The following is a 239,871-nucleotide window of genomic DNA, read 5'->3' on the forward strand; positions in this document are numbered from 1 at the left end:
AAGCAAACGCACAATATGAAGTTGGTTTCATTACTTAGAGAATAAAAATTTCAGTTATAAAGACATATGGTCAGATACAGTTAAATTTCATGAAACTATAAAAATAAACTGGGGCTTTAATAACCTTTTCTCCTTATTTATATGTATGAATCTTTGGTACTAGCGATTATTTCAGTGTGAATATAGTTAATCTGCACGTCTTCCTAATATGATAGTTTATGTAAACTTCTGTCATCTCAAGGCACTTTATAGAAAAAAATAAACAAGTTCAATTCAAGTCAAATGATATACAGTCCTATTCAAACCCATTCAGTCCAATTCCAGGTCATTCCAAATCAGTGTAGTTTATGGATCTCATCAGAGAAGGTAACTTTCAGCAAAATTATCACAACCTTTCCTCTCCCCACTCCATGTGCAATAACTTTGAAATTCCTTTGAAGCAGATTCATACATTATCCAATTCCTCCTACCATACCATAGTATCCAGGATTTCAGGCTTGACCAAAGATTGTTCCCGTCAAAATGATGCCACTTTATGGGCTTAACAAAACACAAGCTGTTGTTTTATTTATCTTAATCTGGGGAGAACTGACATTTGTTTGAGCAGTAGCCATCCCCATGATAAAGATCAGTCCGTTAATGTCCAGTGTTAATCAGTCTGAATCTAGATATTTCACAGGATCTTAGCTTATCTTCCACTAATTCCGCCACTTGGTTATAGCGTATGCCATACCTGCCTGTAACCTACACCCTGCTACGATGTGCCGAACTGTCTGAGAGGCGTCTTTGCACAACCTGCACCTGGGGTCGTGTCTGAAGTGGTATACCGACAGACGGAAGAAGTGGCTGATATCGAGAAATCCTATCAGTGGCTGGAAAAAGCTGATATGGGAGGCTACACAGTAGACACAAGAGCAGTAGAGGCTAGGGTCTATCACACCAGACAAGACCCCAGGTGCAGGTTGATGAACTACTAAGTGGCAACTGAAACCCACTGAAGGGGAGAAGGAAGAGGATACATTATGGAAGGATAAGCCTTGTGGGAGCCAGCTTCCTGATATATTTCTGTTGTTTTGTCCTGCATAGAGGTTCTGATGCACAGTGACTCTCAGCCTTGTACCAGAGTGCTGGATCTCGTGCTGCACTGTGATTAGGTTTCATATCTTGATACACACACAAACATATAAATATATATATCTTAAGTTGGACTTGATAAATGCTTACCATAGGGTCTGCATCTGTGAAGAGAATGAATGGAAAACTGCTCTCAACTTGGCCACTTTAAGTATTTAGTGATGCTTTTCAATCTAACAAATGCACCTACTGTGTTCCACGCACTCATTCTTGCTCATTAATGATGTCCCAAGAGAGTTTTGGAGGGCGATGTGTCATAATCGCACAATGTGATTATGACACATGATGATTGTTCAGGCAGAATAAGAAGTTAAGATGACTGACTGTTTTGTTCACACTCCACAAACACTAGCTCATCCTGCAGATATTTATTTCAGTAGACAGGTTGCATCCAATCATATTTTTCGTGTGTTCATGACTTGGCTATAATAATCAGACACTCACAAGCAGTAATGGGTGAAATCTATTTTGATTTGTTCACAAACTTATTCAGTGTTTTTTCTACACTATACGGTGTATTCAAGTCATAACCAAAGTTGGTTGTCGTGTTCTTTCATGTTTGATAGGTAGCCTGTCTCATTCACCTACTCGCCAACTCGTTCACCAGCCCAGATGTCATGATCAAATGTAGAAATTTTATGTTCCTGAAGACCATATATCTGTCATCTTAATGTTTCAAAAGCAAAAAAGCGGTGTCATTCTCACATTATTACTTTTTTAAAATGTTTTTTCAATAACACAATAATTTCCTAACCTTAACCACATAGTTTTAGTGCTTAATCCTAACCAGTTTAGTTTCCTAAAATAAACCAAAAGTGAGTGAGAATTAAACAAACAACAAAAAATTTAAAAAGGGGGGAAAAAGGCCTCGGTTTTAACAAAATACTGAGGCTGCTTTATCAAAATATAACACTTAGTGAAATAACAATACAATGATTCAATCAGGTTTCTTGTGACATACAGAAATGGAGACATAGAGAAATGAACAGAAATTATCTTTCTTTAGGCCATATACTTAAAGTGAAACACAGACAACTCTAACTGACCATAATCGATGAACAAGACAGCTTGCAGGCCACATCGGAGATCTAAAATAATTAATCTCTGTAAGGGAGTGAACTTTAGTACATGAATGTGTAAGGGACATTCTCCATTTCCCACCATTATTCACTGAAGCTGTGAGAGGTACAGTACTACCTTTTTCTTGTCAGTCTGTACAACAAGACATCTGGAGCAGAATTGGGCTCCTGGCACTGGAATTGATTGTTTTAGTAAACTTTACTGCAGTCGATATGTCACCTGGTACACCTCACAAGACTAGCTTGATAAAAATCTTTAAGCCCCTTTGAGGAGGCTTTGTGACAGCTAAGTCTAAAACTAGGCTAGAACATACAGATATTGCATATTTAGGTTGAGCTTACTCTGAACTCTCCAGTTTTGCACGTGCTATTAAATTTATTGTCATCATTTTTAAACATTATGTCACGTCATTATTATTGCTTTAAATGTAGCTGTTGTTTATTCATGTCTGTACTTTCCTAAAGTATTTGCACAGTCCTTTGGCCTGTTTGGCCTTCAATTGTTTATTTGCCTTAAACTGAAAGATGTGCAGAGAGCCAGCTTTTACAAATTGCCACATTAGATGGTGCTGTAAGCGAAATGCAGATTAAAAAGCCCATCGACTCATTCATCTTTTACAATGAAGCAATAAAGAAAGACAAACACACAAGCATTGGCTCCAGGGGAGGGAATGTTGCAGTGTCTAATTTATAATGGAATGTAATGGAGTTTTTGGAAAATATGCCCTTAACTTTTAGCAATAGCAGTACCTCTGGCACAAGACAGAAGCTTTACTTACTGTATATATGCTGTATGCTGGTCTCATTTGTGTGAAGTAATGATGCTATTAAACGCTGTAACATTAGGCTATGATGCAGAATGTTACTGTTAAAAATACTGCATGCATTTGTGTCTATGCATGTGATGAAAGGCTCCAGCAAAACCCGGGGGGGGGTTATAGAGCCCTGGCCAGCGGCTAATACAAAGCAATGAGTTGCATTGATTTCAGGTATTTTATTGCTTGTCTGAGGTGAAATCCATGATGAGGATTACTATTGATACTCTTGAAATTGACAACGTGAATTAGTTCTCGATTTATTATGATTCACTTGAGGATTTAACGAAAGATTAGACATTTGTAATGGAGGTTTGAAAGTGCCCATAGCCTGCATTTCAATTCTGCTCATGGAAGCCTGAAACCAGTGCAATCGCTGTATTTTTACAGAAATGTCCAAAAGTTCAGGTGAATCTAAACACTTGTTGGGTTGCAGACTCTCTTCTACTGTGGTAGAGGACATCTTCAAGATAAAAACATTTGTGTTTATGGTCCCAGACCTTTATATCTATGCACTCTATCACCTTGCTTGTTGAAAAATATCTGAGGAAATTTCACAGAAGAGTTTGTGTGATGCTCATGTAGCGTCTTGCTCTCTGGACTCTGTTTGTAATGCTATTTCTTCAAACGTTGAAAGGGATTTAAGCCAACAACAAATTGAGCCTTAGGCATCTCTGCTCAGGAAAATCATCCGGGTGGATCAGCACATGTTGACTCGAGTGCTTCAAAACACCGATAGTAATATGATTCCTGAAAATATTCTTATACTGTGAGTGCCCACAGAATTTATAGTAAGGAGAACCTCTCCTTATCTTAACATCTGAAAAACTCATCTTCTCAGGAATATTCTTTTTCAATTTAATCATATCGCTGACCTCTTGTCTATTAACCTAATTACATCTTGACAAGAAGGTGTCTAGTTTGGAGGATCTCAGCTGGATGCCTTCATGTGTGGATTTTCTTTGAGGTGTTCTGGTTTCTCCCTGCTGTCCAAAGACATGCATGTTGGGGAAATTAGTGATCATAAATTGGCTGTATATGTGAGTGCTCATGGGTTTCTGTCTCTGTGTTCATCTTTGATGAACTGTGGCCTGTCTAGAGTGAATCACGTCTCTCGCCCTCTCATGAACCTGAATAGGAACATGTCCCACATCTCTTGAAATATGTCATTGGGATTGAGTTGGGAAAAAAAAATGGTTTGTCAGGTTGGGCCCAGATGTTCTTATTTCCCTTTAATTACACTTTTACAGTTTGTTTTTTTACATCGAGTTTTTACAAAGCACAGAATAGGTTTCTTTTGTCACAGGAACACTATGTTTTTAAATGCAACATGTTCAAACCAAACAAAAATAGAAAAAAAAGAAGAAAATAAACTTCTGTCATATGTCCCTCAAAATATTTAGTTAAGATGTCTGATTATCAAAGAAATATGTGGAGAATAATTCAACAATACTACTGGTAGCAGTTTTTCTATTTTCCTTTTTCTACTCCGCACCAAAACAACATGTCACTGTGATCGTGGACAGAACATTTCTCTATAGAATCGCTCTGTAGGCTTCAATATAGAGTTAATAAAATTGAGTAGTTTTCATATATAGTTTGGAGATTATAGGTGATACTGGCAGCGGGGGATGAACAGAGATAAAAAGGCACAATTACAGATCCGCCTGCTACCTCAGCTCCATGGACAGCTCCATAGATTTATCAATAATCTTCACAGTCAGGCTGCTAACTGTGTGGGGAATGCACAATGGTCATTTTGCTTGCAAAGGAGATAACAACCCCTCATATCCACTTAAACACCCTGATGGCCCCCCGCAATCCTGAGTTGGATTAAGCAGGTATAGAAAATGGATAGATGGATGGTCTAAGGTCTCCAAACTCTTTTGTTTAATGCTGTGTGTCCCAGTTGTAATATTATGTTGTAGTCTGATCTCACAGGAAAGCATACAGCGTAAGGATTTAGGTATTTAAAAAAAAAAAAGGCTAAAGATAGGCCAACAAAAAAAAAAAGGCAAAGGATGTGACAGGATTCTCACCAAGGTAACCCAGAAATGGAGGGGGAGAAGCCTCTTTCTAATGGGAGAAGATTGATTTAGTTAGTGTTGTAAAAAGAGTCTATTCCAATCCCAAAAAAGAGAAGGGGGAAAAAAAAAGAGTGTTTTTTATATTTTGAGCCTCTGGGTAAAGATCTTGTGTTTGACTCAAACCTCCCTGCTGACTTTGTTTGAACTTTTGTGTACTTCTGTCAGGGTTTGTGGATTTTTGGGACTTTGGCTTTATTCTGTTTGTATTTATCTAGACTGGAGTTGTCTCTTTGTTTGTAGTTCCTCTCATGGTTTCTTGTTTTTTGATTTTCTTTTCTTTTGAGTTCCTCATCTTTTCTTGGTAATAATGTCTTAGTTTTTTGTTCTGTGCTCTTGGTTAAGCTTACTTCGCCCATGCATTCAGTCCTGTGCTTAGATTTTGTCATTATTCCTAATATGCTCTGTTTGGTCATTAGTTCAACTTCCACACCTGTCTCCAACTCAATCACCCACAACTGCAGCCACTTCCTCATTAGTTCCCCTCAGTATGCATACTCCTTTGTTCAGTTCAGTGCTTGTTAGATCATCGCTGTTACAAATCTCTGGAAATGCTCTGTAGTCTGTTCTTTGGTATCTGTTTTTTGCCACATGGTTTGCTTTTGTATTATGCTTTTGTTTCCTGAATATTAGTCCTTGGTTATCCAGCTCTGCTGTGTTTTTGGTTTATGTTCTCTAATAAGTCAGCAGTCAAGTTTTTCAATCTGCCACCACCACAAACTGTATCAACTTCATATGCTCATATGTACAAACCCTCAAATATAGTGCGCCATTTCTACACATTCGTATATAACAAATTGTGGGAGTCACTGCTTATTGACTTATTTTCTTATTCAAGAAAAGAGGTATAACTTTAATCTGGGGGTGGAAACATGTAATCATTCCACAGCTGAAGCTACAAATCTTGTAGACACAGCTTGAAATGCAAGTGGTTAAAAAAAATCTTCATCTTTGTAAAGTAAGTGTAATCTCTCTTAATTCAGTGATGAGTGCTCATTAGACAGTATACTGTATTGGTGAGTGAGGGAAAATATACAGCAGTAAGTAAGGAAGGCCTCGAGGAAACTGCGAAATAATGCTGGAGCAGAAAGTCACTGTCATGGTAATGAAGCAATTAGCAAAAAGGTTATTACTACTATTGCAATGAGAGCTAATGGGACTACTCACTCTCATGGGAATATGATCATTCTAAAGGGGTCGCAGCGATTCACTGCCTGGAACGAGAACTATTTTTAAACCCTGAGCCTATGGGAACATTGAACTTCATATACTTTATTATTTAGGGAATCAAGTAAAGTAATTAATAGAATAAGACCTTGGAGGCTCAGAGATTGTGTTCTTGCCCCCATCTGTTTGTTTTTCAGCCTGCAACAAACACTCAATCCGTGAATGCTACACTAGACATGATGCAAAAAGAAATATATATGGATATATTTATCCATATATATTTATATATAAGGCTGTATTTCCTGTAGGTAGTAGTATAATAAGGAATACATGAATTGTATGATATGAGCAATCTATATGTCTATATTCATATATACAATTCACATCAAACTGGCTTCAAAAGAAGATTGCAAATAATATTATTAATACTTACCTCTCTGCTGTGATGTGGCATGAGTTAGTAAGAACTTTCAAAACTTATGCACAAAGAAGATTCTAAAGGCAATGATGATCAGACTCTGATTCACTTTAATTTCCAAAGCTCTCTCGCAGGTTGTTACCATTCAGTAGGTGGCACTGTGGCCCACATTTTAAACAGAAATCCTCTGCATTCTCACGTGTATGCATTCAACCTCACACTGTGCAACTTATGCAATTGCAATGCTTTGACAGTTTTCTCATTTATCTATTTTTTGTATCCACAGGAGTTTGCTGAATGGGCAACTTTCTGAGCAATCTTGCTAGACAAACACACCAGAGAGAAGCCAACTGCAACTGCTTATGATTCCTGTAAAGTAAATGTGTAAGATAAGAACATCGCTTTCCCTGTCCAGATTTCTTCCTGCTCACCTGGGGAGCTCCACCAGCAATCTTGCAGCCACAAAACAGTTTTTCTACCCTCTCAAGACACACATTCTTTGGCAATCCTGGCATTTTGACTTTACATTAGAAGTATGTAGTTGCAGACTTACAGGTTCATTAGGTTCTGATACACAATTTTCATTCATTATTTTTGAACTCCGCTCTTACTATCGTCATAATGTTATGGGCTATCTGTGTTATCTGGTATTTAAAAGTACATATTTTGAGAAAAGACAACACAAAGTAAATGAGAATAATCAATCTAATTTCAAGTAGTTGAATTAAATTTTTTTGGAACAATTTCCAGATAAAAACATTCTTGAAGATATTTAGAAACCAATAAAAAAATTCAAGTAACCTGCCATGTTGTCAGACTGAAAATTCACAGTTTTGCTTGACAGCTCTGTGTAACCTTTGCTAGTGAGTATTTTATTTCACATTGTCACTCCCTGCTTTAATACTGGAGTACTAACACCCCTGGAGATGTCTCAAAGCCCTGCGTGGCTGATTACATCCTGCTTTGATTTAAATGCACTCATCTGTCACAAACACCCACGGAGTCCAACCGTTCTGCCCGGAAATTAGGGGGCCGGACAGGGTGATTAATAAATGTCTGGTGAATAAATCTAATTTTGTCACTGTATAGGTGACTAACTACATTCAGGATTCTATAGGGATACATTACAAAGGGTGGGTATGATAATCTCCTAGCATTCAAAAGTCCACATGAGTGCAACTGGCCAGCTGTGGATGATCATTTTTCTATTTTTTTTTCCTTTGGACAAAATTTACGAATAAACACCTTCAGTTCTCTAAAGAAGTTTGACCTTTGAGTCTGACATGAGTCATAGACATAACAATCCATAACTCCCCTTGAAAACAGATAAATATACTTCTATGCAAAGTAGACCTCCGGTGTGTTTTTTATTGCTTGTTGACATTTAGTGCAAAAAAAACAGTCACTGTAAATACATATTGTTAAAAGCCAGAACACTTGCTGCTGTTCTTATTGAAAAAAAACTAAACAAACAAGAACAACGAAACAATTGCCGTATCACTTAACATTGTCTAGGGAAATAATAGACCAAGGGCCCCCTTGGGCTTATGACCTGGAATAGCTGCTGCCTCTCCATTGGTGGCCCTGAATATTTTCAATGATCATCTGTGTTCCTCTTAGCTACTTACATGGACATGCAGCAATCTATGACCCAGAGGAAAACAGAATTGATTAATAAGATTACAGGAGTAGAACAAGATTGACCTGGATAATGGAACATTAACAGAAATCATTCACACACGCAGATGAGTTACAAAAGGTGTTGGCTTTAAAACTCGTTTAATACCCTCCTGCGCTTTAAAATATGAATCTGCTTCTGGGAAATGTAAGATTATATTGTATCACGTGTAGTTTTGAGGAGAAAAACCTTTGATCTATGGCACTAAAGAGCTATTGATTTTAAATAGAAGACTTTTCTGTTGCCTCCATTTCCTGCCCAAAGTGTTTTACTGTGGATCCCTGTTGATAACGAAGATATTTTCACACTTGCAGCGGATTTCAGTGGATGACATCTCCAGATCAGTGCGATACATTTAATGCTTTTCCGTGTCATTCTATATGTCCTGAAAAGTAAAGCTCAATGACCCATTCTTTAAGATACATCAACTGTTGATGTTTCAGAGTTCATGTGCAGGAAACTCTTAAGTGCAAATAAGGCTCAGAAGGCAGACACAAGATTGCTGATAATCTCTGTCTGAGAAGTTGAGTTTTGATGTATTACTGCCTAACTTGACTGCAAGGAACACAGATGGTGCAATGTGAACAATGGTTGGCGTAATTGGGTTTTGCATTTCGCTTCAAAAGCTGTGGAATCCTGTCGAAAAGAGTCATATTTCTATATCATCATCAAAAGCTTAACCCTTTTATTCCTCTTCTGTTTTGACATCTCTCAGAGATCCTTAAAGCTTTTCTGTAGAACTTTGTTCTTCAGTTCATTTTAAAATGTTATGAATAAATACTAAACACCTCCTGTATATAAATATTTGGACTAAGACCACTTATGGGAACATGACTTAAGTAAAACAAAAGCATTCAAATTGGTACCGTTCGATGGGTAAAGAAAATGGATCAAGAGTTAATAGTAAATAGTCCACACTTTTTAATTTAGCTTTGCTTTTTTCAATCTCGTCTAGCACTTTTCATGTGTTTCTTACTCATCCATTCACATGGACACTTAAGTGCTTCTTATGCACTTTACACTTCATGCACTCTACAAGAAAACAGATATGATCTCAATATATGCTCAAGTACACTTTAACACAAGGATGCACAGGGGATTGAGCTGCTGACCTTTCAGTCGGAAGGCAACCGTTGAACCGTTGGATCAACTGAGCCACAACCCAAAGCACTATGTTGAATACGTAGTTATAAATATTCAATATCTGGGCAAATAGATTGGTGGAAATAGCTGATAGATATTTGAGCAAAGCGGTCATAAATTTAAACTATTAACAGTTAATTAGCATTCATTATCTTACCACAATTGCATCTCTCAAGATGTGGAACATATTGGGCAATAAGGGAATAGATGAGGTTGATGCATTGGAAGCAGGTAAAAAGGGAACACAGCTGTGCAATTGCAATATAGAAAACTATGCAATAATGTATAAAATAAATGGAAATATGGAATTAAATCTATTGGATATATTTGGAAAGCAATCTTCACTTTAGAATGATTAGGGGGATATTGTAGCAGGGTGCAGCTGCACAGGAAAAAACTTTCTTGAACTTTCTTCAATGAAACCGTTACTGTGAGAACAAAAAGTGTTTTGTTTAAAACACAAAGCAGGTTCGTGACTAATATATTGCCTCAGATGCAGGTTCTGCATCTGCAGCAAACATGTCTCTCAGATCTATACAAGACAGGCTTAGTCACCGATAATTATTCAGTTTTCCTTTTGCATCAAGCAGTGCAGAAGCATGATGCGCTTGAGTTTGCCCACTGTACCTGACATTCTTTGATGAGCAGCACTAAATGGGCAGAGAGGGGATTTTAGCCACAAAATGGTTAATTTTCAAAGCATCTCCAAAACAACAGGTCTTTTGGAGTGTTCAAGAAGGACAAAGAGTACACTGGGGACAGTTTCATTAGAATCCCTGTGCTTTTACAACCTCTGGACAGCTGGTTAAGTGTTTGTTATCTGAGGAGGTGGGGGTGACAGTATGCACAGTGGACAGAAGTCAGTCTTGTTCTGGGCTCTTGGTAATGTTTTGCTGTGAAACCCTGGGTGCTAGTATTCATGTGGAACATAGTTGCAATCAATGCATGCATCCATGACAATATTATCCCCATATGGCAGTTCCCTCTTTCAGCAGGATGACGACGAAGAACAAAACATTTCAGGAATGTTTTGATGATAATGGCTTAAAACCGTCAAACTCTTTAGATCTTAAGCAACTCAAGCATATCTAAAACAAAAAGCAGGGCAATCCACTGATGCTCCAGGTTGTAATATCCAGGATCTCTTGCTTATGTCTTAATGGCTGATGTTGGAGAACATCTTGAAAGGTCTTGTGAAGTCTATGGCTCAATAGGTCTGAGCTGACTTGCACAAAATTAGACAAGTGGTTTTGATGTTCAAGCCAACTGGTGACAGTATTAGATAAATGGTCACAATGATAAGCTTATATATAAATCCATTGCAAAAGTCCTACTTCTACAACTTTTGTAAATATGCCAATTTGCCAAACACAGACACTTCACCTGAATCGATATACATTTATTAAAAACATTTCTTTTTTAACTGATCTAAATTAAGACATTTCAAGATTTACGGATAGTATTGTTAAAAAGAGAACTTGAATCCATCTTAAACTGTCAAGGGTTAAATTAACTGAAAAGGTTTGATATCTGACCCAATATGTCAGCCTCCACAACAATCTGCCTATTACCACAGAGAATGAACATGGATCAACGAAGCCCTTCAAATCCCAGTAAGTAAATAGTTGTTGCAATGGCAAGGAATGCACTTGATGTCATCTGACGTGTGGCTATTTTCTGTTATGCACTGAGCAACAAAAAGACAGCTGGCTCAAAGGCTGCAGACTGTTTGATGGGCTGGAAAACACAGAAAACCTGTGAAAAATATTATGACAAACTACAGACGTGATAAGCTATTTAGCATCTCACACCTATTGACCGTGAAACTGCATAAAAGTTTTTGCATTCAGTGACAAAACATGAGTTTGGAAAAGGTTTAGATGTCGGCTTGTCGAGACAAGCTCCGGTCAATTTATTCAGAAAGTAACTTAATGTTTGTGGCTGCCAGCTAAGGATGTTGTTGATCAAGACTCTTGCATTTTTTTGGCTACAAGAATATAGATTTTAGTATGACGAGATGGACTCTCTCTCTCTGTCTCTGTTTGTGATCTTGTGAATCTCATAAGCATGCAGCTGCCTCTCCAGCAATTACAGTCAATCAATTAACTAAACTCTTTTCCTCTCTTTTCTACAAAGGCTACACTAACGCAATCATATGTGCAATTTGAATTTGTCTGCAGCTTTCTGGAGGGCAGCATATATAGTCATGACCTGGCAATCAGCAATAGTTGTGTTTGTAATTTTAGTTTACATGTCAAAACATTGACAGTCTTTGCATCTCAATGAGAAGCTGATCACATGACCTAGATATGATTTGCATATTTTAATGCAGCAAAGCTGGAGTGGTTAGGGAATGAAAAAAATAAATTTGTGATTATGACATTTGTTCTTTTTGTTGTCTTGTGGAATGCTGAGCATAGTTACATGATATTTGACATTAAGGCGTCCTACCAAACTCTGCACTTTGAATTTAATCAGTTAAAGCACATGTTGTCCTAATGATTACAGAGCTGTTCTGGAAATGAACAAAGAATATAGGTCCCAGTGACCTTTGTCAATTTTAGGCGCTTGACTCTTTGAAATTGAAAAAATACACACACTCCTTGTGAGCTATATATTTCAACAGGGATTTTTAAAAACTGTGCTGGTGTCTTACTGTAATTTGGAATCAAGGGGACTTGATACAGGTACTTGAGTAGTAATGTAGGGCGTATTCTCCAGCCTACAGCACCAAGATAAAATGACATCTCTTCCTATCTAACAGTTATCCAATTTGAGCCTAAGCCTGCAGGGAGGATTGGCAGATGGCTGAAGCGGGGCTTTTTTTTTGTATACTTGTTTTACTGCCATTCAACTGGGCCTATTGATTGGGATTGTTAACATGCCATGTGTATCGCTGGGCAGCTTAGACCCTATCAAAAGAAGTTCTTATTTTCCTCTCCATCTGTCAGATCCTATAAACAGGATGAGCTTATGATCAAAGAAACATTGTTTAATAATGCTTTTTCTCTGCATTTCGGTGGCTCTTTCCATCCACCCCTGGCTCACTCTGTATTGAGAAGAGGGCAAAATAAAGACAACTGCTGCAATTTTATCCCCATTTGCCCTGTGGCAAATTGGCCCTTCATCAAACAGGGACCTCATCTATCAAACCAAAAGCACGTATTGAAATTGCCCCACTAGCTACAAATCGGACCCATGGACCAGCCTCTATCTCACACAAGGCCGTCATCACTCTGTAGTGGCCGGAAGGGGAGGAACCAGCCCATCTGAGAGTCTATCCTTGCTGATGGATGTTGCTCACTTGACCTCTCAGTGACCAGGAGCAACTGGATGAAGGCCAAACCTGTTTAACCTGCATTTGGTCTGGATGCATGTTCATGTTACCTTGAAAATTTGTCTTTGCTTGGCCAAATCTTGACACGCTGCAGCTGTCTGTTTTTCACCTTTCTGCTTATCTGTTAATTCTAGATGCACATGCCTACTTCTCTTTTTGTATCGTTCTATTAATCTCAGTCTTTCTTTTTTTTCATTTCCTTTTCTAACTTTTTCCACTTGCAACCCACATTTGTTTTCTGAAGCCAATCAATGCAAATAGAGAAAGACCATAATGAAGGACAAGACAAATGGATGTTGTATTGTTAGCTTTGCCTCCCTCATTTGAAATATATTTCTGCCTGCTATGATTGATGGAAAGCTGTATTCAGGTAATACCTCATTTTTGTTATTTGCTTCGCAAGCAGCCATCCATAATGTTGAGACATCTCGACTGCCATAACCCAACTGCAAGTGTCTGTCACTATGTATTACATATTATCTTACTGTGACCTATGCTGTCTTTATATCAAAACTGATCAAATGGTTCCTTCTTGTTTAACGATTGATACTGTCATCAAAATCAATTTACCAATAGCTACAAAACTTTAACTAAGTTTTAAGTCACCAAGTTTTGAGAGCTTATATGCATTAAATAGTGTCACAGAGTGATCAGCCTGACTTGTTATCTATCATTCACTGGCAACGTTTTTTGGCAGTCCCGTCTTTGTACAGCTTCCAAGATTGATTTCTTGGCTTATGGGTTTAAGTAGAAGGTCATGCAAAATCTAATCCTCCTCTTAATTGTTTTTTAAATGCTCAACTTTCGTTTGATTAGATTAAATGAAAGTGAATTAAACCCACTCTCATTTTGTTCATACTCAACCAGAGACAGGGATATTATCTTCACATGCAGGCTCTTAAACGTAGACCTACTTTATGTTATGGGGCTGACTAGAGACACAAACATGGATATAGGACACATGCACACATCACATTCATAGGAAAATTTTGCCTCTTTTATGAGCATGCCGTATTCGGAAGAAAGGCAGCATCTTGACGCAACTTGAGAAAAGTGCTGAGCATAAAATGCATTACAATGCCCTTGACAGTTTGCTACTGGTTAACCTCAAAATCATCACTGCTGTGCGTGGGTAGCTTTTCCACTATTCTTTCTTGTATTTTCCTAGAAACAGTGTATTCATCAGAATGATTGCTCAGATCTCATCACATATACAGTGGCATGCAAGGGTCTGGGCACCCCAGGTCAAAATTTCTGTTTATGTGAACAATTAAGCAAGTGGACGATGAAACGATCTCCAAAACAGCATGAAGCTACAGATGATACATTCCAATTACATTTTAAGCAAAATCATATTTTATTTTTGCTATTTTTTTTTTTCAAAAAACATTTTGCTCTATACACTCCACAAAACCAGGCTGAATGGAAGAGTGGCCAGACATAAAAAATCAGCTGTACAGATCCTGTTAGCAGGGCCTGTTTTGAGTCCTAGCCTGGGACCTTGTGCTGCATATCTCCTCCTCTTCTCTGGCCAATTTCCTGTCTTGTCTCCACTGTCAACAAAAGCCACAATTGCCTACGAAACATTTATATAAGACACTGGATCTAAAAAAAAAAAAACAATGAAAGCATGTTTGGAGTTCACTGATCTGGGAGACTTCACAAACTTGCTGAAGAAAGTATTTTGGTCAGATGTGGCTACAAGTGATCTTTTTTGCAAAAAAAAAACAAAAAACAGCATCTCTCATCACCTCAAGAGCACCATCCCCACAGTGAAGCACGGTATCGACAGCATCACGCTGTGGAGATGTTTGTCATTAGCGTGGCCTGGGGAATTGATCAGAATGGAAGGAATGATGGATGGTGCTAAAACACAGGGAAAATATGTTTTCAGCCTTCTACAGAAATGACACTGGGAAAGAGTTTCACTTTCAGTGACTCTATGGATACTGCAAAAATAATATTTAAGTGATTTAAGGGTAAACAATCAATGGCCAAGTCAAAACCGAGAACTCAACTGGACTTGGAATCTGCAATATGACTTAAAGATCCCTCTACACCATCAGAACCATCAGAAGAGTGGGAAAAACCAAACTCCTATTTGATTTAAGCTAAGGGTGACATACCGATAAACTGTTGCATGTGTAACCACTTCAAAGGAGGTTTCGACAGTGTATTGAATGTGGTGGTTGAATACTTGTGCCCACTCAACTTTTCTGTTAATTTTTTTATTTTTGAAATTTGATCTTATTTCTTGTTTCCTTTGCAATTACAAATTATTTGCTTATCCAAAGTGGTGTACATCTTAAACTGATCAAATGGTACAAACATACCAAATCTTATTTTAATTCCCGACTGAAAAACAACAATATAAAAAAGATGCAAAAGAAGTTAAATGCTTTTGTAAGCACAGTATATTTTATCCATTTTTTCCACCTCCACTAATGCAGAATCAGTGACAGTCGAAGCCAGCCATGTCCAGAAGTAATATATAATCCCTCCAGAGTGGCCTTGATCTGCCACATGATCTCCTCCCAAAATGTTTGAAGTTAACTGCCAGAGTAAGTGACAGAACACAAACACACAGTCATTAAATGAGAGTTATTTCAAATCCATTGTGTGGCTGTCCCCTGACTATATATAATGGCGAGTGACTAGATTATTATTGCCAGTATGAGAAATGGTCAAAATTTCTTCAATTTGGAGTTTTCTTTTGCAACGAACAGTCTGACGGTCCCACTATGCTCTATTGTGGATGACACCAACGTCACAGTGTCCATAACAGTTTAAAATACACACTACAAACACTAGAAAAAGTATTTTTGCTAGCATCGTTTTTCATGTGTGTCTCACATCTATGAGGAAGACTATCTAAAGTCCAACTGCCTGCCCTTGGTGGCAGGTGAGAAAATGGAGCACCATAAAATGCTAATCAAATTTAGGGAAAACCAATTCTGAACTCTGAGAGCTTTATCCCATTCTATCCCCTTGACTCACTACGCAAGAGGTATTATCAGTCCCTTGGGCTAAGCAAGGGAGCCTTGGCCTGCGCAGTGAGGAAGGGAAGAAACTAAAGTCTTCTAAAGGAAGAACACCCACACACAAAATGGACACCTGCAGAAAGTAAAACAGGTCAGGACTCCAGTGGTTTGATAAGGCAGAGGACTCATGAATTAAAGAGCTGTGTGGGGAATATGACATTCTTTCTTTTCCATTCTGTCTATCAGGACTGTATTCGCTTGCCGGTGAAATTACCTGGAGAGAAGCTGGTCCGATAATGGACTGCCAGAGACGAGATTCACTCCAGTAATTTCACTCTCCTTGTTAGAGCATATTGGCATTGAAAATTCAAAACACTTTTATAGCCTTTTGGGAAATTTCAGAGACGGGGGGGGGGGTTACATTATCGTAATAGATCATTTGTATCTGCTTAAATACCTATTTTTCTATTGTGAAACAGAAGCCATTCTTCCACAAATTCGGTATTGGATGAATATTGGATTTACAAGGCTCACTGCGCTTAATTAAAAGAGCCAGTGGGAACATGTGTTCATCATTCCCCAAAGTTACATGTGCTCACTTAAATTAAGCTTTCAGATATTACATCATTTTATATAATCTGATGGTTCCCTACTCCACAGCAGCTCAAATCAACTCACTCATGAAGACAAAAAGCTTGTACTGTTATTTGGGGGTAAATGAGAACCTTTTTACTCCTTTACTCCTGCTGCAGAGAAGCAGATGATTAATACAGAAGTGGTAATGGCAGAGAGGGGCAGAGATGCAATGGGTCTTCTTTCACTAATGATTGGTTTAAGTGACTGCTGTAATGGGCTGGAGTGCCTGGGCCAGTGATTTACACAACTTCTGTCTGTATGACAGGGAGGGAACTCGAAAGGGCTAACCAGAAATTCTAGCTTCTTCTTTGCAAAAGCACCAGTGATGTATAGATTTACACACAATGAATATGCTTGCACATTACTCTTGTTCTTTCCTGCAAAGCTAAGTGTGGTTCTACATTCTTAATGCAGCATGGATTGGCTGTGCTCTGAGTTAACCTTTAACTGAGAGTGTGGGTGATGCTACGGAGGTGTATACTGGCAAAATGATAAATGGTGTTCACAGAGACAAAAGCTGGATGCAATTTCTTACCATAAATTCCACTGTTAAAACTTTAGGATGATCTTCACCATATTGGTGCCTTGAAACAGGAACTCCAGTCCAGTTTTATCTGATGCCTATGGAGCAATATGCATGAAAAAGGTTAGTTTGTCCTCCATGGGGTTTTTTGGTGGGCAAACAAAGTGAAGGGGAGCCTGAGGGGAGGAAAGGTGGGTAAATAGCTTTTTCTAATGGAGTCCTAATCTGCAGAGGCAATCTGCAGAGAGCTGCCCCTGGCTGTGCCAGTTGGGATGATGAGAGGTGAGGTGACAGCGTGGCAGTTATTATTAGTGGTATCATTGATCAGACAGCCGCACCATCAGAGCTGGAGAAGGATGATTGATTTGGTGGCTCCAGCCCAGTAGAGGCAGAATGACTGTCTGGGGCAGTCAGGGAGGGGCTCAGCGCTTCCGTGAGGAAAGAAAGAAAGCGCAAAGAGTATGAATGTTTTTCAGTACTTTCATGTAAATGAGGAGGGGTCTTGGCCATAGTTCAGATGGGGGTTGGCTCTTTTGACAAATTCATCCATCTCAGGCAATGACATGCTCCGGATGAAAGAGTTTTTGTTGTTGGAAGGAGCACAGATAACTTTAACTATGAAGACTGGGGGAAAAAAATCTGATCAATATCTTTCTCTCTAAGGCTTTGCCTACTTTAATCCAAATAGCTTTCTCCCCGACCTATCTTTGCCCTCGGTTATTTTTGGGCATGAAGTGAACTGAATGAACTTGCTTTTTTCTCATTCTACCATCATCCTAAGCTCATACTTCCAGAGTCCTGAGGTCTTCAAGTGCACATCAAGTCCGTCAGTAACATTTAAAAAGAACAAGACGATGAGAAAACAAGCCTCAGGTTAGAATGATTGTCTATAATTGAGGTCTCTACAATGTCAATAATCATCAACCATGCATTGCTGATGGCTTCCAAAATGGTAAGAAAGAGAACAAACAGAAAAATTAGACCGAAAGACGAAAGTCTTGTAGCTCTGTGAGGCTATATTTATAAAGTTTTGCTTTAAGATAAAGGTTATGATAATGATAATGATACGTTAAAGCATTGATTGTGCAAGAGGAACACTTAGGAGACAACCACAGTCAGTCAGTGTTAGCCTTTCAGGCACAGAAACACCTCTATTAAATTGTATGGCACCCCAGTAAGTCCCTGAGATTTTTCAGCCTGGCACGAAAAAGTGAACAAATCCACCAACAGAAAAGAAAACTGCTAACAAAAATGCTGCCAGCAGGGCTAGGAGCAAAACTATTAGATCTGACAGTGAGACAATGAAGACTTCTGGAGCAAAGGACAGCAAACTGTGCCATCTTGGTCACAGTCATACAATATACTGTTGCCTATATAAAACTTTAGAAAAATGAGGTACAAATCAGTCAAGACAGACAAACATTTACTCATATTCAGATACTGTTTTGTCTGATATCTTACAGCATAATTCATGAGGTGTTATTCAAAGTCTTGTAATGCCCTCGGGTTTGACAGCAGGTGTCTCTCTTTGAAAGTCTCAAACACAAATCTCCCCGACTGAGACCAAAGACACCATGAGGAAAAGTCAAGATGACAAAATGTCACTGTATAATATATATATTTATATCAAATTGCCTTCATTACCCAACAGTGCATAATTTCATGTCTTGCTTGACTAGGTAAGCATGTCAAAGAGAGATGTTGTTGGTCGCATGTGAAAGGATTGTACTTTTGTGTACTCATTTCAGTTAATTTTCTTTATTTTTGTTTGTACTAGACAGGACATTTTCCCAACAGCGGTGGTACAATCATTTTTTAGAATTCAGTCGGAGCAATTTTCTGCAGACACTTGTGAATATAACTTGTCTGCCATCACATCCACTCACAGAATTGTTGTCTCATAATATGTATCAAATCATACCAGAATACAAAGCTAAATAGGTAAGGAAGCATTTTTCAAAGCAACTGAATACATGCCAGGCTACGATTTGGGGAAAATCATGAAAGTATCACTCATTTAAAGATGGAGAGAAGAAAAGGAAAAATAGAACGCAAGAGCTATTTTGTTTGCATATGTCACTAGATGTAAGTGTTCTACAGATGTAAAGCTGGATGCTAAAGGGGTTAAATCAAAATGATGCAAAGATTCCTTTTCATTACTCAACTTTCTTTATAAATGGCCATGCTTGATAATACATAACACTGTTCAAAATAGAAACAAATCTTTTTAACTGATATTAATGAACACACAAATAGAACTTACAGCAATGCAATCTGATGTACTATTTAAAGTTTGCATATTATTATGAAATCCTATTCTGTTGGCCTCATTTTCAATATGTGTTTGCTTCCATTTGTATTCTAAGACCAATTTTCTCAAACATACGTCACTTCCAAAGGGAAATGCTCATGCCTGTCTGGCTCAGATAGAGGGCAGAGTTGCTCTGAAGCTGACACTGAATCCATGCCAACTCTCCACTGAGCTGTGGAACATCAAAGTTAGTCCCATCCATTCTGCTGGCTGACGACCAAACACGTCTGGGTCACTTTGATGCCATCCCAGTGAATTGTAGTCTGTCGACATGCGGTGTAGAAGTGAAGAGAAATCAGCCCCATGAATGCGGTAAAACACTGTTTTCTCTTTCTCTGCTGACCCCACCAATAATTCTAACAGCAGAGATCAATAAAAGCAGGGTGAATCCAGTCATGTTTACACACTGGATAACACTCATGAATGTTAGGTCTCTAAATTGTCTCTGTTTTATGCTCAGTTTTACTATTTCCCTTTTTAAGGATGCTGTGTTTGCCCAAATAGAGACACTAAAGAAAAGGGACTCCAAATGACATCCTACACAAACTTCTAATCTCAATCCCACTGCATTTTTAATTGTAAAAGCCAATACTTCAAGTAAACAATTGGCCTCTCTGACCACATTTGCTTCATTACCAGTACTGACCCAGTGACCACCACCAGAATGCCACACAGCTCAAACTGTAAGAAACTAATGATAATAGTAAAAAAAAAAAAAAGATTGTCTTTGACACCTTCATGCTTTCTCTCTATTTGTACCCCATCTTCCTTTGTGATCTACTGAAGCTGCTCCTTGTCATTTTAAGCTTTATTCAGTTTCTTTGACAATCATTTATTCTTTTGTTGCAAATATTTTCTGTTAATAGGAGCTGATGAAATAGGGATTGTTTTTACATGGCTTAGCATTGCAGAAATGCTCTGACTGTGATTCATTCTAGTTCCAATTTACACCCTGTGCTCATCATGTTTGTTCACCAACCTTTTACGCAAACTTTTTCATATGACATGATTTAATCATATACGCTCCTCTAAGTGGAAGGTGCAGCCCCCTCTGTATATCTTTTTCTGCCTTAAACCCATTACAATACCCATTATAATGCCTTAATGGTTGCTGGAGGGAAATTGTTCACTCTGTCTCGTTGCCTTCCTGCAGATGCTGCCCTTCTGTGCTGAACTCTGCAATTGTGAGCCGAGTGTTTTCAAAATGTGTTCTGTTTTTACTCGTTTCACTGACAAGACCAAAAGTCTGAAAAGAAGCTTTGTGATAGCCAGCCAAAGGCATTGACAAATTGAACCAGAGGAGATCTCTTCCCTCAACTTTGGGTGATTGAATTTGATGCCAAACAATATGAAGCATATATTTGTGGGCTTCATGTTTCAATATAGAATGTGAGAAACCCTCTAATCCTATCTATTTTTTTTCCATACTGGAGTGCTTTTGCACTACAACATGTCATTTCATATTTTCGTCAAGATGGGAAAAAGCCTCTGGCCAGTCACCCTAAACTAAAGTGAATAAACCGCCTTTTCTATAACATCATTGTAGGTTTTTATATGAAATTCTTTTCATTTCTTCTGCTTCATAGAAGTGACACATTAAACACGGGCCTGGAGATGCTCACATTTTAATTTGTCAACTCTGTCATTTTCCTTTGCAGCTTTATTGATGCAAGGGAAAATCTGAATTCTGCCGTTAAACATTTGTAATGTGCAGCATGTCATTTTATACAATATCATTGAGCCAAACCTTGAATTTGAATATTCATGGTGCTGCATAATTTTAAAAACACGAGTTTTCAGTTACAACTATAAACAATGGAACAGATTTACAGAATGTGAAGGAACGATCTCTTGCAGTTTAATAACTTGCTGACAGAACACTGTGCCCTTATGAAGAGGTGGTGTCACCGAGAGAAAGCCAGAAAACAAACAGAGCCAAACCAGACACATCTGAAACTTGAAACAATGAATATAGTACTTAAACTCAGTTAACTCAAGTTGTTATGGTATATGCAGTCAGAAAATTACTTGCAAGTCAAAGCCAACTCGGGACAGATGACATTGCAACAGAGCAATTCAGCCAGCATTCTTAAAGTTGGCAGACCAGTCGGTGTAGAGGCTTAGAGTGACCTGGGCACATATTTAAATGCAAATTCTAAAAGTGCAAACAGTGCTAGGTCGCCTGAGAACAAGGCAATTTCTTTAGAGCTACTTCTTCAGTTCATTTACTGTATGCTGAGTTCTACTGGAAGACTGACATATCAAAGTTAAAAGAAAATTCAGTGAACTATTTCAGTTAAAATGAAAATGCACAGGTGCTGATATACAAGAAATAATGACTCCATTCTCATAGCTTTGTACAACTGTAATTAAACATTTTTATCAAGAATGTGTTATTGCATGTGAGAATATTCAATTATGCATGAAATTAGATAAATCCATATTAGCAGACAAGTAAATAATTGAATGCAGGCAGTAAAAGGTAAAGTATTACCCGTGTAGATAATAGGATGCTGAATGAACTGATTAAATCTCATTGTTGTGTTTGTGTCAGTCGTATGCAGGAAACCTGTTTCATCTTCCTCCATCAAGAGCCTATATTTACTATTCAGCAGGATGCTCCTTGTAATGAATGAGGCTCTTAATTGCCCTGAGCCCTCCAGAGTCAAATGAATCATAAACTACTCCCTTATGGGATTGTGGCACCACTGTGCTGACTAAACAATAGGCTGGCTTGCATTTATGTTGATGATGTGGTGAGCAGTTTCATGGTAACCTGTTACCTAATGAACAGGCAGTGCTTCCTGACTGTGGGTTTTCTTTTGTTTTTCTGGATCCAGTTGTTCATGGTTTATCCTGGCTGAAATTAACACAGGTTAGGAACAAAGAGCAAGAGTGTTTTCTTCTGATCTTAAATTATACTCAACCCCTTATGTGTAAGATCAAAAGCATTACTGAGGTGCCTCTTGTGTCTTGTTGTTCCAAACTGTGACAAAACTGGTCTCAGAAGGCAATGGCCAGTATTCTTTGTAGGTCAAGCATGACTGTCTCCAAGTAATTTATATTTATATCTGGTGACGTGAGTGAAACACTTAAAATCTGTTCCTGCAATTCCAAATCCATGTTTGTCCTCTATTTCTTCAGGCCAGAAAAAAAATCCGTTAGATATACACCATGCTGTTTATGAAGGTAAACCTCAATGATTGTACATGGTCATTGGCTGGCAGATAGTGCACTCTTGGCGGGTGTTATTAGCCAGGGGCTTTATTACCCCTGTAAAACATTCCAGACTTTAATGTGCAATAGAGCTCTTCTTTTCTTTATGCTGCTCCCTGTTGTCCTCTCATTACAAATATGCTGGCCCTGCATTTGAACACCTTTTCAACTCTCCCTTGAATAGCAGTCACTGCCTCCTTGGATTCAAAAGGATTTAGGTACTTTCATATGTCACTTTGACACACGGTGAGACTGGAGGGTAAACACTCGGGCCATTGCTTCCACTGTTAGACATTTCATCTGATACGGTTTGATGTCCTGATTAGGGTGGTGGACAGCAGGCATTGTATCAGCCTGTCAAGACATACTGGCACAAACATGGCAACACTAGTTTCTCCAATAGCATCTCCTTTTGAGAGTTTTGCTCAGGACACATTTTGTATTTTAAAGGTTGATACTGCTGCCCTTTTGACTATAAATGATTTTAGAGACCATTATCATGCATCAAGAATGACTGCTGCAATTAACATCTAAGTGCATAATCAAAAGAAATGTTAGGGCACCCTTGACACTGATTGTGATCTAATTACATTAACTACAAACAACACTCTTTGGTAACATTTGAACAGTATTTATGTGACAGAAATGTCCAGTTACTTAACATGCAGCAGCAACAGACTGTAAACTTCTCTACTGTTGGCTTCGAGGGACACTTCCTCTGCTTTAGTACGATAAAGTCGAATGCTCAGTAGGTGATACAGCTAACAAGGCAGGCATGTCTCCAAATAGACATTTCTTTAAATGTTGTAATACCATGGAGAAAACATCTACTACATAGCTTCACAGACTGGGTTATTACCTTTATCTTTCACTGAACTTGCACACACGTTTGAAGAGAACATGAAGGCTCTGGTGTGGCTCTGAGACTGGTTGAATTTGGCCATGATTGAACCAGTGCAAAGAAGACGCATATTGATGCTTACCTTGCAAGGCAGCTGGATCATGAGAACAAAATAAAAATGCACGACGAAATAAATGTGACTGTCCTTCCCATTGTCGTGTTGACAATGAAAAGTGACTGTTCACAAACAGAAAAAGAAAAAAACATTCGTCATTAATCTGCTTATTTTCCTTGCAAATAAGGGAGACATTGTCTATCAATATGCTAACTGCATAACTAGCTCTGATTGCCTTACAGCTTTGAGAGACCCTAGGATTGCACATTGATGATTTTTATCTTCTGAGCTTTTCCTGCTGTGTCATACGCTTTGTTGATCAAATTGGTTGAAGATAGCTGGTGATGCAACCAATCAAATGGTTCATCTCATCAACAGCTGTAGAGTTATTTTAAGTCCTAGTGCTTTTGCATTTTCCAAAAATGACTTCTTTAGATGGTTCTGTGTAACAGTTTGCCTCAGGTTAGCGTAAACATGTCTTCTCAGTCAGGGCATCACTAAGAATATTCGAGTTTTGCATAAAACACAATTCTACATGTTGTAAAGTTGCTCTGACGCTGCAAATCCAGTAAAACAAAAGGCTGGACTTAATAACATCTGAATCTGACATTATACAAAACTGTTGTTTGTTGGATTAATGCCAGATATGATATAATATACTATGATATAAAAGTCCTTAAGCATGCATGCATATTAATCATGGCTGCCTTATGAATCAACGTAACCCTTGTAATTACAGCAATAATGCCTACAAATGACCACTGGAGCAGATAAGTAATTGATTAAACTTTTGGAAGAGCATTTGTAATTTGCACTGTATGTTACCAACAAAGTGCATTACAGTTAGCCTTCTAAATGACTCTGAGTCGATCACTTAGACCTTTATTACTGGAGGTAAATAGGCTGCAGGGCAATCTGATGCTGTCTGTCCCACTTAGCCAAGGACTGCAATTGGGAGCTGATGGCTGGCAGTGCTGCAGACAGCGAGATTACAGAGAAGCTGAAGAGGCAAATACAATGCTATTCTCTGTGTCACAAGGCTGAAAGGGGATACCTACCGGCTCATGAAAAAGTCTCTCCAATACCAGAACAATGTTTTCCTATTTGTGCTTGGTGTGTGATCAGAAAATAAGCAGCATTATTCCCTTCTGTGCATGTATTCCAAACAGTTTCCAACGCTTGTGGCTGCAGTCATATTATCAGTGTGTCTAAACTGCCGTGCATGCTAATGAAAAACTGATAATTATCTCTTTCTCTCTGATAAAAGGTAGAATATTTTTAGATTTTTATGACTGAATGACTTTGTGGCAATGACTCATCAAGTACTTTTATGTGAGTGTTAGGTCTCCATCTCAAAGTGTATGAAATCAGTCTGAAGATGTCATAAACTGGCTGGCATACGAAATTATTCAGAGGTGATTAGTACTTTGTGCCCCAAAGTAGTACCCTTGCTAGCCTGGTTAAGTCATACAGCTTTTTTCTAAATCTTCAGGCAAAGTTGCGCATTTTATTTCAATGCGGTAGTTGGGTTTATTATGTTATTTATTATTATTTAGAAGTGAATTTCTCACAAATTTGTGGTGCCTGAGGGGAAACAGTGTAAGCAGTGTTACTAATTATCACATTTCTCTTTGATCTCTCTCAATTCCAGGCCTAAAAATAATACAGCAACATTGAAAGGTTCCCTTCAATGCTGTTTGATTTCAGACATAAAATATATCCTTCTGCATCAACATATTAGACTTAATGATCTCTTCATGTTCCACTTTCAGTTCCACTGCTGAGCATGTGCAGATCGATGTTACAAAGAGTCTGATGCTCATTTGCCAACATCAGAACTATGCACATTAACTTCAGTCTTACAAGCATGAAAACTGCTAATTACAGCAGTGGTAGTCTTCTTCTGGATGTTTCTTACCAGAGTCCAAAGACAAGATTATGATTAATTTGGAATTTGTCGTCACTCTGTGTTTAGTTGAATGCATTTATATTGTGTTTTTTTTATTGTCTTCTCACGATTAGAATATGTCAAAGGCTTGTTTAACAAAGCTGTGCAGAAGGGTGCTGAAGTATCAAAATTCTGATTGCCAATCCTTAGGATTTACTGACATATCACACTCACAGTGACCCAAGACAAAGGTCTGGAGGGTCACTGAAGTCATGAAAGTGGCAGATCCACTGACAGCCGATCTACAGAAATACATTGCCATACTACAACTGAGTTGAAGCTACTGAAGGGTAAAGAAGTGAGAAAAACTGTATGTAAACCAGAAATAGCAAACAACTGGTATTGATCAAGCTTTCAGGCCATGCACAAGTGCTCAAGCTGATCGACTGAAAGTATGTTGAAGAAAAGAGACAACAGGAACAAAAAGTAATACTAACTATTGCTGAAAAAAGACGATTTCAAGTGCACCAACTTCAAATCACGCAATCTTTACAGTTAACATGTTGATATGCAGTATGGTGTATAGTAACAAAATCAAGGCATTTTTAACTTAAGTCATAAAATGTGGCTCTTTTGATAACTACAACAATGGCAGGGAGACTATGTCATAAGGTATTTACTTTTTCATGCAAGAATGATGATGATCAGCCAATTCATATAATTGTCATAATTATCTCTTAAAGGTGTCCTTACTGTCAGTGCACATTAGATCTAATGGCTGTATCGAAGGCCATGAACTCTGGAAATAGATCTCACCATATCAAACTGGCCAGTCACTCAGACTTAACTGCCTTATAGCATGTAATGGCAGCTGATGACAGTCGGGCCTTGAGCTCAGCCCTCTTTCTGACTGCCTGTTGTTGATAATGGCTTGGGGAGAGGTGCAGTGGGCAAGTAAAGACCATGGCAGGTTAGACATCAATCTCCCCTCATGGCAGAAAGGTCTCTCTTGTAGACTGATAAATGTTAATTACCCAATCCTGACATCAGCCAGAGAACACAGCTCAGTTGGCAAACATAAAGCCTGGTGAGGTGAAATTATGAGAAACATGAGCTTTTCTACATTGGATAATGTACATTACTTCGTAAAATAAATGCTTATTCTTTAAAATTTTGTGATTACACTGTCTCTTAATAATTTAGATCATATTGTGAGTCTAACATCACTGAATCAGAGTGCTGCACCACTGGAGTAAAGTTTTTGCTTGCATACAGCTGAATCTAACTACTCAGTTGGGGCTGAACAGCTCTTTCTGTATAAACTACAAACTGCAAAAGCATGGAAATAAAGTCACAAACTATAGACATAAACTATAGCCTTCAGACAGCAAACATAGTATAACACGTTCATGGTAAACTCTCACAGTCATTCTCATTCTCATCCCTTCTGTCAACCAGAATGAAGCTCAGACCAGGAGGATCCGCTACATTTACCACAAGCTGCCAGATCAACTAAGTACTTCCCTACATATTGTCATGTTGGTCTAATGGTTACCTTGATGTTTTTATAAAGACTTTGAACAACCATAGAGTGATATTAGACAGATGAATATGCTAAATCAGAAAAACATGGCAGATAATCAAAGCTATCCTTAAATGCACCTCAGAGATTGAGAGTAAATAAATGCAGCTGCAGTGTGTGTGGTTTCTGTGTCGTTCATGAGAAACCCATTTTACTGACAAGCTTTACTAATTGATGAGGAAAATGTGAAGAGGGTAACCAAAGAGCCATTCATTTGGTGCAGCGACATATCCTCCATACATTTGTCCTCGTTAATCAATATAGATCAGCTAACAGCCTTGCTCGAAGTCTGCCCAGAAGAAGTGGCAAGGATGTAATGCTGCTAATCAATACTTAAGCGATTTTTGCCTCAAAGCGAACACATGCTGTGCGAGCGAACCAGCTGATGTATCCTCAAGATATTCTCATCAGAGTGGAGGAGAGGAAAATAAATATTTACTTCAAATGATCTCAGAGTCTAATGCAGCCAGAATATTTTTTGTTTTTGTGAGAGCAACAATCAGATGGTAATACAATTACATGTCTCTGTATGTGTAAGACAAAAAACACTATGAGGATTCAGTTACTATCAATGCTTTTGAGACCAATTTGGGGAAAATATGTTTATGATTTGAGTCAGATTGTCACCGATAATCTCATTTTGACAATAGTAAATCATGTAAATTGATCAATTTATGATATCTAATCTAGTAGAACTGGCAGTGCTTTAGTTTTGAACTCAGAAAGTTTGATGTTGCCGCCTAAATATTTATCCATTTCAGTGAAATCTCCGTCAATTCTGGAACCCACTGAGTGTGTCAGTGGGTTCATTAAATCATTCACCTGCACTCATGATTACATCACCCATTTTGGTTCTAGGCTGTATTGACAGTTGACACATATTTTAGCCATCAATAGCTACTCCACCGCTATGTTCTCCTCCAATCACAACCTTTACCTCCATTTAAAGAAACTCTCTTAGATGCTTCTCTTGGGTAAATTTAGCTCTTTCTTCGAGCTGTCGTTTTTTTTATCTCAGATAGTGGGGGTAAAACAAAAAAAGATTACCCCATTCAAATAATGTCTTTTATCAAGAGCAGTCAAGTCTTTTAAAATTTCAGCCTTGTTTTAGCTCCCCTCAGAGCACTCTGGTTGTCTTAGTCAAGGTCATCAAAGATCTTTTGTATTCCATGTAAATTAGCAATTATCTCATCTTTTGACACAGTCAACCATTATGTCTTAATTAGCTGTCCTTGTGTCAGTGATGTGGCTTTGAATTAAAAAAAAGGTGTGTGATGTTTCCTCATCTTTTTCTCCTTGATTCCATGGGGCCCTCAAGGGTCTATTTTAGGCCCCCTTTTATATACTGTTTACAATGGTTCAAATCATGCACAGCCGATTCCCTCTTTTCCATACCTGGATGATACACACTGTGTTAGTACTATGATAAATCTCATATTCAGCCTGTTTTGCAGAAATAAAAACTGGATGTCCAAAAATGATCCTCTTGCCAAATTATTCTAAATGGAAAAATAAAAAGTCAGCGTTACCCCAGAAACTGCAGCATGAGCATTGTCTTCTCTTGTTAGCTATGCTTGATCTAATTATGAGTGAAAACAAGACCACGGCATTGCAGTTTTTTTAGAATTTATTTGTTTTTCGTTGCTCGGGTTACTGAAGTTGCCCAGTCGAGCTTTCACCAGCTGAAACAGCAAACCAAAAAAAAAAGAGGTTTATTCTTCTCCAAACTCATATAGAAGGTCATCTAAATTTTGGTTTCCATCGTTCTCCATCATTGTTACTACTACTGTACTCCAGTACATGCAGTTTGAAGCATCTAAAGACAGAAAGAATAGATGGAATATAGATGATATAGAAATATATTCCAATGGATGGAAATGTGAGTAAATTGACACAAAGTCAAAGATACCAAATGTTGATTTAAATCTTTAAGAATCAGATCAACTCGGAACTCAACTCTCTCTTTTTTTTTTAACCATGTTGTGGGATTTCAGCGATACTTTATGGTGCATCTAATGTAATTCTTTTTAACAGTTTGTTAATGTATATTTTTACATGACAGTAATGCAGCTATCTTTCACAGTATATTACTATTTACTTGCAAAGAGAAATAATGTCCCTTTCATTTTAGTGTCAGTAGTCTTTGTTCAACAACAAATTCATGCAGCTGCTGAAATGTGCATATTCTTGTCATTATGTTGCTCTATGGTTCTTATACCAACATTTTAAAAGGGATTCTAATCCATTCATATTTGCTCTGCTGGTCTAACATTGGGGTTTGTAATCAGTCCAGCAATCTGCTGTCATTGATTAACTTGTTCTCTGTGTAAGAGATTAATATTTCAATGTAATTCACAGTTATTGTGAAATAAAGCAGGATACTGTTTTACAAAATCCACTGTAAAAGTACAGCAGTCCATTTCAGTGCTGGTAAACAGATTTCCTAACTGTTGTACAGAGTTTCACTTGCTGATCTTCTGTGTCCATCCAAACATGTGTCAGTGGTAGTTTCATATTTCTCAGGTGAAACTGATCTTATTTAACTCTCAGGACAGTGACAGTGAGCAAAGTGTTTATGAAAAAAAAAACAATTCCTCAAGGATATTGTTATAAAATGTTGTAATATAAAATGTTTTGAAGTGTAAGATAACCAAAGTGCTGGTTAATTGTTTGCCATCGCCCCCTTTTCCAAGGATGGGTTCGGCAGGAATATGATTGCGCCCAGCAGCATCAACATCCCCGCTATGCAGAGTTGCAAGTATTTTCCTGACTGAGCATAAACTTTTAGATAAACTGCATGTACTGTACTTGGAGTGGAAGGCCTGATGAGATGAATCAGCATGCTTAACAACATGTTTGCTTGAGTAATGCTTTTCTCCAACTGTTTTTGTTTCTCAATGAATTGCATTGACACTATCTTGGCCCTGTTTGGGCCTTTTATTTGTGTTGAAGAATATCTAAAAGGTGAAAAATGGGGTGAGTGTAGATTTATTTCACAGCATCATCTGATGTTTTATTCATGACACACGTTGATCACCAGGCATCTTTCTTCCAGTTCTCATTCATCAGCACATTATGATATTATTTTGTTTCTGCAGCCCCTTCTGAGAGAAGGGTGTAAAACAATTTATTCTTTTAAATCCCTAATCAGTTCAACCTGTAGTAATTACCATAAATGAACATGTGTGCCTGTTTTTATGTAAGAGGGAGACATAGAATGAATCTGGCAAGGCCTCAGGACACGGGACACAGATGCAGGGTCGATTCAAAGTCAAGAGTGTTTATTTGTAATAAACAGGTTGAGGATCTCCAAACAGACGCTAGAGTGAGGAACGAGACAGTTTACAACACAATGGCACAAGACAAGGGAGACGAAGACCATTTGAGCACACGAGGAGCCATGGGGAACAGGTGGAAACACTTTGGGAATCAGGGACAATCAGACGCTTGACACAGGAGGAAGAGCAAGTACCTGAAACGAGAGGGAGGTTAATATTTCAAAATAAAACAGGAAATGACGAGACAAGCCATGAATCAAAGCATAAATCGTGACAGAAACCAACTAACTCCTTTTCTCTTTCCTCTACTCCTCATGTTCAGTGTGAACTGCAATACGATGAAGACTTGTAAGTTTCTTCATCTTGTGTTGTAAAAACCTAACAGTGCAGCTAGGCCTCCAACTAATCTCATTCACTCTGGTAAGGACGTCCACGTCGTTAAAATCTGATAAATATCCTTCCATGCTGCACAAAACTATCAGTAGAAAACTCGCCCAAGACAAACTGGCTGAATGGATGTCAAATGGAAAACCTTGGAATCAACATATCAGAAATGTCCAATATTGAAAGACAAATGAAGATAAGAAATAGTCACAGGTAAAATTAGCCTATTGTTTAGTATATGGGTCACTTTTTATAATTCACATTTGATATACATTAAAAAATGTATTTCAGACAATGCTTTCAGCATTTTTGTTTTTCTTGAAAACCTATGGCAAGAACTTGGAGAGTTCAAATCTAAACTTCCGTTTCAGTATGATGATGCCACTTGTGGTGTTTTGCGTGTAGAATAATTTCTAGAGTTTCTCTTTGACATGCCTGTGGCTCTTCACAGATCATCCCGATCTGCTGTACTTGAGGAATTATGGGAAGTGAAGAATTCAAGATTTCTTTTTATAGCACTGAATTCTACAAATTCTCTCTTATCATTTCACAAACTGAGCAGATGCCAAGGAGAACGCGGCTGTGAGAACCAGTTACTGAATATTCAAAATGCTCCAAATGACACCCCATGGGACTCACTAGGGGAAAGGCACCAGTTAAGATTTTTCCTTCAAGATGTGTGCAATGCACATATACAAAGTGTTTCCCTTGCTTGAACATGACAAGCTGGGAAGGCTGTGGTGTGGCTTGGCATGGAGGTAGGACCCGGATGCAGATATAATTAAAGTAAAACTTGATTTATTCAACACACAAAGCGACAAAACAAAAGGCGGATTACAAAAACCTCAACTTTGAACATGAAAGCTAACAAAACAAAACTTAGCTTGAACTAGGAGAATGACCATTGACCATTAACCACCCTGACAAACATGAAAGAAGGTGAGGATCTGGAAAAGTGCAAAGGGAAACCTGGAGGTGATTAGTGATGGAGTGCAGCTGAGGGGGAAAGCACAGGTGAAGTGAGTGATGCTGATGACCAAGAGTTATTGAGGGGAAACATGGCAAAAACTAACACACATGACAGGAGAAAACTATGGTTAAACTAATAACTAAACAGAAACCTAAAACATGAAAACAAAACTATAATCATGACAGAAAAATCAAAAACACAAAACATGACAGAACATGAGCAGCAGATGATCAGTTTGAAGTCTGCTTTACTACTATGAAATTCACTGAAATCCCATGCTATGTGTTGTTGGGTGGAAACATAACTTGGCTTTCATGAAAAAAACAAACAAAAAAAAAACAATTTCATTAGGATCATTGATATTTCTTGTTTCTGGATTGAAAATTAAAGTAAATCATTGACAAAAAACAAAAACAAAACAGAAGTTATGTACTCCTCCACTGCTGCTCAAGACAGACGGTTTTACCTTTTGTATTTGAGCAATGTAGCAAATGCTCTCCTTGGAGGAACTTATATGGGAGAAATGGCAGGAATAAACTTTTAATCTCTCTTTGTGATCAACAGCTTTCTAAGCAAAATGAAAGGATTATAAAGGTCAGATCACAGTGACATTAACAAAAAGGAGCGAAAGTTTGTGAAAAGAACTAAAAGTAAAGCAGGGATGGAGGGAGCAACTAAATATGAGCAGGATAAGAGGAGATGAGAGGCCTAATGAAAGGCTGATGTAAGAAACAAATTAAAAGTGCTGTTTTTGACTGGGGACACTGCTATAATTGCTGCTGATTTACACATTAGCCAAATACCTTCTGTAGCTCTGTGAAGCAATATTTTTGCATAATTCGAAAATTGTACTTGTGTAATATGTTGCATGACTAACAGTCTCTTAGAAAAGATTATAAGTAACATGCAGAAAATATCCATCATACGGTCCGATACTGAGCTTTAACAAAAAAACGTGAACTGTCAAGATCCAGAAAGAAGCTGAAGCCACACATCATCATGGAAGTCAGTAAACAGCTGCGATAGAATACAACATTCAGATGTTATGTCAACGCCATGAAAGGGCTATGTTGAAGCATTGCTTACATGCTGTCGCTTGAAAGGACCATTTAGAGTGTGATTATTTTTTCACATGTTACTTTCTTGGATCGTTGTTGGAGAAGCAGGAAGCAGAGCAGAGGATGGAATAGGGAGCGTGTCTCGTCCGAGCCCACAGGGTCCTTCCATTGCTCCGCTGATGGCCTATAATCGCTGTTCAGCACTATCGTAGAGAGGCTGCAGCTGCAGGGTGGCTCCTCTGGCTGCTCTTCAACGTGTCACTGATTTGTGTGTCTCTTAATGGCTTGTTCACTCTGCTCTTGAAGAATAGTCAACTTGTGCACTTGCAGCTTGGGCAGTGAGATTTTACGCAGCAGGGGTGCAGAGGACAGAAAACAACCAACTCACAATTTGATAGTTGAATGGTAATCGAATAAAAAAAAACAAAATTCATAATAACATAAAAGCGATTATGTTGCAGGATTGCAAAAATTCCTATGTTTTCTCATCCCATCTTGGTGTAAGTGCTTCCTCCACTCCACTACGCACATCTCTTCAAGTGTGGTCGTCATGGTCAGCTTGCTGCTGTTCTGAAAAGGGATTCACATTTCTGCAGTATTTTGACTCCTGAGGCTCAGTGAGGGCAGCTGCTTGCAGTCAGAGATGCCCCACAGGGGGCACTGTTGGTTCTCTTGAAGGATTTGTGGCACAACAGGTTGCACGGCTCCACTGCTTTCTTCATTGACTTCGCTTGAGGTCCGCCCAGATAACAAGAGTGATTAAATCACACACTTAAGTTTGCTCTTTTGTCTCAGAGTTCAACGGCATTTAATGAAAGTCTCTGAATCTTATATACTCCTTTGTTATTTATTTTCTACCCTGGTAATCATGCACCTGCCCATAACAGGACACTTCACGTGCGTAAAAAACCGTTGCATTTTAATTCACTATAGTGTGGAAATACAGCGCGTGTACATTGTCTTCTGTTGAAACTGCATTCATTGTCCACGTGCAGGGTCTCATCAGTCATACCCTTTGCTCATTTTCTTCTCTCTAGCTCTAAAATGTAATTGAAACACATCCCATCGTGAGGTGTCTGGAGATTATCTCATTCCAAATTTGCCGACTTTTTCCTCTCTTTCTTTCTGTTTCTTTTACGGGTTGGGACAAAAGCACAATCTTAACATGATAAGAGCATGGATTTGATGGTACAGCCGTTGCCAATGTGACACCCGCAAACCTTCACTAATTTGTCAAATCAGCCTGGGGCGCGCGCCCCTGCCCCTCCTCTCCCCAGCCCCACCACTCCCCCTCAGTGTTTGCGCCAGGATCCACTGCCACAGGGTGAAGAGGCGCAGGAGCTACTTCGCCGCCTCTCTTCTGAGCCACGCTTCTTTCTCGCGGAAAGTTGTAGGACTGCAGCTTTGATGTTGCATTTCTAAAGTGACAACCAAAGACGGACGATTTGAGTTGTTGTTAAGTCCCAGAATTTATGAAAAAGAAAAGGGGGAAGAGGAAAACGCGAACTCTTGAGAGAACACAAACTGACTGGGGTATTTATTGCTGTCGTCTTGGATGAGAATATTGCTGCCTGGTTTGTTTTGAAATCGTACATGCCAATATCGGCAGGACACCGCGGAGCCGTACAACTGTGCAGCAGGGGAAATGGTAAGAGGCACAGAAACAACCCAACACTGCATCACTTTCTCAGACTTGTTCGTATTTTTCTTCAAATTACATTTTATGTCGCTTTTTCTGGACTCGTGTCGACAAAAGCTTGCTTATAGAGGCTGAGAAATCCCCTTGTAACATTAAACATCTTACGGTGTGACAGGTAAAATACGGTTTAATTTCGCGCACCCAGAGGCATTATAAATTAACACTTAACTCAGAACGAACAGTGAAGAATCAGATCAGAAAAAAGAGAAGTTGATCCTATGTATTCGGTTTATGGGCTAAACCACATATTTAGAAAAAAAAAAGAGAAATGTTGACATCACTTTTCGCGATTTGCGTTTTTTGGAATAAGAATAAATAAAACTATCGAGTGTTACTGTCTTTCCGGATGATACTGATTGTGCACTATTCGTGTCTGTGATGGCAGGTTGTGTCGGACGGAGTACACCAGGTTTATCTTAAATGGAGATTTGCTCTGAGGGGATAATTCGTGTGCAAAGTTGCGCTGCTTTCTGCTGAGGGAGTTACCCACACGGTTTCCCCCTAATAAACACGAGTTCGCCGAGAGAGAGATGGGGCCGCGCCAGTGCGTGGGACTCACCGCGCTCCTCCTGTGTACAGGTAAGCCCCCCAGAGGAACCTCATGTCTGAGAGCGCTTGATCATAGAGCTGAACAAACTCTATGGAAATAAAAGCTCGTAGTCGTGAAATCAGAGACGCTGTAAATAAATCAACCTTTACTGAGTGATCTCATTCAGCATGGAACATTTAATGAAATGCAAATTGTATCCTTTCAGCCAACAGCACATATATAATTTATGAGACAAATAATTAGCTGTAAGCTGTTGTGGCAGAATACAAAATGACTCGTATTATCAACATGAATGAAGTGTGACAGTCGCCTAAAGAGTGTGTGTTTGGGTGCTGTAGCAGCGCAGACAGGGTTTTTAGAACATGGCACTGCATAGCACCAGGAATAACAACATGCTGCAGACACAACCCAGAAAAACAAGAGGTACACCCTCACAGTAAGTTGGTGATGGTTGTCACTTGGGGAAAAAATAGTTTGTGGGTATGTGCATGTGGATTTGTACTTGATTGGGTTTGGAGATTGCCCAATATTTGATACTGTCCTTTAAGAGTTTGCTAGATATTGTAGCAACATGTTTAACCTGGTGCAATCCTGCAATTAAAAACTAATTAAGTCTAAAAAAAAAACAAATAAAAAAAAAACAGGTGATTCCATCTTCACAGTTAAATGCCAAATAAAGACTTTCTCACATAGGTACAGATACTAGAGGGCAGACATCACTTCTGCCCTCAAATCCCCCCCCCATGAAATGCCATGAAATCAGATGGAGGCAAAGTAGCATTCACCTGAATGAAAGGATGCAGGCAATTCTTGCAGAACATTGCACTGTAATGTTCTGTGCAATGTAAATGTTCAGTGGTTTTACTGTTATGGCTAATCGGCGTAAGTCACAGCCTCCTCAAAAGCCAACAAGTCCTCCAGCTGAAACAGCCAAATAAGTCTTTGTTCGTGACTGCTAATACGATTCATAAAGGCATTCTTTAAAGTTCCGCCCCAACAAATGGCAGAAGGGAAATGAGTCCCATATGAGTGTTTCCACATCAGCAGGACATTATTCTTAAGTCTTTTGTATAAGAATTCAGAGAGTCCTTGTTAACATGAATGAGGGGGTTTGGATTGAGCTACCAATTGCCTTGGGTCTTTTTTTATGACTTGAGATTGAGAACATGTATTCCATCAATAACAAAGTGACACTACTAAAATAATTTTGTCACTTCATGGTCAGGTTTAGGCCTTGCTTTGAACAGAATTGTTGATCTGTAGCTGCCTGCAGTCCAACAAACACCACATCAGCACATTTTTGGAGAAGGACAGTCTTTGACCAAAAGGCATTCTTTAAACAAATTTTTTTGTACATAATAAAAAAGGGAGAACAAGTTCTTCATGCGTGGATTTTGTCAGTTTTGAACAGAGTCAGACAAACTATTGAGCATTTTTCTGTTGAGCTGATGTTCTAAAAGACAACTGTAGCCACAAAAGTCGTTGAAAATATTTTATTCGTTTATTTTTGTCCTTGTGTCTTTTACAGTATATTTGAAGTTTCTTGTTGACCATTCACAGTTCAACCCTATTTAGGATTTGCAGAGAGAAAAACAATGGTCCAGAGGGAATTATTACCATACTTACTGCCTTGCTAACCTGCACCTTTGCAAGTAGAGCAATCACACACCAAGTGAAAGCTGTAACCCGCAAGAACTTTCATAAGTAGAAGTTCATCAGTAAGCACAATTCATTTTACATAAACGTGCGCAAGTGATCCCATTACGATATCATCAAAGCTTCTCGTTGGCAGCTTGCAGCATAGTTCAATATTTATCACATTTCATATGAAATATTAAAAGTATTTTCACGTTAGCCACGTTTCACCTACCAGGGAAATGTGACTGGATAAATCCCCTCAAACAGATCAGTACTGTCTCTATTTCAACCTTTCACTGAATACGCAATTTAAATTATTTAACAAATGTGTGTTTTGTGACAAGATGATGTTGTAACAGCATTTCTGATGGTTAAAGAATAGACACAAATCTTGGAGGTTTAAACCAAACGGCAAAAAACTTTCAGGAAGAACTAATAGTTTGAATTCTAGATGGTGCTCATTGGGATTATATTAAAACTAATATATACTATATTTACCAGATATATAACTAGTATACATGATTCACTTTATTTGTGCTTGTCACAGCTTGTCCATATCAGTAATGAAACATGAAAAAGCAAGTGAGCATGCTGAGCCAAGACCTTGGTGAAGTGGAAAGAGACTGTAAAGGAGGAAAAAGGAAAAGAAACATTCTCTCCTGTCAGTCAACTTCCTGCTCTTCAGGGTCTCAGAGGATATTATGTGTCTAAAGCTAAAGCCACCTGATTGCTTTCACCTACAGGTGTCTAGGTTGACCATGAGAAATGCATACTGACAGACACATACTATGGAAGATACCTACATACACTTATATGCTGCCAATTAGCACATTGTAAAATCCACCAGTCAGCCTAATGATGTAGTACACTTTTTTTTGCAGAATGGAGGATTACAGTCTTTGCCAAACAGAAAAAGTATCAGTAATTATTAATATCATTATTACTTTTATTTAAAAACTTAACTAAGTAGAACATTTCAAGTACAAAATATATGCAATTGCTATAGGTAGAAGTTATAGGGGTGTACACTAAAACATTCATTCTGTTGCTTTACATCTTTTCATTAAGGCTGTTCTGATTACCATTTTGCTGTCCAAGATATCCAGTCTTAGTTTGCAGTGCATTTTTAAAGCTTTCGAGGCAGGGGGAGGAATCACTGCACCATTGGCCAGACTTATTTTCAAATTCAAGGTTGCTGGCAAAATCACCATGCACATAAGTTTATAGACATGTACAGTATTAGAAAGTTTGAAGTGAGAGTATGACTGTCTTGCATTTTTTTTAATCTCACACAGCATAGCATCCTACCTAGAGCTGTGAAAAAGTAACACATTGGCACTGACGAGCGCCAACAAATTTTGGATGAGATTCGAATGCAATATTCACATTCTCAGTACCTGGATGATTACAATGAATTTTGCACCCAAAATCTAGCCAATCCAAAGACATTTTTCAAGCTAAACCTAATAAGTGGCAAAGATACTACACAGACATTTCTGTTACAGCTAAAAAAACTTAACTTAAAATGGGCAAACCATGGTCATTTTTTAGACTAGGCCAATCATTTTCTTTGCTCAAAGTATTCCCACGTAATCCCTGATGGATTATTTAAACTATTATAATCAGTAGTGCCGTCACAGCCTTGTACTAACAGCTGTAGGGGGAAGATTCTTGTCATGTCACTGTGGTTGACCAATTTCAACTTGCATTCAACCATTTGTCCACATTTTTATGACTGCAGGTATGATTATAATGAAACAATCGGCTGAAAAAAATGTTAATGTCCAAATGCCTACCTTACAAATGGATGTTCAAGTGGTTGAATATTTGGGATCATATCTACCTTTCACCATACACAAATGTCTCCTTTTTGCATATTTCCAGACAAAAAACATCAGGAAACCAACAAACTATAGTTCAACATCTAAAAGTGTAGGATAGTCGTCTATACACAAAGACAGGGTTCATTCAATTTGGACTATGCAGTCCAATTTTCAGCTTGTATTTGAAAGGTGCTTGTGTTTGAATTGATGTTATTTGAATGGGCAAGAATGCCTCTCTGTTCCAGAAGTTCAGCATGTTTCTTCTAAAATCAGATAAGGCCTTTAATGTCAATGCTCATTCTAAAGCTAGTTAATCAGCACTGCTCTATGTCAAAAGCAAAATGTCAAATAACAGTGAAATGGCAACAACTGTGGCCGTAGTTAAACATCTATAGCCTCTTGCCCAGTTTAAAACACCTATTATACAAATCGTAAACATTAATTTGATGAAACGATTAACAATTGTCCATTAATTACTTGTATTTTTAACAGTGTAAATAGTAGTCTGTACCCCATATCCCATCTTAAAAACGTATCCCTCCCAAAAAAGTATTTTGTATGAGGAGGCATAACAGTCTAATAGTGTTTTGTAAAGCACTAATAAATCAGTTGTGTAGGATTAATAAAGCTATATTGAGTGGTTGGTGAATAGCAAAAAATGCACATATCTGTTATATATGTAATAGTTCCCTCATCCTTGTAAGACTAGGGGATCAAAGCTGTCTTTCCTTATGATCAGCCCTTTTAGTTAAAGGTTTTTTACAGTGTCTCGTTGTTGACTCTTTGGGACTGCACTCCTTTGAAATAGATCTCAGATGTTTTTTTCTGGAATCTGCTGTAACTACACCCCCTTTTTTAGGGTCGCAGGTAATGCTTAATGCTCCTTTTACAATCAGGACCACTTTTGTCTTCACCCTTCAACTTTGTTCCAGTTGTTTTGTCACATCCTGGCACTTTTTGTTCTTGTCATACTGCTCAGTCTTGATGTTACTGTCATTTGGGATTATCATGTGTATCACAAATGACCTCTTATTCTCCTTGTCAACCACAACTCGGTCTGGTTTGTTGACAGGCAGCAGCCGCTTGTCATCCTGGTACTTAACATCCCATGGGATCTGAGCACTTTTTGTTGTCAACCACTTTCTGTGGTGTTGTCCCACTGGGAGTTGGGGATTTCTAACCTTTATGCAACTCAGATGTTCCTTTTCACCATTCCAGCCTCTTGATTTTGCCTGTTAATGTTCACTGTCCCAGTATCTCACATATTGCTACTATATGTGCTGGACAGTCTTAGAGAATGTCTTTGCACAGTCTGCACCTTGGACCCTCTCTGTTACCCTTCAGGTTTGCCTTTCTTTGCCTTGAGTAGAATTTCTTAATATCCATCACTATTTCAGTCTGCATAGGATGCATCACATGAACGAGGTAGGTCTTCCACAATGCTACATCTTCCTCCTCATCACCCTCCATTTTCATTTTCCATACTTACTCACTTAGTTTATCTCATGGGGCCATCTCCCTGATTAACTGAAGGATGGTTCATTGGCTCTCATCCCTACTAATCCTTCCTCCCAATCTTATGCTTCTTTGCAGAGCCTCATGGTGCTGGACTTTGGGCATGTTGAGGAAATTAAAAGATCATTTCCAGAGAGGATGAATACAGTGAGACTAGAAACCCAACATTTGTCTTTTTGTCATTTTCAACACCACCAACGCTTGACAATGAAGAAAAGCTAGAGAAATGATAAAGGCAATCTGATTCATACTGCGTAAAAACAAGGTCTTGGTTGTCATGTTTTGTAAAGAGCGAAATAAGACCAGCTGGGGCCAGATGTAAGAAAAGAGAGATGTAGAGTTACAATATAAGGAGTATAAAAAGTAAAGAATGATCCTGATCTTTCCTGTTTCACACAGTATAACACATAAATTCAAGGGACAACTGTCACAAAGTGCTTTTTTTTCCTTTATAGGATGGAACCTTCCATGTATTGTGGGGAGTTTTGGTCTCTCAGTCATGTATCTGATGACTGGTACAGCAAACATGTTGATGGCTTGGATCGTATTTCTGTCACCATTCAGGCTTCTGGGTACCTGTTGGACCGTCTGAACGTGTTTGTCAGTGACTCCTTTGAAATGTGGTTGAGCTTAATGCTTACAGACATCCTGTACATCTGATATTCCACCATAACTCCAACCTTTATCTCTGATCTGTTCCTCTTTGCCTAAATTAGTCATTTCAAATCGTAACTTGTTCACGGTCACTCCACTTCTGTATGAATCTGGATCCATGGCTGCTCTTTGTGAAGATCTGGCTGACAAAGTTCCGGCCTTTGTAGGACAGGAGGTCAGTGGATGCACCTTGACACATCCTTTACTCATTGATAACTTGTATGATGGCTTTAGGATTGGCCTTCAGCATCGTTTTCCTCTGTTGCACTGGAGGTAATCAGAGCTTATTCTCAGTTTCCATGTACATTGCATGTATCCTTTCTCATTGGGCTCTCAGCTATTATTTCATTACTTCATTACTTGGTACCTGTCTATGTATTTCTTGAGACAACTATATATCTGAATGTCCTGGGACAAGGCCAAGCATGTCCATTTAATTTAAAATATAGCTCTGTGGTCAATCAGTGAAGTGTGTGTACAATGTTATTGGTACACAATTAGCAGATCTAATTCTTTACTACGAGTCTCGCCTCTCGGGGTTGACTGTCATGTTCCAATTAGATCTGCTTGTTGGCGTAGTGAGGAAGGCACCATCCTTAAACTAACAGTTGTGTGCACGAAAATATGAGACAAATCCCGTCTCCTCCAGATTCAGTAATGGCCAATACTAGTCACTTTAAAATATCAGTGCACTTTTTTTTCTCATTACTTTTCTTCACTCAAAGTTTTTCCTTTATCCAGGTGAAGGACAGCTTTAAACTGTTGCTTCCATCTCTACACCCTGGCTGCCAAATTACTTTATTAATATTATATCTAAAATGTGAAATATCCAAATGTATCTCTGCCAAAAAATACAACCAGGTTTTTATCTTGGTCTATTAAAACTTATCTTATTCATCTTGATGATGTATGGACATCTGTCTAATGGCTTTAGTCATGTGACTCTTGCACATTATCAGAGCATACCTTTCATCACATAGTTTCATCACTTGTTTTAGAAAAGTACTGAGTACCTGGTTTCACAGGCAATAAGCTAAACGTGGGAGGATTCCCACTTGGAGTTTGCCTGCTCTTTTGTATGTGTGTGGGCCTGACCAGAGTAGATTGGGATTAAAAGTGAAAAAGTTACCAAACCAAAGCACCCTTTTCCCCTCATTTTAATAATAGCGCTTTTGTTTTTTTGGTTCTTTTCTCTCTCGCTCTCACACACATTCACACATAAAGCTTTTTCAGGCTTTTAAGATATGTGCATGTCACTCTTTCTCTCAACAACATCTGCTCACATTAACTACTGTATGGTTGAATTGAGGATACAATTCACTGGAAAACAAAATTCTTTGTGTCCAGTAAGAGATAGAAGACTTAAGTACATAGTATGACTTATGGAAAAGTAAGACAATTGAACTCTTATCTTTTGTATGATAGCTCAACATGCTGCATGCCCATCCATTACCCAGGAGTGCACACCCCTATTCTCTGTCTTACATGTCTTAGATGGGTTGAATGAAAATTCCACACTGAAACTAAATGGTGACAAATATTGAGGTGTAATGTGAACTTATTTCTGTGGGTACTGAGCTGGGCTATTTAAATATTTAGTGTTAGTTAATATGTAAGAAATCAGGAAAATAAACTGAAGCACCATCATAGTCAATTATTAAAGGCAGACCTCACTCACCGAGTTCAGTGTCTTGACAACACAAACTGGAAATAATGTCATACACATTATAATATGTATGAATAGTATAAATTAAAGCCCTACAAGATAAAAAGTCCAAAAAGGTTTTTCAGGTGAAACACAAATGCAGTACTCCTGTGTTGATAAGCGCCTGAGTTTCACGTTTGTTTTGTGATTTGTGAATTAAAACGTCCAAGAGCCTTGTGAATAGAGATCACATACACCCACAAAGAGCCAAGATAAGCCACACATGTTGTAGTTCAGTAAGCTTTGATGCCACTGCAATAATTACAGTACTTTAAATCAGTTCAGCGTCATTGACAGTTGTTGTGGCAACATCAGTAGGGTTTGTTGAGCGTTCATGCATGAGTTGTGGTGAGCTGTTGAGTCAAATTTCATTGATGCTGTCCAGGTCTGTCCCTGGCACAGTAAATTAATTACACTCATTAACCTTCACAGGTGCAGTGTCTGTTGCCTCGATCATTAGATTTCTTTCACTTCAGGGGTAAGACCTTTACAATGATTACATCAAACCTAACGGTAAAAGCATCAAGCCCCTTGCTTCCATTTAAATGTTTCCCATGTAGCTTTATTATTTTTTTCAAAAGACAAAACAAAACCCATTATGAGGGAAAATGACTCTGGCTGGGAGCAGGTCAATTACCAGAGCTACTACAATCTCTTTCAGAGGTATTGATATGTGGCAGAACTCAATCTGTGGAGTGTTTAATTCCAGTTACCAGTTTTAGAAAAAGCCTTGGAAAAAAAAGGACATTTAAAACTGATTATCTTTCACTGATGTCAGAAGAAAAAAGGAACCCTGAGTGACCCTGCAAACTCGTTAAGTCTGTGAAATTACTACTATTGCTACAACTACCTCGGTGAGAGCATAGTCTCATGGGATATTAGTTTTTGGCTCTAAGCATCTCCTGGTTTAATTTTGGGATGGGGTTGATAGGGCTGTGCGGCTCTGGGCAGTGTTTTTGCTTAAAGAAATAGCAGAATATATCCCATATAACTAGCTGACTTTAAGAGGAAAATTTAAAGAAAACACCTAATTTTTCATGTTTCTCTTGTTTTCTCCTTAAATAGGCATTTCTATTTGCTTTAATGTTCATTATAAAAGAAAACACTTGTTACTGGAGGGCTTGGCTATAAAAGGATTGTCCTCCTGATAATAGTGCAAAATAATGACTATTCATGGGTGTCAAAGCTTATCATTCTTAATAAAACAAGATATATGTTGTAAAGTAATAGTATTTCAGACTAAATTAGCTGTAACCAGAAATGTGTCATTAAATGTTGGGTGAAGCCCAGCTTACTCTTTGTAATGGTGTGCTTTCACAAGGCGTCCGAGAGCAGCAAAAAGAAACCATCAGAGAGCCATTTGTCATATTATATGGGTCATGGGCAGACAGATGTCATGAAATTTAAGTAAATGTAAAGTTTATGTGAAATTAAAATTTGTCCTACAAACCCATGAATGATGTGTATTTTTCACAAAAGCTTTTTTGTGCACGGCACAAGGCTCCAGAGAGCAGCTGAAGGAAATGCTGAAAATGAGACCAAGAAAGCGGGACGAAAACTATGTTGCATACAATTTGTGGCATGAATTACAATTCCTATGTGTGCTTAAACTGCTAAAGATTGTGTTTTTCAAATCAAATCAATTCATACATTTAATCACTGTACAGAAAAGAGATAATTTTATGCCGCTGGATTTTTTTCCCCCTTTTGTTCCATGTGCTTTAAAACTTTGTTTGTGCATGTAAATGGTTTGCAGCTATGAAACCCAAAGATTTTTCTCTCCTACACAAAGACACTGCCCCCAAAAGTGTCTAAAATGCCTCAACTGTACCCCTGGTATTTCTTACTGGACTCAGTGACACTATCTTAAAACACTTAAGCAGATTGTCTGACGAGTGGCTAATTTTTGTCTTTCAGGAGGGGTCTTTAAAGCGACAGGACTAAAAACAAGTGTTTCAGTTAGAGGGTAAAACGAGGCATTTCACCAATGTAAAAGTCTAAGAAATGTAACGTGGTTGAAAGCATGTAAACATTGTTTTGTAGATTCTCCAAATAAAACAGTGAAACCTACTAAACCTACTAAATTTGCAATTTTTTTTGTTTTAGTTGAATTGAAACTTGAACTTGAAACAAGTGTGATCTTGCCTCATCAAATGTAGTAATCTGAATGGTGTTGCAGCTGACCGAGTTGAAAACAATTTATGTAATATTTCAGTAATGTTGGTCAATAATTTGACTTGCTTATTATAATATCCGTGATTGTGTATGTTATAAAATGACCTTCAGTGAAACAATATGGGTTAAGTCTGGATGATCAAAATAAGCTGCTTGGCTCAGGGTTGTTGACTCTGTTGACTTGGCAATGAATGTCTTTAAATCAATTAATCTGATTTTAGGATCTCTATGTCCTAAGCAGTCAAATTTGAAACTCGAGAAGGGACACACCGTTAGTGTGATGCAAACAAAATTGAGTGAACTTTTTGGAAAAGGTGGCTTTTACTCAAGAGAAGGTTGTCATGAACTGCAGCAGGCACTGTGTGCTGCAACTGACATGGAGGCTTTTCTTTCTGAGTTAAAGACAGTAGATAATGTCAAAAACTGTGCAAGCCAAGTGAAACAAAACAGTTGACTCTGTTGACTGTGGATCAGGGACTTTATGGATCAAGTGCTTACCAGCACATTTCTCTAATTGAAACTACTGACATTGGAGTTAAGTTTTTTTTTTCTAAGTAGGCAGAGTGTGGTTGTTGTGATTGCTCACGTAGAGTGATTTCCTTATTACTGATTTACAGACATAGCAGAAAACGGTGACTAAAAAAAGTGAGGAGGGTGCTGCCATGACACAAATAGAGTAGCATGAAGGGACTGTATCTGTAATGTCGTTCATGCAATCTTCATTGCAATGTGAAATCTTGAATATATTCTATTTAAGTCAGAAATACTGGAGGTCTTTAGGCAACAGACATGAAGGGATTGTACGCCACCATTTCAGTCAAAGGCTGTTGTCACCTACATTCATGATTTCACAAGACGTAACTCACTGAGGAAAAGTGGTTGTGAAAAATGTCTCTTTTTTTCCCGCAGGTTTAGCCTTACTAATAGGATCAAACTTAAAAAGGATGAAAAGGAGAACATTCAATCTATGACGCCATTAAGATGAAACCTTTCCCTCATTCCATTCTTCACTTTGAGCATTTGGAGAATTGGGAATCCAGACACACAGAATCACACACAAACGCATGTGTGCAGCATCATTAAAGATTTTGCAACACATTGAAGCTGTGCACAGTAAACACACGCAGGCACGCACACAGACTCATCTCCTTGGGCAAACAACTTCACAGCCATCCAACAGGCAAAGGATCACACTCTGCGGGAGGTCTAGAGGCAATTAGCATAACTAACAGAAGACTCTGCGCTCACAGAAAAAAATCAGAAGGAAATGAGAATGAACCTAAGCAATCAGAGCAGAGAGAGAATGTTAACAATGCTGTTGGCTCTTCCTGTGTGAAAGATTGACAGAGAAAGATCACATATTTATCTTGCTCCACCAGCTTTGGTCCCACAAGACCGTGGAGGTACAGTACGTGCCTCCCTGTATGACGAGTCTGTCGCTTGGGCTTTAAGCCCCACGCTGAGATGATCTCACACTGCATCACCTCACAGAAGAGTAGTGCAATAAGTTTCACAGTAAGTTGTCAGAGACAGCCAATAACCTTTTTCTTTTGCTCTAAAGTCATTTTGTGCCAGCATCTGTGTGCGAGTACTGCAAGTGCTAAGGCAGAGATGATAATACTGGAGATGGGAGAGTTTTCTGGTACTGCTGATATCTGTCCAGGTCAGAAAACTGAGCTATTGCCTTTGTGTTTATTTCTGTTTTATCCTGAAAGAAAACATGATTTATTACTGTGGCAATGATCCAAATGGACAGTACGGAATTTTTTCTTTCTTTTTTTAATTTTCAATTTTTTTTGTGGACCTCCACAGTCCCAATATTTGGCTTTTGTGACTTTCTTCCCCGTCGTGTTTTTGTCTCATTATTACTCGCCTGATCTGTGTGTCTGATTTTGGTGAGGAGCTGCTTCTCGTCATCTGATTTACCGCCTAGTGTGTCATGTGTTTAAGAGACAGGAAAATAGCAACTTGAAAAGTTCACCAAAAAAAAAGGGAAAGAAAACCTTCAAAAACTGAGAGGTGAATTTTAATTTCAAACTTGATAGACACCACAGAATTGAAACCTGAGGGGAAACTATTCCACACCTTTAGGAATGTGTTCCTAAAATAGGACTCAATTCCCTCACCAATTTTCAGCAACACTGCCTCGAGAGAGGTAAACATAAGTGAGAGCTCCAGCCAATAAAAAAATGTATTAGCAATAGGACTTCCATCTTCCAAAACCTATATCTGTATACTGTTGGTATTCTACTTTCATACAGTGAGCCAAGCGTGGCCCAGAACAGTTCAACCATAGTGATAAATAGATCGGAATAGTCTCTACACTTTACAGACTTATTCATTTAGTTTTATTTGTTTCATATTATCAGAAGTGTGCGTGTAACATCTTAGTGCCAATGTCAACTCAAGCACTGACAGTTTGTATTCTGTATGTTAATATGGCAACCATGCAGTTCAGAGCAACTTAATGATATTTATCAGTGTATAACTTTGTGTAGAAATGAGCAGGCAATGCTACTTTATATAGAGATTTAATTTCGGTGTCGTCATATCTTTTCCTCATATATATTGTGATACATTGGCCTGACGCATGAGACACAGATATTGATCGATCCGTGGGCTTTAGGGCAGACTTGAGCTTAAAATTGCAGACAGTCTTTAAAAAAAAAAAAAAACAGTTATTCGTCAATTTCTTGTTAACGTTAAATGTGCTGATGGCCTGTTAGTAGACCCTATCAGGACAGAAAATTGCAATCTGTGCTGCGATGGAGCAGATGTCATCCTGGAATGAAAAAAAAAATCAGTTTTTAAGTTAAACACTATATGTGTGTGTGCATGTGTGCTGGTGTGTGAATGTGTGATGCCGACATTGAATGTGGAGACCTGCTTCTACTTCTTATTGTTGTATTCTGGTGAAAAAATGAATGCGTAATCAGGGTGGCATTAATCAGAGATGTGAAAACACTCGCGGTTGTGATTACTTTACTGTCACCATGTTGTTCCCCCTACTCCAACATACACAGACATTACCATACTCTTTGTTTTTCCTCTATTATTTCTGATGCCCTTTCCCCTGTTGCTTTTCACTTGCTCTAACAATTTTTTTCTCAGGGTTAAGCTTCTTTGATCAAAGCTGAAAATACAACTAATAATATTGTGAGATAATGTAAGCAAAAAAAGTAGAAAAAACAGACTTTGTGTTTTTGTCTCCCAAAGCTTTTATGATATTTCGGAATACACGGAAAAAGAGTCGAAGCAAACCAAAATAAAACAAAAAGTATTTTTTTTGTTTTAGTAGTATACAGTGAAATGTTATTGTTGTTCTTTTAAAACAATTATTTTCAACGTTAATCAAGTGCTTCAGGTAATTATGCTTAAATATACCGAGCTGAAAAAAAGTCAAGCTGAATGCGTTCATGTGAGGCATGAGGGGGTCCCGTCAAAATCGTGGTGTGAGATGGCATCCAAATGAGAATGTAAACAAAACTGAATGGATGAATTAAAGGAAAAGTGGAGCGTTTTGAAAATAATCCTTATTTACTTTGCTGTCATAGTTAAATTAGAAGAGCAGTCACTCTCATGTGCACTGCAACTATACTAGAAACATGGGAAAACATTTAGGATATGCATCTCTGACACACACCAGTTTTTACCTGTTTGTTTTATTGAAACCTGCAAATGATATGCAGCCACTTCAGAATATATTCACGACTATTTCTTGTCTGGGTGCTCTGACATCTTTGAGTCTTCGTTGTGAGGTTCAGAAGCAGCCAGCACACAACAGGCATCTAAATTCATTGTACTGAGCTTTACAGGAGATGTTTGTCAGATTAAGTTGCTCTCAGAGAAATCCGGGCTAGCAGTTCCACCCTGCCCTCTGAACCTTTGCCAAGCTAATGCTAAGACTGATACAAATGGCTTCATATTCAGCCCACAGATATTATAGTGGTATCAGTCATTCGACTGAAGTCTGGAAATAAAGCAAAGCAACATATTTACTTGTTAGGTGTGAAAGTATTGCTTCAATTAGAGAGAGTTTAGTTGAGAGTTGTATTTACCACTGTTCTTGCTATTTTAGTTAACCCTTTAATGTCCTCATTAAAAAAGAGAAGGCAATAGAACAATGTCTTTTTTAATTTTTTCCATTTCGTTGGGGCAATATTAATAAGATCTTTCTAACAAATGGTTGAGATTTCACTAAAGGATAAAATCAATATTTGAAAAACTAATGATACATTTTCTCACTTTTAGCCTAAACATACCTAAACTGAATGGTAGAGGTGTATCACTCAGGTTTTGCTCAACAAATTTGAATTAAGATACAGAATAGTCACTGAAATAATTTGCTCTACCAAATGTTTGACAGTGTTTATACAGCGTCTGTGAACCATGTGTTTGTATACTTTTTGACTGGTGCTACGGAGGCCTCTTTTAGCAGGATCTGCTGACCTGCACACCATGTTTTTGATATCCACATTTTCACTCTGTCTATTGCATCCCTCAGTCTTTCTCTATGAGCTCATTGTATTTATCCTTTCACAATGTGTGGCCTTTTCTTCTCTTTTGAATTAAATGACCTTGGGTAAGTATAATCAATGTGGATTCTCACCTAAATCAATTCATGTGGTCTTCTAGGTCTGGTTGCAGTGGCAACATAGGCTGATATATTATGTTAAGAATATAAGGCTTGTTGCACAGAACTTATTTTAGCCTTTTCTTTTCACCATGCCTCCAGTGAAAGTGTGCTTTATTATCTGTTTTTGATGCTTTTGACTTATCTAGTTGTTCTGCCAACATTTGCCGACTAACAGATTTGAAGGCTTTGGCAAATTGATCAGATTAACATGAATATCTGATCACAGGCCATAATGTGTATTTTAAGTGCTCTAATCTATGCTTAGCACGTGTATGCACCCTATCCAAGACAATAAATGTGATTTTTTTTTTGATGCGTCTTATTTAGACATTCTGTCCCAGTTTCCCACTAGAACGAAATACTGTGCTGCTCTGAGCATGCCCAGGGCCCTGGAATCTGAGCGCAGTACTTCAGTAATAGAGGATAAACCAGTTCTTAAAAGGTCCATATAGGGGGGAGCAGGGATGTATCCAAAGCCAAATGATTTTAACAGAGCCGTGAAATCCCCTTTGTTTCGCTGGGGGCATGAAGCTAAGTGTGTGAGCCTTGTGTGGGCTCTTGGTACCAGTCTTGGGCCTCTTTGGTGCCAGCATTTTCCAGCAGGTAATTGGGGCTCTCTGATCCAGTCTGTGTGTGTGTGTGTAATCTCCATGAATACAGAGGGGGAACACGCCTCACTTTCCAAAGATGTGGAAGAGCACAATTCTATTTAAGGTAAGTGATGAAGTAGAGAGCAAAGTGATGTGGTCCACTTTTGTCTTAACATTCAGTGCCTGAGGTGGGATTTCAATCGCCACTTTCATTTTCTTTAGCTTCTATTTCTGGTTTGGTCCCCATGTGGTTTCCCAGGAGACTTGAGGATTAATACTGATTCTTAAATAAAGATAGGCTGGGAAGGTAACATCATCGGTATATAATTACAGTGTAGTTCTGTAGCTTCTCTGGAGCCGCCACTATACTTTACAAGGGAAGAATACAATATTACACCTCGAACAATTTTAAGTGTCAATGTGCCAATGCTGTAATTGTAAAGGACATGGAATCTTTTGGACTAAGAGAAAGCTTAAGGAGCCAGGAAATGAAAAGACTTACTTCAGTATATTGACTTTTGGCAAACAAGTGCCAACAGTATAGTGTGCTTCATGTTCATGTCTATAGATTTCAGTACAGTTCTTGTTTTACAATATGTAATCACTGTGCAGAATCAGAGAGTCTCTTGGTTTGCTTCAACAGTACATTGTACAGATTGTCAAAAGTACCAGTGGTGTTAAACACATAACAATTTGTGCAGCAAATAATTATTTGTCACAGTTGATAAGGTATTTTTCTCATTGGTTAAATTAGCCTTTTGGTATTTAGTTTAAAAATGCAAATCACAAGCTCCCAGAACACAAGGCAATGCTTCATATTGATCATTTTGTCTGAGGAGAAGCCAAATAAAACAAAGAAAATCATCAAAAGATATAAGTTCATATCAGCTGGTATGTTGTATTTCATCTCGATAAACTTGTAGTGAGATGCTAATGTCAATTTGTCAGCCTTTCTTTTGTCCAGATTGAAATAATGTATCAGCTATTAGGTGTATCTCCAAGTATTGGTATTCTTGCCCTCAGCAAGTGATCATGTCATCACAAGGCAATGTTCAGATAGGAAACCTTGGTTCTTGATACTTGTGTGGATGTTACCTTGAAATACACCAACTACCTAAAAATTGCATGAGGAACTGCTCAGGAGTGGCTCAAAGTACAAAATGTATTGACCCAGTTCTAATCTTGGGGGTTTTTGATGCTGTAGCTGAGCAGTGTATCAGTTTATCTCAGACACCAGTCAGCTTGATGCTGTGTTTGTTAGTAAAAGGTATGCACAGGTGTTGTTAGAAGTGAAACAAATTGTGGTGCAAACATTCAAGACACCCACATGATAAATCCTGCTGACTTTGGTGATATGAATTTTTTATACAAACAAAGGAAATATTTTGCAGACGTTTTTCCGCAAGTTACAATCGATTTGATGGGACTTCTCAGATCATGGATTTTGGTTTAGCTTCAGAGATGTCTTAAAGAAAACTTAAAGAAAAGTTGATCCCAAAGATCCAGCAGTCTTGGATCAGTGGATGCCGTTTGTATTTCCTGGCCAGCAACACAGTTGATTAAAGGTTCGGATTTGTTTGCCACATGCCCAAGACGACAGTTTTACGAACAAGAACCAGTATCAGGCAGGCTTTATGGGAAGACTGAAGCTGAAAGTTGAGACTGTTCCTTCACTAAAAGGGCTCAAATCTTAACTGCAAGAGTCGAGTGAAACTGTTTCAATTGTTGGTATTGTGTAGGCATTACACGTATGAACATTGTTACATTAAGTGAAAAGTTAAGTGAAAGTGAAAAATGATACTATGTGACAATTAATTTATACAAGGTTAAGACAACTGCTTCTACAACCACTCAGAAACAATATTGAGCATCTTTACCAAACGGAGAGACATCCTGCTGAAATCTTTGTTGTGGGGGTTTGCCATGCTGCTCACTTTGATGTTTGGGATGCTATTCTGCATCAAACACATACTGCTGGATCTCATGCATTGTCATGCTTGAAAATATAGCATGTTTCTCAAAGTTTTTTCTTGTTCATGTGTTGTAGTGGCTTCCTAGGTGGCAACTGGAGTTGTGTACATGCAGTCACTGTCATCCTGCAGTCAGTGTCACCCCCTTAGCAAATCTCCAAGAATTTAACCGAGCAGGAAACACTTTAGCCAGGCCCTTTCGTTCTCAAGAGGAGGCTTCCGCCAAGAGAAAGCTCTCCCTCCTTTTGAACTAATTACAAACAACTTGAAGTTATGACATGCACAAAATTATTGTAGAGATACCCAAGATTAGGAATTAATTGACTTGAAATGAACATGTCAGGTTCACTTTAAAAAAATCATACCATGCAGACATCCTGTTGGTATCACATATGTTTGCCAGCATCTCCCAGTTTGTAGACATACATTACACCTATTACAGTGGTTTGTCAGTTCAGCTGGTAGTAGCATTTAAATTAATGGAGTAAAAAATCCTGAACAGATGGCCCCACTTTAACAGCACCAACTTGAAGTAATCATTTTTCTCCCTTCCAATCATATATTTCTTCTCTCATCCTCTAAAATCTGGAAAATAACTGCAGTTTTGTGACTTGCATCCAGTGGACTTTTAATGAGGTTGCGAGGGCCATATGTCAGTGGAAAAATTGACCTTGTGTCCATGGCTCAATTTTTATTTTATTTTCAGTGATTGACTGGCCTTTGACTTTTTGCAAAACATCTAAACAATAACTATGTTTCAGTTCGACCTGTATCATTGCCAGTTGTTCCTGTTGGACCTGTGTAATTGTGGTTTGGAACAAGATTAAATATGTTTGATATGATAAGTTCCTTCATCAACCAATAGTTTCAGCATATATCATATGAAAAAGATAGCTTTTGTCATAAGAAATTGCACAAATTACTCATTGTCTTAATCTTGCATTATATTTAATGACTGCAGTGGTTTAAAAAAAATATATCTGTTTGTGTAGAATTCCAAGAGAAATCTCTCTTTTTATCTTTGATATTGGTCAACATTTTTCTATTGTGCTTAGGTTTGTAGTGTTAGTTTTCATTTTTGAAGCCAGTGGTGCTGAAACCTTTTATGAAAGAACTTGACCCTCTTTGAGTGGGAGATGTTTTTACCATCAGTGATATTGCATCTTAAAGCACTTCTGGAAAGTTTGATTTCTGGCATCAGATGATTACCTTCATCTTTTGTATATGATGTGACTCTAAAATATAGTATGCTTCAAGGTGGGGCTACTTTGTGATTAACACGCCACTACCCAGTGAGACTGCAGAGCTTCTGTGGTTCTCACTTGCATCCAGAAATCACTCAAATCAGTCTTCTGGATTCAAGCTGCTGCACTTGAGTAAAAAAAAAATAAAGAAAAGAAAAGCAAAAAGACAGAAACCTGAGTCTGCCACCATCTTTATTATCAGGTATAGTATCAAGTATGCTCTATTGTCATCAAAGGGATTTTAAAAAACCTGTTTACAAATCCATTAACAGGTTAAGTTAACACGAAAAGAGCTGAAGGGTAAAGGGAAAAAGTGATAAAATACGAATGGCTTTAATCTGACAGAAACAAAACACACATCAGCTTTCATCTTACTGAGGAAACTTGCCATTTAAAAATAGTAGCCTTACTTGAAGCTTGTACATCAAACATTTTCCTTCTTTGTAGCCTACTCTTCTTCAAAACATGTTTGCTCTACTTTGTTTGTCTGGCATGTGCAGTCATACGTGCTGCACATTTTTATCTTGCTATTCATGGATTGGATTTCATCTCAAGCTGGGATATACCTCTAGTCTGTAAAGTTAATTACTATCAGTTTCATCGTGATGCTCTACTGGGCAGAGTTTCTTTCATATGTAGATATGATTAAATTACACCATGGTGAACTCATTAGATTGGCTTTTCATTTAGGGATGTTTTGTGCTCAGTCCCCCCTTAACCCTCTCAAAGCAGGTACAGCAATCCCTGGATTCTGATGACCTCACACTTCCAGGACAGCTTTCCACCAGCACAGCACTGCGTGCTCGCAAAGTGGTGTCGGCTCATCAAAGCTGGGGAATGGCACCATACTGGTTTTAAATTTATGGCTCACTTTGCTATATTAAAACCCTCTCATGCTTTTGTAATGGGTCTCATTGGTTAATTAAGTGGGTCAGAAAGCAGATCAAAGACCTTTGATAGAGGCAGTCAGTGTTTTTGGACCACATCAGCTGTATGGTGTCAAGACACTAAGTGTGTGTGGGACCCACTCATGCAGTCTGCTTCAGTGCTTTGATTTTTAAGCAAACCAAATTCGGTTTTAGTTAATAGCTTATGAGCCAATTATTCAACCGATTATAAATTAAACAGAAATGTCTGAATGACATGTTATTTTGAAATTCAAATATCTTTACTTTCTGATTTAGAATTGCAGTCCTTGCGTCAGAGTTGAATCCTTTCAAGAAAGTAATTTTTCACAAGGGTTCAACTAGGCATGGAAGCTAGACTGGATGTGGATTACTGTATTAGGTTAGCTTGTTAAAAGATGGCAGTGGATCTAATCGAGAAAAAAAACTAGAGGCACATCCATCAGTCATAAACCTTGTTTTTCCTGCTGTCAGTGTACCTGTGCACCATCACGCCATCCCTGACAGCAGTTTATTGAAAAAGAACACTTCATCTTTTCCAGTTGTCAGATGACTAATCAGCTAGTTGATTATGGTGCTGTTGCAGTATGCAGATTAAGCCTCACTGTTAAACATTTAGGAATGAAAAAGCTGCCGCAAACCCTGCAATGCATACAGCATGCAAAACATGCTGGGATGGGTACGTGCATAAATATAACCATCAAAAAATTTGTAAATATATTTCTATTTGTATTCAGGTTTTCTTTCATAATTATTCTCTCTCAGTTTTTGGCAATGCGATATTACACTGGAACATAATAGCGGTAGAAATAAAAGGGAGGATTGAGGGCTTATCTTGCTCTGCAGGTATGGCATTACAGCCTTCTCAATAGGAATCGGACTTGTGTTGTGAAGTATAAGCTCCTGCAGCGACTAAAGCATTTTGTACATAATCCCTGTGCACTTTCCTATAACTGGGAGCTGGGACAAAGTGAAGGGCACTCAGTCTGTTGGCAGCATGACACTGACAAGCCGCCTCTGAGCGGGAAACATGAGTGCCTGTCTTGCAGTGTGGCTGTGTGACTGCAGCGGTGCAGCACTGCCAACGTAAAGGCTGCTTCTTTTGTCAAATAATCCGGACTCAAAGAAAAAAAAAAAATAATGAGCTGATAATGTCAGGAATGGACAAAGACTTATGAGAAACTCATTTTAGTGTGCTGAGATTTGACTTCAGTTTGGCTAAAACTAATATCCCACAAAATTTAGCATTATCATGAAACAGGGTCCTTATTTATCATTAGTGATGTATTACACTTGGATGGGCCATCCCTCAAAGCAAGCAAACATGAAAATAAATAGGGTGTATTATCATCTTTTTTTCCTTATACATACTAATCTATTTTTGTGCACCTCAATGTTTGGCTTGGCTAATCAAAATTCAGCCCCAAAACATGTGTTATGTGCTTCTTTATTATCATGCATATTGTGATAAAATGAGACAGTGGATCTGGACCACTGAATATTCAGTGAGCCTTTGTAGACTAATTATAATGTGTGTCTTCATAAACTTGGGGACTGCATGTGGTGACTGAATAAAGCAGAGCAGAAAATAAATTAATTTCCTGCTTTGATGCAGTTGTGTTGTGTGCACAAGTGTCTGATGAGGGGCTGCGTGGAATAAAGAAATTCACTTTCTTTATTTCTTTTGTATGATAATTTAGCCCATCTAGAGTACACATTGCATTGTGTCGAATCCTTGCCTCCGCACAAGGATTGCAGGGAATCTATTCTGGGCTGTGATGAAATTAATGGAACATTTTATTGGTTCAGGTCATGTTTGTGGTGTTGTGGCATTGTAATGAAGAAGAATGCTGAGGGATGTGAGGAGCAGGAACAATATAATGCCTCCGGCAGGTTCTGCTTACTATTGTATGGGAAATGAGTCCATCACGGGGAAAGCTCACTCAAAACAAGTGATGATTAATGTAGGTTTAGGTGTGTTTGCACATATGTTTACTGATTGAGGAGCTGCAACATTTGCATACAAATATACAAACGTCAGAATATGTGCATAAAATTTCCCTCATACGAACAAATGTGCTTCGTATTACATGGGCATTCAAGCATCCAGGCACTTTGCCCACATTGCACAAGCACTCACACCCATACATAAAAGTCATCTATTACAATAGATTCCAAGAGGTTGAACTTAATGAGTAAAAAGGTCTTAAATTTGTATGTTGAATACTTTGTTTCTGTGTTTCCTGCCTATCATGGGATAAATGTGCAAATCCAAGCTTCAAAGTTTTTTTCTCTGCTTGTGAGAACATCTTACTAATGGATAAAGTGATACTATAGAAGAAACTGCTCATGAGGGTCCATGGATGTCCTTTTAAAGCTTTAAACAGAACTGGGAACTTCTACTTTAAGCATTTTCACTAAAGTAAATATCCCTGACAGATTCATTTTGAGCCATTGGTGCTCTTAATTCAGACAAATGAGGCCATTAGATCTCAGTCAGCATTTCTGATGCGCATTTTTTAATGTGCATGAATTACACTAAAGAGTCAGTCAGTGAGGTCAGAAGTGTGGGGCTGAGGTTGTTATGTAGGGACGCATAGCAAGATATTGAATGTGAACATCACTGCATCGGCTGCATGTGTATATGGAATTAAGTGGTGAAAACATTAAACTTATGAAATAATAAAAAAAAGGATATTGGCAGAACTGAAGAACTATTTTGGAGCAAGGTCTATAAATGTAATATGGCTGCTCTCAGGGCAAAATGGCAGTTAATTATTGTAAGGTGCTTGTGGAGAGCACATTTCAAAATTGTTTTTTAAAGACATAAAAGCTGACGTAAAACACTATTTTCTTTATAATTCTGACATTTAACATTCTTAGAATACAACATTGATTTAAACTGACCTAAGCCAAGGAATGTCTACTTAGATTAAATGTCAGCAAATATGAGTTCAACTTGCAGAGTAGGCAAGAGCCCCTCCTCGGTGTGCAATGACCCAGGTTTTAATTTATCTTCTCTTTGAAGGGGAAATGCACAGACACACACATGCAATATACACACCTATCCATCGGACTGTCTTGGTCTCAATTACAGATAAAGCAGATAAAATGATTCAAATAATTGCAGTGTCGGGAAATATCTGATTTTCTGATCAGTGCTTAAATGTCTGTTGTGTACCTCTTAATCAAGAGAAAAATCTACAAAAGAAATTTGACTATTTAACGGGGAATAAAGGCATAACTTGAATACTACTTGAGGCCTGACATACTTGGAGACTAAAAGCCCTCAACACAATTGAATAATTTTGATTCATTTGTACCTAATAAGAAATCAAATTAGCATGGTACAAATCAAATTCTGAACAGTACTTTTTTTCTCTTTTTGGCAGTTTGAGTTTCCTCAGCAAAAAAAACAAAAAACAAACAAAACTTAGTCCTCTCCTGAGACAAAGGCTTTGACCTGCCCAGAAGTAAAGTTAAGTCCAAATCAATTAAAATTATGTACAGGAGCATTTACTTTCATCCTATGAATATCTGCCCTATACCCACAGATAGTTTATCACCAAGGAAAAAAGTATCTTAAAGTATTACATGTAACGCATTTAAGTATGACATAAAAATAGAAATGCAAAGATCAGTTATTCCATTATCTGCAAAAACAATGGATTTCTTACGTTACTATTACAAGGTTATGCCTTGGACATAGGAAAAACATTATTTTTCCGTACAGTAGACCAGCTGAAGCTTGGGTTATGGGGCATCCCAGCTTTGTGCTGTTACCAAGACAGGTCAGTCTTAATGGACAGAGGGCATATTATCAGAATAGTCAGAATATGGAGGACTTATGTAAATGAAAGGTCTTTCCATCACCCCAGATTATACTGCTGCAGTATTAAATATCATTGATGATATGCTATTGTTTTTGATAGACAACAAAGTACAATATAACTCACCTGACAAAGATGTAGAAAGTTGAAGTGTAGCAGAGAGGAAGGTGTGGTAGATCTTCAGATGTAGCCATCAGTGGGTAGGGATGTTATTTTTGTAGCCTGGTAACAACTTGTCTGCTGAGTACACACACAGCTTTGGCAGGTAACACATTTGAAATTGACAGCAATGTCAGAAACTCACAACCAACGGAGTCCAGAGATGCTCCTTCTCAGTGACATGCCTAGAGTTACTGTCTGTCCATATTATCTTAAAGTTGAGTAAAGAGGTGTTAAAGTTGTTCCTGCAGCCATGCCTCAGTAAAAATAATATTGCACAATACTGAATATTGCATTCCCAGTATTCCTGCTGTATCAGGACGTTATATAATCAGGACAGAAATATAATGGACAAGCAGACGTTCATGCTTGTCCATTATATTTGCCTGTGATCTCACTTTTCCCATGATGATTCGGGAGGGAAGAAATGTTTTAAACTTGTCCTCCTTTTTCTCTATTTTCTTTTTGTTCTGCATCTACAACTAGATTTGGTGTCTCCAGGCAGTATTTGGGCTTTAGAAAGCTCAATTAGCTGCTCCCACAAACAAACAACTTTCCCGTCGCCATGGTTATGCTTCATAATAGATGTAAAAAAGTGCCAGAGTTACCAGCAGAATTATTTCCAGCAGCACAGCAGCCAAACCAGTGCAGAGAAAATATCCAAAAATCTATGTTTTCATAGAAAGCAGTTCATGAGAAAATCTACGGAGGAAAGACACGATATGTCCAGAGTGACTGCAGCAGGCTGCCACTACTGCGGCACCGCTCCAAATTATCAGTGAATGAGATTATCATGCTGTTGTTTGTTTTATTATAAAAAAAAAAAAAAAGAAAGGAAATGAGCATTAAAAAGGTCTGGGCTGACACTGCTATCCAGAATACACTAAGGAAAATTCAAATTCGGGCCGGCCATGTGCAAGCCGAGCAGTATTTTTGGGGTTTTAAACTCTCCACTAGGATACCTGGAAAGGTATTTTTTTTTATATATACACTATAATTCATGCATATGCCATCAGCAAATGCTTTTTCTTGCTAATTTCATTTGTCACAGGTCACTGCTGTTGCCAGCTGGGCAAAACATAGCATTTGGCTGCTCATTTTTCTCATTAAGTACAGATATCAACATCCAAATCGTTAGTGTAAGACAACAAAAATGAGCTGACCCTGCACGTTCAAACGTGTCTTTGTATGAGGATACGCAAACATAATCACACATCCAGTTCCTCAGTGATTGTTTCAGCTGTGGTCCTGGCTGATACTAATTGAAAAGATATGTAAATACCATCTGTGTGCAGGTGAGAAAAAACCTCTCCTTTGCAGGTGGTGATGACCAGCATGCAGCTAACGGATAGCAAACTAATGCCCAGGAGCTGCTCAGTGACCCATGGAAATATATGACAATGTCAAAACAGCCATCTGCCCTGCTTCTATTGGTCCTATTAATATAACACCTGACTAAGCAGAGGGGGAGAGGAGCGGGGCACGCAGAGTTGCAACATGTCAAAACCTTTCCTTTCTTACTCTTTTGCTCTGTTTCTGAGTCTCTAACTCACACACATTCACACAAACACTCATGCTCCATACTCAAGCCAATTCAAAAAGGCTCTCATTAGCTCTATTATTTTTCTCATAGTCAAACTTTTATTTAGATGCATTTACTTATGGGCCTGTCATTTGAGATTGATTTCAGCAAGGAAGCAGAACTGGGTGAAAAGGATTTCAACAAGAAACCAAAACACAAATGTGTTTTTGGCACACCATAATTATATTTCAATCATGCAAATGAGCTTGGTTTTGGTAGTTAGAGGGCTGTTGGAGTGTGTAATTGAAAATGCAAAAGATTGTCTCGCATCAAAATGTCGAGGAATGCGCTGGCTGGCTGCTAATCAGAATGGCCCCCACGTGCTGCGCACGCTGAACCGCTGCCTCAATCTCTGTAGAATTGAATCGTTTCATCTTAATTAACTGTGCAAAATCTATCCAGGTTTGTGCGAGTGCCACTTTCTTTCATCCCACTCCCTCACTGTTTTTCCCGTGTCAACATAGTGTTTGAAAAAAAAATATATTTCTGGTGTCGACTGTGACATTGACCGAGAGCAGTGATCGAAGGGTGGGGCGCTGTCATTTTACTGTGGCTGCACAGACTGTATCTTAAACAGATTGTCTGCCAGCTGCTTGCAGAGAGCTGCAGTCATTTTGCTGGGGAGCATGTTGTGGCACAGCACCACTCATTTCATGTCTTACCTGCACAAGTTTGTGCGTTTGGGAGCGCGGCTCTCAGAAATAACCAGGGGGCGGTAAACACTCTTAGTCAAGTTTATCGTCATGTAATTGGGAAATTCTCTCTTATGTTTAAGCTTTGACATGTGTCAATTTTCTAATTCAGTATAATTTTGCCCTCTCTTTGTTCTCTTTTAGCATGAACAGATCCCATTATTGTTATCCTCATTATAATAAACCCTATCAGTGTGGTTTTACAGCTGCATGAGCATGTGAGATGTGCATTTTTATCAGTATGCTTACCTCCCTTTCCAAGCACTACTCTCCTACTCTCAGCATTTTTAACAGACAGACACGCAATTAGAGTAAGATAATATTATTAGAAAATGATATGAGAGGAAACACATTATTCCCTTACTACAGTTTAACAGATTGGTATCCCTGATACACTGAAGATGATGTGCTGATTAATAAGCCGTTAATTAAATCATGTTACCCGTCTGATCCCACTGCCCAACAGTCTTTGAACATTAATTTCATCCCTTTAATTGATTGCTGCAGTTATGGGCACATTGAATGTGAATAATTAGCTATTTAATTGAAATTAGGATTTTTGCCTTGCGCATATGATAGATTTGTTGAGGTGATTTATTAGCAAACTGGTTTTAAGCACAAGCTTCCCCTCAAGTAACTACTAGTGCCTGCAGCTCTCATCACAATTAGGGAAGAAAAAAACATTTTCAAATGAGAAAGGGAGAATATTTGGTTCTTGTGGCTATGGTGTTTGAGGAGGAGGGATAAAGAGAGAAGACTTAGGAAGGACACTGCAGCGCCTATAATCTCAGCACCTTTATTACATAGCAGAACCCTCCCATTTGTGCTCGGAGCCAAGGTCATGACAGGTGACTTCAACTGTAATTCTACACCTTAGCTGACCATTCCAGCATCCCGGGGATGTTATCCTGTTGTGCGAACAGGTTCCTGATTGTAGACTGTGATACTGTGGGCTGACAAGATGTTTTCAAATGTGTCCGATTTTATCTGGCTCAGTGGTACAAGACTCACCGAGGCTGGGATCTGAGAGCAACATCAACTATAAATAATCACAGTTCATCCACTGAAATGAAAAGAAGAAAAAAGTAGAGATTTAACAGCATTACTAACAGTAACTCAAGCAGACATCACCAAGGTTTCAGACTGTGCTTGCTTGACACAGAGTAGGTTAACAAACTTATCGAAAAGAATGATGAAATGACGAAAGTAGCTCTGTTTTGGAACTGCAAATGAAGCCAGCATGTGTCATCCATCTTTCCTCTTTAATGTAAAATGTTCAATATATACAGTGATGTCAGTTTTTTTGAAAATGCAAAAATGAATGCATTGATGAATGAATTGTTATCTGGATAAAGAAAGAAAAAAAGGAAATATATATATCTTTAATTTTTTAATTAAAAACTAAAGTTTGTACAGTGCTCTTTCGAACAAGTGAATGAGTATGAGTGTAAAAGGCAAGTAAACGGAAACGTAACTGATATACGTTATATGACATGAAACATGTCTATAGTCCAATGTCTCTTTATCCTTTTTTTAATAAAAATGATAATAAAGTAATTAATAGGCTGCAGGGTCAGTCAGATTTGTGTCTGATATGTTTTAACGGGTTCAATTAAAAACAAATGTGACAAACAGAAATGCCTTCTCTGATGGATCAGTTTAGGTAGGCATATGTTTTTATCAAGAGTAACAAATGGAAAAAAAATGCAAAGAACAGGTTTTTCTCTTGGATGTGTTAGCCTCTGCTTCAGCATTTTCTGTACACTGTTGTACAGACCCATCACCAAGAACTCTTCCAACAACTAGCTTGGCAAGAAGCCAAGCCCAGTTTGTTCTGTCAAGAAGAGACCAAAAACAGAACTCAAAGTGGAACGGCTATTAAAGACTGATCAGAGGAACACAAAAAGGAAAAAGGTTTTAAGGCACAGTGTGAAATAGTCATAAAATGAGTTCAGCTGCTGTTCCATGCTGGGCAATATCGCCAAAACTTTCCATGAAAGTGTTTTCAGACAGAATGATGGTTTTTCTGTGGATAGTTACTATTGTAATACTGATAATTGTACTGTAGAGCACAAAGTATTTGCATTAAACATACTGTTCACCAGCGCCAGCGGTTAACATTATTTATTATTTTTTTTATTCCTGCTATCTCTGCGCTCTTTTTCTTCTGTTTTCTTCTGAATAATAAGTCAGAAAAAGTGACTGAAATACCCCCCTTTTAAGACTAAAAGTTAACAGCAGCGACTGGCTTTGCAATTGCGTTGTTGTCTGACAAAATTCCTGTTTTATGTTTTTCTTTGTGTTTTGACTTTGGGTGTACTTTCATGTTAGTTCAGATGCACAGCTCACGGCCTAATGGACAAAGAGAGGTTAAGAAAGAAAAGACATTAGAATTTGCTGACAAATACGCAGGGGAAGGGGGGGGGGGGGGGGGCTGCACAGTCAGGGAGGATAAATACAAAAACAGGCATAGCTTTATAGGAGAAACAGCTAGCATCAGATTATATTGGAATAAACAGTGCTATCTGACATCTTGGATCTCCTTTAAAAAACATATATATATATATATATATATATATATATATATATATACATAAGGGGACAATACAGTCAATATGCTGTTCAGCCTATCTCCAATTCAGGGCTTTTTAAACAAACTTTGCTTTAAAACTTCTTTTTTTATTTAAAATTCTTCTTATCTTTCATTGTCAGCTTCTGGTCATATTTTATGCTTCTGGTAAGCAGGTGTTAAAAACGTTAGGTGTTAAAAACGAATCAGTTAGGGTTAGGAATTAAAAAGTATTCGGATGGGGTTTGACAAACATGAGTGGTGTGCTTTAAAACAGATGTTCTTATAACTGAATGCAATAAAATATCCGTCTTCTGGCTTAATGGATGACGAGTTTTACCACTCAGCAAACCTTAGTAAACTGTTAACTGTGACTAATCAAACATCTGGCTGAAAAAAAATTGCTCTGAAATTTGTGTTGTGTGCCTTAAAGAAAATTACCTTGCCTTCAGGACAAATATGAATATTTCTGATATATCAGAGTTTCGCATTGTGTGATGTAAATAGGCTGCTTGTTTGCAACATGCTTGTCAATCATAGTTCCTAACATCTTGACTTTCCTGCCCAAAGATTTAATAATCAACAATAATCCAAAGTCAGGGAATCTGATATAAAAAAGAAATGACAAGAGACTTGAAGGGAAACAATGAATAAAGAAATGATGGCAAAAACTTGTAACCATCAGTATTGTATCAGTATCGATATTGTAATGATACATTATATTGATGATAATGATCAACAGCTCATGCTGTTCAATGAAAACGGGTGCTTGACATTCATGACAAACAGACACAGACATACAAGTGTGCTAGCTTGTCTACACACGAGAAACATGAAGAAAAAGAAAACAGGGGGGAAAAATCTTGAGTCTGAAAATGAAGAATGCTGTTTGCTTGCCTTTTATGGCCTTCCCCACACTTCAAGCATGGCTAAATGAAAGATAAATGCGTCTAATTAGCCAGGCAGCAGGTGCAGTAAAATGGTTGGTTTTAGCAGCAGGGAGCATCTCCACTGACTGGCTGTAAATATTGACTGTTGTTGATTGGGTGCCGTGAACAGAGCTCAGTGGGAAGGGCAGCTGGCCCGTGATAGCTTCTTCTCAGCATCCCATGCAAAGTCAGTGTCGCCTTCGGTTCCATTTTTTTCAGTCTTTGTGTTTGCATGGGGTACAAGCATGCTTTTGTCTGTCTCTGTTTGTAGTTTTTTCTAGAGTGGGTTTTATCATACCGCCTGTGGTGTTTCTCTTCAAATAGGTTTGCTTGTGCCTGTTGCTTTGTTTCATTTACAGTGTGCAGTTTCCTCTATACATAGAGTCCAACTATGTTCATGCAGAGATTGTTTTTGTTTGCATTTGCATTCTTGTGACTGCCAGGGTGTTAATATGAACTGTAGAAATCTCTTATGTGCTGCTGATGGAGACCCTGGGGGAATCGAGTTCCTTTGTCTCCAGGGTTTAGTGAGAGGCTGAGGTTGAAAAGAAAGAAGAGGGAACAAAGGTGAAGAAGTCACTTAGAAGATGTGAGGGTAAAGATGTATAGCTCATACACTCATATAAAAGTTGGGAAGGAGAGAAAGCAGAAGAGACAAAAGAACAGCAGCACAAAACTGATGATATTTACTCTAGAGCTTCTGAAATTAAATTTATTTCAAGAGGAACAAAAAGTAATGCACTTTAAGAAATGATGTGAAATTAATTTAATTAAATGTCATCTGTAAAACCATCAGTGTTAAGATTCATACGTTTGTTCTACAGAGCGATGATGCTCAACACTCAGCTGTAAATGCCACACTGGCATCACTACATCTGCCTGCTAATGTCTTTTTAAACAAAACACACACTTGTCAAAAAGGTAATTTGACTATTTGCTCTTTTAATTCAGAGAAGCACCTGAAAGGCAGAGAAATTGTGTGCATGGCACAGAGGCTGTCTTTTACTTTTACTGTAGCAGTTCAGATTTTAGGAAGTGCGTACAAGCTAAGCTCCACAACATCAGTGATTCTGCCGGCCCCACAACAGTCACGGCTAGCTTTCAACTCAGCTGAAGCTGCTGCTCTGAGTTGCTGATTATGCTGTAAAGGAGATGCCATCAACGACTGTAGAGTTGCCATATTTCCACAAGTTCATTATTAAAACCTAAATAAGTTGTGTGGCTATATGCTTTCAGCATATGATTTTCTGTGAGCAGATGCTTATTTGATTATATGTAATAAGCACGGACACAGTGCTGTAAAGGGAATATTCCTGTTAGCCCGCAGAGCTTCAGATTGTAGGCTATATATAAATAGGCTATATGATAAGGTAGAGCAGCCAGTACATTCAAATGTAAATGACTTTGCAACCAAAGTGCACAAGGAATTTCAAAGGGGTGTTTATATTTGGAGTTTCTTTTCACAGAAAGTAATGTGATAATGTAACTAATTAATTTTTACGGCACTAATTCTGTATTCATGTTGGTGACTTTTAAAAGTGACTTTACGCAATGCTGATTATAGGAAATATGAAAATGTTCTAGTGCAGGGATGTCCAAAGTCGGTCCTCGAGGGCCGCTGTGCTGCAGGTTTTAGATGTTTCCCTGCTTCAACGCACCTGATTCAGATCAAGGCATCATTTGAAGGCTTGTGCAGTACCTAACAATCTTTTGAAGAGATCCATTTCATCTGAATCAGGAAACATCTAAAACCTGCAGGACAACAGCCCAGAACCGACTTTGGACATCCCAGTTCTTGGTTTTTGGGTGAGTTTTTGGGTGGCACTGACATTGTTTTCCTGAACTAGAGTTTTCTACAGCAGTTACAGACACATGCACCAGATAAAAAAAAAGACTAGTAAAAAAGAACCCTAACAAGACAGTAAAAGATACATGAGAAGAATTGGTAAATTATTGACAGGCAACATTGATAACTTGGTAATTTTCTGGCAATATTTGTGTTACATGTTTTGAAAAACGTGCGTGAATGTTAACCCAGACAAATCCGCTGCTAATTGTGTCTTAAGGATCATGAGTGCAACTATAGCAACTTGAGACTGTGTGCAGAATTCAAGACCCCCATTGAGCTGCCCAATATTCTTTTTCATGTCCGAGCCACTGAACATTGTGTGCTGTCAGCTCAGCAGCAGTGTACTGTTAGGAGCGGCGCTCCTCTACATGCCCCACTGATCTCCACAGGAGACTGCACAAGATATGGAACACACACGCACAAATCCCATAAAGCAGGTCCATGTTATGTTCTGGAGCACTCAGCCAGACCGCATTTACGCAAACAATGGTGTGTACTACACATTTAATGCGTGTACCAATATACATGTATAGAGGCCAACACATTCACATTCGCTACTCTGGAGCACAGCAGACCTCTCATATTGAAAACAGTGTGACCCTTGAAGTCAGCTCATCTTTGGATGAATGAGGAATGGGAAAAATTCACTGTGGCTGAGAGATGAGTTCACAGTGATGCCAAGTTGAGAATGAGAGCTCAGAGGAGATTGCCCACTATTAACAGTGTCCTTGTGAAGATCTTGGCCAAGAATTCCTTAGCTGTGGAGAGTCTGCAGTTTACTGCGATAGTTTGGACAGGTATCTGGTATTTAAATTTAACCTGTTTTATTTATTTCCTTTATGCATTTCCAATTCTGATAGAAATGCTGAAGTAACTGAATAAATGGATAATGCTAATTAGCAGCTAAATTATCATAGCATTGTTTTCATCACTTTTAGGCTCAGTAATTCTCTTGTCCCTTATATTTTTTATCTTGCAATATTAAGATTGCAAGATATTGTTGATTACATGGTGAACATTTTATCAATGTTTACATTGATTTTTACATATATTTTTACATGTCTGTGCTGCATTTACTTGTTCGACCAATCTGAACCAATCATACTGCTATGTAACTGATGATTTATTTTGTAGGTTGGGATTCTGTTGGAAAAATTATATAGTTATACTATGACAGAAGAGTCCCTCCATCTGTTCACCTTCTATGATTCAAGCAAAAGAGTTTTGACTCTGGTACTAGTCTTTCCCATAATATTAACTGGTGAGAAGCACCTCTTATGTTCCTTCCCATAACAAGGAATGGGGAGAGAAGCACCTTTCCCCATAACATTGAATATTCCTTCCCATAATAATGAATGGTGAGAAAAGCACCTTTTCTCATAACATTGTGTGATCAGCAAGCATAAACAACATAAATAGCTGGAGCACCATTTGGTCGGGAGACAACTCTGAGCGGTCTTCCCGACAGGTTGTGTGGATTTGTGCGGACTTGTCTCTTTCTTGCAAGAAATAAATGTTTTGTGTTAATTAATCGTATCCAGCGACTCTGAGCCTAATTTTACAGAGAATTTTTCTAACATAATGGTCCTTCGAGCCGGATTCTAAGTCCTTTCCACCTTCCAGAATCGGAGCTGAAACCGTGCACGGGGGAGTCCAGGATTCCTAACTGAAGTCCTCTCAGCAAAGTTTCTGAAAGAGGCCGGCTGCCACTGGCTGGAGGAAAGGTGACAGAATCTATTTATAAATAAAATAGGCTAATAAATCCTATTGAGTTGAAGAAGTTCATCAATTCCTGTGGTGTCATGTTACAAAAGATGGGGTACTTGAGCTAAAAGGTATAGGAAGGATGAAAAAGTTTTGACAGTTTTAAAATTTTTGTAAAATATACATACTAAGTGACAGATGTTCTTTTATTTTTTATTCAAACTTTTTCACTGTCCTTCCTGTATAGGCTTGTCTTGTTGAGTGTGTAAGTGCTCTCAGGCCATTTTAAGCCAAAACATAATTTTCCATAAGTAGAGTAGACATTGAACATTGAGAGTTACAGTATTACTTCGTGGTTTCAGACTTCCAGAACAGTGGCAATGCTGTGCCATGTTTTTGTGGACACTGTAGTGGTCCTTTCAACAGCCTTTCTTGAGGTCACTGATCTCTTCTCTACTCTTTCTTTTTGACTTTGAACCAGGTGCTGGTGCTGAGCTGATGCTATTGCCATTTCACATCTGGTTTACCTTTAGAACCTTCTAACACTTGTTTTCCTTTTCCACGAAGCAAGAAAACCAGTACAAAGCCACATCATTATACCATGTGAATGTGTTCTCCAACGCTGGTTGTACATTTGAACATCCCTTTAGTGTATTCAGAAGGCCACTGTAGAGGGAGACAGGTAATGTTCTTTATGAGTTCTCAGTGCCTCAGTCTGCAAATTTTACTTCTTGACATCTGATGTATGCAACAGATAGTGTGTATGAATGCCCTTTAAATGGTGAGTGGCTGGTTTTCTTCTTTACTTTATAAACATGGCAGTAAAAAAATTACAGTTGTTGTGGTCGGTCATAATAATCCCAAACTCAGCAGAACCAAGCTGTTCTTTGCTCTAGCCCAGAAAAGACATCTGATACTTTGGTTATCCAATTGTAAACTAGTTCAAAATTAGGCAATGGCTGCAAGCCAGCACTACAACTGCCTCAGTCAAAAAGTGGTATACACTACCCATTTAAATTGTTTATGCATTCTATTTCACCATCTCAATATGGAACACTGTTAACGACACGTATGTTACCATTTATAGACTGACTCATACATTTTATTTTGCCTGAATCTGTGTCAGAGAGTTTTAGTTCTGCTTGGGGACTGTTTTTTTCCCCCCTACATTTCTAGATCAGTACTTCAAGCAGTTAAAATTTCATGACTGTTGTCTCTGTGTGACAAAGAGCAACTGTGCTTTTATCTTTGATGGCTCTTGCTGCTGAAGTGAGAATATAAAAACAACCGGAGCTTTCTAGTGGCCAGGGGAGCAATATCAAGCGGCCAAGAGTTATGAGGCATGATGCCCAACATGATGCTCATGAACTGCTCAGCTGGGTTGTTAAAAAACAACAACCCATTAACTGTGAGCCTCTGTGCATGTAAATCAGTTACGAACTGTTACGAAGGAAAAAAATAACATTTTTTTGCTTGTTTTTGTTTTTGTTTCTGTCGTGAATTTCCTGTCTTGATTGGCTGCCCCCACCTCTGTCTGGTTCATATTTCACCCTTGCAGCCTTATCAAAGTCAGGGAGAATCTTTATTTTAACAGGACCTGTATCAATACAGTGAATTTGTCCAGGGCTACGCACTCTGTGTCAGATCGATAGAAACTAACATAAACAAGCAAGTTCTTTCTCTGGTATTTAGGAAAGGTCATTAACTTGAGAAAATCACTTTGGATCCCCAGTTTGGTTGGAGATAATAATAGGCAGCTTAGATATTGATCTGCTCTCATCAACAGAGTGCTTTTCTCTTCAAGCCTTTTCTATTTTGCGGACGGCCAGACATGTGATGTGAATACCAATGCATGTAAGAAATAATGCCCTCATCCACATGCTAACAGGGTAAATTAGAGAGAAAATATGTATGTATAGTCGTTAGACTCCTTGGTGTAGAACATACAGCATTGTATTGCTGTATGCAATTAAAGTGCATAATTATAGGAGGAGAGGCAAATAATCTGGAGCAGCAGTGCTGAGATCAAACAGTGGCCAGTGTTATCTTACTCCTGGTGGTCTGTCCCGACTCTACAGTGGTATGCTGCTTTTATTCCACCGACCCAATAGGCTGTCCAGATACTATTCAAATAGCGTGATATCAAGTACTATCTCAAAGGTCTATTTATTTGAGTTTTAGTTTGTACCCTTTTATAACGTCCAATAATCAAGTTAGGATTATAGAATTAAAAGGTATCGTTAAAAGTGATTTATTAATATTGTATTTTCATATTAGTGCTGCTTAATGGTTAATTTGTACATTTCTGTAAATTTGCAATAATTTGGTTCGCTAACATAAATCCTTGAGCTACTGCCCTTTATGGTCAAGCTTAGTGGCTAGGATAACTATGAGTATTTTAGCTAAAGTCTACTCGCACCTGCTGCATTAGAGTGAAGTATCTTTACAATCTGACTTTTCATGATGAACTGAAAATTAACTAACCGTAATTCACACCTAAGCCCTAACCTTTTCCCTCCCTCTCTTCCTGACCAACCTTCATATTCACCTCAACCCCCACCCTATCACTCCCCTCACCCAAATCTCTCCCAAGCCCATCCTTCCTTCAACTAAATTCACAACATAACAAACACAAATGGGCAAAATGGGATCTCCCCAGACTGTCTATGCACATATGAATGCACCAGCAATAGCACACCCAAGTCACTTATCATGATCGGAGGGCTTTGTTAAGCTTTATTGCATCATATATTTTTATCTAATGAGTACCACACACCAAGGCTTTTACCTGATCTTTAGGTCAAGCATGCACGACTTTAATCTCCATACCGAACACCCTGCTAAAACCAAGGCATATCGAAGTCGAAGGATATCTAACTGATGTAATCCATAACCATAAGACTTTTTTGAAAATTCCGCTAGCAGTGGGCTCTCCGGTATCTTATAAGAAGAAGTGAAGTTTGAAAGCTTTTGTCACTCAGCATGGATTCTTATATTGGGTTTTAAGTTGAGTTATTGGCTTGGTGTCTCAAGCCTTAAGTGAGGATTTAAGCTACTTCAATCAATTGTTGAGATCGTGCTTGATTCAGCTTTTTTTTAAGTGATTTCCTCCACATTTTGTAATGGAGTGCCCAGATAGCTGTTCTTTTGCAAACTGCTAGCTTTCTATAACAGAGCGTAAGTCTCTCACTTGAATTTATTTCATATGTATTCTGCTTGTGAATAAGATATGTATAAGATAGGTGGGACTCTTTATTATCTGTGATGATCTGAAGCCATTTTATGATGCGCAGCATCCTATTTAATGACCGGCTATAAAAAAAATAAAGAAACTGAAAAACCTTTTCTCAGCAAAAACCCAAGGCGATCACAAGGTAATTATCTGACTAAATCTTTCACAACTTGTGTTGGACACAGAATCTTGCTAAAGATGGATGAGGCTGACAAATAAAACTAGGCTTGAGCATTGAGAGAAAATGATAGACAGCCTCTCTTAGCATTCTTATTTCCATTTCCTGCTTATTCCCTCAACCACCATACTCACTCAAAGATTCAAAATTCTCTGTGGCACTTTTTGGAGAGGATATGGATGAAGAAATGCATGCCATGAGCATTTCTTGCTGCAGGGTGAGACCTCTGAGTTCATCTAATTTCAGAGCTTCTGAGCAGCCGCAAAAATACTGTCTGTTCTCTCCCTTGTCTCCTGCTGGAGCGTGCAGCGGACTTTTTCTGAGCCATGGGAGACCAGGCTCCTCTCTTTCAAGCTGTTTACCACCTCTGTGCCACTGACCAACGCAGTCCTTCGTATATCTGCCCAAGGCATTTCTCTGCACACATTCCTTAATTCTCAAAAAATGCTTTTTGTCCATACCAACAGATATCATAGTTAGACCTTTAGAGACTAAACTTCATCATCTGTACTTTGACCAGTGGGGTGCATGCAAGGTCAAAATATAAATATCTGTTGATGGAGATTGCCTGAGGCCACATGTCAGTTATCTACAAGGAGTTTCAAGCTTATATCCTGAGACAGTCACATGAACTGACATAACCATGCACTCACAAAAACATAACTCCACAAACCGACAAGGCCTTCTTACTCATTGACTGTAAACTCACAACAGAAACATGCTAAGTTATGATGTGCAGTAGATACAGATTCTTGAGGTGTAAAAAAAACGATTTTATGCAATTACAGCAAAACCCTGACGATATGGCTAATATCCATGGACTACTTTTAGACTAAATGTGCTGTGGATCATTGTGTTAAATTAGATTTCTCAAGTATTGCCATGGATTTACCAATTATCTAAGTGCTGCCCTAAGGCCAATGAGGGTCGAAGTGAGTGCGGCCCTTGAATATGAAGAGGAATACATGCAAAAGCCTGCTGTGTATTTGTGAGCCTCTGCATGGCGTGTACCACCAACAGATTGAAAAACTGGTCTGAAGAACAGTACTGAAGCACAAATAATGGGAGCACAAGAACAGGCCTTGAGCACAAGAGCAATGGAGACCGGGATCTACTACGTCAGATAAGACCCCAGGTGTAGGCTTTGCAAAGAGGCTTCTGAGACAGTCCAGGACATAGTGGCAGAGTATAGAAACTATACTCTATAATCCATACTTGTGCCAAGTATGGATTGGAAGTCCTGAAGTCAAAATTGGAGACACCTCCAAAGATAGTGGAGAATGACAGAGCTAAGATCCTGCGAGACTTCCAGATCCAGACTGATAAGCAGATGATGGCTAACGAATTGGACATTGTGGGGGTCGACAAACTGCAGAAGAAGGCAGTAGAAATTCCAAGTGACAGCAACATCAAGAAGAAGGAACACGAGAAGCTTGACAAATAGCGCAGAAGAGCACAGTTCTAGGAACAGCTAAGATACTGAGTGTTAGCCTAGTGTTAGCCTCAAGCTCCCAGAGGACCCGAGCTTGAAAGAAGGGTACCGCCCACATGAAGGTTGAGTGTGAAGTATATATATATATATATAAATATATATATATATATTCAAACATTTCACTTTATTAAAGACACATGTAGGTCCTCATAAAAAAGAGAAAATGGAGAAAAACATCCACAAAGTCACAAATTGACAAAAAAGCTAAAATGCCAATGGTTCCACATGCTAGAGAAAAACCTGACTGAGCTCTCTCTCTCTCTCTCTCTCTCTCTCTCTCTCACACTCTCTCTACAACTTGTCGAGAGCTAATGGTTGCATAGCAACAAGTAGCACTTTGGGAGTCACAGGACTTCAGTTTGCATTTGCTTTATTGGCATGAATGGCACAACAATGCCATTTTCACCAGAAAACTTGACAGCTTGGTATTGAGATGGATAAGCCATTGCAAAAAAATAAATAAATAATAATAATAATAATTTTCAGAAAATGAAGAAATTTCAATCTGGTTTAGGGGAAAAGGAGATTTTCTGAAGGATTCCGTTGGACTGTAAAGAGAAAATGAGGTGATCTGTCTTTTCTGCGAACAGGTCTGTTTTTTATATTAAGGACCGCTATGTGACTGGTGAATGGTTGAAGAGCACAAATGTAAAGTAGACTGTTGGTTAGATAAGTCTAGTTGAAACAGTGGTTTTGACAAATCCATAATTTCCTGGCTTCCTAAAACTGGGAGTTGTCAAAACTTTGTGTGTTTAGTGATGTTTCTATTCTGACTTATGCAAATATATTCATTTATTTTCCATACACACTTCTAGTTTAGGGCTGTGGGGGAGCTGGAGGATATCCCAGCTGTCATTAGGCAAGAGGCGGGGTACTGTGTAGACAGGTTACCAGCATTATTACAGGGCCAGCACAGAGACAAACGAGACAAATAACCATGTACAACTGTACTCACTCTTACGTTCCCTTATCAACTCCTAATTAACCCAACATGTTCGTGGTTGGTGGGAACTACACTACCTCCCAGCCAACTCATGAAAGTTTACACACAAAAATGTGTGAAACCCAAGATGCTGTCATTGATCTAATTACCCATTTTACTTAAATCTCAGTAACCTGCTATTATAGGCAGTCTAGCTCAGCTGTCTGTCTGTCCATGTTAGATCGTCATATTATGTTCTTGAATGATAAATCTTTACTAATTTAGCTTTCTCACAAGAAAATGCTATGTATGTATATATTCGTCCACCGGCCCAAAACTTGGCTGAGTCACAATAAAGGCACAGAATTGTGAGATATGATGGTTTATATTGCCTGTTGTTTTATATAATGAATAATTCAGGTAATGTGATGCTAACCGAAACCACGTTATTTTATTAACATTTAAGCCTAACCCACATAAAACACAATTAATAATCTAACTAATCTTCATGCCATTGATATACTATGTTCTAAAGACTGTTAGCTTTGGAAGGTATATGATTATATCTGTTTTTCACTTAAAAATACTAAGTATTATTGAATTCCTCCAATGTTCTCAACAGTATTAATATTATGCTTTGTATTTTTCTAAATTCTGAAAGCAGCAGTGGTGCATGATCTCAAAGGTCTATTGACTTTCTTGCTCTGTAACGTCGCTGGAAATGCCAAAACATTACTCACCCTGCTCCTTTTTGCCAACTCACTGAATTATTCTTACTCACTTAACTGCATCTGATTTTATATATTTGCACACAAAAAAAACTTCCTCAGTGTATAATACACAGTATATCTCAAATGGATTCACTTGGATATGATTACTATGTGCAGAGAGTCATTGTTATTTATGACATGGGGTCTCCCTCCATCTAAGCACACCACCGCATCATCTGTCACTGTCACTACTTTTATTTGACCGTCTTTCAAAGAGTGGTTACTTCAGTCAAAGAGAGGCCTGGTCACATTCATGAGCTCACTGAGGCGGTCCGACGGAGCCCACATAGTTTAAGTTGAAGCTTCGATTACCCCTGTGGGTGCCCTCGTATGAAGGCTAACTGGTGCTCTGCTCTGCTCAGCACATTTCTCGTCCCTTCAAGAACGCTTGTCTCCGAGTTCATCTCATCCAAACAACTACTGGCTCCTTTGTGACTCCCTGTGCCGCCATTCCCCCCTCCCTTTCTGACACTGTACAATGCACAACATTGGACCCAAAGGCAATAGGCAGAATGAAAGTGTCATAAAAAGCCCATTCATGTCCCGAATGCATCTTCAAGGAAAAAAGTTTTTTGAGTTTTTTGTTCCATCTGTGCACAACTGGCTAAGTGCTGTTCATCCCTGCAGCTCAATACCTCCACCAGGGAGATGTGATGTCTTACAGTATAAGTGCAAAAAAAAAGAAAAAAGAAGAAGAAGGTTCTTAAAGCAGATAAAAAAAAGTGCTCAGGAGCTGCTGGAATTTCTCCCCAGTCATGCACAACTAATGCCCAAAAGGGCGTTTTTTTCTTTATTTCTTTTTTTAAAATTACATTCCTTTAGGATTCCTGTTCAGCAGAAATATATTATTGTCAAGCGTGGTGAAATGGAGGTGGAATTTTAAATGCAATTCTTTGCAGCAGTTGCCTTTTTGATCAAATTGAGGCAGCTTGTGGTGCAACACACTGGCTATTGAATAAATGACAGCTTACAGACAACTCATTTTCAGCTTTGTTTAGACCATGTAATATATACTCTCTCCATCTCCTTCCCTGCTGAGAAAAGGAGAAAATTTACGCTCTTCTCTTTGATTGTGGCCTGAATGGTATAATGGAGATATTTTATACTTGTATCAAAGACACACACATACAAACACAGAAAAAAAAAAGAAATGTACTGAAACAGTAATGGTCAGACATGCTAATGACAGAAAACCGGTTCAAAGAGTGTAACACAGTGTTCAAACTGTATCATCAAAATTGTTTTAATTCCTTTTTCAGGCTGCTTCGATTATTCTCCTTATTTGGTTACTCAAGGGCAGAGGCAATGTGTTTATCATTTCAAACACATAAAAAGGGATTTTTAAAAAAAATGTTTTCTCTCTGCACCCTTCATCTCAGAAAATTATCTGTTTTCAATATCCAAATGACTATTTATGTATTTGTGATGAGTTTTGAATACATATTCTTCTTCAGCGATGATCTTTTGTAAGTGGCTTAATGTCTAAGTTTATAGATGGCCTTATGGAAGCAAAGCCTTGCGCTACAGAAAAAATAGAAAAAAAAAAACATGTCCATTCATTTGATCATACTTTGCATGTGTGTTTATTTGAAAGGTGAGATGAGAGGCTGATGCTTGCGCGAGAAAGATAAAAACACATGCTGTAAGCTCCTTATATTCAGACTCAGATTTTGTTGACATAAATGACATAAAGGCCATTTTGGAGCTAAAGGGGCCATAAGATTTACTCGAGGCGAAAACAACTCTACTTCTGAAGAAACACAAGTCCCAGAATTATTGCTGATATCTGTAAAAAAATAAAAATAAATGAAGCCCTGCCCCATCCATCTCGGTCGGGTCACAATACTTCATTTTCCCTCATTTCTCTGAAAGGGGAAAATATGATTCCCCTATCGATTGCTGCATAAATGTGTTGCCTCGTGATGAAAGATGAGGTGTGCTTTGCTTTTATGTGATCCGATTAACCTCCAGCTGGGAGTGGGCTCTCTGCACTGCCCTGGTTCTCATGCAGTGTCAGAGTGCGTGTGACGGCACTTAAAGCGATTAGTGCTCCTTTGTTATTAGTTTGTGTTAAGATATCATCCAAGACATTTCATTAACCAGGAGATCTGTTGCCAGCTACTCAAGATTTTGTGTTGAATAGCCTGCACTGAACGAATACAGTCCCCTTCTTTTGAGTGTAAAAGTGATAATTATAGAAAATATTCAAATAGAAATACTCATGAGTTACTTTTTTTCCAACTTGAAATCAAAATTTTTATGGCAAAAATGGTCTTTTGGCTTGCAATGATGACGTCAAGTTTAGTGAGATTTACGGAAATCTGTCCTCAGTCAGAAGAATATTTTGAATAGCTTAAAAACATTGCTGTAGCTCTGCTACGTGAAGCTGCTCTCTGGTGTTGGAGTCATTCTTTCTCCTTGATGTGCACATAAGAGCTTATCAGCAACTGTATTTGATATGGCTTTTAAACTTCCCGACTTTGCCATTGGCAATTTCTCCATCTGAGCTGCAGCTGACATTTATATCTGGCCCTCCAACAGCCCAAAATATTCTTTTTATTCCATTGTTCGGTAGCTGAAAATGAGAACTCTACGTCTCACACCGACCCATAGTTGGTCCATTGACGGTGACTTGGGTCCCCTAAGCAGTTTCTCCGCAGACAAAGCTTTGACACTGAGCAAATGTTTAACAATAAGAAAATGCCATGTAAAGATCATGCCTTAATGTTTTATCCTGTGGATGTACAGAAATGTAGGATTTCAAAAGCTTTTCAAATGTCAGTGTTACAAGATGCAAAACAAGATATGCCTTCCTTTATAAAACACACAATCAGAAGAGCAGAAAGTGTAGGTACTTCCTGATGCTGAAGAGATTGAAATAACAGGAGCAACAACCGGGAAAACAAACTTATCACGTTTAGTTTAAAATTGAACTTTCAAGTTGTAAATACTCACTCTCATCCTTCCAACTCTTTTTGCTGGCCCTACAGGTTATTGACAGACATTGAGAGTAGTTTTGAAGACATAACAGAACATATAATGGAAGTATGTGAACAAGAACTACAATTGGCAATATGTTGAGCAGCTTCACAATGTTGTTAGCTGGAATTGTTTTCAGTGAACAGTTCTATCAAAGGGTTAGTCTTTTGACTAAAAAGTTAGTCTTTTGAAAGCCCTTATCTACTTTGAACATTTTTGAAGGACAAGATGCTGCTGTATAATTTCACCACAGACAACAAATGCAGCAGAAAAAGAATCAATTTCTGTTTCATACTCCCCATCCTGTCTATTGGGATAAAACCCTGTCAATGAAGTTAATCAATCAAAAGTTGTGGACTCAAAGACTTTTTCCTAAAGTTTATACTTATAAATTGTGATTTTATGAACAACTACTTTTAGCAGTGAATTAATCTAGTCTTTAGCATCAAATTCTTAATAAACTATGACACCTTTTTCATGGTCGAGAGGTATGATGTCCAAAAGAGAAAGTGTGTGGCACACTAATGCATTTCTAATAGTTTTTGAACAATAGGACTCCATGGCACAGAGGAAAAGGGTATTATATGCTTTGCTGGTAAGGCGGATTACTTAATAGCTGCTTTTCTTCTTTTTATTCCCTTAACAAGAAACAGATTTAAAGTCTATTATGGATTAAAACAGAGCAGATTAGGATAAATGCTGAATTTATCGGAAATTGGACCAGGTTTAGAATTCATCAGTTTGTCTCGTCAGTCAGTAACAGCTTGTGCTTGGTTTATTCAGTAAAAGAATAGTTAAGAGAAGTTGGAGCAGCAGGTTGGGAAGCTGTGAACTCTTTTTCTTTTTTTTTTACAGCAACTTCTGTAGGTCTCCTACAAAGATAAAATCCCTAATGTAATCTGTCACTTTTTCTGAACTCTTATAAGAGAACAATCCCCAAACACCTCCACCTCCACCTCCACCTCCCCACTCCATTCTCTGTTCATCTTCCCACCTCTTACCTTGAACACTCCTCCCTGCATAAATCCCATATAAGATAATCTGTTTGATTAACATATTACTGAAGTTGGCCAAGTTAATATATTTGATCGGGGAGTGGCAGATGCACACATGGTGGAGGATAAAGATTGTAAGAGAAGAGGAGGAGGAGAGGCGAGGCAAGATGAAGGGATTATGTTTCTTGGGTGAAGTTCTTTTCGCCTGGGAAAAGAACAGGTGATTAAAAAAAAAAATGGTTTGATTTGAAACCACACATCTGTCTCGGGGACTTAAATGCTTAAATGCAATTTTTAGAGTCTATTTTTGAAGTTGCTTGCTTCACATATAGAAAGAGAAAGCTGCCAAATCCACACACATCACTTTCTTCATGCTGTAGGAATGACATGGAAAATCTTTTTAATACATTTTAATTTGTAACCACGTGTCTTTGAGCCCCAAGCTCACACAACATGAATATAACATCAAGACATTAAATCCTGAATCTAACATCTGTCTAATGATGAGGTTCGGTTCAGCTGCATGTTTGATATGTGATCAGACTCCTCATCCTATGTCCTAAGGGGTTGTCAGTGCCCAAAAATCCTCTGCAAGAGTTTACAGCCAGGATTTACCACAGAGGTTAAGTTATCTACACAAATCATTCCCTTTTTCATTTGCGGCAACAGTCGTACAGCCACGATTTACAAGTATAGTAGCTGCAGACATGAAATCCAAGGGCAACTCAGGGCTGCAAATCACACCAGTTTTGCCTCTCTATTTACGTTGTCCTGTTGATGTCACGAAGAGGGAAATATCCTAAATCTAAAGTTACAAATGACAACATTTTCATACAATAATGAGATATTTAATACCATGTGTGTTATAACAAGTAGAAACTAGGACAGTGTGTCGTCACATCCCCCAATGAAAAGGATAGACAGGAAAATCCTCTGTCTGCTGTCAGCATGATCCAGCATCAACTATGAGCCTGCCCCCTTCTTGACATCTGTCTTGGTTTTGTTGTTTTAAGAGTTAACTTAATTCTGCAGTCACTGCATGTTATCTCAGTTTTTTTAATACCACTCCATCACTCTTATTTGATAGATTGGTAAGTTTAAAGATGTGCAACATGAAAACATGAAAGCGTTTGCTTAAAAAATACTGCAACACATTTAGATTAGTACTCACTGAGATCATAATTTCTCATTCATATGTTTCTCATAATTTCTCATTACTATTTTAATTTGTGACTCATATCAGTGTCAGATATTTTACTATTCACGCAAATGTATACTAAGAAGAAAGGAGCCTGTAATTAGATTCATCCATGTGGGTGTTTTGTTTATTTGGACAGCCAACCCAAATTCAAAGCTGTGTTGGAGACACAGGTCTTATTTAGAACAAATCTTAATTATCTGAGAGAGTAAAAGGAAGTCATGTGAATGACACGTCAGTAAATACCAAAATAGACTTTGCTTTATATAGCCTGTTGCACATTAAAAAGATCTGCCGAGTAGCATGACCCAGACAGAGGGAAGCATTCCTGAACTGTAGTCTTTTTCTATTCCATTCTCTCACTTGTCTATATCACCTGCCTAGTAGTTTGTTTAACAGGACTTTAGTTTTAATTATTTTAGAAAATGAAAGGACCAGTTTGTAAATTTTTCATTAAGCAGGTGGGTTAACAATTTAATATGTCGTTGTTTCTGAAGTGCTGCTGTTGTGACTGCTTCTGTCCATATGGTGAGCCAGTCATTGCTCTGCGGCCATTGACTGTCACAAATCACTACCACGCCATGTATCCCGCAGCATGCAGGGTTCGGGACAGAAAATCAATGGACTCTAATGGGCTTCTCCATCAGTCCAAATATCTGAAGCTTCATGCTTGATGGTGAGGAGACAGAGGTGATGAAGATTTACAGGATGGGGAGAGGGAGTGATAGTGGCAGGTTTTAAGGTCATTGGAAGCCTGGTGCTGTTGAATGGCATTGGTTTAAGAATGTGCTCTATTGTAAAGGGACAAAATTATTTAAACGAAAAAAAGGCTATAACAGCAAGACAAGAGAGGCTCTGTAGATCAGTTACAATAGATGACTTTGCAATTAAAACCATTATTTTTGTTTTCTTGGCACAAACATTTGGAGGATGTATGCTTTACCTATGAAACATATAATATATCTGTAGAGAAAGGTAGAAAGAGTATGTTGCCATAAATAATGGAAGATCATGAAAGTCAGAAGTGGGGTCGCCATTCAAATCTCACAAACAGCAAACTCACCATATGTTTATCTATGAAGCAGGTTGGTAGGTTCTACTTCTGTCAAGACACTGAAAACATAGATGAAGACAAACATGAATTGCAAAACTAAAAGAAACCTCTGCATGAACATAGGCACGCCCTCAAGCAGGATGCTGACGTATAATTTCAAATTAAGGTGTAACTGCCAAAGGGTTCTTTTGGGGATGAAATTAGGATTCAGAAGAAGGCACAAAGAGGCAGATGCATGCAATCAGACAATTCTTTATGCCTCTAGTTGCTTTTAACTGACTTTGTTTTCAGCATACAAAATGGTTGGTAATTTCGGAGCCATGATCAGTTTTGAAACTGGTTCAGACAGTTAAGAACGCATGAGCACTCCTCAGAGCTTGTTTCCTGTTGACATTACACTTGTTTTAACATGCGCCTCTGTGTTTGACGTAAACACACATTTTACCACAGTCAGCGCGTTTGTGCCTACCTACACAAACCTTTACTATTTCAATGTCTCATTCTTAAATTCTAAAAACAGTGACCTCGTTTGTGCCACTGATACACTCTCTTGAGTAGATTGTTTCACTTGGAAGGCTTCAAACAAGCTCATATTGAACAGAATCATTGTAAAAAGGTTGAATGTCAGATGAAGAACAAATAAGTGAAAGAAGGAGAGATTTAAATGAGAGCTAAATAAGACTTTGATGAGGTAATATGCCTTAATGAAAAGAACTGGGAGCAGGAGGGAACATTGGAAATCCAGATAAGCACAGACTGAGAAAGGCACAACTGTTTTGAACAAATTCTTATAAATAAGAGCAGTGACTCATGAAAGTGATATCATATGGAAATGTCTCAGACAAGCCGTTTAACATTCATTGCTGGAACTGACTGAAGATATAATTGTCTTATGTTACGGGCAATGAATACAAATGCTACATTAAATGTGAACCTCCTCTGCCAAGCTTGTTAATTACCTCATACAGTTTTACTTTTGTGCTCTTTGATTTTATGCCTAGATCAGGATTTGTTGACAGGTTTAATAAAACAGGTATTTTCTGTACAGCAACAAGTGCAGTGACACACATTTTTTCCTGATTGTTGAAACAGCTTGGTGAGTAATTGTCATGTTCTCTTTCTTTCAGTGGTGAATAGCAAAGTAATCCTAGATGGCCTGCAGAGGTACAGCCCCACGCCAATCTATCTGCCTGTCAGCTACCGGATCCTCAATGCAGAGTCAGCGTTCTTTTTGCTGGAGGCAAACCAGGACCTAATGAGGAACTCCAGCCTGCAAGCTCGCACAGAGTCCTTCTTCATCCACCAGGCGCGGCAGATGCCCTTTGTAAATGCTAGCTATGGACCATTGTCTGTCCAGCAACCCGTACCTCTGGAGATGCTGCAAACACTGCCAGGGCCATTTAACACACCGTCCTTCACTTCATCCTCGGTGCCAACATCATCAACCTCATCACCTCTTTTTACATTCAACTGGAAGGTTCACACCTATATTATCAGTGAGCGGATTCACCCCAGCTGGCCAAAAGTTCAAGTGCTGTTCTACATCGCAGGCAGGGACTGGGATGATTACAGTGCTATCCATAAGCTGCCCTGCATCAGAATGTTTGCCTTTCATGAGACCCAAGAAGTGCGAGGAGTATGCAGACTAAAAGGCGAGCTGGGGATATGTGTAGCTGAGCTGGAGCCCCTGGCCAGCTGGTTCAGCCCGCCTACTGTGAGGCCTGGGAGGCAGAGGGTCTCAGAGCAGGCTCAGGGCACTCCTGTGGAGCTCTATTATGTGGTCCAGACAACAGACAGCGGAGACTGCAGCTTGGAGGATTCAAGAAAGGGCAGCTCGGTTCGCTCCGAGCAGCAGAGGCCACTGGGCTACTATGCAGGGCATACACCTATGCAGCGCATAGGGAGTGTCAGGCTGTTTCAGCCACTGACGGAGCTGAAGCTGGACAATACCTTCGTGGTGATGGCACCCTCTAAACCCATTAGACAGAGAGAAACAGTCTCGACCTTTCTGGCTCTCTCCACACTTTCTCCGGTGCAAATTTTCACCCTCAGGTGAGTTTGCATGAGTTTCTCTGCAGCTGTGTTGCGCAAATTGTTGAATATGCATTTTTGTTCAAGATATATCAGTTTCCTGGTAAACTGACAGTTATTGCATCACCTTTTGTCCCTTGAGCAGGTGCTGTTGTAGTCTGGCAGCAAGCTTGTAAAAGTGAAAGTAATCTGCAATGTGGGATTCTTTTTTGGTACTTGAGATTGGAAAATGTCTGTGTAAAACGCTTTTGATTTGTCACACCATTTTCTAGTTTACTGACAACATTTCCATGATGTTTCATTCTGCCAGAAGCAGTTAGATCATTTATCTTGGTTATTTCGGACATTTGTTCATTATCGTGTAAAAAAAGACCCAGAGAGTTCTCATCTGCTCAACTCTGCTTTACTGTGTGCACAACAACCCAGACAAAAAACTCTCAGATCCATAACTTGCTAGGCTTTTTCTGCGCCAATGTTAATATTCAGCATGCAGAAACTTTTTGTCACACAGCAATGTCTCAGGGAAAACACACTCCAAATCATGGCTCTAGACCGACTTCGAACCTGAAATGTATCTATTTATGCTCACTTTTGTGTCTGTATCAACTATAACAATGGTTTTGTTGCCAGTAAAGGAATCAATAATAATATAATATTAATACAACTTATTTTGAACAAGTTCATTCATTTAGTGTTGCTTTACATGTTATTATATTATGAAAGATGCAGGCTGCAAACAATTTTTCAAACTTCTACAGCTTTATATGACCTTTCAGAATCCCTCTAAATGTCATATTATGAATGTAAAACAAAACAAAAACTAAAAGGAAAAGTGTTGTAGACATGTTTTGAAAAAGTCCATTGGTTTCCTTTTTTTGTTTATCTCTTTTCTACATGTAGCTCTAAAAAACATTTCATGGAGAAACAAATTATGAAACATGCATTATCTAGGTGAAAATGAAAATTATATTATTATATAATTATATTATAATTGAAACCTATTTCCATTGAAAAAATCCAAATACTGCAGGCTAATTCATTTTCATTAATATACCTTATGATGAGGAATTAGTGTGATTAACATTCTTGGCATAACTTACTCTGATATTTTGCTCAAACCACCTGCAGTGTCCTGACTATGCCGAGGAATTTCAAACTAGCTATCTTTCCAGCTAGCTTAATTTAATTTAGAAGAGACTGGAATAGAATACCCTGTGTTTGCATTGTTGCAGCAGCACAGTGATAGACCTAACACAGGAATAAGATCCTTAGAAACATATAAAATATGCGTAAATAAATATACGATATAAAATATACAGCAAACAAAAACTACAAGAAACAATATTGTGCAGTGAATGAAAACAGCTACAGAAATAGACATAGGAATGTTGCCATGACTACCGCAGAAACACAGGTATTGCACAGTAGATGTCTATATATCGATCTATCTATCTATCTATCTATCAGCTGCAAGAAAGAAGGACCTCCATCCCCCTTCACACTTTGAGGGTACAGTAACCTGTCACTAAAGCAGCTTTCCAGTGCTGTCACAGAGTCATGCATGACGTAAGAGACATTGTCCGGGAATGATGATGATAGCTTGACTAGCATCTTCCTGTCTTCCACCATCCACTGGTGGGTCGAGGGGGCACCCGAGGACAGAGTTTGTCTTCCTGAATTGTTTATTGAGTCTCTTCCTCTCAGCTGGAAAGATGCTGCTGCCCCAGCAGACCATTCCTTGAAATTGGCTGATGCCACAAAAGAGTTGAAAACAGTCTTAAGAATGCCAGATTTATATTTGTGTGTTTCTGCAGACGGTTGTCAGTTGGTGAGGCAGTCTAAATTTTAGTAAGACAGATAGTGGTTCATTTCTGTGTGCTCCAGGTTGTCCCTCTGAAGCACAGGCTGTACGGTGTTGAAAACACTGGAGAAATAAAAATAAAAAAAGATTCTCATAGTGTTCCCAGACATCTCTAGGTGAGACAGAGCTATCTGTAAGCGGACAGTGATGGCATCATCCACCCCAATGCCAGGTTTGTTTGCAAGCTGCTCCATAGATGAGCTCACCTGCGGTCGGAGGCTGACAGGGACCAGCCTCTCCAGGGTCTTAATCAGGTGTGATGTAGCCGTTGAGATCCTTCAGGAAAACATTGTTTAAGACATATGTCAGCAATTTGGATTTTGTTATAACACCAGATTTGAACTCCGGTCTATTCATACATCTGTTTATTAGCTGTTTGGCTATTTGTCTTTCATGTGTAACTGTATCACTGTTGACGGAGGTGGTTGAATTGCTCAGTAAAGCCATGAAAAGAGGAAAGAGGATTGTTTGGCAATGTGGATGTGTTTGCTGCTGTGAATCAATTGGAAAATAAGGTTCTTATTTCTCTGATTTACTGCTTTGTTTTGCAGCTTGGGCTGAAACGCAATGCTTGAACTGGTAGAGCCGGGGAGGCGGGGCCAAGTTGGAGTGTTATGTCTGCAAACAGCCGTAAAAAATTGTGGCTTTGCATGCTTCAAAGCCTAATGAGAAGTGTTAGAATATACATTCTTGAAGATATGCTTAGTTATATATTTCATAATGTCCAGGTATAAGAGTGAGGTTAGAGCCTTGTAGAGCCTCGGCCCATTTAACCACCAAAGATTAGAGCTTGATATCAGTTTTACACCGTGTTTCTTACTTACATAACTGATGACTTACCCATAAAAACTATTTGGTAAACCCCATTTTTCAAGGACTCTGTTTTTCAAGAAGCCTCCATAAATGCAAAGGAAAGTAACTACATTGCCTCTCTAAATGCAATGCATTTAAATACAAATGTGATGATTAAGTGTTTTGCAGAAGTGATGTGCTTGCCTTTATTGTAACTTCCCAATTCATTGTCAAGGATATTAGCTACATGAGTCTTTAACACAATCCAAACCACATCTGTGCTTGTTTGTAGATTGCTTTGCTTTGATAAGACCTTAATTACACCTTTGTGTTAATCATTTAGGTTGTTTTATGTACTCACTCTTAAAATTGCAAGTTTATAAACATTTTTTATCTGAGGTGATACCACAGAGCAGCAGCGGAGTATTGATTCATTGAGCTTCTCGCATACAAATTACAATTCAAAGAGACTGTAATTGCTCCATGTTGTGTGATGCAAATTAAGGTGTAAGGAACATGCATTTCCACTAGGCTACTTTTATGCCTGAGATCTAAATCATGGCATATGAAACAGTTAGCAGCCTCAAAGTGGAGCTGTGACAGAGGGCTTTGGCAATTTGTCAACCCTGGGTGAGCAGGAAATCTGCCAAAAAGGCTCATTGCTTTTTCTCTCACTCCAGTGATGATGAACTCCCATGAAGTATTAGCACTCGCAGTGTGTGTTTATCACATTTGTCAGTAAGTGTGTAAATGGGAACTTTAAAGGCGGTATTTTTCCTTCAGCGACTCTTTGCACCAGTGTTGCACCCCATCCGTTCAGAAGTTCTGCTTTTTTTTTATGTTTTCCATTGGGAGAGCAAAGACTTAAAATTTAACTAAAATACCTCATTAGCAACCAAAAGATTGAGCATCAAAGTGTTTGAAAATCACACGATACCCTACACTGTTTCACTGCCATCTTACCAAACTCTGTAAGTGAACATCTGTTTCCTGATTTTTATCCCCCAGCAGCTTTGTTGCAGGTAGCCTTTATCATACAGAACAAAACGTGATGAAATGTGGTACATTGCATTTTTAGTTCCTGAATTTACTGATCCTAAATCTTATCAAATATCCTTGAAGCTCACAATATCTTTATGATGATGATGTAAATCCAAGTACTGTGTCTAGTGTTGAGGGGCTGGGGTGCTACTTTGGTGTTTTTGAGATTCTCTGCTGTTGAACAGAGAGTTTCTTCTTCTCCATCTCGTTGTATGTGTTTGCTTACTGCCAGCCAATGTTTGCCTTTGCTGTAGTGTGGGTGTGTTTATGGACAGCTTAGCTTAAGTAGCTTTGGTGTGCCTCGCTCAGCTACTGAGGCATCATTAACTATTTATGGATTACTCCCTTCCTTCCCCATTATCTTTACCTCCTGTCTCATCCATTCCCTCCTCCTCATCCACCAGCATAACTTGTGACAAAAGAATATCAGAATCTCTCTGGACAGCCTTTATTTCCACCCATGCTGCTGTCAGATGGTATCAGTCCTGTCTTTAATCTGAATTTGACTGAATGCATTCTTTTCAAAAGACCTCATTTTTAGGACTTTTTTTAGGATAAAATATTGTAGTGTACAATCCTTGGACTGCTTACTTGAAACAGATGTCCAAGAGCATAATAAGGCAACAAGGAATTTAGTTTTGAAATCAAAATACAGCAATTTAATAGTCTGCCTGTTTTTGCTTTATTGAGAGTACGACAAACTGCCAGAGGGCTTGCAAGCAAAAATGTTTGATTTACTTTGCTTTCTCTTGATTTCTTAGTTTGCGAAGCCTTGATTCCTCTCCTTTCATTAAAAATGTCAGTGACAAATTTATCAATTTGCTTTTAAGTCAGCTTATATGTGAATGTGAGATCATTTATGCCCTTTATGCCCCATTTATATGCAGTGGATGTCAAACAAACTTCAGCAAAGGATACGCCTGTCCATTCTCGCCTATAGCTTCTCTGGCAAATGACCTCTCTCCTCACTCCTCTGGGCGCATTTTAAGAACCGAGACATCCTTCAACATGTTATGCTGAGATCGATTTTCTTGGGTCACTGACAGAGAACGCAGGAGAGAAGAGGCACAAACAAATAAGAAAAGCTTTTTGATGAGTTTTCTTTAAGGTTAATGTAGACTCAGTGTCATCTGGCTACTGAGCTTTGTTGTGGTAACTTCAGCACTGTTGTCATTACTCCAACTTTACCTATTTAAAAAGGAAAGAAAGATGTGCAATAGTCATGAACAAAAAAAAAAGAAAAAAGAAAAGCATATTTTTTGTGCCACCCGGCAAATTATTTCAAAAGAAAGCCTGGTTTATGTGTCTGACATTTTTTGTGTGTTTAGTCCAGGGGGAGGAGATCCGGAGACATTAATCCAGTAAGGAGTTTTTAATGAGATAGCGCTGTCTCTTCTAACAAAGGCCATGATGTTTTCCTAACCTTTACCATAGCTTTTAAAGCCCAGCTTTAGCCAAGTAGTTTGTAATGTGTGACATAGTGGCAAAACTGAGACTGAAAAGTACACTTACTTTAAAACTGTTAAACATCAATGACTTGGAAGGAAGTCCAACTCAGTTGTTCAGCCTGACAGTTGTGTATGTAGCCCCGTCTCCCAACTCCCTCCGATGCAGAACTTGTTTGCCCGTTAAATGTTGTTCCAAAAACTATTTCACTAGATGGTGTGAAGTTGCGTTTCTATGGAATTATTATTGTGTCTGGTAGCATGAATAAAACTACAAAACTCTGAATATTTCACATTTTGCTATGAGACTGTCCTTTTAGATGCAAAGTGATGTTTTCATGATGCACAACCCAGTCTCATAAGAAAGTTGTTTTAGTAGGTCGTTTGTTAACATCTCAAAAAGGTAGTGTCGCAGTCCATCGTCAGAAATCATGATGTGGCAATGTAGAGCAACATCGATGGAAGCCTCAATCCTAAAATATATAAGCCTGAACCTGGTCTATTTCTTTAACCCTAATGGTGGGTTATTAATGTCAAATCCTAACTTTTCACAAGTGAGAGAAGAAATCAACGAGTCACTTACTTGTGCTCTTTGGCATATCATTTAACTGATTAATAGCATCTGTCACCTCTCTCTCTCCTTTTAAGCATCTAAATCAACAGTGTCAAAAGTTAACATAGTCAAAGAGCATAACATTGACGTATTAGGATGCTGCACACAAATGTTATTGCGTACTTAGACATGTAATCATAATGTAGTGATGTGGTGACACCTCAGCTGCGTCTCCCTAATCACAAAGAGAAAATAGTCAGGAAAACAGTGAATGTACTATTTCTGAGCCTTTATTGCTAAACTGCAACATTTGACGTGATATTCACATTAGGTTTGTCATTTTCTTTAAAATATACAAACAGTTATTAAGTTAATGAAGGACAAAATGGCAATTTTGAAGACTTGTTTTATTTCTTATTTGTTCTTTGAAAAACAAAACGAAAAAAATAAAGCTTTTTTCAAACACTGCTCAGATGAGCCAGCACTGACACTTCCTCACACGCAACTATGGTCCTTGCCCCAGCCACCCGGAGAAATCATCAAGCATCAAGGTGAAAACCTGAGGCTTGGTCCCCTGCAGGAAGACGAGGTCACCTAATGTAGATTGCGGTGTCTGGTAGTGTTTTCTCCACTGATTTAATGATCCTTTGAGTCTGTATTAAAAGACAAATATGTACATTATAATGAAAGTGGCTGCAGTACTTGAGAGCTATTTAACAGAAACATTAGCTACTCCTACTACCATTGCTCATGAAGCATAACATTTCAAATGTAATATTTGCCTCGTAATGGTAGTTTTTTTGCCAGCTCCTTACCTTACTCCACAGTAAAAAAAACTACAGCACTTATCAGAGGTCTTTTTTTATTATTAATTCTATTTTTTCCTGTTTTCTTCATTATGTAATTGGCTGTATTTGATCTGAACTAATATAATGTAATTATTATAATTGTAATTAAAGACTTTTAACCCCTGTGGCTGCAGCAGACAATGATGAATATTCCCATTTTCTCACACACCTGTACTATTTATATACTTTTGTAACCAATGCACATGTACACAGACACCCACACACATATATACATAGACCTGCCCTGTACCAACTGTAGAGACACCGTGTGTTTGTCATGTTAAAGGCTCCCAGTGGAATCAGTAATTCCCCGCCTCATTAGCTAAGGAGAGAGTGGTGTAACAGGTTGGTAAAAGGTTCTCCAGCTACTCCTTATTCAACATGCAAATGAAAACACTATTTCCTCCTGAACAAATTAACAGGCTTTTCAAAAGATAAATTGCCCCAGCTGTATTGTAATTTTGACTAAACAATCCAACATATTTCCGCAGATCCCCTCAGGGGCTGAGTTGCTTATGAATGCAAATGAATTTCTAATGTTTGAGAGTGTGAAGGTATAAGTATGAGATTGCTCATGCTGTGCCAGCTCAAAATAGTCACCACGAGTTGTTGGGTTTCCTGCAGATTTTGCAGGTAGATTGAAAATGGATTTAGCCGTGGCAAGTTTGGTGTTATTTAGCTGATGTGCACACACAATGCAGTGTTTTGCTCAGCTGATTCTGATCCCTAACAGGGTTCAGGTATACAGACCGTGTGCTTTGGCTGTTTGTGTTTGTCCATTGTTGGCTGAAATATGAGCAGGAGAAAAGGTTGGAATAAAAATGTTTTCCTCAGTGTATTAGCCTTATCTGACCGCTCTCTTCTGTGATCCAGTTCCTGGTAAAGGTCATTCAAGATAGGTACATCTCTTTTCCATTTTCGTTTCTGTGCTTATCTGTACTTTTTCCATATTTCTTATCTTCTCCACTGTCTTGCTGACTCTCCTTTCCTTGTGTTTTTTAACCTTTCTGTCTCTGTACATGCACTCTCCTTTGCTGTCATTCCCCTTCGGTTATATTTGTGTGGTAACACTGACAGGAAACCCCTATCACATGGAGACCCAGCTGAATTTTAATTGAAGATGTGTACATATGACCGCTGGAGTTGGCTCCACCCCCCACCCCCACACACACCCCCTGCCGCGACCCGACCGACGGATTAAGCGGGTATAGAAAATGGATGGATGGAAGGATATGACATATGAAATATGCCTTTCTGTACACAGCTCTCTCTTTCCTTTTTGCCCTTTGTTCATTTTTGTTGATGTTGACAGGAAAGACTTTTCTCATCTACTCATTAAAAAGTCATTAGCAATTTGAGACTTAGAAGAGAGACTACTCATGTAGATCCTACTGTCCTTTGGGTCCTGTCACCACAAAACATTTGTCAGTTGCCCATAGCGAGTCATTTTTTTTTACCTTTGTATTTCTGCCATGATTATATTCCATCACTTTTCTCCTACTGTCCTCCACCAGAATTTCTACCTAATCCAATAAATTTTTGGGGATGGGGTGCGGGATGGCCACAAATTATAGCTCTGCCCTGCTTTTCCTTTATCTATCTTTTTCTTTTCCCTCTTTTTTCTTTTCCTTTGGTTCTTTGTGCTTTCGCCCTGTCCATCTGACTTTGGAAAGGCTGCATGTTCCCAAGGGATCTTTTTGATCCTTCAGGTTGGCAGGAGGTCATATGAATGTATTATGCTGCTCAGAGTGACACATGCCTCCAAGACTTTGAGTATGGACAGGTTCAGAGGTTGCCTCTGTATTTCTCTTTGGCTGTACTGAAGTTGTGAAAGTCTTGCAGGCATTTTATAAGGGCAGTGGGGAGAATGAGGGAAGCTGGTGGCATATCCTCCCAAGAGAACCCTGCTCCATATGTGGTCTAGTTTTTGGATTATGTGAAGTAGGTATGGAAATATGTCTGTCCCCGTCAACCTGTATTGTCAAAATTCAGTACAAAAGAAAAAATAACCATACAATTGATTGGTAATTCTTTAAAAGAGATATAAATGAATACTAATAAGAGCAATATAATGAGGTGTATGGAATTCGAAAATATAGCCATAGATTGATCTTTAAAAAAAACATTATGCCAATGATACTATTCTTAATCATAAATTCTCAAAATAAAATTTCCCCTACAAATCCTGGAGTGTTTTGGAGCATATCTGTAGAGGACAATATGTCATTATCAGTAATACAAAAATACTCTTCCTTAAAGAGTGAAACGAGGATCAGACCAAGGACCAATAGTCTTTAGTCTGTACATCAACAACCTTCCTATTTAATTTTGAAGGGCTAATTTTTTTAAATACATTTAGATGACATGGTTATACATGCTTTTTGAATTACTAATTAGAGATGAAGTACAGTTAATTGTTTAGCGTCAAATAAAAGGTTGCTCTCTCTTTGTTATACATTATCCAAATATAGCGGAATTAACATATTGTAATGGTTGAACAGAAATTCACAATAACCTTTTTTAAGGGAGCTTATTTCTTATCATGAGGAATCAAGCTTCCAGTAGCGTGAACCGTTACTTTGGGATGAAAAGCAAACGGTTGGGACGGTTCTACATATGCATCCATGTCCTAAAATGTGCAAACAAATTTATGACAACTTGTGAAAACACCAACTGAAACATTGATTAAATTATGATTAAAACATGCTCAACAAAATCATAGAAAGTGTTGAAATGGAAAAAGAATTAGATGTTTACTGATTCAGAATGTGGAAACTAATACCATATTGTGCACGTGTCAATGATTTAAAAGCACACAATGTGGTAGAACCAAAGGTTTTTCTTTCTGTCTCTGGCCTCCTTTTGTTTTCACAGTTTTGTCAGAATATTTCAGCTTTAGATATAGTGTTAAAACTAGAAATGGTAGTAGGACAAAACTTATCAATGTTTTCCATTAGTCTGCTTCGTAGAGCATGACCAACTAAGATTAGTACAAGAAAGAGAAAGACGAAGAAGAAAATACTGAACAGCACTTTTCACTTGATTCATGCAACTTATAAACAAAAAAATATTAGAAGTTTTCCAAAGATCTTGAACCTCCATCATATTAGCTCTGGTAATCTTGTTTGTAGACTCCACAACGTAGTCTCTAGTTCGTTAAATAATTGCATATGACACAAGATTTGTACCATTTGAGCTCCAGTCAATTTAATTATGACAAGAATTTTTGCTGCTTTCAAGAACTGGAGCTTTATAGGTTTTTATTGTACATGTGTCAGATATGGTCTAGGATTTGGAAAGAAAAGCAAAGAATTCTGCTGAAGCTTCGCTGAAAGTTCAGTTGAAGAAATGAAAATTCAGTCTGGGAGGGGGCACAGTTAGACATGTCTTCGAACAAACCCTACAGGAGATGACGGAAATAAAGCTCTCCAGCCATGATGCTAGTTGCCATATATAAAGAAATTATTCCATATTTACCTGTAACAGATTGTACATAAAAAATGGTGTTGATAATAACAGAGACTTTTATGCCAAAAGTTTGTTTATCCCATGTCTAAAGTGAGAAAGCACACAAAGTGAAAATAAATGCTCATTACTCATAACAGACTCAACAGAAACTGACATATATAAACATTTGGTGTTTATTGGGATGAATTATTGAATGGGTGGTGTGCAATCACTTGTCAGGTTCCAGGACAGTCGGGTTAAAGTCTGTTCTACAGGAAATTACGAATCTTCTCGATTGAAGCTTGTTTGCAGCAGACTTTGGACCACACACCTGTTTGTAGGATGAATGGTCTTCTCTCTGCTCTTTTGCAGCTCTCGAGCTGGTGATGAATCTGATAAGCTTGTTTCTCACGAAGAACTTCTACAACTTTGAATGTAGGCCAAAAGACAGAAAATGAATGAAACTCTTGTTAGGAAATGGCCAGTTATCAAAGGAGGATGAGGGCAGACTGGAAAGGCCAGTTACTAGGGAAAATAGGCACTTGGTTGCTATGGCTGGAGATCTCGGCAACAACTATGTTGATCAGATCATAGAAACGCATACAAAAAGGAAAGTCAAAACAGAAAACAAAGACAAATGGTCAAAACGGCAACTATTACAAGAATTAAGAAAAATTATTTCCACATGGACAGTGGTTGTATTTGGCTAAAAGTTCAAATCCTCCAGGTGGGTGTGGATCTTCATAGACAACGTGGACCCTCCCCCTCAGTGATGAGAGGAAGGCTAGATTTGAATGTAACTCCCTCTCTGTACTCCCTTAAAAGTATATGCATATTAAGGAAATGCAATTTAAACAACAACAGACCGGGAAAGACATTTAAAGCAAACACACAGTGGTGTGTGTACGTTTGTATATATACATAAATATCTAACAAAGGGACAGTGACTTATTGTACACCCTTCATTGAGATGTACTTGAATAAAATGAGCATATAACTACTTAAATCAGTAAATGTAAATAAACAGCCTTTCTCAGTTCAATGATCAGATGCTTCATTAAAGCTAATTGACATATGGTGCCAGGATTTCAAGTATATGTTTAAAGGAGTCGGATGTTTTCTCAATTGAAATTCAGGAACTGCAATTATACTCTAGATTAATCACACCCATTCACACATTGACATAAACAAGTTTAAACAATAAAATGTTTCCATGTCACCATATGGGATCAGCTCGGCTCGCTGGGGACCTCAGATGAGGTAGCGCTAAAAAGAAATAGACAGTTTCAGTAATGTGGTACTACCTACAACGGAAAACCAAAATATGTGAGTTGCACATATTTGGAACAGAATGGAGATGTAGAACGTTGGTGTGTTAACAAATCAAAACTGAAGCTGTATTTATGCAGGAGAAGGTGAGGAAATTGTAATAATTGTGTAGTTATTGAATCTTTAATGTTGAAATATTTGTTGATCAATTTAGGTATCACCCAATGAAGTCAGGTTTCTCATGGATATGAAATGATTATTTTTATTTTATTTACACTGATGAAATACTCAATTGAACTCAGAAAAACAAACATTTGTCATCAGTGGATATGCTGGGACAAAAGGTAATTCTCTAGGACATATGTGTGATGTGACGTGATTATTTATTCCTCTTTTTTTTAGCTTGGAAAGTGAAAATGTCTTGAAACTTTAAAAATTTGTAATAAGCCATGACTTCTTAATCACTCCGTACCAAATCCTCTGAATCAAGTGAGTCATGACCCTTGCTTGTGCAAACAGAATTCTATAAATCCATGCATGAAAAAATAAGCTTCACTACTGCCTTTGGGCTGCCAGTTAAAAGCTGTCAACCTGAAGCAGAAGCTCTTCAATTTGTTATCAGACCACTACCATAACTATTAATGTATGCCGGGCAGATTGTAAAACTTTCTGGAACAAAGATCTGATTTTGGACACCATATATAAGTTTTGTTGGACTTAGTATGCATGATCTAATCATTATCATTATCGAAAACTTCAACCCAATTAGTCTGAATTGCAGCTGAGAGCTTGTTTAGTTTTCTTCATGAAACAGTAATTGCATTTGCTTATAAATACACTGGAGGGCCGATATGATGCCCTTAATTTTTCCTTTTTTTTCATTGAGCTGCTGCTGCAGATCCTTCACTTATCATCTTCTTCAGGCTATACTTTTTCTCCAACTTCTCCAACTTTAAAATTTGTGAAACTTTATATATAGGGCTAGAGGGATTGACAAACAAGGTGGGATTAGGTAGTGAGACCATAGTGGAGGAAATATCCTCCACCAGCTAAGTGTGGGTTGGTGTGTCTTTTTCCCAGACAAGCAAAAGCTTCGGCTTTAATCACTTGGTCACATTTGATGTTTTTTATAAGGATTTACTTAGTGTGATCCCACAGACTTGACAGCTGTTATACAAGCTCAAAGTCCTGCATATTTTAGTGTGAACTTGTGGGAGACAGATAAAGACAGCGAGAGAAATGTTGTGGTTGTCTTGTCTGCTGTCCAGTTTAGACAAAATGCACTGACTCATGTCAGCTGTACAAAACTTGCACAATGGAACAAGAGAGATGCACAGCACAAAGATTTCAACACAAACAAAATACAGTAACTATTGGCATGAGGAAGACCATAAAAAACAAAACACAAGAACATCAACCAAGATTAAATGACTTGCCCATTGGTCTTTTACCACATATTTTGACTTAATTTACAACATTTCAAATGTACTAGAACTAGCTTTTTTTCCCCTTTTTTCTTAAGGTCAAGCTTGGTATGTGGTAGCGGAAAGGAAAAATAGAAATTAGGTCAAGATGGACTTGAAAAAAAAAGTAATATTATTACCAACCATATTTTAAATTTTCAGATTTTATCATTTCATAGAGCTTCCATTTGTATGATTGTAATAGCTTTCTGTTACGTACACACACTTACAAAGAGGAAATTTACCTTGGAAAGTTGCATTGTAATTTAATGAGCACCTCTTGTTGATGTGATTATTTATAATACATAGATGTGTATATACAAATACTTGGAGCACTGCATAGATGTAGCTGTTCATCTTGCTCATACTGATGATAAGGCTGCTATGTCATTAGTTAAAGATCCTAGCCATCAGAATCTGACCATTTTAACAAATAAATGATTCCCTTTTCCTTTCTGAGTTTGTAGGTCGAAATTTTGGGGCAAGTTCCTTATAAAGAAAGCTAAAGAAAAGACACCCCAATCCATAGTGCCTTGGTGTGCAGATTCATTCATTTTTCACTTTCTTTTTAAGGCCTATAATGTCTAATACAATTACCACGCCTAGGGATGTCTTCCTGTGACAGAGACTGTGAGACAGGATTAAAAAAAAAGAGTGTTGCAGAAAAATATAGAGCAATCTTAAGTGAAAATATTTCATATGATCCCAGTTTTATATTTCAGGAAGAAATTGATTTCAAGCAAACTGCCAGGAAAACACAGGATTGACTTCAAGAATATTCGGTGAAAGTTCAGGAGAGATGCAGCCATAGTCTGGACCTAAATCCAGTAGAGCATTTCTGGACTGACCTGAAAATGACTCTGCAATGTAGCTTCTCATCTAGCTTTTTTAATTTCTTTTTAACTTTCAAAACACTCCGCAAAACTGTTTTATCCTTGCGGTTATAGAGAAACGTGTCTATTGACAAGTTGAAAGAAAGAAAATTAGGTGTGAAAAGTTTTCTTTGGCACTGTATGTTATGATTTTATATGTATAAAGAAAAAGTCAAAAGCATCCCCATGTTGTGCACAAATTTGAAAAGGTGTAAAAGTTGCATGCTTTTTTAAAAATATCTCACCCATCTGCTTCAATAACCTCATTACCCTGAATTAAAAGTTAAATTACATTTTTATCGCTGAAGAAGTTATACTTAAAAAGTTAATGGGGAAAAGAAATCACTGATCTTAGAGCTGATTATAATTACAGCATTTTTTCCTACACATTTATTTACTGAAACAGCTTTTCACTGTTACCTATTAGATGTTTTTTTATTTATTTGTCTATGTTCACCTTTTTATTTTCACATGTGCCCTATGCAATCTCACTCACATCTATAGTATCTCCAGATTATGGTTTTACTGCTGTCAGATTTGGAAACAGTTCATGCTGTTTATAGCTCATCGGCCAGGAGCGATGCCTTTGGCCAATGAGGTTTGAGGCTTTTTTTGTGTCTGAAAAAAATCACCAGGAGTCTCTGGGAATCAGTCCTGGTTTCATATATTTCAAAGCCTTCTCTTGATATTTGCATGGATATTTACGTCGCTGAGTGTTAAAAGACACTTCTGGCTCCTCCAAAAATATATCCCTGTTTGTTTTTTTTTCTTACGATCTGAGAACAGGTCGCCTCTCTTTCACTGACACAGACCAAGACACAGAGCACGTGGCAGTGACAACAAAAAAAGAAGTGACAAAGACCTGGAGAGAGCAACAGAAAACACGGGAAAAAAAGAAAAAACTGACAGGCTGACAGAGTGTGGGCTTCAGGGGAGAATCATTAGACTGATACAACATTCAGCATGCGGCTTGAAGCAGTGCCTTTTGCTGAGCTTTAAGCTGTGTAGTGAAGGTCGGTGTGGCAGTAGCTGGTTGGTGGGTCAGCCATTGATCTGAAAATATAAGCTGGTACTTTGGATCCAAGCCTTTATCATCCTGCAGGGCTACCAACACTGTGGGTGGATAAGCCTTGATCTGCTCAGGCTGTTTACATCTGTGTGTTAGTGTTGGTAGATGTGGCTATGTTTATGTGTGCATACACATACATGTGATCTGTGTTTTTGTCACTCACAGAACTGCTGGTTAGAGTTAGAGAAAGAGAAGAGGGTATGAATAAAAAGTTTTAATTTCTAAAAGGTGGGGAGCATCTTCTGGTTAGTATTGTGTGCGTGTTGAAAACCTAAACTAAACAAATTATTAACTTGGAGGAAATGATGAAATAGCACCTAAATGACAGATGGCAACATGTTAATTCAGCTGATGACAGGAAATTTAAAGAGATGGTGATTTGATAGGCTCTATTTGTGCTGTAAATGGCCTGGAATCTGGTTCATTTCGACAGGCATACCTGTATCGTAATTTGATGAGTCTGAGTGACATTAATGTTTAGTGTCTTTGTAAAAAAGTCGCATCAAGTTTTTTGCATTTACAATCTCTCAGCCAAATTACTCAGCTGTGGCTGCCCCTTTGAACGTGCTTTAGTGAGTTTGATAATGAGGATCAAGTTAAACATACTCAATCCTTTTCCCATTATTTTGACAGAGAAGATTCCCAAGGACTTTCATTCTCATAATTCGGTGATGCGGTGATGAGGTAAATAAACGTGGTTAAAGGAAAACTAAATATAAAGTTTTTTTTACGATAGTTGGATTGTCCTTGACACCTTGACAAACAAATAAATGAATAATTTTTTTCTTACTCAGAAAATCAGGAAATAATTTTTTTCCCTTTTATTTATTGTTTACGACTGACACTCAGTTAACACCCCAGGAAGACTTGAGCATCCTGTCAAATGCATGCTCTTGCATACAAAACCATTTTGTATATTTAGCTCTTACAAAAGAACAAAAGGACTTGCTCATAAATAAATCTATAATGTTGTTCTCAACAAGGGCTGTCAGCTTGTGGTCTGTGAAACAGAAATACTTGAATTTTGTTGAATTAAATCTGTGACAGATAGGAGAAAAGCAACTATGATCCTTAAACTTCGAAAAGGTTCTTTTTATAAACCATTGCCTTAGTTTTGACCAGTTAGTTCACAGTAGTGTTATTATTTGGAAAACAGGCTCTTTAGGGTATCGTTTTCATATCTTTAACAATGCGCAGAAGATGATGGAGTATACCCTTATCCTGCAAGATTGTTGCAGTTGGCAACTTTTTCAACAAGTTCAAAGTCTCTTAAAATCATTCTGGAAAACACTCTTCTTTGCCTATGATGAGTGAATTTCAATCATATTTTTTTTCAGGTGAGTGGATTGAACCTTGTAAAAATAGCTTTTAGGTCATGCAATATCATGTGACTGTTACTGTTTTTGAGGTTCTCTTTTTCTTAGCAGAGATTTGTGACCTCTGTGTGGGTTGGTAAGATAACAGAAAAGTGTTTTCTATTTAACATAAATTTAGCACCCTGAATTATTACAACTTATGTAGCTAACGTTTTGCTATCTGCTTTAAAGTTAATGAGTTTACACCCCATGATACAGAATAAAGCATTTTCAAAAAGTGACTTATGCTTTGAAATACATGTGGTTAAAATTTTCTTTGGTGAACATACTCTTTCAAAATGTACACAAACTAAGGACATTTTATGTCCCCTCATTTTCTAGCAAAAAAAAAAAAATGGTGCCCACACTCCGGAATTAAGAGCCCTTTTTGTTTTGCACTGCAGTCTTTCAGCCTCCATTGTGATCTGTGTGGCACACTTGAGGTTCAAATACTGCTGCAGAAGCCCTGAAACAAGCATCCACGCTGCCGGTGCAGATTTTCTCTCCTGTTGTTTTACTAGTTATGCAAAGGCCTGTGAAGTCCAGGATGACCGTTTAACCATTTCACGTTGCAAGTAAACTGCATTTTGTCCCAACAATGACTGGAGGAAATATGGCAGTGTCACTCCATTCCTCTCAAAATCGATGAGCTGTGTTACGGCCCAGAGGACTCACTCTTGATTCTCTTTTCTTCTTTTTTTGTGAGATACAAACTGACACAAATGCACCAAGCTGCTTGCTGACACAAACTGCTTATATATTCATGAGAATCAGGAAATTTCCTCCAGTGCATTTACAAACCCTTCTGTCCGTATAGAATCACATTTCCATGTCCATACTACCTCGATGATTCGTGCAACTCACCGTAAAAGATTGGCAAGAAACTCCTTCACTGGAGATGCAACAGCAATCTGTTTGAAGGAGTCTTTATTGAGGCACACACAAACGCATATATATATGTATATATATATGTGTGCATGTACATACTGTATATGTGTATATATATATATATATATATATATATATATTATTATTAATGTTCCAACTATTATAGTTATTATTTGTTGGTCAGAACCTCAATCTGCTCCAGTCTCGGTCATTTTGTGCTTATGGTCAGGACTGTGGTAATTGTGCAATGACTGGGTATAATTTTGTAATTCTTTCGGTGCCTTTTTTCTTTCAGTGCCTTTTAGCCTACAGAGATTTGCGCCCTCATCGACCTTGTCTCCTCTTTAGCATCCCGTCCAAATTCATTAAATGTCCTGGAAACACTGCATAAATTAACAAGACAAGCACTTTTTAATAGAACCTCGGCAGGGTGTGTTATGTTTGATGTATCTTTGTAGGCTTCAAATGATCAAATGATCCTAAGATCTCACCCCATCTTAAATGGGTAAGGGGGAGAAAAGGTTGTTGCTCCATGTGACTGTATGTGAGCTCTCACATCCTTCTATATGTCAAAAAACTTTAAAAACAAAGCCAAAACTTGTGATAAAAATATACTGATTTTCTCTCAAACTGTTAATGTAAGTCTCTTGCTAATTAGTGTGTCAGGGAAAATATATATATACATATGCCATAGCCCTGTCTCAGCTACTTCCTTCCTGCTGGTTAATGTCAGCAGCTTGGAAGAAATGTGGAATGATGAGCAACAGGAAGCATAAACAACTAAAGCACTAACTGACAGATTGGCCAGCTGAGACATCACTGAGCTGCTTGAGTCTCTTCATTTTTCTAAATGACAAACTTTTTCAAGCATGGCACACAAGTGCTTCTGAATACAATTTAAGAGACTTGGGATCATTGTATATTGAAATAAATACACAAAAAGTACAAAAGTACTTGTGAACCACTTTTATTTGAGTTCGACCTGAGACAATATTTGTTACTGTGCAACCTGAGCTCACTTTTAAGCAAAACAGCTCTGTCTCAATTTGTCATCTGTTGTTTGAAATTGTGTTACAGCTGTACTGCAGGTTTAAAGTGACATGCTTGCCACAAAAACTATATAACATCATATTCTATCCTTTGCTTTATAGTTTTTGCTCATGTTAAGGTTTGAATGACCAGTTGTTCTTGTTCACTCTTTCATCACTTGTCCCTTGGCAACCAGTGTTTGACTGCGGTGTGGAGGAACAGACCCAGCATTGACAAGGCTCTGTACAGACTGTGTTGTAGCCCAAGAGAGTTCTGAGCATTCACACACACACACACGCACACATACACACACACGCAAATTGAAAGAGCAGCCCAAGGGAGTTCTCTACGAAGGGATCAGTGTAAACATCCACCGGCAGTTGAGGTGTTGGTGGCCCTGTGAAGTGGGAACAGTGCTGTAGGCATGGTGCTGGCTGATAAGCACTACTAATATACAGAAGAGGGGTGAGTTGGTGATTGGTGTTAAAACTCAGCCACCTTTTCCCTTGGTGCCATATTACTGCAACTACATAGAGAGAAGAAGCTCAGATTTCTGCAAGGAAAGAGAAACCTGGAGGAAGGGCATCACATGCCCTGCGCTTTTGGTACAGGTTTGGGTAAATAAGATTTTTGCAAGAGTCGACAGATAAAACTATAAGTTACTGCAGTTATTCATTTTTATAAAATGATCCAGGTACCAGCGGGCTGCACGGTGGTGTGGTGGTTAGCACCGTCACCTCACAGCAAGAGGGTTCCAGGTTCAATCCCTGCCTGGGGCCTTTCTGTGTGGAGTTTGCATGTTCTCCCTGTGTATGCGTGGGTTCTCTCCAGGTACTCCAGCTTCCTCCCACCATCCAAAAACATGCATGTCAGGTTAATTGGTGACTCCAAATTGTCCATAGGTTCTCTCCAGGTACTCCAGCTTCCTCCCACCATCCAAAAACATGCATGTCAGGTTAATTGGTGACTCCAAATTGTCCGTAGGAGTGAGCGTGAGCGTGAGCGTGCATGGTTGTTTGTCTCGTTTGTCTCTATGTGGCCCTGTGATGGACTGGCAACCTGTCCAGGGTGTACCCTGCCTTTCGCCCAATGACTGCCGGTATAGAAAATGGATGGATCCAGGTACAAATGTTATTGGGTCACCAGAAACACACAAGCCCCGTTCACATGTGACACTCACAAGTGAAGAGACATCTCAATGTCAGTTCATACCTGGCACATGTGATCTCAACTCTGCAAATTATTTACAAGCAAAGATGTACACCACTTCAATAAAAAAACTATCTATCACCACAACATTTTACTGTTGGGATTTTGTCTTGGCATAAAATTATTGCCAAAAATGCCAAAAAAATCTTTCTAACACTTGTCTATGTCATTCTTAGGAAATCTTTGTTGAATATTATCAAGTTCAGACTTTTTCATCCCTGCTCTTTTGACTGCTCACTCACATCTCTTTTTAATTCTACAATCAAATTAAATGCAAATTCTGCAGGTTTTAGATAATACCTTCAATAAATACATGACCAGATAAAACATTATTATTATATATTTTTTGTGTCAATTGGCATGCTATTTAGCATCTTATTAATGCAGCATGCAAGGAGAAGGTCCTAAAGAACAACAAAAACATGTTAACACAGGTGTGAACACGGTCATTTACAGAGACCTGTTTTTACTCATTTTTTTATGAGATTTCCTGAGAACAGAAGGCCAGAGATGATGCCAGACAGAGATCCAGATTCCTAAATACTGCAATCATTGTTTTTTTCTTGGTAAAAAAAAAGATGTTTTGGTAATGCATTGCCTTTATTAGACAGCAAGCAAGAAACAGCAACAAAAGCTTGAAAATTTTCCCCTTATCCACCGTTTCTGAAGTTATCGTTTTATGCAGGAAATATGTAAGTTGAGGGCAAATTCATGAGTGTTATGTCTGTTACGGTATTTAAATATAAATGCGGTCCATTTATCAGATTTACAATTTCTGCTTCTGCTCACTTGCTCGTAAGGTTTAAGACCGCTGGCAGTGAATATTTTCTCAAAGCATTGATGAAGCACAAGCATGACCAACAGTCTGAGGAAAAAGCAAAAATGACAGCTAGACGGGAAATTTTAACCAGCTATCGAAACATAACCAAGTGTGAGATTATTTCGTACGACTCTCGTCTCTCCTGATAAGTGTTTCTTGTCATATAGTCAAATAAATTGCGAGCCCAAGTGGTGTCTTTTTTACACAACACAGTGCAAGTGTACTTGCCATGCTTGTAAGCTCTGACAAAAGCACAGCAGCAAGGACAACATGGCCCTCACAGTACGGGCAAATATTTGTTCACAAGGATCGAAATTAAACTCCAAGAGCTGCCGCACACACGTTGACATTCATTGTTTTTCTTTTTTTTAACCTCTACATTTTGTTAGATGCAGTGAAGGGTAGATAGGTAGATGGCAGATAGAGAGGGGGAGTGACATGCAGGTTCTGAATGTGGGGCTTTTCTCAACTGGTTGAGCTATAAAGATCTCCTCCATGTTCACATTTGATTAGAAAAAAAAGAAAAGAAATAAGTGAATTTTTCACAGCATTTGAACAAACCGTATTCGTTTCTATGTGTGAGACTATGCCCAAATCCACCATCGGCTTGCTTATATGGCTTGAATATTCTTTAAATTTCATTCTGCCTTCGTCTTTGTTGATTTGAGGCACATTTTCAAAAATTTATACCATGAACAGTTCATGATGAAACTATTTTGCAAGGATAATGTTGTCTTGCACGGTTGTTAACAGAAAAAATATGTTATTAAGTCTACTTTATTGCTGTTTGCAGTGTGGGAAATGTTTGTCCACAATATTATTATTTTTTGATTAGTTGATTCAAACTCCAGTATTTTAGATTTTCTATGCAATGCAAAGCACAACAAGATGCTCATGAAGAGTTAGCTATAGAAAAATACATATGCAGTTATATCCATATGCAGTTGTTGTACCAGTTATGGCTAAAAAGGAGCATAGCTGGAAGGCGAGCTCTTGATTAACTAGTTGATCAACAGAAAGGTTCAACGTTCTCACCCATCATCGTGAGCTTTGACCAGTGACTAAAATAATGAGATTGTCTATAAAAGCTGCCAAACTAGCTTTCCTTTGTGGGGTGACAATGCACAGCCTAAGAGACTAAGTGAAGGGCTGCGACATAATGAAGGAGCATGTTGTAGTGGCACTGCTTCTTTGCTTTGAAAGCCAGCTGAGGATGTAAGGGCATCTGAGGAGAAAACCTGCAAGGCATCCTCCTGTGGAGGCTTTCTAAGTATGTCCCAGGATAGACCCAGAACTTGAGGGAATTCAGATCTCATCTGGTCAGGAAATGCCTCAAAATTTGCCAAGTGGAGCTGGGAAATGTTGCTCAGGATGGGCATGTCTGCAATATCCTGGTTAGCCTGCTGTCATAGTGACCTGAACTCGGATGGATGGAAAGGGAAAATTATAGGATCAGTTTTCTTTTAGAAAATTGTGTGTATTATTTTGTTTTGTAGATCTAGTTGGTCTCAGATCTTTGAGAGGGAAACTGGGAGAATATTAGTAAAGATTGGGAGGTATAATGAGGTATATCATGACACTACTGATAACAAACCACTCTGCAAAACGCTCAGAGAAACATACTTGTTTTCAAATCCCCATGTTTTTTCATATAGATTGCTGTGTTTGTACCAGAGTGGTAGGGTAACATTTTACTCAAAAACAAATCCCCAAAAAATCTTCTCTTTATTGTATACTTTTGCAATACAAGCAAAAGGCAGCAGCCACCAGGGATTATGAGATATTTTTCTGTCCACACCTTTATCAGAGTCAATTATTCATCCCATGAATCAGCCCTACATCTTTAATTCAATTGCCTCTTTTTCTTCCTATTATCACATTCTTTATACAGACAGAAAGACACACACACGCACACATTTCAAATCTTGCCAGTTGATTGTTGGGACTTTGGGCCTTTCCCTGTCTCCTGCATGTCGAGGAGGCTGTTGATGGTGACTGTTCAGCAAATCCCACCAGTGCAAATGATGAAGGGCAAATCGAATTAGTGTTGTGGTTGACATGCCAGCTTTTGCAGATCAGACTTGAATTGATTTAAGTGCAATTTCACCTCTGAATTATCAAATGATCTGCACCATTATGGTGCAGAGGAGAATTTGTAAACATTTCAGACAAACACCTTATTTTGTCCTTGGAGAAGGAATGAAATTAAATCAAGATGGAATTTATTTATTTGGCGAGTTTGCATTTTCTTTTCAACTGCCAATGTCTCTGACATTTACCCAATATTTCATGTCACAATTATGACAGCTTTTAGCTGGGTAATGTTGGGTTAGCATGATAGCTGTCATCTTCTTCTAACTTTGCCACCTCACCACTCACAGTGCTGCCCCCACCCCCCTCCACAGCTCCACATAAATGTCACAATATAATGACAAATACAACAATATTCAGACCCGTAATGTATCTACTGTTGGCAGGACTCCTACAACTCACTCACACCGGCACCTAGAAATGAATCAGAAACATTAGGTATCGATAGTCCCAGACCTCAGTAAAGCTGAAAGACTCACATAATACATGACCCCCAGATCTTGATCACCTGACCTCACATCTACTGCCTTCAACCCTTAGGGAGTCAGTGATGAAGACAGGAGAAAACAAGCATTTAGCTTCTTCTCAACATCCTCAGCTCTCACTGTCATTTATACAACACATTTCATCAGTCCAAGCTGGCTTATGTGTTTGTCCCCCATGTGTCAAATCAAAACCACCCACAACAGTGAGCTCATACAATTTATTATCTTAATTAGAGAGTGTAATGAATAGTCAAGCATTTGTAAAGATTCTGATTAAAATGTTTTAATGATTGCCAAAGATTAATTGATTCAGTAATGGCCTCAGATGGATATAATTTGCATATATACAGCTATTATGATTTTTCTGTTGCTTCTCTACTTGATTTACAATAGCTGGTTGGGAGAATAATAAACATTATCTGGGAACAATTTCTGAGTAAAATATGTGGTAAAAATGTCAGTATCATAAACTAGCTTTGAATAGCACATGATTTAGATACAGTAGAATATAACAGCACACGCAGTATATGCCCTTCTTGCTAGATGCTAACACCAACTCGATAACATTCTCAAAAATGGGCAAAGATGGCAGCAAAGCAAAAGTGAGTGGGTTAACCGATCCAGCATAAAAACTCTTGCGTTATCAACCAACAGTATAATTTGCCCCATTCCGAACCGTCTGCAGTTATGATGCTTTCCTTTCTTGGAGTTTTTCCTTGCTTGAACAAAAGGTCTAAGTATAGCAGCGTACAGACTGTCAAGCCATTAGAGGCAAATTTGCGATATGATGCGATACAGGAACTAAAAATTTGCCAAATTATTGCATCAACAACAACATCAGAGTTAATCTGTGAAACCCGTTCTACATCAGGTTTACCAATTTGCCATAATCTGCCCAGCTACATCCTGAGATTATAATGTTTGGCCTCTCCTGCATTCATCCAAATATTGGATCAGCCCTGGATCATCCATCCAACCCCACAGAGCAACTGCGAAATCTAATTTTTAGCCTCTGAATTCAAACTTGTGTCAAGTAGGTTTACTGGAGGCAGTGACTGTGTGTGTTTATATTACATATTTAACTGACTAGGCTTCCTTTCAAATGGCAGCCATAGGGATCAAGCTTCTGTCTGATACAACATGACCTCATTCCTTCAACTATAATTTACAGCACAAAAGTAGTAGTAGTTAGTTCCTTAAAACCAGCATTAAATTAAATTGAAAATTGGGAGTTTTACTACCCAGCAAACATGAAAAATAAAAAGGAAAGCCATCGTGACACACATTTCAAATTAGAGTTTATCTAAAATCCCATGCTTGCCTCTGTGATTCAAGAGGGGATCAAAATTTTTCAATAAGTAGGGCACCAAACTGGCAATATTCTTGGATTTTACATTTGGATTGTTACGTTGTTATGAGAGCCAATGTCTGATGTACTGGAGGTGACTTGCTTTAGGCCACAATGGTTGTTGCACTGTCACACCCCTTGGTGTCATCATCCCCTTTGCCCGCTTTTATGTACACAGTCAGTACACACATACACAGAGAGCTCAGTATCATTTCAGGCAATACCCACCCACATATGGCCTGTTTCTTTATTCAGAATAACGCTCTTTGTGTCTTTGACTGTTTTTCTAACAATTTTGTTACAGACATAATGTGACATTTGGACATAATGAGAGTTTGAGGACGATTGAAGAAAGCACAGTCATTCAGTGCTCTAAACTGCAGACTGTGGTATATTTAATTTTATAAGCTAGAATGTCCTTTCCTATAATCTTTATCTATTTTTTAAACTAAATAATGCCTTAATTATATGTTAGTCCTCCTTGTATTGTGTGATGGCTTATTCATGGGCTGCATTATGGCCCTAAGCAGCATGCGGTCTGCAGAGACTCCTCGTTAGTGCCATCATGTTATATTAACCTGATAACTCTGTTACAACCTTTGCTTATGGAGCAATATTTTTTTAGGACTGCATAAGCCTAATTTGTTTAAGCTAGTCAATCTTTTTCTTTTAGCTTTTTAGAAAATGCAAGGAAAAAACATTTCTAGAGAATAATAAGGCCATTTATTGTGACTTTAGCCCATGAGGGCCCATGGTTGCACAGGTGTCACAAGTGATTGAAACTAAAATAAATTTACCAAAATGGGCAATGTACCACATGTAACATCACAGATCTTTGACACTTTGTGGTCTATGTGGTCCATTTGGTTTATTTCATATTCCCTATGATATAACACCAGGGCCCCTGGATCAAAGGTCGATAGAACCTTGGAAGTTGTTATTCATTGACAGGGTAATAAAGATCTTCTCAGCACTAAGATGTATTTAAGATGTATGAAACATTGCCCAGCTTTTTAAATGAAATGTTCCGTTCGACCTAAGGGCTTTGGATTTTCTCTGAATTAGACTCTAATTCCTTTCACAGTGGTCTTGCCCATATGATTGCTCTTGATCTGTCATGGATTTGTTCATGTCATGAGGTGATGGCCAGCTCACATTTCCAGCCTCTTCCCTTTTGAAGTCTTTTGAAGTTATTGCATCTCTTTTTATTAAGGAAAGCGTTTGTTCCCAGTTCTCAGGTCCATGTTCTACTTGTCAGTCATATGGCTGCTTTTCCCTCTCATAAAAAAGAAAGTCTCTACAGCTGTAAGAAAGATTTTAGATGTTACCACGGATAAGGCATCACCACTCTGTCTGTTTTTTAGACAAATTTGGAAGAGGGCAGTCAGTAATTCTGTTCTCTGCTTCTTCTCAAATGAAAAGCATACTGTCCGGGTTTTTTGTCGGAAAGTACAGTTCTCTGTGTAGTCGTCTGATTGTAAATGTGCCTAGTGTTCGATGACAGTCAGCATCTACTCAATTACTCAGAACTCAATATAATCCAGTTCATATTACTAAGTAGCACTTAATGGTGCTCTGTTTGATCATCCTTGTCCCTTGATAGATGGACAGCTTTTAACCCTTCACAGCTCTGATGTCTTCAAAACACATCCATTCACTCTCTTGTTTGGACAACAAAGATATTGATCTGTGAAAAAATGGTGGGATGAGGAGGCAGTCGATGTCAGCAAGAAGTGAAATTGGCATTTCACATGAGTGAAGGGCCAGATAAGCTTTAAGAAAGGTTTCATTTTCCAGCATCACTTTTCCAGCAACATCCTGGTAAAATTAAAGGGCGTGGATGAAGGTTAGGGGATGATAGCTAAAAGGTCATTGATTTGTTCATTGATTCATTTTCAAGCATGAACAAGGAACGGATTAGAGGCAGCTGAAAGACAATTCTGTTAAAATATAATGCTGATTGTGAAAATAGCAAGATTTGGGCACAAAATTGGTCAATAGGTCATTCAGTGTATATTTCACACTAGTCATGGGATTGTAAAAATCAAAAAAGGCTTTGTGCTCTGGGGGCTATCAACACTTCTACAAAAATTTATGTCAAAGCATCTTGTACTTGAAGAGATATTTTACAGTGTCCTATAGAGGTGGATGCATTGACCCTAAAACCTTATTGCTAGTGAGGCTAAAAACTTTCAAAAGTGTTCACATGCACCATCAAGTCTTAATTACAGGTGTGCTGGGCCAATAACTGTAAACTAAGAAGTATTCAGAGTTCCAACAAACTGCCAGTCACTTAAACGCACTTTACTTAATTAAGATGTTTCAGTCAGTAGACCTTCAAATTACCTAATGAAAGTTTACGCACAAGAGTTAAGGTAATTAAATAAAATAAATTAGCATGACTAACAGTGTGCAGGATCTTTGATTTCTTTTTAGAAATAAATAAATCAATGAAGCACAGGGCACCAAGGGAGCTCTGGTGTGTTGATGCAGTGAGCGAAGCTGAATGTTTCAGAGGGAAATGATAGTCAGGAGAAGAGATGTGCTGAAAGTGAGACAAAAGAGGGAGTTGGAGAGAGATGCAGCAGAATGCATGGGTGGAGATGAGCTTTGTCTGGCGAGCGCTCTACATCTGATAGCTTTAATCTTGTCCTCTGTTTGCAGCATTGCCATGCACCAGCACTTCCAACTAGCTCTGATAATGGGAAAAGCAGCATCAAACTCATTAATTGAATTAGCTCCCTATTTATCTCCACATCAGCCTGTGTCCACTCGGCCCTAAAAACACTCTGGTGACAACTACCCCTCAGCTAATTGACTCAGAGCATTTCCTCCATAGCCCTGTTTCACCTTACTAATTTGTTGGTCCAGGTCCCAGCCTGATTCATGTGTCAGCGGCTACTATTTAATTTGATTTTCCCCCTGAGGTGATGGAGATGATTTTGTTTTGGAGCAAGGAGAGAAAAGAGGGAGGGGGAAATATAAAGAAAGCATGTCTGTTATACCCAACAGCTTGTGTGTTTATTTTATAACTAGATTTAGCCGCAGGTGGTTGAGAATTAAGGAACATGGGGCAACCAAACAAGCTCAATGTAATTTTAATTTGGCCAATTCCGCCTTCTGTTGGAAACTTCAACTCAAATAAGTTAGCTGTTTAGAATTCATTTGCAAAATATCCTCGAGGATGAATTGAACATAGTTACCTTTATCCAACAAACTGCCAAACCCACTTGTAATTTGCGGGATTCTTCATTTTTTTCTTGAGTGTTTCAGTGGGGTTTAGTAATGATGCTTGGTTTCGGGTGCTTTGGCTCATCTGTAATGCAGTTTTTTTCCATCTGGCTCTGTCTTTCCCATGTGATGCTGGAGCCAAAGGTGCATTCTTTTTGACAGAGCTTTTTCTTTTATACTCAAGTAAAAGTTCACTTTCTCTACCAGCTCCTTACCTGAGAATGTATTAACATTATATCTGATATAGGCACAGGCCAAGTTGTGTGTGTCTGTGGATGTGTGCGTGTGCGTGTGAAGTCATTGGGTTCTCTCAAGTCTATGTCCCTCATCACAGCCAAAGTAATGATCTGTTATCACCTGGATTGCAATGCAGGGAGCCATTTTTCTCCTGTTTCTTCTTATTTTGATTATTTCAACTTAGAGTTTAATGGGAGTAATACCTTTGCAAAATTTATCTTGAGGGTGACATTGATACCTCTCTGTTGTTAAAAATGTAAGATCAGAACAGACAGCAAATGCCAGTGCTGACTTTACTTCAGTCTCTTAACCAATAAAGCTGTCTGTAAAACTCCTGTCTTCCTCTGAATGTTTTCCCCATCCTTTGTCCTTTTTCATCCACCCTTATATACTCCTGTCCTTTTGTCTTTTGTTGCCAATGGTTTATTCAAACCTTTAAACTCCTCATGGGATACAGGGGACAGGTCTCGACTTATATGAACATGAATGAACATGCAAAGTCCACATCTAAAAGCAGTATTGGTACTTAAGTTGCAAATTGGCAATTCTTTGCTGCTGACAGTACATAGCCTATTAGTCAGATTAGTGATTATGCTCTTACCTCTACTGTGCCTTCATCTCTAATTATCTGCCATCTTCTTTTCTGTTGCAATTGAGGATAGCTCTTACTTAATGATCACTGATTGTACACTACGCTGAGGTCAAATATTTATTTGGAAAACATACTACACCACTATAAGGTTATATCATTCTCTACTGGGTAGTGGGCTCTATAATAAAAAGAAAATGGACACAAGATAGGGGTGATATAGGCTTCATTGTCAGGACCCCTATTCTGGAATGATCTGTCAAGCATCAGTTATATAAGCTTTTTAGCAATTTTTTGCCATGGCTCTGTAGATCAGTCTGTCATCCAGGTACAAAATCTCAACAATTGTAGGCTTGGTTGCCGTCAGGTTTGGCAGATATCTGTTGTGGCCAAAAGATGATTCTTAATGACCTTCCACAACAGCACCATTAACCTCAAACTTTGTTGCTCTGAGAGATTCTCACAAAATTTGGTGCAGGCATTGTCACACCTCTCTGGTGGACTGGTAATACTTTAACTTTTCATGTAACTTTGTTAGAATAACTGTGGCACAGGTAGAATTATAAAATATTCAACAGCTGATCGTCTACAGCTTTCTAACATTTTCCAAACACTTTGCATTCTATTATATTTCCTGCTGTGTAAAGTGCATTAATATTCATGCATTTTGTGGCATTTCAGCATTCAAAAGGCAACTTGGAGCAGAGGGTACGTTGACATGTTATTTTGTCAGAGGCAGCTCTGGTGTGTCATTTTTCAGAATCAATCAGGTATGGGAGGGAGAGTTGAAAACGGTCTTTTCTGTCATCTGTAAATACTCATCTCACTGATGCAGGTTTTCATGGAATTAATGAGGCAGCTTCATGTGCTGATGTATGTGAAAGGGGGTTTCCTTTCAAATTTCTTTCCTTTATTGCCCCCCCACAACCATCTCCAATTGTCCTCCCTCACCAGAAATCACATTAACCAAACCAATCTCTTTTACAACATGCCATTTGTTAGGCCCCATACTCAATTCGACGGAAGGAAGGAAGGAAGGAAGGAAGGAAGGGAGAGAGATAGAGAGAGAGAGAGAGAGAGAGAGAGAGAGAGAGAAAGAACGAAAGAAAGAAAGAAAGAAAGAAACAAAGAAACAAAGAAAGAAAGAAAGAAACAAAGAAAGAAACAAAGAAAGAAAAAACAGAAACAAAGAAAGAAAAAACAGAAACAAAGAAAGAAAAAACAGAAACAAAGAGAGACGGCAGGTATCACAACAACAGAGAACACAACATCATTGTAGTTCAGGAATGCTTCGCTGGAACTCAGTATTGATTAATTCATCAACTAACTACCTAATTAATTGATTAAATCATCATTTACTCTGAAATGCCAAAGATAATTAAAAAAAACAATATAGTGGTATATTTTAAACAGCTAGATTACGTCTGGCCAACAGCCAAAATAGTCTTGAAATTGAGTTTATGAAGAAACGCAATAGTCTAATCAAATGAAAAGGTCATTAAAACAGCAACAATCTAACCACATAAAGGTTCTCTCATGCTATAAAAAAAAGCTGAGAAGGAAGAAAACATACCTAATCATACCCAAAGCATTCATTTGAACCTTCAAACTGGAGTTTGTTATGTGATCAGTACGTCATATTGAATTAACTTGGTAATTGTTCCCCTTGTAGTCCTCTGTCAGTGCTAAATCTGCTTGTGCGTTCCTAGTTATTACTGTGCTGTGGAAAAGGTGACAACTTGGAAACAAGAGGGCAGACAGCAATCTGCTGCCGCCCCCCTAGTTACTGTCTGCATCCTCCACACCAGCGGCCTTTATCTTTGCTCGTCAGGAGCAGCGACCATCACAAAGCCCGTTATTACTTCAGCAGCGACCAGATAAGATCAAAAGAGACCAGTTAAACATAGAAGATGTAATGGCTGTGCAGGATAACTGCATGGGTCTCATATCTTTATCCCCTCCATGAATACTCGTATTCATGTTTTTTTCTTCGTATTTTGCAAGTCTTTCACCGATCCAGAATGAGAACTAGTCTCTTAATTATTTATTTTTGTTTTATGTGAGCAAATGAAAGTTCATGTTCAACTGAAGGGAAATGTTTCTTTTGCCTCCCCATTTTTGTACAGTTGGTGTTCAACTCCAGACCTCCTTTCTTTTGCCATCTTTTTTCTTTATTGCCTCTTTTTTCCATGTAAAATATCTTGCTCCAGTTGTGCTTTCTTTAGGTTTGAACAAGAACAATTTGTTATGTTGGAAAAAACAAAAGTACCAGAAGCCACTTGAGTACTTCATGATAATTTCATGCGACAGAGGAGGATAGGAAGAGCTATGGTGTGTCGGAAGAGGAAGGGGTCATGGTTTTTCAACACTTGTATTTCCGCCCACTGTGACCATGAATAATGGAAGATATTAGTGAGATAGAGGTTGCAGAGATTGGAGTCCTTTGAAAACAAAAAGAGAAGATGGTAAAATAGAGCCATTGTATTGCTCTTATCTTTGGGACAGGGTAAAGTATAAAGCAAGACTTTTCATGTAAGGTCACTCTTTAATTCACTATGTGCACTAATTGTTTTCTAATGAATAAACTTATTGGTTAATACTTTCACTTTCAGTTTAACATAAACTTAGATTCTCAATATATGGGAACATAGTATATAACGTATAGAGGATATATCCAGCCATCCATTTCTATACCCATTTAATTCAATTGCAGGGGGCCAGAGCCTATCCCAGTTATATATATAACTTCATATATAAAATCCTTCTAGTCATTTCAAACTTATTTATTGATGCATTTCATTGCCATTGTACAATTCATTGTTTAGTTATATATTTATTTATTCTCTATTGTTTCTATTAATATCATTTTTTCATTATTTATTCATTTCCCAAAGCTCTTTTATTACCCTGTATTCTTTTTTCATTGCTCTATCTTTGATTTTGATTCGTGTGTGCATGTCTGCTTCAATATGCAAATAAGGGGGCCTGTCTCTCAGAGTGTGTCATAGGCACTGTTTCTTAGCTATTGGTTGATCACCGGGTTGGAAAGATTTCAGAAAATGGTGCCAGAAATCCAAATTAGGTAAAACCATACCTCCTGCCAGGCAGGAATGAAAAGTATAGTTATTCTTTATTAAAAAGCTACGCTACACTGGTGTTTGTTTTCTTTTTTTTTTTCATTGTTTTGACTGAAAGTTAAGCCAGTTTATAGCACCATTAGTCTTCCCAAAGTTTTTGAAGCCATGTTGTAAAATAAGCCTCTAAACTGCAGGTTTTATAGATTTGTTTTCAAAAATCTAAAAATATATATACATATTGACACTGCTGGCCATATTGAGATAATTCAGGTTGTATTTAGCCCATATTTGATGTAGAATAATGCAGTCTTGGCACCAACTAAGATAATGTGCAGAACCCTCAAACTCTCAGGCTTCTGGTATAGGATCTCTTCCAGAAAGCTGGATCTGAGACACTGATTTGATTTCTCTCTCTCTCTCTCTCTCTCTCTCTCTCTCTCTCTCTCACACACACACACACACACACACACACACACAAACTGTGTACACACTTGTATTGTGTTTTTTTTTCAGTTGAAGCCTCTGTGTGTGTAAGACACGGATCATGGGTGTTTGTATTTTTTCTTTTTATCTGTGTGAGACACGGCACCCCTATATGTTTTTATTTCTATTTATTTTTTTTGTTCTTTTTACACATCCTGGTGTGTCGGATCATTGTGTATTTCTGAAATACTGGAAATATATGTGTGCTGTTTATCAACACTTGAAATTTCTTATTTTTGATGCATATGTGTTTCAGGGTCAAACTGAAGGATGGTGTGGCATTCCTGGGAGCTAGAGCCAGTAACCCTGTTATGTGGACAGTGAGTCAGGATGTCAGAAGTGAGGGTCACAGGATTGTCACCCTGCACTGTCGTCGGAAGGAGAGCAGTTTCAGTCAAAGGTATTTCTGACTCCCTCTGCTGATTGATAAGTCTGTGACTGAAATACAAACTTAACACCCTGCTGAACAACCAAAGCGCAGCAGGACACTTTATTTCTCAGACAGGTGTCAGGAGAGAGTGATTGCAAAATGTGAAATGTGAAATTTAAAGAGGACATGACTCAGCGTCTGTACAATTAATTCTTTGGCACTGCCATGCACTCAGGTTCTCGGCCAAGCGTAGTCAGTAAAAAGTGCTATTCAAGGAAACATTGTTTTTCCTAACACTCACTGTATAACTTAGTTAATGTTCTATATTTATTTTTTGAACTGTTATCAAATCCCATGAAAAGATCAAAGCCTAACAACCTGTGTGCCTTACAGCATGTCAACATAGGAAGCCTCAAAGCTGTTTATATATTCAGGCATCGGTCTCACATACATCTGGCAATACAGATTTGCTTCTGCACAAACTTAATCATAGCTAGCATTTTACGCTTAATGTAAACTTGTAAAAGCAGTCTAAAGGATCAACATTTGGCCTTAAAAGACCACTGGGTGTCTCACAAGAGCAGCAAAATCTAAAAAGATGAATAAATTGAAAAATAACTCGGTGGCCCTCAGGCAGCTCGTATATCTCTGTATCTCAAGAATACCAGAGCAAGGTTGACACTGGTTCAATTAATTTCCTTGTGGGAGACATTTTAGCTAGAAAAAGCTTTATCACCGGAAGAAAATGTGTCAGTTAATTTCCTTCGTACTGTTTGGCATAATTCCACATGCGCTAACATGCATGCATAGTTTACCTGGGCTTCCACAAAACTGAACACAGGAACTTGATTATGACACCTACATGGATGGACTGGACTCTCTGATAAGAAAATGATTACAATGTTGCATAGTTAATGATTGTTTGCTGCTGTATTAAGATTCAAAATACTGTATATTTTACTTGCATTTTGTAATTTATTAATCATATGTTGGCTCTCAGTGCTTTCAAAGCCCAGGTGACGTAAAATTCAATAATAAGCCTGAACACCTTCTGGATAGACACACACCAGCACTTCAACTGCTCTGCTAAAAAAACTGCTCATACTGCAGCTTCTGTGTATTCTGTGTAGGTTATGCTTTTGGCTGCCAAAAAAGAAAAAAAAGCACCATCAAATTCTGCATCTGAAAATAATCCATATTCAGTATTCCCATCAGAGAAAAATAATATTTTTCTAAATAGTAAACATTTAGGTGTTTAGGCCTACATGTTTAAGTCCATTAAGCACATGTTACTCAGAGTACTTTGTTGCACAATGCAGACTCCTATTCAAACCACACTATATCTAATGAGAATGATTTCTCACCTTCTCCACAGCCATTCTCTCCATTTCATTGTGCCAAAAATCAACCACAAGAGACCTGACACCTGCTTTAGAGGTATAGTCCATCAGATGGAAGAAAAACAAGAATACCTCTCATTACAATGTGTATACCTAAGCAAAAAAGCTATACTATCTAATATGATGAATTCAATTAGATAACCAGGTTGTTTTAAACATGCTCTTGCAGTGGAGAAAGCATTTATCAAAGTCGCTTTTGGATTCCTTCAATTTAAACCTCTACACATTAGTTTGGTAAGCTATTGAGTACACTGTGGATTCACATCTTTCATAATACAAGCTCTGCTATGAACAAGGGTGTTTCTATTCAATAGAATTTAAATAAATATTATAATTTGATACAGTGCTGGAGATCTTATGTGTGTAGTCACAGCTTGTCAAGCTAATAGTTTGTTAACCTGTTTGCTATTTAGTTCAATTCTTTGGAAAACATGTTGGTCTATCTTTATAATCCACTGCAAAAGTTAAATGTTCAAAAGGCAAATTATGGACTGTATAAAGAAAACTGCACACTGTGTTAAGTCTCGACATAGGAGTGAATGGATGTCCTGTTGAGTCATGTATGAAAACACAGGTATGTGGAAATAAAGCTTAAGTGTTTATGTGCACTGGTCCAGATTTTGTTTTGAGGCATTTAATAGTTCATACCAATAACTCTGGGAAGTTTGAAATAAAGGTCTGTCTCTAATAGGGGCCTGTTTACCAAAGTATTGAGGTAAATAAAGCCTCAGGCTATCTGAGAAATTGTAGTAATTTCTAACAAGTTTGAGAACTAAAGCTATTAAGTGCAAAACGTAGCTTTGGCTCTGCCAGGGGATTTCATAATTGTAACAAGTTTACTAATTCATGCATCTTTTCGATCTTGTCCAAAGCATTTAAATCAGCTTAAGCACATACAGTATGTGTTCGCATTTGTGTGCTGATTGCTGCTCATGGGTTTCTATTTATGAATAATAACTGTGTTTATGTTGGTATCTGACATTCAGTGCGACTGTTAAATGGCTTGAGGCAAAAACAACATAGCTACACACAGGAAGTGACACACCCTGGCCGGGTTGCTATTTCCTCCTGCGTGTCAAGGTGACGACAGTGATGAATGACAAGTCATCTATCATTTACATGTATCTCTCTCGCAGTCCTGCTGAGTAGAGGAGACAGTAAATAATATAGGACTGCTCAAATCAAGGTCACTCATATGGAATCTGGTATTCTGCCTTGCAAATTTATCATTTGTCAAGGACAAAAGCTTTGGTCAGATATTAGAGTATTTGTGTGGACCTTTTCGGGGGTTAAAAAAAAGCTGGTAAGTCAATCAAAAGATAAACTATGTTAGTATAAGTTACATCACCATGTCCCGTGTCATAAGTGCAGTCTGGCATTTGCAATAAACTATACTGTTTAAAAATTGGTTATCAGAATTTTAACAGTTATTAAAATAACTTCCTGCCTTCTAAGACTTATTTCAATTAGGAGACAAAGCAGCATTATACCAACTGCACAAGTTCTCTCAGTGATAGATTTTCCTTTTCCGCCATTATGTACGACCCACAAGAGCATCCTGTAAATGCCCCTACAAATGACAGATGAAAATTATGACTCCGATGACTCAACACTTTCCCAGACGTTCCCAAGTCTTTCCTTTAACAAACCACAAAATCCTCATGAGGAATCACTGAGGGTGAGGTTTGGAAGGCATATTACGTGCAGCGCTTTCAGTCACTTGCATGAAAACAAACACATGAAATGCATACAGACCAACATAACTCAACTGTTTTAGTCACCTCTGAGCTACATGCAGTTGATGCACTTTTGTCACTTATTACTTGGGTTTAACATTACTTGGTCAGGGTCAGAAAATGGTCATGGTTAGAGCTAAAATACATTATTTTTACAACGTGGTTGTTACAACGTGGCCGCCTACACGGATGCTGTTTTGCTGGTGGCCTGGATTACATATAAACATGTTCCAACAAAAATTTGTTGCTTCCTGGTTGTCTTTCTTATTTGTTTCCCCACTCTACGATACCTTTAGTATGTTCTTTTAAGTTATTTAAGCATATTTCATTTATCACTGTCTGTTTTTGTGAATCAAGATACTCCACTACACTCACTATTCTATTAAGTAGTAAAAGTACACATATATGTAATTTGTTTTCAGTTACCATTTGCTAATTTCCTTCCCTAACCTTGAGTAGTGGCTTGCAGGTATCAAATTGCCAGTATCCTTTGGGCAAAACTCAAAAAGGCATCAGCACGGACTCTCTGTAAATCTGAATGGAATGAATCCTCAGTTATTTGAGACCACAACATGGTTGAGAGTATAGCTATCCAGTAACATCATATACTGGTCTCTGAGTGGTCAAGTGTCACCCTACTTAAAAAAAACAATAGGTATACTTTTCAGCTATATTTTTTTAGTTATGTCTTCAAAGCTATTTCCATAGTGATTTTAATCATTACATTTCCTTGTATCTGGAAGGGTTTATTTTAGCTGCTGTCCAGGAAGAGGAGATATCTTTCCGCTGTCAGTCAGGTTTGTGCAAAAATCCAGACTTTGAAAGCAATCATGGAAATTCCAATACGGAGTAAAACAGCTTGAAAAGATCATATGCCTAAAGCATAGGATTTGTTCCGATGTCAATAAATGGTCAGTTTGCTGATCTTAAAAACAATACGATTGCCATAGCCTAAGAGATAACCATTAGGTGCAGGATGTGTCTCCTTTGGTGGGTGTTGAAAAGTATTGTATTGATTTGACCAACAGACTTGTTGTCATGACTCTCTGCTACCAAATGAGAAGAGTGCTGACTGTGTTCATGCAGATTTAAGGCTATGTTTTAAACAAGTGGACAGTAATTAATGTAGTCCTATCATGGCATTTTCTTGCAACACACTAAGATTGTTTCCTCACCTGTACTCCTCACCTGTTATCTTGGGAACTTACCATGCATCCGTATGGAGGAGAGACATTAATACAAATGAGCACTGCATTCTCTGTCCCAAGCATGAGTGTGTTTTACGCAGTCAGAAAGGCTTACAACTGAGTTAACTTCCATGCCATAATGTTTTAGTAACTGTAATCTCTAAAGTTTTACTAATACAACTCATACTAACTCTGCTACTCTCCACCCGCCCATCTCGCTTACTTAAAAATAGTTTAATCATAATATCTCTTTAATCCCTTCTCATTATCTCTAGAGAGTCTCTTTTGGGTCATGGCTTCAGGCATTTGGTCCATTTGCAATTGCAGTAGTGATGTTGTGCATGTCACCCTACAATTGTGCATAGTCCTTAAATCCAGTTGGAAAGGCATCAGGCCGTCACAAAATAACCACAGGCACCTTCAGGTCACGTGCTCATCAGACTTTCAAATAATTCTTCTACAGTTTCCATTACAAATAAACAGGTGTGTTGCATATTGATGAAATCATCCCTCATCACTAATAACCTCAGGGCTTTCCTGCTGGATCCCCCATAATGCCTTCACTGAAAAAAAAAAAAGTTCTGTTCTTGAGAGCACAGAATCGGGTGTCTGAAGTCAGTATTATCTGTGTAGGACAGAACATTTTTTTGTCCCCCTCAAGATATGAAAATATCTACGTTGATGACCCATTCAGATTTTTTCAATGTAAAGTTGTGTCACTTGTCAAGTTCACCCTGCCTTTTCTGTTTGCCCTCGACCTCTTAACCCCGTTATTTTTATACTAGCATTCGACCTGCTAAAATGATGAAGCCAGCTTCATATGGAAATGTTCTGTTAGTGATCAGCAAGAACCTTACATCAACCCCAGCCTGAGAGGATATAGGAACTTAGAGAATAAACTTTATGTTTAAAGATAATTTTCCAGCAAGAGTTGGCAAAAAGTATGAGGCAAAAACTTTTCACCTTCAGCTCTTCCTGGCTGAACTTCAGGCAAGGACAATGTAAAGATTAGTGTGTAGAATTTTTAATGTCTACAATTTTTAATGACATCAATGTATACTAAAAGTTTAAATACAGTAACAAATGGTACATTTTCATTACTACGAGTTACACTTTGCACATTGCACTTTCTTAACTTACTTACAAGAGGTTAATAGAGGTTATGTTTAACAGGTAACATACCAAAGCACACGGTATGACATAAACCTGTGTCAGTGACAGCCATGACAGTGTCTCCTCAGGAAACTCCTCCAGTGGTATGATTGCCACCTTTTGTGTGGGAGATCTGGGTTCAAATCCCCTGCATGAAAGGTATTACCTCCAGTAGGGGTCCTTAGGCAAGACCCCCTTACCTGCCTACCTGTAAGTCGCTTTGGATAAAAGCGTCTGGCACATGCATAAACATAAACACAAACACTTCAAACTGATATGGTTGTAGTTCTTTCACAGACAATTGCATTTTGTTTCTTTCTTTCTCCCTGGCTTCATTCAGCAGTTGCCATGGTAAGCAGTCTGTCTCAAGAGAGAGTCAACCCCAGGAAGAGGTGTGCACAGTATGGGGTGAAGTGACAGGCTTCACACGCCCCCACTCCCCACCCCTTAAACAGGGTGGTGTGAGGAGAGTTGTTTCAACAGGGGAGAGAAGACAGATGCTTAATCCAAGTGATACTTTTACCAAAGCATATGTCATACAATTTAATAATACCTAGAGAAATTGAGCCAACTTGCTAAAAAAGGACATAACATTATTTGACTTTCATGAAAACAGATATTTTCAACAGCAGGAAAAGCAAACTGGAACATTAATAAAGACTCTGCTCCAATAAGGGTGCCTCCAAGCCATGGCAGTTAACCAGCACGCTCAGCAGCAGGACCTAAGTAGAACAGAAGCATCTGGCCTGTTGCCAGGATTACATTTACCTAACAATAAAGAAATTGGAAAATAACCTTGTCTACATCAGATTGTCACCTATTATTATCTCCACTGAAACAAATTCAAATAATTGTTGCGTTTATGAGAGTATCAAAATCATTCATATTATTATCAAACTATGTCATGATGAGGAAATGAAGTTAACTACTGTGATTGGCCATGATTGTTGCAACCACGTGTTGCGGGTGCACCAGACCCCAGCTGGCCAAGAAAACATTGAACCAATGGAATCACAAAAATAGGGCCACAAACATTTCTATCTCACTGTATTGTGAGGCAAGCACAGACACAAGTTATGCACACAGTTTCTGACTGGTTCAAGTCCCAGAGCAATACGGGTTTTCTGCAGTCCAGAAGAGCAGTCCAATGACTTCAGCAGCCAAATATTTGTGATAGAGCCTTATGCCCTGGTGTGAAGGAACATTTTCAGTTAAATGTTAACTGAAAAGGTTCACACCCTCACAGGAATAGATGATGAATAATTGTGACTGCCAGAGAGCTCCAGTCTGAGACACCAAATGATGCCAAATCTCCTTAACGGGTAGACAGAAATCGTGATGATTACAGATAAAGAATACAAGGTTAAGTTATCCAAAAAAAGAAAAAAAAATATTTTGTTTTTTTAAGTATATTAAACTGCCCTTATTCATTTAAATTATTGATGATATGATGTAGTCAAATATGGCAAATGTATGATTAGATAATTATTTATAATACACATTATCAATTAGGAAAAAAAAAAACATTTGCAATGAGTCCAATATTAAGCAGAAAACAACAGCCAGCAACTGTGAAAAGGAAACATTGTAACTGTTGGCAGCTTTTCTCATCTAAGAAAAATTTAAATTCTTGTTAACCACTTGGCCCATTATACTTAAAGCAGAACATTTTTAAACTTAAAGACAGCTCAATTACACCAGAAGAGAAATGTACCTTTTCCATAAGATTCTAAAATAATGAGACGGTGATTGGATTAGACAGCAGGCAGATGAATAGTCTGCAGCTCAGTAATTTTCTTTTTCAAGTTAACATTGTGACAAAATGCAAAACATTCATGGGTTCAAACTTGTAAAGTAAAACCATCTGCTCCCCATCTGCTTTCTCATTCGCAACTTGTCACTTATTAATTCTTAATCAGGAGTCCTCTCTGTTGGTTTTGAATGCTGAGGGTACCCCTGAAGTGTCACCTTCCTTAACACTTGTGTTGCAGTGACAATGTAGAAAATGTCACAAAGGCTTTCAACAAAATATAATATCATTTTGTTTAGTATTTTAAAACCTGGCCACAATGTTTTCCATGGCCTTAATAAAGTAATTTTAATGTTTAACCTTGACCAAAATACTTTTAATAACTAACAAAGTAGCAGACTACTATATTGAAAGAACACCTGAAATAAGAATGAATGCAGAAGTCACATGCTTGACGGTTGTTGTTATTGCCCCTCCGATCTCGTTAGTTATTTCCTGAGAACACACAGTACTGTAAAATGACGTCTTCCTGCTCCTGTTGACTATTAGCACAGCCGGTTTGTTACTCACCATCACAGGTTGATAACTGGAATAATGTGGCTGTGAAGCAGTTCCCTGTGCATCTCTGTGTGAAAGTGTCACAAAGGGCTCTTGGCCAAGTGGCAGTCTGCAGTGTGTCTGGAGTGAGAATGTGTTAGGTTTTCACATTCATGCGTCTTTAAAACGTTGAACAGAACAAGCCTTGACTAAAATAAAGTTAATTATTTTTTTTACATTTCAAAGGCCAAACTATTTTTCACCCATAAAAAAATGAAAAAAATCAGCAGATTAATTGATGATTCAACTGACTTTGTTTTGCAACTATATGAACGTAATTTGACTGTCTCGCTTATAATTAAATTCCCTCAGTTGCTTTTAAATGTAATTCAAAATTAATTTCCTCTAGAAAACATCCCCTTTGGCTGTATTTCTTTGCAACCGATAGAACAATCTGCATCTGCGCCAAATATAATAAAGCCTTTAAGACAGTTTACCTGGTGAAAACCCTTCCCCCACATCTTTTTCTGTGTCTTAGACCGCTATGCTTACTTTTGCAAAAAGAAAACAATTAAAAGCATCTGTAAGCATACAACAAAGATTCAACACTACCCACTGTTGAAGTAAGGGCATCATAGAGTGAGCCAAATGTGGTCCTACCTGAACTGAAACAGTCTAGATGCCAAAATAGTTACACATATATAGGATACATTTATAGAAAATGAGTAGGCATGTATTTGTGTTGTTTTTCATTGCTTTAGCATACATGCAAAATACGATGGAAAGACTTCAGCTACTTTCAGAAATGTACATGACAGCTCTTGTGATCAAAAACATTAAACACTAAACAAATATCTATACTTCTATTTTCATTTTTTCTGGCCACTCTATGTCCACAGGGAGCACAATAAACAGGCTTCAAAGCTTAATGTGTCCAGACTGCAATAAAGTCGTCCTCATTTTTTTTTCAGACCCATCTACTTAGAATTGATTCTTCACTGAAAAGCACTTGACAGCCTGCTGGGAATTTGTCAAAAGGCACCTGAATGGTTCTCAGACTATGGAACAGAAAAAAGCTTCTGATCTGATGAGAACAAGATTGAACAATTTGATCATGATACCCTGATATGTGAGTGAAGGAAAACAGATACTGGGCATCTCCACATTATTACAACCCCTACTGTCAAAGAAAGTGATGGCAGTATCATTCTGTGAAAATGCTTTTCTGTAACAGGGGCTTGCTAACTTGTAACAATAGAAGGAAAGAGAGATGCAGAAAATAGCAATAAGGAGTGAAAAGTTTTTCCATATTACCATATTTACATTTCTATTAGATAAGATTGGCTTTAGGGAAACTCTTTGAAAGTGAGCGATTCAGTTAGAGTCACGGAGAAAGATGAAAACAGTTATACACAGGCACCAACCAGTACATCCACTTGTACCTTCAACCAAATACTAGTGGATTATCTGAGCACGTAAATAGGATGTTTCAATATTTTTTATCTCTAAAACTCAAAAAACAGCCACACTCAAAAAGCTTACTCTGGTAGGTGTATGTATGTGGGCATAAATTATAGACATTGTCCCGCTCAAGCCAGTGTCTGACTGAACGTACTCACTGCTGTCTGCTACTATGGAATAAGAGGCTTTAGAGCAATCGTGGATCAGAAGTTAATGCAAGTCATGCACTACATGGGTGTATAATTTGATTCTAGATTTATCCAGCCTTTGTCTCCAAGTGTCCTCAGTCAGGACATTGAACCCCAGACTTTCCCTCAGTTTGTTGACCATGAGTGTGTGTAGTATGTAGAGATAAACACTCCCACTAAGCGAATGAATGAATGAAAGAATAATCATTAGATTCCTTGGATCAAACAGACTTTGGAGCACAATATAACATCAGTGTTTTTCATACTGAATTTTCTGCCGTGTTATATTTCTTTTGTTCATCGTATCGGGTATGGGAAAATTATTGAACAAAAGCATGATTTGTGAAACAGTTCATCTATTAGACCCAACAAACACTGGCATAGAAACAGACAAAGTGCAAGTGAAGTAACATCACAGGAGCTGTTTCTTGAGTTATTGCTAAACTCATTGTATAAAGTTGACATTCACCTCCAATGGTTGTCAAAAAACTTGTTTTCTCTTACCTAGGAGAGTTGTAATAAGCAAAAATGGTAGTCTTTCCGTCAGTGCTGAGAGCCACGCTTTTAGGATGGTCAGATTGAGTTGTCATTGACATTACAGGAGTGTCCAGGCCAAATTAGGGATAAGCTCAGTCAGCATTTGTGAGAGAACACGACAAACACACACTATACAACAAGCAGTAAACAAATTACAATATACAAATGTAGACAAGATGAAGAATGAATAACAGAAACACTGAAATTCTAAACATCAACATCATAAAACATCAGAGAACATTATTATTTTTTTTTTTATCAGGTTAAATACCAGTCAATTTTTAAAAAAGCCCTCGAGACAGGCGTGCCTTCCCCAAAGTAATCCATCCATTTCCTAAACCCACTTAATCTAATTCAGGTTCATGGGGATGCCGGAGCCTGTCCTAACTGTCATTGGGCAAAAGTCGGGTTACCAGTTTATCACACAGAAACAAACAGCCATGCAAACTCACACTCACTGCTAGGGGCCATCTAGAATAACCAATTAATCTAACATGCACATTTTTAGATGGTGGGTGGAAGCCGGAGTCCCTGGAGAGAACCCACACATGCACAGGGAGAACATTTAAACTCCACACAGGAAGCCACCAGACACCAGTCAATTAAATATGAAAAAAAAAGAAAGAAAATCTTTAAAAAAATTTAAATGAATCATCCTGCAAGACCAGCTGTCTGAGATTCAAGTGGTTTTGTGGATGATTCCAAATAGAGGGAGCAGCATATTTAAACACCCTTTTGCCAAATTCACTGCAGGCTTTTGTGATAGATAAGAGGAAGTCTTGAGAGTGAAGACAATCACTACTCATACATATTTGAAGACGTATGTCAGTTGGTAAGATGGGGGAGCACACGACTAGCTTTGTAAAGAAATATATGACAGCTGTTGAGTTAAGTAAAGAGACAGCAGCCCCTTCAGTACATCATTCAAAGGAGAGTAAGGGTTTTAGGTTTGTGATGAAGCTATGTGCCCTGTGGTAGACTGTTTCCAATGTGTGTAAGCACAGCAAAGACGCATGCATGTACTGTATAAAATCTAATTCAGGTGGTGGTGATAAATCTATTTTGGTGTGCAAAACTTTATTCTAAGCCTTTTTTTTACTGAGGGCACATGAGTTCATTGTAATGTTTGCATTTATTATTTATTTTAAATCTTTATTGCAGCTTCTGAGGGTGTGTGAACACCATCAAATGACAGCAGGCAGGTGCACACATTCTCTTGTACACGTTCACTCTCCATGAGCAGACCATGACCTTTAACATAAAATCCACATGCAGCACATTCACACATCATGCAGCACATTCGCACATCAATGGAGGTTTAGAGTTTTACTTTAGAAAAAAACAGTCCAGCCAAAACCAGACTTTCAAAAATGCATGTATACTGAACAAAATTTAATTAACTCAAGTTTCTCAAAACTGGGCTAACATACCCTCATCATGCAGTTGTTGCTTGATTTGGCCCAGCACTGCCACTTAACTGAACTTAAATAGGCGTAGGCGCGCTTGACATGCTGTAAAGTTACAACCTTTTGTAAAAACAATATATAAAGTCTGTTAAGTCAATGTACATTAATACAGTCAAATTCCCAATACGTTTGTCAGAAATGTCGCTGAAAATCCACCCATTAAAATTATGTATCAGCTTGCGATCACTTGAAACATTTCCAGACTGTCACTCTGCTCTTATAAAATCCCAATTTTATGACTGCCTCTTAATTTCACAAAATCACCATTCAAGTAACTAAAGACAACGTCTGTGTAGCTATTTTGGCTATACTTACATGCACGTATATATTTACATGCACTTAAGCTCTCCCACAGAGAAAGTAAGATGTATCAGAGTGTCTTAAACTTTGCATCACATAGTCTACAGTATTGCAGCAAATATTTATAATATTTTTAAATGCTAACATAATTCTACAGGTCGACTCAACTGGGCGATTAACTGTGCTGACTAAACACGTTGTCTATTTGATTCTTTCTTTCTTGCCTTTCTTCCTTACCTGTTTTTTATTTATTTATTGTTCATCTCACTTAAATACCGTAATTTCTGACGTCCCACTTTCAAGATACAATGAATGCATCTTTATCCAAAGCGAAAGTGACAAGGGTGAAGTTTTAAAGGCTGCTTTTTCAAACACTAACAGCTTAGTATACTCTTAATGACAAGAGCTCATAGGTTTCAGAAGCTATGATAATAATTCTATGCACCGCTGGAATACTTATGAGTTACGTATGGCCTTGACTTAATTAACTGGCTAACGGCTCCTCAGTATCCTTCATCCTTTTCTCTTTCATCCTGCCTGTGCAGAGGCTATAAAGAGACACATTGCTTTACAGTCTGGTTGATTAAGAGGAAAAAGGACAGGCCAGCTTCAGTTTCAAAGTCTGATCGAGTTCAGCTAAGTTTAAAACACATAGTTCATTAGGCTAAGCCATTATGTATAATAGGAATTCATTTGTAGCTTGTTTACAAGGATTTTCTATTAACATTACAAACATGGCTTGCCAGTGTAAAACACACCAGTTGTATACAACGAGGGGGCAGTGAACTGATTGCAGAGTCATTTTTTCAATGCTCAACATATGCATGAAAAATTGCTTGTACTTACTGTCCTCCTTATTTGGTTTGTTGTCACACAGGGATGATAAGCATTGCAGTCTTCATCTGAAGTAACAAGTCACCCTTAGTCTCTACACAGAGAAGCAACAAACACTATTTACAAACAGATTTTGAGAAAAATAGTAAAACCTTCATTCTCTGTCCTTTTGGCCAGTGCTGTATCAGCCCTGATGGACTGTATATTGGCAGTAAAGCAAAAATGTACAAGTCATTGGGCTGTGACTCATTAGTATCTTCCTGGCTCATAAGCTGGCTGGACAGTCATAAATGTTTTCGCACATGCAGGGGAGTCCTAAAATGTTCTAGAGATATTATGTAGTCGTGGCATGTGAGAACACAAAAGCCTGTAACATTTACTCTGGACTGCATAGATTTTACGTCCTAGCAGCTTGTAAAATCTGTGGAACATCAGCAGGGGAGACAATATCTGAATGTCCCAGCAAATGTTCGGTGGAGTTTACTGTCTCTGAGGGAATTTGTGTATGCGTGCTGATGAGAGTCTAACCTTTCTACTGACCTGCATGCTGCTTTATGCTCACTACTTGCTATATTGGTGCATGTGGTACTCATGTCAACCCAACAAAGAGCCTCATCTGTTATTAACAACGTAAATTTCTGCATCACATCCAACCTTCTGCATGCTGTGGACATGCTCTAGCTTTTCCCTGTGCCCCCTCCATCACATTTCCTGCTGAGAGAGTGCATCGCCCGCAAAAATCTGTGATGTGCTTGTCTGAACAGCAACTACAGAAAAAGTCTGGACCAAATTGTTCTCAATTTCTCTTAATAATTTCTGGTGTTTATGTGTGAAAACAACTGTACTGTGAGCAACTGGCTTGGATGAAACTTTAGTTGCGGGATTGATGGGCTGATTAGGACATTTTATTGATTGAGTTGCCATGAGAACACTCTCCTTAAAATATTTCATTTGGCAAGGTTTTTCATATTATTTTTTTATCAACAACATTTTATCTTGTTCAAGGACCAACATCCATAGGCAGCCAGAATGAGACGTTTCATATTCTTTTCTGTTTTTTTGGCCTTGCGATACTTTAGGTTTTACATGTGATGAATTTTACCTCAGACATGTTCTGTGTTTCAAGTGTAACAGAAATGTCCCTGAGGTATTTATAGAGGCACATCTGATATGTACAATTGCTTGCACAGTGCCTGTCTGAATAAGGAAACGCACATGAAATATGCCACGTTTTTGGTTTTTTTTGCTCTAAATATTTTTCATCCCTGTGTGCACATCCACACACCCAAACATGTGCTTTGTCTGACATGAACACCCAAACAAACAAGTGAACAAAGAAAACCCTCCAGCATATTTTCACCTTCAAAGTCTAAAGGAAACGTGCCACCACATCAACTTTGCTTACTGTTGCCAGAGAGGACTCCTGCTGTGAGCAAGGGGGAGCAAGATTTACTCTGAAAGACTGACGAGACAGCCTTACAACACCAACACAAAGATGCAAGCTTGTAAACCAAAGTTTTTCAGGCTGCTATCTACAAACAACACCTCAGGCTCACTGCTGACTTACAAAGCAACAAGACATTGGTATAAATGCAATTAAATTTGAACCCACAATGTGCGTTTACAGCATGTGTTTCTTCATAGTAATTGTGCTTATTGCAGCAGGGTGGTGAAACTTATTCTAGGATTTGGATTAAAGAGAAATATTGCAGGGAAGTTCCATGTTTTTTCTTTTCTTTTTTTTTTCTTCCAATGTGTAAGCTTGGGTATGAAAATAGGTTAAATATTCAAATAGTTTTGCAACAGTTGTGTAATTGAGGTTTGTCATTCTGTGTTTGCCCCAGCGATCTGCTGAGGGAGGGACTTAACCTCTCTGGGTCTTTCTGTGGAACAAAGGAAACAAGTGTGAGTGGGGGAGATGGTGGAGGTGGAAAAAATTAGAATAGAATGATTCACATACATGAAAGAAGAAATTTGCAAATCTAATATAAAGAGCCCTTAAATATTCTACTTAGAAGCTACGAATAATTGTATCTTGCTTCAAGCACTGTGTATCATTTGATTTTTTTTTTTATTTTTATAGGAAAATTCCTGCTGTGGTAGTTGTGAACCTGTGGTAGTTGATAAATCAGAATTCCTGGTTATTGACTTTCAACTGAAATACATTCAGCACAGTTCTCCTAATGCTACAATATTGTCTAAATTAATAATAAAATCTGTTAATATGAAAAAACAGCCATAAAAACAAATGTTCTTTCTTTACCCAGGATAACAGCATGAGCCTAGGATGGCAATTAGTTTTTTTTGCTATCTTTGGATCTTCTTGTATAATCTTCTTCTTTATTATTGGATGTATTCCCTCAAAGTTTCATATGAAGAATAATTCCTTATCATATGCACCTGAGCAATAGAGCAAGTGGAGAAAATGCATTCCCATTTTTCAATTTGGAGAAGCAAAGTTATTATTACTATCTAAAAAGCACATCAAACAAATCCCCTGTAAATTCAGAAAGCTTTTTTACACAAGATTTTTTTAAATTATATTTTCATGACTATTATTTGCATTCTCTCTGAGTTAGCTTTATTGGCCAAATATATTTATTTCCTTTTATTAAAACCTGAAGCTGAACTGTATACTGTATTCTATCTCTTTCTGAAGATCTAAGACGCCCTGAAACAGCATGTACATTTTAACCCAATTGGATTGATTGTTCTCATGATACAGTATGGTAATAATAGCCAGAGGCTGTGTAAGGGGTTGCAATCTTCCCCTGCTCCGATCACTTCTCCTCCACATCTCTATGACAGGTTCTCCCACATTTTCCACCCTTAATATGAAATGCAAAATGGTTACATTGTAGCTTCCCCTTTATAAATCCTGTCAAAGGAAAATAGTACAAATTTGTTATTCACATATGCATTTGTTATAATGAGCAATAATGACATCCTTCAATGAATATAATGGTTACGTTTTAGAAGTACAATTTGAAAAATGGTGCATATAAAGTTAGGGTTAAGCATGCATACATTATACAAGACCCGATTATAATGTTTAGTTCATTCTGCAGTGACATTGTGCTACACCCTATAAACTTTGATCCCAAGTGAATGCACGTTGTTTGGGTTACTGAATACATGTCTGAGAGGCAGCTTTAAACCATTCCGGAAAGTCGTTAGGAGCTGGAGTCATTGACAGAACAATGACGAGTGAAGATTGAACAGGAAAGGAGTTCGATAATCAGTCCTCTTCAGTTGTCGTGGAGAGGTCAAAGGGCCTTTTGCTGTTCTTTCTGATTGCACCGAGCTTAGCTCCCACGCTGAATAAACACATACAATCAATGATCAGACCAAGCAGGAGCTTTCAGGACTGCATTTACGACTTGAGTAAAATCAAAGGTCCCTTCAGTGCAATCTGATTCCAGTGAAAGAACTTTCTACACATCAGCAAGATGCGTGGATGTTAATGACCTGCCTGCTGTGGGGTATCTGTGTGTGTGTGTGTGTACAAGTACAATATGCATTTATTTATGTGTATTTGATTAATTGGGAAATTACCATTTCTATTTCTTTGTTCTTTGGATAACTACATAGATTTGAATAGCTTTGTGTTGCAATTTGTTAAATTAAAACTGGTTCAAAGAGTGCACTCAACTGCAGCAGACAAAGCCTGAAGATTTAGACCATTTATGTGTGTGCAAGAGAGAGACAATTATAATGTGTCAGAAAAAGAGGTAAGATACAGATTTATGTGTGTGAGTACTTGTGCATGTGTTTTCCTACATGTCCTTGAATATGAATGGTCTTTTGAGGGAACAGTGTTTTAGATGATGGATAGGGGAGTCGAAGCAATTACCCTCCCAGGTGGTCTAATTTGGATGAAAACTAATGTTTTCTTCAATTGGCTTATGTCAGCTATAGGTAGCCTACAATTTTGAATGAGAAATATTAAAATGCAGCCTTAATCCTTTTAAGCAGTCAACCAGATGTCTTATTTCCATGTGTTTACCTGCAGGGCCACTTATGCTCTGGTGAAATGCTCTCGCTTGGCTCTTTCCTTTTATCAAAAAAGATTCCTAGCACTCTAAGTCAGTATGTGACTGTTACATATATCCATTGTATTGATCATAAGTAATTTAATTTATATGAGTGGCACATGAATCTCACTTGTTTCATGGACTTCTAATCATAAATACTCCATACAGAAAACAATCCCCTGTGTTTAATATGGTCAAAATATAAACACAAGCCTTCTTTATATTATAAAACCAATCAACTGAAAATGAGGGCACTCATGAAATATAATCCATTTACACTCAGAGTAAAGATTTATACCACATCTTGCTGCACTAAGATACACTCTTTTCCTTTTCATCTATCCAACCCTGTCCTTGAGCAGTTTGAGACATGAAAAAGATATTTACCCTAGATTGTATTGTTTCCCTGAACTCAAAATTATCAGAGAACTGGTCGATCTGCCTATTTCAGGTGAAGCCTCGTTTTGCCTTCATGGATTTTGAATAGGGTCTTGATTGTATGGCTAATGCAAATTACGTCTCATAAGCGTGATTCATCTTCAGAAACGGAGATTATGTATAATCTTAAAGTCTCCTGTTCTGCAAAAGCTTTGTACTTCTTCAATGTAACTTATCAGCTACCAAAGCCAACCATGTTGGGGGTTGCCTACAGACAAACTGGACATGGGCCATGAAGCCTGGTGGTGTTTGATAAGGCAGGTCTATTGGCCTTGGAACCCTGGGCTCTCTGGTCCACTTCATCTTCTAATAAATCATCTGCTGAATCTTGGCTCCCATTTAATGCTTTTGAGCTATCTTTAAGGTACTGCATGACATTGTCCAGGGATTTCCAACACTCTGCCTCACACTAACAAGTTAAACATACTGTGTATAGCTAAAGTTAGTGGAACTCACCCTAAACGATCGATAGTTTTCATCATACATCACGTAGGTAAGAAAAGACTATTGATGCATTAATCATAATTTCTAGATTGGGAATTAATCATTTCAAAATTATGATCACTGCAATGGTCATAGTTTCCTAAAGATGATCAAATGATATTTACTAAGTGCTGTGTGTGTGTTTGTGTTGATGTGAAGTTGAGACAAATCAAAAGATTAAAACAGACAGCTTGTTTGGTGTCTTTGAAATCAAATGGAGAGAAATATAAAGGAAAGCAAAATGTATGACCTGCATGTCTCTCTTACTCACACAGGATTTAGAGGATTCTGTTTACTTGACAGAATTAATGAGGTTAGGGAATAGAAGTAAGGGTTCAGGTCAGCAAGGGGTCATGGTGGGGTCAGAATTCTTATTAACCTTGGCCAGGTCCACGAACTCAGTAAATTGAGCCACAGGGTGGTTTGTTTGTTTAGGGTTGTGTTGGTCATATTTATTTGCACTTATGATTCTATGTGAAACAACAGACAACAGTGGAGATCTATGGCTGAAGAATTCAGCAGTCACTTTCACTGATTTAAAAGTAGACTGGTTCAAGGTAACATAATATTGTGAAGCCTCCTGCTGAAAGCAGCACCTCTTTCCATTAAGGAAATTACTGTTGGTATTGATTTTCTCATGAAGAAACTAGTAAAACAATATGAGATTTTAAAAAGTTAACAATGATCCATTAACATCATGATATCACACATTACAGTGTTTACTAGTTGAGTGTGCTAACCTGACGGCAAAGCAGACCTCATTTGTACTATACTTATTAAAGAACAAAATAGAATACAAATAAAATGTCTTAGACAAACAGGAGACAGTTCAAAATCAAAAGAAAAATACATTGTTGACATGACATACAAAACCAGTTTCCACACATAAGAATGTTGGATCATTCACAAAAAAAAGAAGCTCATAGTTTTTTTGAATAAATTCTTTCAGATCCATTCCATACAATTGTGTCCCATATTTCATGGCAATTATCAAACTAAACATTTACATTTAAATGCATTCTATAAAATTCAATTATTGTAGTTAAATAAAGCATATGGATTCTGTTTAACTTAAATTTTTGTTTTAATGTAAAACCTATCTAAGCATATTTTTTTTATACATATGGAAATCAGCAGGCCACTTAAAGGGTGTCTATTGGGAAAACAGTGCTTCAGGGCTTTATACCGCAAAGTACTTCTAGTACTAAAGCTATATGAAGTCAGGTGGGTAACCATATTAAATATGCCAAGGGTATAAATGGGTTGATCATTTATTTTATATTTTATATTTGAATCTACTCAAATTGTTTACTCCTGGATCATATTTCATTTTTACCAGTTTTATAAAACCCAATATATGTCATGGTCATTTTTAATCAATCAACTTGTATTCTGTTTACCTAATTTAGGTAGGTATGGTAAGTCTTTTCTTACAGTGTGCTTTAAATGACTTTCTTTTTTAATTTTGAAGAATATTAAGATATTTGGAGCCAAGTATGGTTGGCTGAAATATACCATGTCCTCGAACACGTTGCACTGACTTTGTTTACATGAAAAGAAATATCAATAGTTGGATATTCATTTTTTGATCATATGGCGTTGTTCACTGCCACCCAAAGGATCCATTTGTTGCTTGCAAGACTTCAAGTTATGTCAACTTCATTTTATGTCTACCTACTTGACTGTATATAAATGAGCCCAAATGACACATCAGGTGTTCAGAGAAAACACAGAGATACCATAAAAAAATTGAACTCTATGATTATTGATAGATCAAGACAGAATGCATATGTTAAGCACTAAAATCTTTCCTGTTATAGCAACTGTTCATATAGAATTGTTGTTCATTTAAGAGGGAAAAAAAGAGATTAAGCAAGGAGCAGCAATAAGAAACCCTATGTAATGATTAAAAATTCATAATGTTAGACATTGGGTTCGATTGCTCTTTTCCCCCCAAAACAGGATTCACATGTAATGTTTCAGGTTTTAACGGTCTTGCCTCTCATTCATTTTGTGATGTCTTGTATTGCCAAACTTAATTTCACTTTGAATCACTTTGCTAGCATATGTCGCAGTGGAAAGCTGAGAAAGGTTCAGCTTTTAAGAGTCATAACAGGGACCAGTCACCAAAATCGCAGAGTAATTTCAGCTCTGATCCTGACTGATTGTCATTAAAATTCAAAGGTCAGGAATGCCTGCAGTCAAGCGCTCTGCATCACATGCTGTAAATGCAGTTTCCAATTTCACATTAACATGTACAGCAGCTCTTGTTACAATGTCTTAGAAGCTTCTTTGACAGGACACAGCCTAGATATTTAAATATTTATCACATTTTATGTTAAACATGGACTGAAACAACATCTTTGGACAGACCACAACCATCTCTATTTGTCTCAGGAGAAATACATTGACACTGTGGGAGTTGCTCATTCAACCAACAACTGAACAGATCATTTAAATGATGAATAAGGTGGACAGGGTCGTGTCTATTATTTCCACACCCGTTGTTTTGACATCTGGAGTGGATCTCTATGATTTGGACAAATTAATTTCAAGTCAGTCTCGTGCAGTCTAGACATGCAGTTCCCCTCAGAATTACCACTTCTAACTTAACTTTTTACAGAGTTTACATTTATTGGCATTAACAGTCAGCCTTAGCTGTAGTCAATATCAACCTGTTTTATGGGGGGGTGGGTTGTTTTTCTGTCTTTTTTTTTGTAAGGGCACTTTTGTGTGAATGTAGATGTACAATGTAATTTGTTATTCAGAAGGGCACAAAATGCTTTTCAAAGTCAAAAGTCATGTTGACTTTCAAAGATATCAGGATGGAAAAGAGGATGCAGGACTCCAACATGTACCAGTCAAACTCTTTGTACTTTAGCACCATGTGCCGCGTGATTGGTTAACCTTTCCTTAAGTTTAGACTGAGACCAGCTTTGTGGTAGATTTCCATCTGTTGACGGAAAGCCAAAAGTTAGAACTTTTCTTGAGGCATGCCTGATAGACCTATGCCACGAAGTGCAGTCGGCAGGTGTTTTTTAGGTTCAAAAACTTGTTTTGCCTGCCTTTGTGCAAACATTACAACCAAATACATCTAATTAAGTCCCTCTGGGAGGAGAAGAGGAAAGACAAGTGAAATGGGGGCAGCCGCAATTAAATGGTTTTCCTTTGTTTTTACATTGTTATGACGCGTTGAAATTGAGTGACTCTATCATATCATAGAGTGACTCACAACAAGAAATAAAAGGAGGCCAAAAAAGTAAGATGGAATGACAAAAGAAGAAAAGACAACTCGAGAAGCTTGATGACTCTCACTGTGATGACTCACAACACAAAGCCAAAAATCATGCGCATCATGAGATTTAACAGTAGCAAGCGGCTACTGAGAGGCAACTAATGGAAAGGACAACTTAATCTAACTGTCATCTTTGTCCATGTGTGTAAGTAACAAGAAAAAGATGAAGTGTCATTCCTAGTAGAGAGTTTAAACTCCAAGGGGGAGATTAGCCAGTCTCGCTGAGTTGATCCTTATTGTCCAGGATAAGAGGATGAGCACCATAGCCCTCTGGAGAATTTTACTAACACTCCGACAGCTCCCAGAAATCAATAAGGGGGATAGAGGATGGTGTTTATATGCTGACTTATTGTGTTGTATCATATTCTTGTTCATAGCTTATGATCTGTTGCGTGAGAGCAGTTTAGAGGTAAAAAAAAAAAAAAAGGTAATAATAGCAATGGGTGCCACTCAGGCAGACACTGTGTGCCCCCTCAATGTCTTTATTGTCATGGAATTCACAGCTCTGGAGTCAAGCAGACAAAAAAAAAAGTCCCTTCACTAGAAAATATTCTGCTTCTTTATTCTGGTGCCAAGTCAACTGTATTATTCTATGACAAACATGTAAGACCAACGAATACAAGTGTTGTTGTTTGTTGGTGTCGGTGCAAGGAATAAAATTTCTGACAGGTCAAAGTATAAAGATTTAACAGTAAAGAAACTGCCCATATAAGTTTAATTGCCTTATAGCAACCTTTACTACATGCTGGATAGTAATGCAAGGTGTGCAAATTTTTGCTCTACATTTTTAGATATTATTTGACATTATTATTGTACTACAGTAAGATTGGTTGATTTTTGTCTTTGGCTGCAATACCAACTTGAACAGAAATTACACCTACCACAGACATAGTGTGAGAAACACTGTGCTTGTTTTTTTTCTATTCCAGAAATGGTCCATTGAAAAGAATTAGATTTTCTGGTGAACTGTGGAGAGAGTCTGTACTGTTTTTTTTTTTTTTTTTAGAAATAACCAAAGTAGCAAACAAGCTATTAGCTTGGGACTACACTCTTTACACTTGCTCCCCCATATCAATTTAAAACCCCAACTGAATTTACTACTACGAGACAATGCTATCATTCTTCCCTGCTGATAAACACATTACTTTTCTTATATTGACTCTTCAAAGTCCCCCTCTTGAGGGGCTCAGTCTGCTCTGATTGGGCAAAAGTAACATAATGCAGGGCAGCTACTGTTTCATTGTTTTAGATGTGCCAAACTAGCCACTAGGTAGACATTATGAAAATGTGTTACAGAGTGTTATAGATATAAGTGGGGAGAAGAAAAACCTAGATTACAAACAAGGGGTTTCAGGAAGCTCAGTAGAAGTGCCCTGTGTGGAAAAGAAAAATTCCCTTTGGTGTTTGAGTTTGTAACGCTCATTTACATGGAGTCAAACTAGTTGGATGCTCTCTGTTGCTCAGCCCCAGCGCATATTCTTTGTTGTCAGGGGATGTGTAATGTTGCATATCTTCAGCTAAATATATTTGTCATTTTTCAGGGGTTTAAAGGTGCGTAAAGCCACAATTTACTGTGACTGCTTGAACACCCAGCACTAAAACATGGCCACTCTTTCCAACCCCCTGCCAGTTCAAGCTTTCGCAGCTCAGTTCACGGAAGCAAACAGTAAATCAGAGAAATAAAACCTTATTTTCCTACTGATTCACAGCGGTGCGTTGGACATGCGCCGAAGACATCTGTGTCGTTTTTGTAATATGTTTATTTTGAAGAGGATTTTCAAGATTGCAGGAAAGTGATGACTGAAATTGCATGGATCCCTTAAAAAAATCATGAAAAGCAAAGGAAATTTGAAAAGGTGTTTGCAGGGGTTTGTAATGTTCTAAGATATAAATTAATTCCAGTAAACTATAGAAAAAAATATTGTAACATTTCTTTATATTCTTATTATTTACTTGAGTAGCAACAATGTCATTATTGTAGTTAACATACTATTTTATATTTGCTTCATTCAACCCCTGGCTTCTTTATCAGGTCTTTATATGTTTTTTTAACCACTGTAGTTTTGCTATTTTGTTATGAGCATTTCACACACATACATATCACTGTATATGTAATGATTTTGATTGGTGTGCAGAGCAGAGGCATGCCTTTTATTTGCAGTTTGTCAAACAATGTCAGTCATATTTTGTAGTTTATACCCACACCGACTGCAACCCTGAAAAGCACTAAACCCTTAATATGTCCTCTTTAAAATTCCCCTTTTGAATGCAATGAATATTTCTGCTAAATTTATGGAAATCCAGTTTGGAGTCATTGAGATATTTCATTGTGGACCAAAGTGCTAGACTAACAAAGCAACTGACAGATGCTGTCATCCAAGCTGCCACACTCACTAAAAACATTTATCATACTTAAGTTTCCTTGGGCTTTATATTGAAAACTGCCAAAATCACCTTTGTGGTTTAAAAAAATATACATAGATAAGGCAGCATTATGTTGAGTAATATTCTGACAGGACAGGACTGTGAAGGGCATCAATGTTTAATGGGTATGGTTGTCTGTTCTATTTGCGTTTTTGAATGCAGCAGTTTTTTCATTCAATATTGTTGCAGTGTGTTGTTTCAGAAATTGTTTGCAGGACAAAAACTTCCTTATTCTCTCAACTCCTCTGACCATGTAAAGAATTTAACCAAATATGATATGCTTTCATTGGTACTTTTGGTTACAGCAATAATTCAAGCTTTCTTGTCACTGTCAGACTCTTAATACATGAAATCATTGAGTTTTTCCAACATGTTAAGATTTTCAATTTTCCAGACAAAGTCTGTTCTTCCCGGGCTGCATTTTAGCCTCTGATTGGCTTTTGTTACGATATGGTGCAGAGTGGCAATGCTGCAATTTCATTTGTTGATTCATGGAGCCACATCTGTTTCATGGAGGAAGCCTGAATCTCCTAATTTCACACACGGTTTGAGAGAAATATGAAAAAAAAAGAAGAAGAAGGAGTGTGGCGGGGAAAGAATAGAAAATAGAACAGCAGGTAGTTGAGGGAGGTAAGATGGGTTATGAAAGGGCAGAGGGATGGTGAGAATGAGAGGAGGGAGGGAAAAGGGAGAGAAGGAGAGGTAAAAACTGAGGTCGAAGGGATGAGTATGAGACACAGAACAAAACACAGGGGGGTTATTTCAGAAAATATTGAAAAAGAAACATAGCGAAAAGGTAATTTGGAAAAGAACAACAATATTTCTCTTTCAGTTTTTCAACCTCTATCCCCTGCCCCCTCTCAAACTCAGCTGGCCCAATGTGAAAGCAAACTAATCTGAACTGACAGGGACAGGGCTGACGTTGAAGATTTGATAGATCCAGGGGGAAATCTACTTCATACATAAATTGGTTATTCTACTTTTCATCTGCCTCCTGACATGGTTTCATTTTATGGTCCCTTTCATTATCTGTCAGTCAGATGTCAGTGTTTATCACGTAATAAACATTTCCCTCACAGATGAAACAGTAAGCCTATGCAAAGCCAGCAGGTGCCCACACGCCAAATGTTAGGACTGCAGGGCAAGTCTTTTTCTGAGCACAGTAAGCTTATTTATAACAACTGTGGCGTGGCTGAGGGAAATGTCTTTTTGGAATAATTAATTACTCACACAACATCTTTGAGCTATTTTTGCACTGTTTAATTGTGTGGCCTATTTGGCATATCTGTTTGGTGGTTTTTTTTGTTTTGTTTTTATTTTTCCCTAATGACTCCTCCCGGTTCATCACCCTTCCCTACCCAACAGGGCTGCTGATGACCCCGCTGATTGAATCCAGGAACTAACTAACAAACAAACTCTTCAGTGCCTTTTCCAAACTTTTACATTCTGCGTCTGATGTCTGCAGTTCACCTTTAGGGTAGAGACGCTCTGTCAGGTGGCAAGTTCTTCTAGTTTTAATAAGATCTCATTAGCATCATCGAAGAGAAGCAACTGATATTAGACTAGATTTACTGAAACTCATTAGAGAGGAGCTTCAACTCTCCTCAACACACACACTAGCACATATACACACAAAAATGATGGTTTCTGCTACATCAGATCCCGATTTATAAATCATAGTATTCTAATGACCGTCGACTACATTAGGCTAAATGACCTCATTACACTTGCTCCTGCTGAACTTGTAGAGCAAGAGTAAGAGTGACCTTTATAACTACACCATAATAAGAGGAAGATGGAGCTCCTGTTCAAAGCAGGTTTTATTCATTGGAGATGTTATCTGATTTCCCTTGAGGTCTTCATACCAATTAGATTCCAACTTTGTGTCTGTTTGGAGAGGCATCCAGACTCCAATAAAGAGAGTCTCACAGCTGAAGATTAAGTGAAGTGAAAATAATTAAAACCACTGCATTCAAGTCACCATGCAGAACTCTCTGAAAAGCAGGGAGAAATTGTATTTACATGTTCCCAACACAGGATTGCTTGAGAGGGATACTCACATGTTTCATTTGTTTAACTTTTGCCGATCCAACCAACCAGCAGACATCACTTGAAGTCAGAGTACCAAGCTGGTTGTTGCTAAGAGGTAGTTCCAGTGCTGTACATGACTCTCCTTTAAAAAAAATGTCATTTTCATATTTGTTTGTACACTCTGATTTCTCAAAAGGTAAAATTGTTAGTTGTTAACAGCATGTGTTTAGAGAAAAAATAGCAGTCTATCTTTAAGCAAATGTTTACGAGGTTCATGCAACAATAATGACTTACCAACAGATAGTGGCTTTCAGTCCAGTCATTTTTGCAGAATAAAGAATCTATAAAAGTCTTGAGCCGCCCCTCATTTCTTTATAGTTTGTCTCCAAGGAGCCAGAATTTCTTGCAATATTTTAAGCTGCATTGAGCAACAGCTGTCCAGGCTTTATATAGGTCTTTCAAACTTTTTCACTCCTTTCCAGTCCAGTCTTTGTACTTGAGCATTTTCAATGGAATGTGTTTTTTGGTTTGTTAAGCCACTTGATGATTTTTAAATCATTCAAACATAGAAAGGCACCTGACTCAAGGGATGAACCAGTGTTTTGTTCACAGATAAGTAAAACAATAACCAATTTTAAATAGTATGTTTTAGCCCCTTGCTACTATCCCAAAGATACACAATTCATTCCCATTCTTTAGTAGCATCTGCATGAATTGTCAAATAAACACAGTTTGGCAGATATAATATAGTAGTTTTCCACCAATAAGGGGATCATCAAAGAGCTATCAGTTGAAAATTTACGGTGTTAATTTATGGTACATGGTGTTATCTACAGCAGATAAGCAGTATCTAAGAGTGATGTCCTTAAGAAATTGGAAAAAGAGCAAAGATCTGAAACAGAGCCTGATAGATGCTTATGGTCCTTCAGTTGATCCATCTACTAGCAGCTAAAACCTCATCAAAAATGTTCTCCATGGAGGGGTTGCAGTCTTAGGAAGGAAGGAAAACAGAGAGGAAAGGTCAAATGACACAAGAATTAGACTGAAAGTCAATGGCAATGGCTTATGACACAATGAATCCATCCCAGAGCCTGGTCTTCGACATTATTGAAGCTGTGAGTCATCTTGTCTCACATCTGTGTCATTCCCGAACTATTCCCGAACACTATCAAAAAATAAAATCAGAAGAAAGACTGTCTAAGGAGAGGGGGGGGGCTGTGTTGAGGAGTAAAAGTGGTAATGACACTGTCTTTCCAGCTCTTTGGAATTGAACAAACTGTTTTTACATTATACACTTTCTTACTATTTATGTTCGAAATCTGTTCCTTTTTCAACAGATGATATGGCTAATGTAGGAGAGAAACATTAAACCAGGAGATGGCTCTTTATGCAAAGACAGATGGACAGCAGCAGTTGCTCATCTTCCCTTTCATCACACCTTCTTCTTTTGAACAACAACTGGTCTCACATGTCAGGATTCAATTATGGCCAAGACAGCTGTGTCTACTGTTGTACACAAAATTTCTTAATCTGCTAATATTTTCCTGTTGCCAGCAGGACTATCATATTCTCCTTGGAATGTGTTTCCCAGCAGATGTCCTGGTGTCCTGTTGGTCAGAACCCCAGTCGACATGAAGACGCGCAGGACCTTGTGTTTGCTGGGTCATGAATACAAACATCCCATCCACAGCATATCAAATACACAGAATCTCATTTGTTATGGGAAATCTACCACAGACAGCTCACTCCACAAAAAATCCAGGCATGACCTACCCTTTTTCAGCCAGAAATTTTGTTTGCAGCATGCTCTAATGCTGTCTGAAAAAACAAAACCGTTGTTCAATGGTGCTATTGTACCTATCAATCTTGTGCACATCAACTATCACAAACTCTCCCTCTATTGCTAGACTCACTGTCAATTATAGATGTTAAGATAGATTCAGATCTTTGACATATCATCATTATTGGGGCTAATCAAATCACTTCAGTGCATTAATAGAGGCCCCTCAGAGAGACAGCAGAGTTTTCTTCCACTGCCTTTCTGCCATTCAGATATCCACAGAGGTGTTAAGAGTGAAAAGCGGAAAACATGACTGCTTGGTTAACAGCGCTTTTTTTAAAATTTCCTAGCTCCAATGTTATTTTCCTCTTTTCAAATAAAAATTATTTTCATGCATGTTACCCCCCCACCCCATCATGCAGCTCATTTTCACTTGGAGGCCCTCTGTTGCTCAAGGGTGTGTTTGAAATGTATCTTAAAAAAATTGAAGGAGTGAGCATTTTTTCCTCTTGAGTGGATTATTTTACCTCGTCCTGTTTGTGCTTTTCAATCCAACAAATGGAGATAGCAAAATTGGCAAAACTGTCTGGTAATCACACAATAAAAGGCCACACAGTACAGGTATGTTTCCGATGAGACACGTGGAAGCAGTCTGACCCCTCCAGCAGGGGAGCCGCAGGCATTCATCATTCCAAACAGATGCTGGAGAAAGTGCCGAGGGAAAAACAGAGTGCACTGCCCTCTATTGAGATCAACAAAGCATTGCGTGTCAGCAGGAGGAAATGTTGAAGATCAGGGTGGAAAAAACACACAAACCAACAAAGAGAAAGACAGATAGAATAAAGGAAAATAAAAGCAAAGTTGTATTGTACAGTTCAGCACTAAAGCTCTAATTGTTTGCAGCTTCACTGTGAAGCAGAACTGTCTGTTGCAGATAATTGATTTGGCTCTAATTGCACACAATAAGCATAAAGTATATAATCACTGCAGTCAGTATCCCTTAGCCCAGCATATTGCCAGGCAGTAGAGAATACGGCAGCTGTGTAAAACTCCAAAATCTATTAAAAGTGATAGATTACCTCCAGCTAGTGAACGGCAGTAGAGATTTTCAACAAATCTGTTTAAAGGTAGTTAAATAGTCATGGAGTGTGTGAGATGTTTGCTCTCAGCAGTTCATCTCCCTGCTTTATCGTGTTGTACAGTATATTACCTTTTATTGTTTTTTTTAAACTTGCTCTTACTAAAATGGCCCTGACTAGACATGCTCTTGATGGTTAACTTTGACTAACTGAAACTGGACTTCAGAGAGGAAAAATTAACCAGGAAATTGCTAATGTGTTTGCTGAATGAAAGCATGATTTCAAAAGTGTGAACATTATACCAAGTTTGGTAATATTTGTCAATTAACCAATAACTGCTACTTAGATCAACAATCTAAATAGAAAACTACTTAGAATTACTTGTGATGCAACTTAATTTTGTTAATGTCCTCAATTAGCATCCCATTTGTTGTTGGTACATCTATCGATACTTTCAAACTGGTTCATCCAGCCCAATACATATAGACTTCTGAAGATGTAAAGCTTTAAAAATTTGTTATTTTATATATGTCTCTGTAATTTCCACCAGCTATGCATGTTTTATTTATTTTTTTAATTAATTTTTTTATGCAACATGTCAACTTGTCAGCAGATTAAAGACGAATGAGTTAGCATCATCTTTTGAAAAGTAGCTGGGAAAATAGAAAACTACAGTACTTGGACATAGATACTCATTATAGTGGTCTTTTAAGGTGAAGAATCTTTCCAAATGGCCATATTCTTTATGATTGCTTGGTTTAAGATGAATATAAAGATTCTGAAATCTGTGATAAACCAAAGGGAAGTAAAATACTGCAATTTTACGGACAAATGAGCCAAAGAATCTATGCTCTAGTCTAGATAAGCAAAAACCTCAGGAATATCTATGATCATGGCAAGAGCACATCAGGTGTCAGGAAACTTACATTTTGTCTAATACATTAAAAGTTCTTGGATGTCATTAATATCTCATAATTCTAAGGTTGCTGTCTAAGGAATATCAAACTGAAACTGCTGGAGCCCTGAGCTTTTCCTTTCAAATAGACAGTCCCATCAAGAGATTTATCTTATTTTTGGACCACTCACAACCTCGTACCAAATGTGTTGTTTTGTGGCTTGGTGGCTGGAAAAGCCTACTGTAGAGCGCTATTACACTGCGATGTGATACGGGGCTGTAATACATTTGGTGCTCCGGTCAGCACTCGGCTCAGCAGGACAGTTGATGTGGAATTAACTCACAATAGCTGGGGCTTTGTTGATTTTTGCATTTTTGAGTGTTTATCAGAAATAATTCAACTCTATGGCACGGAGAAACAAGCTCCACAACAATAGCATAAATCTACTGTCGATTTAAGAGGATTTATTAACAATGAGAAAATAATTTTCTTTCTACATAATTTTTTCTTTAGTATTACTATAATAACAGTTAACCTGTTTGTCTTTATACGCATGTTGTTTTGGGGAATGACGTGAGAGGGAATATGTTCTGAGTAAAATTCAGTAGTGTGAGTTCTACCACAAAGAACCACCACTTTACTATGCATCAGTTTACCTGTAGCATACCTCAGTGGCCAGGAAGAATTCTATTTACACAGTGTGCACTGTGTGGCAAAATTTGTTCCAACATTCCCCTGTGATCATCCCAAGCCAAAGCTCCTTGTGGTTATTTGCAAACACATTAAGAATAATTCAGAACATTAACAACTGAAACTAAAAAGCTTTTCTTACTGACCTAGAACTGCTATTCACACCAACCACATTGATTTTCAGCATCCAATACTGTTCTCCCTTACCCATACAGAGAACCCTTTACTTTGAAGTGAAGCTATTGTCTGAAGTGGGAACATATGGGAAAGTAGGGGAGACTAAAACGCAGGCTTGCCCAAAATATGTTCAAGAAAATCCTCGGATCCCATTAGCATCTCAGCTCCCACCATCTCCTGCTCATGCTGGAGCCTGTCCATGCTTGTTTTGATTGTGTGACACTACAAACAACAAAAACACAGTTTAGGACAGAAATATGAACAGGATAGAATGATTTCTGGATTGCTTTTTAAAAGAAACTCTCCGTGACTGTGTATTCTTTAAATGATATACGTTTGTTTGTTTTTTATTACTTGTTATTTAGTCTCAAAGCAGCTGTGTTTCAAACATTAATGTTAACATCTGTGAGCCACTTCACGACTAGTATGAATTGTAATTTTCAAGGCAGTGTGTGCTGTTGTTGGGAAAGGTGTTGCACTGTGTTTTGACTTTGACACCTAAGGGAGAGGCGGCGGCTTGATCAAACCAAGCATTCTGCAAATCAAATAAGTTTGGATGATATTATTTTGCATTCATTGTTTTTCTGCTTTGTTTGCATCTCCATCAGCTGAGGGAAAATCATTTGCTTGGCCCTGGCAATCTTTGCAACAGACTCTCTATATTGCAATAGGAAAAATAAATTGCTTTTTTTTTTCTTTTTTTTACCAACATGAGGGTTGTAGGTGGATCTGAGAATGAATATCAATGGTGCTGTGATTAGATTCATATCAGATTCTAGATTAAGTATACGTTGTTCACATTTTTGAGAAAATAGCTCTATTCAGTATCTACATTAAATAATGCAGAAAAACGTTCTCCTCCTAAATTACGTGTGCTACGTGATTTTTTGTGTTAGTAATTAAAACCAACACCAATATTGTTTAACACTAACATTCTTTCTGTTGTTCTTCTGTCTAGGCTTCTTCACCTTCTTTACCCAATCTCTCCCTCCTTGTTGGCTACTTGACTTATGTTTACATTATTCACTCATCACCTTCCCTCTCCATCCCTTTTGACACCAAACGTAAGGTGTAATATGTAATATGTAATATGTAAAGGTGTAATTGGTCATTGCGCAAGCAAATTGTGATGTGAACACAGCATCATAATCATTTATGCTGACACTACGGGCATACTATACTTAATTTAGTTTTCTTCCTTAACAAAATATGTTAGAAACTACCATAATGCATATACAAACATAACTACAGATTTTACTTTATATCTCTGTTTCACTTTTAAGCAGTTATTGATGTTTTTGTAACATTTACAATAGTTGTTCCTCCCCCACAGGTGTGTGACGCTGTGTGTGAGGGCAAGGACATCAAGCATAAAGAAAGCATTTTACTGTCTTATTCACTGGGCCCTTGTCAGTGGTTCCATTCGTTGCTCTACTTTTGAATCCACCCGTGACACAGATCTTCTCCCTTTCTCCTTTGCAGGGCTGAAGGAGCAGGCTATCAGCGAGTCCTGCAGGTAGACCTAGAAGTGAACGGGTTGATGGTGACTCAGGGGGGAAGGGAGGTAACATGGCAGGTGGAGTATCCACTCACCCGCACCCTGACCAGTGAGGTGCAGACCCTTATCCGTATGGCGCCACAGGACCTAGGAGGCATTGTGCCACTAGCCATGGTGAGAAATGGGTATTTGTGCTATAAAACTTGTAAAATTTACAGCTATGTTCATACCAACTTTAGTTCTGTGATGAGAAAAAATGGTGCCAGGCAGATGTTTACAGAAATAACAAGAAAAGTCTTACCTAGATCGGATTCTCAATAGAGTCAAGATCACACTCTATAGAGAACATTGGCAAGGTTTTAAGCTTTGTTGTTGGCCAAGGGTCTTAAAATGTATTACTTAACAAACAAAAGCTAAGCTACAATGCAGAAACAGTGTGAAAGACTAAGTCCGCCCCATGATTCAGTAGTTTCCAAACCAACTTGGGAACAAGCTTGAAGTGATCATTTTTTATATGATGTCATATGAATAGGATATGAATAAGAATTTTGGCCCACTCATTTTACAATGCTGCTTCCGTACATAAAGGTTTGTAGGCATTTGTTTATGCATAGCTTTCTTGAGGTCTCACAGTTGCATGTGAATTGGGTTGATGTCTGAACTTTGTCTGGGCCATTACAACACCTTGAGCATTTTCTTTTTTGGAGATGTTTTGTTGTAGATTTGCTAGTTTGCTTTGCATCATTGTCCTTTTACATGATCAAGTTTTGCTCAGCTTTAGCTGTTAGAGAAATTGTCTAACATTTTCCCCATAGTATACATCTATATACAGAGAAGTTTATGGTCAACTAAATGTGTGAAAGATGCCCTGGTGTTGCTGCAGCAAAGCAAACCCAAATCATCAGCCCTACAGCACCTTGCTTGACAGTTTTTACCACACATGGTGCTGTGCATTATGACCAAACATCTCCTCATTGGTCTTGTCTGTCCAAAGGACATTGTTCCAGAATTCATGGGTTATGTTCAGAGGCAACTTTGCAACTGTGACTGTCAACCCCTTGCAAACAAGTCATCATTTTTGATTATTTTTTCTAATTCTATTTTCATTAACTTTAAAATATTAACATGCTAACGAAGGCCTGTGGAGTCTGAGACATAGGTCATGGTGTTTATTTTTCTTTTTGCAATTTCTCTTGAGCATTTCATGGTCTGACCTTGCAGTGACATCCATTACCGGGATGATTGACAACTGTCGTTAATGTGAATGTTTTGTCAATAATCTTTCTCTCTGTAAAATGATGGACTCAAACTTGTTTGGAATTGACCTTATAACCCTTCACAGATTGATTGGCAGTAACTATCGGCTCTCTAAGATAATTGCTGATGTCCTTCCTCCTTGGCATTGTGTTAACACACACCTGAATGCTCCGGACCAGCAAACTGCCAAAATCTCTCTTGTGGAGGTGCTCCCACTTACTGATAATATGTCAGCTGTTGTTATTCATTTCGAGGTTGTATTTATTTACTCAATATGTAAAATCTTAGAATTGAAAGCGTGTACTTTCTATTTCAATTGACGTTACTTAAAATCAATAATTTTTCTACATTTGTGGCTATGACAGTCAACAATGGCAACTTCTAATTAGATCTGCACAAATGATCAGTTATGGCAGAACTGGCAGAGTACTTGTTCAACAAAAAACATCAAAGAAACACAGCCGACTTCTCTCGACTAAAATGTTTTCACTCTTCTCTCAATGGGCTTTGGAAAGAGTTTGATATCAAAGATTCTCAAATGTAGAGGTGTTGTCTGTGTACAAGATGATGCACTATAAAAGACACTTTTGGTATGAAATGTCTTAGACTCATAAACTCATAACATTTTGTGAGCTTTTGCGTGAAAAGATAAAAGATTTGGAGGTGTATTTCATGGAGGCCATATTTGCATTATATTTTGAACTCTTAAATTGATTCCAAATGAACAGCATACATATCAGACTTATAGGTATAAAGTGAGTCCAATCAGTCTTCCTGAAGAGGAGGATCTGAGGTGGAAGGCATGGGATACAAATACAGGAGATGTCTAATGAGTGTGCTGTGTCATCCCTAAACAGTCTCACCATTCCAATCTGATCTATGCCGTTGTTCCTTTATTGCATCTTGCACAGCACTGTGGACAAGGTTATTGTGCCTTGAGGTAGACGTAGTTACAGAGCCAAAAAAATTATCTGAGAGAACCAGCAAGGCACGTCATGACACCATCATGCCATTTAAAAGCACACACTTGGACAGTGCTTGGACAAAAGTGAGCAAAAACACCAAAAACAAGGAAGCCTTATTTAGGGTGTTAAAGCTCTATATATGTGTGTGAGAGACTAATAATGGGAGGTTTATTTTGGTTGTGTGTAACACCATTTGGCATCGCATATTAAGAAAAAAAAAACAGTTGGAAGTAAATGGGCTTGTTTATATATATATTTTTTTGCTAGATTTTAAGAGAGAGAGTAGAATTGTATGAGACTTTCCTTTTACTTTTGTTTTGCAATATTTACCATTGTTTACTATTGTTTATATTTTCATTACGATTGAACTGTCTCTCTCCCAAACTTGACAAATGTTTAAAAAGAGCTAGAAGCTATAGACCTTTTGCTCTGATATATGACACATGGATTCAAAGGTGCTCCAAGTAATGTTAAATTTGGGGAATTTTCTTTGTTTCAAGTTACGTCCAACATGCTGAAATTCAAATCCTGTGCAACAATGTATCAGTCACACCTCTGAGTTGTGGAAGCTAAAGAAGAAGGTAAAAATAAAGATGTCAATAACACAAACATCGGATTTGGTATAATTAGCTAAACCAATTAGCACAGTATAAGTTAAACGCCCACATATGATGTTGTTTCAGTTTTGACGGTTACTAGGAAACAGCTATGTTAAATGTATTGGAGTGTAAATAGTGATACATCTTTCTAATGTGTAAGAAAAAAAAACAGTCTACAGAAATGTTTGCACTTTCAGTCTATTGCTCGTAGTTTTCTGACAGTTAGAAAAGACTCTTAAGATGTTGTAAAATCAATAAAATGATTGGAAAAAAAAAAGTCCCACATTTGAAGTTACCTGAACTGAACCATTTCAACTTTATTTTCTCTCTTTTTGAGAAAACATAAACAAATAAGAGCAGTCATAATAACTCTGCAATATGGTTTTTCCCTTCAGGATACTAGCAGCAGGTCTGGAGTTCAATCTCTCCACTTGGAGAAACAAACGCAAGTAGAAATCCAGCGATTGTTTTACCATGTAATCCATGTAGTAAATCCTGAACCCATTTAGAAATCATGCCAGTTTAATCTATATTTAAACACAAAACTATATCGACAACATCATATGGAACAAATCACTATCCACCTTTATCAAGGCACGCAAAGGTTCACCGCACCTACACAGGGGTCCATCAGTGTAAACAGTTTCAGTGCAGTGTAATTTGTTGTCTTTTTTGTTCGATCACAACTGGTGCACTGTGAAAACAACCAGGTAAAGTGACTCTGGCAGCACAATTGCGTGGTCATAAATCAGGCAAAACTATTCAGATCACAGGATGTGCCAAAACAGAGGAAGTTTTATTCAGTATGATTCAGAACAAATACATGTACTGTAACATTCCTCCTGCTAGGAGCATTCTTTTACTTGCTCCCCAGGCTTCACAGCCTTGACCTGTGTTTTATTGCTTTATTTATTTATCTTTCTATCTATTTTCCTGTCTTTGACTTTATGAAATGTATGAGTGTATTGGCCCCTTATTAATTGGGAGAGTAGAACATATGACAAAATGAACACCCATCGAGGGCCACATACAAAAACAAAGCTCTTGTTATTATTAACACAAAAAATTGCTCTTTAATTGTCAATAAGCTGGTTAATGCAGCTCTCGGTTTGCTGATTGAGAAGTTAATTACATTTGGATTTTAACAATCTGAATGTGGATTAATTGGCTGGTGGCCTCGACTTGCTAATTGTATTATGATAATGACTATGTAAACATGATAAATTGTTGTGTGATTGTTTTTTTTTTCTGAAATGAAAGGGAAATCATTAAGTATGCTACAGAGAGATAAGGTTTTTTTGTGAGTGATAACAGCCACAAAATAATTGAATGCCTTCGAGATCTTTATGAACATTTATTATAACAATTTGGTGAGACAGTTGTTTACTCCTGATTTATGGTTTCTGGTCAGGAGAGAAGCCTTGATATGTTGGCCATGTTTCTCAACTATTAATGTCCCATTAAAAGTGGACACATGGTTAGATTATACTTAATTTTGTACAACCTCAATTTTGAGGAGGTTAGGATGCTGTGTAAAATGTAAATAACAACCAGATGCAATGATTACATTCACAGTAGAACATAGAAATCCTATCAAATGTTGAAATTGAAAAATTTTACTATTACTTGAAAATACTGGCTCACCTTGAATTTGACTTCCGCAAAGTTTATAATGTTTACTATTTTTAATGTAGTTCTACATTAAGACCCAAAGATCACGAGGATCTAGTACTGATTTTCAGCCACGTGCCTTCCACACAGAGATGTCTCCAGAATCTTTGTTTGTTTTGATAATTGTATGTATGATAGTCTTCACAATTTTGTGTTTAGCAACAATATTCTGAAATTGCTCCATCATTTTCTTTTTTTGTCAATTACTGAACATCTTTTTACTTCTGACAGACTGCTTTTCTGAGGTGCTGTTTTCATGTAACTGACCCATTGCAAATTAACCTGATTTTTTACAGCATGTTTTTCCATCTTTTTGGAACCAGTTACTTATTGTGTTGCTGCCATCAAAGTGAAGATACGCTAACCGACTTCATGAAAGATAAAAATCAACATTTGATATCTTAAAGTTCCATTGTGAGTGAAATATTTATTCATGAGTTTTGCAAATCACTACATTCTTTTTTTAAAATGCATTTTACACAGCATCCAAACTTCTTTGGAGTAGGGCTTGGAAATAAATAAATCAACTTTGTTACTAGTACTGACTTCAGAACTTGAAACAAGCGATCCACATCTCAGAAAGACAAATGCACCTGTTGCACCTGTTGCCAGTCAGAGAGATGGGATTTGCAGTTAAACAATTTTTAATCACACTTGACAATTGAAAGGCTAAGATAAAATGAAAGATTTTTTTTTCTTTAGATCTAACCGGCAAATTCGTTTTTTGTATTATGTCTTCATCACCAATATGTATAGGCAGGATCCATTCATCCCTGGCACTAGGCAGTACAGTATACAGAAGGCAAAACCCCCATGTTCAATAAAACTCTCATCTCTCTGTGATCGCTTTTGGCCTACACTTCCACAGAGGACTACACACAAACCGTACCTGTCTGCCAGATATAAAATGAAGAACTGTGTTTTTCCTCTTCGTTGTTTGAATTTGGCAACAGCTGAAAATAGTCCCAGAAGATAACTTACTGAAACTGTGACAACTGCGTTAATGGCACCACGAGGGAAAAGTCGAGTGTGAAAAGATCACAAAGACAAGAGGAAAGCGATGGGGGAAGTCTGAAGACGTGCAAAAGCCAAGTAGGGAAGAAGGGAGTTCTAGATTGGCATGTTTAGGAAGTCTTTCCTGATAATTTGTTACTGGAGGGTACTTTCTTAGAATCTTGTACTTCTACGTTGTAATAATTGTTAATAAAGAAAAAGCTGGTACTGGATGTATCTATTCTGCAGCAGCAGAGAAAGAGCATCTTTTCAGCTCTGGTCCTTAACCAGTTTAAAAGAACAGAGCAATGTGTATTGTAGTCTGGGTGTTAACTCATAATGTTGTGGCTTTTTTTACTGGATAGGATGTTTTAGAATGATAATTCAGTTAACATTCAGTTTGAATGTTAATTCTTTTGAAAAGGAGAGAAGATGACTCTTACTCTTATGATATTCCTGAGAACAAGTTGATTGGTATAGGATTCATACTGAGATTTGATGTAAAAAGAGTCCAGTTTTTGAGGATTTAACAAGGGGTTTGATGATTTGTTCAGATGAGTTTAACTCCCACTGACTCTTTGCCAAAGGTTATTACCTACTGTTTGAGATCTGTTTAATCAATCAACACAGTCATCCTGTGAATTCCAGCTCAGTGTCATCAAGACATTTGGTAGATTATAAGCCAAAGATGAGGAAAATTTCAATACTGTAGATTTTAGAACAAAAGCTGGATCTAACAAGGTTAACAACAATAGAAACCCTGAAAGAGTTTAATCCACAAACTGAAAAAAATGCAGGGAACCTGCCGACTGAGAGTGTGCCACTAGTTCTGCATCCGCCCATGAATTTTTGATCTCCCTTTTGTAGCACTGTGCCTCTCTGTTCTCTCATTAGAAGAGAAAGCCAGTGTGGGCCCTTTAGCTCCTAACAGTACATCCCAAATGCTATCATTAGCATTTTATTCATAACTTCTGAAAGGAGCTCTGTTTCAAACTCAGTAACATTAGCATTGTACTCACAGTTCCATGATATAATCAAGGCGAAGATCTGCATTCATTTATTTTTTTCTCCAATTTGACTTATTACAATTGTTCAGGGGACGGTGAAATACTGAGGCAACAAGGATAGTGAAATTAATAAGAAGCTGTGTCCAAAGGAAAGGTGTCTTTATATGTGTAATTTACGCAGCATGCTTTTGTGGCATCAGGACAAGCCAGCAGTAGACTGCCATCAGTCACCGTGTTTTACTGTTGGGACAGAATTTGGAAATGGACTGACAGAGCACTAATAGGGTGTGCAGTGAGGCTGTCCTGTGGAATGCTAAGTGTTCACAAGGCAGCATTAGCCATCTGTATGCAACCGCGATAACCCTTACAGCTTATTTAATTAAGTCGTCTTGTGTATACATAGGCCTTTAAATTACTGCTCAGTCTTTCTCCAGCGCACTTTGGCCACATAAACTCTCTCTTTGGCTTTCAATCCTGAGTAATTGAGCCTTAAGTCAGACTTGTTTCTTATCCCTGGTCCATGTTCTGCAATTCTTTGCAGGACAGAACAACTAACAGGGAGATCAAAACAGGAGAAATCTGTTCAAGTAAACGCTATTGGTGGTATTCATTTAAGTCACGAAGTCTGTGCTTTTCTTGCTTCTCTTTTTTTTTTGTACCTCAGTTATACAAGCCCATGTTGGACCCTAGCTGACACAGGAATTGAGGCTGATACTGACTGAAAGTTCTTATCATAAGAAAACACATTTTTGATAAAGATCCGCTTGGAGAGAATGGGTTATGACATTTCAGTTTCTCAAGTTCCTGAGATAAGTATTTTCTGTATTTAATTTGCAATAGTTCACCAACCAGCTAAACTGACTTGTAATATATTCAGAGAACTGGCTAAACGAATCAATGGCAAAATTCCCTAAAAGTGATTTTTTTTTACACATGTTCCTTTAAATTTACTGTCAATTATGAAACAAACAAACTGCTTAGCTTTATTCATATTTGTAATAACATTCTTGTTGGTTGCAGTTGTAGTTTGAAAGTTTCAGCCTGCATTTAATGATTTCTATGAAGCCTCTTGTGGGCAGCAGAAACGAGCTGTGAACTCAGTCCTGACATATTCTCAACATACTCTCAGCCTATAGTACAGCTACCTTTACAATTTACATAATGAGTCATGTGGCATGCTTGTAACTGTCTCATGAAATTACATTTTGTACTATGACCCTCTTCACAACTGCCATTTGACATGAAGAAAGAAATAAAACTTTAGGCATAGGCACCACTAATTTTTTTAGTATTGCTGTACTCTTGGATTTTAGGGTGCACCCATTTTCGTCCTTTTCGTTACTGTCCTGACATTAATTTAAAGGTCCCTGGAGAGAGTCTTGTGATAGTTACCTGCTGGTTCATCATTACAAGCATTTATGAGCTGTTTCATAATTTTGTGTTTTGTGTGCCAGAGATCAGTACGTTTCTACATCTGAATGGAGCTTTTCATTGGGTAAATATTATTTGAACAGATTATGTCACAGACGTTTTATGATGCAACATGATGAAGAGTAAGGCTAGTATTATCTAGGTTAACTATTTGCTTGAATCATAAATCAAGAAGTCAGCTTCAAGAGTCATACTACCCGCCATGCTTGTGTAACTGTGAGCATGAGGCAGAGTTCCGGAAAAGAGCGACATTATCAGGATGAATCACAAACACTGTGCATTTCATCTGTGTATCAGGCACATAAACAACTTTTTATTTGCTCCTGCCATAACATGTCTCTCTTACTACTCACAGGGCCCAAGATACAACCCCTATGTCTGTAAATCATGCTTTACTTTGAGGCTAGGCCTGCCCATTCTATTATTTGTTGTTGTTTTGCTGGCTTGCCTTCCTTCCCCCGTGTCATTCTGGCTTGGGAGTTTTTTTTATTTTGCCAGCCAGGGGCCAGGGCCAGCACAGTGAAGCTGTCTGGTTTATTCTAATCAAATGGCCTCCAGAAGGGGGAGAGAGGTCCATAGAATATGGACAGGCTTAACCAGGATTTTTTCACTGCAGACTTTGGCATTTCTTATCCCAATGTTCGAGTGACAAAGTATAAGGTGGGAAGAGCAACAGACCTAATATTTAATCTCGCTAAAAGTACTTAGAGCTCACAGTACACATTAACAGATTCCAACACATTGCTAGGCCAACAAGTTATAAATCAATACCTAATTAATGAGGAGAATATAAATCACGGCAGGCCGTGATTTAATAATCAATAGTGGTATTTCTTATTCCCAATCATGGCAGAATGCCCTAAAATTGCCCCCAACTCTTTATTTGCTAATACTGCAATAAGAGCTGCTATGCCAATTGAGTTAAATCAGTAAAACACACTTGCTGATTATTTAGCTTGTTTCATCCTTACAGAAAAACTATTCAGTTGACATTTACTTCTTTTCAGTAATTATGCTCTGTACCTGCAATCAGATTATAAAAAACATGATTTTAAAATAAGCACGTTTCAATACACTACATTAATTTGTCCCTAAAACCTGGTATTTTCTTACATTTATGCAACTACACTTAAAATGACATATTTTCCTTATTTTTTCCCCTTTTTAGCCACATTGATCGTCATTTGAATTATCAGCACCATACTCTGACTTAAGCATCAGAATGCTGAATAACTTGGCTGCTGTGCCTTTTTCCGAATCCATAACCGTAGAGAGATTACATTGTATGTACACAGCTCTCCCCTGCTGTTGTATCCCTATTTCTATTTCTAAAAAAGTGAGGGGAAAAAAAATCTAATCTTTGGAGGTGTTGATTCCCCTGCCCTTGCTTTCATTTTATCTTCTGCTATATGGGCTGTGAGATGTTCTGATGTTACTGACTGGCAGGGGAGGACTGTATAGATGCTGGGGGGAATCTAATTTTCTTTTTGATAATTGATATGAACTGAATACCTTGTGCTATATTCTGTATGAATTCTACTGACATTGCTTTTGGCTAACGCAGTGCAGGACCTGTGAGCTTACTGTCAACCTCAGGTGGTTAGCATGTAGTTGTAGCTGTGTTTTATTTGTAGGTCAGAGGCATCTGTTCTGCTGTTGAATAATAAATTTCAAGTCAGTGCTAAACAGCGCTCAGAGCCCAGGTTTAGGCTAAGCAAATCTGAGACATTTCCCTCCTCTTCTCCTCTCATCCCTTTGAATCATCTTACCTTCTTGCCCATCCTCTGACACACTACTTGTACATGGTGTACTGAAGCACACCACCGCACACTGTCTCATTTTGTATATATAGTGAGAGTACCTTATCAAACATGTCCATATGTTCACTCAAAAAAGGCTATTTTTTCCATGAAGCTAGAATGATTTTGTTGAATGGTGGTGCAGTGGCCTCAGGCTTTAATCCAGAAGGCTTGGCCATTCCTATGAGGAGTTTTTCTTAATTATTGTCCGTCTAGATCCATTAGACCTGTTCAACATTCAAACATTCAAGTCATTTATGGTCATATGGATTAAAGTTACTCTCATACAAGAAAGAACAATTATTGCAAGTGGAAATGTATCGAGCCCAGTGTCTTATCAAAATGTGCAACGCTGGTTAATGTCAAAATAAGAGCTATAAAATTGGGAAATGCATACTTTTATTTTCTTCAGATACATGTGTATTTGTTTGCTAATTAACTGGAAGTCCATTAATTGCTATGGGAATCCCACTTTTTGCTATGGGAACCTAGCATGTCAGATAGGTTAGCAAAACTCAATCTTCCATTTTTTTTGTTTCCAGTGAAATTTGCTTCAAATTACATTTATCCAAAACTTGTGATGAAATTATGGGAAGCTGTGTGTACATAGCTGTTTAAATGAATTTTAATGTCTTTCACAAAAATGGTTACCAGGCAGACCAAACTCTTTTAACTTAACTCCCCCCTTGTTTTATTTGTAATTCTGTCACAATAAATTCATGTGCAGATTGCATAAAACTGCATTGAAAACTGCCAAAATTAGCTTTTCCTAGGCTGTATGTTAGATGGAATTATGGACCAAACAAAAATGTACTGTATGCAGGAATGACATAGCACTCTTGGGGTGGGAGGCATTGACATAGAAAATAAAATATGGAAAATGGGGTTTCTAAGGTGTGATTGTCATTGCCGAACCCTTAACACTTAACCAATCCAAAACAGCTTAAAAATGAAACAGTCAATGCACAAAACTATATTTTGTTTGCAGAAGCGGTCAGTCTGGCAACCTAGAAAATGGAAATTTCTCACATGTGATAGATTTCATGAAAGGGTTTATTTCAATCCAAGCTATAATCTTTTCCTAAGCCTAACCAAGTAGCAAGGTCAGGAACATAGACCAGCTGAATGGCAACACAAGAAAAGGAAAAAAAGCTGTGTCCAAAAAATCAACAGAGGGTGTTTCATTGCTGTGTCACAGACTGGCATGTGACTATCCATCCATCCATTTGTTCAGCCATCCATCCAAAAAATACTCGCAGTTTTCCACTCCTACATGTTTGCATTATATCAGCAATTTGTTTTATAATGACAGAAAGGATAAATTCAGGATAACGTTGTTTCAAATTCATTGTGTATCTTTGTTTGTGCTATTGTTTTCAATAGTGCATTTTTGGAGGTCCAACCTTCCAATCTTGCAAACTGGGTAACAAATCCAAAAGCTATCTCAGACATTGCTCATGCCCTTTATATCAAATCTAAATAATATATTTCAGATGTATAATGGTAGCAAATTTTGTCCTTGAGCTTGTTTACATTCACATACAGTAAGTATCCTCTAAGCAGCCATTCTGTAGGTTGTTTGCTACAGAACACATGATTCATCCTCAACCATAGCAGCCCCCACACGTTCCACCCTTGTACCCTGCTGCACAGAAGCGTAATGGCCTTTTATCGATTCTCCCGTCTCTCATCGTCTTTCTTCTCTTTTCTTGCCCTGCGCTCTGCACTGTAATGAGAGGTGGTTAAGAAAAGCTGCTGCATGAGAAGGGGGCCATGCTTCTATTTTTTTTGGCTGAGCATCAGAAGCGGTTGTGCTTCCTTTTGTCAAAGTTAATGTGTTTGCTGTGCATGAAGATAAGTGGGTGGGTGTATGTAGAGTATATGTGTACTGATATAGCAATTTGCTGTTTATCTGCTATGTGTTAGAATAGCATCCATGGATAGGACATGCTTTTAAAATATTCATAACTCCAGGTGGGTATTAGGCAGAATGGCGATGCTCGGTGAGAGGTAGTTGAATTTCAGGGAATAAGACACATCATTTGTGCCTTGTGCATCACTGAAGCTGTCCTGTTTGATTTTTCTGAATTTCAGTAAAGAAATTGTTTGCTGTCATCATGTGGATGAGATCCGAGCTTCACTGATATTAAGCTCTTTGGGGCATGGACGGTTTCCACAGTGCATATAACTGGAGCTCATTAAGGCCTCTTCTGATAGTGTTGTTCAAGAACTAATGGCTCATTAAATACTTTAAACACTTTCCATTACCCATAGCAGCGGAGAACAAAAAGAGCACCTTTTAAAGATTCTTATTTGTCAGTGGCAACATACAATTATCAGCAAATATGTCTTTGTTCATTGACAAGGATTGATGGGTTTTAGGAGTGTCTCAGATGTTTTGTAACATACGATATGCAGAAATGTCATTTAAAGCTATGAAAAAACTTCAAATGTTCCATGTCTTATTTTTTCATATTAAACTCATTTGTGATTTCCACAAATTGATGTTATGTCGTGATGAAACTTGAAATATATCACAGGTCTTAAATGTTTGTATTTAAAGGACAACACTAAAGCTTCCTATTTGGAGAATACTCTTGTTTGTCTCTAGTACTTCCTTGCTCTTTGGAACAGATGTTGTTTCCCTGATGGCTGGCTAAACAAATTTGCAGATGTTGTGAGAAATTCTTGTGATAAACAGCCACTCGCACATTTAAAATTTATAAGAAACGTTTTGAATTATCTGCAATAATTTAAAAGCACAGGTCCAAAACTGAATACTGTTTTCTTGTAAACTTTGGTGAAAAGTTGGAATTACATGGCACTATTTCAAAAGACACTCAGGCTCAGGCTACATTTAGATGACATTTGTTGTGATTTAGCTAAATAAGTAAAACAGAATTTTTTCTTTTGACTGTAACTTTTTACTTTTAACTTTTCTTTTTACTTTAACTCTTGATTTGATATTTTCATCCTAATACCTCAAAGTAGTGATGTTAGAATATTATTGGTGTGTTAAATAAACAACAGCGAAAGCTCCTGGCCAATCAAACATATTTAGTCTTCATTTCACTTCATGGACTTTAGCTACATTTTTCTTGAAAGGCATGGAATCCCTTTATCTACAGCTGAGCTTTAAATCACTCGTCTTCTATCTCACAAACCGTACAAGGGCAATTAAAAAAATAAAAAAAGCGAACAGAAGACAGTTGCAATGAACAAAGAGCATTCTGAAGACCATAGTTCCTTTGCCTTTCAAAGGGTTGGGCCTCTTAGCAGTCTTTTATTGAAACTAATGATGAGCAGGATCCACTGTAGTAGCAAATCCTCTGTACAACCAACACACTGAGAGCGCAAGGATTACCAAACGTTGTCTTAATTGATCTCATTATCTTCTTCCTGCTCCTCTGTGAAGCCTTCCACTCTCAAGTGTATCTTATGATATATCTTAAATGACTGCAATTTGGCAAAGCGTATCATTGTCATTTTTTTTTTCTTTCTTTTTCTACTTCAGATGAGTTCTGTGGACTAGTCGTATAGGGCTTGAATGACTTTGGTATGATCCTAATTTACTTAAAGGAGGCCAATTTTACACATCAAAATCTGTTTATAACGTAGAACTGCTACTGTAACATCTTGGAGAAAAGCCTTGAGCTGCCCCTTGTTTCTTCTTATTTGCTTCAAATAAGCCAGAATCTCTTGTAATCTTGTAAAGTGGCCCCGTGTCCAAGTTTTTTTTCTTCCCCACCTTCAGGTTTTCAGACATTCAAACGTAAAAAAGGCACCAAACTTAATGGCTGAAATAGTATTGTGTCTAACACATAACAGACGTCTTGCAAATACTATAAGACTGTATCTTTTGGCATTTTGTTGCCAGCTGCCTGTTGCAGAGACACATGATTTGTTCACCATTCTGTAGTTGCATGAAGAAGAAAAAATGGTAAACAGTATTCTTGCACCAACAAGTTGATTCCTAAAGAGCTATTAGTTGAAAACTCTGCATGTCTGAGTATAAGTTGTGTCCTTAATTTTTTTTTAGGAAACTCGAAAGAAGGAGTGTCAGGCCTAAAAAGATACCCTACAACAGCACATGAACATGATCAGAAAATGATGTCCTAAAGAAGTCAGAAAAACTCCAACAATGACCTGACAGGTCCTTCGCTTGATCCACCCACTGCCCACTGAAGCCTCATCAGAAATGGTCTCCATGGAAGGGTGGCTGTCAAGGAGTCTTTCTTTAAAAAGAGAAAGATTAATCGTCCCCAGAGCCCAGACTTCAGACTGGAAAATTAATTTATAAAAAAGTTTGTCACTTGCCACTCTAGGCCTTCAGACAGCTTTTGCTTACCAATAGGGTTGGATTACCAATGACAGTTGCTTATCATTACGTTGGGCTGCTTGAGCCCATTTCAAATACAGACTTTATCTGAAGGGCCTCAGATGTTAACTGTTGTCCATAATTGCAGAAGACAGCACCTCCAGTTACATGGTTCTTGAAACTCCTCTTTGAGTTAAAGAGCACACACAACTAACCAAGCATACAGCAGTATTTCTTCTTTGTTTCTGATGTTGACTTCATATACTGGACCAACACTTCTTTCTCAGATCTGCTTACAAAGGCGTTTTGTTTTCTGAGCCCAACTCAAGAACACTTTGTGGACTGAGCTTTAAAATGTCAGCGTTTATCCTTTAAGGAAGCAGAAGTAGATTCATAACTATGAATTCATTTAAGTAGTGTAGAGTAAAAAAGGAAAAACAGTTTTCAAAACCTTATAACAAGCAGATGCAATCTACAGATGATGCAGGCCACCTCTTTTACCATGTAATTGGATGAACATGTTTCATGTTCCTTTGTTAATTTCTTCCTCTTTCATTTAATCTTAAAGGTTATACTGCTACCCTGAATGACACCATACACACCATTTAATTTATCTTAAACCAGTTGATAGAAGTGTGCTTGTGTACTAATGGGTGTCTTTCTTTTTCTTTCCAGGATACAGAGATCCTCAACACAGCTGTCCTCACTGGCCGTACAGTAGCTGTTCCCGTGAAAGTGGTTACTGTAGGGACAGATGGAGCAATATCAGATGTCACAGAGTCAGTGGAGTGCAAGTCTACAGATGAACAAGTTATCAAGGTTAGTGAAGCATGCTTTGTGAACAGCTGCTTTTACATAGGCTTTTGTCAATTTGTCTTCCTATAGGCCAGCTTTAAAGTTATGCACAGAATGAACAATTGATAGCTAATAATAGTTTAGAAGGCAGATGCTGTTTTCATTTTACACAAATGTGTCTTTAAAAAGGGTACAATGGTGGTGTTTGGGTAAGCAATGTCACCCTACAGTGAGAAAGTTGTTGGTTTGGACTTTCTGGTAGGTTGGGGCCTTTCTGTTTGGATGCTGTTCTCCCTGTGGGTTTTCTCTGGGTGCTCTGGCTGATTTCTAATTGGCATGCTTTTCTATCTGCCTGTGTTCGCCATGTGATGGACTAGCAACCTGCCAACGGTGTACCCTGTTACACATCTGTGTGCCCATCTGGAATTTTCTCCTTTTTTACTTGGTTATCTTTTTTGTCATCATTCATTCATGTATGGCAACCATAGAGATGATTTGTTAAGTGTCATTATGATTGCTTACACAATTACTAATCTTCATGGAGAAGTGATATTGATTTGTGTCTGTTTCCATGACATACTAATTTTAATAAAAGAGGTTACTGAGATCAGTCGAGTGCTACATTCTTCTTGTGGTGCAGAATTGTCTCCATCCAGAGATCCCAGGTCAATATTTAAAGCTATCAGTTGCAATACATTTAATGAGAGAAAGTACAAATGAATCCAAAGTGTAAAGACTAAATTTGACAAATAAAAAGAAGAATAGAGTGAGGGACAAGGGAAGAGATAATAACAGAAGAAAAAAAAAGAGAGACACTCGGGACTAAAGTGGATTCTTTCAACTCGCTCTCAGGAAGTTCCACATATTAGTGTGTTGCACATGTGTATTCGTGAAAAATCTATTTTTCAGAGAGCATACACTGACGATAGCATCCATTATCATCAACCTGCATCACTTGTTAAGCACTTTGTTCGGCAGAGAACTTTAAAGCCTCCAATCAAAAAGATAATGTGATTTTCAACTTAATCGATCCCACTTTACATGTACAGCCATCGATTAGATGGTTATCCTGCTTGTCTGCAATGATCAGCATGAGGAATATAAACCAAAAAGTAATACATTATTGATATTTTTGAATTGTACATTATTCTGACAATAATGTACATTACAACTTAGAAACAGATTGAGGGGAATGTGGGGTTCAGTATCTTCCTCGAGGACCTTTGGTTGGTTATCAGACCTGCAACCTTCCATTGTTGAAAGACAATGACTCTATATTATACTTCTTACTCCTGTCTAGATTCACACAAGTTTGATTAACCATTCACAGGCTAAACAAGTGCATACAACTGTTGTAAATAATGACATTTTAAAATGAATTTGTTTTATTCAATACAATACAGCCATTGAAGCCTAAAAGAAAAAGTTTGACAAACTGTAAATAGTGGGTGAAGACTTTTTCCTATCCATTATAGATTTGGAACTTTTTTTTTTCTTTTTTAAATAAAAAAACCTGGAAGAATTGCTAATTCTGCCTCTTACTGAAAACTATAATGGATTCACACACAATTATTGCAATTTTTCTTTAACATAACATTCTACTGTACAGTTTGTTCCAAAAAAGACACAGATTATTAAAATACATTTACATTTTCTCCAAAACTACGCCAGATTGCCAAACCTTTGCTTCCTCTAACTCAAACAATGGAGACAGAGCTTTCCTGTTTGCATAATATCTAGTGGAACATTTATTTCAGTACAGTATATCCAACAAAGAACAGTAGGTGCTGCTGACTAGCAGCTGTTGTGCTGACTTCAGTTATAGCTGCTTTGAGTTCACTAACTTATTTGAATTGGGTATGTTCAGCAGGGTCAGAGTTTCAGCTTTTTTTTTCACCCCAAACATGATTGTAGTTGCTACTCCACAGATTAATTCTGCCTTGCAAGTTTGTAAAACATTATTTATTTTAAATTAACTAAACTTCAGTATGATGATGTTTAGTGCCAGTTTTCATCTTTGTTTAAGTGATGTCTTCTGACTTAATCAAATAATGCCACATTATCTAAAGTTATTGAACACAGTTTGACTCTTGGAAGATGCATTCATATGGATACTGTGTTTAGCATCATTAAGGACCCCCTGATTGTGTATTTAATTAATGTCAGTGATAACTTCAAATATATAAGAAAAAAGAAAAAGAGAAAACATCCCCATGAAGTCCTAAACATCCCTCTCCCCACTTTGAGATGATACTTCTGAATCACAACAGTGATAACGAATGAGAAAGAATAAATTAAAGGGAGGGGTATAGGAGAACTGACAGACACCATGCTGTCAGTTTGTTCCTCAGAGACATGAGCTGATCTGACAATATTTAAGAGTAAAGTTGCCAAGTCATATGCAAAGCAATGGAGACAGATGACAGTATTCTTCTGACTGGACTGTTATAAAAAAGGACATGGGCTGAAATTAGAAGTTGTGCCATTGAAGCTCACCATGGCATTTGAGACTGAAATTAATTAAAATGGACAAACAAAATTCAAGATTTGGTCCTAAAAAATGGAAAATGATTAAGTAAATCTGTTGCTTTTAAGATAATTACAGATCCTTCTGATGTCCCTGCTATATTTTTCTTTTATATTGGAGATCCATATGAGGAACTTGGATCACTGATTGGAGTTGTACTTTATCCAGCTGGTCACAATTCAGTTCTGAGTGTTTGTTCTCCGGCTGGAAGAAACAGGTTTGTTTCTTTGCAGGGCTCCATCTGTTGAGTTGGACCAAAGTCACAAAACTTGCTCACATATTATGGTGCATTAAGGGTGGATCTGCACACATACTTGCTCACATATTATGGTGCATTAAGGATGGATCTGCACACATACTTGCTCAAATATTATGGTGCATTAAGGATGGATCTGCACACATTGAAAGAAACTGAGCAGACCAGACACTTGAGATTTCACTGAAGCAATGCCAAATCTTTCCATACTTCTGTTCCTCAGAAGAGGCTGTTGATGGGACATAAGAACAAAAAATAGATTTTCTCAAAGCAAAATAACATTTTATTATGAAATACAGAAACATCCCATTCAGTGTGGTTACCTTACCAAATTTTAATTTGTCAAAGTATTAGGTTTAAAACAGAATGTTTTTCTTTCTTCTCTCTCAATTTCCCCCATCAGGTTTCAGAGCGCTGTGACTATGTGTATGTCAATGGAAAGGAGACAAGAGGAAAGAGCAAGGTCATGCTCAACTTTACCTACAGTTTTCTGAGTGCACAGCTGGAGATGAGCGTGTGGATGCCCCGCTTACCCTTGCTCATAGATGTGGCTGACCCGGAGCTCAGTCAGATTAAAGGCTGGAGGGTCCCCTCCAGTGCAAGCAACAGGAGGTAAAACATAGTTGTCTGTTCCATCGAAAGTATTCAGTTTGTGTTGCAAGTTACATGATCAAAGATCAATGTTACATTGAAGGCTGCCTCCTTTCCAAACCATACCCATGGCTTGTATGTTGTATACCTTTCTAACACCAGCCAAGTCACGTTATTGTTTGAAACCAACTAAGAACTGGGGAAAGTATTCTGGCAACATGTGGTCATGTTATTTACTGAACTTTATTCAGAAGAGAGAAAAAGCAATTTTCACATGTTGCACTTGAGCTCACCTCCCATAACGACACATGCCATCCAACCCCTCCTTCCTCCTTATGTGGACTTTGTGGCTTCTGATATGTGAAATAATGTGCTTGACAGTGACATTTGCGTTTTCATATAACAGTCTGAACAAACACCCTATGCTCATATATTGAAAAACGTATTGTTAAATTGAGTACAAAAGTACATTTTAAAATACTTTTTAAAAAATCATTGTGTACCCATACATATTTAAACACAAGATTAGAAACTGAAAATATTGGTACAAATCTTGATTTATTTGCACAGGCCATTCACAGAGAAGCATTGAACAACCCCTTTATGATGATCAGATTTGACACTTAATAAGATTCAATAAAAGTTGCCTACATTAAATAGGCTTGGCATAGGTGGTGTAGACATACGGGGCATAAAATACAAGGTCAGCAGTATAATGAGAGTTCAATAATTAATGTCCATGAGTCAGGTCCCAAAAAGTATTCATAGTGCATAAAGAATGAGTGAAAATTTAGAGCATTACAGAGCCCATGCAAAATTCTGAGGCAAGAAAGTCATAAAGTACCATATTCAATTAATTGTGCAGCACAGCGTAGGATTTACAAGACCGTTGTAAGACTAGACAGTTGTAAAGATATTTCGTGATTTTTCTTCTAATATGAATATGGCTAATTAGAATATAATATACAAATGAAAACAGAAGATCAGTGAAGCACATTGACTCATTTACATCTAATAATAGCTATTATAATCATTATTTACCATGACTATACAGACAATAGCTCAAAAACACTCAATTATCCCTTTCATATTAGCCAGAACATTACATTAATACACTATTTGTATTGTAGTCTATACAGTTATTACATTACATGGCAAACGACATACTATACAGATCTTTGGGGTTGGATATTTATTTATTTTGTATGATAATCAAGTTTAGATTAGAGATCTAAATTATGTTGTGTAAAAATTTTTCCACTAAAGCTGGGTCACCCTGTGATGTAAATAGAATTAATAGATCCTGTTTTAAATTATTTCAAACCCCATATTCAACAAGAAATGTGTTTTTTAAAAACCATGCGGATTCTTATTTTCATGCCAGTAACATTTTAATTTTAAAAGAACATTTTAAAAGAGTTTGAACAGGGGCATGTTTGCTACTCTGTTGCATCACCAGTTCTTCAACGTCTGAGTAAAGCAGAAATAAACTTGTGTTATAATAAGCTGTCAAAACACAGGTGTGGCACTGTGTATACACTCCATTTATGTTTCCAACATGTTATGTTTTTGAAAATGTATATTCAGACCAATGATTAAGTTACCCTTCACCTAAAGGATGAAGGGTTAAAACACTCACCAAGTAAATAAGATCATGAGGACAGGGCCAGCGCTCCCTGCTCTGAGACGCTGGGGGTGTTGTCTGCTGAGGACAGATATCAGATCAGCTCAGAGGAACCACAAGGTCAAATGGAGTTCATTTTAACCGAGGCAACTTGCTTAGATGTGAAATTCTCAAACACACACAGCAGATATTACATATTTCTGTTACCTTCCAGCTGTGGACTTAGTTACCTACTTTTATTACATTGTTAAGCTTACATTCTTATGATGAGCTTGTCCTTCAAGCATCCAACCATCAAGAAGCACAGTGTGAGCACATCAGTGAGGGAGAGAGAGACTTCATCCAGCTGTCACAGTAGTATAACTATATATCCATTGATTGCAGCTGTTTCTGGTAAAATATATGAAATTACCAGGTAAAATAAGCACCAGGTGTTTCTGGTAGACCTCAACTTTCTATTACCTTGGTTCTGCACAAAATAAATTAAGAACCGAGTGTAAACTTTGGTTATCTGAGTAGTTGTGCAGCCCTTGAACTTCCAGGGTGCACTGCTGGCTCTCCTGGTGTGTTGCCGGGTCATTTAAAAAAAAAAAAAAACGTGATGTCTTAGTTTCAGCATTTGATTTGTTATCGAAATTTAAATATTCTGTATGGCTTGAATTTTCACCTGTATGTACATTTCCAAATATAAATAGAGTGTGTATACACAGTGCTACACCTTTGGTTTGAAAGCACTACTGTACTTTTAAAAGATAACTTCCAGGTATTCATCATCATCATCACATGATGAGGTCAAGTTGTAGTTTTTGAACAAAACACAAAATATACAAGACATAACAGAAAAAGGAAAATATCTCTCTCTTAATCTCTCACAATCTTCCTTTTGATTGTTTTTTTTATTGTTATTCTGATCATGACACACATTCAGTTGGACATTTACAGATCACGTTGTCTTTGGTCTCTGTTTTTACAATATGCCTGCATTATTTAGCAATTCATTACAGTGGCATTTTCTGACTTGTCAGCCAAGATACACTACAATGAGGATGCACTTTTTCCAGCAATAGGGTAATTTATGCCAGTCATCTTGGCTATCATTAAGGTGCATCAACTTTTGAGCAAGCTAAGCACCTGATAAGATCAATACCACTTTAATCAGATTTAGAACATTACCTATAGGTATTTTGTGTCTTGTGGCATGAAAAACTGTGCATACTGCTGTACCCTTCCTATCACAAAGTCACTGCATTTAAAATCCACCTGAAGCCCACAGGGGGGCACTATTACACAAATACCCCCTTGCAATCAATGCTGAATCACATTAATCTTTCAAAAGGGCATTACTCCATGGAGAATGCTTTCTATTTGTAGTTTACAGAATGTGTGGATTTTAAGAAGCAAAAAAATAGTAGAAATCTAAGTGGGCATTCATTTCTTGGCATTGTCTTTTTTCAATGAGTGTGTTCTCCAGCTAAGTGAGTGCTCATTCACTTTCACAGAAGTGCCCAGACCACCTCATTAAAGTCCAACACCATAGGTGACCTGTCACTCACAGCTACAAACATGCCCTGACCCCATGTTTCTGCCTCTAGCCACAAATGTCACCTTGGTGTAGATTGCTGTCCCCTCACTCATGTGGAGGAAGAGAAGATGGAAAGGGTGGGGGGTGGGGGGGTCACGGGCACGGTGAATGCAGGTTAGGAACTAAGCCAAGCCACTGGGCCACAACATGTTAACCTGTCAGCCCATTTTTCTGCCTGGCCGGCCATGCCTCATTAAACCTAATGGAAACTGTCACTGTCACTCCCCCCTGGCCACCTGACTGGAAGAGAGGCAAGCAGAGCTTGAAAGAATAAGAATAAAAGATGTAGGATAGTCAGAGAGGGGGAGAAAAAGTAGAAGAGGAAAGTTGGGAAAAAAAGATTAGAGCAAATTCTGGTTAGAGACTGATTTACAGAGAGTCAGACATGCAGAGTCAGAGACAGATTACAATAGCAATGCATGTCAAAACAAAACAAATCCAGAGATAACGTGTGGTGGAAGAAAGTAGCAGAAGGATAAGAAATATGCCTATTTTGAAAAAAAGTCATAGATAAACTGCAAAGACAATGCAATATAATTAATGAAAATAAGTAAAAATGAGTAAAACAGGACCTTAATGCAAGCAAGCAGATACATTGTGCTTTAATTCTGTGTTTCAGTGCTGTATTAAACTTTCAATAGTATGAACAACAGTAAAGCATGTATGAAACAGCTGGTTGACATTTTAACATTGTCTGTTGAGGGTTTGAGACAATATTTTATTCATAATTCTTTTCCCACATTGAACCAGTTACATTTTACTCTCTTCTTGCATCATTGTTTGTAAGTCTTGCAAATTGCACAGTGGCATCTGTTAGTACACAAATGTAACCCACTGAAGGATTTTATATTATTCCCCTTTTCTCACCTTTTCTCACCTCTACCTCATTAAGTCTAATGTGGGTCCGTTGATGTGATAAAGGGGTCTACAATCCAACATGCCTAAGAACAAAATAATAGAATCCCCCAAAGTCCCCCTGCTGGGTTTGCAAACATTTAGTTGTTATGAAATGTATATTTTGAGATGGCTTTATCTCCAAAGCGTTCACTGCAGGCCAAGTAAATGGCAGACATACAGAAAAATATCAGTTGCCCTTTTAAAGGAAATGAGAAAGCAAGCTAGGCAGCAGTTTGTCTCTGCAAGCTGTTTTTAATGGATTTTTGAAAACCCTAGGAGACTGACTTTAGGAATGTCAGCCGAACATGCAGCACAACATAGTGGAGTATTTGACAGCTTTAAATACATCAGAGGTTTAAAACGTCACAGAATTTATTAGTGAAAAGAAAAAAATGAATAAATCTGTCACAAGAAAGTACAATTACTTTTTGCATATCTTGTTCTTTGTTCTCTAAAAGCAAAGCGCTTTCATTGCCTTTTACCTCAGAAACTGCTTGAAGTAAATGGATTCTTTCTGCGTTTTTCATCAATTGATGTGGGCCTTTTCCTCATAGCTCAAACTATGCTTGTTGTCCTTCTCTTTTAGGTATGAGAGGGTCACTGATGACAAGAAAGGTGCTGATGCATCAGAGGAGAGGACAGAAAATGCCTGTGTAGCCCAGTACCAGAGCACCACTCTGCGGGTCCTCACACACTTTGTGGCAGATAGTGGAGAAATTAAAGAAGCTATGGAAGAGGACGGGCTGGGTCAGATGATCTTCCTGCTGGGTAGTGACTGGCAGGTGGATGTGACACAACTGGTCAGGCAATCTCTGAGGGTGGAGGACCGGAAGATTGCCGAACTGCTGGAGGGTCAAGTTCTCATCGGACTGAGCGCTGGAACAACCAAACTACAGGTTGTGAGGATATATAATTTATTTCTTTAAACTAGGTTCTTTGTTTTTACATTTTGATTGTTACATTGCCCCAGCTAATCAGCAGGTGACACATACATCTGTTTAAGGCACAGCTGCAGAGATAATTGCTGGAAGAAGCTAACTTGAGATTAGTCAATCAATAGAATTGTTACCTCTTTGAGACAGCTAACAGATTTACTTACTTGCCTACACAGTTCTGATTGGTTTTGTTTTTTCTAACAAAGAAAAATCCACGACAAACACTTTTTGTATGAACTGATAATCTGACATAGTGACAGGATAAAGAACCTGGTGGTTTATGGGAAATTCAAGAGAAAATGTGCCAAAAATAGATACAAGCAGCACATATTCTTAGTTCACCATTCTTATGTTGAGAGGTCAAAACGCAGTTAAGCCTCAAGGAATTTAGCAACCAACTCATCACCTCAAAAGTTAACAAGTTTGAACATTTCACTTTGTTTATTTACCTTCTACTTTATTTTCTCTTTCTGTTATACAGTTTCTCGCAAACTCTGCATGAAAATATATCGATTCAGCATTTGATTTCCAGATGCAATGGAGAACAAGTGGTAAAAATAGACTGCCTAAGAGCAACCAATAATTGACTGATTTGTTGCCATGACAAGATTGAAAATTTGTACAGTTACATGACATTAAAAAGATAAAAAATCAGTCAGTCTAAAGCCAGATGTTTAAAATACATTTTATGAAATCAAAGCTCTCAAAGCCAGACTCTCTCAGAAAATGCAATTAGGGGTCCAATTACTCCACAGTTCCTTGACCTGGAAAGAACAGAAAATACCTGTACACAGAAGAACATGCCAGTAAAAACAAAAAATAACCACAAAAGAATCATGTCCATCTATCGGTTCAACAAAAAAATTGTATGTTAAGTAATGTAGAGAGCTATATAACCATTTGCTGTAAGCTAAATGGTTTCTCAGCTGTTTTGGTGACATCTTACAACTAACTTCAGAGTTTCGGTCAATAACTTAATTTCCTTCACATGCATAATTACTTGGACAAGTACAGTGGTCCAACCATATGACCAGTTCAAAATTGAATCATAGCATGACCCAAAAGTGCACGAAAACATGCTAAATGTCACTGCAGTTTCCTGAAACAAAATCTTGCATGTTTTAAAGCCTAACCTTGATTTTTTTCTTCCCGCTAAACAAGTACTCTTATGACCTACAGTGAAATACTTTAAATGCCGAACAAAGTTATAGCAGAACAAAGTATAAAAAGAAGGAATTGAAAAATAGTAGTCCTAGAGCTGGTTTTGAATCCAAATACCATGTTTGCTTATCCTGTGGTTATCCTCTATGTCCCTTTCCAAACTTTTTATGAACCCACAATATTCTGTATTTGAGTCTGTGTTTCTTCTATTGGATGTTTACATACCGTTTGGACAGTATAACCAGAAATAAATACAAAAAAAGAGACTTTGGGGTATGTGGAGTAGGACAGAACAGGTTTTTGCAATGGAAAGGGAGTAAGATTCAAAATTGCATCCCTATTGGTGGCAGCATGGCACAAACACTTAAGCTTATCTTGAGTTGACAGAAAAACATCCCTTAATGGCACGTCTAATAAAAGCTCACACCTGCGCGGGCTTTCATTTTCTCAACCTTTCACAATATTTCTCCCTGATACACGTACCCACATGCTCACACCACACTTCACAATACTCAAAATCCTATTTATTTCATGATACAATCAGGGCCTTGCTCGGTATAAAACGTGTGTTTCTCTCACACCATAAATCAACATCAGCCTGGCATTTACAAGCCAGCACAGGAAAAAACTGTGTTGAAACACAGGACTTTGGATCCCAATCTCCTGCTCTTCATGCAATGAAGAGTTGCATGCACTGCAGGATTGTTCATGTCTACATGATGCTTCACATCACTCCAACTACATCTGAAACATTAATATTTACTTTTAATACTTGTAACATGTTAAACAGCTGAGGCTTGGCTAATTTCCCACTAAACAATGTAATCCATTTTAGTATCTATATTTCCTATAATCTATATTACTATATTATTTCCAGAGAATTTTATTCATAGTTCACTTGTGAAAAGAACTGTTCCTTGTCCGGTTCCCTCAAAGCATCTCAGCCAAAATGTACAAATATACCAATCCAATATCAATGCAAGTGAGGGTGAAGAACAAATATTTGTTATAATTGGTGATTGGTTTCCTCTTCACCTGTACTTAATATTGTTATGCTGTGTAAGAAAAAAGTCCAAAGCTTGTATTCATTTTTTTCCAAAGAACATCGATCTTTGATCTTTATATGAAACTTCATTGAAAAAATATGCTCAACGTTTATAATTACTGAACAGAGCTAAATGTACTTTCTTGTTTGTTTTGCTTTTAAACCTTATTTTATCAGGATTAATTCTCAACAATCAAGCACCAGTGCAACCTCATCGTTGAATTCTAATTCAGTTCAAGTTTATTTTTAATATAAAACAGTGTGAGTTTTATTAGGATTCAGTTGCAAAGTATTACAACTGAAGATGCACATCCGACATTCAAACCGAAGCAAAGGATTTCAAATGACCACTGATGTATAAGACCCCATTGCGTCCATAGAATTAGTATGTTAATCTGTATAATGTGCTGCACGTTTGAAGGTGTAGCAGCAGAAAGAGGAATAATGTAATGAATTTATGTACACTCATTCCGACATGGGATAGAAATGGGATACTTGCATACAAAACTCATTTTACTGATAATCTTTGCAAAAGTATCAGTGTGAGTCAGATTTATGTGGCTTGGGTAAGTCAAATTATTTTGATGGTTGCATTAGATCATATCCAGGTACAAATGGGATTTTGAGGCTTTCAGGTTGTAAACCCTCCTTGATTGACTGAAATCGCACAAGACAAGACTCTGACAACTTTGATTAGGAAAGGTAAGCATGGAAAGAGTATTTAATTGCTCTCTGGGGGTAGAATGACAGAATCTGTAAACTCAGGAACCGGTGTGGGAAATGGACTTGACAACATCTGAAAGCCTATTGTTAGGATCTCACAGTTAGGGATATAGCCATAAGTCAGGATCTACACTTTCTTTAATGGGATGGAGGACATGCTTAACTTTGACGAGAAGAGGAGAAGCACTATGTCTACTACTAAAACTGTCTTGACATCTAAAGATGAGAACTGTAACAACTCTGGACATTTGTTAGTATATTGTGGTCAAGGTTTGGAAGGAATGAGTGTTGATCTGTTTGAGGAATTCTGCAGTGCTCTCTTGCAGATAGTTTATATATAGCAGTTTTAGAGGAAAAAGAGTCAGGTCATCCCTGACATGGTTGGAAGATTATTTAGCTCAGAGAAGGTTCTGTATGATTTCATAAACTATACATCATGTACCCTTATATTAATTTTTCAGTAGTTTAAGTTGTAAGCTAAAGTTTGATTATATTTGATAACTGTAGAAATTGGCTCATTTGTGTAATTTAAACAATCAAAAATGGAGGCAAAGTGTGTTTGATTAAGTTGTTTTACCATAACTTTTTGTCACGAATGGTGTAGAGGGAGGACCCGGATGCAGATATTTATAAAGAAAACTGGATTTCTTAACACACACAAAAAGCTGAGCCGGATTACAAAAAACTTTGAACATGAAAACTAACAAAACAAAACATGACTTGAACTATGAAACAATGACTATGAGCAAGAACGAGTACAGACCAACCTGACAACATGAATGGTAGTGAACAGTGAGGATCTGGCACTGTGATTGGGGATTGAGTGCAGCTGTGAAAACAAACAGGTGACATGGATGAACCTAATGATGTGCAAGAGTGACTGGGGAAAACACACTAAACAGAAACCTGAAAAACCTAAAGTCATAACAGAGAAATCAAAAAACACCAAAAAACCCACACACATGACACTTTTCACTTAAAGAACCGGCCATAATTTTCAGATTAACAATATAATGTGTTAATGCACTATGTTCATGTTGATTCTCAGTCATCCAGGTTATGGTAATCAGACCAGTTGCTTGTATTCAAGCTCTTAGGTGTGTCAATTCACATTTTGCTTTCCCTTTTCCTGTAATAACAAAGAAAAAGAATCATTGCGCAAGCTTAAATGCTAGTTAAGAAATCTTCACCAAGCTCAACAGCTTCCTTTTGTAATCTTTACCCCCACCTCAGAGGAAAGGGTAAAATGTACATCCTGAACTGAGACCATACAGTTAGCTACTGAACAAGTTGGAGGATATCACTTTGAGGAAGCAAAAGGGAAAATGCAAAGAGGTAAACCAAACGGAGGACAAGAGGAAAATGGGTCTGTACAAATGAGGCAGTGATCATTGCTGACAGTTCATTATGGCTGGTAAATGCAGCCATGTGGGGGTGGCTGCAGGGGAGACCAAAGCCCTAATTGGAGCAGATAGGAGAGATTCTCATCTCATAACAAAATCACAGATATTTACATACTTACACCTCTGGCAACTCAGAAAGTGTGAGAATATGTTAGTAGGTTAAAGATAACAATACAGTACTTCTATTTTAATCACTACACATTTGCATTAGCATATGGTGTCCATTGTTGATTAGAATGTAAAAGATGTGCATTATAATGGAATTGATATGTATTTTATTCCAAGTGTAAACAAAGACGTAAAGGAATTTTGTAATCCATAGTAATGTGTCAGTCGAGCAACATAGCTGGAAATAGCATCATTACGTTCAAGGAGCAAATTCGATTATAATCAGTATGTAATTTAAATCACATGGTTATCATTGTCACTATGGCACAAACCCAGGAGGAGTTAAATGTTAGAACTTTAGGGGTCAGAAAAAAACATTAACTCCTGTGCTAGCAGATAAACAAACAAAAGTCAAAGAGACAGAAGGGAAAGAGAGTAATATTTTTTCCCATATCTATTCTAATCACGAATGACAATAGTGAAGCGAGTTTATTTTTGTTTTTCTGTTCAACTGAAATTGAAGAAGGGACATCAAAGGAAGAGAACTCAATTTAGATTTGCGGGATGAGACTTGCAAATCTCTGGAACTGGACTTGTAATTATCTACTCAAAGGTTTTTGTCAATGAGAGGGGGTGCTAACTCCTGTTCTATTTTTACAATTCAAATGTTTTCTTAGATCCTGATAAGCTACCACGAGAAGTTAGAAATATGTAGTTTTTTCCTGTTTTGCAGGTGCTGTCCCCTCTTACATCATTGGTCCTGGCTGAGAAGAGCATCAGTGTGCTAGATGACAAAGTGAGCGTAACTGAGCTTGGGGTGCAGTTGGTGTCTGGACTCTCTCTATCCCTGCAACTGAGCCCAGGGAGCAACAGGGCCATTGTCGCCACTGCAACAACACAGGAAGTCATTGAATCACTAAAACAGGTACAGTTTCCTTCAAATACATCGTTAAAAACGTCTTGATATTTTTCAATATTACTTTAATAGAGAAATGTCAAATCAGTGTGTTAGCACTGTTGTGTGGATTGTTTTTGGATTGTAAATTCATTATTCGATCATGGTTAGTCTATAATGTTCATTGAGATTTTTCTTTTAGATTAATTCATTCTTGATATAGTGAAGTTTTCTCTTTGATTTGTATCTCAACTGCTGAACAGTTATTCCTATAAGCCTACAGTCTCAACCCATGAGAATATTTGTCTTTTGGTAGAATAGTTTCAAATCCATTCTGTCCTGTTGTTTCAGTGAACCTCTACACTATAATTAAGACAGACATGTCCCTCATTGCCATTTATTTTGTCTGTTTAGTGGTCCTCATGCATTCAACAGGAATACACAGATGTATGTTTTGGGAGTTATTTTGGAATTATTTTCACTCTGGGTAACTGCTGGGTAACCAATTTGTGTTTGGCTATGTGTCTATTTTCACAGGAGGCCCTCATCAGTGCTTGGCTCCAGTTCAGTGATGGATCCATGACTCCTCTAGACAACTATAACCCTGCCCATTTTACCCTGGGAGCCACTTCTTTGGATGAACAGGTGGTGGGGGTGCAGCACAGTACTTCTTGGAAGTGGCCCATCGTTGTCGCCAAGGGTGAAGGTCAGGGTTTGCTTGTGCGTGTTGAAATGAGTCCATCAGAAGTGTGCCAGAAGGGTAAAAGACGTACTACTTTAGCCACAGGAATGGTAAATATACAGGTAAGGTTTGGCCAGCCCGAGGGGCAATATAGACAACCAGGAGACAGAAGAACACGTCCTGATCCTCCATATTATGGTGGATCTATCTCTGACATGGAAACTGGGTTAATTAACCGTGGAGCCACTACTATCAGGGGCCACGTTCCAGTGAGGCCTAACGGGAGCCGTTTAGCCGCAGACAATGGTGCAAGGATCCCAAACCAATTCTCTGAATATCCAGACCAGGCCGAGCTGCCACGGAGCCGCACCACTGATGAGGACTTGTTGCCATCTCGACGAGGCCTGACAGACTTGGAAATTGGTATGTATGCCTTGCTGGGAGTCTTCTGTCTGGCCATTCTAGTTTTTCTTATTAACTGCATTTCTTATGCATATAAGTATCGTAGCAAGCATTTGTCTCTGGAAGCTCCAGAGGCTATGCCCCATGCCCACGATTGGGTTTGGCTTGGTCAAGAGGAGGGACTCTGTCTGCAACAACAGCAGCATGAAGAACTAGGCGGTGGCCTAGAGGAAGGTAGTCAATTATTGAATGGAGGCATCCAGCGTGGTGGTACTGGTGGTGGAGGATGTAGCTCAAGTGGAAGAGATCACAAGAATGAGTCCCTTAACTCACCCACCACCAAGAGAAAGAGGGTGAAATTTACCACTTTCTCCAATGTGAAGTCCAGTAATGGATGTCCAGCTCTCAGCCCATTAGCACTAGTGCAGACCAGTGAGATAAAATGGGTATGTCCAGACATCGAGCTTGGGGACTCAAAGGATCTTAGGACCTACATGGAAAAGCTTAATGAGAATGCAATTAAAAACACTGTGTAAGGGGTACTGGGGGTTTTCAATGAACTTCAGAAAAACTCACCTGAATGCCTTCAGAACAAGGAAAGAAGAAAAAGGTTAAGAAACAGAATGATGGCTGTTGTTTAGCTCAACACCTCACCATAAACTCAGAACAGTGGACTTGACCACTGTTGTTTCCATGACTCAGAATGGATCGTGCAACAAATTACAAGACATTATTTGCCACGACTCAAAAACATAGTTATAAAAGGAGAAATGTGAAAATGGTATTGTTGCTTAACTTAAATGTATGTTATTTGTCTTCAATTGATGTTCAGTTTCCTTTTCGAAGCAATGTCTAGACTGCTTTTTGGGTTTTTTTTTGTTTTTTCTATCACTATGATTTAATGCTGTATTTGTTGTACCTTTTGTACCTTTATTTTTCAATGTACTTTCATTTGCTAGAGTTGCTGTATGCCCCTTACCACATGCCAGCAGTTGTAGATTATAGGAAAGGAGAGATTAAAGCAATTTTGTAATGTATATAAATGCAAAGGTTTATTTGGAGGTACTGTATGTATAGTAACATTTTGTAAAGTGCTGTTTGGTTTTAGTTTTGTTCTTGTTTGGGTTTTAGTTTTGTTTAGTCTCCAGAAATCAGATCCATGCATGATGTTACTTAAAAGGAGGCATGTGTGTTCGGTCTGGTACCCAAATCGAAGAAGTGTAGATAACTAAAAACAGTACCCTTGGAGATATGTCAGTTTAGTATTATTGCATTCATTGTGGGACAGTTTGGATTTAGTATGTTGATATTGGTTTAGAGTTTTTTTCCCTTTTTATATTATTTTTTTTATTGGTGATGATTGATCATCCTCCTGCATAATGACTTAAAGTGGACTTTCAATACTACTCAATTCCAATGCCCTCATATTATGAATATATCAGTTTGAGTTACATGCAACTTAAAAATATAGTGAGCAGTATCAAAAACATCGACAATCACATAAGTAATGTTAGACACAATGTTTCATTCCATATAATCAGTTTATACGTTGTTTCACTCGACTTGATAGGAGAACAAAGAACTCACTTAATTTTTTAAGATACTATGTTTTATATATGTTTTATTTTGGATCCCATAAAAAAAATCATGAAAATGAATGAAAGAACATAATGAAAAACTGTGAAAATGAAAGTCCGTATCTGACCTGTTTCACCCCTTTTGTCATATGGCGGTGTAAGTCAGGTCCATCATTTTCTACTGTATCTCTGTTTTAAAATTGGCTGCTGGACTAATTAAAACTGAAGGTGACTCTTGTTGGTCTGTGTGATTCATTGGTCTAATTTCACTCTGCCTAGACTTGCTGATCTGACTCATTTATGTGGGTGCGTAAATGATGGATTCACAAATTCCTGTTGTTCTTGTTATTGACAGTTGGTACAGCTGACTGTTTATGGCAGGGATGTCAAACTCCAGTCCTCAAGGGCCGCTGTCCTGCAGGTTTTAGATACCCCTGATTGAGATCAATGCCTCATTAGCTGGTTTGTGCAGAATGTAACAATCTTTTGAAGAGATTCAATTAATCTGAATCAGGTGCGTTGAAGCAGGGAAAAATCTAAAACCTGCAGGACAGCGGCCCTCGAGGACCGGAGTTTGACATCCCTTGTTTAGGGAGAAAAGTTTGACTGTCTGCGTGGTAAGTACTTGCCTTTGAAAGAATAAATGTTCAAGTAAAAGTATGTTTTCCATTATTTGTTTTTAAGCATATTTTTAAGCAAAAATACAATTAACTTTTGACTGAAAAAATTTTTGTCGTGGGCATGAGTCGCTGTGACAACACAAGTGTTTTTGAAAGCACAAAGGCAAGAAGTTGTCATCCCAGATACAACATTTCTATACCTACTGTATTAATTAAGAGCATCATCAGTGGAGAAAAAGAAGAAGCAGGTTGATAAAAGACTATTTCAAAACCATAAGAAGTTAAGTAATGCTGTATCCAATAAGGGGCAAGAGTAAAGTTAAATATAATAAACTTACCATGTACAGGGACCCATGAGTATCATAATTTACTATTAAAAAAGTTAAAGGCCAAGTGTAACCTACTCAGACAATTAGTCTTTTTCCCAGGTTCACAGACACACCCCTTTCTCAAAGGGCAGCCTAATTAGAGATCACTTAGTTCATTCTTATTACATGTTAATGTGGCATTTCCTATGTAATTTGTCTTGCACATTTACTATACCTATTCAGATATACTTTGAGCCTTGATTAAACTAAACCTAATGGAGATGTCCCCAGGTTACTAGAAAACTGTAAAGCATGTTTTTTTTTTTTTTAGAATAAGAAGCCAGTGATAATGAGATTTTTGCAATCTTACCTAAATAGCGTAGTACTTTGTGATTTAAGTCAATCAATTAGAGCAGGTTAAAAGACCAAAAGACCTTCTGATCTTTCCTCGCCTAACTGTTTCCTTCTCTGGTGAATCGCCAGCTAAGTAACAAGCCAATGTTAAGTCAAATTTGTTTTTCCAAGCTTTCTGGCTTAATCCTACTGAAGTGTGTTCATTTACCCTTTTTTACAAAAAAAAAGAAACTTCATCATTTTGAAAAGATCTCTGTTACTTCTTTTATTCCTTTACAAACTCTTCCAGTCCACAAATCTTTTCACCTTCTTTCTCCTTGCCATTGAAGTGCTCCAAACCACTACTGCTGCCTTTCACTCTCAGCAAATTTAGGTGTGTGCCTTTGTCCTCTATGCTCAAATGCTTGATATCTTTCTTGCTGACACAAAAATCTCTGGGTCTGCACTCTAGCGCGCTAAGTAACCGACAGCTACTGTCAGGTATAATGGAACAGAGCCCTTACACCATTACAGACCATCTCCACTGACATTTGCAATGCCGATACATGACTAGTTATCCCATTTCCTAAATTTTCCTACTGTTGCTATGACAACAGTCCTCAAGGGGACTATTTCTGCTTTTCATCTCCTTGCCATTTCAGTCCTTTGACTTGCACTGTGGCAAACATCACCAATTACATTAATGATATAAGAAGTGCACAACTGAACATTTTTTAGTCCACAGTCTTACCTCATCTAGTTAAGGATCTGTGGTCTTAGTCCTTTTTTCTATTTACACACACACACACACACAGGCACACGCACAATTCAATTTAGCCTTGTCATCTCAAGGCACTCAAGCCAATTAGAGTTCAATTCATTGAAATCATAATCAAATCCATCCATCCATTTTCTATACCCGCTTAATCCAGGTATATAAAAATCCGGTACTCCTTAGTCGGGTTGCGGGGGGCCTGGAGCCTATCCTAGCGGTCATCAGGCGAGAGGCGTGGTACACCCTGGACAGGTCGCCAGTCCATCACAGGGCCACACAGAGACAAACAAGACAAACAGCCTCATACACACTCACACTCACTCCTAAGGACAATTTTTTAGAGACACCAATTGACCATTTTGGATTGACCGAGAGCACTGTAGTTGTTCATTATTATAAATAATCCTCCAAAAATATGACTTGCCTAATAACTGTGCACATAATGTACTTGTGAAGCATAAATATGGCGTCCATTAAGGTGATGATAGCATAGTGAAAATAATAAATTTCAGCCCTAACCGTCAATAGTCTAAAAGAGAGACATTACAGATTGTAAGATCTGAGTTACTACTGTTCACATATGTGTACCCTGATAAGTGGGTATTCCTTTTGGCCTTCTGATTGTATGTTTGTCATTGGTTGAGTGTAGATGGATTGTAAAGAATTATCCTGTTTGTGTGTGTGTGCGTGTGTGTGTGTGCGTGTGTGTACCTATCACTTTGATTTATGGCTTAGAATAGTGCATTTAAGCAGGTTTGAATGGGGTATTGTTTTCTTTATTCTGCTGACATTAAGCCAAAGATGCCTTTGGCCTTTCGCTCTGTCTACACATGTAAACTTAAAGCAAGATGCATCAGACGCTAGAAAATGTTGGTGTAAGTGACTCGGTGTTGCCCTGAAAAACAAACCAATAGTTCATTAAAAGAAACATAACGTGGCATTTTCAGCCATGTGCAGTTACTCTTTGGAAATCCCTGTGGTGGTGGCCTTATTGAAATCCAAGAAGAGAGGGGGCTGCAGCTGCAGTATCCCCATCAAGTGAACACAGAGTACCACCTCCACACTCTGGAATTTATTTTTTGCTTATTTTAAGTCCATTGGTATTTTTGTTCTAAGGTTTGTGTTTACCAGCATCCTGAGGGAAATGAGTATTCTGGGTCCCTGAAGTGATAATGATGACTTGCTCGCTGGTGTCTTTGTTTTGTAGCACAATACCATACTGACAGACCAGGTTGAGAGCATTGCTTTTGGAAATGGTTGCTGCGAAAAGAAACAGCTGCTGTTTGTTGATGTTGTATATTCATATACCCTAACAGATCTCTTATTAATGGGAACTGTTTTGACGGAAATAAAATGTTTTGACAAAAAAAAATGTGATTATTCTAGTCATCCTCATCAAGGCTGTCAAGTGTTTGAAGACTAAAAAACAACCAAATAACCACAAAATTACTTTTTTTTTTATTTTAAATTGCATAAGCATTTTCATCAATTAAGGCTATTTATCACAGCCTATGTTACACAACCATGTTTTAATGCAGATTTTCTCTCTCTATTTCTCTTTTTAAAAACATTGCTCCTTTGACAAGCATACACAACTCTGTGGTGCCTCTGCTCAGTCTGTTTGATAACTTGATCTTAACCTGGGAAGGCTGGTGAGCACCTACATTTAATCTGGGCTCATAGGAAACAATGTATTATGAGGCGCTGTAAAAATAATTTTTTAGATGATGAATTCCATACACTGATTAGCAATAACATTACACTGAAGATTGTTCTTTTCCTAAATATGTTCCCATTGTACATTTGTACGGACTGAAACCACCTACAGTAACATTTGAAGAAAATGCTATCTCTAGTGCTTGACATTTGCTTATCCGTGGCCAGGACAGAGAGGTAACAAGTTCACAAGAGAAATCCAGACATCCCTCTCCCCAGCGACACTCTCCAACTTCTCCTTGAGGATCCTGAGGCCAGAGCAGAAGGGATATATATTCTCTCCAGGAAGTTCTTGGGTCTGTCCCAGGGCCTCCTCCCAGTAGGATGTGCACGGAAAACTTCAAATGGAGGTGACCAAGAGGCATCCCAACCATATACCCAAACCACCTCAGCTGGCTCCTTTTGATACAGAGAAGCAGAAGCTCTTCTGCAACTTCCCTCCTGATAAGCCAAGTTCCTCACCCTATCTCTAAGGCTGAGCACAGCCACCTTCTGAAGGAAACCCCTTTCAGCCACTTGTATCTGCACTCTCATTCTTTCTGTCACTATCCAGATTTTGGGACCATAGGTGAGGGTTGGAACAAAGATAGACCAGTAAATTGAAGACTTTGCCTTCCAGCTCAGCCTCCTCTTTACCACAACGGACCAGAGCAGTGCCTTCATTACAGCTAACGAAGCCCCAATATGTCTGTCCATCTCTCGCTCTGACCTGCCATTACCATGAGCCCTGGGACAACCATGCCCAAAAGGCTTCCTCCTTTAGCTTGACGGCTTAGCTCTGGCACCGACAACTGACAGCCACCAACAACTGGCCAGAACTCTTGGAAGCTGTATCCACAATGGAGGTCCTGAAAATGATCCATTCAGATTCCATGTCCACGACCTCCCTCGTGAGAGAGGGAGGCATGTGAGAGAAAAACCTCATTTGGGCTTACCAGGTCTATCTAGCAGTCTCCCCCTCTAACGTATCAAACTCATCATCAGGTGCTGATCAGTTGACAGCTCTGCCCCTCTCTTTACCCAAGCGTCCAAGACATACGACCGCAGGTCCAATGACCCGACAACAATTGTGATCATTGACCTTTGAACTCTAACATGGAGGCATTGAGGCAAAGTCTCTTGAGTATCCCCACGCCTCTCTCTATTGGCAACTCCAGAGTATGAGAGATTCCAGCCCTTCTCCAGGAGTTTGGTTCCAAAGCCAACACTGTGAGTGGAGGTGAGCCCAGCTATATCTAGTTGGTAACGCTTCATGTCACACATCAACTCAGGCTCTTTCCCTGCCAGCGAAGTGACGTTCCACATTCCAAGAGCCACTTTGCTATGCCAGAATCGGCACACATAGGTCCCCACCTTTGCCTGCCGTCCAGTTGACACAGCACTTGACCTCAAATTTCCTCCACACAAGTGTTGGGCCCATGTTGAGGTGGCTTTCTGACTCTTCTTTGGGCTGAGCCTGACCGAGTCCCGGGAGCTAAGGCTTGGTCACCAGGTGCTCACCGGCAAGAGTGATGGTTGCATCGTGAAAACAATACATTACAGCCCTGCATAAATATTTAATATTTTTAGAATGAAGGATCTACTGCCAACAATCTGGTACCAGGCAATACATGACACCTTCAGAAGTTTATTGTAAGAGAACATGAAGAGGACCCATTCAACATTAGACTGTATTCATAATGTTATAGCTGATCAGTATTCACATCCATTGGATGACTCAGATACCAAAATACATTCTAATACATTTCAAATTACTAAAATTGGTTAAAATGATATTATCTTATGATAAGCTGATTAAAGGCCACTAATGCTTCTAAATCCTGTTTCTGTGTGGGTCAGCAACAGACTGACCTTCAGACCTTTCAAACTAGGTGTGAGCCCAGCTCAAGCCAAGCCTTTACTCCGTGACATTCAACATCATGCAGTGCGATTTTGTGTCCCAAATCCAAGTGATATTTTACTGATTTCACCGACAATGAAGGCCATTTCACATTACAAGTCATAGATCTGTTTAAGAATAACAAAAAGATTGTGGGTACATGTGTGTTATTGTAATTGGAATTATTATTGGAATATATACTTGCCAGGCTTTCCCACTTTTCCATGCAGGTCTATACAATAAACTGTCATGATATGTGGGTTTTTGTGTTTTGAATTGTCCTATGATCTGGCTTTTCCTAGGTTCTGGTTTTCCTTACTGATCCTCAGTAACTTCCTGTTTTATTTTGTAGAGTTTTCCCCGTGTCTGTTCTGTTCAACTTTACTTCCTCCTTTTGTCACACCTGAGCTGCTTTGCTGATTGCCCCACCTGTTTTCCATTCGCTCATTAGTATCTCTTTATATTTACTCCTAGTGTACTGGGATCCGTTTCACAAAGCAGTTTTAGTGAAAATTAACCCTGAAATGAGGGAAACTCTAACCAGAGAAAGAGGGGTAACTCTAGCCTGTTTGAGAGAGAGAGGTAACTTAAGCTCTCGGTCATTTACAGTAGTAACAGACTCTATTAACCTAACCTGGTCGGGACCAGGTTTTTCTCAATAACCTCGAGTTTCTCTCTGTCTCCGCCTTCTTTCAGCCACACACGCCATTTGATATCCTCATTCATTCAGTCAGCATGCGTAACCTAGTTCTTCTAGAAGTTCTGGAAGTCCATTAGTTACAGTAGGAGGCGACTTTTTCACGAACGTGGCATGTCCTTTTGACAACGATCCCGTGGATGAAGGTGCAATATGACTGCAGTGCACAGAAGTAAAAATATTCGTCGGGAGATGGTTATCAGCCCGCGCGTAGATGTTTTAGCATTTCCAGACAATTATATTTTTGAGCGACACCATCGAATCTGTTGGGATAAAAGAAAAAAAAAGACCTAAAAGACAAATATTTGTATAAATAGGCTTTAAAAAGATATCTATAGGCCTATTACATTTTTAAAGGCACTTGTGTTTTGGGGGGTGGACTCCAGGGATTCGTTCAGCCACTGGCCTTCCAATATTCTGGTTTAGGGCCAGCTTCTTTGCCTAGAGGTGGCGGTGTTGGGCCGCCACCAGTTTAACGGGCATCTGCCTTCTTTTTGTTGGCTGAGTAGAAGTCTGAGTTAGTTTAAATAGGCTTGATTATTTAACGGAGCATGATATAGATGAGAATAAATTTATGTGTGAAAACAGCATTATGTTGGGGATAAAACAACTGCACTGTCTAATAGCCACTTAATATTTAGTTTACAGTGTAAAATATGATCAAAATGAGGTACCTCCATGCCGAGGTCTTACCTGTTTGAACAATGTTTTTATATTTCATCTTAAGCTGCTGCCAAGTGCACTTCTCCGCGGGAATGCACCTAAATGAAATGAATTAATAGGCTACCATTCAAGCAGTTTCCCCCTGTAATATTACTGTGATTGCAAAGGACTACATTTAAACTTACAGCAATGTTCTCCCACGCTGTCTCCCTCTCTTTCGCAGCTGCAGTGGTGTTGCACTTCTTTAAAAAAACGAGTTGAAACTTGCCGTATGAGCGCATTCAGGTTTCCATTTCGAGGTTGTTGAAAAACGTAGCCCTCCTCTTCTCCGTTGCCATGGTGACTCGTCGAATCGGGGCTCCACTGATACTGGCTTTTCATAGTTGTGATGTACGCGCTTAACTGCAGGTGAAACTTCTCAGAATTGACTAAACTAACTCAAATCAGCGTTTCTGGAACCAGAAACTCATGAGTTTTCTATCTCAGACTAGATCAACTCAGAGTTCAGGATTAGACTCAGAGTTTGTTGAACCTTCTTTGTGACCCCTGTTGGCCATTGTTGGATGATTTTGTGCTGGGTTTTTTTCATGGCCTTGAGTATTATTTCCCATGTTAATTCCTGGTGTGTTTTCTTGTGTTTTTTTTCAGTTGTCAATTGATAAATCTACAAAGACCTTCTGCTGACTACACCTTGCTGTTCTTTATCCTGCATTTAGGTCTACTTCTTCCACTTATGTTCCTTTGGTACCAAATAAGTATGTTCGTGTATGATAATATTGAGTTCTCAGTCATGTTTCCTTTTGGTGAAATTACACTTTTTTTTATACTAGAGTAACCAGAAGAAGAATATGTTGGTTCAATTTTCAACCTGCAATACATGCAAAAGTTTATTGCAGCAACAATATTATTCAATACTCTTGGAGTGCCCATGTTTTGTGCATCGCAAACATTTACTGTGTTGGAAACATAATTTGAAATGAATACAAAAGGTAAATATTTTATAGACGGAGACTTCAAGCTTGTGTGAAACATTCAGTCATTATGTCCTGTGTTTACGTTTTTGTTGTTTAAATACCATAAGCAGCAGTATCTGTATGGAACGATAAAGAACAAGACTGCATTGTGTCCACATTCAAAAGGACACTTATTTGAAGTGAAAGATGTCCAGTTGTGAAAATGCAGAACTCCTAGAAGATAATGTTGTTATGTATACAAAAGACAGCATGGTTATTTCTATTGTGGGTTGTAAATTACAAATATACCACAGAGAAAATTAGTATTTGGAAACTTGGAGAAACTTATAGCAGTATGAAGCAATATCTTTGCAACAATGAAATCTTTTAAAAGCTTTTGAAGTTGTTTTCCTCTACAGTCAGTGGTGCTGATCCACACACATTGCAACAGTTGAAATATAATATTATCGTCAATAATAAAATACAAAGAATAGCTGATTTGATGAGTTCATTATAAAACCTGTTGTAGATTGTCAAAGATTCTATTTAATTCTGATGAATTGGAGTAAAACGTATATAGTCCAATATCATAAGGCTCTTATTCGCCTAATGGAACTTTCAATCTATGCACATTAGGCTGTTGATTTCGAAAAGGAAAAAATTCCATGACAGTCAAGTCTCTCATTAAAATGTGCAATAGCGCAATGGTCAAAAGAATAGAAGTATTTGCTCCTAAATAAAGGGCTCTAAATATGTGAAATGGTGACTTTTTTGGGTGGATTTCTGGGGTGGAACTTGTTACCCTTGCAATGTCACAAAGAATATATCATATCAGAAAGAAGAAATATAATGTGCGGCATTACATTTTTATCAGGTTTTAGCCATGCAATTGGCTACTGGGATGAAAATGTCCATGTGCCAGAAAATCTGTGAAATATTTGATAAATTAGCCTTTCATCATCCATGGGCATATGGGGTTCCCAGAATATGACTCCATATGGCCTTGGGAATCACTGACTTTGTACAACAGCAGCATATGATGCAATATTTTGATGTAATAGGAATACTGTAGCTATACTGCCATGAAATAGACATTCACCACCACCATATACTATGTTACTTTTGGTTGAGATTATCCTCCCCAGAAAAATTATCCCATGGGTTGATTTGTTCAAAATTAGATTCCAAGAAGGTGCAAACGCAAGTTGTTGTGAGAGCAACTACATGAGAAGTGTAAATATGGCATCCATTAAGGTGATGGTAGCGTAGTGAAAATCATTTAGTTCTGTCCTAACCATGATGTTTTTCTTTTAATCCTGATCAGACCCTGATTTTATTTATTCATTTATTTATTTTTTTACCTTAAACAAGTGATGTTATTGGGTAAACCCAACCAGGAAGTGATATCATAATATGATGCTGTGTTGACGTAGCACTGAGGTGACCACCAGATTGTCACCCATTTTGGTGATGGAGGTAAAAAGAATGAATTTTAGCCCTAACCATTGGTTAGTTATGTAATGTTGCTGCTGAAACCCAACTAGAAATTGACAAAATTCTTTGAATAAAGTGTTGTCATGTTATTGACTGAAAATAACCAAGAAGGGAAAAAACAATAGTTGTAGCTGAGTGTCCATTGTTGAAAGCGCTGCATGTCAGGAGGCCTCCAGCCCCCTCTTTCTTCCTTAGGAGGATTTTGTGGCTTGTGAAAGGAAACTCTAATGAATGACATTTGTTCCAATGTGGAAATTATCACACAATTCTTATTTCCTTCCTGGTGTGTGTAAGAGGGGAGTTTAGAGGGCACATCTACGTTGTATAGATTTATTGGTTTGAACAAACAACCTATTTAGTCAGTTTGAGTGGAGGTCTTGTTGGATTGGTGTGATTAAAGAAAAGGATAGTGATGATTAACCAATCTGAACGACTGGTTGAAGATAGTTGGTCACAGCTCTCAATTACTTCAGACCAATTTAACATGTGTCTCAACAGTGCACTTTCCATTATTTTGCTCTGACAACCTTGTCCCCTTTCTTTTTAACCCTATTCTTTCCCTGGCAACACAAATCGTTAGTATGCCCTTTAACGGAAAGCCCTGGAAGAAAGGGACTCTATATTTAATGTGCTGTAATAAGGAATCAGATGACGGGTGTCACATGACGGGAAGCTACCACACTGTCAAGCCAATTGTCACTTTATCTCAGCCTAGCGATTTATCAAATTACAGCCTGACTGTAGGAACTTACAAGGGATATTACCGGTACAAGGAGAGGGTGAGGTGGTTTTTAAGTGGAGCCCTATACCTTAGCCTCCAATCAATCAAGCCTCCTCTTCTCACACCAGTCCAGCCTGCCCTTGCTTTTTTCCTGTTTCTACCTGTCTTTTTCTCAGGCATCTAATTCTTGAGCTCAATACAAATCTTGAGAGTGCACAAGTAATGCCCCTGTTTGTGTGTGCCGATTTGTGTACAGACTGCACTTGCAAGTAGATGTGTTTCCCTGTGATTGTGTTTTGGGGAGGTGAGATGTAATGTGGGAGAGGCTCTGGCAGCTCCATTATCTGGGTGGTGTCAGCCTGTCCGCCGGTGCATGCTTCCTTTCTTTAGGTCCACTTTCCCAATCAAACATTTATTTGCTGCCCTGACATTCCATGTCAAGCCTCCTCTGCCTGTCTGTCAGTGAGTTGAAGCTTACACTGCTGATAGCTCAGAAGCTTGTACGGTGTCTGCACCATAATGTGACGCCTTTCTAATAACATTTTTGAAAAGACAGTGTTTGGAATTCCTTATCCGAAATGTAATATATTGAATAGAAAATTAAGAAAATTGCAATTGTTTAAATGTCACCAGCATGAAAATTATATTTATAATTATTTTTTTAAGTGAGTGTAGCCACAGTTTACTATCTTTATGTGTGTGCAGTTATGGTGTGAATGCAGTATGTTTTGGCTCGCCATCTGAGTGCCAGCTGATTCGCTTGTGGACTCAGCATTTGATTAAGTCAGTAATTGAGGGCAAAGTGTAAATAGATTACTGATTCAATTAACCTTTTTACAGTAGGTAGTTCAGATCACAGTCAGACATTTTATCCAGCCAATAAAAGCTTCACAAATCTATAGATGCTTGTAGAACACAGATGGATGACCAAAATGAAGCTCCTGGAGTGAATCGGAGACACACTTTTTGGAGTGCATGACAGCAATTAAAAGTGTTAAATGTGGAAATAATTTGGGATGCCATTTTACAAGCCACCAGGGAGGAAGCAGCAGCATAGAAATGTCATTTACTTACGCAGCAAATGAGAATACGATTAAGTAACTCCAGAGACCAAAGCAACCTGCTGTGTGGCTTGCAGAATGAATCAGGAGATAGCTGCCAGTGGTTGCTTAAAAATGAATAGCTTTTTCAACTTGGGAATAGTTTGCACCTTTCATTTGGACCTACCATTATTGATGGCCAATGGATCTGTGTTTTAATGCCAGGAAAGGTCAAAGTTCCAGCTCATTGGAAGCAATTAGTTTACATTCATCTGAAAAAGAATATCTAGGCCAATGTATTCTGGGGGTACCAAAGTGATTAAATGGCACCACAAAAGAAACCTTTTCTGGACTGTTCATCCGAATCTACTAAAAACTAAGAACCTTTCATATTAAAGTACTATTTTAAATATGTGTTGCTTTAATGGAAAAACTTAAACACAAACTTTTAAGTAGTGTTGAAGATGACCCATATCAACTCAGATACCTCCCCCCAACACCTGCCATAACTCAGTTTCCTGAGAGACCATGATATACCTATATTGATCAATAAAACAATATGTTGTAGTTTAACATAAAGGCTAAAAAAATGTTTACAGCTACTACTCATAACCTACTCTGTTCCAAAAATGCAGCTTAAGTTTTAATTCCTCAGCACGTTGATATATATACTATTTATTTCCACACGTCCACATGTTGCTTTTGCTTATGTGGTGACAAACGCTAACATACAGGTCGGACGGAATGTTTAGAGGTATTAATCCACAGATCTTTTTGAAACAGTTATGCCGTCAACACATGTCCCTCACTATGTTCTCAACAGTAGAAAAATTTTACTTTTCTATTTTTCTCTTGCTCTCAAGAATGATTAGGGTTAGGATTAATGTACACAATTAAGTTTACATGTTACCAAATACATGAAAGGACAGTTACTTTTTCAAATTCTGTCACATCACACAAACACTGCACGGCAATTCACAACCATAGATGGTAACACTGCTATGTTTTGGACAAGTGGACAAATGCACATATTACATGATTTTATTTAATTTTTTTATGAGAATGGGCTACACATTTAGCAAAGAAAGAATGTTAGCAGTTCAACAACACCATGCACAATAGAGTGATAAATATCATTCATTCCTGAATGGATTATATCATGAATCACATAATAAATGATTGATTTCCACACTATTTGCTACATTCTTCATTGGCTCATCTTCATATTCGTGGACCTGTAAGTGGAAGTCCATTATCTTTATTGATTCATATGGCTGCATCAGCAGTACTTTGGTTAAAAGCTAAATGGCAAAATAATATACTTACTAAATGTTAGAATTTGACTAATGTCATGGTTAGAATGAGTATCTCAAAGTGCTGCTGTGTTTAAATACACTCTAAAGTATCCAAGTAGATGAAAGACAAACTGCATGTGTTGCCCCAACATCTCACGTAGAGGTACATCCTGCTGAACTGTCTTGTCAGAATGTGAATCCTAAGGATAGCGAAATGAAAATCAAGAATAATTGGAAAAGAAAGAACACATTGTTGATCATAACAGGAAAAAAAAATCTCCAAGTGCCACTTAGGGTGTTGATTTTTTGTCTTGTCAAACATACAAAACATTTGCTGTAATGGCCGTGTGTGTGGGTGTGTGTGTGTGTGTTTGCTTTTTTTTTTTTTTTTAAATCAAAGGATTTCCAGTGACAAGCTCTGGATTCAGAAAATAATCTCTTCACTTCCATTTCTCTCCCACTGTCCTCCCACTTTTTTCTTTCATTTCCTGCTACCTCCCTCTGTATCCCTCCTGGCACCAAAAGAAATCTGCTTTCTACCATCTGTCTCCCAGTGAGGCACATGCCTTCTCTATTCAGCAGAGAGAAGGAAAAGAGCACACGGGGACACAACAGACCCATTACTGGATCAAATTCTCTCAGTTCCTCCTTCGCCTCCTTCCTTTATCTGTCCATATGCCAGAGTTCCACAGGTCAGGTAATGTCACTGCAAAGTTGCATTGTGGGATAAATAGAGCTAGCAGCTGGCTACTGAGTGGATGCAATTCCAGAGGTTGACGAGAACATTAAACAGAAATTAAACAATATGAGACAAGCACTAACAATGTAGATGCAAGCTAATCATCTGACAATCAGCCAAATAACTGTAAATGTTTGTCAACAATAACATTTTTCACTAAACACCCCAATTCACTTTTTTTGTGTGTGCATGTGGTTGTGTGTGGTCTTTCTTATCTCAACGGTGTATGCTCCCTCACCCCTGCTCATCTGCTCAGCTGGGGGAATTCAGTGCCTTAGATGTGCTGGTTGGAGATCTCAGCATGATGTTTAGAGGCTCCAGTGGAGGATGACACTAGCATGAAGGCAGACAACGGAGAGAGGGATGTGCCTGCATGTTTGTTTCAAGCTTGTGATTTGATCTTGAGTTGGGGGGGGGGGGGGGGGGGGTCCTACAGTTTTCCATTTTAACTTACTATAATCTGATGGCTTCATGGTGCGGTCTTGATTGTCCAGGTACACATAGACAGTCTGGGACTGTGGCTCAAGAGGTAGAGCAGTCCTACACCACTTGGAAGATTGGTGTATGAGTATGGATTCTAAAGGTCACTTTTAACAGCTTTTCTCATATAAACATATATTATTCATAAAGAAAAACCGTCATGGAAAAAATAAAGAAAATGTGCATGACTGTGATTTACTCTTGCTTAGAGCCTCTTGTGTGTTGCAATGAACACATACAGCTATACTGTCACTATAAGTGACAGTTTTCAGGCTGTGTTCCAGATGGTCTGAAATGACAAACAATGGGCAATTTATTTTGTGGGCGAATCCTCTTCTACACAATGTGTGTCACAGTGTGAGGAAGTGGTTCGGTATGTACAGTACCTCTCGTGCAAAAAGATTATGCTGTTGCATTACTGCAAAAACATTGATGAGAGCCAGAGATGAATCTCCAAATCCCTCCCCTAATTAAAAGATGCTAAGCTATTATGCAAACCATGTTGATATGAAGGCTTACGAGCCTAAGCCATTGAAAATATTGTTCAATCCAGACTTCATGTTTCAACAAATAATGTAGAGAACTTGCTTATCCTCAAAGGGGATAATCAAGGTTATTCAACTATGCTGACATAACAGCAAGAAAGTTAACAGTGATAGAAGCAAAAGGTCAATCTCTTGACTTTAGAATACCAACAAGACTTTGAAAATGAAAAGGACAATATTAACTGGAGATAGTTGATATATGCCATAGGGCACTGCCAAGGATTCTCATGTTAATGTCTAACAGACTGTCGAGCCACCACGCAACTTAATACGTTGCTCGAAGACCTTAAGAAAAAGAAAAACATGGTTACATAGAAGTACTTATACCTCACTGAGAACTGAGAAGTTCAAACTTGACTTCTTCTAAATGTGGTCTGACAGATTAAAAAAAAGAGATACAAACCATATTTCAGTGGTTTAACCTCTGAGCAAGGCTCTGATCTTGACACTGTCAGCAAGCATGTCAAAGTACCAACTTTAGTCTTCACCCACAGAGAAGATTATCACAAGAAAAAGCTTTGCGTTTCTTTATTGCACTGATTTTAAAGATGTAGTCCATACCAAAATCTCTTTTTTACTGTATCAATGAATGTTCCTAAAGCAACTTTTAAAAATGAAATCTACAAAAGAAACATGATCACTAAGTCCAGCCCAGATTACATATAATATAATTATATTCTTTACATATTGCAGGCTTTATAACTTACATATAAACTTGCATGCATTCTTCGGCTGACATGCACGCTGAAAACAACTGATTTCAATCTTGTCCATTTTTTAGGTGTTGACCAATTGTCCAGCCTGTTTTGATATCCACAATGTAAAATACTGCATATTCTTAAAAAAAACAACCTGTATTTTAGATTTCGAGTTTTGAGTTTTTATCTGACGTAATGATTTAAGCTGCAGCCATTATTCCCAAAACTTAGTTTGATGCTGTTTCCACGATTGAAATAAGTGCTTTTCCTGCTGGTTACTATCGTCCTGACCTTTATTTTGCTTGGAATAAATCTCAGTGAGATCAAAGCTCTTCTTTTGCAAGCAGCATTAGCACAGTTACAACACAATATGCATACAGACATTTGACAAATTGATTATATGTGGATTGCATAGAATTAAAAGTGAAACTGAGAATGCTTAATTATAAATTGAGGTAAAAAAAATTATCAATTTAAACATGTACACACTAGTAATATTTAAGGCAACACATGAGGGTAACATAGATGGCATTACGGATTGAGGCAGCCCCACGAAGCAAGCAGAGCTTTGAATAGAACATTTATTTTTGAGTTAGCTTCTGTGTCATGAAAGAATATCTGATTGGCCCACCCTATATTTTAAATTCTATATAATCTTACTACTTATGTTAGTCATACATAATAAATATTAAGAAATCCTTCTAATATAACCTACCCTAGTCTAATCTCCCCTTATCTGTTCCTTCTCAAAACCTCTTCCCTCCACTCAAATGAATGTCTGCTTTTCCCTTGTATAGCCAAAAGAGAAACCATTCAGCGTACTACAGAATGTGCTTTGATAGTCAAGAACACATCCTTTTGCTGTTGCTTTCCCTGATGTTCATCTAGCTATATAAGCGTATACACAATGTTTCTTTCTAATTACAAAACACTGAAAATAGGACTGCAGGCTGACAGATAAGGTCATAGTTGTGCCAAACCAACAGTTAAGATGCTCATGAGTTCAATAAGTGATAGCATTTCTTTGGAAATGAATTGCATTACAGTGTAAAATATATTTTCAGCAGAAGTTAAGAGAAATACATTCACCTGGGAAGAGACAACAACAATACTTTCCTTGAGGCTTGTTAAATTTTTTATTTATTTATTTATTTTTAGAGTAATACAATAATATGCAGCAGAATCTGTATAGAATTATGCAAAAAGGGATACAACAAAATAATCACAAAGTTAATTCTGCTACTGCTCTGTTGCATTGAGGTTTTAACAAGTTAAAAGCAGTCTGAGCCCAAACATTTATTCACATTAGATATCTAGTCGTAAAATGATTTTGTATACATGAGAAAGCGGTTCAGGGAATCCCTACCAACCAACTGTTTTCATATGTATCTGCTGAAGGTTATTTAAAGACTTTGCACACCCACACAGGTCATTTTGAGCAGACATTTGCTGTGGTTACGAAGATAAAAAGCACTGGGAACGAAGAATGATTTAAACCCCACCATGCCAACCGGAAAGTAACGTGAGAGACATGTCAATCACGAAAAGTCTGCAACTGCCCACACACTGCTGAAAAAAAGACAAAGGTGGCTAAAGAAAAATGAATATTGTTTTTATTGTTGGAAGTGTAATAAAACCTCAATGAAAACTAATCTGTAAAACGTGTTTACAATGTGCCAGATGTGAGTTAATGTTAGAAAAACTAATTAGGATCATAATTTTTTCCATAATGTTTCCCTCTTGGAATATGATACAATACACAAAGCACTCAAAAACTTGCCATATGGGATGCTATTTAAAAAAAAAACCACACTCATTGTTTAGGAAAGAGGAATTTCACTTCTACAATATGCACAATTGACCAAGATAAGTTTAAAATGATCAGATGTCGAGCAGCTTCACTAGATTCAATCCAAGGGTTTGTTTGAGGTGAATACTGAGGAAAGGTTTCCAATCAAGTGGCAAAAAGTGACTAATCAGGCAGCTACTTTTTCTTCTCCCATCATTACGTTTCAATTTTGCAAGGAGCAGTTTTACTGGGTCAAATTCGGAATGTTTATTGCACATTTTATTCAAAATGCATACATTTTTCCTTATCTTTAAATCAATTCATAGGTGCTTTTATGGACAGTCTTCGAAGAGATGAGAAAAGTTGCACTACTAATAAGATGATGTGTCATGTGTGTACGGAAAATAAATGAAAATACAGTTGATGAAAAATGAAAAAGATGAACTTGTTGGTGAGGTGATTGCAAGACAATATATATTTAAGAAAGCAAAAATTCTATTCATGTTAATATATCAATAACTTTGAGTTTGGTGTACCATTACAGATGTTAATACCTAACACATATGAGGTTAAATCTGAAAATTATGCAGATGGACTGACATTTTAGTCCATCATGATCAACTTAGAGAAAACTGCAACTAGAATGTGAAATCAAAACCACCTTCTAGTGCAACATGACACCCAGCTCATCCTTTGACATCAGCATTCTGTGTACTTTACCTTCAGTTTTGCTTAAATATCACAATGATATGGGGAGTTACAAGGAGAAACTTTGGAAAAGACCTGCAGTTAAAAACGTTATTTCCTGTGTTCTCCAAAAATCTTTGATCTCCAAATTAGAACTTGCTCCTTAATCAAGGGAAAATGCTTACATCGCCTACTGAAACAGGCAGAGCTGTTATGTGACTAAAGTCTGCAGGATTTTTGACATTTATCACAAAGAAAATCCGCTCCCACTTGCCATGTTACATTATGAATCCCAGAGGAGTAAAGAATTGAATAATTGAAGAATACTTGATTAGGTAAGCCTGATGTATAAAACATCTGGTGGAATTACAACATCACAGTGGAAATAAAGAAAGCCACAGTTTATTTTTCATTTCCTAAAGTTTGTGCAGTCACAGAGTACGTTATTGTTCTCAGACTTCAAAATGAACTGCTAATGCTACCTCCCCTTGCTCTTTGACTGAGCAGCAGAATGCCTCTCAAATCTCATCCCATTTCATGCTGCACCTAACAGGCTCCCAAATTAGACCACTGAGAAATCAGACACATTACTGACTTCCACATTCTCACAACACGGATGCAGACTTCAGTGTATGTGTGTGTGTGTGCGTGTGTGTGTGTGTGTGTATGTGTGTGTGTGTGTGTGTGTGTGTGTGTGTACAAATAAGAAGAAAGCAAGTGGTCAGTAATTCAATCTGAGGCGCAAAAGGCAGCAAGGGACAAGATAAACCAAAACAATGAGGAAAGAGAAAATTGATGCGACAACGTTATCCTCTGTAGCCATATAAACCTGAAACAAAAAGAAATTATTCAAGAGCAATTAAGCTACTATACAAGCATAAGGCAGGCATTGCAAACAACTTAGCCAGCCAGGGAGCATTAGAGATGTAGACTTGTGAATAAATGATCCTCAGATCTCCAATTTGACATCAAAAAGATATAGACCGAGCCCACCATCAAAGGCCATCCTTGCTTGCGCGTTGTCACTGCAAAGGTAATAACTTTCTAAGTCTCACTCTACTTTGACTCTCCCTCTCCCTACTTCTTTCTGTCTCATTTGTTTTCTTTTTCATGCAATACATTGTAATTACATTTCTCTGCCACTGAATCAGCGTGGCAACGTTTGATACTGAAACACCCAGCCAACAGATCTCCTCCTGTGGGTGTCAAGACATCAGACAGCGATGGAAGTCAACCACCTGCTGTGTGCTCCCCCACACGTCGTCGCTTGATCAGCAAAACTAGTCCTGTTTGATTTCAGACATAGCATAATGTTGACAATCACAGTCCCATGTCTCACAATGACACATCTTCGTGATCTAAAAGCTGTCGCGGACAGTGCACTCATCAGCTTTGGTGACAAGTGCACTGATGCATATAGTGCCAGATGGAAAGTTAGGTGAACGCGTGGGATTTAAGAAAATCTCTTCATCTGTTCTCTGTAATTGTTTGCTTGTTTTAGCAGTACCAATGGATTTTACAGCTCTGTTACAACCTGATTGGCATGCGTTAATGAAATTTTGATAACTTCATAGGTGTTGTGAATCATCTTGACAAATGTATTTCTAGGTATCAGTCATTCCTTTGTACATCTTCAAAGGTTGTTGTTTTGCAATGATTCTTGAAAAAAATGTGTTCAAATGTGTTAACTTTCTGGCTTATTTGTAAATGATCCCTTCTTTTTTTCTTTGAACTGTCATTCCTGTCGTGTTAAATGTAAAGAGAGATTGAGAAATCATTTTTGTTTGGGGTGTGCATATTCTTTCTGTGCCTGCATGGGTTCTCTTTCATAAAATGTCTTTTCCATTCAGGTTTTGATTAAATATTAACTTTTCATCATTTTCTTTAAAAAAAAAAAAGTCCAGGGAACCCCTGACAGTCAAAGTAATGTATATTACTTGGTCAACCCTTTATACGTACAAACTTTTCAATCAGGGAAAAAAACAACAACAACAAAAAAGGTAGTATCAAAAGTTCTGACCATTCATTTTGATTGTAGCTCCCTCTAATTGAAGGATTTTTTTGTGCTGAAGCAAGTGTGATTGCCCATGACAGAAACACACTCATTCACATTTGAAAAGGAAGTGCAGGGATCATAGTGCAGAAGATCTTCTCACAGTCTCTGCCTTTCATATCTATTCAGCTGCCAGCTGGACCAAACAAAGCCAAAAACAATTTGATCCACTCGGATTGATAGAAGCAAGATAGTCAGCCTTCTGGCAAAAGGCAGCAGAGAAAAATGGATGAAATACAGACAGCTGTTACCACACATATAACACTGTTCTCTAACTGATGGTATGACCCTATCGGAGATACTCTTCAACTTCTTCTTTTATATTAACATGTAAAACTCAACCATTATATTTGTATTAGTCATATGGGTAGTAGTGAGCCACCAGCTGTCAAATTTTCTACTAATAACTTATCTAATGTGTTTCCTCACCATACAGGAAATGCTTAATATGAACTGAAATTATGGCACTCCATACCACAGTTGTGGTCAGGGTCTTTCTGCCTTTACCCCAAGGAGCTACAGTGCCAACCTGAATGCTGAATAAAATGATTCAAAACAGCTGTAAACAGACTATGGCTATGAAACAGTAATGTCCTTAATAGAATCACCTTTACTTCTTGACCTGGATAGGACAAGTTTAGTGCTATGGCACAGTTAATATAGTGGCCTCCTGCTGAATGTGAGAAAAAGTAAGAGAGTGAGATAAAGCATAGGGAAAGATACAAGGAAGGAGTAAACCTACAAATCAATGTTATACATCCATGCCTCCCAGTTATGCTTGAATATGTATGAAATAATACTCTGGGATATCTTTAATACTGCACCAAAGTTCCAAACTTTTGTGAGAAAACCTATGTGGAAATGTTACAAGCAAATACTGAGTGTAGCCTAACCCGCTAACCAGTTATGAACTGGATTTGTTACAGTTCAACACAAGCTCTCTCCTGAGACCGATCACTGTCTCCACTTACCTTGAACCTTGGACTAGAAGGGACATGCTAGTGCTAACCTGCAATGTTTGAATACTGTATGTATGAAGAAAATGTGAACAGGACTACCTGCAAATATCCTGCTGATAGACGTGCTGCTATTCCCATGGATGGTATTTGTTGCCTTTATTGGAGGGGGTAATTAGGTGTGCATGATGATAGGTTAGAGAGGATATAGGTAATATCTTGCTCAAGTCACCAATCCCATTGGCTTATCTTAAATAATAAAACAAAATATAATATTTAGAATACTGCATTGACTTAAGAGGGAAGAAAATGGAAACTACCACAGTGCCTGACAATGCTTTAGTAGCTGTTCTAAGATACAGTTTACTGAAGAAGATGAGAAAGTAGCTTGGTGAAAGTAGTATAATTATGTGGTTGTCTCAGTCTGTATACCAATGACTACAAAATCTCCACCTCTTCTTTTGCAGCTAATACATAATTCATAATCATTCTTGCTCCCTGATAGTTCAGTGACAATGTGAAAATTCTGTGGGAGGAAATAAATATGACAGAGCGGTTTTACATGTCAGTGTTGATACATAAGGCCCATCTCCTTTGCTTTACAGGGTGCTTTAAAAAACTGATCAGACAATGAAAGCCTATGTATGAGTTTTCATTTTGTCAAGATGTGAAATTAAAGAGTGTGTAGCTTTGCTTTCACAGTATCAAATATGAGAATTGGAAGTAGTCATGAGTTTTGAAACTTAATTGGAGAAAAGTAGCTCTCCTTGAGGCCTAATATATACTTAATCGTGGAATTGTTTTCAGAAGGACCAGCTGGATGCAGATCAGAAGTAGCTAATTTAGCATCATAAAAATGTTATTGACTTGGTGCTTCACAAGAGAAATAAAGGAACGAAGAGATTCCTTTGTAAGGAATTAAATTGGAGTCATCAGTGGAATTGCACATTCAGTACACTTTTTTTATTTGTTTTAAATTTCAGACACAGGAGGTTCATTCTTTTTTTGTTTGTTTGTTTCACTTTTAATCCATGGATTAATGCACCTTGAAAGTGGAAAGCTAGGAGCTGAAGTGGCTGTTTTTGACCTCTGCAAATCCAACAGACATGAAGTTCAACTAATTGAAGTAGCAGAACAACCAAAAAGACACACTAACCTTGTTTCCATACAATTGTCATGTGTACTTGAAGTGAACATTTGAAATGTCAGTGAGCAGAAAATGCCATTTGATTTGGGCATGTTTCTATTTACTGATTCGGCTGCAAATTAGCTGCATGGTGTCATCATATTATGATAACATATCATAACATACGTTATCATGTTAATGGCTGTAATTAGCCCTTTAGAAAATAATTTACTGGACTCAAACCCTGAAGATGTTTTTTCTACAATAAAAGTGGAAAAGAACTGATTATTCATGTGATAAGTCATGTGAGTTGAATTTCAACCTTCCATAAAAGGAACCATGCCCTAATTTAACCGTCCTCCCAAAGGTCTGCACTTAGGAGACAAAGACGAGTGAGAGGTGTCTGTGTCTGCCACAGCAAAGAGACCCTAATTTTTTCTGAAAACATTTTACCATCTCCTAGCATGCACCTTAACTCTCTTAAAGGTTCTATCATGATTTCCCACGTGATGTCGAGCTGTCCAACAAATTTTTTCTTTTTTATTTAATCTTGACGACAGTCACATTTTGGGTGCCTAAAGTTAACCAACACAGATTTTCATACCTAAGTGGTATCAAACCACCAGAGGTTGTGCTTATTTCACACATTTTGTTGAGATCAGACTTTTTTTTACCACCATTTTCGAAAAAACTTAATAAATACTTGTCTGAAAGTATTTCAATTCACATGCTTTCTGAGTAAAATACAAAAGCAATATATATTTAGGAAATTCAATACTGCAACTGAAAATCTATTCAAAGACACAGATTTGAACGATTCTTAAATTTTGTAATTTCACAGTGTTTCTTACCCTCACCTATTTCAGAGGCAGAAGAAAGTGCAGCGTGAGCTGAAAACCTGTGCAAAAACAAATATCAAGAGCATCAGTGAGACTGGTAGGCGAGAGAGAGGACAAGAGAGTTGTAGGAAAACAGCAAGACAGGCAGTCTTTGTGTAAAGGCTGCAGGTATGAAGAATGTACCGTGTGAACGAAGTGTGGAGATAGTGGGGAATCCAGTAGAGAAGAACAAAGAGAGACAGGAGGGAAAATAGCAGTTGTCAGAGTTTAAATAGAGAACTGTTTACTTTCTACAAGGAAATACATTTCCAAAACAAATGAGTATTGTTTGGGGGAAACATTCATGCTCATTGTGGTTTTAAAGAGTTTCATCAGCTATACCATAAGAAATATTTCAAACATCTTCTTGAGCTTCACGCTGATGTTTGAAATAGTCAAACCTTGGAATCACCTGTTAACATGTTTTCCTTATTTCTGTCTAACAGACCAGTTGTGTCCTCTTCATCCTTCACTCACACATACACAATCACAGTCAAACACAACCTCATCTTCTGTGTACAAGTCTGTTTGTGTTAGTATATACACAAACTCACTGTTGCTTTTTTTTATCTGAAATTAAGTGAAAAAGTAACTACGAAGCTGAACGGGCACCTGCAGCTATCTCAAGGATGAATACAAATAATCCATTACAAATACCTTTAATGTCACCACACAACACCGGCTTGCTAGGCTCTCCCATCGTTTAATTTTTCTCTGTTGTACCAACACTATTATATCTGGTTGCAACTTTTCTGCATGCAACTCACAAAGGGGGCCAAACCAGCATTTTTTCCCTAATGAGAAAGCATAAAGAGACTTTCATGCATTTGCCACGCTGGGTTTAGCTGTGTGAAACACATTAGCAAGCCTAGCAAAGAATTTCAGATTGCAGGATGAAGGAAACAAATTCTGTTGTGAGGTGTGAAAGGTGTGTGTGACATCTGTTTGATGGGCAAAATGCTACACTCCTACTTGTTGCAGAATGCAGTAAAAACTGTGTAATGTAATAGGCACTTGGAATTAGATTCTATCCTTTTTCTACAAAAATGATTGTATTTCATGAGTGCTAGTTTGTATAAACTGTGTTTGATGTGATCAAGCAATACTGTACATAAAATTCAACATAATTTTTATTCCCATAGTTTTTTAATCTCTGAAAATGGATGTTCTTGTTTAAAACTAGTTAAAACATCTCTGACAAACACTTCTTTTACTTTGCATCCACAAAATATCAACTCTTGAAGTTCTTCATAGGAAGTGTTTGTTTCTATAGTATTTTGCCATAATATGACTATAACTTATTTTAATTATGACTCATGATTAGAGATAAAGATAGGCAAAATGTTCTCTTTTATTTTCAGCTATCTATGTACAGTAGACAAAACATAACCAACACTCAGCCTTTTGCTTTGACTCATCTTTCTCCTTTACTGAACAACGTTTTTTTTCTTTTTCCAGGGCAAAATCACGAGATCAAATGGCATTCCCTTTAGAAAAAATTGTCATCTATTTTATAGAAATGTATGTTATTGCATACGTGCCATTCAGACAAAAGACTTCATGTATTTTCTAAATGATTTCATTTTGACTTGCCTCCACACCTCATCATTTTTTCCTTGCTTTTTGGCTGATACTTTTGTATGAAAGTTCTTGACCTTCATTTCAATCATTTTTCAGGTCCCTGCACAGTTTATTTCCAATGATCTATTTTCAAACGTCTGACAACTTTAACAAAAATGGGCTGAAACGTTTGTAGTCATTGGTATATAGACTGAGACAACCACATAATTATACTACTTTCACCAAGCTACTTTCTCATCTTCTTCAGTAAACTGTATCTTGGAACAGCTGCTAAAGCATTGTCAGGCACTGTGGTAGTTTGTCTTTTTATAAGGTTGGCAAATTTGGGTCTTATCACATTGGAATGTATTACCATGGAGTTTTGTACAAGTAGGGCGACCGTGGCTCAGTGGTCAGAGTGGGTCGTCCAATAACGTTCGATTCCCACTCTCGCCACTCTAAGAAAATTGACAGCTGGAAGGTTGTCAGCCCACCTCCTTGTCACGGTCGAGGTGCGTTGTGAATGGCTGCCCACCGCTCCAGTGTATGGTATCTGTCTCAGTGAGTGTGTGACCATGTGTATGTCAACAGGTGCCAACCTGGATGGGCTAAAAGCAGAGGACAAATGTTGTGCGTATGCATGTATACATGACAATATAAATCAGATCTTAATCTTAAGTGAACTGCGTCTTGAGACCGCCTCTCTTTTGATTTGATAGCATTATAAGGTGAACATTGTTACGTGCCCAATATTTTGACGTATGACCAAACAGCAAAACTAACAAAGGCTTTATTATTTTGTCGACAGTATCAACAAAACTGATGACCATGGTGAACAATATAGCAACATGTTACCATGTGCAAAACATCTCTTCCAGCTGTAAATTTAGCCTCACAGATATGTTAGAATAATATTAGGCTAACTTAACATGGCTTAACACTAGCCCGTCAGTTCGCATTGAAAGCATGTTCTCAAATTCTGATTTACAGATGCCAACATCTATAAATCAAAATCTTAATGTCAAAAGCGTATTAGCATCTGATTCAATATGTTGATGATTCTCAGTCTTCCACGTCATGGTTATTATTAGATTTGAATGAGGGCAACTGGACTTCATCAGGAATCGTTAAGATGTTTCACCTCTAATACAAAAGGCGTCTTCAGTTCTAAACTAGATGGTGGGGAGTATCAGCTTCTGAAACTGGAAAAAACATCCTTGAACAGATGAGGTGTTCTCACTTACAATGCAGCATCGTCTCTCCTCCCTAAGCAGTTGCACAATCATTCACACCTTGGATCCTGTGACTAAAAATCACCCTTTCAGGTAGGTAGACAATCCATAGGTGATAATGACTCGAACAACATGCACATTGGTCAGGGGGTTCAGTGACACATGTGACTGTCACGACCCTCTCTGCTTAGAAGCTGGTACTCCCCACCATCTAGTTTAGAACTGAAGAAGCCTTTCAGATGAGAAATTAAACATCTTCAAGATCCAAGAAGTACAGTTGTTCCTATTCAAGCTCCTATGATTATCTGGTTCAGTTTATGTGTAGAGGATCACACTCACAAAATCTAAACACCAATCTAGCTTAGATTTTTCTTTTCAACTTCCACACCACAGAAGAAGAGATCATAGTTAGGACTGTTTTTTTTATGATTAAAGTCTATCCCACAGTGGTGAGTCATCCTGTCTTTCTGTGTCCCAGTCCGTCTTTTGTGCCGTTCTCTTTTACTCCTGACCCATTTTGCAGTTTCATATTCGCACTCTTGGTCATTAACTTTGAAAATATGTATTGCATGATATTTTCATGCTCAAATAAACAAATAGTATGATAAATGTTTTGATCAAGCTAATAAACCTGTTGTGTACACACTGTCATCTAACTGAAATTCTTCTTTTTCTCTAACAAAGCAGTTCCCCACAATGTGTTTCATTTGCAAAAATAACTTCTTTGCCTTTAGTTCTTGTCTTTGTAAGATTGGTGACATTATCTTATGATGCACACTGAGCAATGACACTCTGCTGACAACCAATGACAGCAGTGAGTATTGGAGAGGAGTAAAAGGTACTTTGTCTTAATGAGCTGCCACGCAGTTTGAGTTCTCTTCCACCTGTGATATGAGTTATCTCTCACATCTCTTTTTTCATCCTGGGACTGATGACTACAAGTGGCTGTCTTCCTTTGTGTGCCTTTGTGCTTATGCTCTCTTTTTAATAAACGTCTAGGTTTTTTTTTACATTCACTTAGTAAGTCAGACCACGCAGAAGAGTCATGCAAAATTTTTGTAAGCTGGTTTAACTGAAAAGCATTAGTTCTCTTGTAGAATAGCAAATTCACTGATCTTAAGTTTTAAGTAGCAAAGGGTATATATACTCATTTCTAAGTCTATATTTCATTCTGGAACTCTACTACTGTGGTTTTGCATATTTTGCAATTCAAAAGAAATCTATTTCTATTTCTCATTCAGCATGTTAAGCAACCTGTCAGTTAAGCCACTGCCTGAAACAGACTACATTAGCTAAGGGTGCTTTAAAGCCTGCCTCCCTAAACCCCCACTTTCCTCTAAGAGGCCAATTTCCAGAAGCCTGCAGCAAAGACGGGGAGCAAACAGCAACTATGAGAACAGCCTTACCTCCGCCCATTGTGGAATCAATCTTCATTATCTATATATTTACTTGAATAAAGCAGCTGGACTCTTGTGAGATTTGCAAGATCATGATCATGAGAGAATCTAGTTAGCCGGGCTTCCAGCCATCCATTTGTGGCTGGAACACAAAAGTGCATATCATCAGCCATAAACAAATATTGGACAAAGTCGCTGTGAATGGTAATTTGGAGTTTAGATTTTCTTTGTCATCATCTTGGTCTTGGTTTCTGGAGACATTTGGGCAAGAGGGTGGAGCTGGAGAGTGATACCTGAAAGCAGATTGGACAAAAGCGTATCTTTTGTCCAGTCAAGTTTTAAAAAGGAGCTCCAGCACACTGATGAGAAGGAGAGAATCTAACAAGTGAAACTATCCTGACTTGTGAAAAGTGGTTCCACTTGGCTCATCTGGTTGAAGCTTGCACCTGACTTTGTTATATGAAAGCTTTATCCAATCACCTGCAATTGTCTTACATAAACAGCTCACTCACAGCGAGGCCTAATAAGGATGAGGCAAGGAGAGGGATAGTCAAGTGACACTCAAGTGTGGGACTAGTGTTTAAGACCACCCATGGGACTGCTGTTGTTCACTATTTTTTTCAATTACACAATAAAATTAGGTTAAGACTGTCAGTAAAAAGTATGTGGTTGGGGTTAAGCATTAGAATATTGATGAAAAGTAAGTAAAAGTTTAGAGTGGCAACAGTTTGAGTGAACTGCTCAACTAACAGGTTTACTTATTTCACTTCTCAGATATATAATTTACCAGGTTAAGATTTTTTGTGTCATTTGATTTATTGGGAAGCTTTCATTTTCTGTCTTAAGTGAAAATCTTATTATGTTTTGAGTCATGTTTACGTAGAAATTCTGAACAAAATTCACAACATTTCAGGAACCGTAAAGTTCAAAACTGAGCTTTTGTCTCACAGGAATTACTTTACCTCATTATTCAACACTTTGGCCAGTTAGTACATGAACATCTGAAAGGATAACATATATCTGACGCAGAAATAGCAGAGAAAGTATGTCCCCTTAGATTTTTCATGGTATTCTATTGACTAAGCAACTCTATCAAGTTTATCTCGTTCACTTTTCTTTCTTTAAATTTCTTTTTCAGTTTAATATATCAGTTACCTTTAAATAAGAAACCAAGTTTTTTTTATCAATGTTGCAACCACCTTGATCTAGAATTGGTACCAAGAGATTATTGGTACTTCCAGTGAGATTATAAGCATATGGGACTTAAATTTATAAGACTTATCTTAACATTTATCAGACGTACGCAGTTTTTATCATGTATTTATTCTTTGGCCACAAAACAGGAGGGTCTCTTGAGACGTTCACCTCCTTGAGATCTTTTAAGGTGCATCCACAGACGGTAGCTGTAATGCTGATGTTTCTGCAGAATTTAATGAGTTGATGTAAAAGTAGAAAAATAAATAAATAAAATAAAAAATACATATTTGGAATTATGTAAAAGTAATGACATGTGTGTGTTAAGAACATTCCTTTCATTATGTTTTCTCAGGTGAGCTTTTCTCTTTACACCTACGGCACAGCACATTCCTGCAGTCACACAGTCAAACCTGTTCGAACGCAGACTTATGAATTAAGTGACCTTGTCTCTTTTGGCCCACATTATCGGGACTGTGCCACTAAGACACTCCACTAATGCACACTAAGCCTCTAACACAATGACCCCAATCCCTTAAATCTGTCAACAGGGAAGCTGATGCTCCAGATTAAAAATCCAGCTGTGATGATACCGAGGGACTCTGCTCCTTTCTTCTTCATGTACTCATGCATTATTTACAGTTTAAATACCTCACTCTAAGTACTGTAGTCCTGGAAACCATTTCACTGTATCTGAATAGATTGTTGCCAAATGTAACTGGATTTAATTGGAATTACACTTTATACAGTAGTTCACCACTCAAGACAATTGCCTCTGAGTATGATTAAACAAAGAGCTTTCCCAGAAATGTGATGAAGCCAACTATCTCACATTAACTTTAACTGGTGTTCACTTTACATGACAGGGATAAAGGGATGAATCTGAGAGCAAAATGGTTTTAGAAGCTTCAGTCTTTCACTGGAATAAGCACAAGAAAAACTGTGTTACAGCATTGTTGTATTACAACTGTGTGGCTTTTTTATCCTAATCGGCATGGTGGCTAAACTTGTATTCAGAGGTCTCTGTCTTGTCTTGCTCTACAATGTAGGGATGTAGGTTTGAATCACTCCCTATCTCCAAGATGAGTTTGTTTACTCTCCTTTCCATTGGTGGAAAGATGAATCAACTGGAAAGGGGAAAGAACGTCAGGTTTGTAGGCAGAGAATTTGGGAGTAAGTTATTAAAATGGCTTTTATCAAGGTTTTAAATCCACCAGTACTGTTTGCAGAAAGTGACAATGTGTGCTGTCATGTCCACAGCAGCAAATTCCTGTTGTACATCACATCAGATTATCTAGGCTTCTTTAAGCTGCAGACATTGTTCATTCAGCACAGTTCACAGAATGTCATTTTGAACGACAGCCACCTCAGAAACACTGGATGGATAAAAAGAGAAAAAAAGAGCCATGTGTTTTCATATACAAGCATCCATCTTATACCCGTAATTCTATGGGGACAGAGTTAAGACACACAAAGCAAGAAGCACTCTTGAGCTTACTCTCACTTAGGTAGGATTTTTTCAGTGCAGAAGCACAGAATCCTAACATTGGAAGGGACATCAAACACACTGCTCTCAGAATGACATTTTGCAGAATGATGACATCAGCCTTAAATCACATTCAAGAGTGATTAAACATAATTAAATCTCTCTGATTCATGGCAAAGCTTTAGCCTGTAATCCAAACCATTTGCAGTGCTTTTCTGGGAATCACTGTACTGTTTTAAAAACAGTGACTGAATTAAATCAAATTTCAACTATAACAAATATTTGTATTTCTTTTTTATTGATAGAAACTCATAGGAAATAGACATCACATTTGGTTTGAAAGTAGGAGTGTTATTTACAGATACAGACAGTTATTTACATTTTTCATTCACACATGAAAAATGTATTGTACTGCGTCAAGAGACCAAAATTAGACAGTTTAACACGTCATACAATCAGGCCCCCAGGAGAAGCCTAAAGCCTAGGTAACCTTAAGAAAGTCCATCTCAAACTCTGCACAGACTATATTTGCATAGCATGTATTATATTTGAATAAGCATTTGGTGAAGACTGTGACAACAGATTGCTCAAAATAACTTGAAGAGTGCTGTATATTCTCTAACAAATTGCACAAGAGTCCTAAGGTATTCTCTGGAGAAGCAAAAAAAAGCTGGAAAAGAGAATGTATAAAAAGGAGATTAAGATCAATCTGTTAGAAATGTATAAATAGGTAAAATTGTATAAATATATGTATATTTACAAGATTGATTTTGTAGATTTGAAGCACGCATCAGAGGATAAAAATCAAGCAAACAGTTTTAAACTGTAAAATATAAACACAGTATCACTTTATGTTGGTTATTGTTATTGGTCGTTGGTTATTGTGGGTACACTATTACAAACTGTACTTACAAACTTGCACTGAGCACACACTTTTTTCATAAAATGTCCTTAATGTTATCTCAGTAAATACTTCCTTAACTGTTTTTTTACTTTCATCAAAAAACTAAATCCATATTTTTCCCCCTTAGACTTTACCAGAATATGCATGCTGTGTAAACATCTCTCCCTAAATCCCTTATGCAAACACCTATGCCCACCCCAAAAACTCATTGGGGCTCTCCTAAGGGTGTGACTACAGGCCATGGCATGTCAGGTAAAGGTGCCTTGGATTCAGCGGAGGCCTGTTGCTGCTGCGTTTGCTGATTGGCCCAATTTAAGTCCACACCATTCTTCTTCAGTGCATTCAAGTGCTTGATGTCCAGTGTGGTGAAGGTGGTGAACTGGACCTGATTTCTCTTACTGGTGGGGGAATGAAGCGGTTCACTGCGATGTGGTCTTGCCAGCAAGGTGGCCGAACGGTTTGCCATGGGGTTGATTGCCTTTCCTTGAAAATGATGTTGCTGGGAGCTGGTTCTGCTGCGGCCCAGGGTGGCAGTCCGTTCTGGGACTGCAGGGCCACTAACAGTGGGCAGAGTGCTCTCAAGACTGCAGTGGCCCATGGAATGATGGGACTCCAGAGGGCGATGAGGCTCACGTTTGAGCGTTGATGCTTGAGGTGGAGCACCTGTGGCGCTTGGTGCAGGAGAGCTGTGATTACCACTCCCCAGCCATACCCAATCATGCTTGTGATCCTTTGAATCTGCATTGGGTACTGGGCCTGTCTGTACAGGGGTCTTGTGATTCCGAAAACAGAGATTATATGAAGCATAATTGAGCAAAAATGCCAAGATAGCTACACAGGAAACCCCTACCAAGGAATACATGCCAATTTCCAAGTTTGACAAGGCTCTGAATGTCCTAATGAGGTCACTCTCGATTACTTTCGGTGTTTTAGATTTAGGAAGTACCTTCTTGGGTGCCTCTGCTTTAGGAATGTCATCGTTAGGAGGCAAATTAGAGTTGTCAAGCATGTTTCCATAAATTTTCTTTTGCCCATCTACCTCAATGGCAACACTCATTGTTGGCTTGGCAGAGTTCACCTGTGTATTTAAGTCTGGTTTGATCATAGCTGTAGGGTTTGCCATGCTAATGATGCTAAAGGTGGTCCCTCTTATTTCTTTGGCTGTTCCAATTTTCACAACATGTGGCTGCACATTTCTAGTTGAAGAGGGTGTAGAAGTTGTAGCCTCTGCTACAATGGACTTCTGGTCGAGTACTGTGCTTCTGAGCAGCCTTTTATCTAGGACTGTGGCAGCACTCTGTGATGACACTATTGTTTTAAGTTCATCCACCACTTCTGATGTATTGCCATCCATATTTTTGCTTCTGTCAGAAACTCTGATACTCTGGAAGTTTGTCTTGAGAAGCCCTGCACCCACAGCCAACTTGCTTTTCCTCTTAGACTTCTGGCATTCCTCACAGATCCTCAGCTCAACCCTCACTAACTTTCCCCGGCCCTCACCTTCACCTTGAGCAACTAGAAATGTGGACTGTGGCGTGCGGCGAACTGTGGCCACCCTCTCATCTGGGATAGAGACCGTGAGGGAGTAGATACTGCGGTCAAACAGCTCGAGTGGAGCGACCGCACCATCACTAAACTGAACCCAGCAACTGACTACTGCTTCCTGTGAAAGAAAGAGAGAAAGACAGAAGGTCAGAGATGTGATAACTGCATAATACAGAGTTCATGAGTAGAAAAGCAGGTCAGACAACATGCAGAAAATCAATATTCTCCCCTTGCCTTCACCAGGGGCTATATTCCCATGACTACTATCAACACTGTATTGCTTATATTAATCTCTTCATTGTGCATAGTATCAAGTAATACATTTAAATCAATTAACTTTGTTTTGTCAATATTTCATACATTACAAATACTATGAACATATTTAAAGACTTTACTAAAAGTCAATCAAAAAAGAACAAAAAAGAAACAAGGGTCACATTCAGAACACAATTAGCCAGTCAAATCACATTAATACACAATGACCCATTTCCTGTGGCTAATATGAGCCACTGGGTCGCCAAAGACCTAACCTATATTTTGCATTTGAATACAAATTATAAATCGCCTCGAGCAGAACATTAACAGCTTGCCATCACAGGCACAATTGGCTGGTCATCTGCACTGGCATGATTCGAACATTTTGTTATTGACATGGACAGAGCAGCACTAGCGGTGCGCTGGAGGTAAAGTGAGCTGTTGTCCAGCAGCTATTGACCACCTAATTGCTGCTCCATGCCCGCGACAGGGTGCTGTTTTAAAACGGGCAAGCTGCCATGGTTAAATTTGTGCATGAGCTTTTAAAATGATCATCTGTGCACTCTGTCTGCCTCGTCTTGTTCTCTCACACAGCATGGCAACGGCACATGACAGACCGGACTGTGAACATAATGAGCTCACATTCAGAGAAGCAAAGACGTAGCACAAATATCACAACACCCCTAAGGTCTTTGTTGAGTGAACCTGCTCTGCAGGTGAATTGTTAAAGTTCAAATACATTTCTGTAGAGTTGAAGGACATTATGCTGTTTTTATAAAATGAAGAGGATACGATAATAACATTGTGTATTGTGCATTGAAAAATCTTTCATTTCTTTCATTTGTCTCAATTCGAAAACAATTGAAACATTAGTGGAAACACATTTTTTTTCTGATTTGGGTCCTTCAATTCTTGTGTCCTTGTTAGAAAAATCGTGAAGTCATGAGTCTAATTTTGAGAAAAAACAGTCCTTCAAAACCATGAGGTGCTGCTCTGCTTTCACACAGATATGTGACAGACTTGTATTCCAGCTTTTTCATTACAGGTGAACAGAACTGCAAAATAGGACTTAGAAGGATGATTAGCAACTCTCAATTTCCTTAAAAAGAAACTAAGTTCACCTATTGTCTAGATGCTGCTTTTCTCCCCTGCCTACAAACAACAAAAGCTGCTATGCATGGAATTTCCTTCAGCCACCTCAATAATTTCTCCTTTCTTTTCAGAATCTCTTGATTTCTTGCAGGACCGCTTGCTATGTTAAACTGAACATAGTGATGTTCAGCTATTTTGGCCAAAATGTTTTTGGCCAAGCAGGTGTGTAAAATAAAAATTTAATCTGTCTTACAAAATAACCAGCCTACATGCAAATCTTTGACCATTCCTGTTGTCTCATGTGGACTATGGTCATTCTATGCACTAAGATGATATCCTAATACAGATGTGCAGGGACTGATTTCAAATGAAGGAGTAAAACAAATTTTGCAACATTTTTCTATTATGGAAGCAAACAATTGTATTTATATTCCAGGTCTGTGAACATGCTAATGTTACCTGTGTTGTTGCTTTATAATGCATGCATCCCACTGAGCCTTTTATGGCTGATAAGTATTAAAAAGATGGAAAATATCAGTGGAGGAATGCTTGTGGCTTACTTTAAAATTCAACCTTTCAAAACCATTTAGTATTGCACATCAGCTAAATCTCATTGCTGAACAAACCAAACCAAAACAATTAACTGAAAGTGGAGCCCTCCAAGCAATAGTAAGAACTCACACAGCTCTTTGTCTCAGGAAAGGCCAAACAATGTGTTCTCTGGGATGCATTTCAGCTGAAAGATGTGGTTAATTCTGGGAGAAAATCTGGAAGTTTGCTCACTCTGAACTGCTGGACAAAGAGTCACATGTACTAACATGAGTAAAATCTAGGTAAATGGGTAAAATCTCTCAAAAAGCCCTGTCTATGGGGAAGACAGTGACAGATATTCCCATGGTAGTCAATTTTCCACAGAAGTGGGTCATGAAGAGGAGGTGTAGACTTAGTGGTTTAAAGAACCTAGGTGTAGTTTTTCATCAGATGCTAAACTGACAAAAATGTGAGCTTCAACATCTCATCTTCATATCAGTAAATTTGTGTCTGAAACAAAGTCAATGGTCCTTCATGATATATGCAGGGCATCTAAAACTGAGAACAGTAACTGTAAAACTAGCAGGCATGGAAAGACACAAGTACCATATTCACATCTGAGTTGTGCCTCACACTTTTATGCTTTGTGTGTCATAATTTTCCAGTTACTTACCTGTTTGAGCTGTGTGATCACCTCCCGTGTGGTTGCCGTGGCAACGACAGCCCTGTTGCTCCCTGGACTGAGTTGAAGGGACAGAGACAGGCCAGAAACCAAGTGCACCCCCAGCTCTGTCACACTCACTTTGTCATCCAGCACCCTGATTCTCCTCTCAGCCAGCACCGATGACGTCACAGGGGACAACACCTGCAAGCAGTTCATTCTCATCTAAAAAAACTGCAGATAAATATAGATTTATACTGCGAAAACCACACACAAACACACACAGAGACACAGCTCATGACTCACCTGCACAGTGGTGGTGCCTACCGCTCGTCCTTGGAGTACCATCCCATCCTGCACTCTGGCTATATCAGGATTTTCTACTTTCAGAGAATAGCGCACAAGATTGGTCACATCCACCTATCAATCAAGATAAAAAAAAGCTAATTAAGTTGTACTTAATACTTGGCAATATCCCACACTGTAAGATCATCAGCCTGTAATGCGGCTGCAGGATTATTATGGTTTCAGTGTAATTAAAACACATTAAACTGTATGTTTCGATTATTACAGCTTGAGCCTTAAGAATGGAGATGCCAAACCTCGTCAATCCTGCTGGCAAGCAGCAGCACATGAATTTAATTTGTTTTTACCTGCCAGTCAGAACCAAGAAAGTACTCGACAGGCTCTCTCCCTGTAAGCAGGTCTGGCAGCAGTTCAGTGTCAGCCTTGGCCACAAAGGGTGTGAGCACTCTCAGTGTGGAGTGCTGGTACTGCAGCATGCAGCCCCTGCCCTTCCTCATCTCCTCCTCTTCGTCACTGTCCCATGTAGACCTGGCACACAAAGAAAAAAGAAAACAAAATTACGCACATACTTTTTGCTAGGAGTTATATCACATTGACATACATTTTTTTTACTTTCAGACTGGAAGAAGTAGACACTTCATGTGTTGCCATGCAATCACTCCAAGTCCTATTCCAGCAACCACTGTGTTTTTCTTGCAGGTACCGCCAGGCTGGCTATCTCCTACTGCTTCTGGTATTTTCCAAAGAACAACACAACAAAAAGAAGCAGTTCATCTGTAAACTCCTGGAAGAAAAATAGTAAAAACCTGCAGCGTTATTATTGCTGCTACAGAGGCATACGCACGGGTTGCTCTTTTCCTCTAAATGAATTTAAGTTAAAGTAACCAATATCCCACGCCTGAGTGGTTTGTTTGTGGGTGATGGAGGTTAAGCTGTGAACCCCATGGCAATGATCATATAATTATCATAAGCACAGCTGGTCTCTCACACAGTGCACTTCAGGTGTGCCGGAGGGCTGGTGGAAATGTTTTTACACTGCAGGCAGAAAGCTCCCGTCAAGAGTTACAGTTCAAATAAACATCATTATTATATAGCCTAAGGTCATAGCTTAACATGTGATGGGAATGCTTCTTGAATTAATCAGCGTGACTCAACATCAGACACCAAAGTAAATTTTTGCTGATTCCTGTTGTATAATTCCTGAAGATTACCAATATTGTAACAGCTTTCCACCTGCAGAGAATAAACACTACTTATTTCAGGTTCTATCTGTTCATTTGTTTTTTATTTGTCTTTAGGTCAATTCAAATTGTCATCAAAAGCACAGCAAAAGTGTTTTTATTTTATGTCATTTTAAATCAATCATTTCCGAACTTAAACAGTTTCATGTGTATTATGTTTGTATCACTTTTTTCAGTTATTCCACTGTTTCATAAGATCTTTTCTAGATTTGCCAGGTTGCTAATCAGCATCAATAAACACATTATCATTACACAAAATGCGATAATTTGCTGGAGTTTGTTTGAACTTTAATTAAAACCCAGTTTTGATGACTGGCAAGTTTCAGTTCTTCTGAAACTTGCCAGTCATCATTTAGTTCAATTAACGGTCCACGTAACAACATGGAAACTGTTCATGAGTATTGTAAGGAAACTAAATTGAATTAAACAGAATTTTTTTTCCTCTCTTGTGTCACAAATCTTAACACACAATATGTCTAACGTTAGAGAAAATTCAGTTCTTCTCTCAAAATAGACAGAAATTGAACATTTCTGACCTACAGTCTGTTTGTATCTGCAGCTGGGTATTGAGTTTTGGGGTAACGGCAGTCCGTCAGACACCCATTATCAGTTAGTATTGATTGTGAAAATAATGACTTTACTGTACATATTGAGTGAACCCCTACTAACTTTTATCTCCAGGGCAACTGTGTTGCCTCTTCACTTGCCTATCCTCTAATGCACCAAACACAGATCTACTACATAGAGGCATGTGACAAAGTTAGAGCACAGCATGAAAATCATTTGGACATTTTTTTAAATATTTGGAGATTCAATCCTCTTTGATACAGTGTAGATAAGCGGGGCATAGTTAAACAACATAATACTTATTCTTTCAATCAACTTCAATAGGACTCATAGTTGAATCCCTGACTGCAATCAGCAGCAAAAAATCATGTTTAATTAGTCTGTCCAGTACATAGCCAAGTCGTTGCACATGTTACTTTGTATCCTCAATGCCTGAAAGTATTTCTGTGTGTTGTAAGAATGGATGGCAACATTACAAAGTGGTGAAGCTTTTCTTTGGCATGTGTTACCAGCTTATAATAACAAAATGCAGCTGATTAAATAACAGTTATATAATATAGGAATTACCTCACTGTTATTTTCTTATCTATATTATATATATTAGTATCTAATATCTTTGCATTCCCCATTACATCCCACATTTTTGCACTTGGTTATAATTATGGTCAGGTTTATTAATACACTGCTTCATGACATTAAAGTTGACATGTTGATAAGAAAAACACAAAAATGCTAACAATAGGGGCTGTCTGAGTGAGAGTGGATCATTTTTCCAAGTGATAGGTGTTATTTGTTCATCCAAACTATGAACAAGACTACAAACTGTTAGATGTATTTGTATATGTGTGGGTTTAACACCTTATTTATACAGGCACCATTTCACACACGATAAAGTATTTTCTTTGTCAAATGTGTGAAAAGACTCACCGAAGACACACCTCCCAGTATAATGCAAACAAGTAGAACCCCACCACTTACTAATAAAACAGGTTACGAAGTTCATCAATGATCTTTCTACCATAGTGTGAACAAAAAATTTATTTATTAACCTAGAGAATGAAAGTTTGTGGAGCTTAAATTAGCTTTACATTCAGATGGTAAATATAGTGTGGAATTCTGAAGACTCGACTAAGACTTGACAAAGTTACTAACCAATTGTGCTTTTCTAGTATAGGTGTCAATGACAATAAATTAGCTTCTGTTTTCTAAACCTAATAGAACAGTTTAAACCATTCGTAGTGTCATATCTCAAGTGGCATCCTCATCATCAAGGTAACAGAACCTCAAACTACAACAGATATTTCACACTGCAGCTGATCAGGTCTTACTTTCTGTTGCCAGTTGTAACAGGGACCCTCCATCCTTTGATCTGGCTCAGCTCTGGGTCAGCCACATCGATGAGCAGGGGCAGGCGAGGCATCCATACACTCATCTCCAGCTGCGCATTCAGGAAACCATAAGTAAAGTTGAGCATCACCCTGCTTTTTCCATTTGTCTCCTTTCCATTCACGTAAACATAGTTGCAGCGCTCTGATACCTAGAAAGATGATTTAAAGAAAAGAGAGAAAGAAAAACATCTTAATATTCAGTAAAGTGATGTAAAAAAATTAATAGGATGCACTTGACTAAACATAGTGCTAGACTGTTGTGTGTTTCTTTTAGAACAAGTTTTTCTAGGTGTACGCCATCAGAGGTGAAGGTCATGACAAACACGACTGGCTTGTATGAAAAAATGGAAAGCAAAGATAGGGGGGGCATTTTTTAATACAATCGAAAACAATACATGCAAAAACATATTTTTTATCAACTTTTAAGACCTGGCCATGAATCTCAGTGTGTTTCTTTTCATGTCTTGTAAATTCACAACTGATGGTGAAGGTAAATTAGCTCTTCCTCACGGTTGTTCCTGTGGTGCTATACTGTAGGTGAAAGCATTGTAATCCCCACCAGCGAGAGCAATGAGGTGAGACACAGCAGTTGGTGTGTTTTATTCTAGATTGGAGGCCTATCTCTACTGCCGCCTCACTTATCTTAACAAACCAGTGGTTCCACTGGGGTAATTGGAGAGCACTAGACTGGAGAATAGAGTGTGGCACTGGAAAGATGGAAGTGGAAAGGGGAAGGGGAAAAAACCAATGAAAAGAAGCAGAAGGAGGGAATAGCTTATAAGAATAGTCAAGCTGAACATGTGTGGAAATATATATCAAACAGTACCCACTATCGAAAGACCTTTTCCCATCACAGTGACAGGTCCACACCAGTCTCTGATGTCTTGGGAAGCTCCTCAATGCAACTATGCAGTATATTCAGAGTCTTCAAAAAACATACTTCCTGCAATACCCTTTTTCATGGGCATGTTATAGAAATGAAAATGTGCCATCTTGAAACATCAATAACCAGTGGCTATGCATGTTTTAGTCAATTAGAAATACTTGACATCACAGCTTCCCGATTTGCAGCTTCCTTTTTCGTTTTTAACAAATTTATTCTTTTTTCTCCCACTCCCTGTTTCTGCTGTCCTCCATTCAGAGTAAAAATCTGGTAACAGATGGATGAAACGTGTTTGGAATGTGTTGTCCATACACAACATATTTAGCTTATTGTCAAAGTTACATAGTTAATACAAAACATATTACAAAGTTTAAAGTTATGCAGACTTGATTTTCCAGGGTATGAGCTAGAAGAGGAGAGAAAATACATAAATATAAAACAAACACACAGTAAACAATAATCTAAAAAAAAACTAATTTGCGAGGAGTATTTTGTCTAATTTAGTTATATGTTTTGTTTGAGGTGGAGGCGGTACAATATACAATTAAAGCAGATTAACAGTTATCTGCTTTTTGATGAATGGAGATCAATTACTGTATGAAGCAGAGTCGCAGGAAAACTGCACTTAAAAATCTAAAAGATGGATTGGAAATGGCTGTTGAAAATCAAAACTTACATAAGAAGTGGTTTCATTTGCATTAGTGTATTACAAAACTTATGCAACGGAGAAACTGATAGTAAATTGGTACAGAAACCTGGCACTGTATTTAAGAAACCCTGGAGCAAAAATCATTAAAAGCATCATTACCAATAAACTCCAAAGTTATTGGTTCAGCCTTCAGTACTGGGGTAACTAGGAAAATACATTTCCTGTTTATTACTGCTCCATTGATGGTTTCCTGTTTCTAATATAAGACTTCTGTCTGTGGCAATTTTTTTTTTCTGTTTCCAGTTCAACTACATCTTTCTTATCAGAGGCAGAGTGTGTCTGGCTTGTGTGGCTCTTTTTCTTTCTCGAAGTGCAGCACACAGAGATGCACCACAGACCTTGTTGTCAGCGCCTGATTGTCATTCCCTAAGGATAGCCCCAGGCCCAGTTGGCCACAAATGTGAACTGCAGATTAACTGCAAAATTCAAACATCATAGACTGATAGACTGATAGTATATTTTTACTGCTGCTGCTTTTTGAAGTAATTATTCCCGATATAACGTATGCAGAGCTGCAGTGAATAAGCTGACGGGGCAGATGTGTACCATGTTTTACTATGAGTGCATCAATTTGTTTGGGTAAGAGTGACTGTTATGATAGCCGTCAAACTCACCTTCACTGAGAGAAATACTGAAAATTGGCTAAACTGGTTAAGATTGAAATTGTCTGACAATGTGCTACTTTGGCTCTGGTGTAGCCAAATATAGCCTAATCTTGTAACAATGACTCACCTAAACTTCAGAATAACATTCTACCATACAGTATGATATACATACACACAACTATATGTATCATGCACAGTTTTCAGTTGCAAAATTAAAACCACCTGCCTCATACTGTGTAAGTCTCCATGGTTTTGGCTAAACTTGGGAACCTGTTGGAGCATATGGATGACAGATTTTGTAAGGAGTCCTGTGTTACTAAGTTTTATTGGGGTTTTTTTTGTGTTGCAAAAAAAACAATAAAACTCTCATGGTCTTAAATTGGCTTGGAGCTGACTCTTCATCTTTTTTCTTCTTTTAGTAAACAAGGATCTATGAATATGCTAATTGGCCCTGCCCACATCTCCGCCTGCCAGCAACTGACGCTCGCCTTCCCTTTTTACTTTAACACTGTGTACATTTTGCTATCTTTAGCACTTCTAATATTGTGGTAATTCGGACTTAAATGTTGAAACCAGAATGTGATTCTCAAGAGGGAGCTAAATCTTACAAGATCAAATGCAAGTGAAAGCATCTGGATGGAAATGTCTTCACTCCCACAGATTTTCAGCAGTATTAGAATGGTACTGCTTGTAGGAAGTGATCTTCTGGCTCCCAGCAGACAAGCTCACATGTTATCAGACAAAAGCTTGACTTGGAGGTCCTGGTTCATTTTGATAAAAAGTAGACTTGCGAGAGTTCCCTGTGAAGGGCTAAGGAAAGTGAGCTAAGATAGTTGTAGGCTCCCATAGCTCTGGATTTCCTGACTTGCTCTGCAGGGAGCTAGCCAAGAGCTTGCTCAGCTCTGGATCTCCAGAGCCATAAGAATATCTTTCCTTGGAGTTGCTCATTCACCTGTGAGCTGGTTCAACTAGCCAGAGCTAGTTCCAGAAGTTCCTATCATTTGCCTGTGTGCTACCTCCAGGTTCCCCCAAATCTGGTGATATTATTCTAGTCTACACAGAACATAGTTTGACCTCATCTTTCTGGGGTATAGGTAGTGCTCTGGATATTTAAAGCAGAAGTCCACAACCTTAGCACTGATGACTTATCATGATTATGCCTTGTAACACATAAAAAACATCTTTCAGACAAAACGATAAGGTTAAAAGCTTGACACAACTTTCAGTTTCGGATCGCTAGTTACCTGTTTTTTGTATCTATGTGCATATATGTATTCATACTGCCCAGTTTTCTTTAATCTTTGCCTGATCGTTATTTCACTTGCCCTGTTGTGTTCCATTAGTTTGATTCTTTTTGTATACCTATTTTAGTGTACTTGCAGCACTTTGACCTTTTGCAGTGCATAGGATTACAGAAGTCTTTTTGTTCTTCATCTAGCTGTGTTCCTGTATTTTGGTTCTATAGTCAAGCGACTCACGACAAGAACACATATTCAAGGCCACATTCCCCAGTTTAACAGTGCTATTCAATTCCACTTTCAGTGATTTTCATTTGTGCAGCTTATCACTGCGTACACTATATTAGTGTTCCTGTTTTTTTTATCTACTACATTATGATAGGATTTTTCAATGGTTTTATTCACCAATAAAAGCTTCTTCAAAACAAATCCAACCTGCAAGCACATTTCAGTATTTAAATTTTGTTTCATACATACAAAAGTCTTATGTTAGCATGTTCCTAAATCCGAAAGGCTGTGAACTGCATATGAATGAATCCCTGATACAAATTCAGCCTAAACACTGAGTCTGTGGCTTTAAGCTTTAACTTTATCTGTTGGTGGCATTACTCTAATAGAGGTCAGTGACCACAGGAAACATAAGAGGCCATTCAGAGTCACAATAATAACTGGATTAAGTTCCTCTACTGATACAGAAAATCATTACAAACACTACTCTACTTCTCTTCGGCTCTTTTGTCACTCACTTAAGTAACACACAGCTAGAAAGCTAGTTGTTGGGAGTGCTGTCATATGGAAACTAATAGAAATCTTGGCCTAGGAACACAGGATGTGATAGAGGCATACATCTGAATGAACCAGATTAATCACTGGAGTTATAGAAGTAAGAATGTATTAATTAGTTCTCAATTGTATTCAAATTGTAATCAAAACAGCTACACAACTGCTTCGATTTTCCATGTGGTATAAAAACTGCTTTTATTTAATTGAGTACACATTCTGAAAGTACATTTTTGTTATTTTAATGTAGGGCTGGCATATATCAGTCCAGGCTGATCAAGCCTTTTGCTTTCGCGACTTACCTTGACTACATCTTCATCTGTAGACCGACAACTGGTGTAGTTTGTCACATCGGTGAGTGAACCGTTGTCTTCAACAGCGAAAGTTTTCACAGGGACTGTAACCATTTTACCAGTCAGCACGGCAGTATTCAAGATATCTGTGGTCTGGACAGAGATAAATACACACAAGGATCCAATTAGTTGCTAAAGAGACACATTTGCATTTGCTGTTGTGTACAAGCAAACGTAAAGAAACTTTGGGCTGTTTTGGTCAAAATTGACTTTATAGGAGTGTTCTTATTTTTTGAGGAAAGTTTGGAGATCACTGGCCGAGATTAGCGTAGTTTGATTGCTGAATATTGGCTGTTACGCACCTTTGTATTCACACTGCCTTTGCAGAAGCAATAAAAAAACTTTCAATCTTAATTCTATTAATTGGTTGCATCTGTGAAGGTGTGGATATATGACATAAATGGTGAGACCTACTGTCAACTGCTAGAAAAAAAAAATGATAAACTCATCCATCCTATGTCAGTTATATCATCAACCCTTTTATGTGGGAACCAAAACCTCTTCTCATTGTGTTTCTTATTCACATGAAATATGAACGCTTTTGACTCTTCAATCACAATGAGGATATCAGGGTTAATGTGGAGGTTTAGTGTCATGTCTGGCTGAGGATCGACTCATTGATCTCCCCTTTGGAGGACAACCACTTAACCATCTGAGCTCCTGTTCACAGTGAGAGGGAGCTAGAGACTATTGCAGCTACCACGGTGCAAGAGGCAGGGCACACACCATTGACAGACTGCCAGTGCATCACAGATCAAACACAGAGACAACCACATACACTCATACACATTTAGAATCTCCAGTTAATGTAACACGCATGTTTTTTTTGACTATTTCAAAAAGTATGCGCACCTGGAGAAAACCCCATCAGACATAGGAAGAATATGGAAACTCCCCACATCTGCCAGTGTTTGAACCTTCCTGCTATGACTCAACAGTACTAACCACCAAGTAGAAATTAAATTGGAAGTTATATGTATGTAAGTGCTATTGAAGTTGATAGTTTCTGCCATGAACATGAGAAAAAAGTCATATTAAGAAAATATCCTTTGAAGACATGATACGAATTGTTCTCTAAACTTTTAAACCTTATTTATGGGTTAATATTGGACCTACTAAATGTCTCCATTAGACTTCCACATACATTTGCTTATATTAGGAGAATGATCTTCATCACAAAAAAATTTGTCTCATGTAATTAGTTATTAACTGATTTCCAAAAATGGTCAAAAGACAAATGTGCATGTGTGTTGGGATTTTGTTCTTTCCATAATTCTTAAAGAAGTCATCGTAGGGCACCAAAAGAACCCTAAAATCTTAAAACTGAAAAAATAAATGACAGTAATCATAATTGCCTTCAGTGACTTTTGTCCTTCTTGTATCATTAAAGTAAGATATGAAGGCTCTAATTAAAATGGTGATTAGTGTGTTAACAGAACTTTGCTAATTGAACATTTGTTCAAGGTTTGACTTCAAAAACAAAGTTTAGTTGCTTTCTTTTTTGTCTCGGCTACGCAAGTAAGGATGAGCAGCAGATAGATGAGAGATGAATAATAGACCAAAGTATTCAAAACACCACCAAACATCATCACGATTGTTAGTTTGCAAAACTGATAAATTTGAATTAGTTAACGCCACTGATACAACATTCACATATAAAGTGGACAGATGTGCTAAAAACTAAAACTAAAATATTTATTAATAAAATGTAAGTCTGGCACCCACAAACGTACTTGAAATGAAAATAGTCTTCATCTATTTGGTTTAGAGCGGCGGTATTGGTCACACTTGCACCTACAGTACACCAAATTATGTTTCCAATCTTCGAGCCCATCATTCAAGTATCATTGCACATCTCTGTCAAAGCTGAGCAGCAGCGTACACATGCTATAACTTGGAGCTTATATGTTCCACTATAACTACACATTCAGCTTTGACTTACAGCTTTTCTCCATTTCCAAGATATTTTATTAAATGTCGTTTTAAAGGTAGTGAGAGTGTGCGCGCAAAGCTTCGACTGATTCAATTATTCTTTCGTTGTTGTTGTTGTTTTTGTCCTTCATCCTCGTACCAAAGTACCGGTCGGTGCTCGGCAGATGTTCGCTGGCAGCATCACATTTTGAACTCTGTCGGCTTGACAGCTGCTGACCGCGATTCCAAAAGGACATGCTCTAGTTCGGAAAGCCACACTGACCCAAACATAAGCCACTGGATCAGGGGTAACAGAAAATCAGGAAGCAATCACAGCACTCTTTAGTGATGCCAGTATCGCATTGAGAAAACTTCACATCCCATGTTTCTGCAAGCTCTGCAGTAATCTGGTTGGCAGTGATCGAGTTAAGCTCAAGCAATTAGGTTCCATTTGAAATGTTCCTCTTTGCTCAAAACAGTATTTGATTTACACTAGGCAGAAAAGCTTAGAGTTGTTTGTTCATTAATACATTTTCCAAAAGGGTAATGTACAGGTAAATGAGACTGCAACTATGTTGCAGAAAGGTCAGAATATCAAACACACAATCTTGTTGCTGCCGGCCATTTCAATAGTCTTTCAATAGTCCCATAATGAATGTAACTTTTCAACAAGAGTTCAGCTCTCTGTTGCAGTGGTGGTGACCTATAAATGCAATACAAGAAAAAGAAGCTACTCTCCTCAACTGTTTCTTGTAAATGACTGAGATGAAAGACATGTGCTCCCAGATGGCCATTTTATTTATGTTGACTATTGCACCGTGAAATAGATTTGTGAATTTCCTGTTAAGGACAGATATGAATCCAACTGCAATTTCTAAATATTTTGCCACAAATAATCCCAGACAAGTACTCAAAGCAGCGAGCACCATGATTAACACTTATGGTCACAGGGAAGTGTCTATAACAATGTTGGATAGAAGGTAAAAAAATAGATAAACAGAAAAGTTTGGTGACAAAAGGTGACTTGCTGACAGTTCCTCTTGAAACTAGATTTTTTTTCTCAACATTTCTCTCCAAAAAACTTCTGCCCTTTTCTTGTCATTAAAGTACAGTATCATTTACTATTTGTAATCCTAATTAGTGAGTGAGCAGAACTTTGAGTGTACATTTACCTAATGAGGCTGTTGATGACAGACTTTTGACACTTTCAGAGAACAGTAAAAAAAAAGACAGAATTATGTCTGTGCATGTAACCCCAAAATATGTGGCACTATTCTCGACAGCCAAGACAGCTCTGTTACAGAACTGCTCTGTGGAGGTACAAATTTTTGCCTGCACATGCACTCCCCTTCTACATTTCTCAAGCTGCATAATATTATCATTTATAGTTTTTTTTGTGTGTTTAAAGAAAAAGCTGTACTTACAGTATTCAAATGAGCAACTCATTATTTAAGAAGGCACTGCAGCTCTTGCATAGCAGCTTGCTTAATACCACTGCTGTGTTCCTCTGTTGTTGAATGACGAGTCTGGGAACAACTATTATAGTACAGCTCCATACTGCTCCCCATTTGTGGGAGGTAAACAGAATCGTAAATGGTTTTAGATAAATTAATGCTATTTCAAAAAATACCAATTAAGTTAGTTAAGTAGTTCCAAGATGAAGGTGGGGTGGAGATACAAGGTTTTGCAAACAGTTTGAGGATCCATTGTAACAAGATTAAATCGCAAGCTTTTTTGATTCTTCTCTTGGGATTGTCATCTGTGGAACTACACATAGATGCAAAGAGTGACCAATAGAACAGATTTGTGAAAAAAATGTAAACGATAATTGTGCTCTCAACAGATTGCATTTATTTTTAATCTGTCATCTAAATGGAACTTCCTTTTTATCTGGCACATTGGAAAGATTTCTGAGATACTTCCTCAGTTTTCCCTGCCTTGAATCTGACAGATGTATCCCTTCGATAAAGGTACAGTTCTCACCATGACCAGAGGGGCCAGTCCCACAAAGTCTTTCTGGGTGGTGTAGATCCGTATATAGCCCACATCCTTGATATTCCCTGGCAACTCCAGACGCCAGGAGATGGACTGACTCTCAACCTGTTCTGAAACATTTTTTGGTGCAAAGTCCAGCTGTAACACTTCTAGAAGACCCCTGTGTGGAGAGAAATTGTAAAATTAAAAGATGGTTAAACAAGTAAAAAATGTTTTGCTGAGTATCTGTAGCTTTAATGGTTTGGAATACAATTTTCCATTAGTTTTGCTTAAAAGCTTGCATATATATATATATATATATATATATATATATATATATATATATATATATATAAAATAATAATAAAAACAGTATTCCTAATAAAAGATGTCAAGTGTAATGTAATGTGATGTGTTCTGGTGTGGTGTTTAGTCTGTGGTGTAAAAAATGTGGTAAAAATCTTTTATGAAAGGGACTAGGAATGCTGGTAAAAGCTACCTGTAGACTTTTTAAAAAAAAAAGTAAAGACAACACACAAGAGGTCTCATTTAAATCCAGAGGTGGAAGAATAAGGTGTGAGAGTGCAGAGGGAAGATACGATGAGCAGTCAGCCAAGCATTCTGGTCAAAGGATTGTCAAAGAAATGGTATGTGATGTTATTTGATGCTGGGGTGTGTAGGCATACCTGTCAGTAAGAACAGATCAAAGGAATAATAGAGCTGGTGTGAAAATAGCTGAGGCACTTTGAAGTGGAGCAAAACTTTGCATCGATCCACACAATAAACCTCAATTTGGCTGAAACTCACATTTAAAAAGAATCAGATCAATGGAAACAAGGACTGATCATAGAAGTTTGTAAGTCCAAAAAATTTACCCAAAGGCCAATTGTGGCACAGTAATCATGTGTGTGACCCTCTGCATTTCATACAAATGAATAGACACACAAGAATACACTTTTTTTAAACACTTGCTAAGGATTACAAGTATTGACAAAGGACAAATGAAAGTGTGCCAACAGCCAATGCTTTAAGCTGTAGGCAAGCAATTCAGAGAATTCACTTAAGACTAATTTCCTGTGCAGCATAAAATTTTTAATAGAGATACGGGGTCATGCAGGTTTGTTAGACGCAAAACATGTAGACCCTAAAGACCAAACCAGTGTAGCAGTTACAGCTATTTCCTTTCAGAATGAAAAGATGGAAATCCTGTGAAATAGGACTATTTGTTCTGAAAAGAGAAGCAAGACTGGAAACTGGAGTAACAATTTCCTAAGACATAAATTGTAGCTTTTATAATTGACTTTTCTGCTTTTTGGGGACTCACTGGCTGGTGGATGCAGCTTCATCTTTACTCAACCATGGCGTGACATGAATATTTGAAACGATAATCAGCTCTGAACGTTGAAGAAAATGTTACACATGAGTCGGAAAATAAAACACGATAGAATGAAAAAATCAGCAACACTTAGGAACTGATGTCTCAGCCATACTTTAATACGGCTCTTGTCTTCCTGTATTTTCCTGTGAATAAAATGGACTCAAACAGATTTAAAATGGATTGAAATGATTTACACTAAAAATAATGCCAGTGTGTATCTGAGAGAAACAGAGGAGCAAAGAGGGGGTTAATGCCTCTATTTCCTGAAAATCCATCTATTATCACCTCAAAGCACAGCGGTGGGAGTGTGTATATGTGTGTGCATGCATGCTTGTCTCATATCTGTGACCCCTGACGGAAGCTCAGTACATGGGACACAACTTGAAATATCTCTGCTTCCTAATCTGCATTTCTCAACGTGCAAGCACTTAAGCCTGGATAACGTAGCCGTGATTATGGATGATTACGGATATGTGGGTCGGACGGATGGCGGGTAGTGTGTGTCTGTGTGGGCAGGAGGTTGCTGGGCAGAGGTGGCTGCTGTGTGTGTCACCAGTGTCAGCATCAGGCATTACTGATGTAATCAGTTTGTGCGGACCAAGTAAAGAGGCAAAGGAAGTGCTATGAAATTAACGTATTCATCAAACCACAGAAAGCAGAGGAGCAGCAATTGACCTCTTTCACTACTACTGCTTTAATAATTCATATATTCAAGTTTCGAATCAATTTATAGAGTAAAACATCAGAGAATTGATATAACCTAGAGGACTAAAGCTAAAACTTTGATTTTCCTCAGTGAATCTTTGAGTGAAATAACTGATTAACTTAAAACAAATCAAACATCCTGCAATAAAAAAATGGGGAGATAGTTTGGTACAAACATGGGCACAAAGCTATTGATTCTATTATTTTTTTTCTATTCTTGACCACTATTTTCTTTACTTAATCATGTTCATTTGTTTGTCTACGTGACCTTATTTCTGATGAAAATTATTTAGAAAAATACCAGAAATTAATTTAAAACCAGACAGAAAAAAATGCATGGATAGAGGATTAAAAGGTTGGTTCTAGATTGGATCAGCGGATGGAGGGCTGCAGTGACGCAGGAGAGATGCTTTGCTGAGATATGTAGTCACACAGTTAGATGCTTCAGAGTAAAACATAAATTAGCAACACTAACTGGGTTGATATCATCCAGTGTGGCTGTGGTTCTGAGGAAGAGTTGATCATTTAATATCTAGGAGGTCAAGGAACATCTACACTTTCCTGAATTTAGTTAGATAAACAGCAAATAAGCACAGCACGCAAAGAATGGTTAGTGGTTAGTAATAAACATCCACAAAAAAAGGTATTACAAAATGTATTTCAATAATTTTCAGTTAAAAGAAGTGTAAAAAGATAAAAAGGATAGACAGGATAAAAATTCACCCAATAAACACGCATCAATGAACATGCCTCATGTGGAATCTCAGTTTGTTGGTGTTTTCAAAGAAAACCAAATAAAAGACATGAAAATCCACTTGATTGGCTGCTGGATGAAATAAAAGTCATCAATGAAAAAGGAACAGATGGATCCACCCACATAAAAGTTCCCATATCAGATTTTATTTGCTGATTTTATTTACAGAAAATAAAATCTTATACAAGAGGGGGTTAGTTTAAACAACACATGGATGTTTCCAAGTGGCCTGAGGGTCCTTTAGGTTTAAATTAAATGCTTGACTTGACCTGGGGTGATACAGCAAGCAGGGGAAGTCAAATCCAAACAGACACGATAGTGAAGTGTTTTGTTTTCAGGTGCTCTTTTACTCTAACAGCCCAAAGACATGCATGCCAGTTTATTAGTGATTCTTCATTTACTTTAAGTGGGATTGTGAATGGCTGTCTGTGTGTCTGTGTTAGCCCTTTGTGGACTAGTCACCTGTCCAGAATGTTGCCCAACACTTGCCAAATGTCAGCTAGGACAGGGTCCAGATCAAACCCCATACAACAGTGATCAGGACAAAGCGGCATAGAACATGTTTGGATCAAATTCATTCCCTTAAGTGTGGGCTAATTGTTTGGGGTGTCTGTGTGGTTTATGTGTGGTGATTGGTATATTCCTTTTGAGTTTTTTTACTGTTTAGCTTAAAAGATGGATTCTTGCACAACACACAAGTCAGGTGGGTCAGGTTCACAGCTGTAGCATACCCTGGGAACTTAATATTCAGATTGGCTTCCAAGGTGCAGGAATAGATTGGCAATTTAGTGTAGTTGCTGTGTCTGATTTTCACTACTTGATTATCTTGGCCACTAGCTTTAACAAGAATTTTTCATCGCAAAATCAATGAAAAAAAAAAATAAATTGGAATTTGAGTGTTTTTATTTTTTTATCAGCTGAGATCAAATCATGAAAATATGTGTATGAAAGTTACATTAATATTTCTTTCTTATATACCTATAATTTATTATTTGGCTATGATCATCAGTACCAGTATATCACAACACCTGGAGGAAATAACTCAGCGTAGGTATAATACAAAAACAACCCACTGACGCAGATGCCAGTTCAGACACTAAATCAAATTTGCATCTTGCTCAAATTGAGGTAATTACACATGGTATGTTTTTAGCTCAGATGACCATTCTCATCTTAAACTGACCTTAATCCTCAAACCCAAAACCTGACAAAATCAGGCAACAATTACTGGACCACAGCTGGCTTACCAAATATGATCCTATGCCACAACAAAGCCAAGCAAACAGAGACTGTGGCCTCCGTCAACTGATTCACCTGGTCATCTGTTGGTCAATTAAAAACTTCTACATTTTACTCTCTGGAGTGTTTAACAAAAAACGGATATACAAAATAAGCAGTCTGATGGTCTTTATGAGCATGGAGGCTTGGGAAACAGTCTGGGAAAAATTAGTCGACAGGGTTACATGCGGAATTGAGTCCAGCTGCTGTAATAACTCGACTGGACCAATTGACTGGACCAATGTCTTTGTCCCAATATTCATGCACGGGAGTGGATTCGAGTTATCAACCTAAGCTTGTCAGAAGCTGTGTGAGCAAATATTCAAGTGATCCTGCCACTTCTATTTCTCTGTGCCAGAGATCATTGCACATGTAAGTATAGCCAAATTCACTGCACAGATGTTGTCTTCAAGTAATGTGAAAAATTACTTTTTTTCAGATGACGCTGAGGTTATAAAATCATGACTTTATTAGAGCAGAGCAACAGTTTGGAGATACTTTGAGCAACCATGGGTTGAAAGGTAGTCTCAATGGGGTCATATTCAATCACGACTTCTGATGTGTTTAGCCGTCTGACAAAAGAAACTGAAAAAGATGTCAATAAGAACAGCTTTATTAGGAATTTGGCTACATGAATGAATATTGAATGAATATTGGTCCCTTCCCTTTTTAACAAAAATAATCACCCCTAATTGAAATCCAACCAAAAGAAAATAAGCTGTTTACTTTCAATTTTTATTAGAATGTATGTCACCACAACCGGGGTAGAAATGTCAATATGCTTGTTGCTTTTGATTTAATCTTTTCAGTTTGCAGTGTTTTTATTCACTCATTGTCACTCAGTGTGTCTAAATGGAGATTTGTTTTCCAGTTATGCCAGTCTCATTCATATTCCGGCTGTAATGTTTACTTGAAACACAGAAATGTTTGGCTATGCATTGAAGACCCCACACTGACTTAATAATCAGTGGCGGGCATTAAATGTCTGTAGGGGTGGTCAGTCAGTTCTTTATGGCTGTACTTTGTTTGTGTTGTTTTACTTTTTTATCAAAAGAACAGAATTCTCATACAAATTTTTGGAGATCCAGCGATACTTACTTACTGTGCAGAACAGAACACATTCTTTGATTCAGACTAAAGCATGATTGTGGGCTCTTGATATTCCACAGAAAGTACCATTAGTTATTACTTTTCCTCTGGAATAAAAAAGTTTTTTCCGAGTAGCTTATCCCTTACCTTTATGGCCGGAGCAGACATTTCTGAAATCTCATGCATACAAGGCCACATGAGACATTAAGGATTAAGGATATCTAAAAGATAAGGATAGTTTTGTGTGTGTGTAAAGAAAACATGTTTTTGAAGGAGGCTGGTGAAAACATACATACTCCTAACATGATGCATAACAGTATGTGAAATGGACTGACCTTTTAGCAGTGATAGACACTTTCCTGTGGCAAACTACAGAGACGGTGTTGGGAGTTGCTCCTCTGCCAGGCTCCACCACAATGTCCCACAGTGCTGAGTCACTTGGCCGGGCTGCGCTGAAGGACAACCCTGTCTTTACTGCTGCCCTGCAATGAATACACATACACAAAGTGCAGTTAATACAAGTTGAGACTAAAGAAGGCCTTGTGCTGGGTAATCTTTTATTATCAACAAATGTTTAATTATGCTAGCACAAGAACACTCTGTAACTCCCTACACAGAAATGCTGTAGCAAATTCAATCTCATAAACACTGTTTGCCTTCTCTTTGTATCTGTTTTCTGTACAATGTGTTTCCCTCTCTAATTACTTGTGTGTTTTGTGTGTTTAGCTGTTCATGTGTCTAACGAGGTGGGTCGCAGACAGACGGATGTGTTGCAGGGTGCCCACCGACTGAGAATCAGCGGGAGTACTTAATTCCCTTTGGCCTAGGGGAGAACAGGGAATCAGTTAATCAGATGTCTGATACAGAGACACACAGAACTCTGATAGGAGACATAGAGCACTATTAATAATGTGACTAGACCAGACAGTCCTGCAAATCCAACACTCATCATGGGCTTTTTTGTTTTGTCCTTCTCATAAATTGCTGCATCTGTTGGGATTATAGAGCTTTTACCTAAGTCATAAGCTTGAAAAGTTACACAAAAGAAGTGAAATATTTCTCCCCAACAGGTAAAGCGCAGGTATTGACTTTGTTTGCACTTACTAACATATACTAAACTAGTTAGTGGGAGCCTTGTGTGTTCCCCCAGCAGGACTTTTTTTCAAGGCAAGGATTCAAAGAGGTGCAATAGCCATTATTCACTCAATGCTAGCTCAGAAGCATAGTCTTGCGATCTGTGAATACAGATGGGGGATGTTTGAAGTCTCCCTTGTGACAACAGGAAGTATAAGACTTGAAGAAATATCTAAATATATTACTAAATATATATACTTTATTCACCTGTCCCATTCGTAAGGACGAAAGATTAACATTCAACTTATGCCAAAAAAGTTTTAGCATCTACTGTCTCAGAGAAACAACAAGCTTTTTTTTTTGCTGCAGACTGTTAAAGAAAATTAAAATTGATACATGGGAACCCATGCAAACACAGGCTTGCACACACAAATCTAACAGTGCTAAAATTAGAGCCAATAGCAGTTTGCATATCATTAAATCTAACACATCAACTACAAAAGCCACTCCTAATACAATATAAAGTGCATATAACTTGCACACACACATTAACTGGAATTTTGTCTTTAAGCAAACTAAAAAGCAGACAATTCAGCCTCTGTAGGATGTGGAGTCTCTGTAGATCAAACTCCTTTTTGCCAGAGGCAAAATCTCCAAGTTTTAATTTAGAAATATGAGTGTTGAAAGCAATAAATATCAAAACAGATTAAAGCAGACCAATTGGCATACAAATAAAAAAACACAGATTCTAATATCTCACTTTAATTCAGTTCACGGAAATTTTATCCTGAAATGAAAATCTATTTTTTTTCAACCACATATATCCAGTCATTTTTTTTTCTATCATAAAAATCATTCTCTATCTGCTTGTCCAGCTCAACATTGCAGTGACAGCAGCACCTGACCAACATCCTTCCCAGGGGCCAAACCATTTCACCAGACTCCTACTGAGTGTGGTGATGCAGTGACTCGATGCTGGGAGCTTCCTGGATCACTGAGCTTCTTGTCCACAAGCAGATACCAGCCTCCCTGCAGGGAAACCTCATTCCAGCCACTTCTATCCCTGCTCTTTGTCTTTGTCAGTCAATAGTCAGAGTTCATGACCACAGACGGGGAGCAGAATAGATATCGACCTTTAACTGAACAACTCTTCACAACTGTATTGTCAGTCTTTTTGATTAAAACTATAACAGCTGGGAAGTTCTCAACTCTGAAGTTGGCTTAAATAAGTTTTACTTGTGTTATTCCTACTTAATAAGTGTTATAGTTACAAGTGGCATGTGTGTTTAATAGGTCTTAAAAACCAAACACACACATGCCTACAGATGTACACGGTTAATCCTGGCAGTCAGCCCACATCATCCCTACCCTCAAGGGTTAACCTCTTGATTCAGTTTCAATCAGGACTGAAGATTATCTGGCCTAACCCTGCTGGAGTGGACTCAATCTTGGGCCAAAGAGCAAAGCAAAGCAGGGATTTTTCCCAAGAGGAATCAATCACTTGCCAAGCTCCTCCGGGCTAGCCTTCACTTGGACTTAACTGCTGCACTCAGTCGCCTCTTGTCCAATTTCATTCTGTATAGGGTAGTAGGTCAGAAATACACAGACTGAAACCACTGACCTGACAGAGGGATCTTCAGTGTTAAGGTCAGTAAGAAGGAATTTGGGGCTTTTCAGGTGAAGAAGCAAGAAATCCTTACAAACAGCCAAAACAACAGCAGATGATGAAGAGTTAGCATCTCTCTCTCTCTCTCTCTCTACCAAATCTTATTCAATTAGTATCTAACAAAGTTAGCAGAGTTTCAGTCAGGTCACTGGGTTTCTGCATTTGTGTTTCTGTGCAAGTGTGTTTGTGAGGTAAGTTTGATATTTGAGCACCAGGAATGCATTTAGCCATAGGTTAAACCTCTATGTGTCCTTTGGATTAATTCACACAATGTTATTATATTTGTTCTCACAATGTTCTCTCTATTTGCTTAGATCCTGCAGCAGATTACTCTGTGCTTGCTATGCATGCAACATGATATCACTAAATCACAGGATTAGAGAGAAAATTGTCTTGCTTTTTCTAAAAAAAACATGAAGCAGGGAAAAAACTGCAAGCACAAACCTCACTGCAAAATATATGCAAACCTATTTCTGGAGTAAAATCCAAATCAAATATTTATTAATAATAATCATACTTATTCAAATTATGTTTGTAAAAATACATTTAGAATATATTATTAAAATACACACACATATATATATATATATATATATATATACTCTTTTTCATGACAACCCGTTTTAGATCTGATACAAACAAAGAAAAAAACACAAAACCATAAATATTGTGTTGTGGTAAAGAAAAACATGAGGTGAAACATCTTACAATTAATTCTTGTTAGTTTGCAATTGGTCTGTAAGATATTTAGGTAAAAAAGAGCATCCCAGCAAGGATATATCATTCAGAGAAAAGAGAGGAGTTCCCCACACACGCTACTTAGGAGTACCATTTGTCAATACGTATTGCAAATAATTTGGGGATTTTGTCATCTCAAGTACGTAATGTTAAAAGATTCACGGACATGGCTGAAAACCAAAAGTTTAATTATTACATATGTTGATTCTGCAATGAAAATCACTGCATGGGCTCATGGCCTCTTTAGTTAGTTAGATAAAACTGCAAAGAAATGAACATCTATTAAAAAGATACAGAAATATGGCCACTTTCTCACCTTAGCACATTAAAGATGGAGTAGAGCCTGATTAATCATATTTCAAATGTTTTTCTGGAATTCATGAACACAACACAAGAAAAGTTTTCTTTAAACAAGCTCAGTTTAAAAAAAACAGCACTCATGATGCTATGAAACGTTTCCGACTATCACATGCTGTCATCTATGAAACTTTTTTACAGGAAAGACCTTTTTTAATTAAAGTAAAACAATGGAAATTACACTACACTAATTGACAGCATGGCTCAGTTATGCAGTAAAGGAGTTCTGGTGCTAAATGTTTTGCTATTTTTTTTATTTATAGGACGTTAAATCACTCACAAATTTCATCTCAAGGCACTTCAAAGATACAGTCGAATTCAAGCTAATTATAATACAAATTATTGTAATCCAATTATAATTCCCAATAATCAATATGATTAACATCCAAATGGATACAATCCCAATTACATAAATTAAGGAAAAGTTGCCTAACTAAGGAAACTAACATCGAAACTTCTCTTTGATTCAGTTCCTCGCCTGAGCATGCATGAGGTGACAATGGAGAGAAAGTCCCTTTTATCAGGAAGAAACCTCCAGCAAACCCAGATTCAGGAAGTGTGGTCATCTGCCTCGACTGCTTGCAGTTCAGACTTGTCACTCATTGAAAATATATGGATAATTTACTATGAAACTAAATAAATAGATGGATTAATAAATTAATGAATAATCAAGCAATTGGAATACATTTAATTTTCTCCTTTGACTGATCTCCTTTGTTCCAAAATGCTTAAAATGCTGCTAGAGAAGAGGTGCTTAAACATACCTGTGTCTCAATGTTTTTTCTAAACATGATGCTGGCAACAAATTCAAAATGAGTATATATATTTTTTTAAATTAATAACATTTCTCAGTTTCAACATTTGATATGTTACATTTGTACTGTTTTTAATTTAACATAGTGTTTAATTTAATATAGTTATTTGCACGTTGTTACATTTTGCTTTTCCTCACATATCATTTTGGGATAAAGTGCAGTACATTTCACAGATCTGAAAAATTCAGATAAACAACATTTCGTTCCACCCAGTGGTGTGCATCGAATATCAACACAGACAAAGTTTGACAACAGATTTAACTGTGTGTTTTGCTGTGATAGGGCTGCTTTTATATTAAGTTCCCTTTTCAGCAGAGTTAAGAAGATTAGTTATTTGTTTTCCTGCTTCATTAAACAGATTCATTATTTATGAAGTCAAATAACCACAGAACCTTGTTGAAACGTTAGTGGGATGTTGAGATATGAAAACCACTGAGTCATTTGCCAATTATTTCCCTGTTTATGGAGGAGCGCTCACCATAACTCCCCCAATAACAGTGAGGCTGAAGCAGACAGGATATGTCAGAAATTTATGAAGCCAGTGAAACTGGCAGACAACACCAGTCATTTTGGTGCTCATGCATTTTACTGCATGGCCTTGATGGTGAGCCCAATCAGTATTCAAGAGCCTTAAGTAATCGTTTAAATGCATGGAGCTCATACCTCATGAATATACTCAAATATACTGCACATACCAGTGATTTAGCTTGATTTGTTATGATGCACATGTTTCAGAAACAATCCATTTTCATGTAATTCCTCTTAAACTCTTGCCTCAGCATGCTTGGCTGGAGACACTAATTTACAATGCTTTCAATGGAAAACTACTGAAAGCTAAACCCCCTCTTCTGGACAGCCTTTACTATATAAAAAGAAAAAATAGACCCTCAAAAAAAATTAATAAATGTCACATTTAATTATCAACAATCGGCAATCCAGTTTGCTGTAATCCCAACTTGCAATTTCCTTGTGAGGCATTTTGAGTTCTACTCAAAAACCTAGGGTTGGATTTAAGAACTGCAATGGCAGACTTGAGCCCAATCCCAATTCCTCCCCTTGGTCCAACCCCTTTACAGAGTTAAGGGGATTCTTTTCTTTAAGTGATCAAAGAGTAAAGGCCATTTAGCATTTTAACTGGAGCTGTTGGGGTTATTATGATTGCTAGATGACCAGCACTGTCTGATCCCTGTAAGAAAAGGGGAACCTTAACTCTGAAGAACAGAAAGGTAGGTCCAAGGGCAGAAATTGTGATTGGGTCTTGAATCTTGGACCAAATTTATCTTGAATCTGAAGGAACCTAGTTTAAACTCCTGGACCGTTATGGACCACAAAAACATTCGGAAAGAACTGACACAATTGGTGTTCAGTGAAGATATGAAACTGTAAACGTAAAGGATGTGTCAGTAACTATGTGTGAAATAAAAGATTGCACAATTACATTTGATGAAACTGAAAACATGAAAATCACCAATGCTAGCTAGAGTCTAAAAGGCTCATTATAACATGTTATCATTTGTTTAACTAAAGAGTAAAATGGACAGACTAATTCCACTCTGTGAAGTCACTGCTTAAAACCAAGAGAAATCTTGGCACATTACCGTGAGAGAGTTTAAAAGCAACCTGACATAGAAAAACACAGAAGATCTCTCACCGAAGGGTGAAATTTTCCAAGGTAGATGTACTAGCCAGAAAGACGTAAAAAGTTGCCACGTCCGTTGTCTTCAGGGGCTTCGAAGAAGTCTGGATCACCACAGCACCACCCAGCCTCAGTCGAAGGAAAGTGGGGTTCCCTGGTGGAGTTTTGAGCAGAGTGACACTTCCAATCCGCCTCATAGGTATCCCTGATCCCCCAGAGTCTCTCCCTCTTCCCACTCCTACTCGTTGCAGGCTATCCTGTGGAGTGCATTGGCCAGTCTGGTCCCTTCTGCTCTGGAAATAGACCTCCACAAGATTACCCTGAAGTCCCTTAATTCCTTCAGTTCTTTCAGCTTCTCTGCTGAAGCTTCCAGATCTGCTGGCTGAGCTGAACCAGGATGGTTCTGGCTTCAACTGTGCCACACAGAATCCACCCAGAGACACCAGGCAAGCCCCACGGACTTCCTTTGTCTCCCAGAAGGCATAAGCCGTCACACAGTGAGCTCCATCCTTAGCGCCACCATTTTTTCTCTCATCATTACCTTTTAAGCCCATTGTTTCTTGCCCGACAGTAATATTACTTTCTGTGGGCATATGGAAGAGAATCTTGACTACAGGGGCTGAGGAACGAACCTGACGGACCAGAATGACTGGTAGAATTCTGCGTCCACTGAGGAGCAAGTCTGGAGGAACCACAGCATCAACACCAAGGGGGCCATATGAAGCCTTGATAGCTGGCTGGAGAAGCCCAGTACCTGGGCTAGTAATGAGAAAAGTCTGAGCCTGAGCTTTAAGGCTAGAGTTCCCTGATGACTCTTGACTGTCCTGTCTCAAAAACACGTGGTCTGCATTGAAGATCTGAAAGTTGATTGTGGGATAAACAGGGGATGGGCTGGAGAATATTCCAGTATCTTCAGAAGGTTTCTGGCTCACAGCAGCTGAAAGGGAAGAATTTAAAAAGAGAAATTAGGACAGAAACTTTTATATCTTAGTGTTAACTCAAAATTTCAGTGATGGGCATCAAATCTGCTGTTGTGGTATCAAGATTATCCTCCCACAAAGTTACTTTGTTGCAACAACTATCCATATTTAATGAAGACGGCTGCAGGATGAAGGGTTGCAAATTAATCATGGCTGGAGAGACAAAGGTTTAATGACATGGGGTCAAGTTGTGTGCCAAAAGAATTGGGTCAGAAAAGGGCAGTGGGTCATCAAAATGGTCCTAGGGCAGTGTGACTCGGGATAAAGGCAATGGCTGATTTTTAATCAAATTCCTGTAGTTAAAAGAGAAGAGAATATGAACACATAGAAATTAGGTTTAAGACCATAATAAATGTTCTTTTTGTCTCCAAAAAAAAAAAAATCTACCGCAAATGTTCCAACAAATTCACAAAGGAATGTAATCTCTTGCACCATAGCATAATATCACAATGAAAATATCACTTGGTGGTATTATATGCATCTAAGGGCTTTACTGTACTTATCTCTCAATATAATATCAACTTGAAACTCTCAACCTGCCTATATTCAGTGTAACGGAAGAAATAGCAGATGCAGCATCTGAGTGCTGGAGAGGCCCTCTTGTAAATTTTGCATATTTGTCCCAACCAACATCCCCCATATATCACTTTCTGCTGCAATAGACACCTAGTAATTTGCCTTCTTTCTGCATGAAGTGCTGAGGAATTAACATGTGAATATGACTTTTCTTTACTTCAGATCTTGGCCAAAGCATGACCTTTGCCTATAACACATCTGTGACTCGTCTGGAGGTGTTTGAGGTAATATGTAATTCTTTGGTGTTTTGTAAAACTCTGTTCTATAAGTGCATCTATATGTAAATTTTCTCCTGAATAAAACCTAGATTTTAATAAATGTAAAAGTTCATTTTTAACAGGTAGTAACAGCAACAAGAAGGGGTTGACAAATTCCAGAGATGACACGGAATTTTACGGAATCTTAAATAAAAGTGAAAATTGCTATTTTTTTTTATTCACATTCTTTATAATCTCTGCAGAGCAAACAAAATATAAAATCAAACAAAATGCACTGATGATCCATTTTAACATCAATGTTTCTTTGACACATGCTGATGGATATCTGTCTACCATGTTCTATCTGGCCTGATTTCTTTAACTTTAACACTCATAATCTCCACTATGCAGCTTGCTATCATTCTTGTTTCTTAAATTTGAACATAAACAGGTCTTTTGAAGTCCATAAATGTATTTCTGTTACATTTGGTGCATAGACAGGCTTTCAGGAAACTCACTTCAGCTAATTAGATTTGTGGCTTTTGAGCAATTATTTGCTGACAGGAACTAATGATAAAAACATAATACAACATCAGAAAACATCTGTTTAGATAAAAAGTTAAATGGATGCTGGCTTTATTTTACGATAACTATTCTTCCCCAGCAGATGTTTATGCTGTCTAGTTTAATTTAAGTGCTGTCTGGTTCCTCATTATTCTACTCAAAAAAGCATGAGAGATATGTTTGAATGCACCAGGTTGTAAATCCAGCTGTTTGAAGTTATCCTCATAATAACAAATCATACAGCTATACGGTATACTTCAGGTCGGAACCTGAATGAAGAATACACAAAGATGAAAAGATTCCAAGTATTTGTTTATAGTAAGCATTGATCTGATATATTTACACGACAGATATTTCTGTCCAACAGAGGATGGACACCGCATCAATCAGATATTTATTTGGTGAGCCCTCGCTGGGTTGATCGAGATATTTTAATCAGTGACATCACAAGAGAGATATTCTGAGATATTCAAATGACAGCAGTAAATGATAGATCAAATTCATGAAAGGCTCACTGACACATCTGTGACTGCACTGGAAGATAAGGCTGCCATGCATATTCATGGTTTTCAAGACCAGTGGATATCAAAGGCTGAAGCCTATTACTTAGACACGCTTTGGGAGCACAGCTGAGTCCTGCACTAGCAGAAATACAGCCTTCACACATAGACATGACGAAAAACAGGCACACAGATATGATGCGTAGATGTGAACCCGGCCAATCTCAGAGAGTGGTCTTTTTCATGATAGCAGTATCACACAGAGACAGCCTGCTCACTGTGGCCTCATCGCTACCAATGCAGGTTATCTTTAAACAACCAGAGAAACAGCTGTGCAACCTCAGCTTCAGGCCTGTTTAATCCCACAGATGAAGCCCCCGATGCACTCTGGAGAGCCTGACGTGGTTTTCATTTCGACACTGGAATAACAAAATGGGATGATGCCACGTTTAATAAGAGAAAAAATGGAATTCCTAACTGGATTGCCTCACAAATCAATCAAGTGAGGACATTATGAATCAGGGATCTTTAGCAAAACTGTATGAACATTCAAAATATGCTTCTGTTTTTCAGTCTTGCATCAGCTGCATAGTCTTTTAGTGGTTGCGCACTTATAAAGACATACAAAGTGGGGAATGAAGAGAATCTGCTAAAGCTACTTCTCTTGTAAACACAGCTGGAGCCTTTGAGCTACTTCCAGTCCAGTTGTTTCAATATATGTATAGCTTTCCACATTGGGTCTCTTTGAGTATAAATGCATCTCTTCAAAACTTCAAAACACGAGTGTTTATCTCTCAAACAAAAGCAGTCAGAAGCCTCACCTTTAATAGCTGTTAGAATTGCCACTGCCACAACTGGAAACAGGGAGCGGAGGGAAAAGTTGAGCATCATTTTTAACAAAGTTGCGGGTTCTTGTCGTGCACTCTGCTCTGAGCCTCAGTGCGCACCGAGCTCTGGTGACTGTGTGCGCACACGGTTAAAAGAAACCAAATCATTACATCGCTTGGTGTCCAGTAAAAGTATTTCCTCTTACTGCAGAGGATCAAGTGGGGAAAAATGCTCCTCGACCTCCGTTTCCACTCAAATGTTTGTTCCGCTTGAATAGTTTTTTATGTGGCGTCCTTTTCTTCCAGATGATGAGAGAATGTCTTTTTACTCCCTCTGGGAGCACGTCTGTGGCAGACACGGCAGGACAGCATCAGACACGACTCTTCCCACGATAGAAATCAGTAAACATGTGCCGTCGGTCAGATTAAATCGGCCCACGTGGGTATAATCGGGGGTATGGGGGGAAGTCTAGAGCAAATTAAATTCACACAAGGTCGGAGATCAGTGATTCGTCTGCGACTGTTGAGTTAACAAATTAAGAATATATCCTGAAATCGAGGCCAAAAACATTCCAAGCCAAAACTGATACGACAGTTTTTTTCTCCCCGGATAAAATGCATCACTCTTTCAAATTAATTTTGCAAACATTAACCAGCGGAATGTTCTCAGCTTCAAATGGAATCAAACCTGAAGTGTATGAAGCAGATGAATGCAGTCAGTGAAGCCTTGATGTGTCACAGTTTATATATTTGGCCACAGGGTACAAAGCATAGGAAAAACTCGCAGATAAACGTTGTAGTATTTTACAATTTGTGCTAAGTTACATACGTTTAATTGCTTTTAATTACTGGAGACTGCTGTGTCTCTTTTATTTCTACAGCATTTGAATATTAGGGTTTGGTGGGTTTCGAGTTAAATAATAAAAACATAATTAAAAAAGGGTGCAATTTTTTGTGCTGCTCCAAGCCCACAGGCCACATTTAATTTCTCATCACTCTGGCTTATTCTCTTTTCTCTTTCCCTCTATCTCAGTTTATGTGTATCACTACATCTGCCTTGACCTAAAATCTCCTACACTCATTATAATGAGGTTGCAGAGTCCCACAAGCAGGGCCTTGATATCAGGAGCAGTCTCTCCCTGGATTCCTTGCAGTTCAGAAGAAATGCAGAATCAAACCACTGTGGCTCTGCACTGAGACATCGACTAAGTGCTGATGAGACGCCTGTGCCACTGTATTGGAACAATTGGTTTAATTAGCCTGGTTAGACTTTTTATCACCTCTCCACTCCCCAACATCTCTCCAAATACATGTTCTCTGCATAAACTACTCGCATGATAATGCCAGCTAAACCTACTGCACCCAGGGCCGGATTTTTGCAAGCTGGCACGAGTGTCAGGGTGACAACATTAAGGATGCAGGCATCATTGGTGAATAAACAGTTCCCCACTTGACTGCAGAGAATAATTAGAATAACTGCATGCCTTAAGTGAGGCATTAATGGATCTCTCAATGCCAGTAACATTTTGAAGTTACAGACTGCATTAAAACTTGATTTAACTGTACTCATTGCAGTAGCACTTTACTGTGCCAGTTTATTACTAAACTGCATTTTGATGGCATTGAGTTTTAATTTGAGCAGTTTGTCTGTGGTTTTGGCTTGAAGTCACAATTAAAGCTGACAGTGGTAGAGTCCATTGACAGCTGAGTCTGGGAATGTCTCCAGATCTCAGTTGTTGTTCCAGACAAGCAACCTGCTTCTGGTGCTATTAGAGATGACCGAGGGGTGATCAGATTCATTTTGCATGGCTCCAACAGGGGGTGTAAAGTTGTGCCAGGTAGCTTAAAGGTTTTTTGTAGGTCATTTATGTGGAGCAATATGGGTCAAGACTCTAAATCCTGTAAATATTTATGAAAATAAAAAGAAGGCAGTGCTTCATAGAGCAGTTAAAACAGATTAAAAGCAAGATTAATTACTTCAGTACCTGCTGGGTCCCACCTGCAGGTCAGGAAATACAACCATAGAAAATATCACACTAAAGTTCATGGTATATTCTAGAAAAAAACAGTATTCTCTTTAAGTGA

General features: G+C 38.1%; 2 protein-coding genes across 2 annotated transcripts; one reads left to right on the forward strand and one right to left on the reverse strand.

Moving 5' to 3' along the window:
* The first annotated feature begins 34,014 nt into the window (after positions 1–34,014).
* On the forward strand, positions 34,015–176,619 carry LOC140277416 (transmembrane protein 132D-like). The gene is made up of 10 exons (XM_072372422.1): positions 34,015–34,286; positions 34,723–34,916; positions 81,004–81,928; positions 113,666–113,809; positions 145,137–145,326; positions 159,868–160,011; positions 163,174–163,382; positions 168,051–168,360; positions 173,573–173,764; positions 174,272–176,619. Exons 2-10 carry the CDS (start codon positions 34,868–34,870, stop codon positions 175,352–175,354), a joined length of 3,246 nt encoding a protein of 1,081 aa, XP_072228523.1. The 5' UTR covers positions 34,015–34,286; positions 34,723–34,867; the 3' UTR covers positions 175,355–176,619.
* Positions 176,620–206,568: 29,949 nt separating this feature from the next.
* Positions 206,569–237,903, reverse strand: LOC140277176 (transmembrane protein 132D-like). The gene is made up of 10 exons (XM_072372101.1): positions 237,781–237,903; positions 234,158–235,079; positions 228,192–228,338; positions 222,662–222,833; positions 218,717–218,860; positions 214,140–214,348; positions 211,351–211,531; positions 211,004–211,117; positions 210,710–210,901; positions 206,569–208,276 (listed from the first exon to the last, which is right to left on the reverse strand). The coding sequence occupies exons 1-10, from the start codon at positions 237,848–237,850 to the stop codon at positions 206,819–206,821; spliced, it is 3,609 nt and encodes a 1,202-aa protein (XP_072228202.1). The 5' UTR covers positions 237,851–237,903; the 3' UTR covers positions 206,569–206,818.
* Positions 237,904–239,871: the final 1,968 nt, after the last annotated feature.

Source organism: Leuresthes tenuis, unplaced genomic scaffold (assembly GCF_036924035.1).
Source record: "Leuresthes tenuis unplaced genomic scaffold, fLeuTen1.0.hap1 SCAF_19, whole genome shotgun sequence".
Classification (NCBI taxonomy): Eukaryota; Metazoa; Chordata; class Actinopteri; order Atheriniformes; family Atherinopsidae; genus Leuresthes; species Leuresthes tenuis.

What these genes read in the sequence shown, in the direction of transcription:
- LOC140277176 (XM_072372101.1), bottom strand. Translation starts at nt 237,850, where the DNA reads ATGATGCTCAACTTTTCCCTCCGCTCCCTGTTTCCAGTTGTGGCAGTG. An exon ending in CAGATGAAGATGTAGTCAAG is followed by an intron (nt 214,349 to 218,716) that starts GTAAGTCGCGAA and finishes TCATCTTTCTAG; the next exon opens with GTATCAGAGCGCTGCAACTA. An exon ending in GTTACAACTGGCAACAGAAA is followed by an intron (nt 211,532 to 214,139) that starts GTAAGACCTGAT and finishes TTTGTGTGCCAG; the next exon opens with GTCTACATGGGACAGTGACG.
- LOC140277416 (XM_072372422.1), top strand. Translation starts at nt 34,868, where the DNA reads ATGGGGCCGCGCCAGTGCGTGGGACTCACCGCGCTCCTCCTGTGTACA. An exon ending in CAGATGAACAAGTTATCAAG is followed by an intron (nt 160,012 to 163,173) that starts GTTAGTGAAGCA and finishes TTCCCCCATCAG; the next exon opens with GTTTCAGAGCGCTGTGACTA. An exon ending in CTGGAACAACCAAACTACAG is followed by an intron (nt 168,361 to 173,572) that starts GTTGTGAGGATA and finishes CCTGTTTTGCAG; the next exon opens with GTGCTGTCCCCTCTTACATC.